The sequence below is a fragment of the Tenrec ecaudatus genome, chromosome 16, assembly GCF_050624435.1.
Source record: "Tenrec ecaudatus isolate mTenEca1 chromosome 16, mTenEca1.hap1, whole genome shotgun sequence".
Lineage (NCBI taxonomy): Eukaryota > Metazoa > Chordata > Mammalia > Afrosoricida > Tenrecidae > Tenrec > Tenrec ecaudatus.
Window position 1 is genome coordinate 25,115,480 of NC_134545.1, and position 244,374 is coordinate 25,359,853.

The following is a 244,374-nucleotide window of genomic DNA, read 5'->3' on the forward strand; positions in this document are numbered from 1 at the left end:
TGAACCTCTGCATCCATCAGCCCATGCCCCCTGCTGTCTCTGTTTCATCACCCCGCTTCTTGCTCCGCTTCCATGAGCCTGCAGAAAACTGACTTGAGCCAGACTGGACTTACCTATTTCTACAACTGTAGAAGCCATTACTTGATAGAAAATCTTTTTCTGCATACAACGCACACAAGTGTCACGAGTTTGGCTTCTCTCGAGAAGCCGACCTAACCCAACACTCCACAGGATGGATTGACACCGTGGCTGCAACACAATGGACTTGAACACAACAGTTGTAAAGATGAGGCAGCGTCCAATATGCACATCCTGACAAAGTCCTCTAGTGTTTTGTTCGTTCTGGATCCTGCATCTGGCTTATCATCTGACCACTGGTTCTTCGTACTTGTTGAATCACCAGCCAATTTGGAGATTGATTAGCCTCAGCAGTCACATGAGTCAGGAGAAGCCTTTAACCTGACATCCAACCCACAGACTTGGGCCAAGACAGCTTCCACGGCCCCATGGCCCACTTCGTTGAGATAAATCTCTCTGTATATGTATAAATAAGCTATGCAGATTTTGAAGCTATCTAAGACATTGGGTACTGGGAGTGGTTCTAAAGAAACAACATTCTAAAGAGGAGTTTTACAATTTAGAAAACTGGTTCTCAGACCTGGCTGGTCTTAAAGGTATTGATGACATGAAGTGGAAATAGAAACAGGTAAAATCTCACTACCAATAAATTAAATATTTGAGTGAGAAGTGGGATTCCTGGCGATTGCATATTGGATGCTTTTCTCCAATTTTGTCAGAATGAGGAGCATGAGGAAGCTATTTGGTTGGTCCTACATTCACTAGATAAAGTGGTGACAGAAACAGATGAACTTGGAACTCAGAGTTGCAATGAAGCGCCACAGAAAAGACCTCCAGGTTGCCACTTGTGCTGCAAAAGAAAGCATAATTTCTTGTAATAACAGACCTGATATTGCCAAATGCAGATTCATTCCTTAAGAATGACTGCATTACAACACCCGTGAATTCCCAACCTTGACTACTGGTCCGAAGTTAAAGGGCGAGCATTGGTTGGGAAGACTCGAGCCGGCAATCAGGAATATAGAAACATTGGGCCCCTCGATCCCATGAAATCACTCCTGCCAACAGCACCACCCCTCCCCGTTGAAGAAATGAATCTCTGTCTGCTAAGCCACACACAACACACACCCCACACACACCCACACTATCCTTTCTGTCTGCAGGTGGTAAAAATACCCACGTGTGCCCGCTGAAAGAGTGCCTTGTGCATTATTTAAGGCATCTATCATCTAAGGCAGATGCCCGATAGGATGTTCCCAGGACCCACCCCCACTGCTCATTTTACACACACACACACAAACACCATTTTTGCAAGAGCCTTGGTTGAGTAGTGGTTACAAGTTGGGCTGCGAACAGCAAGATTGAACGCACCAGCCACTCCACGGGAGGGAGATGGGGCTTCCTGTGTTAGACTGGGGAAGGGAACGCAAGCTCACCTTGGGCGCACGGAAGAATTACGACCAGTTGAGATGCAAACAACACAAAAGGAGTTTATCTGCTAGCTCGAGCTAGGGCCTTTTCCCCTACGCTGCCCTGCTCAGCGGGACGTAGTGTCCAGAAGGGAATCAGCCTCGAGTTCTTTGTTCCCTGGGCTTTTATGGGGCCAGGGGCGGGGGTGGGGGGGGCAGTCCAGTGTCGCTGTTCTTTAATCTTACTGGAGAAAACTTCTGGCATCAGCGTTGTCCAGTGGTGGTTGGCGAGTAGTTCCGTGCGTATTCTCTTGACTGGTCAATTGGGAGATGGTGGTCGCTGCTCCCTACTGGTCAGTCAGGGACAGGTGATGCCTTCTCTGACAGAATTACCTCAGGGTCCAGGAATCTGAAATTAGAACTTAAGCCTGCCCCAGACTTTGGTTTTATATGGCCTGTCATGGTGCTGGTGCCGGCAGTTGTAAACCAGGACCCCACACCTGATCCTAAAGAGTTGCAGCCTGGGAAACCCACACAGGCAGCTCTACCATGTCCTCACAAGGCAGCTATGAGTCTGCCTGGACTCGATGGCAGTGAGTTGAGTTGACTCGTTTTTTTTGCTTCTAGATCTATAACTAGTCGTAAGCCCCAGAGAAACTCAAAAGGTGACGTCCAAAGTAGCCCAGGAAAAGGTATACTATATTCCAAAAGAACTGCTTGATCTTTTCTAATGTGTACAGAAACTTGGGGCTATGTGTTTAAATGACTCTTAAGGCTGTAAGATAAGGGTGTTAGGAACAAAACGGTGGATCAGTCTGAGTTTACTTTTTTAATCATTTCACTGGGGGCTCGCACAGCCCCCATCGCAATCCACACATATATCCACTGTGTCAAGCACCTCCGCACACCCACTGCCCCCATCATCCCTACAACATTCGCCTTCCACCTGGGCCCATGGAATCAGCTCCTCATTTTTCCCCTCCCTCCCCGCTCCCTCCTGCCTCGTGAAACCTTGATAATTTATAAATTATTATTATTTTATCAAATCTTACACTGCCCGACATCTCCCTTCACCCACTTTACTGTTGTCCATCTCCCAGGGAGGAGGTTATATGTAGATCCTTGCAATTGGTTCCCCCTTTTTTCTCCACCTTCGCTCCACCCTACCAGTATCGCCACTCTCACCACTGGTCCTGAGGGGTTCATCTGTCCTGAATTCCCTGTGTTTCCAGTTTCTATCTGCACCACTGTACATCCTCTGGTCTAACCAGGTTTGTACGGTAGAATTGGGATCATGATAGTAGGGGGCAGGAGGAAGCATTTAAGAACTAGAGGAAAGTTGTGTGTTTCGTTGATGCTATGCTGCACCCTGAGTGACTCGTCTCTTCCCGAGTCTGAGTTTATTGAAATGGGACACTCATCACAGATTCTTTATCCAGTGTCTAAGCTCAAGAAGTCAGGAAAGGATCTAATACTCGTAGTTTATCTAGTTGTGTGTTAGTCTGCGTAAACTAGAGAAACAAATCCATGAATACTCGTATGAAGAGAGAACTTTATATCAAAGAGCAATTGTGCATTAAGAAAACATCCCAGCCCAGTCCAGGTCAAGTCCATAAATCCAACATTAGCCCATATCCATTACCAGTCTATAAATTCTTCTTCAGACACACAGCACATGCAATGAAGCTGAATGCAGGAAGAGATATCACAGGTCAGTGGGTGCAAAGTCTTGTGGATCCAGTGGCAGTGGAAGCATCTCAGTACTGACAGAGGTATCCACAGAGCTCCTCCATCTCCAGGTTTCTAGTATAGCTTCATGTAGCATGTCAACAGGAATGTCTCACAGGAAGTGAGTGTGTGTCTCGCCTCCAGCGAGCTATTTATCTCAGCACCTCCAAATGAGGTCATCAAACTGCCACCTGATTGACAGGCTAGCCTCCACGCCTCCACAGGCTGACACCAGATTATGTAACTACCACAAATTGGTTCACTGAAGCATGGATTACACGATGATATATATACATACACACACATGTATGTATGTATATATAGACATACATTAAATCAAATATATATAGACACACATACATGCTTAAGCTTCACTTGTTTGTAACCATGGTGACATCCATATCATTGAATGCCTTCCTCTGTTTGCTGATCCTCTACTCTTTCAACATGATGACTTTCTCCAGGAACTTATCCCTCCAGATAATGTGCCAAACATACTTGAAACAAAGTGTCACCAGCCTCACTTCTAATGAGCATTCTGGGTGCACTCCTTTCAAGACAGATTTATCCATTCTTCTGACAGTCCATGATGTAGTCCATATTCTTTGACAAGTCCATAATTCAAACGCATCAATTCTTCAGTCTTATTCCGTGTCGGGCATTTGCATGTATTTAAGGCAATTCTAAATACCATGGCTGCTTCCCCACCCACCACCACCATGTGTAACCACCCCTTGGTGAGCTGTTGTGAGTCTGTGGTGAGCCACGGACAACGTCTGTTCCACAGCATGGGGGTTGGTAAAGTTGTCAGGAACAAGGCTTACTTCAAGAGATACCATGTGAAATTTAGAAGAGGAGAGGATAAAACCGATTCCTATACTCAGGAACTCATGGTAATTCAGGGTTAAGAAAAAAAGCACAAATTGACTTGCATCTAGCTAATTTTGACTCATAACCCTATGGAACAGAGTGGACCTTCCCCGCTGGGTGTCTGAGGCTGTAGATCTTTACAGAAGCAAACAGCCTCATCTGTTTTCCCCTGGAGCAGTTGGTGGGTTTCAACCACAGGCCATGTGTTTAGTAGCCCAATATGTAACCTACTACTCCACCAAGACTCTTAAAATAAGTACAACTGTGTTTGTCTGGGTACTTTGGAGAAACAAATCCACCAAAACTCATGTATAAGAGAGAGTTTTATATAAAGGGTAAGTACACATCAAGAAAACAACCCAACCCAGTGTTGCCCAAGCCCACAAGTCCAACATTAACCCATATGTCTGACACCAATCCACAAAGTCCTCCTCCATCTCACAAAACACATACTATGATGCCGACTGCAGGAGGAAAGCCAAATCAGTGAACATGTAAGCATCTCAGTGCTGTCAGGGGTCTCCACACGGCTGCTCCAGCACCCAGCGCTGCATTGGGGTAGGTCCATGCAGCTTCTCCTTGGGCATGTCTTGCAGGAAGTGAGCCTTGCCAGCTGAAGCAGGGAACAACACACACCCAAATCTAAGATGTCAGTTCATCACTAACAGAGTTTTGTCACATTTGTAGGCTGCTTATACCCATGTAAACCAAATCCACAGCCATTGAGTCCCCTCTGACTCATAGCATCCCTGTGGATTTCTGAAACTAAATCTTTATAGGAGTCTAAAGCTTTATCTTTCTCCTAAGAAGCGACTGGTGCTTTCAAACTGTTGACCTTGCAGGCAAAGGCCCCACTCATAATCCATGACACCACCAGGGCTCATATGTCAGCACACATTATTCTCACAAGCGCCCAAGGGATGGTATGAAAGTCGGCCTGATAAATTATGCTGTGGCATGTTGTACTGGCCTCTTGCTGGCTCACAAGGTTCTCAGTGGGTTTATCTGGGACCAAATCTATGAAGGCCAAGTACAGGTAACTGGAGACGAATACGATGTGGAAAGCATTGACTGTCCTATTGCCTTCAGCTGCAATATGAGTACAAGCCTCGCCAGGGGTGGGAGCTCTGAAGCTAGCTGTGGTTAAAGGCTCATCTAGTCTTCACAGTAACAAGCAATTCCCTGGTTATAATTTAAAACACAGGAAATTCAATGCAGAAGTACCTCACAGTATTGCCGATTATATGTGTTACCAAATGGAAAAAAAGATGAAGAAGATTGCAAGAAACAGTTGTTTCAAAGCCTACGTAACAACAGCGCTCCAAGTATGATGGAGAAGATCTAGAAGAAAGCTCATGCTGCTATATGAGAAAATCCCACTTATGAGAAGCCAAAAAAATGAGATGTTAAAAAGACAAGGTGGTACAAGGTGGCATTGTCCCAATGTCTCTTTCCCCAAAGCAGGCTACAGTAGCTATAAATAAATAAATAAATAAATAGGTAGATAGATAGATAGATAAATGAAGTTGTAAGCTTCCTCAGATCTTAAGAGCAGGCCACTGAGAGATAACCCAAACCAAAATCTTCCATGCAGATTTTCCAGATAAAGACAATAAACATATTGATCAAGCAACTTAAAAAAAATGCCATGACGTGAGTCAGACACACCTTAGTTCTCAAAATGACATGCCAATATTTTCTTCTTCACACTTTAAAGTGGTTTCTTTTTTTTTACAGCACATTTCCCTGGGGCAATCCTTTGTTTTCTTGACTACAGCTTCCAGGAGTGTTGATTGTTGCTCCAAGGAAAATCCTCGAAAATTTCCATTTTCCTCATTTAGCATGATGTTTCTTATCGCGGCATTTTTTTTTTTTGATGTTATGGTTAAGAGTTGGGTTGCTAACCAGTTGCAGTATTGTTGATGGAAACCCACCAGCCTCTCTGCTGGAGAGAGATAAGGCTTATCTGTTCCTCTAAAGGGTTCCAGTCTCAGAAACCTTAGGAAACAAGTCAACCGGAGGGCAGTGGGTGTAGGAGGGTTGTATAATCCATACTGAGGGATGTGGTAGTCTTAGATGTTCAACAATAAGTGCTTCGAGTCCCTTCACTTTCAATGAGCAGGGTTGTATTAGCTGCAGAGTGCAGTTTGGTAATGAGTGTTTGTTGGGTCAGGCACTGGCCGGGGACATTAGGAACAGCTTGACCTGCCCTTATCAGACCCAGACAGCTAGCTTCAAAGGGCTCCAGGACAATGAACCATCTCCTGGAAATCAGGCAGAATGATCAAGACACCACCCCACCTCAGAATTTCATGGATGGTGGGCGAAAGCTTAAGCCCCTGCAGCTGCACCTCCTGCCCCCTCCTTTCTTGTTTACCCTCCAGACCAGCTTAAAACTTGCTCTTCAGCAGATAGGCACAATTTCACTAGCCCCATTCTCAGTCCTGTGAATCTCACCTGGGAGCATAGAATAAATTTCTCCTTCTCTCTGGCCTGGGGCGAACCTCATATTTGGTGCTGAAACCTGGGAGCAGTGAGATTCCCTCTTAACTGCCCAGTGCAGTTTGGGGGATCCCTCCTCTTCTGCTCACTCCAGGGACCTTCAGCTGCTCTCGGGGAGCCTAGTAGTCTTCCTCCCATCTTGGTGTTGCATTCTCAGATTACATGCTCAGCACACAGATTGAATAAATATGGTGAAAGGATACAACCCAGAAGCACACCTTTCCTGATTTTCAACCATGTTGTATTTACTCATTCTATTTGAATGACTGCCTCTTGGTCTGCGTTCCACACGAGCACAATTTAGTGTTCAGAAATTCCCATTCTTTGCAATGTTATCCATGTTTGATTACGAGCCACACAGTTGAGTCCCTTGGAATGTCAATAAAACACAGGTATCCATCTTCCTGGTATTCTCTTCTTTCAGCCAAGATTCATCTGATATTAGCAATGGCATTCTCTTCAGAATCAGCCTGAATTTCTGACCGTTCCCTGTAAATGCAAATGTTTTAAAATTATATTCAGCATAATTTCACTTTATGTGTGATACGAATGGTATTGTTTGATAATTTCCACACTCTGTTGGATCATCTTTCTTTGATCTAAAATAGATCTCTAGTTGGCTAGCCAGGTAGTCATCTTCCAAATTTCAAGGTATAGATGAGTAAACACTTCCAGCATTGGTAGTTACGTCTCAATTGGTTTTTCATCAATTCCAGGGCCTTGTTTTCTGTCTATGCCTTCAGGGAAGCTTGGACTTATTCCTTCAATACCATCAGTTCATGATCATATGATACCTCTTGAAATGGTTGAACATTAACCAGTTCTTTTTGGCTTACGAACACGGTGTGATCCTTCCACTTTCTTTTGAAGCTTCCTGTGCTGTGGAACATTTTGCCAATAGCATCTCCCAGTATTGCAACTTGAGACTTGAATGTCCTCTTCAGTTCTTTCAACCTGAGAAATGCTGAGCATATTCTTCCCTGTTGGTTTTCCAGCTCCAGGTCTTTGCACATTTAATTACAATATTTCCCTTTGTCTCTTCGAGTGACCCTTGATTTACTTAATTAATTCTTCCATTTGCTTTAGCTACTCTACATTCCAGAGCAAGCTTGAGAGTCTTTTCTAACATCCACTTTCGTCTTTTCTTTCTTTCCTGTCTTTTTAATAATTTCTTTGTTTCTTCATGTAGGATGTGTTTGATGTCATCCAACAAATCATCTGTCTTCAGTCATTAGTGTTTAACAAGTCAGATCCCTCTTAAAATGGTTTCTATGTTCATGACCTTGATTTAATTTTTTTTCAGCTTTAACTTAAACTTGTATCTGAACAATTTAGGTTTGTTTGGAAGTTGGCACCTGGCCTTGTTCTCATGGAAGGTATTGAACTTCTTCACTGAGTCTTTCCACCAATGAATTCTATTTGATTCCTGTGTATTCTATCCCTGAGAATATCTTGGTGTGTGTGTGTGTGTGTGTGTGTGTGTGTGTGTGTGTGTAGGATCTTGCAAAAATTATCATGTAATCTTTGGAGTTGTTTCTATCATTAAATATATAGTTTCCAGTTACAGATCTTTCTTTGGTGTCAGCTTTTGTACTCCAATCACCAGTTATTATCAATGAATGTTGAGCACATGCTTGATCAATCTCAGGTCACAGAAATTGGCTAAAAAATCTTCAATTTCTCCATCTTTGGCATTAATAATTTGTGAGTAAACTTGAATAATGGTTGTATTAACGGATCTTCCTTGTGGGTTTATGGACATCCTAGCACTGACAGTGTTGTACTTCAGGATAGGTCTTAAAATGTAATTCGGGTGATGCATACAGAGCCATTCTCAAGTTATCACTCCTGGTATAGTGGCTCATACGACTCTCCAAATGAAAATGTCCAATGCTAGTCCATTTCAACTTTAAAATGCCTAGGATATTGATCTTTATGTGTCCCATTTCATTTTTGACAACTTCTCATTTTCCTAGATTCATATTTTGTCCCTTCTACATGCTGCTTATTCACAGATGTTTGCAGCTATTCTTATTTTCAGTCATGCCATATCAGCAAATTGTAACCAGACTAAGAGTCGCCCTGGCTGCTGCAGTCTAGAGTCCACATGCATTTATGAACAGGTCTGGAAGGACGGCAGAATTAAATCTTCAAGACTGCCCTGTCTCTTCTCATGCAGTCAGGGTTTTTGTTCTTTGGGCATCAGTATATTTGTCTTGTCACAATATTTCTCAGAGTCTAATAGCTTTCCCATCTGGGAGTACAAGCTGCACTCTTTTGGGGTGTTGGGACACTTGTTATGTCACACCCCCTTTAGGGAATATTGACTTCCATCTGGGAGTACAATCTACATTTACATCCCGGGACATGACTGCCCCTGCCCCCTTCAGATCATATTTATGTCCTGAAAGGAAGCATCTGTCTAAGGCTACCTCTTTAGAGTCTAGGTTTATGTTCTGGTTTTTCTTCTGACTGATTCCCTTAAGTTAAGTGTTAACAATATAATAACACTGTCCTATATCACTTAACCTATATATTTATATACTGTTAGATTCAACAATAACCCAGCACTAAATTACTTAGCCTATATGTTTGGGGAATAGATTCACATAGGAAGCTGGTCAGGGCAGTGTTAGTTAAGGTTTGAAACTTCATGCCTACTTTATTTTCTTAGATAGTGCAGAGTCAAAGCAAAATTCATTAGAAGCATTTCTCTCAAAAAGGCGGTTGTGACGGTGTTACTCCATCCTCATCATGACGTGGGCTCGACTCTGAGCTGCTAACTCTTCCCCACTCCTACGTTCCGTGCCTGCTAAGCAGAGGGGCTCCCCTTTCAGCACGATATCAGCACTGCTCCACTGCTCCTCAGGAGATTGTCCACTGGCCTGTTTTTCAGAAGGACATTTCCAGGTGCTTGTTCTAGAAGCTCTGCTGAAACGTGTCTACCAGGTTGATCCTGCTGCTATTGGAAATACTGGAAACAGTGCTCTGGCACCACAGCGCCATGCAAGGCACCACAGTACGACCAACTGACAGACGAGCGGTAGTGTACACTTTAATATACCAGGGTGTACCCCCCCCCAAAATGGAATTTCCTCCCCAAAGCTACTGTATATATTTATTCAATGTATTATTTTTCTTTAACAAAAGAACCTTATCACCTTTAAAGTGTTCCCCATTACAATTGGTACATCTGCCAAATCTGCGATTCCATTCTTGGAAATATTTTTCTAACTCATCTGGAAGGCTGACAGCATCTCTCGCTTTTTTTCTTCACCTCTTCTACATCTGTCATCAAATCGCTGTCCTTTCACGCCCCTCTTCATTCGTGATTTCCAATTTCACTTAACGATCCCTGGAGAAGAGGCCTACTTTGCATAATTTCCATCTTTTAAAACGGATCGAGACTGGTTTTATCCTGGAAAGTGATCCACGCGTGCTGCAGAATGTCGTCTGCAGCTGGAGGCGGTGTCCTATGACTGTCTGTGAGGTCTCTGTTGCGTACAGCGTCCTCCATGTCCTGTGTTTCCTGTTGCTCTTCTGTCTAGATGTTCTACCCATTATTGAAGGTGACATGTTGAAGTCTCCAACGACTGAGTATTGTAGAATGGCCTATTGCCCCTGTCAGTCCTGCCGGGTTTGCTCATATATGTGGGGCTCTGAGAGGAGCCTTGGTGGCACACTGGTTGAGTGCTCAGCTGCTCACTGAAAGGTGGGTGGCTACTTTTAGTATGAAGTCTTGGTCTCGGTTCTTATCCTGACAGAGTGGTCTCCTGTAATACTTGTCCTTCTGTGATTGGCTAACTTCACAACATACGGTTCTCCAGGCCGGGCCATCCGTGTCATGAGGTGCTGTATGGTTCCATCACCATTGTCGTTTTTAACGATACGTAGTTGTCCATTGCATATATGCGTCAATGTTCCTTTATGTGTTCTACTGATGTGCAAACTGTGCATGCTACTGTGCACAGCGCAGCTACGAACACAATCCATTTACATTTAGATCAATTACCCCTAAAGAACCGATTCCTGCCACTTTGCTGTTCATTTTGGGCCTTCTGCCACCTTTGCCCCTTGTTTTCTCAAATATTGCCATGTTGTGTATTTAATGGATTCTTTTGTGTATGGTGCGTCATTTTGGCCCTCTTCCCCTTTCCGTTTGTGTAGATATTTTTTACACATTATCTTGGTGGCTACCCCGAGGCATTTCCATTACATTTTCTAAATGTTTATTGCTAATACAGGGACAAGACAGCTAGATAGACAGATCTGATTTCTAGCCCTTCGTTCACAATGTGCCAGGCAACACATTGGAATTTTCATAACCTTATTTCGCAAAACAAAGTAGGTGTTGCCATTTCCCATTACTGAAGGGCGTTATGCGGAGGACCGGGATAAGCAGACTTACGCTTCAGAAAGACAACACGGGCTACGGCGTGAAAATCGTCAAGAGTCTTGCCAATCTTTCAAGACCTAGTTCACATCCTTCCTCCTCCACAAATCACTTCTCAGTGGGAAACATGGAGTTTTCCAAAGCACAGAGGACACAGCATTGACTGTGACCCCTGGAGCTGAGGGATTGTGTCCTTCATCCTCACCTGAGCCACTGGGCTAGGGGTATGCCAGGACTTAATAAAGGTCCACAAAAGGATCACTTTAGCTGGACAAAGAAAGGAATATGTGAGCCACTCGATAACGTTTGAGACTTAAGCCTTCTTTCAATGCGGAGTTTATCCGTAAGCCCCGGGACATCCATGATTAAACACCACAGGATGTCTCCCCACCTCCCCCCAAATTGGAAAGGTTCTGACCTGCCTGCACAGACTGATAGTGGATGAGATTGTCTGGGAAATAGGCCCGGTGGCCAGCCTGGTTTATTGTCCCCAGGCTTTAAAAATATCCTCCGGCTCTGACACCTCCGGGCTCTCACTACACATTGCACAATACAGTACCTACACCATGGATCTTGAGAATGGGGATAGTGACCTGCATTTTCTTTTCTCCTGAAAACTTTTGTCCATCGGCTGTGTTATCCTTTCAGTGCATGCAATTTAGTATTGTGGAAATAAGAATGGCCGTTGAATACTTATTCTCCAGTTTGAAGATCGCTTCTATGCATTATTTAAAATAATATAGGTGGAGACATTATGTAAACAAAATCTTTGTTAGTATGGCGCAAGGAGAGATTTGGGAAGTTTCTGTGCCTACTCTAGAGGCTACGTCAAAAAAAAAAAAACACCCCAAGACTGTTCTACAGCTAACCCAAATGCTGAAAACACGAATTCCGCGGAGGATGATTGGAACGAATCCTGGTCTCTGGGGATGGGAAAAGGTCTTCTCCGAGAGAGGTCATGAGAAGAGTTATGCCGGAATTGAACACAGACAAAATGATGATTTGTGGGGAGACACAGGTTGGAGAGGAGGCAACATGATAAAGCAAATATGCCCATTGCCCTTGAATTGCTTTCAGCTCGTAGAGACCCTGCGCAGCCAGGACTAGAAGTCTTCACAGGAGCGGCAGACTCACCGTTCCCCTTTGTAGCAGCTGGTGGCTTTGGCTCGCCCACCTTGCAGTTCATAGTGCAATGCCCACGGCACCCGTAAAAGGTAAACCGTGCGATCTAGAGGGCTGTTTATGATTTAATCCTTGCGATTTTCTCAAAGGTGGGTTCATTTTAACACTAACATGTTGGAAAAAATGATCCTGGAATTATCTAGTGTCGTCTCACACTAGATGCTAAGGACGCACTAGGAAGCAAGGAACTGCATCAAAGTCTTCGTGGTGGACTTGGCTCCAGAAAGGGCAGCCTGGGATTTGGAGTGAGCCCACTGAAGTTACTGCCTCAAGCTACTTCACAGGCAGGCCCTGAACGACCTGCTAGTCGAAAAATTCAATAAAGACAAATCCCAGGAGCAAATCCGATACCACGAAATGGCGCCGGGACCCTACTACACTCGTGGGTCCTCCTCCTATTTGCCTGTTGAAATGGGGTTCTCTCCATTACCCCGGATCAGCTGAGAGGAAAAGATGTCCTGGTCTGTTGAACCTGGAACATGTAAGGGACTGGGAATTAAAGAGGCAAACGTGAGAAAGATACAAGGGGGGGCTGTATGATAAGCAATGGCATCCATGTACCCAATATGTAAAAAGTGTGTGTGTGGGGGGGGGGTGGCTTCTGACCTCCTCCAGCTTCATAAGGTTGGAGGAGGAGCATGAGCATCAGCCCAAGGCCCTTCACATGACCGGGGTGGGAAGCCTATCTGCAGCAGCCCAGCACCAATTCCTAGGAGTTTGAGGCTGGACTTGCCTCCACCTGCCAATTGTCTGTACCACTTAATTCTGACATCAACTATCTGTCCCACAGTACTCTCTACAGCTCAGTTTGGTTCAATAATTCGTTGCAATGGCTATATAGAATTCACAAACCAGACCATGGGGTTCATGAAGAAGTTAAGCAGGTTACAATTCAAGATCAGACATGCTCAGGACACAATTCTTCTAAGTCAGTACAGCCTCCTTCTTTGCCATGCCCACAGCCATGCACACCTCTCTCTGGGCCTTGGCCTCTCAGCCACGTGGCCCTTTTGGCCTCTGCTCTGCTTGAGCAATGTTACAGAGCTTTTTTACTGTGGGATCCTGGTTTACAACTGCTGGCACCAGCACCATGACAGGCCATATAAAACCAGAGTCTGGGGCAGGCTTAAGCTCTAATTTCAGATTCCTGAACACTGAGGTAATTCTGTCAGAGAAGGCATCACCTGTCCCAGACTGACCAGTAGGGAGCAGCGACCACCACCCTCAATTGACCAGTCAAGAGAATACGCACGGAACTATTCGCCAACCACCACTGGACAATGCTGATGCCAGAAGTTTTCTCCAATGAGTTTAAAGAACAGTGACACTGAACTGCCCCCCCCCCCCCATCCCTGGCCCCATAAAAGCCCAGGGAACAAAGAACTCGGGGCTGATTCCCTTCTGGACGCTGGGTCCCACTGCACTGGGCAGTGTAGGGAAAAAAGCCCTAGCTCAAGCTAGTCCAAATATAAAACTCCTTTTGCTGTGTTTGCATCTCAACTGGTCGTAATTCTTCCGTGCGCCCAAGGTGAGTTCGCGTTTCTTTCTGCAATCTAACATTACCAGCACTGCCAATTAATAACATCTCACAAAAATGTCCCCTCCTCTAGCGTAACCCTTAGTCAGAAGACACCCAATTCAGTTCAGTGGGACAGCACAACCCCAACTCACTGCCTGAAGGCACCGCATTGCTAAAGCAAGCCTCCTGCCCCTAGGCATTCAACTTTACTAGCTGCAGGGGCTGGGAAGCCCACTACTTTGTCTCCTGCTCTGTCTGTTCTATCTCTACTGCTGGTCCTCGCTGCCTCCTGGAATTGCAGCCGCCTCCTGGGTGGAGGAGGTTCAACCCGCGTTTATCTCAGGGTACACAGGGTGCACTCCATCCCCGGCTCTTCTCTGATGGCAGTGATCTCTCCTTCCTACTTCTGAGGTGACTCATTTTAGACCCGGGAGGATGGCAACATTGACCAGTTCCCATGTTAGAGCTCCGCATTTCTACAGTCACAATGAAACCCGTTAACCACCATTCACAACGGAATCATAATCCTCTCAGCATCTCTCCTTTCCTTCTCTTAGCCACATCTGTCAGGAAAAAGGCCCTTGGGAGGAGTTAAAAAGACGACGACTTGGAGAGCCGTAGGAAATCATTCACTGCACCGTACATCCTCCACTTGGGCATTTTAGATCTCTTGTAGCAATCTCCTAGTCAGGCCGGACAGTGGGATGGATCAGATAGATTGTGTGGTTGGGGGAGCTCTTAGGGGCTTGGAGACTCTACCAGGGAGTCTATTTTCATAACAATAGGAAGGGGCTTCAGGAAGTTTGTGGGGGGAAATTTCATGATCTTTTAATTCCACTTTTCCAGAAACTTTTGGAAGCATCCTTATACGTACACATAAAAGATCAGCTGTCTTTTACGGTGGAGCTTTCCGAAGGCTGCATGCATTCAATATTTTAACAAATTAAATGCAAATGCAGGGTTGAGAATAAAGCAGCTTTCTTTTGAGTCAAACTTTAAAGAGATTTTCAAGGATGTAAACCAATGCCAAACGCACTACTTTTTTGGTTTGTCTTAGAAAACGTTTGTCTTAAATTAAAAATATTTATGTGAATGTGTCATAAGTTTATTGTCGCTTTAAAATGAATTCAGACATACTAATATTTCAGCTGTGATCCTGGAAGCTACGGAATCTCAATACCCTCGGAGTCACGTGTGGGCGCATCCTTTCACCTCATCGTACTCAGACAGCATCTGCACCAGGGTCAAGGAGCAGTTGTTCAAACAGAACTAGGGGACATTGCCTGGCTTCAAATCAGGTCAGGCGTGTGTCTGCGTTCTATCCTTTCACCGTATCTATTCAACCTGGACGCTGAGCAAATACCGGAGACCCTGGGCAGTATGAGGAAGAACACGACATCGGGATGGCAGGGAGTTTCCTGAACACGGCTAACAACGTCAGCGAGAGCAGGGGACTACAACCCTGCCCAGTGAGAGTGAAGAGAACTCAAAGCTCCTATTGATGAACTCCGAAGATTACATCCTTCAGTAGAGATTAGACCGCAACCCCAAACCCCCAAACTCTCGGCAATCGAGTTGATTTTGACACAACCTTGCTTACCGAGAGCAAGGAGGGCTTAGAGCACTCACTGATAAAGACAACGGCTATAGAATGGATTCCAACTCAATGGCAATTCAAAACACCCTCACAACTCTATCAATAGACAGCGTCACGATAAATGGAGAACAGGTTCAAGTGGTCAGGGATTTCATTTTCCTTGGATCCACAGAGAGTGCTCATGGAAGCAGCAGTTAGGAAAGGAAGTATTGCCCTGGGAAAACCTGCAATGAATGACATTGTTTAAAGTGTTAATGAGCAAGGACGTCACTGTGAGAACTCCAATGGGACCTGACTCGAGCCCTGGCAGTCTGACCCAAGACTGGTGGAGAATGAATGCATCTGAAATAAGGTGTGGACTCAGAATAGCCGAAGTACTGTGGGCTGCCGCAAGAAGAAACAAATCTGTTTGTTTGTTCCTTAGAAACAAGGACCAGAATGCTCCGTAGAATAAGCTGGAGCGACTGTTTCACATACTCTGGGCATGCTCTCAGGAGAGACCAGTGTCGGGAGCAGCCACGTTTAGAAGAGCAGAGGGTCAGCCTGAAGGGATGGATTGGCACCGTGGGCACCAGCATGAGAGCAGCAGTGTGATGGCCAGGACGAGCCAATGGCCTGCTCTGCTTTAGATGGAGATGAGGAGCCTGCTGGCAGAGTGGTTACATTTTGGGTTTGTAATGGGCCCCCGACCACCAATAGCTCCTTGGAAGACACATGAGGCTTTCTCCTCCATAAAGAGTTTACAGGCAGAATATGACAAAATAATAATAATTTATAAATTATATATATTGGGTGTGGGAAACAGAAGGATTTCTCCCAAGCTGTCTCTCCCAAATAGATGCCAAACTTAGCTGCTTGCAAATGACTAGACACTTGGAGGTCATCAGGAGTAGATCGGGGGTCATTCTCCCTAAGGGTTATCAGCCATCCAGAGCAAGCAGTCACCACGGTTGATCCCACAACAAGTAGGACCCACTCCCTCCTGATAAGGATAGTAGTTGACTGTTTCCTTGTAGGAGACCCCAGAGAGGTTAAGCCCACCCAAGGGTGATCAAGGCTAGGCTGCCATAATGAATCTAGGGTCCGCCCATCTTGTCACATGTATACCTCTAGTTTCTCTCCTTCCTATGTGCACACCCCTAATTCATCCCCTTCCTGTCACAATTATGCCTATCGTACATCCCCTTCCTATGATGTGTATGCCTATTGTACTGCCCCTTCCTGTGACGTGTGGTTACCTGTAATCACGCCGCCCTAAGTAGAGATAACTCGTAGTTAGCAATAAAGTGGGGACTCTCCTGCTCTCTCTCTTGGGGCTCTCTGAGGCTCTCCTCAAGAGGACCCCCAAATGGGGCTAAGGTGAGCATGCTACCATGAATTGCATCTGACTCCATTACTTCAATCTCTCGTCTATCTCTCATGCTCTCTATGACTTCACTATACTCTTTACTTATTATCGCTGTACAATTGCGCCTACCGGACCAGTGATGATTCATTGGGGACCCTCCTTTCCCCTGCAAATGGGAATTGGTTAAACAGAGGCAGAAGGGGAATTCCCAGGTAGCATGGGGATAGGAACTACGGGAAACAGCTAGCAGCCCTGGGGCTAGGAAAGTAGGGCGGAGTCTGGGATTATGAATCCAGAAGCCTAGAGAAAGGTCTACTGGAGAGCTAGAACCCAGGTGTCTTCAAGGGAAATATGATTTGCTTCCTATTGCTGCCATGACAAACTGCCACAAATGCTGGTGGCTTACCATAACACCAAGTTACTATCTTGCTGGTTTACACCAGGCTCACAAACTTAACTCCATTTCTATAGGGCTGCTTTCCCTCTGGAGGCTAACCCACACTTTTCCCTCTGGAGAAGAATCCACTTCTTCGCCTTTTCCAGCACTGAGAGGGTGCCTGAATTCCTTGGCTCATGGCCTCCTCCTTCTCCTCCTCCTCCGTCTTCCAAGACAGCACCGATGGGTGGAGTCTTTCTTGCACAGCGCCACTGTGACACTGACTTTCCTGACTGCCACATGGAAGGACATTAGGCCAACCCAGAGCATCCGGGACAGCCACCCATCTCAGAGTTTACTCATCACAGCACATGCACAGGTTCTGGGAATTTGTAAGACATAACCATTTTGGGGGGAGGGCCATTAATTATTCTGCCTACCATAGAATACTACCTGGCTGGTGATCCCTGGGTTCCCTAGTGGCTAGCACTCAGCTGCTAACTAAAAGTTTGGCAGTTTGAATCCTAAGGCTTTTAAGGAGCTGATGATGGTGGCGTCTCTCGGCAGAACCTATCAGGAAGCCAACCACTTGTCTGTCACTTGTGTGTTGCTGTGATGCCGGAAGCTCTGTTACTGGTATTTCAAATGCCAGCCATACAAAGTGAACAGGTTTCAGCAGAGCTTCCAGACTAAGAACAGATACAAAGAGGGCCTCAGTTCCCCACATTGGAGGCAGAAGTCACTGACAACCTTCTGCAGCCTGTCAAATACGGAAAGCCTAGACAGAGGAAGCAGAACATTGTCAGAGATCCTGCTGGAGGATGGGCCCCACAGATCCCAGGGCACCGGAAATGTGACTGAAGCGGAGCTGGTTTCTTGGAGGGGAGGCAACCTTAGTGACCCGAGCCAGGTAAATCCTGTGAGAGCAAAGCCATTGGGATCTTCATTGGCTGATGGGCATGACTCAAGGTCAACAAACAGCTGCAAAAATCTTATGATTGGAACTTGGAATGTGCGAAGCATGAACTTAGGAAAATTAGAAGTGCTCAGAACTTAAATGGAACTCATACAGATTGATATTCTAAGCAGTAGGGAGCTGAAATGGACTGGCATTGGCCATTTTAAATCAGAAAATCACATGACTGAGTATGCCAGGACTAATGCAGTCAAGAGGAATGGCATGGCAGTCATCATGGAAAGGGTCTTGCTAACTGCATCATGAAGGCCAAGGCGGTCCGTGATGGGATTGCATCTTCCCACGCTCAAGGAAATCCAATCAATACAACTATTATTCAAATGTATGCTCCAGCCACAAAAGCAGTGATGAAGAAATTGAAGAATTCTTCCAACGATTTCAGTTGGAAATTGATCAGACATGAAATCAAGATGTGCTCATAGTCTTGCAGGTGGGAGGAAATGCCTTGCATAGTTATTTTGGTGTTTCAGAAGGATGTGTTCCACTGTCATGTCTTCCAGTGAAAGTTTTTCACTTGGCCAAACAAACAAAAGATGTATTCACCATTCTTGGTAAATTGAATTCCACAGCTGGAAACAAAGAGGGAGGGAAAGTAGTTGGAAAATATGGACTTCGTGATAGAAATGAGCTGGCGATGGCGTGATAGGATTTTGCAAAACCAACAACTGGTTCATAGCAAGTACCTCTTTTCAGCAACACAAAAGGCAACTGTCCACATGGACTTACCCAGATGGAATTCACAGAAATCAAGCTGACTGCGTCTGTAGGATGACACAATGGAGAAGCCCTCTATCAGCGGCTAACGCCAGACCAGGGGTGCACTGTGGAACAGACTATCAATCCATTGCTCACCTATAAGTTCAGGATAAAGTTGAAGAAAATTAAAACAAGTCCACAAGAGCCAAACTATGACCTTGAGTCTATCCCACCTGAATTTCTAGAACACCTCAAGAACAGACTGGACACGGGGAACACGAATGACAGAAGACCTGAGGACATCAAGACTGTCATTCATGAACTAAACAAAAGGTCATTAAAAAGACAAGAAAGAAAGAAAAGATCAACGTCCTTGTCAGAAGAGACTCTGAAACGTGCTCTTAATTGTAGCTAGTGCAAATGCTTTGAAAATGATGAGGGCAAAGAATGTACAGATGTGCTTTACACAATTGATTGATGTATGGATTGTGATAAGAGTTGTATGAGTCCCTAATAAAATGTTTTTTAAAATCTTTTTAAAAAACTGTAGCGTAGCTAACACAAATGGAAGAAAGGATGAAATCACGATGCTGAATAGAAAATTTGAAAGGGCAACTTGGGAAGAGAGGTAAAATATTGTACGAACTTGTACAAGGACTTGGAACTCAAAAACAAAGGGAAGAACATGTTCAGCATCTCTGAAACAGAAGGAACCAAGAAAAATTCAAGCCTCCAGTTGCAATATTAAAATATCCTATAGGCGAAATATTGAATGAGGCCGTAAACATCAAGAAAAGATGGAAAAAATTCACAGCCACTGTACCAGAAAGAATGAGTCCACATGACACCATTTCAGGAGAGAACATCTGAGCAAGAACCAATGGAGCTGAAGGAAGAAGTTCAAACTGCACTGAATGTACTAACCAAAAACAAGCCTCCAGGAATTGATGGAATGCCCAGTGAAATGCTTCAGCTCGCTGAGGCAGCATTAGAAGCCCACACTGATCCATGTCAGGAAATTTGGAAGACAGCTACTTGGCTAACTAACTGGAAGAGATCCATATGTGTGCCCATTCCAAAGAAAGGTGACCCAACAGAATACTCAAACTATAGAAGGATATCATTGATATCACACACAATTAAATTTTTACTTAAGATCATCTAAACAAGAGTTTCAGCAGTACATTGCCAGGGAACTGCCAAAGTTCGGGTTGGATTCAGAAGAGGATCTGGAAGCAAGGGATATTGCTGGTGTCAGATGGATCTTGGCTCAAAGCAGAGAATACCAGAAAGATGTGTACTTGTGCTTTATTGACTATGCAAAGGCATTCGACTGTGTGGACCATAATGAACTGTGGATGACCTTGAGAAGACTAGGAATTCCAGAACACTTCATTATGCTCATGTGGAACTTGTACATGAACTTGTGAGAACAGAACCAAGGAATACTTGCATGGTTTAAAATCAGGAAAGGTGTGCGACAGGGTTGTATCCTCTGTCCCTTCTTGTTCAGTCTGTGTGCTGAGCAGATCATCAGAGAAGCTGGATTATATGAAGAAGAATGTGACGTTGGAGGGAGGATTATTAACAACCTGAGATATACAGATGTCGCGGCCTGGCTTGCTGAAAGTGAGGAGGTATCGAAGCACTTGCTGATGAAGATCAAGGGTTGCAGCCTTCGGTATGTGGATTAGTCTGGGTTGACCAGAGAAACAAATCCAGAGACACTCATAAGTGCGTAAGAGAGTTTTAGATCCAAGACTAGTTGTATATTAATAAAACCAACCAGCCCAGTCCAAATCAAGTCCACAAGTTCGATATTAGCCCATGTGTCTGATACCAGTCCACAAATTCTTCTACAGACTCATGCAGCACATGCAATGATGCCGAAAGCAGGAAGATCACAGGCCAGTGGGTGAAAAGTCTTGTGGATCCAGTGGCGGTAAAGGCATCTCAGCGCTGGCAGGGGTCTCCATGTGGCTCCTCCAGCTCCAGGGCTCTGGCTGCCATCAGCATGGCTTCCTGTGGCTTGTCAACAGGAATGTGAAGCAGAGAGAGTGTGTATGCTGCCTCCAGGGAGGAAGATGAAGTTCCCAGAATCCTCATGAGAAAGGCACACCCACAGGGAGGGATCAATCAGGCTGTGGCCTGATTGACAGGCGAGATTCCACCCCTTCAGTCTTTTATGAAGTTGGCATAAAATTGTGTAACACCCACAGTGTGGATTACAACGCAATGTAAGGAAGACTGAAATCCTCACAAGTGGCCCAATAGGTACCACCATGATAAATGGAGAGAAAGTAGACGTTGTCGAGAGTTTTGTCTTGCTTGGATCCACAATCAGTGCTCATGGAAGCAGCAGTTGAGAGATCAAAAGACACGCTGCATTAGGTAAATCTGCTGCAGAAGACCTCTTTAGAATATTGAAGAGCAAGAAGGTTACTTTGAACACTAAGGTGCGGCAGACCCAAGCCATGGTATTCTCGATTGCCTCATATGCCGGTGAAAGTGGAACACTGAAGAAGGAAGTTGGAGAAGAATGGATGCATCTGAATTGTGGTGTTGGAGCATACTGAAAGGCCCAGGGATGGCAAAAGCACAAACCCATCTGTATTGGAAGAAGTTAGATCAGAGTGCTCCTTGGCCGCAAGGGCAACAAGACTTCTTACATACTTTGGACATATTGTCAGGAGAGACCAGTCCCTAGAGAAGGACATCATGTTCGGTAAAGTGGAGGGGTGGTGGAAAAGAGGACGCTGGAGCGACACATGGCTACATCAATGGGCTCAGGCAGAGGAAGGATTGTGAGGAGAGTACAGGACCACGCAGTGTTTCGGTCTGTGGTGCACAGGGTCGCTATGGGTCAGAGCTGACCTGGTGGTCCCTACCAACAACAACATCAGGAAGCCAGCTACCTGAGGAGTGTGTGGTTCTTCAGATCAGTCCTAGCATCGTGGAGCTAAGGATGAATTCAAGGTTAACAGACAATAGCTTAGTAACTGGCAAAGATACTATTAAAAATGGTTTAAGCAAATGATAGCCTGGGGTTAGATTTACATACTACCCAGAATATAAGGCCTAGTGGTTAAGAGTGTAACTGCTAGCCAAATGGTCCATAGTTTGAACCCATCAATTGTTCTGCAGGAGAAAGATGTGGCGGTCTGCTTTTGTAAAGATTTCAGCCTCAGAAAGCCTGTGGGACAGTTCTAGCCCATCCTGTGGGCTGCCATGACCCAGAACTTACAGGACACCAACAGGAACGGGTTGGTAATTCTGATGTATAGTGGCTTTTTCTAAACCAGTAAGCTAAATAACCCAATAAAACGGGAAAAATAAGAATAGAAATTCACAGTGGTGAATAAATTCAAAACAGTGCCATTGAGGCGATGCTGACTCATAGCAACCCTATAGGAGAGAGTAGAATTTCCCCTGTGAGTTTCTGAGACTGTTTACGGGAGTCAAAAGTCTTTCTCCTGTGGAGTGGCTGGTGGATTTGAACTGCAGACCTTGTGGATCACAGCCTACTGCACCACCACCATGCCACTGAGGTTCCTTACAGTGGTGAACTGTCATATGGAAATACCCTTGTGGAGGGAGGGGGAACGGAGAGGGAGGGGAAAAAATGAGGAACTGATGCCAGGGGCTTAGGTGGAGAGCAAATGTCTTGAGAATGATGAGGGCAACGAGTGTACAAATATGCTTTACACAAGCATAATTGATGTATGTATGGATTGTGATAAGACTTGCATGAGCCGCTAATAAAATGATTAAAATGGATAAAAAATACCCTTGTGTTACACAGGGTTCTCTAGAATGCTAATAATTATATATATATATATAAATTATATATATATACTTATACAGATAGGTAGATTTATAGCATAAGAAATAAACAGTTAATTAAATTATAAAGCAATACAAATGGCTCAGTGCAACTCACTCCCGTGAGACAGTTGTGAGACACTGGCAGTCCTTCAAGTCTTGAGGGCCACCGGGTAGTCCTCTGTAGAGCAATTCAGGCTCTCCAGCCACAGGCAGCAAACAGTAAGACGGGTCACCAACAGTCGGCCAGATGACAGGGTCCGATAGTCCCCAGCACTGGAGATATATATATTCCAGTAGTATGGCGAAGCAGGTCTTGAAGGAACCTCAAATTACAGCGACACAGTCCACGGGTTAGGTGTCCCACAGGTAGTGAAGCTTGCAAATTGAGACAAAGAACAAGCAAGGCAGCTGCACGCTAGTCCAATGTTCAAAGAGCAAGAGACCCAAGAACTAGAAAGGCGAGGCTCACCAAGCCATTTATTCCTCCACCCTTCAATTAACCCCACATGTGTTTATCGGCCAGGTTGGCACAATAAACTAACTACCTCAACCCTTAAGCCTCATTAGCGACCAGGGAAATGCCTTAGGCTATCCTGATTCTTCATCGTGGCACAAGTAAGCACACTGAGAATTCATGGATCAGTAGAGAGTGAGAGGAAGGGAATACGGCAGTGTCAGCAAACACGTACTGTAGGAATATAACCCACGGAATAACACCATCGCCGCACATCTGCTGATCAAAGAGCTCTCGGTTCAGAGCAGAGCCCCAGATGAATCCCACAGGTGAGCAGCTGGATGGAGTGGGCCGTGAGCCGGAGCAGGGAGCAGCCACAGCAAGACATGGCCAGAAGAAACCACTGAGTTTCCAGGCAGCAGCGACCAGTCCTGGGCGTAGATCCCTCTTGTACTGGTGTCAAAGAGGTAAAGTCAATTAGTGAAGGGGTTCTAGGGCACTGCTGGGTTAGTCATGGACAGGGGGCTTTGCCCTCAGTTTCACTGATCCCAAACCAGCACCACGTCACTGTGATGATCCCTACAGAATGTGTGGTGCCAGCAGTAACTGGATTGGATTTTCCCCCTAGGTGATAAATATACAAACATCCGAATAAAATATAAATATACAAACATCTGAAAGAAGCCCAAGGGGGGTGAGGGGTGGAGAGGACTGAAAAAAAATGCCCCAAAGATCTTTTATGTGGAAGTCTAACTTTTAGACTCAGGTGGCGTGTCCTTATGTGCTGCATTGTACTACAACATTGTCAGCTTACCGTACTTCCCGCTGCATCCAGAGAAGCTAACCATCCCCTGAAAGAAAATCATGCTCCTCTGTAACGCCCCCCCACCACCCCCCGCCAATCTGGATTTCTGGATCCATTCTGGAACCTGCAGAAACAGTGCTGGACCTAGCATGGGGCTGACCAACAAATCTTTCTCCTGGCAATCCTTGGGGTCCCCAGGACATATTAGGACGCATTGTGCTGGCTGGCTCTCTCCGGAGCTGAAAGAGGAAGAAATACAAGGGACGGGAGACCATTGTCCTCTACAAAGTCAAAGGAAGGCTCTGTATTTTTCCGCAAGGACGTTTCTTTGTATGGTTGGGCAGTTCCAGTGGTGGAGGGGAACGCCACAGCAATTCAGGGCACTACACTTACTCTTAAAAGTGTTTACACCACAAGGGAACATTTAAAAAGACGGTAGACTGTTACATATAGAAATCATTATACATGCGTGGTATGGTGGTTATGTGTTGGGCTGCTAACCTCAGAGTCAGCAGTTGGAAACCACCAGCCGCTCTTTGGGAGAAAGATGAGGCTTTCTCCTCCTGTAAAGAGTTACAATCACAGGGGTCCGTTCTGCCTTGTCCTATGGGGTGGCTGTGAATTGGAATACATTTAATGGCAGTGAGTTTGATAAGTACACCAGTTAGGATGCATATACCTATTTCATTGCTCTACCAGCTGAGAGATGCCCCAGTAGCAGCAGATGAGGACAGAAGAAGCCTGGAGCATTTACGTGGCAAAGAAAGCTGATGGTGCCCGGCTATCAAAAGAGATAGTGTCTGGGGTCTTAAAGGCTTGAAGGTGAACAAGCGGCTCAGAAGCAACAAAGCCCACATGGAAGAAGCACGCCAACCTGTGAGACCATGAGGTGTCAAAGGGATCAGGTATCAGGCATCATCAGAAAAAGAAGAAAAACTTACCATAGTGAATGAAGGGGAAGTGCAGAGTGGAGACCCAAAGCCCATTTGTCAGCCACTGGAGATCCCCTCCAAGAGGGGTCTAGAAGAGGAGATGAGTCAGTCAGGGTGCGACGTAGCACCGATGAAGAATACAGCTTTCTTCCAGTTCCTGAATGCTTCCTCCCTCCACCACCCCCCCCCCCCAACTACCATGATCCGAATTCTACCTTGCAAGTCTGGATAGAGCAGAGGTTGTACACTGGTGCATATAGGAGCTGGAGGCACAGGGAATCCAGGGAAGATGATACCTTCAGGACCTGGGGTGTGAGGGACGATACTGGGAGGGGAGAGGGTGATTGGGTTGGAAAGAGGGAACCGATTACAAGGATCTACATGTGACCTCCTCCCTGGGGGACGGACAACAGAAAAGGGGGTGAAAGGAGACGCCAGATAGGGCAAGATATGACACAATAATAATTTATAAATTATCAAGGGCTCATGAGGGAAGGGGGGAGCAGGGAGGGAGGAGAAAAAAGAGGACTTGATGCAAAGGGCTTAAGTGGAGAGCAAATGCTTTGAGAGTGATTTGGGCAAAGAATGTACAGATGTGCTTTATACAATTGATATATGTATATGTATGGATTGTGATAAGAGTTGTATGAGCCCCTAATAAAATGTTTTAAAAAATAAAATAAATTTTAAAAAGAGTTGTATGCGTCCCTAATAAAATGTGTGTTTTTTTTTTAAAAAGAAAGAAAATAAGAAAAAAAAAGCCATCCACACAACAGTGGAGTATGTCAAAGGAACACAGGAGCCATCTGGAATTGGTTGGAATGGCCTCAACTCAAATTAAGTTGGAATGACTTGAGCAAACAAATTAAGTGCACCAGAGAGCTGAAGCAGTCCGGAGACCCACAAGCAGACTGGAGATCCGGAGCAGAGCTCTCCTCTGCCCTTGGCTGTGGATACCACGCTAAGTCCATTTTCAAGGACATCTCAGTCGATGGCTTCAGAATGGACACACTGCCCGCCCTCGCCACCCCACAACAACAGCAAAAGAATGATGTACAAACTGTGTATAATGTCTCTGTGCCGATCCTCAGAACAACCGATAAAATACCAGTTACCAAAGGGGGGGCTGGTGGGGGGACTGAGTGAATTTACTTGATATGACTCCTACCAAATGGCTGGTGGAAGCGTGTATACCAGGTGTAAAATGTCTTTAGTGAGAAGTTCGGTCAATTTGGGCATCCCACTAGGCTTAAAATGAACTTTTGCAGGTGCAGCAAACTTAAGACACCAACAAACCATTAACAAGAGGCTGGCAAGGGTGTGGCACGCCGGGACCTTCATACGTCGCTGGTAGGAGTGCAAAGCAGTACAGCCACTGTGCAAAGTGGCACTTCCTCAAAAAATGGGGCATAGAAATGCCATATGACCCAGAAATCCTTGGACTGTGCAGACAACCTAAAGACACACGAGCCACGGGACACCCGTGTGCATCGCAACACCATTTGCCATAGGTGAAAACTGCCTGGATGCCCATCGATGGGAGAATGGGTTAAAAAAAATTTTTCAGTACAGACACCAGTGGAATTCTATGTGCTAAAGAATAATTATGCATCCGCAAAATACCTCACAACCTGCTTGAACCTGGAGGATATTGTGCCGGGTGAAATCGCAAAAGGTCGCATGCGAGATGAGCCCACTATTATCTTTTTTTTTTTTAAAAGTCAAGAAAAGGTTTTCATACTGAAAAACAACACAAAACCACAAAAAGAACCCAACTTTGCTAGTTGCCAGGAGTGAAAGAGAAGGGGAAGGAGGGGAAGCCATCGGTTGAAGGGTGGACAGGTGTTAACTGGGATGAAGCAAAAGACAAAATACGATAAGCTGGAAGTTGGTAAGCAATTATGGAGGCAGGGCAAGAGCTTGGGAGCTTGGCAAGAGTTAAAGGCAACAGAGGCAAATAGGCAATCCTGCCGTCGCGGTGATCTATCCACGTGCGGCAGCTCACATAGACACGGGCTGAGCAGGTGTGGGAGGGAAGAGAGAACCAAATATCCGTGCATGTGGTGGCTCCTCCATGAGGCCAAGTTATGAATACTTCAAAGACATAACCAAACCTGCTGGGTCTGGGAGATCAAGGCCACACCCAGGTCTATTGGGATCACTCACAAAGTACACTCACAAAGACAATGCCCTGCTTGAATGAGTAGCAACTGGGATCTCGTTCAAACTCGTGAGCAGCCAACTAAGATGTGGGACCCAGCCAAGAGTCTAGTTCTTAGTCACCCTTCAGGTCTGGAACTGAATTCACCCCTGTGGTCGAATAACCAACCATCTCCAATGCAAAGGACAGCCTTCAGCATCAGAGTTCAGAGATTTAGAAACAAAGGATGTGGTAGGAGCATAATCTGTTGTCAATTTGAGATTGACAAGTGGAGGGTTGGAGTCTAGTCTGTCAATCACATCATAACTTGATGACCTCATTTGGAGGCACTAAGGAGATAAATAGTTCAATGGAGGCAGGACAAACGCTTCATGAGTCTGAGGCAGCAGCCAGAGGTCTGGGGGCTAGAGAAGCCATATGGAGACCCCTGCCAGCGCTGAGATGCTTACGCCACCACTGGACCCACAAGACCTTCCACCCACTGGCCTGTGATCCTCCTGCATTCGGCATCACTGCGTGTGTTTCGTGAGTCTGAAGAGGACTTTAGAGATTGATATCAGACATGCGGGCTAACTTGATCTGGACTGCACTGGGCTGGGATGTTTTCTCAATAGTCAACTGTTCTTGTATATAAAGTACTCTCTTATACACCTATGAGTCTCCCTGGATTTGCTTCTCTAGTCTACCCAGAATAACACAAAGGAAGAATGACGCCAGGACTCCAGGCAACACCAGGAGAAAGCAGAACGCTGGTCCATGGAGGAGGTTGCAAGGGATGAGTTGCAGCAAAGGGCGTATGACGCCACAATTCCTGTGCAAAGTGTCCACAGGATGATCTGCTCTGTAAACCTTCATCCAAGTCACAATACGAATTCAATAAAACAAAAATAGATAGCTGTGAACCGGAGAAGCAGCGGCCGGGTGACATGGTGGAGAAGAGACAGCAGTACCAAGAGCCCCAGGCAGAACCGTGGGCTTCCCGGTCTGTGGCGTGAGAAAGACGGAGTCTTTTCAGACAGGAAACTTGCTTGTGAGTGGGGTGCCCCCCGCCCCGCGCACTTAATGGAGTGTTGTGGGAAACTGGGGAGGGAGGACTGTGGGAATTGGAGGGGGTGGGGACAAGGAGAGGAGCTAAGTTTGCCAATCCATGGAGCTAGAGCCAAGAGCCTTTGAGCTGAGGCTTATGGTAGAGAGGTGTGCCCGCTGGGTGCTTACCAGCCATGCTTACAGAGCTTTCTACCACTGTCTGAGAAAGGTAACGGCCAAGGGACGATGTGTCTGAGAGGCTGAGGGCCCGAGAGGCGCGTGTCTGCAGGTACAACTGAGAAAAGGCACTCCTGACCGAGAGCACTGGGCATTTCTGATCCTGATTATAGCCTGTTCGCTTCCCTAAGAAAACCTATTATCATTGACTATGCCTGAGCGCGCTGTGGCCACTGCTAAACCAGGCAGAGAAGTGGAGAACTTCCAGCAGAAGTGGTCAAGAAGGTTGGAACCTGGAAACAGGGTTGACCTCCGCCTCACAGGAATTGGACTTGAGATGGATTTTCCTTCCCCCTTATGAGGCCAGAGACTGCCTCCACACCAATTTTGCAGTAGAGAACCGATTTTGCTATCAGAACCAGCAGCGTTTATATTATCCCAGGACTATATTAAGGGGCCGTAGAGATGGATGCATGCAAAATAACTATCATCCAATTGTGTAAAAGCCTCACAGCATGCAGGCATGCAGCTAAGCATTATGTCATTTCTCAGACATCCTCACCCAAAGTAGAAAATAAATAACCATGAGTCCATAGCAAGATTAATAGATGATTAAGTGACCAGGGAGAAGTGATAGTAGAACTTCAAGTCCCATGTGCATCTGCTCTGTCCTCTATGACGTGGGGCATAGCCCCCGCCTTCTTGACCTTGGGCTGTGCATAGTAACGCCGTACAGTGTGGGATTGGGGGGGTGGAGGAGAACTTTATAGTGGAGAAACTTGAAAAACAGGACCTTGGGCAGGTGGCCAAGATCAGCACCAACAGAGATACGTCATGTTCGTGGTCTGATCATATCAACAGGAATGTAACTCTGTGGTCTTCCTTCCATAGTGCCTGGCTCCAGTCTAACCACGAGGAAAAGCGGCAGGCAGATCGTAACTGAGTGACGCCATACGTACTTGACCAGTAGCCACAAAGCTGGCAGCTTCATCCAAAGCAAGAAAAGGAGACGCTGACATAGCCAAGAGGACGCTAAGGAGACGTAACAGCTGCATGTAATCGCCTCTCCGTGGACTTGACGTGAGCATGGGTCAAACAACAATGTGAGTGAGGATGGCGGTGGACCGGGCAGTGTTTCATTCTGTCATGTCTGTACACGCTTTGAGTCGGTCTCAATGGCACCTAACAACAAATTGTATTATGAGTACGATATTACTCACATCGTATTGATAATATATTGAAGTGTGTCCAGTCATTATAATGAATATAGCACTCATGTTCGATGCTAAAATAGGGAAAACTGGTTATGGGGTATATGGGCGATCTCTGTATTATCTCTTCAAATTTTCTGTCGATCTAAAACTACTCTAAAATAAGTTTGTTTTTTTTAAAAAATCATATTTAAAGCCACACAAAAATAGGACTCTAAAAAGTATTTCAAATTTAAAATTTATTTAAAAAGAAGAAAACTTACGACACATTAAGCCCTAAGGGACCTTTGTTTCTTTTTTTTAATTTTTTTTTTATTTTAACAATTTATTGGGGCTGATACAATTCTTTTCACAGTTCATACATATACATACATCAATTGTATAAAGCACATCTGTACAGTCTTTGCCCTAATCATTTTTTTCTCTTTTCTTCTTTTACATTTTATTAGGGACTCAAACAACTCTTACCACAATCCATACATATACATACATCAATTGTATAAAGCACATCCATACATTCCCTGCCCCAATCATTCTCAAGGCATTTGCTCTCCACTTAAGGACCTTTGTTTCTTTTATAAAAACCTATGAACTTTTAAATTGCAGTGTGAATACTATCCAACCCAGAAATGTCCATTTTCATAACTTCCAACAAAATATGTACATAAGCATGCAAGAAAATCCATGCCAGAGAACACTGATTGTATCTATTACAGAGAGCAGAGTTCTCACTGCCATGAGTCGGTGCTGACCCATAGCGACCCTATAGGACTAGAACTTCCCCTGTGGGTTTCTGAGACTAACTGTTTACGGGAGTAGAAAGCCCCTCTTTCTCCCACAGAGCAGCTGGTTGTCTTGAACTGCAGACCTTGCGGTTAGCAGGCCAGTGCATAATCACTACACCACCTGGGCTCCCAGGCAGCAGAGAGTAGGGTACATATTGGAAAGCTGTTGAGTGCATTGGAAAGTGGTAGGGCAGAATTCCAAGACGACCTCCATTGACCCTACTGCAGCAGGAACTTGGAAATCCGATATATTCCATTCCCGTGCGCAGCCGATGTTAAAAGGCGCAGACGATGATCCTGTGTGGGCCTGACTCAACCAAATGAGCCCTGTTCTCAAAGAGATCGTGGAGCATGACGGGGATCTGACACAGCGAGAGCCTCTGCGCCTGGCTTTGGAGGAGGCAGCGGAGGTGTGGGGGGTCTCGGAGTTGAGAGTAGGCTCCACCGGACAGCAGCAAGGACATGGCAGTCACAGCTACAAGGAGCTGCACTCTACCAGAACCTTGGGGAGCTTGGAAGAGGCCATCAAGACACAGGTGACACCCACAGGGGACATTCGGTGATGCTAAGTTCGTGGTAATTTGTTACACAGCAGTAGGTAACTACTGGCATATCTAGACGACAGCGTGCTGGACAGTCATTAGAAAAATCACTGGGGCATGTCTTCCACATGCCCAACCAGGCGGAAGCCCACAGTTACGGCGGGTTGAACGAGGAAAGTTGCAAACATTATACAGAGCATGATCCTATTTTCACACGTCGGAAGATGTCGGGAATGGTCAGAAATGACGGCACCAAATGCAAATGGGCAAGTGGGGTTTGGCAGAGGTTTTGCACCCATGTGAAGGCACCTTGTGCAACTGCTCATGAATGTTGCTTGTTTGTTTGGGCATACCGGCAATGAACAGCAATTTTAATCGAAAAGACAACCCAACCTTGTAACAACCTACCACTAGCCTTCAGGGTCAAGTCCAAGCTCTACACAGAGACCTCTCGGGATCCGGGCCCAGTCCGTGGGACCTGGCTCCCAACCCACACCCTAACTCCTGCCACTGTTGCCACTCTGGGGTCTCCTGCCATTCTCCTTGGGGGCCGGGGGGGGGGGCTCTTGCACGTGGTGCTTCTGAAAATCTTCTCTGCTCTTCACCACACTGCATTCTGGTTTCCCTTATCTTTCAATCTCCTTGGCTGGGGGAGTTTCTTCTCTCTGCGGTTCTGTTCTCTCTCTCTCCCCCTCCCCCCTCCTCCTTCCCTCCGTCTGTCTCTCCTCCTTCACGCCCATCTCTAATCAGATAGATCTTCCTCTGGGCACCAGATTCAGAGGAGCCTTCTTGAAATGCAGCCCCAGACATCTCCGGGACAGATGCAAAACCCACGGCCTTTCTAGCTGTGCAGATCTGCCTTCTCCTCCCTGCAGCCCTGCTACTTACCTTTATCAAACGGCCCCTCCCCAGGCCCCCAGGGCACTGGGAGCTTGAGCACATGGCAGCGTTAGCACCCAATCGCCCGCCTCTTCTCCAAGAGCATGTTGTCTTTAGATGCCCCCGAGCTGGTTCTCACTCACACAGACCCTACACACGAGAACAAGACCCCTGTCCTGCGCCATCCTCACACGGGTTGGTGGGGCCCATCACTGCAGACATGGGGTCAGTCCATCTCCTGGAAGGTCTTCCTCTTGTCCGCTGCCCCTCTGCTTTACCAAGGGCTGGTAAAGGCCTTCTCCGGGGACTGGTCTCGCCTGACAACTGCCCAAAGTACAGGAGACAAAATCTCAGCATCCGTGCCTTTATGGGGCTTGCTCTTGCTCTTCTTCCAAGAGAGAGCTTTGTTCTTTTGGCGGTCCGTGGTCCTTCCAATGTTCTTCACCAGCGCCGTAACTCAAAGGCATCGATTCTTCTTCTGTCTTGTCCAACTGTCATGTCACAAGCTTATGAGGTGACTGAAAGTACCATGGCGTGGGCCAGGCGCACCTTAGTCCTCAAAGTGGCCTCCTTGCTCTTCAATGCTTTAAAGAGGTCTTCAGCAGATTTGTGTTGCAGATAAACTCCTTCCAAACACAACTCCGATGCCACCCCTGCTGAAGACTCTGCACAGGCTTTCTCTGGCTCTTGGGACCACGCCTGCACTCTTTTTGTTTTATTGTTTAATCATTTTATTGGGAGCTCTTACAGATATTATAACAATCCATAATTCAACTAGATCAAGCATAATGATACAGTTATTGCCACCATCATTTTCAAAACATTTTCTTTCTTCTTGAACTCTGTGGTATCAGCTCCCCTTTATCCCCTCGCTCCCCTATCCTAACGCCCAGGACCCCTTGTTATTATATTATATATCATTGTTGTTGTTGTTGTTATTTTGCTGTATCTCACACCAGCCAATGTATCAGTTCTCCTATATTTCTGTTATTCGTACCCCTCCAGTGGGGTTACACAGTCATCATTGCTATTGATTCCCCCACCTTCCTATAGCCTCACGGAGTCATTACTCCATTACTAATTCTGAAGGATTTATCTCTCTTGGATTTCATGCATCGAATGACCTTAATTATACAAATGAACATACACAAGTCTCACAAGATTCCTGAGGTGAAACTAAGACCATCATAGCAAGGAGAGGAAATATTAAAGGACTAGAGATTATATCTGTGTTTCATCAGTGCTATACTCCACCCTGGATAGGTCATCCCTTCTGGGTGGCCCTTCTGTGACAGACTGCCTTGCAAGTGGGTTTTGGATCTCCACTGTGTCTACACTCCATCAGAGCCATCTGATTCCTTGTTTCAGAATTTCTGATACCTATCCCCATGATCACACAGGCTGGTGTGCTTCTTCCATGGGGGCTTTGTTGCTTCCCTGCTGGATGGCTGCTTGTTTAGCTCCAAGCTTTTAAAACTTCAGATGCTATATCTTTTAATAGCCAGGCACCACCAGCTTTCTTCACCACATTTGCTTGTGCACACATTTTGTCTTCAGTGAGTATCATATAATGCCACATTATGCAAACAAATCATCCTGGTACTGAGGCAAAATTTAAGGAGAGAGAGAGAGAGAGAGAGAGAGAGAGAGAGAGAGAGATCTTTATATATACACATATCTATATTTACACCTGTATTTATAACTTTTACTTTCTTGTTCTTACCTCTTTTCCTTTCCTCCTTCCCCACTATCATGTGTACCCATCATTCATCTCTCAGCAATTTCTCTCAGATACATGTCAATTGATGAAACATGACCAGGAATGCTATCCCCTCCTCACCATCAATTTTAGATCTCTTGTTATTCCCCTGTCCCTGTCACTATTTGCTCATCACTCCCACCCCCCACCTTCTCCTCTCCCATGCCACTGCCCCTAACCGTGGATCCCATTGGGATCAATCCCTTGGGATTGATTGTCCTGCCTATCTTATATAGATAGACACCAAAAGAGAAAGGAGAGAAAAAAGGGAGTCCAAGAAAATAGTTTCATGTCTAATTATTGTCCTGATCCCCAGTGGGATGAATATTTCTCTGTTAAGTTAGCAAGCAGATCCTGATAAAATCCATTGGTCCATTTCCCTTTCTTTCGGGGATCCATTTCCCAGGACCCGCTTACCCAACAGCACGCATGCCCTTTCAGCCCTCAGCATTCGTGTCCGAGGGGCACGCCTTTTACAGCACCCCATAGCTCTTCCTGCAAGTAAGGCTGAAGCAGTTTAGTGCCGCACCCCCCTCCGCATTGTACCTTTAACTTTCAGTGTGGCTCCCTTGACATCCCCCAGCCAGTTTAGATGGGGTGCCAAGCGCTGACCCCCAATCCAAGATTGTGCTATCGAGATCCCTCAGGGCTTTCATGACTTTGCTCCCATTGCTGCTCTGTTGCACTCCCTCTTGGTTTGTCCCCACGTGGGCTGGTCATGCTGGCCGCTCTCCCCGAACTGTATCCTCAGTGTTGACCTCCGTAGCACTGTCGTCTAGGGAGGGGTGTCATGTCTCGGACGGGGGCCAGACTGCCTCTGTGGATGAGCTGCTCTGAGCAGGAATGTCGCCCTCCTAGACTTGCCACCCAGGAATAAGGTCTACTCTCTCTCTCTCTCCCTTTTCTGTGGAGACATAAACAATATGGGTAGATTAGTGCCCTGTTCCCCATTGCCATCTTTTTTCTTCCCCCACCCCTCTGTGGGCTGTAAAGGCATGTTGGGGTGGGGTGTGTGGAATGTCTTTCCACACAGTTGTTATCTGCATCTTTTAAATAATTTTATTGGGGGCTCGGACAACTCTTATCAATCCATACATCCATCCATTGTGTCAAGCACATTTGTATATTTGTTGCCATCATCATTCTCAAAACATTTGCTTTCTACTTGAGCCCTTGATATCAGTTCCTCATTTCCCCCTCTACCCATTACCCCCTCCCACATGAACCCTTGATAATTTATAAATTATTATTTTGTCATATCTTTCACTGTCCAACGTCTTCCTTCACCCGGTTTTCTGTTGTCTGTCCCCAGGGAGGGGATTATATGTAGATCCTTGTAATCAGTTCCCCCTTTCTACCCCCCCTCCCCTCCACCCTCCAGGAATTGCTACTCTCACCATTGCCCCTGAGGGGTTCATCTGTCCTGGATTCCCTGTTTCCAGTTCTTATCTGTACCAGTGTACATCCTCTGGTCTAGCCGGATTTGGGTTCATGATAGTGGGGGGAGGAAGCATTTAAGAACTAAAGGGAAGTTGTATATTTCATCCTTGCTACAATGCACCCTGACTGGCTTGTCTCCTTCCCATGACCCTTCAGTAAGGGGATGTCCAGTTGCCTACAGATGGGCTTTGGGTCCCCACTCTGCACTCCCCATCATTTTTTTTTTTTGATGCATCATTGGGTTTAGTCTGGCTCTTGTCAGAGTATCTGGTCCTCAGCCCAGGAACTGTGTGATGTATGTCCATTTTCCCCTATGCCCCTTCTGTTGTTTGAACTTACCTGTGACCTCATGTTGTGCTTGTCCTTTTGTGCCTGGCTAACTTCGTTCAGCATAATGTGAGACCCCACTCTTGAAGCTGACCCAGCTTCTCGGGCTCCAGCTCATGCCTCCCCTCCTGCCTCCAAATGGCCCCTTCCCTGGGTCCTGACCTTGCTCTCCTGGCAGCGGCGGGCCCCCATTACATTGTCCTCGGCAAAAGGACCAACTCATTTCTTTCTACAAAGTGAAGCGTGGGAAAGCGCTTCACGCACAGACCACATGAGCCTCGGGTTTTTACGATGAATGGTAGCAGGGAAAACCCACCACCAACAGTGGCTTTACCCTGTTTCCCTGAAAATAAGACAGTGTCTTATATTAATTTTTTCTCTCAAAGATGCGCTAGGTATTATTTTCAGGGGATGTCTTATTTTTCCAAGAAGAAGAATATGGTACACATTGTTTTATTAAAAGAGATCTCACACTTCCTGTCTGCTCCGGCTGGGCTGTGGCCAACACTGAGCTGCTACGGTCCAGAGTCCATACTTCGGGGGGGCCTTAATTTTGGGGGGATGCCTTATATTTCAGCGAGAGGCAAAATTGTAAGGTCTTATTTTCGGCGATGTCTTACTTTCAGGGAAACAGGGTAGTTCCTAGCACTCTGAGACAGTGGTTCGGGAACTGGTAGATGGCATGAGTTTCACTCCCACCACAGATACTGGCATGGATTGTGGCTGCACCATGCAGGTCTGTGTCCCCAAAGAGGGAAAGTGACAAAGGTGTCATGGTGGTGGTGGTGTCTCTTGCATTCTCTTTTCTCCTGCTCTATTATTGGGGTGCTGTCACCCAGGCTTCCTTTAACTCTACTGGCCTCGCACTGCTCTCCAAGCACACAAAGAGTGCCGCTTGGTTTCCTGAGGCTCCAGGGGGCAAAGGGGCAGTTCGAAGTGCTGCTGGAAGACAGCGCTCTGATGATGACTGCCACCTGCCTTCCCAGGGAGCCCTTTCTCAGAGAAGCAGGAGCATACAAATCTGGCCCTCTCACCTACACGCAGGACAGCTTGGGGTTACTCCATCTTCAGATCCTCCCTCAGGACCAGCTGCCAAACCAGAGAGGATCTCACTGCCCCACTTTCCCAAAAGGCTTCAGATTTCAAATGTTGACCAAAGATTATCCATCATCGCCAAGGTGCTGCACTTAATAGGTGTATTAGTTTCTTCGCACTACTGTAACAAATTACCACAGAGTGGTTCGAAACCATATGAGTTTATTATTTTACACTCTTAGAAGTCACAGTAAAAATCCAGATGTCTGGAAAAAAAACATACAGATGTGTATAGGGCTGTATTTATTCAGAGGGCTTCAGTTCTCTTACCTTTTCAACTTCTAGAGACCATCTGTATTCCTTGACTCCGGCCCATTTCTTACCTCATCTCGTCCTCTTGCTTCTGTTATCCTATCTTCTACTAGTCTCCCCTCTTATTTGGACCCCTCTGATGAAACTGGGCCCATGGGTAACCCAGGACCATCTCCCCTCCATTTAGAGAGTGCCCTTACCATGGATTCTAACAGTCACACGTTCCAGGTGAGGAGTACATGGACCTCTTCGAAGGGACCATGGCTCATGCTACCACAAGGAAACATCACTGCCCTTCACTGGCACGACACTATTATTATTAATGGCTCTTGCAGGCATTCCAGAGGAAAACCAGATGGCATTTTCACAGCCCAGAGGGAAACCCTGCCTGAAAGGGAAGTCTGCTCACCAACATCAATGCTTTAGATTTGGGTATAAGAGGACTCAAGGATCAGAAGAGAGTTAAATATGCAGTAGGCATGTTTTCTAAATATGGCCTTGTGTTTTCAGTGAAAGTTAACACAGCTAATTAGGTCCTATTTAACAATTTCTGCACAACTTGTTCATTGACATCGGCTAGATTTTTCACAATGCGTGGACATTCTCATTTCCATTCGGATTGTTTCATTTCCAGTGATGCAACTTCGCTGGCCTCTCACCTTTGCATCTGATTTAGAGGAATTGTTGACCATACAGTTGTTTAAGAAGCACAGCACCCAGTGTCTTAGTTTTATGAGTCAGTCTGAAATTTGGCTAAAAGGTGACTTTAGGAGATAGTTTGCCTTCTTGGTTTAAAGAGTATTTCAGGACAATAATTTCAAGGAAGCCTTTCATTTCAACTGGTTCAGTTAACTCTGGACTTTTGAAGAACTTCAGTTCTGTTCCACACTTTTCTTCCATTCTGTCAGGATTCCTCTCCTGTGGTCCTGATCCAGAATGGTTGGTTGAGGTAGCCGGGCACTATCTAGTTCTTCTGGTCTCAGGGTAAATGAGACCATGGTTCATGTAGACTATTAGACCTGTAGATTAACTTCTAAGTCTTTAGTTTCATTCTTTCTTTTTGGCTCTGGAAGAATATAGATAGTTTTATGTTTTGTATCTTAGGTGGCGCCTCACATGCTTATATGATCAGGCACTAAACAGGAGTGCAGAACATAAACTTTATGAACTATGTTATGTCAATGGCTGAGTTGTCCCATGAGACTATAGTCCCAAGCCTACAAACCCAAAACAACTAATCCTATGAGGTGTTTGTCTATGATGCCTTTGATGCCCCTAACATGCTTTATTCCATACATGTACACACACACCCCTTTGTGTGTATATGTTAAAAGTAAAAATTGCTAGAAAATACCTTGTTAAATAAAAATATCAAAATATGCACCTATTGTTTCACAACTTCTAAAGTGTTTTCACCTTTCTCTTTCCTCGCAAAATTCGGATCTCTTTGATTTACCCCATATCAAAATAGCTGTTTGGGCATCTTTGATAGACTCAAATTGGGTCCCTTAAAAAATTCTTTGTGTTTGTTTGAGGATCAAAAGAAGTGTGAAGGGGAAGCTCAATGGGATAAATTGACGGGAGTAGCGTTTCCCAATGCCAGTCTCCTAGGTTCGCCCTTACTGCTCATGTAGAATGAACGAGCAGGTGTGTTGTCACGATGGGAAACACTCCAAGGCGCAATTCTCCTGACTTTTTTGCACCAGTGTAATTTTCCATTAAAAAAAATTCTTTCTGATAAAGCCCCATAGGCTCAAGACTATCCCTTTGGGATCCAATCAGTCACCATCACCTGCTGAGCTGACCTCCCTGCCTTGAACTTAACTGACCAGCCGATCCTCTCAAAAGTCTTTCCTCTCTGGATCATACTGGTAAGTCCAGGACGGATTCTGTAAGCGGGGCTCCATTGGCTTCAATCTTGCTTAAAAGACTGATGGAAAAATCAGCTTTTCAGCTAACATCTTCCTGAAACATTTCTGCAGCTGAAAGCTTGCTAAGGCCAAATTTGTCCTTAACATTGAAATGCCGAACGACGTGAGAGTCCCGCTTCAGCAGCTGTCTCATTGATGGTAATTCCAGTCTTCTAAAATCCCAACGTTTCTTCATCCATCAGGATGACGCTCTGCCCGCTGCTCATCTTTGAGGGCTTCCCAACCGATCTACACAGTGTTCTTTTATGTGAGGTAGCATTCCTGGGACCCGCTGCAAAGCTTCAGTCACTTGGGAAGGTGAGTTAAAAGGCTGTGTTAGCCCTGACATCAAATCAGGTTACAGGAAAGTATGCCTTTTTTGGATAGCCCTCTACGGAGACTAAGACAAGCGCTACTGAGCGGACTTGTCTGCCCACCCACGGAGCAGATCCTTGTTTAAATAAACCCATGTATGGATGAGCTGCAACCCGACCAGCAGTACTTTCTGAGCCACCCATTTGCACGTGTATACATATGCATGCATCTAGTTATGTACACATATACCGTTGGCGTCAAAATGTTCATGGAAAAATAGAAATAAAAGATGAGATTTTCCCCCCACAAATTGTTTCAAAGCCTTCTCATATAAGCATATACATACTGTCATGGATTGAATGTACCCCCACACAAAAAAACGTGTTGTCGCCAACCTATGTGATCGCGTGGTCCCGAAGTGATCAGTTATCAGGCATCAAAGAACAAAAAAGTCATATAATTGGCTGCACACCTCCATGATACGATCGCCGAAGACAAATGGGTGCATAAGCAAATGTGGAGAAGAAAGCTGATGGTGCCCGACTATCGAAAGAGAGAGTATCTGGGGTCTTAACGGCTTGAAAGTGAACAAGCAGCCATCTAGCTCAGAAGCAATAAAGACCACATGGAAGAAGCACACCACCCGGTGCAATCACGAGGTGCCAAAGGGACCAGGTATAAGGCATCATGCAAAAAAAAAAAAAAAGAAATATATATATATATATATATATATATATATATGTGTGTGTGTGTGTGTGTGTATACCATAGTGAATGAAGGGGGAAGTGCAGAGTGGAGACCCAAGGCCCAAGTGTCGACCACTGGAGATCCCCTCACAGAGGGGTTTAGGAGAGGAGACGGGTCAGTCAGGGTGCGATGTAGTACCGATGAAGAACACAGCTTTCCCCCTGATCCTGGATGCTTCCTCCCCCCAACTACCATGATCCGAATTCTACCTTGCAGGACTGGATAGGGCAGAGGTTGTACACTGGTGCATATGGGAGCTGGAGGCACAGGGAATCCAGGGTGTACAATACCTTCAGGACCAGGTGTGTGAGGGGCAAGGCTGGGAGAGTGGAGGGTGAGTGGGTTGGAAAGGGGGAACTGATTACAAGGATCCACATGTGACCTCCTCCCTGGGAGATGGACGGCAGAGAAGGGGGGGAAAGGAGACTCCGGATAGGGCAAGGTATGACAAAATAACAATCTGTGGATTATCAGGGGCTCATGAGGGAGGGAGGAGCGGGGAGGGAGGGGGAAAAAAAGAAGACCTGATGCAGAGGGCTTAAGTGGAGAGCAAATGCTTTGAGAGTGATTAGGGCAAAGAATGTACGGATGTGCTTTATACAATTGATGTATGTATATGTGTGGATTGTGATAAGAGTTGTATGAGCCCCTAATAAAATGTAAAAAAAAGAAAAAAGAAAATGATTAGGGCAAAGAATGTACAGATGTGCTTTATGCAATTGATGTATGTATATGCATGGATTGTGATAAGAGTTGTATGAGCCCCTAATAAAATGTTTAAAAAAAACATGTTGTACATCCTAAGCTCTCTGCCTATGGTTACGGTCCCATTTGAGACTGGGTTGTCCTTTTATTAAGGCAATAAGGGAGGATTATGGTGAGACTTCTATCATGAGGCAATCTCTTTTGAAATATAAAAGGGATTAAACAAGGTCATAGAGAAAAAACGCTATTAATAGTTCCTTAGGGGTGGGGCAAGGGAGGCTGGAGGAGTAATGGGGGCCAATAAAATGGGTACAAAAATTGACTATCATAATGACTGCACAATGCTTTTTAATAATATTTAAACCAGGGGTCCTCAAACTTTTTATTTATTTTATTTATTTTATTTATTTTTATTTTTTTTAACAATTTATTGGGGCTCATACAATTCTTTTCACAGTTCATACATATACATACATCAATTGTATAAAGCACATCTGTACAGTCTTTGCCCTAATCATTTTTTTCTCTTTTCTTCTTTTACATTTTATTAGGGACTCAAACAACTCTTACCACAATCCATACATATACATACATCAATTGTATAAAGCACATCCATACATTCCCTGCCCCAATCATTCTCAAGGCATTTGCTCTCCACTTAAGCCCCTTGCATCAGGTCCTCTTTTTTCCCCCCCTCCCTCCCCATTCCCCCCTTCCTCATATGCCCTTGGTAATTTATACATCGTTATTTTGTCATATCTTGCCCTATCCGGAGTCTCCCTTCCCCCCTTCTCTGCTGTCCCTCTCCCAGGGAAGAGGTCACATGTGGATCCTTGTAATCAGTTCCCCCTTCCCAACCCACTCACCCTCCACTCTCCCAGCATCGTCCCTCACACCCTTGGTCCTGAAGGCATCATCCACCCTGGATTCCCTGTACCTCCAACCCTCATATGTACCAGTGTACAGCCTCTGTCCTATCCAGCCCTGCAAGGTAGAATTTGGATCATGGTAGTTGGGGGGAGGAAGCATCCAGGATCTGGGGGAAAGCTGTGTTCTTCATCGATACTACCTCACACCCTAATTATCCCATCTCCTCTCCTAAACCCCTCTATGAAGGGATCTCCATTGGCCTACACTTGGGCCTTGGGTCTCCACTCTGCACTTCCCCCTTCATTTAATATGATGTATATATATATATACATATCTACACATACATATATACATATACACATATATACACATACATACACACACTTATATCTTTTTTTTTTGCATGATGCCTTATACCTGGTCCCTTGGGCACCTCGTGATCGCACTGGCCGGTGTGCTTCTTCCATGTGGGCTTATTTGCTTCTGAGCTAGATGGCCGCTTGTTCACCTTCAAGCCTTTAAGACCCCAGACACTATCTCTTTTGATAGCCGGGCACCATCAGCTTTCTTCACCACATTTGCTTATGCACCCATTTGTCTTCAGCGATCCTATCATGGAGATGTGCAGTCAATGATATTTTTGTTCTTTGATGCCTGGTAACTGATCCCTTTGGGACCACTCGATCACACAGGCTGGTGTGTTCTTCCATGTGGACTTTGTTGCTTCTGAGCTAGATGGCTGCTTGTTTATCTTCAAGCCTTTAAGACCCCAGTCACTATCTCTTTTGATAGCCGGGCACCATCAGCTTTCTTCACCACATTTACTTGTTCACCCACTTTGGCTCCAGCCGTTGTGTCGGGAGAGTGAGCATCATAGAGTTCCAATTTAATAAAAGAAGGTATTCATGCATTGAGGGAGTGCCTCAAACTTTTTAAACAGGGGCCAGCTCACTGTCCCTCAGATCCATTGGAGGACCGGACTAGAGTTAGAAGAAAAAAAAAAACTACAAATTCCTATGCACACTGCATATATTTTATTTTTAAGTAAAAAAACAAACGGGGCAAAAACACCTGGTGGACTGGATAAATGTCCTCAGTGGGCCGCATGTGGCCCACGGGCCATAGTTTGAGGACCCTTGATTTAAACTATTGAATGGTATGGTATATTAATTATATACTGATACAACATTTTTAACGGGAAGGGGAGACTTAAACAAGTGATAGAAACAGCAATGGTGGAACAGAAAAGTCACATGAAGATTGCTAAAAGCAGAAACTCTAAGAGAACCAAATGGCCTTCCTCCAGAGTGGACAGAAAGAGGAAGGCTCTCCCTAGAGCCAGCACCCTCTTCTTCCCACCTATCCCCTGGTAGCCACCAATGAAGTTTGGCTTCCATATGTGTACTTATCCTTGTTTGTTTGTTTTTTAATAATATTATTAGGGGCTCGTACAATTCTTATCACAATCCATGCATACATCAATTGTGTAAAGCACATTTGTACATTCATTGCCCTCATCATTCTCAAAACATGTGCTCTCCACTTAAGCCCCTGGCATCAACTCATTTTTCCCCTCCCTCTCTGCTCCCCCTCCCTCATGAACCCTTGATAATTTATAATTTTGTCATATCTTGCCCTGTCTGATGTCTCCCTTCACACCACTTTTCTGTTATTCGTCCCCCAGGGAGGAGGTCACATGTAGATCCTTGTAATCGGTTCCCCCTTTCAACTCACTCTGTCTCCACCCTCCCAGTATCGCCACTCTCACCACTGGTCCTGAAGGGATCACCTGCCCTGGATTCCCTGTGTTTCCAGTTCCTATCTGCACCAGTGCACATCCTCTGGTCTAGCAGGACTTGTAAGGTAGAATTGGGATCATGATAGTGGGGGAGGGGAGCATTTAGGAACTACAGGAAAGTTGTATGTTTCATCATTGCTACATCGCACCAACTGGCTCGTCTCCTACCTGAGACTCTTCTCCTTGTCTTTCTATAAAAGTGATGTAAGTGTCCTTTTTTAATTTACTTCTTTCACTTAGCCTAAGGTCCTCCAGATGTACTCATGTGACCTCCCCAAAACGTACTGTTCTGCTTTAGGCTGCTGCTCTTAGGTGCTGTCTTCGCCACCCTGTGTACAACAGAAGGGCATCCTGCCCGGGCCTCACCATCCTCACACTTGTTCTTATGTTTGAGCCCTTGATTGTGTCAAGGTAACGACACTGGGTCAATCCACCTGAAGGCCTTCCTCCTCCTCTCAGCCCTTCTGCTGTAGCAAGCATGATGTCCTTCTCCAGGGGCTGGTCTCTCCTGGTAACATGTCCCAAAGCACATGAGATGAAGTCTCGCCATCCTCGCCTCTAGGGAGTATTCTGGTCGGCCTTCTTCCAAGACAGACTTGTGTGTCTGGCAGTCCGTGGTACTTTCACAGCCCTCACCAGCACCGTCATTAAAATGCACAGGTGAGTCTTCTGTCTTCCTTATACCGTGTCCAGTTCTCACATGTATGTGAGGTCAGGAGCATCTTAGTTCTCAAAGTAACCTCCTTGCTTTTCAACACGGTAAAGAAGTCTTGTGCAGCAAACTTACCCAATGCAGCGCGTATCTGATCTAGACTGCTGTTTCCATGAGCAATGATTGTGAATCTAAGAAGAAATCCTTGACAACTTCGATTTTCTCTCCATTTACCCTGATGTCACCGACTGGTCTGGCTGGGAGGAGCTTTGTCTCTTTTACATTAAGTTGTAATCCATACGAAAGGCTAAAATCCTTGTTCTTCATCCACAAGGGCATCAGTTCCTCCTCACTCTCAGCAAGACAGTGCCTACTTATCGAAGGTTAATAAGCCTTCCTCCACAATCATGCTGCACATAAGCCAGCCTCACATGCTCAGCACAGACTATGGTGAGAGGATACAACCTCTATGCACACCTTTCCAGATTTTAAACTAGGCAGATTTTAAACCTAGTTCTTTTCCCACAACTGCCCCTTGATCTGTGTGCATGTTGCGTATGAGCATAATGAAGCGTTACGGAATTCTCATTCTTCTCAAGGATATCCAGTTGTTATTTATGGCTGGGGAGCATCCCATTGTATGTTCCATATTTCTTTTGACCATTCATTGATGGGTCCACTGATTTCCAACAAAACTGAGACTGTCAAAAACCAAATTCAGGTGCATGATTTTTACAGTAAATCTGCTCTGCCCTCCCCTCCATCTTGGTAAATTGTACCAAAGACAAAAACAAAACCCAGTCTCTATGCCAACTCATAGCACCCTATAGAGCAGGGTAGACTGGCCCTGTGGGTCTCGAACACTGACTCTTTATGGTAGTAGAAAACCCCATCTCCCTCCCTCAGAGCCTCTGGTGGTTTTGAACTGATGACCTTTCTTTAGCAGCCCCCTACCACCAGTCCACCACCAGGGCTTCTTGCTCACCAACTGATAAAACAGAAATGGAGCGCCATCTCCGAGGGAAGCGTGAGAGGCAGTGAGCTGACCTCTTCAAAGTTGAGCTGTGAAGGAAGGAGAGGCAGAGGCAACACAAACGTGCTCTCTTAGGTTGGATGACCCAAGACAAAGAGGGCGAAGGCCTGATGGATACATTACAAAGCCCCAAACCAGTTACTGTCCATCTTGCCAATGCCGTCTCTGTAGCTGAACTATTTCTGTTAAACTGTGATCTCACTGGGGGCTTCTGACTTATCAGGTACCATGCTTTGACGAACCTGGAACACAGCCCCCCAAGTGCATAAAGCTTTGTTGCTTAATCCTGGGAAAGCAAAATCAAGACATTAGATGGTGTTCAGTCAGTGAGCTCTTTCACCTGCCGTGGACTCTGTCAGCCAAACTTGGGCAAAACCAGGCAGAATGGGATCTGGCAGTTGTGATCCACAGGGTCTTCATTGGCTAGTTTGCTGACGTAAATCACCAGGCCTTTCTTCCTAGTCTGCTGCAGTCTGGAAACTCCACTGAGCCTATTCAGCATCAGAGGCAACATGCAAGCCTCCACTGACAAACAGGTGATGACTGAGCATGGGGTGCACTTGCTGGAAATGGGACTCAGGCCTCCCTATGGGAGGGGAGAATTCTGCCCTGACCCACCCCTCCCGGTTACCACCAGCTAAAACAAAACAAAAACTCAATGCCATCAAGTTGATGGTGACTCATAGCAACCCTATAGGACAGGGTAGAACTGTCCCTGTAGGTTTCCAAGACATTAACTCAAAACAGGAGTATAAAGCCTCGTCTTTCTCCCAAGGAGCGGCTGGTGGTTTCAAACTACTAACCTTATGGTCAGCAACCCAACGTGTAACCACTATGCAACCAAGGCTGCTTTAGTTACCTCCAGGAAGTGGAAGTTTACGTGTAATTGCACATACTTATATAGGAGCCCTGGTGGCATAGTGAGTTGTATTAGACTGCTAACTGCAAGGTAAACAGTTTGAAACCACCAGCTGCTTCTTGGGAGAAAGATGAGGCTTTCCGCTCCTATAGAGATTTAGTCTCAGAAACCCACAGGGGCAGTTCTACTTTGTCCCATATGGTCACTATGAGTCAGAATCCCGAGATCCCCGGCAACGTGGAAGATTGGCTTTGAGGCATCTACTGCTTCCATAATTTCTGGAGCAACTTGATCCTCAATTTGAGACTTTTTGTAGCTGAAGTTTGGCTCACCAGGAACTTGAGCGACTTTGATCTAACGGCACCTCAGCCTGGGGTGCAACCCACTAGACACATGGAATTCCACCCTGTGCTGTGCACGACAGACCTTCCCACACAGCCTCTGTTGCTGTGATGTCACAAGACTTGTCCTGAGAGCTACTGAAGTTTGATTCAGATGGGCACACATCCTCCCGACTGGCTTTTCTTTGGGTCTACTACGAACTATGTTCTCTGGTCAAGCATCAGCCAAAGGGCAGGCAGCCCACTGTTGTGAATGAAGGGGAGTACAGATTGGGGACCCAAGACCCATTTTTAGGCAACTGGACATCCCCTTACAGAAGTGTCAGGGGGGTTGGGAGATGAGCCAGTCAAGGTGCAGGGTAGCAACAATGAAACATACAACTCTCCTCCAGTTCCTAAATGCTTCCCCCACCCTACTATCATGATCCCAATTCTTCCTTACAAATCTGGCTAGACCAGAGGATGTACACTGGCACACTAGGTACTGGAAACGGAATTCAAGATGGATGATCCCTTCAGGACCAGTGTTGAGAGTGGCGATACCAGGAGGGTGGAGTAGAAAGAGGGAAGCAATTACAAGGATCTACATATAACCTGGGGGATGAATAACAGAAAAGTGGGTGAAGGGAGACGTCGGACAGTGTAAGACATGACAAAATAATTAAATTGTAGGGTTCATGAGGGAGGGGGGAAACAGGGAGGGGGGAAAAGGAAGAGCTGATACCAGGGCCTCAAGTAGAAAGCAGATGTTTTGAGAATGATGATGGCAACAAATGTACAAATCTGTTTGACGCGGATGGATTGTGATCAGAGTTGTACGAGGCCCCAATAAAACGATTTTTTTTTTAAAAGTTGTAGACATAGCTTCTTCCATTGTTCCGAAGTGGGTGATCTGGGCTGTCATCCTGAGGACTAGCCTCATGGCATTTGATGACTACTTGAAATAAATAATGGATACATGCGTGCGTGCACACACACACACACACGTGAAGAGACAATGCTAAAAACGAACCTTGGAGCAGCGCATCATCTCCACCAATGTGAGGAAAATTAATTGTCTGTGCCCTAATTGAAGGCGGCTAACGACTCATGGCAGCAATAGCAAACACCATAGACACCTCAGTTTGGTTTACATAGTTCTGACTGAAAAACTAAAGTTGAGCCAAATTTTTGCCAAAACTTGTACCCAGATCAACTACTGACTACAGCAAAGCTTTTGATGGAAACTTAAAAGTGGGACAAAGATCCTAAAGCATTTCTTGGGAGTATTCTCACTAGTTTACCAGTATGTCCCTGAAGATAAAAAAGCACACTCAAAGCAATATACCAAGAGGCGGGTGTGGTCCAGTCCAGTCATGGCTAAAGACTGGTGAAGGGCAGGGGTCGTCGCAAGAGCTTCAGGGGAAGCAGAGACATTTTGCTTGTTGACTTTCTGGAGGGCTAAACCATGAGACCATTAAGCAGACACGTTCCCTTCCAATAAAGTTCCTCCACAGGTCCTTGTCCTGCTCATTCCTCATATTAAGCAAGGGTGATTTTGTGAGTGTTTCCATGGGAAATCATTTAGCATTTACCTTACAGTGCTGATTTGACTCATTCTGGCTTATTCTTTAAAATTGGGAGGGGAAAAAAGACACCTATTTTTCTTCAGAATGTACAAATACTGTGTTAACATGATTAAATTCCCAGGATGCTCAGTTCTTTAGCAATGGACTCTGGTGTATATCATAACTTACACAAGTGCCTTGGACTTGGGAGTCTATGTTGCACACTAAGCTTTATGGTTTGCATCTTTTGATCGCATTTCCCCAGACGTTCTGAGGATGACTCATAGAGGTCAAGTGCTTCACTACAGGAAAGCCAAATGGCTCGGAGCAGGCAGGACGCTCCGTGGACAAGGCAGGTTCCCAGCACAGTGCTGAGACCCCCTAACTCAGTGTGCTCGCCACAGCCGCTCTCTCTCCACCGAGCTGGCTCCCATGGCAGTCCTGGGGGACTCTGTGTACATAGCTGCTACAAACGTCATTGTAAAGTATTAAACACCACCTTTAACACGTACATTGTGTTCACAGCACTCATGACCTTAGGCTGCCTGGAGACTTCGGAGGAAGGTCTCCCTGCTGTGTAAGGACTTCAATGGGGTCACAGGATACGGACATCAAATCCAGCCTCGATCAGTGCCTGGCAGCCCAAGTGATTTTAGTGCCAATTATAACCTGTTTGTTACCTGGTGTGTGTGTGTGTGTGTGTGTGTGTGTGTGTGTGTGTGTGTGATCAGACGGAAGCAGGTCTTGGCTCCCCTTCAATTAATATCACCCACCCCCCCCTCCAAGCTCCGACTTGAGTTTGGTCAATTAACCAGAGATTTCCCCTTGGCAACCTCTGTGTCTACACGGCTGGGAGCTCTCCGTGTCTGAATGCGGGGCTGTTCGGTACAGTGAGGAGCAGCCCTGGTGGTGTGTGGTTCCACACTGGGCCGAGAGCCGTACAGTCCGCAGTTTACAGCTACCAGTTGCTCTGAAGGAGGGGGGGGGGGAGGCTTTCTAATCCATAAAGAGTTGGTCTTGGAAATGCACAGGGCAGTGCTACTGTCTGTCCTACAGGGTCGCTGTGAGTTGGCATCTACTCGATGGCAGTGAGTTTGTTCGGGGTTTGGTTTGTTTCTAATAACAGACCATTTTGTTTGGAAAGGTTTAAGAAAATAAAACCACCACATTACACTGTCAAAACCTTTTTTTTTTTTTTTTTTTGCTTTTGCTTAGGGGGAGGAAGGCTCAAAACTGAAGCATTTTGATAGCGACTACTAAGCTCCCAAGATGTCTGGCTTGACTAACAGAGAATCAGGATAAAGTAGCTAATTACATCAGGATGCTTTCGGTACAGAATCCCTGGACATTATTAACTCTCTGGGCTGCTTCCCAAGAGGTTGGAAGCTTGAGTCTACCCAGAAGCACCTGAATCTACTTCCAAAAACGATCGGTCACTGAAACCACCCAGCGCACTTCTATGCAGACACACATGGGCTTGCATGGAGTCCACGTGGTAGAAACTGGTTTCCTGCTCTGTAAACTCCAAAATACATGAAGAGTAAGGGGGTTGAGAGAGCCAGGTTTCTTCGTCAAATTTGGCAATTGACACTTTAGGTAGTCCTTATAAACCCCTCCCTAATTTAGTTTCCTCCGTGCAAAGGAATTCTGTGTAAAGAAAAAGAAAATCGGATTAACTCAATGTTTGCAGCCTTTAAACGGCAGACCTTTCAGATGGACCTGGGGGGCCCCATCCAATGATCATTCCCCGAACAGTCTGAAAACCACGCAACTGGACGACCCGACTCCCCAGGTGCTCCCTTGAGTGGAAAGGCTGAAGCAGTGGTGCCCGACAAGGGGCACCCCAAATCCCAGGGCTGAAGACCTGTGGGCGAGGATACCCCTTCTCTTTTCCAGGCAGTGCTGTTCCACCGGCTAGTGGTACGGGTTTTTTCTACAGAACGTCTCTACACCAGCTGGAAAGCAGCCCCAGGCCAATGCTAAGTGTCGATGTGAAACCGCCACTGCACCATGCTAGGACCACCTCGGGGCTCAGCTTTACCTGTGGTGAGACACAAGACCCTTAAAAGACCTTTGCAAACCCCGCTGGAGCGTTCCTTCTCCGTCTCGCCTTCCTCTTCCCATCCCCTTGTTGCTTGGCAACAGCTGCAGAGTGGAGAGAGAGGCCTGTTCCAACAGGGAAAACTGTCACTGGACCGGAAGCGCACTGCAGAACAAAGCCGCTAGTGGCTCATGCTCCGGGCGGGGTGCAGATTCTCCTTTAGGTTAGGGATGTGCGTCTCACTCTCTAGGCCTGCCTGCCTTCAAGAACTCTCAACCTTAGGACACCCGTCCTTGAAGATGTGTCTAGACATGAAACAGTGGGACTTCCGCCATGTGTCCCAACCACCAGCTATTCTGCTCGGCAGCCCAGGGCCCATCTTCTAGCTCTGCTGTTCTCTGGCTAGTGAGCCAATTTGCAACCTGTTTTTCAGCCTCAAGGGCAGGGAGCAGTTAAATAAGACTCGGCAACGTCATTTTAAAGGTCAGAGAGCTGTCAGCTAACTAGGTGGGTCCGTCTAACCCATGTGCAAGCAGACAGGCATAGTAGCTATTTCAAAGGCAAACGATAATCTAAGCTATGCCTTTAGACCCCTTTTTGATAATGGCCTCAGTATCTTTGTAACTCTGACCTTTACTGTTTAACATGGAAATTAGCGGTGAATACATTCACTAGCAGTTACTTGAGAAAACATTTTCTGTACACTTTCACTAGAAAATTCCAGGGGATTAAGGTTACCCCCTAGAGTTAGTGTTTTGTTGTTGTTGTTGGTTTTGGGGGAGGACACACTAGGCCAGATCAGGGCCGAGGACGATATCCAGGCAGTTCCAGTCACTGCTGGTGCCCGTGGCTTTAGACCACACTCCTCCCCCTGGCCCTGCCGACAGAGGTGCAGGCCAGTCTCAGCAGCACCCTGGCCTGTGTGTGTTATCATCTTAGCCACAGCTGCGCATGCATGGATGCTACCTCCCCCCACCCCCAGCCTGGACAGACCCTGCTGGAACGGAGTGGAGGGCTAAAGCACGGGGTGGAGACACACGAGGGCTGCACCAAGCACCAGGCCCTCACCCCAGTCTGAACACAGACAAGTCTCCCCTTGGTGACATGAAGGTAGGCTGGTTTTCGATGAGATGCTAGGCAGCCCAAGCAACGTTCACACAGAAATGAGCTCAATGTTTTGATGTCAGTCTATCTACAAAGCCTCCAGCCTTCCCTCTGAACAGGGTCACTCTCTGGAGTCCAGGCAACTCGCAACAGAGCTGACTGGCTGGCGAGCCCTGAAAAAAGGAGCTGATACCAAGGGCTCAAGTAGAAAGCAAATGTTTTGAGAATGATGAGGGCAATGAATGTACAAAGGTGCTTTACACAATTGATGTGTGTATGGATTGTGGTAAGAGTTGTACGAGCCCCCAATAAAAAGATTTCAAAAATAACAAAGAACGAAAGAAAAGCACCATCCTGCTCCTACGGAGTGACAGGTGGTTTCCACGGCTGACCTTGTGGTTAGTAATCATGATGTCAATTCTTCAGATGTTCAATTGCTTTTGTTCCCGTTGGGGAGTTTCAGAGGCAAAAGCCTTCCAGGAAATGTCTCAGTGCGTGGGCCTGGGCTCCTTGCTGAGGTCCAGGGTGGAGGGAGCAGGGAGAGAGGGGATCGAGCAGCCACAAGAAGAAGATCAAGAAGGGTGAGCAAACGCTGCCATGCAGAACACTAAACTTTATTCGCTTTATATAGTTAACAGTTCTAAAGTATTTACTTCCTGCTTTGACAAAAAGAGGAAAATGAAAAATATCGGAGCACTGTCTGAGTCCTCTGTAGGAGAACCAGGTTCTATGTACAGCTACGGAGAGTTACGGCGCCTCCTTTACATACAAAGAAAAATATTAAAAAGTGCTTCCTTGATCAAAAAATGGACTGAGAGCTGCAAGCATTTATTCACACTGTACACCAGACCAAGAAACCCGTATCGTCACCTCTTGGCACCTGTCACTGAAAACTGCACAATCGTCAGCTTCTCCCGGCCTGCGTGGCCAACCCCATAGAGTATGGAGAAGAACTACACCCTGTTGTCCAAGGAGCCTGCTGTGCTGGGAAGTCAGAGACATCGCCAGCGGCTCTTTGACTTTGCCTGGCTAAAAAAGGACCAGGGGGCTTCTGGGCCCCGTTTGAACCACTCCCCCAACACCGGAGCCCCCTTCCTGAGACACAACTCGCCCTTGACCAGGGAGCTGTGCAAACAGGAAGGGGTGGACAGAGCAGGACCACCACGTAGGGCTCCTGACCTCACCGCCAGCCACCATGTTCCCAGTCAGCAGCTTGAGCAGAGCCAAGCCTGGACCTGCTCCTGGAGGAGGGCAGGCACAAACCATGGACACCAAAATCACAGAACACAAATCCCAACTCGCCACCCTCCCACACCCACCGCCACCCCAAATAGTCTTGATTTAAGGCTCTTTGTGGACCACGTCAGAGCTCAGAGGTGACGTCCCGAGAACCCTACGTGCCATGTCACATCTCTAGGGAATCCTGCAGACTCGCCCCATGGCCCCTGCTGCTGGCCAGCAGCCAAGAGTGCCCACGCAGGCCCACGTGAGCAGGGCAGGGGGGGTTCTGAGCCCCTCCCTGCTGCCCCGAGGGAGGGAGGGAGGAAGAGGAAGGCTGATTGTAAGGGCAATGCTCCCGGTTCCGAGGCTTGCACTCTGAAAGGCTGATTCTAGGCCCCAAGGGGCGATCCATGATTTGTTTGGTTTTGGAATGGGGAAATTTTGGAACCCTGAGTTTGGATTTCCCGTGCTGGCAGAGGAGGAGAGACTGTTGGGGGGCCAGGCTCTGGTAAGGGCTTCCAGATATGCCTGGGGGTCCTGTACAGGCCGCAGCCTGGCCCACAGCAACAGGGCACTGCACTGTGGCCACTTTGCATCTTAGGCTTGAAGGTGGAAGCGTTACACAGACTACTCCAAGGAGGTCGAGTCCTGAAAGTGAGGGGAGGCCTAGAAATCTGCATGGGGTTAAGACTCTCCCCGAGGGGAAGCGGGGTGCTTCGAAGGCTACTACTTTTTGCTGTCCCCCTTCCTGCCTCAAGAGGACATACTTTCTTCACCAAAGGGGGTGGGCCTTTGGGGCTCTAGTTACTCTGTGCTCCGTCCTCTAATGGCAACTGGATTTCGTCAATCTGTCGGGGTGGGCACCTGGGGTATGTTAATGGGGGAGCTACTGCCAGCCTCCTACCAGCTCTAGCTCGGTAATGGCATGAGGAATAGTCACATGTCAACACTGGCTTTTTTTCCTCTGTGCTCCTTCAGCCTCAGGTCTCGTTCCTGGCTCCTCCCACTCCAAGGAGCCAGATCAACCAGCAGCGTAGCACTGGGGAGTTACAGGGGGATGGGAGCCTCTTGCCTGCCAGTCAACATTTTAAAAATTAAGTCAATCAGGGAGATTTTTCTTTTTTGAGGGTAGAAGGACAATGGAAAAGGGGTTGAGGAACAGCAAAGGGGAAAAAAAAAAGACAATCTACAATCCAGTGGTACATCCCCACTTTCTGCCGTTCTCCACAGTTGATTCCAAGCCCCAAATCTAAGATGCATGAGCCCTCAGTCTGCCCAGGCTACGTGGGCCTGTCCAGGGAGCAGCAGCTGGGCCTCTGGCCCGGGTCACTGAAGCTTCAGTTTGAAGTGGCAGCAATGGGTTTGTCCAGTTCAAGGTCAATGGTGGAGCTTGTGGGATGGAGGCTGCTGTAGCAAGATTTGCACACTCGACTGGGTTCAAAGAGTTGCTGGCTGGGAACCGGAACCTTCTGGTTACAACAACTGGAGCAGAAGACATTCCCACAATTCCTTGAGGTGAAAAGATGACAAAACAATGTTAATTACAATGAGCAAGTATAAGGTGGGGAAACCAATTTCAGAAGACAGACTTTTTGTGTGTGACTCAGACATGCTGGAAATTCCTCTAAGACGAAATGCTTCCGTTTCCCTAACCCAGGCTGGGCATCCCTGCTCCATGTGGTCACATTCACTTTGGGGCCAAGGATACTCAGGTGGCCCACACCAAATCCAGGTTCCCAGAGACACAAGCGCATGCTGCTCCAGGGACTCCTGAGAACACATGGGCCCAGAGCAGAAGGGGCGCACAGTCCACGGGAAAGTCCTTGCCCCAGAAGCCCCAAGCACTACATCCGCCTGGACAATGGCCTATCTGCAGCTTGTCAAAACCGAGAGGCCTAAGTCAAGTGGCACCACTGCCTCCAGGCCCACCATCAGACTCAGCCAGACGGAGGGTGTGGCACCTTGCCCAAGCACCATTCCCCAAGGGCCAAGGGCAGCAATCTGGAGCGTGGATGGCGACCGCCCGGGACTTCCCTGCTGGCAGCATGCAAAGTCCGGAGACAAGCAGTGGGGGCACCCATTTCTGAGAGTGAAGGGAGGGGAAGTGGGAAGAAGAGATCGCAGAAGCACACACATGCACACACCCTGATTAGGTCGATGTCAATTATGCTTCATTCCCCTGCCCCATGCGTCTCAAAGGAAAATCACAGCTGTGGTGAGAAGACCTCCCTTGAAGGCGACTGCCCCTCACACAGGGAACAAGAGGACGAGGCTCTGCCCGCCTTATGACCCCACTTTAGCTAGTCCTTGAGGCAAATGGATCCCAGCAAACTCAGAACTGAGAGTCCCAGGAGCCTGGCCCAGGCCACCAACCACAAAGTGATGGTCAGTTGGACAGCTCCACTGGGAATGCACACCCACTTCGGGGCAAGCACTCCAGCTGAAAAAGGAGAAGCGGGGACACAGTGATAACCGAGAACCCCATCTTCTAGAGCCCAAGAAAAGTACTTCATTGACAGATTCCAAAGAGCATGAGTCAGAAAGGACAGGTAGTCACACAGAAAAATCACCTACATTTACTTCCAAATGTCCACATTTAGCCTGTTAGGATTCAGCTCCAAAGCCTGGCTAAGTTTCCCTGTCTGATTGCTCTCATGGGACTTTCAGGTCTTCCCTGAATGTCTCCCATGCTCATGTCTGTCTCCAGAAAGACAGACTCTTGAAAAAGCAGTGACATAGTTGAAGCGGGGAGTGACTGTCGTCAACCTGGCACCACAGTGAAGAATAAAAATGGGGGGGGGGGCCTGGAAGCTCAACTGGTTACCCCACAAGGACCTCAAGCCACGGTGGGAGCATATTTATGGTCAGAAGAAGGGTACATGACTCAGCCTGATCCAGGCTGCTGTTCCTCCAGCGCCCGGCCTGCTTGCCTCCCCGGCCCCCGCATCCATTCCAGTGAGGGGGAGGGGCTACAGAAAGGACAGCATTAGTTGGGGGAAGTTATTATCCATATGCAGACATCACAGACAGGTTGCTGCCAATGCTCACCACGTTTGATCAACACGGTCAGCGTCCCTGCAAGGAGGGGAGAAGATGCTCAGAGGAGAGGCTGGTCAATGACGGGGGCGGAAGTGCAGGGTAGGGAGAGAGATGAACCGAGAAGCATCTTTATTAGACAGGGAGGGACATGCTCACTCCAGGTCACCGGTATGGGAGCGAAGACAGGCTTCCATACAGTGCCCTACACGAGAAACGCTGGACCTCTGGCTCAGTCACCCCTCAGCAAAACAGCTCTAGCCCAGGAGGGAGAAAGGAGAAGTTGGGGCATCTTAAGGACTGGAAGGCTATCCTTAGCTTCCCTAGGACCCCCAACCCACCCCGGCAGCACAGGGAAAGCCAGTTAGGGCCAGGAAACAGAGTACAGAGGAGGGTGGTGAAGTTCCCTCCCACAGCAGGAAAACAGAGTGGGCATGCTGAATGGGAAGACATTCCATTCTGGGAATGAGAGACAGTGGTCTGGATGGCAACTGTTGCTCCATCTATTCTCGAAATAAAACAGAAGGCTCAATGTAACAGTGATCAATGAACTGGAACAAAGACGTCAACTGCCATTCTATAAACAGCCACTTCAGAGGCACAAGAGGTCAGTGGAGAGCCTGTACAGGAGTGTCCGACTCAGACATAAGCATACCAGCCAGGCACCTGGCCAGTCTCTCTCCACTCTATGCTCCTGTGGGTCAAACCTCAGCCTCCATGCCCCTGGGCACCCTCCACCCCAAGGGCACCTGCAGTGATGCTTCCTGCTGGCGAGCCAGAAGGCACTGTCACACGCAAAGCAGTGGGCAGCCAGGTGGTCAGGGAGCCAACGGGTCATCTGCAAAACAGACGGGGCCAGGTTAGTGAGAGGAAATGGGCCATCCAGTTGGAGTCAGCAAGCCACACCGGGGGCAACAGCAGTCACAAGGACCACCCTGGCCCCAGTGGCACCAACCCAGCAGGGTGTGCTGTCAGCAGTACAAGAAAGGCGTCCAGATCGTTTCCCTGGAGGGGACTCGACACTCCCCCGAGGTCAAGTGGCAGTGGCAGCAGCAGCACTTGAGTTGCTAGAGAGCTGGCAGGCCTTCACTCACAGAGGCCATGAGGCAAGGAAGACCGTCTTGCCAAGTGTCCCCGGCTCGAGAACTCTAGGCTTGATGGGGGCTCTCGGGAGGAGCTGTGCTGCCTGAGGCTCGAGGCGCACTGTGCTGTGACGTTCTTCCTTGGCCAGGGGCAGGGGCAGGGACGGGGCTGGAGAAGACCCACGACAACAGTTGTATGGAAGGCGCTCAGAGCAGGAACTGAGCCTGTACCTCCGTGTCCTGTTTATCCACCTGCTCCCAGCTGGTTTCAGAGAAAATCTCTGTGCTGCAGCGAGACCCACAGTTCTGATCCAGATTGCTTTCCAAGCCGGGGATTGAAGTCTGTTGGCAAACAAACACAGCTGAACAGAGTGAACCTGGTGGCCTCCCGAGAGAAGGAGAAAAAGGGGGGGAGGGTAAAAAAGGGAGCAGTCCCCTTGAGGGGGCTATGTGTGGGCCTGGATGTTTTTAGGCGGCCGAGTCTTTAGAGGCATGGCCATTGAGAATCTGCATGTGCAGGTGCAGAGACTAGGTGGAGCTCGGCTGGAAGAAGGTCACATGTGTGCCTGAGGCCTGTGGAGTGGAAAGACCTGAGCCCTTAGGGTTCCAGGGAGTAAGGCTGTGGGGGTGGGGTCTCCAGTGTCAGCTGAAACGCATTCCAGTTGTCCGCTTACCATACCCTGCACTTAGTCACACCGAGTGCTTTGGGCACACCGTCCTTTCTCTGCAGGGTTCTTTAGGAATGAGGGAAGCCACTCTGAGTCAGGAGTCACTGGATGGCGCCTGCCTTGACTGCACGCCTCACACTCAAAGTTGAGCGCGCGGAGTCAGAGCTTCCCAGTCAGGAGAGTGCCCCTGCGGGCCGCCCGCTTCATCACTGGCACCCCCGTCACTTCTAGTCACCGAGCCCCAGCAGTGCTAATTCCCCAACCATACTCAAAACCTGCCCTCGCCAGGTCTACACCCACTCCGGTGATGCCATGTTAAAAACAGGCACGCACAAAACCCAAACCTTTACAGTTTCAGCCCACAGCCTGATTCTGTGTGAGAGCAGGGGTGTGTGAGACAAATTTACTAGCTACTAGGGTGGGGCAGGCACTGCAATTTGGTGGGAATATTCAGCATTGTCATACAAAGTCGTTCTGTCCACAAATTGAAGCTCTTCCAGACATGGTGATGATCCTCTCACCAAAGACATGCAGCCCACCACGCAAGTGGGGAGTGGTAACTCACTCCCTGACCCTAATGGCCAGAACCATGATGGCATTCCTGCAGAGTAAGCCAGGCTGAAAGAGGCAGAGCTCCACTGACAGGGCTGAAGCTCGTCTCCAGCCTCAGTCGACACGGCACACCCTGGACTTTTCCAACCCTGTACCCATCACCATGTACGGGCACAAAGGACACCAGTCTCGGCATGCCGTCTCCTTGGCCAGCCAAGAAGGTGCCAGGGGGTACTCACCACTTCATCCCCAAAGTCCCCATTGAAACGTAAGGAGCCAGCCAGGTATTGGCTCTCCAGGCGACTCCTCAGCTCCTGAACCTGCTTCTTCAAGGTCTCCACTTCCTGCTGATGGCCCGACTCAATCTGCCGCAAGCGCTGCTGGATGGTGTCCGTGTAGACAGGCATGCCATCATCATCCAGGTGGCTTCGGGAAGGCTGCTCGGGACTGCTGCTCACAGACAGCCTTCCCCAGTGGCTGTGCTGCCACTTGTGGTGCAAGTTCCGCGAGTGTGTGGGGGTGGAGCTGCAGCTCACAGTGGACAGCTGGCGGCTCAGGGAGTCCTTGCTCCTACCAGACTCGCCATTAGTGCAGCGCCCATTGGGCGTGGGCAGCCCCGGGGGCTGCTCTGAGGCCTTGTTTTCAGGCTCTGGGGCGCCATTGCATATAAGCCCCTCTTTACATTCAGCTAAAGGCAAGGCACCGGGGGAACGTGTGGGGCTGCGAGGGCGGCCAGAGGAAGTCCTGTGCACCTCAGGCCCCACTGGAGGCCTCTCAGCCAGGCTTCTCTCCGGAACCCTGGGCTCCGTGGTGCGGGCAACCATGGCCTTGCCAATGAGTCTGTCACTGTGTACCAGGCAAGGTCTGCGATGGCTGTGGGGCCCAGTTTCTGGATTCACCTTCTCTTCCATCAACGTGTCCACATGTGGTCCTCTGGTCTCACAGGGGACATGGGCGGACGGCAGAGAACTTGGCTGCATGGGGCCGTAGCCCGCCTGTGCATCTACTGGAGGAGCAAGCAGCAGCTCCTCCCGATGCTCTGGAGCGCCTCCTCCCGGAGGGGGCTCCACAGAGATGGCCTGGGTGTCCTCTCTGCCAGGGGGCGCCGGGAGCAGACTGGAGAGCACCCTGGGCCCGCCTGGCTGCTCAGGACGAGCCTGTGAGAATACCGACAGGCTGGTGCCTGCGTGGCTCCCTCGGGGGGTCTCCTCCAGCTCTGGGTCTCTGTCTGCTCCAGAGGCAGAACCCTCGGGCATCCTCCTGCAGCTCTCCTTTTCTGGGAGCGGCTCCTCATTGACTGCTTGAAGCTCCACGGCTGCCCTCTGGGCCGGCTCCTCTAGACCACTCTCCTCTTTCGAGGCCTCTTGCAAAATGTTTTCCATCTGCCCCTCAGCCACCCCAGCTGCGACCAACAGCTCGGCACCCGCCAGCACTTTGGCTGGCTTGCCCGGGTTGTCAGCATCTAGGGGCTCCTGCCCGGGCCCAGCCAGGCTACTCAGTTCCAACGAGCGCCGGTGTTCCTGCCACTTCTCGTTCAGGCTCGGGTCACTACTGCGCCGGCTGGCCAGGGGCATTGTGTTGTCGCAGGCTGTGGTCAGATTGTCAAATGACCTAGTCTTTGGTAGCCTGCGAGAAGGGAGTGTGGGAGGAAAGAGAGTCTGTGAAGTCAGTGCCAGGGCAGGAAGGCGACCTTAGGCTTCAGGGGCACTTGCTTCCTCGTGGGTCCTTTACAGCCACGCCAGGAGCTAGGGCCACTCTGAAAGAGGCGTGGGCTGCCCGAGAGCCCGGCTCCCAGGCCTGGTCTGCTCCCACACCCAGGGCACACAACGACGCTAACACCAAATGTGATTTGAAAACAACACTCCTCCAAGAGACAGCGTACTTCTCCACTAAGGGACAAAGAAAGGAGCATTGATGGCTGGTAACTGATACATTAACTTACTAGCTAGCCCTATAAATTCAGTCCTTTCACAAATGGCAGATTCACGGTGTCTCTCATTGTTCAGCATCTATCTGCCTTTCAGAGCAGAGGGGATGGATCCTGGTGGGGCGGGGGGCAGGTAGGCAGGGCAGTGGGTGACACACACTCCAGGGGGACTCAGAGGAGCCTAGAGGTCTGCTCTATCCCGGAGAAGCCTCTCTACACGTGCAGTCGAGCGAGGCCAGCCCTGGAGGAAGCCAGGCTCTCTCTCAGACACCCTTTGCCTTCCTTGAGGAAATGCCCCGGTTTAAGGGAGATGCTCTGACCACCTTCAGGCAGATCCCAACTCAAGAGCGCCCACCCACCCACAGCGGGCGGCCTACGGTATCAGCGCCAGGCTCACCGGCTCGGGGGTGATTCGTCGGGGCCAGGGCCTGGGGCTGGGTAGGGGGCACAGCTGTCCTCTGCAGGGGCGGACGGGGATGAGGAGGGCAGGTACACTGCACTCCACAGCATCAGGTTACGCACGTGGCACACTGGGTACAGCACCTGGGGGGAGAGGGGGACGCAGGTTAAACACAGCCACAGCAAGTCTAGCAGAAACGTCTGGAAGTGAGAAGCAGGAGCCAGAGCAGGCCCCCAAGCTGGAGGAACAAAAGGGCCAGCACGGCCTCCGAGGAGCAGTAGCATGCAGTCCACCTCCCTGGAAGGGCTGGGAGGAGAGCGTGAGCAGCTGGAGGAGGATGTTTAAATACTCACTTCTCATTCATTACTCTTTAGGTCACCTTTGCCGAATGACTGACTCTCATCAGCTAGATTCGCTACTTTCACTGCATGAGAAAGTGAGTCATTCTGTTGGTCGGCGACTGTCTGCTCCCTTGGTACAAAAACTTGGCTTCAGAAGACACTGCCAAGCCTGTTTCATAAGACCACCGACATTAATCACGTGGACAGGGTAGGATTTTCTCCAGAGTGGTTGCTTGCCCGCAGCAGGCACAGAGAGAGGCAGCTGGCTGGAGTCCTCCCTTTGACTACTCCAGTTGAGTAAAAAGCATGGGAACAGTCCAGCAGAGCAGAATGACCTCCAGTCGGCCTCGGTCTGACGTCTTGGCGTTCTGGCCGAAGGAGCCCCTATTCTGACACATGCGTCAGGGGCTCCTTTTCACTGGGACAGGCTATTCCCTGAGAAACCGTCTGCAGGGACTGCTTGTCCCCCGTGTGGACCAGTCACGCAGACTTGGTTTTCTGCCAGGACAAACACCTGCAGTGAAGAGCACTGGGGGAGGGGGAGAGGGGGGCTGATGGCAGCTTCTGTCAGCTACATTCTGGGAAGAACTTAAGTGGATCTTCCACACATTAGACAGAACAAGCTAGAATTGAGCCAAGCTCGTCGGGCAAGATTCTCATCCAGAGTGGCCGAGATATGCATTCAGCCAAACCACCCTAACCAAAGATTGGTCAGAAGCAGGTCAGAGCTCACAGGAAAGGGGCAGTTCTCAGAATGGCAGGAAAAGCCAGGAAAGCAGCTCCCTCTCCAGCCCACCCCAGCCCCACTCCTGATGACCACAGAGGCAAGGCTGATGGATACATACGGCTTCGGACTGAGAAGAATACAGGAGGTTTTTGAAAGCCTTGTTGCCTGCTCGAAGAAGGGACCACACAGAACACGTCCGGTCCTGTGTGTGCTTCTCCCCTCTCTCCTTGGCGGTGTTGCACAGGAATGTCCCGAAGAGGCAGGAGTAGGTGTGCTGCACCAGTTTCACCTGTGGGAGGGCAAAATGGAACCGGGGTGGCACTCTCCGGGGAATGACCACAGCCACCTGACCTTCCAGCCACACATGGCCACCTCCTCCTCGCAGGGCCCACCCCAACCTCCACCAATCTGGAACCACAAGATCATAGGTCAAATCCCACAACTCTTTATGCAACAGTCCCCCACCCCCACATACACACCCACCACCATCCCTGAAATCCCAACCTCATGACCAACAGAGCACTGGGAGCTGGCTGTGGAGTGGGTCAGAGTGCAACCCAAGTCTGCATCGGCCTGCATCATTCTAAGCATCCTGCACCCCGAAAGCATTGTCTCCACAATCACACTGTCCTAAGGAGCTGATCCTAGCGGGAGCTGAGAACAGTGCAGCAGGCAAAGAATGGAGGCGCGTGGTCTAACTGCATAGTGTCTTCGTTTTTTTTTTATGTTCAAGTGCAATCCAGGCTGTAGGTTTTTGTTCATTAGTAAGTACTGAAAATCCTTTTTGCTTTCTGTAAGCAAAGCCGCATCATATGCATATTACAGGTTGTTAATGAGTCGCCCTCCAATCCTGAGGCTGTGGTTCTTCAGACAGTCACATTCCATGGACTAGGCAAAGGCACATAAGCTATGCAGAACAATGGGCATTACAGATCGCTTCATTGTGCTCGTGCAGGACCTGCACATAGACCAAGAGGCAACTGCTTGAACACGAGAGGAGAGGGCATGGTTGAAAATCAGGAAAGGTGTACAGCAGGCATGCATCCACAGGTAGACCTTAATTAATTAAAGCCATGACACTGGGTGAGATCTTGCGGAGAGTGAGTGTCACAAAAAGCCGCCTGGACTGCACCCTGAGGTGCACCAACATTCATAGCAGATGAAGAGGAAGCGGCATAAGAGATAGAAAGAGAGTCATTGTAAAAAAAAAAAAAAAGAGCCAGCCAGAAGTTAAGAATACCCACCCAAGAGTGGGTGCTAAGTAAGTCAACTAAAAACCATAAACATTTTAAGAAAGAAGGCATTAGGTAGGTTAGCTTGACTAGTGATGAAAAGCAGCAGCAGATTTACAGAAAACGTGTCAGATGCTCTCAAGCGAGAAGGCACTCGGAACATGAGTGAGGACGAGCTACTCGCTCAAAGTAGCATCAACCCGTACGCTGTGCATGGAGGACAGCCAGTGGGAGGCACACCTCGGGACCTACATTTGTGATGTGACATGATTCAAAGTGAGGAAAAACAGCTGCAAACAGCAATTAATAATTGAAACTTGAAATGTATGACGTATGAATCTAGGAAAATCAGAAGTCAGAAAAAAGGAAATGAAATACTTTTTAAATCAATATTTTAGGTGGTAGTGAGCTGAAATAGACTGGTACTGCCCATTTTGAATCAGGAAATCATATGTTTTATTATGCTGGGCATGATAAAAGTCAAGAGGAATGGCTTTGCATTCCAAGTCAAAAAGGACATTTTAAGACCTATTTTTAAGTACAATGTAGTCTGTAATAGTGTTATATCTCTTTACCCAAGGAAGTCCAATCCATACCACTATTACTCAGATTTACATGCCAACTTTTAAAACTACAGTGATGCAGAAACTGAAGAATTCTACCAATCTCTTCAGTCTGATGTCTACCAATCAAGATGACTGGAATGCAAATGTCGGAAACAAAGAGGAAGGAATGGTTCTCGGAAAATATGGTCTTGGTGACAGAAACACAGCTGGAGAGTGCATGATCAAATTTTGTAAGACCAACAACTTGTTCACAGCAAAATGCTTCTAATTTTTTTAAAGCAACACAAAAGACTATACATACAGACTTCTCCAGATAAAATAGACAGAAACCAAATTGACTACATCTGTGAGAAGACAATGGAGAAGCTCAATATCTGCATCTAAAATCAGATCACGGACCAACTGTGGAACAGACCATCAATTGTTCATTGGCAATTTCAGGGTGAAGTTGGGAGAAAATGAAAACAAGTCCACAAAAGTCAAAATATGATTTGGATATGTACCTTCGAGATTCTGAGATCTCAGGAACATCTGATGCAGTAGACACTGCTGGCAAAAGCCCTGAGGAGCTGTGGGAGGACATCGAGAGCGTCGTAACGAAGAAAGCAAAGGGTCATTAAAAAGACAAGGAAGAAAAGTCCAAAGTGGATGTCGGAAGAGAAAAACTTGCTGAGTTGTAGAGTTCCTAAGGTCAATGGAAGAAATGACAGTCAGAGATAACAGAAAATGTCAACGGGCAGCTCGAGAAGACAAAGTATTATAACAAAAAGTACAAACGAGGTAGAAGACTTGAAAGGAAGAACACTCTCAGCATATCTTAAATTGGAAGACCTCAAGAAAACATTTAAGCCTTGACTCGCAGTCTCGAATGACTCTATGAGCAAAATACTGACTGACGCAGGAAGCTTCAAAAGAAGAGGGAAAGAACCCACAGTCACTGCGCCACAAAGAACTGGCTGACATCCAGCCACTTCAGGAGGTAGCCTATGAGCAAGAACCAATGGCACTAAAGGACGAAGTCCAAACTGCACTGAAGGCTTTCGGCGAAAACGAGGCTCCAAGAGTGGCTGCAGTACCAGCTGACATGTTGCACTGAGATGCCGAGGCACATCTATGCCAGGACATCTGGAAGGCAGCTAACCTGGCCAACTGATAGAGATCCATATTCCAGAGAAGGGCGACTCAACAGAATGTGCAAGTTGTAGAATATCACTGATTATCACATGCAAGTCAGAACTTGCCGGAGATCATCGAGCACCGGTGGCAGCAGTGCACTGACAGGCAGCTGTAAGAGGTCCGGGCCACATTCCGAAGAGGACACGGAACAAGGGATAGATACCACTGCTGGTGTCAGATGGATCTTGGCTGAAAGCAAAGAACACCAGAAAGATGTTTTCCTGGGTTTTATTGACTCTGCCAAGTGTGGATTGAAACAAGTCTATGAACAACCTTGAGAAGCATCGGAATTCCGGAACACTTCATTGCGCTCATGAGGAACTTGTCTACGGAACAAGATGCAATTAGTTGTGTGAACAGAACACATGAATACAGTATTATTTAAAATCAAGAAAGGTGCGTGACAGGGTTGAATCCTCTCACCATACTTATTCAATCTGTATGCTGAGCAAAGCAGCAGAAACTGGCTTATAGGAAGAAGAAAGTGGCATCAGGATTCGAGGAAAGCCTAATAACAAGCTGCAAAATGCAGATGGCAAAACCTTGCTGGCAGAATGTGAGCAGGACTTGAAGCGCCTGCTGATAAAGAGCAAGGATTACAGTTTGACGTAGGGAGGAGATCAAAATTCTCACAACTGGACCAACGGGTGACATAATGATAAGCACAGAAAAGGTTGAAGTTAAGGATTTTTGTCGTGCTTGAAGCCAGTCAATGCTCATGGGAGCAGCAATCAAGAACTCGATGACACAGTGCATTGGGAAAGTCTGCTGCACAAGACCTCTTTAAAGTGTTGAAAAGCAAGGATGCGACTCTGGGAACTAGAGCGCATCTGACCCAAGCCACGGTACTGAACAAGGATGACTGAAGACATCTGAACTACGGTGCTGGTGAAGAATAAGCTCCACGGGTTGCCAAACAGGTGTGTCTTGGAAGAAGTACAGCCAGAATGCTCCTTGAAAGGAAAGTTGGTGAAATTTGGTCTCAAGCACTTTGGACATGTTATCAGGAGCGACGCTGGAAAAGGACACCATGCTTGGTAAAGTGGAGGGGCAGTGAAAAAGAAGACCCAACGAGATGGACTGGCACAGCGGCTGCAACAATGGCCTCACACATACCAATTGCGAGAACAGTGCCGAACTGGGGGGTGGTTCCTTCTGTGGTCCATCAGCTCACTGCGAGTTTGAAGGGACTCAGAGGCCCCCAGGACAGTTCAGACCGTCCTTCTGGAGCACTGTGTGCTTTTAAGAACCATCGACAGGAGATCTAATTGTCAACCACAACGAGAAAGACTAGGTAGAAAACTTGGGGAGTAGAGACTTTATGCTAATGGGGGGAAATAATCTGGAACGGAATGTGCAAATGGTGGTACCCTTTAACCGAGGTCTCGAAATACTTATCTAGAATGGTTGTATATTCTACTATGAATATGCTCGGCAACAATAAAGTATTTTTTTAAAGGAGGGGTGGATTAAGCTGTACTAAATGCTACTCAAAGATCAAAGATGATGAAGCATAAGAAACCCTACATTAGCAACCTATGATAGCCACTGGTCACTTAAGGAGCCTAGCTCTGGTGACGTGCTCCACGAGGAACCACAGAGCAGTGAGGAGCTCTGCTACAAAGGGGCAGCCCTGGCGCCGATGAGCTGGCAGAGCAGCACGCACTGCTGTTGCAGGAGGCAAGAACTGACCAAGTGCAAGGCACGGGGGCTGCAGGGCATGGGAAGGGTGGGGGAGGGTGCAGGGCATGAGACCCAAACAGGCAGTTTGGTAGATGGATTGGAGGGAATATGGGAAATCTGTGATTATTTTCTAATTGCTTTCCAGAGTTTCTTCCTTTTAAGAAAGCTTGGTGGCACAATGATGAAGTGCTCAGGTGCATAGCACATTAGCAAAAAGGTCGGCAAGAGAGAAGCGCTGGCCCTGGGCTCTTCTTGTAAAGGTTCCAGCCGAGGCCCCCTGGGGGCCGCTCCACTGGTCATCTGAGGGTTAGCTGACGTGAGTCAACTCAGGGGCCCTGCCGCAGCAGCCCTCCCACACCTGCGCCTACCAGTGCTCGGGCCTAGCGCACATACCTGGATTCATGGAGGAAACAGCTCCCGTTTGCCTGTGGCAAAGAACCTCCCTCTATCAAATGTGTTCCTGGTTTCATGTGAAACTGGCCCACTGCCATCTGTGCTGGTGTGCCCCCCACCACCCAACTTCAGCAGACCCTTACACAGAACCATATGCCCAACTCACAAGGAATGCTTCGTTGAACTCAAAAGAACAAGGAAACTGCCTCTGAAGCTGATGAACACAGTCAAGCCACTGCAGAAACACCGGGCAACGCTCATTCAGATCGTCGGCGTTCTCCCCATGACCACACCGGTCAGCAAACTTGTGGCCAAAATCCAGCCACTCCATCTCCACAAGAACCTGGAAACCCTGTGGGGAAGCACCCAGGAGAGACAATTACGATAAGCTAGCCAAACTGTGGCCGTCCTGAGCCTGGGATCACTGGCAACAATCCCTTCTCAGCCTGCCAGCAAGCCCGTCTGGAGAGCCTTGTCTGGGCCCACAGCCAGTTCTGCTCTAGTTGTGATTCAAGTTCAGGCTGAAGCAAAGTTCCCATTTCCCTGATCTTCATTCTATAATCGCTGCAGGGTTCCTAATTATGCATTTATCTGACCAGTACTCAAGTATTCCTGTTTGTAGATTATTTTACTCACTGCACAAAAGACACTCTCTTCTAAAAAGTAAAATAAATCATGTGTACAAAGACAGTGGCAACATTCATGTCCACCCCAGATTTTAGTCATATCCCCATATATTTTAGGTCCGTCTTTAATCCATTAGGCAGTTATTTCAGTAGGACTCTTTCACCACAGAACACCCCATGGTCACACTAGGCCCATTACCACAGGTATGCCAAGACCTTTTTAACAGAAGGCCCATTCGCCTGGCGAAGACGAAACTTTTGTACACAGACAGAATACTGACAACACATCTGTATGCTCATTGCCCACTCCCTGGCTATTTGAAGATGGACACAGTAAAAGAGAGCAAAGTCATCTCACTTTCTTTAGATCTAATCACTGCCCTCCGAATTAAGCTTCAAACCCTCAGAGAGGTTCTAACCCAGGGCTTGGCCATGTAGCACTAGCTTACTTTCTCACACATGTTCAAGTAGCAAATGCACCCACCTCTATGGTTCGATAATATGGATCTAGCAAGAGCTTGGCCAATGCCACAATCTGGGGAGTCCGGTCCCAGCCGTCTGAGCAGTGCACCAGCACCGGTCGCTGATCACGGTCCACAGCATGCACCACCAGCAGGGCTGATTTCAGAAGCACAGACAGGTGATGGAGCCACTTTGTGCTTTCAAGAGCTGAGAGCCAACTGCAAAAGTAAACACAAGCGAGGATAAGTCCCCCTCTAAGTCTCATGCGGCAAATGCAAGACGATCCAGGTGCTTACACGGATGCCCCAGGACAGACCTGACCCTGCTATGTCACGGGCAGGAAAGCCTGGGGAAGAGGCAGAGCAATTAATAAGACAACAAAACGTTGGTGAGGACAACGTCACAGGGTATTTAATGTTCTCAGCCCATGGCAGGTATGTATACATGATAAGAAAAGTGGCTCCTCGGGGGATTTCCTGCTGCAAGAAACGTAGCCAATTCGGACATGCAAAAGATACTGATACTGCAATCAACTCTGTCCAACAATTCCCAAATTCAAGGAGGTTTTAAAGGAGGGGGGTGTCAAAATAAATAGAGGGGGGACATCTTCAGAAGCACAAGCCTGTCTGTATCCAGAAATAAGCTGGATGGCTACATGCAAAAATGTGGCCAAGACAGCCTCACCTGCTGCTAACACTTGAACACAGCCGTTCCTTCAAGTCTCAACTGCCTGCTCACTCAAACCGATGGCCACATCAGTATTACTGGACTTAATATAGACTGGGGCTCATCGGGAGCTAGAAAAAAGAAAGCTTTCCCCAAAGACCTTCCAAAGCATCAGATCCCCTTGGCATTAATCATAAGCTGATGACACTTTTTTTAAACCATGCACACATTTTGTTTCTTGTGCCCAAGTCATAAATTTCCCTCAACCCTAAACTCAAAAAGTAGCCAATTTCTCCTAAATGCAACCAATTTTGTCATTATGGCCACCCATCGAGCACTGTAGACCCTCAGCCTGTGGAAGGAATAGATCCTGTCAGAGGCTCTACCCAAGGCTAGGCTCAGAGCCCACTAGCCTCGCAGGATGGGGAAGACATGGGCTGAGGAGTCTACCGTAGTGGGTCTTTCTAAACACCCCCCCGGGGGGAGGGACATAATCCATATGCGGCTCTCTCAGGACATATATAGGGCTATGAAATAAAAGTGAAAACGAGTATCAAACTGCTATTCAGGCAATGGTTTCATCGGGAAAATACATTTGTGGTCCTTGCGTCATTTTTAAATTGTTGTGAGGGCAGGATTGGCTCTTCCCGTCTCCTAAGTCTGCCAACCCATTGTAGGCAGACAACAGAATGCCGTGTGAAAGCACTGGTTTCACATGGATGAGTTTGGTCTACCAACCAGACCGCGTGCCCTCCTGGGGCTTAGACTGTCTCCCTCCCAGCTAAACCACCAGCACAGCATCGAGCAGACAGTCAGGACTCATAGGTGTTCATGAGTTGCAAGTCTATTGGGAGCCAAAATCTAGTGGTCAGAGTTTCTATCTTCTACTAGGTACCTCAGAAACATATTTGTGCGGATTGGTCAAATAATTTTCCTCATTCCTCACATCGTCTTTAAAGGAAGTAAAAGATAAGCCTTAGGGGAATGTAACTCTTTTGGCCTACAGAAATGGTAAACAGGCTCTATTGAGCCTGAGCCGGACTGATCTATACTACATACCAGCTGGTACTGCCCATGTACAGCAGACGCTGCACTCCAACTGTGCCAACGGCAGAGCTGCTGGGAGCCTCCATCCACACGCCCATGTGCGTGTCTCACACTGCAGCACAGCTATAGCTCCCCTGCCTTCCACCACCCCCAACAGAGAAGGGGGCTTACTTACGGCTGAATCCATCACAGCCCTAGCTTCCGTTTTAAACTCAAGGGAAGCTCCACACTGCATTATGATTGGCTGCCAAATACAAAGCATTGCCTTCTTCCTTAATAAAATAGCCTGTTTTCTTTTTTAAAACAGCTCTTAAAATTTATTTTTTTAAATAGCTTTTAAAATAGGAAAGGTGCCCTGGGGATCATCTAAATATTGGTTCTATCCCTTTCATTTCCTACCTCAGAAAACAGGCCCACAGTGATAAAGGCACTTGGCTAAAGGTAGGTGTGATCGTGGCAGATGTACTGAGTCCTCAGCCAGTCCTTTCTATGCCCTGTCTTCCAGGAGAGCACGTTCCCAGCTGGGCCCTGGAGAGGAGGTGGCAGATCCAAGTCTAATCTCCAACGACGAGCAGCATGCTCACTTCTTCGGTGAGGCTTTGCCCAGAGGATGAGTGCCTATTACTCTCTGGGCTGGTTGCAACTGGGATGAGTTGACCTGTGCCACCCGTGAGCCAGAGCAGAGGCTCTAGCTGGCACCTGACTTCATAAAGCAAATACAGTAGCAAAACTCGGTGTGGCCAGCTCTACCGACTAGAACCCGGGCAGGCAGCACAGGGTTCCAAGCCAAACGGCAGTGAAGAGAAAGCTCTATCTTCTCTGGCATCACCTCAGGGCTCCTACAAGCGCACAAAGCAGGGTTTTAAATGGCCATTCATCCGCCCTCTATTTCAGAGCAGTCCTCCTAATTTAGCTTGTATTCAAACCACTTCTTTGGGGAAGGGATGTAGTTCCACGTTCTTCACAGCAAAGGCCAGTCATTCGTTCTTAATAAGCTATACCAAAACACGTGATCTCTTTAGTAAATAAGGCAGGGGAGGGGAGGTGAGAAATCAAAAGCAGATGGAAAAGGAAATGACCTTACGGCAAGTTTAAAGAGTACTTAGTTCTTTTCACAAGGAATGAAGAGATGAGTTTCCACAGGGTAGCCTCCCAGCTCAGAGCAGAGAGAAGTCATTGCACGGCATCAGAACCCAGAGGATGGGCAGTCCTAGGGACCAAAAACGAGCTGGGAGAAACAGAGAGGTTGCAAGAAAAACCCAAAGGCACCGCCTCGGCTCGAGGGCTGAGGTTTGCACTGTGGCCACGTTTCAAAACCGTTCTGAGAGCCGGCTTTTCCTCTGCAGCCATGTTGCTTCCACAAGCAGGCCGACGAGAGCTGACGTTTACCAAGAAGTGGAAGGTTTAGCACTCCCAAACTCATGTTTTAAAAGAGTCATGCAAAACGAAAGGCAAGGCCAGATCTTACTTTCCCGGATCTGGCATCTGTGTGCACAGCAACCGCAGGGACTGGAAGCTCCTCCGAATAGAATGAATGTTTGCCATCCCCATAAACACCACTTCACAGTTCGGGTAATACTCTAGAGAGAGACAGTAAAGAGAACACAATTACGGTGAATGTAAAACCGGCACGGTCCGTTTCAAAGACGCAAACTGGCTATAAACAAACACCCCGCAGCTGCTGACTAACGACACTGCAACGTCTGGACGGCTCACTGTTCTTCGAGTCCTCTGTTACAGGAGGAAGCACTGCTCGGGGGAGCTGTCCTTGCAAAATGGGAGAAACCAGGAAGGCTGGAGTTTTGAAGGTGACGGGGTTTGTTTAAAAGATGGGTTTATAAGCTTCTCTCTCTCTCCCGCCCTCCCTCCCTCCCTCCCCCCTCTCTCTTTCTGAATTTACTCCTTGCATCTCATTTAACTCATGGCTCAAGAATCTCTGTTCTTTGGACAAGAACCCGGCAGAAAGATGCCTTCATTTCACCCCTTGATACATGGCTTTCAATTCCCAGCTTAGACTACATCTGGAAAGGGGGCCGGGGAACTTTTCTTGCTCAATCAGCACACGACTGCACCTCAAAGGGTCTCTTATCAGGGAAAGCCAGCCCTCAAATGGCAGGAGTGTTAGAAGTCAGAATAGAGGCACTTTGCTGGGATTCAGTATGTACTGCCTTACTTCCCATGTCAGGTGTTCTAAGCAGAAGCCATGTGCGTTTTCCATAAGACACGCGATGACTATATCCACTGTCAAAGACAGCAGATAGCTCTTAGAAGGCCAAGAATCTGAGCCATTAAAATAAGGGCTCCAACACAGTGCGGGAATGGCACCCGATCTGATCCCACTGCACAGAGGCAAACCACTAAGGGCGTGCAACAGAACAGCGAGGGGGACAGAGTAACGAAGTCCTGAGGGAATACCAGAAATAGACTGTGGGGTCAGGCATGACACCCCATCAGACTTGATGAGAAAACACTCCTAAAGGTCATAAAACAGATCTTGAACTATTTACAGGTTTTTCTCTTTTTTGTCATCGGTTTGTTGTTTTCTTTTGTTGCTTTGTTTTGCACTGCCTTGTTTTTGTGCACACTATTATCTCTGCAGGTCTATCTAGATAAGATAGGCAGGATAAACAATCTGGAAGAGAATACAACGGGCTTAACTGCTCCAGAGTGTACATGGGAGAGGGGGAGGTGGGAGAAAGGAAGTGGTGTTAACAAGCCCAGGGACAAATGAACAACAAGTGATCAAAATTCTGTGGCAAGAAGGGTGTTGGTAGGGAATGATCAAAGGCAATGTAACCGAGAGGAATTACTGAAACCCAAATGAAGGCTGAGCATGATAGTGGGACAAGAGGAAAGTAAAAGGAAATAGAGGAAAGAGCTAGGAGCCAAAGGGCATTTACAGAGGTCTGAATACAGGCATGTACATATGTAAATATATTTATATATGATGATGGGGAAATATATCTATGTGCATATATTTATAAGTTTAGTATTAAGGTAGCAGATGGGCATTGGACCTCCACTCAAGTACTCCCTCAGTGCAAGAACACTTTGTTCTATTAAACTGGCATTCCATGATGCTCACCTTCCCAACCCGATCGCTGAAGACAAAGCAGGTGCATAAGCAAATGTGGTGAAGAAAGCTGATGGTGCCCAGCTATCAAAAGATACAGTGTCTGGGGTCTTAAAAGGCTTGGTGATAAACAAGTGGTCATCTAGCTAAGAAGCAGCAAAGCCCACATGAAAGAAGCACATCAGCCTGTGTGTGATCGTGAGGTGTCAATGGGATGAGGTATCAGGCATCAAAGAACAAAAAATCTTATCATTGTGAATGAGTGGGAGTGCAGAATGGAGATTCAAAGCCCATCTGTAGGCAACTGAACATCCCCTTACAGAAGGGTGCAGTGTAGCAACGATGAAACATACAACTTTCCTCTAGTGTTTAAAAGCTTTCTCCCCTCCCTCCCCCGACTATCCTGATCCCAATTCTATTCTACAAATCTGACTAGACCAGAGGATGTACACTGGTACAGATAAGAACTGGAAACACAGGGAATGCAGGACAGATCAACCTCTCAATGTTAAGAGTGGCGCTACCAGGAGGGTAGAGGAAAGGTTGGGTAGAAAGGAGGAACTGATTAAAAAGATCTACATATAACCCCCTTCCTGGGGAACGGACAACAGAAAAATGGGTGAAGGAAGACGCCAGACAGTGTAAGACATGACAAAATAATAATAATTTATAAATTATCAAAGGTTAATGGGGAAAGGGGTGCTGGAAGAGGAAGAAATGAGGAGCTGATACCAAGGGCTCAAGCAGAAAGCAAATGTTTTGAGAATGATGAGGGCAACGAATGTACAAATGTGCTTGACACAATGGATGGATGGATGGTGATTAGAGTTGTAAGAACCCCCAATAAAATGATTTTTTAAAAATAAAATAAGGGCTCCAAACATGAATGAGAGAGGGTTTTCTAAAACTAAATGGGGCAGAACGACTATTTGGTTTCAGTGCCCGTCCGCCCCCACTACAATTCCCCCCAAAAGGACTGTGAGCGGCTGAGGAGCATGGTTGGCTCTCCTTTCACATGGAGAACTAGGTCTGAGTTGGGGATGGACTGGACCCACAAGGACAGAGCCTCATGGGTGAGCCCCGTAGAACTCACCTGGGCATTCACAGCCTCCACCTTTGGCTCGGTTTGCCACAGCTGCTGCATAGGAGCGTGCATCCAAGATTAAAAGTTTCTGTGGTTGGATGACTAAATTCTCTGCTCCTGAAGCATTTGACAGAGAGGAATCTAGAGATTGGTGGTGGGGTGGGGTGGAGGCAGGACACAAGGAAAAAAGCAAATGAACTCTTTTCTCCACAGAACAGCAGGAAAATAGGAGATAAGGGTGTACATTACAGTACTGCAGTGACACAACCAAACCCTCCATACATAGGACTTCTCTCGTCTCTAGTTTGACTTCTCATAAAAGCTGACGAACATTTCCTGTCCAAAACCAACTTCCAGACCACAGCTGGGCTCCTTGTCGCCCAGTCTCCTTCTGCTCCTCAGTTCCCATCAGGAATCCCTTCCCTTGGGTCTGCAGAAGCTGCAAGGACCCAGTCTAATAAATCTTCCTTTCTAGCCACAGTGGCAAGAAAGACAACAAAGGACCTACAGCCTCTGAAAACACGTTTGGAACAAAGTCTCCTGGTTCTTTGCCAGCCCACAACTCCTCAAACAATCCGGTGGATTGAAGCCTCCCTGTATCCCCTGTGAAAGACTGGTCTAAAGAAAATGAGAAGTCCTGAGATGCACTGCAATTAAAGACCCTCCCAGGGAAAATTCCTTACCAAACTCGACATCCGAAAGGTCTGCCCCTGTGGGAAAGTCTCTGGGGCTGTTCCGAGCTGAGAGTTTGCTGCCACTGGTCCGGGAGTCGGAGGCACAAGCTTTGGCCACAGACTGCACCAGGTGTTCGTCGTCGGCGTTCCGCCAGCCCCACCAGCTGACCTCCGGCTGTCCACAGCGGGCAATGACTGCTCCGTTGCTCTGGTGCCTGTGCAGGGGGCAAGAGACCAACAACTGTACCCGTCCCAGCTGCCGCCACTCCTGCTCCCAGGCCATGTGAGGAAGTCGACTTCAGATACCTAACACCTTAGCTAAGTAAGTGCCTGGTTAGCGTCGGCTTTTCAGTATGTCCGAAGGTGAAAATCTTAACTATCTACAAGGAGACATCATATGACCTACCTGGAACTATTTTAAACTAACTGGTAAAATGGTAAGTTTTCTCTTGGTGTCAATTAAAATTCGTTCACTAAATACTTAAATTAGTTTTTAGAAAATCAAGTTTAAAACATTAACAGTTCAGTTACCCAACAATGAGGCAGCAATTCCTCCCCTTTTACTACAGAACCCAGACTGTTCTGACAAACAGATGCTGAAGCAGAGAAAAGAGCTGTTTCCTCGTGGGCTGCAGAGGTCCATGCAGCAAGCGAGCCCTCACAGCTGCCTTGGGACTGTATTTCTGAACCAGGAGCCATTCTTCCTCTTTAAGTCCTGAAACACTTACCTGGCCCCTACTGCTTCACAGAATCTGATGAGACGCCACAAATCACCTGCTCTTTATCTAGGACGGCGGCTCAGTGGACCCACTCCCCATTCTCAGACTGGAAGAACAGCTTAAGCCTTTCTGCCCCGTGCACCTAGAAATCTTTTTCAAGACAGATCAAAAATCATTTGCCTGGTTTACTTTAAGATACTATTAAACCCCAGGCTTTTCAACCAATTACATAATTGCTATCAATATTCATATACCTGTAAACATTTGAATTAGCAATATGTGATCTTTTTTCTTTTTAAAGAGAGAATGTATGTGTACAGTTGTAGAGGCAGCTTATGAATAAGCAAAGGAAAGCTTCCTGAGATTTGGTTTCTTGGGTTGGAGGGTGTGGGGGATCGGGGTTTCATGGGACGTGCCAGGTAACTAGCCTAGTATTTTTTTGTATGTGGGGTGTTAATGTTTCTGTTCTACCTCATTGGGTAATTCCCGGGGTCTTAAAAGTTTGCAAGTGGCCATTCAAGGTACAACAATTGGACTCCATTTGCCTGGAGCAGCAGAGAAAGCGGAACTAAGAGGAGGAATTGGAAAGTGGGGCTAATTGCCTATGTGAACAACTGCCTCCTTTCACCCTGTGGCTGAAGGAAGGGATGGTGCCCTGGTACCACTACATTTCCATACAGAATCCTGATCAAAAGGGAGAAATACAGAATAGACTTCCAATTTCTTATACAGCTCAGTCTTTGAGGTTGGATACACTTCCAAAACTGTTGTCCCAGGATACATTAAATTGAAAATATACCCCGAAGTCTACTTTAAGCCACCCAACAAGCAGCGTAGTTAGTGAAGAACATTTTGTTTGGCCTGAACATCATGCTCTTTGAAGCAACTATCTCTCCCACGAGAGATCAAACTGACAGCGCACCTCGGGGGACACCCAGAAAGTTAGGGGACAGTGCATTTGTGTGACAGGGGAACAGGAATTCGTAAGAGGAGGGTGCCACTTGATCACACAGCTTGAGGAATATCATCAGTAACACTGAATTGTACATGTAAAAATTGCTGGACTATTATGTGGTTTGCTATATATACTTTCAACAATTTAAAAATACTTTAAAGTTGAGGGAAAAACAAGTTTTTTCTGATCAAACCATTTTAGCACTTTAAAAAGTTATAGTATGATTTGGTAATACAAAGGAATGAAGTTGGGATACATGCTCCAATACGAATGAATCTTGAAAAGGCTACACTAAGGGAAAGAAAACCGACTGCATGGAGTCCATCGAGTTCATTCGGACTCACAGCACACCGTACTGAGGGTTTCCGAGGCTACAAATCTTTTTTTTTTTTTTTTAATCATTTTACTGGGGGCTCATATAGCTCTTATCACAATCCATACATCCATTGTGTCAAGCACATTTCTACATATGTTGCATCATTTTCAAAACATTTTCTACTTGAGCCCTTGAAAACAGTTTGCCCCTCCTTCACAAACCCTTGATAATTTATAAATTATTATTATTTTGTCATCTTACACTGTCCAATGTCTCCCTTTACCCACTTTTCTGATGTCTGTTCCCCAGGGAGGAGGCTATATGTGATTGGTTCCCTTTCTCCCCTCACCTTACCCTTCTGGTATCGCTACTCCTATTATTCGTTCCAAGGAATTTATCTGTCCTGGATTCCTTGTGTTTCCAGCTCTTATCTGTACCCGTGTAGATGCTCTGGTCTACCTGGATTTGTAAGGTAGAATTGGGGAGGGGTCATTTAAGAACTAGAGGAAAGTTGTATGTTTCATCGGTGGCACACTGCACCCTAACTGGCTCATCTGTTCTTTGTGACCCTTCTGCAAGGGGATGTCCAATTGTCTACAGATGGGCTTTGGGTCTCCACTCCTCACTCCCCATCATTCACAATGATATGATTTTTTTGTTCTGGGTCTTTGATGCCCAATACCTGATCCCATTGACATCTCATGATCACACAGGCTGGTGTGCTTCTTCCATGTGGGCTTTACTGCTTCCAAGCTAGATGGTTGCTTGTTTACCTTCAAGTTCCAAGGTTATAAACCGTTATGGGAGCAGACCACTTCCTCTTTCTTCCATGGAATGGCTGGTGGATCTGAACGAAGACTTGCATTAGAAGTCCAATGCTTTGGCAACAGTATATCACAAAGAACCAAGCCAGTTGCAAAAGACCACACCACATATTGGAGGATTCTGTTTACATGAAGTCTCCAGAGAAGCAGCAAATATGGGAGAGAGAGAAATTCGATTAATAGTTACCTAACAGCTGGGGGGAAATGGGAATTGACCGCATCTTCCTTAGATGTTTCCTGCATCATTCAATATCTTGCCCATAAACCCACCAATATTGATTTTTTTCCCTGCAATTCCCCCAGCTTGAAAATTCTAAGCATGATCTTTCCCTGTGGTTTTCTAAGTCCAGATCTTTGCATATTTCACTATAATGATTTACTTTGTTTGACCTCTTGAATTCTCCTTTGGAATCTTCTGTTCCACTCTTAATTCATCATTTTTTCCATTTGCTTTAGCTACTTTATGTTCATGAGCAAGTTTCTGGGTTTCTTCTGACATTCATTTTGGGAATTTCTTGTTTCTTCAATGACCCTTTGTTTTCTTCATTTATGGTGTTCATGATACAATCCCACAACTTGTCTAGTCTTGTCATTAGTGATCAATGCATCAACTTTATTAAGATTGTCTCAAAATTCAGGTGGGATATCCTTGAGGTTATACTATGGCCCTTATGGACTTGTTTGCACTTGTATATGAGTGCAGCTGGTATATTGCCTATAACTCTGAGTTAAATAAAACATTGTTACACACACACACACACACACAGAATAATGTAAGGTATTTGTTTTTAGACCTAAACCTCACAAGCAATAGATTAAGTCTGGAAATAACAAAATTCTACTGGAGCTACTAGCTTGCTTGTAGGTTTAAAATTCTCCTTCGTGGGTAAAGCTAAGTAGTGAGAATGACTTGTGTAACATTACCAACATGCTCAACTACTAAGTGGAGCCCAATTGAGGCCCGGCAATTACTTGGAATTTATTAGGAAACTGTCCGGAGCCATGAGGCCCAGCCATTACTTGGAATTTATTAGGACCTGTCCGGAGCCATGAGGCCCGGCAATTACTTGGAATTTATTAGGACCTGTCCGGAGCCATGAGGCCCGGCAATTACTTGGAATTTATTAGCCTGAGCTCTGGGCATTCTTCTACCCCAGCCTACGTGATAGAGCACTGCAGCTATAGAGTTTAAAGCAAACAAGGTGTGATGCTCTTTAGATAAGCACCTATGTCCTGCTTCCCCTTGATTGGGTAAAAGATTGTCTTCCCCTGCACTTGATTTGCATAAACATGCCACTCGTGTACCTGGTTGAAGACTGGAAGCCAACAGGGCGCACTCCCCCGAACTCCCTGGTTGGTCCATCACCAAAGTAGCCTAATTTATATATGCAACGGATGTCTCCCTTTCCCTGGCCCATATAAGCTGTAACCCTTTGTTCAATAAACAAGATTTGATCAGGCTGCTGTCTTGTCTCCATTCTCCGTGTCTCTTGTCCCCCCAATTCCCACTCTCTCCTCCAGGATCCACGGGACAGGAAATAAAGCCATGTCACTCTTAAAATGCCTACAAGCATGAATCGGTGCAGGGTAACCACTGTGTGAAAGGACCCCAAACCTTGACAGAAGAGTCTCCTCTTTCTGGGCAGTAGTTCCCAGCAGTGCTGGAGAAGAGCCTGGGCCTTGGGTTTTAAAAGCCATTGGCATTCGGTTGTTGTGCCCACTGAGTCATCAATTCTGACTTAAAGGAGCTAGTCAACAGCCTCAGAGGCTTCCTAGGCAGCAATCTTTACAGGAACACATCCCAGGGTTTTTCTCCCAAGGAGGTGCTGCTAGGTTTGAACTTCTGACCTTTCAGTTAGCAGCCAAGCAGTTTAATCACTGCGCATTCCTAAATTTCATCTGGGCAGTTTGCAATGTGCACTGACACTTCCCTCGCCCTCTAAAATACTTCAAACTGCATGTTAATACCCCAAACCAAACGCATTGCCACTGAGTCGATTCCAACCTGGCGTGAGTGGTCCAAGAGAACAGGGTAGACATGCCCCCATAGAGTTCCCCAGGCTGAAAATCTTGACAGAAGCAGACATCATATCTTTCTCTAGCGAGTGGCTGACAGGTCTGTCTGGCTGGTTTTTTGCTGGCGACCTAGCACCTTGAGCACTGTGCTGCGAGGGCTCTCACACTGATGCCAGCTAAAAAAGACTAAAGAAGAGCGTTCGCATCATTTTAACAGACCCAGCTAAGAGTATACAACATAGATGTTCAATGAATGAGTTCCCTATAAAACATGAACACTTCAATTTGATATAGAAATGGGCGACCTATATCTCTAACTCAGCCAGGGAGGCAAGTTCCCCAGCCAGCCGCCATCTCACCATCTTGCTGTTAGATCGACTGGTGAAGGCAGAAATCACACTAGCAAAGGGCTCTCCCACACAGTAGGACAAAGTGTTAATCGGTGGCACTGTGCACTTGCGGCTGCTGCTAGCACCCTAGGAATCAATACTGCCACCTACAGACAATGAAATCCTGTGAACACACGTGGGACTTGGCCTCCTGCTGCGGAGGCTGAATGTCCTCGCTCTGGAAGAGGACCAAGCCCAAACATTCTTCCACACCGCAGATGCAGCTCTCAGATGCAGCAGCACAGCTTTAGCTGAGCTACTGATGCATGTTCTGAGACAGACGCAGACTCCTGTAGGCCTGACGGATTCCCACACCGACTACTCCCAACACTTTTCTGTCTAATTTGTTGAGAGATCGACTCTGAAAAACTCAATGTATTTCTTTTGTTTATATACATGCCAGGGAGACTCATACCTTTCCAATGAGTTGAATTTTTTGAAGGAAAAGGAGGTGCCCATGTTTTATTACAGTCTAACATCTTTCTCTAGCTTCAACTCTTAGGGTTCTCTGCCAAGAATTCCCCAAAAGCCTCTTTGAAAAGGAGACACCTTCCCCTTTATGATCATGATCCAAGTCACCTGCCAGGACCTGCTGATCTAACACAGCTGTGGGACCCCTTCAAGTAGCAGGCTGCTTTCCCCAGTGGAGATGCTGACTCATCAATCCTCCCCCAGCTTTCAGCACCCTTGAATTCCTTTGTCATCCTTCATACTTGAGTGATAGGTAAATTTGGCAACCTACTTTTCTAGGGGTTTCTAAAAACAAAAGTGATGAAAACTGAGACCAAAATCTTAATAGATTTCGATGTGCCTTCGGTGGATTAATGAACCCGTTACTTCAGTGGGAATTCCGGAGAAGAATCCCTTGCCTGCAATCTCAGTATTTCAATGGAATGCCCCCATGGTGCAGAAAACTACTAATTCAGCCCTATGTTTGGCATAAGCTTATAGAGTCCAAAAAGTTGGCAAATTGGAAAAATGAAATGGGAGCCTGAACATTACAAGGAGCCGCCATCTGAAACAGGTCCAGAATAAGGGAACCCCTGCTTAAAATGTTACCGGGCTGTTTTGACAGCAGAGCCACAGCCACTGGATCATGAAAAGAGCCCACAGGAGATATCCACGCCAATGCTTGCAGTATCGCTCCCACTGACTACAAAGTAACATTCTGTGGCACCCCATCGACAGATGGTCGAGCTCCTTGCCACTCATCTCTCTCCCTCTGGTCAGGGCAAGTGTTATAGAAGCCATTCCCTGTGCCGATCCACTTGTGAAGCTTGGATCAGGGAAGAACACCTAGGAAAATGACTGCCAGCCCTTCCAAAAAGAACGGAAAACGCCATCTTTCTCGACATCCGATGCTCCCCCATGTCAAAATTCCAGCAAGCACAGGGCGAACTCTCCCTGGATCAGGAGCCACTTTTCCTTGCTACTCTGCCTCTGTGTGTGTCATCTTCTTAGCTACGTATTGTTCCAGCATTTCAGTAAAGCCAAGGTCTAAACTCAGTGCCTCTGGAAGAAGCGAGCTGATGAATGCTCCCCGACAATGAGCCGTCACCTTGCTCACACTCTCGCGAGGGCACCACTTGTATTGCAAAGGGGCGAGCAGGACAAGTATCAAAGATGGTCTAGAGGGCCCACATGATTAAATGCTCTCTTCCAATCACAGCTGGACAAATTGAAGCAATTTGTTTTCAAAGTCACTGTTACACAGTGCTGGGATAAAAATCCTCATCTTTTATCAAGGGGTCATTGGGGGAGGGGGGAGCTGATACCAAGGGCTCAAATAGAAAGTAAATGTTCAGAAAATAATGATGGCAACATATGTACAAATATGCTTGATCCAATGGATGTATGGCACCCCCAATAAAACGACCTTTTGATAAAAATGTTTTTAAATCCTCATCGTCCTCCAAGGCTCGAGCATATTCTAGCGTTTGAGGTGCTGCTTTTTGCCCTTGGTCCTTTCCATTCTGGCCTTTCTCTGTGAGGTGCCATCAGGTTAGTTCCGGCTCACACTGACCCCAAGTACATGAGAAGAGAACACTGTCCCGTCCTGCCCCACCCTTGCAATTGTTCCTGTTTGAGCCCACTGTTGCAGCGCTGCGTCATCCCTTGGTTGAGGGCCTTCCTCTGTCTCGCTGCCCCCACCCCCCTCCACTTACCCACACATGATGTCCTTCTGCAGGGACTGTTCTCTCCTGACACCGTGTCCACAGTGCATGAGACCAGGTCTCACTGTGACTGCTCCAAGAAGCAGCGGTTGTACTTATTCCAGGGCAGAAGCCTGTGCTTTCTGACAGTCCTGGGTACTTTCTGTATTCTTCACCAACACCAGAGTTCAAATGAATCACTTTTTCTTCACTCTCCCTTATTCAGTGTCCAATTTTCACATGTATATGAAAGGCAATTAAAACTGCCGGGTTTTCAGGCACATCTTAATTCTTAAAGGAACATCTTTGTTTTTCAATACTTTATAAAGAGGTCTTATGCAGCAGATTTACACAATGCAATGTGGTGTTTGATTTCTTCTTGACTGCCGCTTCCATGAGCAATGATTGTGGATCAGAGCAAGACAAAAATCCTTGACAACTTAATCTTTTCTGTTTATCATGATGTTACTTACTGTCCAGTGGTGAGGACTGTGGTCTTCTTTACATTGAGTTATAATCCACACGGAAGGCTTCAAGTCTTGAAGGGTACACATGTTCACCAAGTAAGGTGGTGTCACCTGCATATCGCAGGTTGTTAAAAACCTTCCTCCAATTCTGATGCAGCTTTCTTCTTCATGTAATCCAGCTACTCGACTTCCTCAGCATACAGACTGAACCAGTATGGCGAGAGGAAACAGCCCTGCCACATACTTTCCTGATTTAAAGCCAAGCAGCCATCTTTTTGTTCTGCCCCCACAACTGCCTCCTAACCCATGTACAGGTTCCGCCTGACCACAATGAAGTGTTCTGGAATTCCCATTCTTCTCAAGACTGCAGAGTTTGTCATGATTCACACGGTGGCCTCCACTGTCCTACAAACTTCTATGTATCTTTTTTTATCCAACCTCCCAAACGGCCAGTGTTCTGGATGCAGTGAGTACCGTATGTTACTAGAACAGCAGCGTTTCAAATAAACACAGACTGGCTCTCTGAGCCCTCCCTTCCCTTCCCACCTTGGCAGCAGCAGAGGCATGACCAGGCTCACTTACCTGTAGACAACAGCAGGGATGCGCTTCCATGACCTGAAGCTCGCTACACTTTCTAGTTCCTTATCAGTGATCCAGGCGGGCACTATGAGTTCCTGTGGATAGCTGCCACATAGCCTAACAGGAAAGATAAGAGCGGGGAAGAGGAGAGCGAGGAAGGGATGAGGGCGAGGGGAGGGAGGGAGAGAGAGAGAGAGGGAAAGGTAGAGGGAGGCAGGAAGACGGGGACAAAAACACTAGGTGAGTATACCACAGAGCAAATTACACCGCAATAAGGAACCTTACTTGAGCCCTTGCCATCTTTAGAAGGATGGGTTGGCCTTACATTTTTATTTATGCTTATGAATGGGGCTTCAAAATGATCATAAAAATAAATCCATTATCTTTTCATTTCATTTCTCTACAAACATTGTGAAGCCCATTCATGTGTCAAGGGATACTTTGGGGATCTGGCAATCTTATCAATGAAAAAGGGGCACTGAAGGAAGTCTCTTCATTCGTCACTGTAATTTTGTTGTGATAAATCTATGTAGGCCATTTAAAAAACCATGGGAGTTCCCAGCTCAATTCCAGAAGTGTGACTCTGGGAAACCTCTATGGGACACCCAATGTTTCAGGCGTCCGATCAAAGGAAGCATGTGAAGAAGAGCTGGCAGCCATGATTGCAAGTGTTCAGAATGAGAAACGGACAGGGAGTCCTTAGTGTGGGTACACATAAGTATACATGCTGCACACACGTTACAGCCCCGCCGAGCCGAGTTAGTAACGGGAACAAATTGCTCACCATGATTTCATAAACCATATTTCATAACAGTTTGTACTTGGGGCAGGGGATACCCCCCCTTAATTATGGACGGTAGTGGCTGTGGTACAGCCAAGGCGGGGTAACGAATGAAGTGTTGCAGGAGTTTTACTTAACAGAGCAGTCCTCTCTAAAGGTGACTAACCCAGGCCAACAGTGAAGGCATTAACGCCTTGAACCCACATCCTGAAACACGCAATACCACTTATACAACGGCTCACGTATGTCGGTGTGTTTGGTTGGTTTTTAATAATTTTTCACTGTAGGGTTGTTTGTATGTGTGTCCTGATCTCAATTTCCAAATAATTCATTATTAGGAACTTAAACGCCTTTTACCAATAATCGCTATGACCAAGAGCAGCTGTACAAACTTCTCAACACCGACCCATACACTCCGAAATACAACCCGGGACACGGAGATCAAGGTTCCTGCTCTAACCGCGAGTCTCTTTCCTTTTCTTTTCAGCAAGGGTTAATTTGGATCTCCTTCTTTCCCACAGGCATGGATTTAAATGTCCTGCAGACGTGTTTTGAGGTGGGAGCTAGTAAGACTGCAAGTTGTTTTGTGAATCCATGTGAATTAATGATTTTCAAAATCACTGACTTTTGAATGCCAATATTTTCTAACAAGCTTTAACAACGCTTTCCGACTCTACACGATTTCTTGATCATTAGACTGAAACCGTCTCCAGGGTGAGAAGGAGGGGTCTCCAGGGTGAGAAGGAGGGTTGCACACCAGTCTGTTCTATATCCATCCTTGGCTGGACCAAACCCCAAGAACAACAGAGGTACCACTGGCCCAGAGCTCCCACCTCTTTAGAACACCCAAGTCCTCAGCTTGGGGGCTACAGAGGGTGATGTTCTGTCAATAAAAAATACGTGCACCGCTGGCTAGCCACAGACTGACACATAAAGGAGCAACCATAATCTGAAGCAACTCAAAGGGCAGGAGAATGGTGAATGGCTCTCCAATGCTGCAGGGCTTTCTACGAGAAGAATCTGTTAGTTTACGTCTCCTGGACAGGTTTTTTCCCCTCTTTTATAGAAACCTAGATCACCCAAATCATATAACTGCTTTCCTCCAGCAAAGCACTTATGCTTTAAGAAAACAGGTAATATTTACTATTTAATAAAGATTAAATTAATATTTAATGATAGAACAGTAATAACTGAATTGTCTTAGATCAAGTCCTTTAGATAATAGAGTTAAAACGGATGCCTATTTCACAGGCTCCAGGTTAAATTATAGTCATAAAAACTAGCTTCTAAATGTTTTAGCTTTGCTAAGATCACTCATCTTAAATGTGACGTGGAGATCAGAACACTGGAAACAGCTGACCTCCAGGGAAACTCAGCATTACCTGGTCAGCCATGTGCCAGGGCCAACAGAGGCCAGGGGAGAGCCTGATTCCCAGGATTCTGTTAAATAAGGAATTACTTTCCACTCCAGTGAGCGTCATGGGAAAAGGTTCAAGGTCTCCACGAGACTTGTGAAAGAAGCCCCAGTTCACACGCTCCAGGGCATATGAGCGTTGCGGTTTCCACAGCCCTTGGGGACCCCGGAAACTCACTTGTACTTTTCGTTGATGTTGGAAATCCTCCAGGCGTTGTTCATATCAAACCCCATCCTCTCCACTTCATTTTTAAACCTTGACGTGACGTGCTCCCCTGGGGATCAGAGACAGCGGAGAGCAATGAGCGCGGTTTTAAAATAGGCTGAATAGAAGCCGAGTTACCCTGCTCATTCTTAAAAGGCAAACATTGGCTAGCTAGTAAGATGGCACATGTTTCACTTAAAAACAACCCCCTGGGAGCCGTGCACAAGGATCCACATATAACCTCCTCCCTGGGCAGGGACGGCAGAAAACTGAGTAAAGGGGGACATCGGACAGTGCAAGATAAGACAAAATAATAACAATTTATAAATTATCAAGAGTTCATGAGAGAGGGGGAAGCAGGGAGGAAGGGAGGAACGGGGAAAATGAGGAGCTGATGTCAAGGGCTCAAGTAGCAAGAAAATGTTTTGAGAATGATGATGGCAACAAATGTGTAAATGTGCTTGACACAATGGGTGTATGTATGGATTGTGATGAGTTGTACGAGCCTCCAATAAAATGATTTCATATTAGAAGACAACACTGAGACCAAGAGAGGGGATTATGACCAGGAATGAGTGGTCCCCCAATGCTACTCGCCTACTTCCACCTTCAGACTGATAAGTAAAATAAATTAACAAGTTCAGAACACACAGCATTTGTGATCAACCCACAACCCCAGGTCCCAAACCCTTTGACCAGGTTTCAGGACTCAGTTTTCTGGGTTTCCACAGGGTCAAAAATGATAGCTGTGTTCTATTAATGCTCTCAATAGGAACTCCTCTATTGTCAATGCTTCTTCAGGAAATGGTATGGGTAATTCACAGTAAGTGGGATAAAGAAAAGGCTTCTTGCCAACTCACCTCAGGGTCCAGTCACTAAATAAGGAAACCTTTGGGTTTTCAGAACCTTTCGGATCTGAGATTGCGCGTGACCAGTACCCAGGAATCTCGGGGCTCCCAGCACCAAGCATCTGTAAGAACAGCCACCCAACCAAGTCTAATGTGGCTACATTTGGCTAATGGATTGGGTTCTCTCAGAAATGAACCTAACATAACACTTCCACGCGTCCATCTAAAGTCAATCTCTTGCTTGAAAACCGTCGTAGGGCAAGTTTTGAATTAAGCAGCACCTCCAGGATACGGTGCGATGGGTTGTAAAACTGATGCTAAGAGGCTGGGAGACAACACAATCACAAAGAGCACAAAGCAGAGCCTTGCTCTCCCGGGGAGGAAAGCTTGAGAATAGGGAACAACAATTGTTTGAGTGAAAGATAACTCAGTACAACTACTTCCCTATTAGAATTGGCTTGGTTTGTTTGCTTTTAGCTTAAACTAAGTATTATGTGTTTCCTGAAAAAGAGCTGCAAAAAGATGAGGTTCCGAGATGCACGAACCTATTGAATCTATCCCATTTGGGAAAAGTTTTAGAAGCAACATAGCAAACTTCCAAATAGGAAAAGAGCTATTTGAATTGGGTGCCATCTGTCTACAGATTGCAAGGACTATTGCCCAGAAGACTGCTAGGCAAAGTGACAGCAAGAGAGGACATGGGGTGGAAAGCACAAGTGGAAGACAAGAAGGGGTACTGATAGAAAGTCATTGCCATCGAAGTCAAACGTGAAGTTATCCCTTTCTCAGCACACCCTCCATCTAGGGCTGTACAACCGTGAAGTCAGTGTTTTCATCTCTCTAACCGTTCCTTGAAGAATTCTGTGCTTTTGGATTGACAGCACATCAAAAGTTAGTTCTGGCATCTTCAAGTGACTCTCATTGTTTCTCTAACTGTTGAGTTTAGGAACAAAAGGAAATCTGAAGAGACAAGATCAAGGTTGTAAGGTCGGTAGGATGTGGTTTCCCAATGAAATTCTCATAAAACACCCTTGCTATCCTTGCAATATCCACAGGTCCTTTGTCACCATATTTTTATTTTGTTTTCTTGTCACCAACAGTTTTCCATTTTCTTAACACAGGGCGGGTACATAAGCGGATGTGGTGAGGAGGGATAATGGTGCCTGGCTATCAAAAGATGTGGCATCTGGGGTCCTGGGGGCTTGAGGGTAAACAAGCGGCCATCTAGCTCATAAGCAACAAAGCCCACATAGGAGGAGCACACCAGCGTGTGTGATCACGAGATGTCGAAGGGATCAGGGATCAGGCATCATCAGAACAAAAAATCTTACCATAGTGAATGAGGGGGGGAGTGCGGAGTGGAGACCCAAAGCCCATTTGTTGGCCACTGTAGATCCCCTGGCAGAAGGGTCTCAGGGAGGAGACCAGCCATACAGGGTGCAATGTAGCAAGATGAAAAATACAACATTCCTCTAGTTCCTAAATGCTACCTCTCCCCCACTATCATAATCCCGATTCTATTTCGCAATTCTGGCTAGACCAGAGGATGGACACTGGTACAGTTAGGAACCAGAAACACAGGAAATCCAGGGTGGATGATCCCTTCAGGACCAGTAGTGTGAGTGGCGATACTGGGAGGGTAGAGGGAGGGTGGGTTGGAAAGGTGGAACCGATTGCCAGAGTCTACATGTGACCTCCTCCCTGGAGGATGGACAATAGAAAAGTGGGTGAAGGAGACATCGGACAGAGAAAGATATGACAAATAATAATTTATAAATTATTAAAGGTTCATGGGGGGGGGGGAGCAGGGAGGAAGGGGAAGGAACGAGGACCTGATGCCAGGGGCTTTGGTGGAGAGCAAATGTTTTGAGAATGATGAGGGCAACGAATGCACAAATGTGCTTTGCACAATTGATGTATGTATGGATTTTGATAAGAGTTGTATGAGCCCCTAATAAAACAATTGGGGGGGGGGGCGAGGTAAACAACAACAAAAAGAGACATGACCAAATAATAATTCTAAATTACCAAGGGTTCATAAGGAGGGCGGGGAGGAAGAGAAAAAATGGAGAACTGATACCAAGTGCTCAAGCAGAAAGACAATGTTTTGAGAATGATGATGGCAACAAGTGTACAAATGTACCTGACACAATGGATTGATGGATTGTGATAAAAGCTGTACAAGCCCCTAGTAAAATGGTTAAAAAAATTTCATATTACACTTATATGCTAGGGTGAACACAAAGATGCCTTAGTAAGATCTCAGAGTTTGAAAATGACCACTGGCAATTTATCACATGGAATCACTACCCAAAGGTCTTATAACTACCATCCAGCGTGTGAAATTCTGAGCTTCATAGACATAAATGCTGAATAGTATGCACAGGAAAGCTGCTATTTCAAGCTCCTTCAGAGCAATGGCTTCATAAAACCAATGTACATAGGGCATATAGTTTTACATTCACAATTTGATACCCATGTTAATAAAAAATGTTCAAAAAACAATACCCATCCTTTACATGTGATGCATTTTATATTCTCATTTTAAAATGATTCCATGATTATAAGAGATGTACGAGACCCTAATAAAAGTATTTAAAAATAAATTTAAAATAATGCACATTTCCAGTTCAAACAAATGAATATGCAAATAAGGAGGGACCAAGAATTCTCCATCTTCAAGGCCCTCAGTTCTCTTTATACGGCCCTGTCAAGAGTTAAGAGATAATGCGTTCTCCTAGAACTGTCTCTCTGAATTCAGATTTCTAGGATTCTAAATTAGAGAAAATAAATTTCTGTTTATTAAAGCAAAACAAAAAAAAAAGATTTCATGGCCCACACTAGTGGATCAAACCTGCAGGTTGAAAACCACCACTCTTGGGAAAAAATCTAGCAAATTTCCAAACAGGGAGGAAAGCTCTATTCTTTTCTACAGAGCAATGCCTTTGAGATGCACACTTACTGGAGGTTGGCAAGGGCTTCTGCTCTTTTCTAAACAGACAGCTGCAGAGCAGTGTGAGCCATAGAACTATATGCTGTCTGTCGATAAACAAGATGCGCTTAGTGGACATTTCACACAACAAATGTCAGAGAGGTATGCCTGATATGCGGCTAAATTGTCCAGTAATGTGTCCATTGAGGACTCAAGACTAAGGCTCAAGTACCCAGAGAGGGCAGATGCAACAAAAGGCAGCGAGTAGCACCTACAAGGAGATTAAGCCTGTTCTTTTAGGATTGGAAATAAAGCTAAAAGCAGAAGCCACCAAGTTTGCAATGACTTTGGTAAGCTTCATCGGTGAATTCTAATAGCAATGCAGAGACTTCTTCCAAAACAGAGAAGAGTGGCCACCGTATGGCTGGCTTGACCATGGCAGGTTCAAGAGGTGAAAACAGATTCATGTGAATTCCAAATCATGAGGATATGATTTCCCCATTTCCAGGCCTTCTGGCACAGTCCATTCTTAACTGACTATGCAGAAAAGAAACTATGTCTTTATTAACTACTAATAGACAATTTTCCGCTCCTCAGAGTCTCAACCATCCTTTCATGTGCTGGGCAGATTATACAACAAAGGCATCACTTTGAAACACCTGCAGTATTGTCTCACTGCAGTCTGGTATGCTCATATTTTGTGTGCAAAGGGGGGTAGAAATAGAACAAGCCTGCATGCCTTTAAACCCCATGAAAGCAGGCACTTTATATGGCAAGATAAATAAATAAATAAACCTTCCAGGGGACAAGGCCATCCATAATTAAAATGCAGAGTGAAGTTCTGGCCTGGCATAGTTTAGCAATATTGTAAGTGTTGGCACAAATGACGTAGTACATTATCAAAGGGATAACACATCATCTAGTAAGATAAAAAATTTTCCATCTGTGTTGTAAGAGAACACCAGAAGAAACCAAGTTTTGTTGACTCCACCCTAGCTCCCAGCAATAGGAATGCCTCTTGGCATTAAGAGTTTTAAATAAATCAGTTTCTAATGTAGCATAATGCAGCAGGGGACACTTATTTAATGTTGTTTTCCTGAGATATGGCAGACTTAAAAAAAAACTCAATGAATGTACATTTTAAATGTATGCATTTCACTTTATGTAAATTTACCTTCATTTTTTTCCTGGAAGAGCACCATGGACAAACAAAAAATAGAAATAAGAGCCATGGTATCTTAAAGGTCGGAAAACAGAAAAGTAAGATGTGCTCTTGAAGGAAAGTGCTCTGGCATCCCAACTTGGAATTCTCCGAATTCCAAATTCCTCAGACTAAGGGCGATTAAGTCTCTATCTGGTGCCTTTAGGGAAGCAGAGGAGAGGCGCTCTGGGGTGGGCGCTGGCCTGGAATATAGCTTGTGAGCCATTTTCCGAAGGAAGAAAGACATGAATTTTAAAATTCCTAAATGTTGAAGATGTTTTAAACTTAGTTGATGGAGTTTATTTTCAGAGCTGAAGCTCATGGTTTTCATCATTTTTATTTTTTAACTTCACTTTTTTACAAACTTTTTGATGTTCCCTATTTTATTTATAAAGCTAGATACTGTTTGGGAAAATGAATAAATAAAGGGAATAAAGTGAGAGCCCAGTTCTCACAAGCTTTTAAAGTGAGTGTGGTCTCTTGTGGACGGCTCTGTGGTCAGGCCTGTGGGCACAGCTTGAATTCGGAGTCTCTGTAAGAGCCAGTTCACCTCTGTATACACAGCAACACACAGTGCTCCCAGTAACTGAGGACCGGGTGATGAAGTTGAGCTCTGAGACTGACTGGCAGTGGGACTTGGTAGCAGGCTTTGGCTCTACTTCTGAGACTCCTTTTTGCAGGGTGGGAGAAGAGCTCCTCAAACAGGTAACAGCTTGGTGGGATTGTAAGAATCAAGCATTATCCCCTCACTGACCCATGGCCCTGCGGGGGCCGGCACGGAGACACAGTGTGGGGATTGAGCCCGACCTGATTCCAGATCCCAACACACGGGAGGCGAAGCGCTGGGGGAGTGCAGTGGAACAGCAAGGGAATGGAGCAGCGAGGTCCCCAGGGAATGCTGAAGGTGGACTTTGGGGCCAGGGCGTGGTGCCCAACAGACTGGATTGGAAAACATTCCTAAAGGCCAACAAACGATCCTGGAACTAACTACAAGCTCTTCTTTCTTGTTGTGTTTTGCTTTGTTCTTTGTCAGTGGTTTGTTGTTGTTTTGTTGCATATTGTTGCTTGGCTTTGCTCTGTCTTGTTTTTGTGCATGTTATTATCTCCGCAGAGCTGTCTAAATACGATAGGCTGGATGAACAATCTGGAGGAGAAAACAACGAAAAATGAGGAGCTGATGCCAGGGACTTAGGTGGAGAGCAAATGTTTTGCGAATGATGAGGGCAATGAATGTACAGATAGATGTGCTTTACACAATTGATGGTATGCATGGATTATGAGGAGTTGTATGAGCCCCTAATACAGCGATTTAAAAAAATCAAGCATTACAAAAAAAGAATCAAGCATCTTTGAAATGAAGGTAATACTTTTGTATGTATATATTTAATTAAATAAGATTATCAAACTAAAGCTTCAAACAGTGAACAGAACTGATTAGGGCCCAAAATGACAATAAGCACACCTACATTAGCCTCAATTTAAATTAACCTTGGGAAGATGTGTAAAATCAAAGATTCAGGATGAAAACAGAAGCCTGAAAGAAAGTGTCTCAAGAATATGCATCACTGGAAGCCAGTTCCCACCTTTTCACCGCTTAGAAACGCAAGCCTTTGCTTCCTTCTAAGTCTGACACACGAGAATTCATGTTGAACGAGCAAAGTTCTCAGGCTCTATGTAAAGCAATATAAAATTTACAGACAACGCCATGCAAGAAGTAACATGGACGCAGTCGCAGCCATTTCAGAGGGAGAAAGTGTTCCAAAGACTACAAGGAGGCGGAGAGCCTGGGCTCCAGAATAGGCTCGACGTCTCTATTTCACCTTGGAGAAGTTACCTGACCTCGCTGGGTCTTTGTTTCTTCATTTTGGGGGTGGAAGGGGCAATAGGCAATCTATTATTTGAAAATGCCAAAGGCCATTGTATACTCCACCGTTCTGCAGTCTACCTTTATACTTCTGTACCTTTGTTCATGCACTCACTCTGCCTGAAGACTGATTTCCCTCACTCTCTAACCAGTGAACTCCTATTTAACCTTACTTGAAAAGCTATTTCTAATATCGTCTTCTCATATGTGTATTTGAAACGCCTTCATGACTCCTTGCATTAGACTTTCTATCAGTGTATCAGCTGTCACCAAGGTGACCCCAAGTGATCCAAGGAGAACTGTGCCCTACAGGGCTCTTTGGAAGCCAGTCACCAGGTCTTTCTTCCAAGGCTCCTCTGAGTCAATCCCACTTGAACTTTTCAGTTAGCAGCCAAGCACATTCATCATTTGCCCCCTCCAGGGGCCCCTAGGCTTCACTAACACCCATCAAACCTTATTGGAGTTACTAGTGCACTAGATTATGATGCCAAATCGATTGTTCTTCCCTTCCCCCAAAAGTTAGCGCACACGTTCCGCTGAGCTTAGAAGAGAGATGGTACTTGCAGGTGCTCCGTAAACAAGCATGAATGCCTAGAATCCCATTATGGTAAAGCCATGTCAAACTGCAGCGCAGTCAAATCCCAGCTGCACATTCCAGGAGACCTACCTGGTCTGCACAGGTCTCCATGCTGCTCTTTTTCACTAGCATAGACCTCCATGCACCAAGCGTGGTATGCAAATGAGAAGAGATCTTCTATCTTAGAAGGTGGTCGGATTGCATTGTTTAGTCGCTTAAGCCACTCTTGACACTGCTCAAAGGTTGAGAACTGACACCTTTGTAAAACCAAGCAAGTAAGAAAATTAGAAGAGTTGACAATGAAATCTAAGTGAGGACATCATTTCCAGAGGGCCTACTTAGCTACAGTTCAGAAAGCATCAGAGAGGGGTCACCCATCAGTATCATTTACAGTAAAAGTGAGCTCAACAAATTTGACCCATGAGCACACACTGTCAAAAGACAGACATATGGAAAAATTAGTTCTATACACTAATGGATTCTCTTCTGATAATGATTAATTATGATTATTAAAACAGATTTAAATGGCAACTGTTTTGTTAAATACATTTTATCACAATAAAAAAATTAAAATGGCCATTATTCTGGCATGAGTAGTTTCATTCTACACCTTCTAATACATCCTTCTATCAAACAAAACTAGAATAATCAACAACTGTAGGTCTAAAATAAGATCTATCATTAAAATAAAAATCTTAAAATCTATCATGTTGAAACTTTCAGCTGTGACCACCTGGAAAGCAAAGCAATTTTGGTAGCAATTTAATTTTCAGTACATACAACTAAAAGGTGAAAACAGTATAAAATGTCCCGGGGAGTTTGTTTAAATGCTTTACCTTGATAAATTTTAAGGGTCTTAAAAATAATTAATGACCAGGACTTTTAAAAACTGAGTTGTAGCCTGAATGTATCAAATGGCTACAAAGCAACTTAAATGTTTTCTTCAAATGGCTTAAAGGGTCACAGAGTCATTATGGCTTGTCAATATGCCAACACTATGCTTCCTGGTATTCCAGAATAGGCCAAGAGAATAAAGTAAGCAGAGCTAAACTTATAATGAATTTCTGTCATTATTTTGCAACTACTGAAGTTTAGAGCACATAAAAAAATCATTGGTATAGATTAAATTTAGGAAGAAATTTTCATGAAAACAAAAATCTGAAGAAAAAAATCCGAGGGCATTTGCATGACCTTAGAAGGCTTACTAGTTGCAAGGAAGGAAAATACTACAGAAATTATACCGAAACGGGAAACACCTTGACAATGCTGAGTGAACACTACCATGATGGACAAATGGGCAGACTTTGCCTCCAGAGGGAATGCAGCACACACAACAGCATATGTAGACAGATACAGATTCCAGCTGTGTGGATGCATAGCTCCAGTTAATCATCAACAAACATCCAAATGGGGGAGGAGAGTTGCATTCTTCAAAATTGTCCATGTCATAAAAGACAGAAAAGGTCCCAGATTGAGTTAAGGAGTCATGGCAACAAAATACATTATCTGATCCGGCTGATAGGCGGACGAAATAAAGAACACTACTAGGTAAAACGAAGGGACTGGATAAAATTATCATCAATGTAAATTTTTAAATGATGATGCAATTCGATAAGAAAATGTGCCTATTTTTAGGAGAAACATACGGACACATTTAATATTATGTAACTGATGTATAAATAGTGTACTAGTGTTCTCTGTATTGTTTTTATGTTTGTACCTTTTTGTACATTTGAAACTTTTCCCAAGTAAAAAGCCTTTCAATATAGCAAAGTATCCTAGGATAAAACATGTAAGGCATTAACTAATCAGAAAATATTCTTAGTAAGGCTGACACTCGGAAGCTGTTTTGATAAATAACCCAACCTTGTCTTCCTTCTTTACAAGAAATATTTTCTCCCCTAAACAGCAGCACACACATGCACATACCTGATAACTTTGCAGTCTTTGCAAGTCAAATGAAGTTGAAATATATCTCGGCATTCAACACTTTCTATAAGCTGTAATGGAACCTGCAATTAAAAAAGATAAGCGTCTCCTTAGTACAACAGGTATCGACCCTGCAGTTCTTCAATGTGTCCAACAAGATTGATTAGGAAGCTCTTTAAGAGGCATAACTGCAGGTTTGTCTGGATCAACAGAATTCAAGTGCTTTACTGCGAAATCAATTAGGACCTCCCCTTTCTCTATCCCTAAATCAAAGTCACAGCACAAAGACAGAGAGGAGGTTCCACCTTGGGGAGAAAGGGCACCTTTCTCTAGCCTTGGATGCACACCTCTCAGAGTCCGTCCACCTTTACACTCGGTAGCTGGCTGTGATTTATACCGACACAGAAGCTGAAGGAAGCAACCAGAAAAGCAACCCTGCCTCGCATACAGAAAATAACTGCAAATCAGGGCTCAAGTGGGACCAGGCCTGCTTCTTCCCCAAATGACCGAGTGGCTTAGTGTCAGCAAGAGAACCTCTTGTAAGAGGCGGAGGCCTAAGTGAAGTGCTTGTGGGTTACGGGAAAGGAAAAAACAGAATGGCTACTGCTGGTCAGGTTAGCTGCTCGGTAGACTCGACCCAGAGGCCTCAGGGAGGAGGGTGTGGGCCCCAGCACTGGTCAAAAGACCACTAAATGCCTAGGCTTGGCTTGACCAAAAAGACTAATTGAGGAGCCCTGTTTGCAAAGTAGGGCTTTCTAGATCAAAACCAACCTGTGCCAATCTGGTCAACAGATGTTTTTGGACACATGGTTAGGTACAGCAGTGAAGAGGGACTAGTAGGAGGATGAAAGGCAGGAGATGACGAGGCATGTGAGTGGTATTAACCATTTTCCTGATGGCTCCTCAGTCCCCCCTGGCAAACCCTGGCTTCAAAAACTTCCTCTTCAAGTACCTTTAAAATACCAAACTCTCTGCCATCAAGTCATTTCTGACCCATAACGACCCTGTAGGATGCAGAACTGCCCCCTCCTGGGTTTTCCAAAACTAACTCTTTATGGGAGTAGAAAGCCTCATCTTTCTCCTGAGGATCCCCAGAGGTTTAGAACCACTGACCTTGTAGTGAGCACTCAGCACATAATGCACCGCACCATCAAGGCGCCTCAGCTTTAAAAGACAGCTTGACCAAATAATGGACGTTCCCATTCCTTGGAAAGGGGGTAAAACTACTATTTCTTACAGTGTCAAACCCAGCTGACACTGACACATATACCACAGTGTCTCCGGGAGATGCAAGGAGCATTTCAACGATTTGTGTTTAGCATGAGGAGGAGGTTGAGGAGGAGGCAATCTTCTCCAATACAGACAAAAACAAGAGAACGCTGCCTGCACAAGGTGACCCTCATGGTCACTGAGCCAGTTTCAGGAACAGGCTTCCTACAATCCCGTCCCCACCATGCCAGGCAGCTCTGAACAAGAGCCAGGGAAGACTAAGAAACCTTGCCTGTGTTCTGAAAAAGAAAAGGAGGCTGGGGACCTCTGTTTTTATTTAAGTCTTTACATAACACCGAGGTGCTATGAAAACCTGCAGCCTAGGGTGTATGAAGTTCTTTCAAGACCTGTACATGGGGGAGGGGAGGAAGGGAGAGGAGAGAGAAATACTACAAAGTAAGAATATGGAGAGGAAGGCGACAGATTAGAAGATGACTCCAATTTCTTCCCAGGTTAATTCTCTAAGCTCTCAAATAGACTTATTTTTAAATCCACCCCTTATCATTATCATTCTCCTCCTCCTCACCCCCAAAAGGGGGGAGGGGCTAACTCCCTAACGATCAAGAGATCCAAGTTCTAATCCTACTTTTCAGAAGTTCTGTCAGTAAGAGATCTATTTCTAGCTCTGCTTCTTGGCTTCCTTGGTTGGGCAAGTGCCTCCAGCCTCTCTCTGATACCCTATTCACACCTGCTTCCTGAGCCTCCGATGATTACAAGTTAGAAAGTCCCAAGCACAGTATCAGGGAAGAGGCAAGGTGGGGTGACAATGAGCTTTACAAATCCACACAGGGTTGCCATTCCAGAAGTCACCTGCACACCAGGTCCCTTGAATGGCCTTTCCTAACAACCAGAAAACTTGGAAACCAACTAATGTCATCAGCAACTGCCTGGTGTGAGTGGGTCAATCTGTGCTTCTCTGTTACAAGAACAGCTAGCCTTGCCGTCCCTACGACTGGCCAGAGCCGAGAGCCTGTGCCCATGAAACCCCTTCCAGTGCTGGAATCCATTTGTGTTCAGTGACTTCATGTTACAACAGATAGTGGCCAATGAGGGTTCCAAGGCTGTAATCTTCATGGAAACAAGCTGCCACATTTTCCTTCTGCAGAACAGCTGGTGGGTTTGAACCACAAACCTTTCTAGTGTGTCACCCTCCCAGGGCTCCTTAATAAAATACCTCAAAGCATGCAAAACACTCTTTGAAATGCATTCAATATATACATGTTCTTGTGTTATAATATTACAAATTTAAGGAAAGAATTAAAATGCCAATTCTTTGCATTCAGATCAGATTGCAGGTAACAAGTCACCAAAGCAACTGTGTGTGCTCCAGTCACACCTATGGGTAAGAAGGAGCAGACTGTATTCCCCTCATGCATATTGGGGCATGCAGGCAAATTTAATAAGTAGCGAGAATGGGGGCACGTAAGCAAGAAAACCCTGATTTTGTGTCCAATGAGTATCTCCCTTTTTTCTACCTTCCAACCCATACAGGTGTCTACAATGTTCCGCCCAGAGTAGGGCTCCTTTCCTAAGATGGCATCTCCTTCCTTCACTCAGCCAATCCAAACATTCCACGTTTTTCTACTGTGCCAAGCCCGCTCCATTGCTTTGTTTGCCTTTGCTTGTATATGAAGAGGATCTCTAGCCATGTCTCTTACTAGCATATCCAATAGTCAATCTCAGAAGTAAACACTGGACTTGCAAGAGCAAGTCCAACCCCCTCATTTTCTGGCTTCAGAAGGTTAACCCAACTACAACATCAACTGGGGCAACAGGAGAACCAGGAGCCATGTCTGTCCTCTAGCCCAGACTCCTCCCACCACGTGAGTCTTTCTTATCAAGATTGCTTAGAGGCAATTCTACACATAGAAGCATAGCAAGAAATCTTACCATTTTCAAATCTTCTCTAGCCCACTGACACAAAATCTTATAAGACCTTTTTTTTTGGGGGGGGGGGGCTTTCTCCTCTGACCTTTTTTTTGGGGGGGGGGACATTCTCCTCTACCTCTTACCTGCCAGTGTTTTCCCTATTGTAAAATTCCAAGTCCCATCAAAGTCATGCTCAAACAAAGCATGGCACACACTCAGTGGTATTAAGCAACTCTTCAAAAGGCCAAAAGTTACTTCCGGGGCACCAAGATACCCCAAAGCATCAATCCAGAAAGGCAGCTGAGCAGCAGCTAAAACGTTTAGTAGACATGCAGAGCGAGTAGGGGCCAGGTTTGTCCAGTTGCAGAGGGAAGTGTAGGTCATAGCACCTACTACATTCATCTCCTCAATTCACTGTATGTGCACACGTGTGTTTTAAGTGCCAGAATTTAGAAGTGCAATAATTTCTACCTTTTAGGAACAAATTCCCTTTTTCTACCCTCGATGGGAAGTGATGACGTACACACATTTGCAGTATAGCTGGCAGTAACATAATGGAAGCATAACAAATCATGAGTCTAAATCTAAAAATACATACTAACCTGGGATACATGGAGCAGTAAATCTTTTCATTTAAAACCCAGTCTGAGGAGGGAGACCTTCACAGGCCAAGCCACAACTCTTTTACTGTTTCCCTTTGAAACATGCTATCCTTCACTACTGATTCAGAGGTCTCTGCTGGTATGTGTAAATGCCGACAGAGAGTATTAGAATTAACAATAACCTCCTCAGAGGCACAGAGGATGAAGATTTTGTTCTACCATAACCGGAAAATGTGAACACATGCTAAGAAAACTTATTTCCAGCTGCATAACGCCCAGTTTTTTTCTAAAGGTGTTGACAGACTGGCCTGGAAATAGATGTTTTGATGTCCTCTTGGATACTAATGTTGATTTTTACAAATTATTCCAGTTATGATCATTTTATAAATTCTTCCCAGTTGGAATTAAGTACGTGATTTTCTGAAGGTCACAATTACACCTACATCTGTATAGACTGCAGGGCTTTACCCTCAACCACCTTCATCCAATTGTCCACATTACAGGCCACCACTAGGACTTTGGTAAGAGGGGAGGGACTCATGCAGACAGGACACAATTTGCTACTTTGCAAGGTGAGCAGCCGACACTCAAAACCAATTTGTTCAAAGTACAATTGCAGCAACCACCTTGGATCTTCATGCGACTTACTAGGATTTCAGAAGCAGTAGACTGAGAAGCCATCTATGAAATTATACAACAAAAACTGTTGTAAACTTTCATGAACATTTCCTTGTTAAAAGTTATCCAAGTATCAGAGAAATACACTGAGCATATATGTAAAAATATCTTTTGGGGGCAGCATGGAATGGGAACAATGTACATGCTGGAGATGCAATAGCATACAAATGAACTCTACTGCAGAGACCCTTTACCCTAGGAACTGGAAACTTGAAATTCTGTGAATACGTGTGGTTTAAAGTAATGAAGTATATGCTATCTAACTCCACTCACACACTTTACTCAATGTGCTGTGAAATTAAGAGAACATATTGATATCAGGTAGCTATTTAAAGCTTGATGTTGAGTCATTTTCTAAAATGCTAAATGGGTTGACTTAAGCATACAAAACTATGCAAATTGGGGCATGCCACAATCATATACAATCATATGTGAGCTTCAAAAGTTTCAATGTTGTTTGACTTAGATATAATAACCTTCAAAGAATGCCCCCTGATCCCACATTTATAGAAATACTCATCTGCCGAGGGAAGGAAGGAGGGAGAGGACCTACTATATATAGGAAGAGCCACTGTATCCTGGAGAAACTTGATGTCTCAGGACCTCTTAACACTACCCGTGATGAGACTTCACCTATGTATGCATACATTGGAGTCGACGCCACTCTCCATCCAAAATGGTTCAAGTCCCTGCAATGCCAAGAGACCTTTGCACTCATTTTTCTGTGCAAAGTCATTATATCTCGGGTTTCTTATTTCACCCAAGTGGCAAGCAGGTTCTGTATCTAAGGAGGTATCTAATGATATAGCAAAAACACTTTTCTATGAGGAACTGTGTCAAAGGTAAGAGTTGATGGTAATGATGGTAAGTTTCCACAAACATCTTATCTCAATCATAACGGGGATCAGCAATTCCAGCGACCTTGGTCATGGCGTCATCATTCCAGACAATGATGATGCATGACGTGCAGTCCTGTTCACACAGAAATATCGTTTTCAATGAGCTTTGGGCAGAAATCAAGTCCAGCTACAAAGCTGGCAAGGAAAAAGTAAGCCCCCCAAACCACTCAAGAAGCAGGTTAAGAAAAAGGATAAGAGGAGAAGGCAGAAACAAAACATGGAGAAGCTCAAGGAGCTAGAAATGAAGACTGATAAAAAATGCCCCCAGCCAAAGGTGAAATCAAGAAATCTGACAAAATGTGAGCTATTCTTTGTGACCGATGCAAGGGAGGCTCGATTCCATCGCTGTTGAAACATCGTGTTCCCTGCTGTAACATTCACTGTCATCTATACAACAAACTAACTCGCTGCTACTGAGTCAATGCTGACTCACAGGGACCCGTTGTGGGTTTCCCAGACTGTTTATAAGAGTACAAAGCCCATTCTGCCTCAAGAGGAGCTGCTGGTGGTTTTGAACTGCCAACCATGGGGATTGCAGCCCAACACATACACTACACAAAGGCTCCATAGCTAGATGAAATACCTCATTGGAGCCTGTGGTACATTCTAAGATTTAGTTCTTCCAACCCAGTATTCTAATCTTGGCTGTGATGGTAGTGGGAATCCTACTAGAGTCAGCTCTTGAGTCTCGGTTTATGCCCTGAATTCTGAACCACCTGAAATTATAACAAGGTATTTAAGAGGAAAAAAACAGCAACAAACTTAAACTTTTAAAATGGTGGGATGGGGGGCGGGGGTTCTATTTCCAATTCATACTAACGTCAATTCACTTAGTACTTACTATCATGGCACCACCCTGGAGCCAGAACAATCTTGTAAAATATGTTTCAAGATAAAGAAATGAGGGTGTAATTAAACAAGGTCAGAGAAAGGATTTACAGAGGCTATTACCAATTGAAGTGCGTTTTGAAGGATGAAGAGAAGTTCACTGGGCAAAAAAGGAAAGAAATGAGAAGCCATAGATACGGTTGAATATTCTAAGAAGACTAATCTTATTAGTACTTAAAAGGGGGGGGGGGGTTAATATCACAGAAGCAGATGGAAAAAAGTTGTGTTCAGAAATGTGATCTTCTTAGAAATAGTAAAGAGACACTGATGAGAGGGAGTGGAGAGCAGGGAGGGAGGTGAAAAACTGAGGAGTTAATACCAAGAGCTCAAGTAAAAAGCAAATGTTTTGAGAATAATGAGGGCAACAAATGTACTTGACACATGGGTGATGTATGGATTGTGGTAAGAGTTGTGAGAGACACTGACAAGCTTAAGCTGGTGGGTGACATGATTAGATCCATGTTTCCTTTCCAATCACCTCTACTTTCAAATCTAAAACTAAGTGGATGAAGTACTTGGTCATACACTAAAAATCTGAGAAACAAGTATGGAAGAAATGCAGTCATACAACACTTTATCACCCCACATTCAGCTGACGATATATACTCGCGTACAAGCAGTTTTTTAGCACATTTTAGTACAGTCTTTATGGTAAAATTAGGTTCCTCGATTGATATTCGGGTCGGCTTATACTCGAGTATATACAGTAATTATGATTTCATTGACTCCAGTATTTAAAGTCTGGAAGAACACAAAATAAAATTGGGCAGTTCAACTATTACTGACATTATTTCTATAGTAGCTAGTAGGGAATTACTAGAGTTGTAGGGGTGTGTTTCCACACTTTCTGTGCTCAATACCATCGCCGAAGTCCAACAGGTCCTTTCTGGACCCAGTGTTAAGTGGTATGAAAAACCAGTAGGCCTCTTTCCTTGGCGAATCTAGTGGAATAGCTTCTTGAGTCAGCTGAATAGGACACATGATCACAGTCCAAAGATAGATGTTAAAGGAAATTCAGGCCACAATGCCTCCTGGACATAAATGCTTAATAAGGACCAAGTGCAAAGAAAAGCAGTCACTTGAATCTTTGTACAAATGAAAGAATGTGACTGGAAAATGTGGTAACTTTTGGAATGCTGAGTTAAATGAATGTGAGAAATTTCAAAGAATCCCAAAAGGAACTTACACAATCTACGTGGGGAGTCCTAAACTGTCAAAACAAAACGAAACAAAAACCTCACTGCCATTGAGTCAGCTCCCAGTGACTCTCTAGGTTAGAGCAGAACTACCTCTGTGGATGTCTGAGATCATAAAGCATACTGGGAGCAGAATGATTCTCCTGCAGAGCTGCGGGTGGATTTGAGGTAGCAGACCAAGGCACATGTAACCCATGACGGTATCAGGGTTCCTTGAGCTGCCACCTGGTATCATAACAGAATTCTCTGAAGTGCAGAGAGCTACAGTACTGGCAAGTGAAGCATTTGTGTAGTGGAGGCACACGAGCTGTCCTTTGTGGGTCTTTGAGGTTTCACTGAAGACAAATATGGCAATACACCACAAGAACTGATTCCCTAAGAGTGCCCTCAGAACTGAACAGGGTAAATGCACGCTTGAGAATTGAGCGCCTCCCTCTCCTTCAGTAAGACACAGTCCATTATGCAAATAAACACTGTACTTAACATCTATGCTTACACCCACTACGGAGCCTGTAGAGTAACTTCACCCTGTGATGAGAGACAGCTTTGGGCTCAAAGTGCATCTCGTTTGACATTAAGGCCCAGGAAATGATGTCAATTGAGGCAGTTGGTAATTAGCAAAGACTGAAGAACAAAAGTCTACACGATCTTGGGGACATCATAAAGCTTAATTAGACAGCATTTCCTGGTGCAAATAGTTCGATGTTCCTAAACAATGGACACCTCACATACCAACTGACAGTGGCATACACATCATTTTAAATCACGCAGTAAGTTATTTGCTTAGTGTCCCTTTAAATGTTAAACTGAGAAAAACCAAGGGTATAATGCTTTCATACCCAAGCCTGTATGACTGTCTTCTCTGAAAAACATGAACTTCAAGCTTCCTTACAGGGAGAACTACTGGTGATCACTTACGTTTACAAGAGACTCCTTGAACTTGATGTGAAGTCTGTAATTAGAAAGGGCAATGACGGCATCTTCAGCTCGGCCCACATACTCGGTGCTCTCTCCGTGAAGTTCAAGGAAAGGAACCTTCAAAACAACAGAAACCCTTCACGATCCCGAGACACTAAAGTCTTCAAACACCGGTCAGATGAATGGGTGATGCATCCTGTTACCCAAGCTTTTAAAACACAGCATTTAATTAAGTGGGTAAAAAACCCAGAGAGGACAGGTTGTCACCCACCTAATTAAAATACACAGTATTGTTTTTTCTAAAGGAATGACTCAGAGATTGTCTCTAACAGTGACTTCTCAGGAAATAAGTCTTTCTAAAATGAGAGATGCTTTCTAGTGATGCATTTCTACTGTGTGGATGGCTTAAGAACCACATGTAGATGTTATACAGCGCATCATTACTACAACCCATCGACTCCACTCCATCGTGAGCATGATGTGAAACACTTGGTGTACAGTCAACAACTACCTGCAGATTCTCATCCTCCCGGATCAGCTGCTTCCTGGGAAAGATCTGATTGGCCTGGATACACTCAAGGCTGTGCCGAGTCTCTTCATCCTAAAAAAGCCAAAATCTTTCAATATTTTCCAAGTTCCTATTCCCCTGGATTTGATCATTTGCCATGTTTATTACCATAACCACAGAGGTACACAAAGTGACCAAGGTGAACAGGAAGAAAAGCTTATCGAGCATCTCTAGACGGAGGACAGAAGCCCTAAGTGGGACACACAGTTCACACGCTCAGCTGCTAATCAAAAGAGGGGAGGTTTGAGTCCATGAGAGGCACCTAGGAACTGGAAACTAGGAACAGGAAAGGGCTGGAAACCTCTGGAAAATGAACCATGTGGAACTCCTACCGAGCACAGGTCTACTCTGACACAGCCACCATGGTGCCCGAAGTTAGAGCAGATTCAACAGCAACTGAAGAATCCGAAGACGTATAGATGCAAAAATTGCCAGAGGCACTAATAAGCCGTCAGGGTACCTCTGTGAAGGGAAACTAAATGACGGCACTATTTTCTCATCTCAATCTTAAATTCTTATTTTTGAGACAAATGTACTGAATTCTTCAAGAAATGGAATTAAGTGATGCCTAACATTTGCCTCAAATAACTGGGAGAAGTGGGGCAATAAATTAAACATGATTGTCCTCAAGTCATTCATTTGTGAAACTGGGCGAGTATGTGGGAGTTCATGATACCATTATGTCTACTTTGACATGAAATTATATACAATTTCCATTAAACAGCTTTTTAACATTTTTGATGGAAACCATCTTACAAACTGAATTTAAGGTACAGCTTATGTGAAGCACTATTCCTAGTTTTAATCTGCCTTACATGACAGAAGATTTATGCTGAGTTAAAGCAATTTCAGATGAAGAAATAAATTCAAATTTAAATGGAACTTGAATAAAGTTGTAATTTATCTAAAAATATTTTACATTATAATTTATAAAGTATAGGAAGAGAAATACTTCTACTAGAAAGCCTGACAATAAACTAGGATGAAACCTATTTATATGTAAACTTTTCTAAATTAATCAATCACTTTATTGGGAGCTCTTACAGATATCACAACATTCCATTGTTCAATCACATCAAGCAATAATGTACAATTGCTACCAAAATACATTTCAAACCATTTTCTTTCTTCATGACCTCCTTAATATCAGCTCCCCTTTATCCCCTCCCTCCCCCACTCTGCCCCCATTTTTATAATAAAAACAATTATTATTTTCCTCCTGTAATCACTTTATTATATACATAATATTTTTAAAAAGCAAAACCCACATTACACTCAACTGAAACCACTAAGAATTAAACCATTAGCTTAGTGGACATTTCTGCATATGCCACTTATCACAACTCTAACAGTTCTAGAAACCTTTTAAAAAATCTGTCCTTTCTGTAAATAGCACATGTAGTTTAACCCAACAGCACTCTTAACAATCAAAGGGTAATATTCTACCACTGTGGTTTCTAGAGCAAGGCTCACGGGTTCGCCGATCCTTTAAAGGGGTCTGCAAGGGCAGCGCTATATTCACATTCTAGGTGTGTAAAATTGCTAGTGCTTTAGCACCATCAGGGCAGTGGCACAAATTTCACTTAAAATTACTCTTGATAAATCAGTAAAGAATTAATTTTATTCACTCTCGACCCTTGAAAATAAATTTTTAAAAATACACATAAGCTTGCAAGAGACCATCCAAAGCACAACTGGACAACACAGGAAGCTGGAGCAACATGAGGGGGAGAGTCGGGAATAGGAGGAGGGTATGGAATGTATGGCTAATTGCCTCCTTGAACAACTGTCTCCTTGGCCATGAAGCCAGAAGGGTTCGATGGTGCCCAGCTACTTCTACTTAACTTTTCAATCAAAGATTCTACACAAGAAACCTGGGTAAAAGGAAAATGCAGAACAAAAATTCTTTACTGACATTCCGATGTCCTAGAGGCATAGAGGCTGGCCAAACCCATGAAATTCTTGCCCTTCAAATCTGAAACCAAAAGTCTTAAACAAAACCCCCTGAATTGTTCTTGAAAGCACACAATAGTTCAGCTTACTTAGTAAAGAATACCTGCCTTGAGCAATACGCTCTTTTACGATCCACCTGCATGGCATCAAACTGACCACAAACCTATCAGATAGGACACTAAGGAGCACCGAGTTCAGTATAATGAACAACTCACAAAAGGGTGAGAAAGGTCACCGACTTTGAAACGCTGTCAATGTCCCCCAATTGCGTGTCCAGAAAGTGTAGAATTGGTCTGTATTCTGCTGCGTATATTTTCAACCACCAAAAAATAATTTTTTTAAACATACGAGGGAGGACCCCCCCCAAAAAAAAAACTATTTTATTTTCAAAGATATGTATTTAAATTTTTTTACAAAATAACCTTATCACCCTCAAAGTACTCTCTGTTACACTTAATACACTAGTCAAATCTGTGATTCCCTTCTCGGAAATATTTTTTAAAGTCATCTGTTTGAATGGCTAACAGCACCTCCCATGGGTTTTTTCCTTCACCTCTTCTATGTCATCAAATCTCTGTCCTTTCATGTCCCTCTTCCTTTGAAGAAACAAAAAGAAGTCTGATGGGGCAAGGTCAGGTGAGTAAGGTGTGTGGGGTCAGAGGCACGCTGTGTTTTGCCCAAAACCGGCAAGCTAAGATGGCTGCATGAGCAAGTGCATTGTCCTGGTGGCAAAACTAGTCCCCCGTCTGCCGCAAATCAGGCCCGTTTTGTTTCACACTGTTACATAATCTTTTCAGAACCTCTAAGGAGAAAACTTGATTAACCTGGTAGAACAAACTCCAAACGTACTAGGAGTCAACATTTTCATCTGTTTGGGAAGTAGGCAGATGTCCAGAACAAGCTTTGGCATCGATGGACATTTCACCTTTTTTGAAATGAGAAAACCTTTACCCACAGTGCTGTCCTTGTGAGCTGACTTCAACATCACAAGAGTTTCTGTGGCCTTTTTTCCACCAGGAAACAAAATTTCACAGTTTCATGATGTTCTCTTAAATCAGCCATCACAAAAAGTGAAACTGCTTTTACGAAAATATTCACTGTGACCAGAGAGAACCTTCCCAAGGTGACGCTACTGGGTGCACTAACTCAGAGCGAGTTGCTCCAATGCTTGCCTAGCGGTGGGGAAAAAAGCATACTATGAAAACTCCACTCTGCCCAGTGCAATTCTGGTTTTTGTTGGGGGGTACCCCCTCACATATAAAGCACTACTGTGCATGCTAATGTATTATGGCTGCCTTGCGGTACAGTGCTTATATAACTCTTTCAGTTGCAAGCTAAATTATCTTTTTCATTACACACTTTTTAGTTAGAAAAACTACTCGCAGACAATCTCTAAGAACTCAGGCATTTAGCGCACTTTTTCATCAACCAAGAGTATCTGTGGTTAATGCTAGAATCTTTTATGTAAAATAAGAATTTTGGAAAACCTGTTAACTACCACAATAAACTCACCTTCTCAACATTTAATGCTTTTCTGTAAGATTAATGGTGAGGTCACCAAATGAGATTTAGAAAAAAACTATATTAATAAAACACATCAACATTTGGAAGATCTACCTTGCTCAAATGAATACATTTTCCATACGGAAAACGCCTAATCTCCCAAAATCACTCACAGATAAAATATCCATTTAAAGCACATGCTAGACCAATGGGTTTAATATACAGGAATACAAAAAGTTCACCAATGTGGTTTCATATTCTATATTGCAGCTACTTCTAAAGAACTATCGCTTGCTGTGTTTTGGTGAACTACTCAAGAACGACATCCACAATTATTGGGGGGGGGGGGGCGCGAATCAAAAACACTTTCCTTTTCTAACTACAAACATGTGTGAGCTAGAAATTATTCACTGAATTATGGTGCCAGCAAAGAATACAGAATGCACTATGGACTGCCAAAACAACAAATACATTTGCCTTGAAATGCCTTGAAAGTTCAACCAGAATACTCCTCAGAAGCAGGGAGAGCAGTCCCTTGAGAGGGCATCATGCTTGTAGGTAGCCGGCAAAGAGGAAGGCCCTAAACAAGAGGGAACGACAACTGGCTGCCAACAATGGGCTCAAGCATAACAACTGTGGGAATGACAAAGACAAAGCAATTTTATTCATTATGAATCTGAACCAACTCAACAGCACCTAACAACAGATATTCTTCATATAGCAACCAAATAACACATCATAGCAGAGTGAACACAGAAACAGATACAAGAACCCAGGTATCTTCTATTAAACTTACATTTCCAAAATGTATACACAATGTCAATCTTTTCACCAATTATCCTAGGATGAGGAAAAACATTTTCATTTAAAATGCTATTCCACTAACATAATTGGTTTGTTATTATTACTTTAAATGGACTTCAAACATTTTATAAATTCTTCAGTCCTAATACCTAATATAGTAATTTAGAAAAGCACAACACATATAGCCGAAAGTGGGAAGATCAAAAATTTTATAGTATCAAAAGATGTCCTGAGACCAAAAAGCTTAAGAATTATTGTCTACTATACTCCAATATTAAATACAAATTAAAGTTGTTCCATTGAAAAGTTAGGCTTTCCCTAAAACCAATCTCCTATTGACCATCTATGACAGAAAGAACCGAAAGCCTGAATAACTACCCATCTCTCTCAAACTCAAAACCACACCTGTCACCACTGAGTCAATTCTAACTCACGGAGGCCCTACAGAGCAGGGTAGCCAAGATTGCGAGCTTTACCAACCCAGACTTCCGCTGCTTTCTCCAAGGAGCCCCTAGGATAGTGGTGCTCAACCTTCCAAAGGCCGCGATCCTTTCATAGTTTCTCATGTTGTGGTGACCACCCCCAACCATAAAATTATTTTTGTTGCTACTTCATAACTAATTTTGCTAGTTATGAATCGGGCAACTCCTTTGAAAGGGTTGCTCATACCCAAAGGGGTCATGACCCACAGGTTGAGAACTGCTGCCCTCTTTGGGGTTAGCTGCTGCGCACTTAACCACTGCCCCACCAGGTCTTCTGTTATTAAATAATGACTTTATTTATATTGGAAAATAAGCCATTACATTACACACACACACACACATATTTACTGCTATAAACTTTTATTACATTTGACATATTTCTAATTATGCTTTTCAAATTATCTAGTTATCAGCCAAAATCTATGTCACTTCCGGTAAATGGTGTTCAAACGTAATTTGAAAAGGGGGCATTTAAAATGAACTCGTTTTTTGTTTATGTACTAGCTTTCTTTTCTTTTTAAAGCAAATCTTACTTTCAGTCTTATGCTGTAACTTTTAGAACAATATTTAGTAATTTACATTTAAAGGAAGCCAGTGTGGGAAAAACAGTATGGATAGCTATGAAACAGAAAACAACTTTTAAAAATTCTTAATATATCCCTTTCAACATGCCCTCTTCTCACCATCACACCAACTTGTTTTCTATAGAAACCAAAACTCCCAGGGGAGGGAGCAGTATTCTGCTTATGAGGCACTGAGCTTATGCTAATCCTGGTAAAATATTTTGGAAAATAGCAATGAAAGTGGCATTTGGAAAACACATAAAGGACACTGAATTGCAAAAGCTGCTGTCCAGGCAAATGTTTTGTAATGCATATTTTCACAATTTAAAAAAACCTTTTAGGCCTATTTGAGGGAGGGGGGCAATGCGGCTCTTAGAACAGAGGTAGGCAGTAAAGACAAAAGGTACATTCAGCATCCCTGAATTGTTTCCAAATGCTAGAACAATAGAGAAAGAATATAGGTACTAAAAGCAATGGTTCCATAAATTTGAAACATTATAAAAGCAGAGACCCGACCCCATTACCAATGATTCCATTCCAGCTCTGAGATGCTTGCATAAAATGCTTGGCCGTCATCTCTTCTGGAGCAGATCCGTTTTCTGCCGCTGTGCTAGCTGGGTAGGTTCAAACTGCCAGCCTTAAGTTAGCAGCTGAGCAGAAACCACTCAAAGAATATTGGGACAACTAGTCAACTGAGCATCCAGGCCCTAATGAAGGGCAGGAGCTGAGACTGAGGCCACCTGGAGGCAGTCTTCACACCTTGAACTGAAACTAACCCATGAGGTCACCTGCTGGCCGAGTAACAAATTCGCTCTTTTTAAAAAGTGACCCTCGCCTCTGTGCTGTGCTCCTCTAAAATATTGCCTGTGAGACCAAACGGTCAGCAATTATTTTTTAAAAGATGAGAAGGCAAGCGGACAGAGAAACTAGATTAATTGGAACCAACGGCCAGAAAGTGATGAGAATATACTCTCCAGTGCAAACACTGTCGCTGAACAACTTACATAGAAACTGTTGAATGGAAACCTAAACTCTGTAAATTTTGACCAAAGATACCAGAAAATCTTTTTAAATCTAATGAATATAGAAAAGTTAGTCAAGTAAGCAAAGTAACTGTCATGATGCAAATTTTATCTATCTGCCTCTCTGCTCCATCTCCCCCCACCCCACCCCTCCCTTTCTCTCTCTCTCTCTCTCTCTCTCTCTCTCTCTCTCTCTCTCTCTCTCTCTCTCACACACACGCAATCACACACGGGCACGCGAAGTTTCAAAGAGCTTATGTAAAAATGAAATGAAAAAATGATATTTTCCAACAAACATTTTGGTGTGTATAACCTGCTCTTAACTTAGCAAAATGCTTACATTCTAAAGGCCACATTGTTATGCAAAAATTGAAGACCACAAAAGGAAGGATGACTACATCATTACATATCACCAAATTATATTATTACATATGTACAAACAAACAAAAAACCAAAACCTCAACTGCCATTAAGTCAATTCCAATTCATAGCAACTGATGGGTCAGGCACCAGTCCAGGGAGGAATGGCCTGCCCCTATTGGCCTGCCCCTATCGGACCAAGGTGGATAATTCCAAAGGGCCGTTCAAATCAAGGAGCCATCTGCCTCAGCATCAAACCGGAAAGATCAAAGCACCACCCTACCTTGGAATTTTTATGAATGGAGGCAGCTTATAGCTCCGTTTCTACCCACTCCCTTTATTGCTTTGCCCTCCCCACTGACCAAAAGCTCTCCACCACAGTTAAGTGCAACTTCTCAGATCCCCTCCCTTTCCTTTTTCTTCTCTGGAGTCTGTGAATCCCACCTGGGAAGCGCAAAATAAACTTCCCCTTTTTCTTCTCTCTGGCCTGGTTTTCGTTCTTTGGAGCGACCTTAGTAGCAACCCTGTAGGATAGGATAGGACTGCCCCTGTGGGTTTCTGAGATTGTAACTCTTTATAGGAGTAGACAGCCTCATCTTTCTCCCTCAGAATGGCTGGTAGTTTCAAACTGATAACCTTGCAGTTGGCAGCCCAAGGTGTAACCACTATGCCACCAGGGCTCCTAAGACTCCATCATTACATAACTGCGAAGCCCCTGAGAGAACCATGGCCCAGACAGGTTGCCACGTAGCCCTATGCTTCACAGCCAGCAGTTCTCCCCTAGTTACTACCACATTTATGTAGTACTGCACAAAATAGTCAAACAGATTTTTAACTACTGCAATAAATATGAAGTGTCAACATAACAAGTGCAGAGTGTATGTAGTCAGAAATGATACAACTCATGAATACAAGTAGTGGGTTGTATATGAGAATTTGTTTTAAAAAGGAATTTGTTGTAATACATTTATACAAAGACTTTTTAAAAAAAGAAAAGATGCAGGACCATCTTCCTCCCCTCTCCCCACAAAAGCATCTTCGGAGCACAGCACAGAGGGAGCACCACAGGCTCACACAGCCTTGGATCGAGGGCCACACTGTTGCTATCGATGTGGTACAAAATGCAGGGCAAACTCAGTACACAACAGAGCTGCTTTCCTAAGACCGTCATTAGCACTGGCAGAACTTTGAGTGCATAAAATATTTGTGAAGAATGAAATAAAAAATAAAGTTGTAGAGAAAGAAAATCACAAATTCATCAATATGGATATAGTATATAGCAGAAGGTTGTGCTTCCCACAAACTAAGAAAAAATGGCATAGCTTTAAGAGGGCGGAATTTACCTTTTCTCCTCACCTCCCTTTTTGTATGACATTTCTGCATAACTAGTTTTCTTTTGTTTTTAATTCTGAAAGCATTTTCCACCCATGCCCCTAATGAAGCTTGAAATTAACATGGCCTTTTCAATTCCCTCTTTGTGCAACAGCATGAAACAGGGTTTGGATCCAGGAAGCATCACAAGGTAGAGATGTGGCAATACTACAGAGGATCATTTCTTTTTTAAAGCCCTACAGCACTGTTTACATAGCCTCAGGACTGATCAAAATGGCTGATTGGCTGCTCCACCTTCTCTGCCCTGACATGGCCCAGAAGACATTGAAACCTTCATTATGTGCTCTTTGGGGTCAAGTGAGTAAAACGGTCCCATTTCTGTAGGGTACAAATACTGTCTTAGAGAGAACATGACAGGTTAGGGAGCTGCTTGTATCCAGGGAGGTAAACAATTAACATGCCCAAAAAGAGGAAAAAGAAAAACAAATTCCACTACACCGTATTTCCTAAGGTACTTGGAGTATAAGAACCATGAGTTTTCATCTTGACTATTTTATCTAAGCTGAATGAAAACTAACAAATCTGACCCAGGTGCCATCGAGTCAACTCTGACTCATAGCAACTCAACATGGAAATAGGCAGTCTTGCCTTTCTCCCTCAGTGGGGCTAGTAGGTTTGAACAGATGACTGTGTGGTTAGCAGTCCAATGTCTAATCCACAGTGCCACCAGGGCTCCTTGATTAAAAAAAATTAATAGCCTATGTATATATATTTTATGGCAATACACTAAAGTAGTAGACAGACTTCAGGTCTCTGCTCATATCCTCCCTCAATGCAAGAACACTCTTGTTCTAACAAACTGGCATTCTGTGATGCTCACCCTCCCAGCACAATCACTGAAGACAAAATGGGTACGAAAGCAAATGTGGTGAAGAAGCAGATGGTGCCTTGCTATCAAAAGATATGGCATCTGGGGTTTTAAAGACTTGAAGTTAATTTAAACACGAGGCCATCTAGCTGAGAAGCAACAAGACCACATGGAAGAAGCACACCAGCCTGTGTGATCATGTGGTGTCACTGAGAATGAGTAACAAGCATCAGAAGACCCCAAACAAACTATATTGTTGAGTACAAGGAGGGTCAAAGCAGAGACCCAAAGTCCATCTGTAGACAATGGGACATGCCCTCACAGAGGGGTCCCAGGGAAGGGATGAGTCAATCAGGGTGCAATAAGCACCAATAAAACACATTATACTCCTCTGACTCCTTGAGGCTTCCTCACCCCACCCCACCCCCACCCCCGTGTCATGACCCTAGAACTGCCTTTCACTGCAGGATAGAATGAAGGATGCACAGAGGTACAGATAAGACCTAAGAGCTCATGGCACACGGAATCCCGGAATAAGATTGGGAGGGCAAGGGAAAGGTGGGGAGAGGTAGGGAGGAAGAGGGAACCAATCACAATGATCCGCCCAGGGGGCAAACAACAGAAACAGTGGGGGAAGGGAGACAGTGGTTGGTGTAAGATATGAAAAGAAGAATAATTTATAATTTTTCAAGGGGCCACAAGGGCAGGGGGCCGGGGGGGAATGCTGACACCAAGAGCTCAACAGAAAGTAAATGTCTAGAAAACAATGGTGGCAAAATATGTACAAAGTGCTTGATGCAATTGATGAACGGATTGTTACAAGAACTGTAAGCCCACAAAAAGCGTTTAAAAAGGAAAAGTATCTAATTCATAGAATGACTGTAACAGAAATGAAACCATTTCATACACCAGAACACACAATAATAATCATTACATATACAATGAAAGAAAGAAGGGGTCAAGAAGAAAGCTCGGGACAAAGTAAAATGAATTCCTGGAGGGGGCGGGCAGGTGGCGGGGAGAGATGAACTTATTTAAGAATCCCTGGTGGTACAGCCACAGCAATCCTATAGGACAGGGTAGGCTGTCCCTTGTGTTTCAGAGACTATACCTATTCTCTTTATGGGAGTAGAAAGCTTAGCCTTTCTCCAGCTGAGCAGCCTTTGTTTGGTTTTGAACTGCTGACCTTGCAGTTAGCAACCAGAGCTATGAGTCACCTTGGACTCCATGGCAATGAGTTTGGTTGGCTGTTGTGCTTTGTTTTGTTTGTGGGGGTGGGGGTGGGGTGTAACAGATTCAGCTACTAAAAAAGCTGGAGGTTCAAATCCACCAAAAGTTGCCTCAGAAGAATGGCTTTGCCAATCTACTTCCAAAAATTTAGCTACTGAAAATTTCTATTGAGCACAATTCTCTGATGCACATGGGTCGCAGTGAGTCACAAATGCCTTGAAGGCCATTAGCTGGTTTTAGGGACATAGTCTTCTTTGAATTGTCAGGTTCTGGTCCATCTCTATTTCCACATCATTTCCTTGTACTCACCATGACAGGAGGCCCAGATTTGGAGGAGAGATCCCCGTCCCTTCAAGTGTCTGGCAAGGCTCTTCTTTCCCTTTTTTAAAGCGAGATCTTTAAAAAAAAAAAAAAAGGAGGGGGGCAAAATTAGCTACACTTTTCCTCCAAATTGGCTACATCCTAGTTAAAGAGACTTTATATACATGCTCCTAGAGACCTAATCAGAGTCGTCAAGAACAAGTTGAAAATCAACCCAATTCTCACTAGTTAAACCCAAACTCCATTATGCGTTTGTAAAATCCTCTTGGGCTTACCTTCTGCAAAAACAATGTTCACATTCCTGTTGTTAACAGGAATATGATAAATAATTAAAATCAACCTGCAAATAAACTATTCTATAATATTTCAGGGTGTTCCAGAGAAATACGAACCACAATTTGAATGGATCTATGATATGCACACCCACATTCATCGCAGCACTATTCACAAAAACAAAAGCCCATCAAGGGGAAAATGGATTCACAAATCATGACACATACACAATGGGATACTAACAACATTAAAGAATTACAAAGAATCTGTGGAACACCTTATAACATTGATGAGGGTAGAAGACGTGATGCTGAGTGAAACTGGCCACAAAAGAACAAATATAAGAACACTATTACAAAAGTCAAGAAAAGGTTTCATACTAAAACATTCTTTGATGGTTACCAAAGGTAGAAAGAGAAAGGAGGAAAAATTACAAATTATAGAGTAGACATTTGAGTGAAGAAACAGATAATACGCAGTAAGCGGAAAGCGAGACACAAGACTGCAAGAGTTTAAAGGCAGCAGCAGTAAATATTGCTACATACACAATCCTGCAATAGCAGTAACATCTGAATAGACACATGGGCTGAGTTAGCGTTTGGCAAGAAGAGCGGGATGATATCCTCAAATATACATATGTATATTGGACTACAGATGTCTGCAAATGGGGATTTATCTTTGTTGCAAATATATTCATGAGCATGGTGACAAAGTTATGAAAATGTCTTAGGCATACCCACAAACACCTCAAGGAAATGAGTTGTTGGGTTAGGGGCTCTGGACCGGTCTCAAGGGTTATCAAGATCAAGTAGCATAACACAGTCCACAAAGAAAATATTCTTAAAATTTCATAAGCAACTATCTGCAGTACAACTGCTGGTCTCTCCTTGTCTAAAGAAGGAGAATGAAGAAAACAGAATACTTGGAAACAATTAGTCCAATGGACAAATGCACCACAAGAATAACTGTGATTCTCTATGACTTGAGACCAGAATTGGAGAGTACTCCACCACTACCATCAACTGCTTTAAAATGGCATCACATTAGGAAGTATGTGATAGACTGGGAGAATATTAATCTGATAAAGATTATGGCCTCTGGAAATGCATCTGCCCATGGCAAAATTTTTGTCTAAAGAACACAAGTTTCTTAAGGGAACAATATTACGGTGGAGGTACAATTAATGACAAAATGTATATGACTGTTAAATGAAAAATTGATCTGCTCTGTAAACCTTCTACTGAAAAAATTTTAAAGTGTTTTTAATTAATTTGGGGGAGTGTTGTTTTAATCTGTAAATTCAAAATGAATTCCTTATCAATAGGATTCAAACTGCCTTAATAAACAAAACGTAAAACAAATTGCCTAATGGCCCCAATAGTTTCTACTCTTCTGAAAACTTACGTAAACTATGGTAATACTTTTAACAAGAGCCCTGGCGGTTTAGTGGTTATGCAGTTGAGCTTCAGATCACCAAGGTCAGCAGTTGGAAACTACCAGCTGTTCCAAGGGAGAAAGACAGGGCTTTCTACGCCCATGAAGAGTTACAAATCTGGAAGACCACAAAGATAGTTCTATTCTGTCGTTGGGGTCCCTATGAGTCAACACTGACTCGACGGCAGCAAGTTCAGCTTTCTGATATTATTTTTAACTCATTTTTGAGAATCAACTCAACAATAGTTTTGAAATATTTTTGGTGGGTTTTCAAAGACAACTCAAAGTTCTAGCTGTAACTTCTCCTAATAAGCTGAAAATAGTGCAGGGTAATTTTACTAAATAAATATATCAGTCTATCCAGAACTTGGACTTCCTTTTGCTACATTGCCTACATTCACAATGACTCAGTCTTCAGGAGTAAAGCTAAATTCAGAAACTGAAGTAAGTGCTAGTACAAACATTGTAGAATTCCAGAAAGAAAGTTTAATAGTCACAGATAATCTGATTTGTTCCAGGTGGGAATAAGAAAAAAAAAGTTTAAGAAAATAATAAAAAAAGTGAAAGAGAGAGAAAGGAGAGTGAAAGGGAGTGTACGGGAGAGAAGTCCAAGGGGTGGCATGAAAGGAAGGGCAAAGAGGAGCATGGGAAAGAAGCTGAAGAGGGGGCAGAGAGAAAAGGGAGGGGATAGAGGAAGGAGAGAAAGAACAGAGGAGCTGGGGGGAAGAATGCCCAACTGCAATCTCATACACTATTAAGAATCTTTATTCACAAAAGGCCCGTTTGTTAGAACAAAGTGTTCTTGTGTTAAGGGAGTACTTGAGTGGAGGCCCAATGTCCATCGGCAACCTTAATGCTTAACATATAGATATGAGTACATAGTTCTATTCCCCTCATTATATATATATTTACATATGTACATGCCTGTATTTAGGTCTCTATAAATGTCCATTGCCTCCTGGTTCTTTCCTCTATTTCCTTTTTACTTCCCTCTTGTCCCACCATCACACTCGGCTTTCATTCGAGTTTAGTAATCCCTCACTGCTACATTGCCCTTGATTGAGCCCCACTAGGCATCCTTCCATTGATTTTAGTTCACTTGTTGTTTCCCTTGTCCATGAGTTAGTCCCTTCTCCCCTTCCTTTCTCACTGCCCTTCTCCCGTATCCCGCCCCGCCCCCCACAAATCATTGGCCCCATTCTTTAAATATCCAAATTATTTGTCCTGCCTATCTTATCTAGATGGACATACAGATACATTAATAAGTGCAAAAACCAGGCTGTGATGAAGAAAGGTTATGGTGCCCAGCTATCAAAAGATATAGCATCTGGGGTCTTAAATACTTGAAGATAAACAAGTGGCCATCTATCTCAGAAGCAACAAAGCTAACGTGGAAAAGAAGCACACTAGCCTGTGTGATCATGAGATATTGATGGGATCAAGTATCAGGCATTTAAGACCCAGAATAAAACCATACCCGAGGTGAATTGTGGTGGGGGAGGGCATGCCAAGGAGTAGAGATCCAATGCATATCTGTACACAATTGGACATCCCCTCACAGAGTGGTCACAGGAAAGAGATGAGTCAGTCAGGGTGCATCACAGCACTGATGAAACACATAACTTTCCTCTAGTTCTTTGGTGCTTCCTTCACGCCACTATCATAACCTCAATTCTACCTTACAAATCAGATTAGACCAGAACAAGCACACTGCTACAGATAAGAGTCTGAAACAAAGGGAATCCAGGCTAGATAAACTCCTCAGGGCCAACCAGAAGAGTAAAGATACCGGGAAGAATAGGGGGAGGGGGGAAAGAACCAATCATAAGGATCAATCTAGAACCCCCTCCTAAGGGGACAAATAATGGAAAAGTGGGTGAGGGGCAACAGAGGACGATGTATAAGATGTGGAAAAAATCATCTATAACTTATCAAGGGTTCGTGAAGGAGGGTGGGCGGGGGAGGGAGGAGGAAGAAATGGGGAGCAGATATCAGGAGCTCAAGTGGGAAGAGAATGCTTTGGAAATGATGATGGCAGCATAGGTGCAAACGTGCTTGATACACTGGAGGAATGTATGGATTGCGATAAGTAAGAGTCCCCCAAAAAAGCATTTTTAAAAAGGAATATTAAGTTGTTGGAGTAAAAAAAAAAAAGATTAGTCTCATCCAAAGTCTTTATGTTTTGATTTCTGAGCGTCCATAAAGATGGAGTATTTTAGAAAGTCCAGTTTTCCATATTCAAAATACACCCATAGAGACCCTATAGAACAGAACTACCCCTGTGAACTTCTAAGACCAAATCTTCCCAGCTTCATTTGTCTCCTGAGGAGCTGCTAGTAGTGGTATCAAACTGCTGACCTTTTGGTTAGCAGCCTAAAGCATACCCACTACCCTACAGGGCTCCCCAGTGAAGAAAGAAACCAAACAGCAGCAAGGTCTAGATCCTGTGACATCTTTATAAAACCTACTAACCACACCTGTTACCATTGAGTCAATTGCAACTCACAGAAACTCTACAGGAGAGAATAGACGGACTACAATTATCCAATAGGATTCCAAACTTTTTAAGGAAGCATAATGCTTTATCTTACTCCTGATGAGCGGCTGGTAGTTTTGAACCACCTAACTTCAGGCTACCAGCCATGAGCTTAACCACTGTGTCACCAGGACTCTTTTTGGTGTCTTTACATGAGGTAGGGAGTCTTGGAGTTATGAGCTGAATCATGGCATAAGATGATTCATTTCAAAGATTGCTACGGACGTAGAGTGAGGAACAGATGTTGGGGATAAAAGCAAAGTAGTAGGGGGATCACAAAGAAGGCTACTGCAAAAATTCAGGCAAGAGATATAGTGTGTTTTAGACCAAGGTGGTAGTGATGAACATGATGGGAGGTTGACAGATTCTGAATCTATTTTTATTAAGAGACAGATGCGCTGCCTACTACGCTAAGGAGGCAACTGCTCTATTTTTAACATATAACCCAAAGGATTTGAGCTGAAAAAACAAAGCTGTTTGGCCTAAGTAACTAGAATAAGAAAAAACTGTCCCATTTATTGATATGAGAAGCCCATAATAAAAATGAGTTGCCTAACCCCTGCAGAGTTGGTCAATGTTCAACCATTTGAAAAGGTAACATGCTAAAGAATCAATGATACTGAAGGAAGAAGTCCAAAGCTGCACTGACAGACATTAGCAAAAAAAAGTAGAAAAGAAAAAAAAAAAGAGCTCCAAGAATGGACCAATGGACCAAGCATCAATTGAAAAAATAAATACACTCATATATAACAATTGAGATGTTTCAAGAAATGAGCCCAAGCATTGGAAGCACTCACTAGCCTATGGCAAGAAATCTGGAAAACAGCTCCCTGGCCATCTGACTTCAAGAAAAATGAAAACATTGTACACAAATGTTTATAGCAACCTAATTCCAAATAGTCCAAAGGTGGAAACAACCCAAATGTCCTTCAACTGACGGATGGTTAAACAAAATGTGGTCTATCCAAACAATGGAATGTTATCAGTTGCTAAGATTTCATATCACGGTGATGACTCAATGTATCAAAATAGATTTGTACTCTACAGAGTTTTCAATGGCTGATTCCCACCACCCCACCCCCAGAAATAGGCAGGCCTTTCTGCCAAGTCATCTGAGTAAACTCAAACCTCACACCTTTGGGCAAGGCAGGCAAACACACGAACCTTTTGGATAATGACGATGGTCTCAAACTCCAGGTGTATACTACAAACCACTTGGCTGTACAGCTTAAAGAGATGAGTGCTACAGTGTAATGGGAATTAAGTTGTATCCCTAAATCCAAGTCTTTACTCAGAATACCTATGACTGCGTCTTTATTTGGAAATTGGGTTTTTGCAGTTTCAAGTTAAGTAAGGTAATCAAGTTAGGATGAAGAGATCCTCTGAGAATTTTTAAAATATGAGCCAGAACCAACAAGTTTTGGTTATGTTTTTGTGTTCTGTTGTTTTTTAATCGGATGGTCAATTGAAGAAGATTCTTATTACAAGCAAATTAAACAACTGAACACTGCCAGTGTTTAATCCACTGCAACCCATAGCAACCCTACAGAACAGAGCATGCTGCCCTATGAATTTCTGTGGCTATAAATTCTTACAGAGGCAGAAAGTCTCCTGAGGTTGTTACATAATCTGATGTCCATTTGGGGATTAAGAGTGAAGGGGAAGAAGTTAGCCTGTCAATCAGGTTGCAGCTTGATGACCACATTTGGAGGCATTAAGGAGATAAATAGCTCGCTGGAGGTGGGACACCCGCTCACTCCCTGAGAAACACTGTAGCTGACAAGACACATAGAAGGAACTATGCAAGTTCCCTGATCTCGAGGAGTCACGTGAACGCCACTGGATCCACAAGACTTCCCGCCCACTGGCCTGTGATGTTCATGAATTCAGCGTCACTGCATGTGTTTCATTCGTCTGAAAGGACTTTATAGATTGGTACTGGACATATGGGCTAATATCAGACTTATGGACTGGATTTGGACTGGGCTGGGATGTTTTGCCAATATTCAATTGCTCTTGTTTATAAACCTTTCTTATACACAGGAGTATCCATGAATCTTTTTCTCTAGTCTGCCCAGACTAACACATCTCCTCTTTCTCCTTGTCGTTTCAAACTGCTGACCTTGCAGTTAGCAGCCCAATTTATAACCCGTATGCCACCAAGGCTCCTTCCTAGCATCATCAAGATCAAATTAGTTCTCTTGCTGTATTATCTGCATGGCCAGCCCCAATCCAGCTACACTGACCCCCTCCCCAGAAGAATGCACTATAGAGGACAACACTGAAGATACAGCCAGGGAGAGTGGTGGATCTGCCAGATCACACTGTAACAAACTAAGAAGGAGAAAGAGAGAGAACCACATCCTGGCCTACCAAGACTTGAGGACAACATTCCTGCTTGGAGCAGCCAATGCACAGAGGATGGTAGGGACAGCCCCACCACGAGCCGAGACACAATGTCCCCTCAACGACCCACAGTGCTATGGGGGACAGCATTGGGGAGACAGTGTGGGAATTGTGCCTGTTCTGTGTCTGTCTGTCTGTCTGTCTGTCTCTCTCTCACACACACACACGGAGGGGGAGACACGGCATGCAAAACATGAAGGGAGCGCAACAGAGCAGCAAGAGGAACAAAGCAATGAAGTTCCCGAGGACCCCAAAAATAGACTTCTGACACAAGGATAGGGCTTGGCACTTCATCAGACACAATCAGAAAACACTCAAAAGGGTCAGCAGACATGCCTATTTATAGGGACTTTTGTTTGCTCCTTTTTCTTCTTTTTCTCTTTTTCTCTGTCCATCTATAAAGGGTAGGCAGGATAAACAACCCCAAGGAGAAAACAACAGGACCAAATGTTCAGAGGGGACATGGGAGAGGAGTCAAGGAAAAAGGCGGAGGAAGCCAACAAACCCAGGGACAAGGGAACAAGAGACCTAAAATCAATGAGGAGGACGTAGAATGCCTGGTGAGGTTTGATCAAGTGCAATGTAGTCGAGAGGAATTACAGAGAGTTGAATGACGATCTTACATGACAGTGAGACAGGAGGAAAGTAAAAGGAAATAGAGAAAAGAACTAAGAGACAAAAGATATTTATAGAGGTATTAATATAGGTGTGTTACTCTGGGTTGACTAGAGAAACAAATTTATGGACAGTCATATGTGTACAAGAAAGTGTTTTATATACAAGAGCAACTGAATATTGAGAAAACTTCCCGGGAACTGATTACAAGGATCCACATGTGACCTCCTCCCTGGGAGAGGGACGGCAGAGAAGTGGGGGAAGGGAGACTCCAGATAGGTCAAGATATGACAAAATAACGATGTATAAATTACCAAGGACACGAGGGTGGGGGGAGGGAGGGGGAAAAAAGAGGACCTGATGCAAAGGGCTTAAGTGGAGAGCAAATGCTTTGAGAATGATTGGGGCAGGGAATGTATGGATGTGCTTTATACAATTGATGTATGTATATGTATGGATTGTGATAAGAGCTGTATGAGTCCCTAATAAAATGTAAAAAAAGAAAAGAGGAGGGAAAAAAAAGAAAATGATTAGGGCAAAGAATGTACAGATGTGCTTTATACAATTGATGTATGTATATGTATAGACTGTGATAAGACTTGTATGAGCCCCTAATAAAATGTTTAAAAAAAAACAAACATCCCAGTCCAGTTCAGATCAAGTCCATAAGTCTGATATTAGCCCATATGTCTGATACCAATCTATAAAGTTCTCTTCACACTCACAAAACACATGCAATGATGCCGAATGAAGGAAGAGCACAGGCCAGTGGATGGAAAGTCTTGTGGATCAAGTGACAGTGTAAGTATCTCAGCACTGGCAGGGGTCTCCACATGGTTCCTTCAGCTCCAGGGCTCTAGCATAGCTTCATGTATCTTGTCAACAGGAATGTCTCAAAGGGAGTGAGTGAGTGCCCCGCCTCCAGAGAGCTACTTATCTCCTTAATGCTTCCAAATGAGGTCATCAAGCTGGAACCTGATTGACAAGCTAAACTCCACCTCTTCAGTCTTAAGTCTCAAGTTGACAAGAGATTATGTAACTATCACAAGAGGCATGTATATATGTAAATATATCCATATATAATGATAGGGATATAGGTCTATGCACAGATATTAATATGTTAAGTATTAAAACAGCAGACAGACGTTGGGCCTCTACTCAAGCCCTCTCTCAATGCAAGAACTCTTTGTTCTAATAACCTGGCATTCTGTGATCTTCACCTTCCCTACATGATCACTAAATACAAAATGGGTACATTTGCAAATGTGGTGAAGAAAGCTGATGGTACCCAGCTAGTATAGGTTATACGGTCTGGGATATTAAAGGCTTAAAGTTAAACAAGCAGCCATCTAGCAGAGAAGCAACAAAGCCCACGCGGAAGAAGCACAACAGCCTGTGTGATCACAAGGTGTCAAAAGGATCAAGTATCAGGCATCAGAAGAGCAAAAACAAACAATCATATCAGTGAGAATGAGGGAGATTGGAATGGAGACCCAAAGCCCATCTGTAGACAATTGAACATCCCTCACAGAAGGATCACAAGGAAGAAATGAGTCAGTCAGGGTGAAATACAGCACTGAAGAAACACATAATATTCCTCTAGTTATTTAATGCTTCCTCCCCAGACTATCATGACCCAGCTATTATTGACCCAACAAGCTCTTATTGACCCAACATACCTTACAAATTCAGCTAGACAGGAGCATGTACATTGGTATAGATACAGAGTCCTCAACACATGGAATCCAGGACAGATAAACCTTTCAGGAACAGTAATGGGAGGAGCAATACCATGAGGGAAGGGTAAGGTCAGGGGAAAAGGGAGAGAAAGGGGGAACTGATCACAATGATCAACATATAACCTCCACCCACCCACCCAGGGGAATGAACAACAGAAACATGGGTGATGAGAGACAGTGGATGGAGTAAGATATGAAAATAACAATTAAAAAAAGGAAAATAACAATTTATAATTCATCAAGGGTTCATGAGGGTTGGAGTGGTGGAGGGGAAAAAAGAGGAGCTGGTACCAAGGTCTCAAGTAAAAAGAAATTGCTTGGAAAATAATGATGGCAACATATGCACAAATGTGCTTGATACAATTGATGTATGGATTGTTAGAAGAGCTGTAAGAGCTCCCAATATTTTTTTAAATCAAAAACAACACAGTAATTCAACAACTAAAACAAAACAAACTATTAAACACAAGAAATACTAAGGATTAGAGCAGAAATCAATAAATTAGAAACCAGAAAAATAGAAAAATCAATTAAGCAAAGAAGCCGGTTCTTTTGAAAGGAGTTAACCAAAAGTAACAAACCACTGTCAAATCTAACACAGGAAAAGGAGAAGATTCGAATATCAAAATTAAAAAATTTAATGGGTGATATCACTACAGAATCAAAATTTTTAAAAAAGAGACAATACTATGAATGATTATACTCCAACAAAAAGAGACAAACTTCTAGAAACACACCACCTACCTAAATTAACCAACCGGTATTTAAAGACCTCAACAAGTCCATAACAAAAGAAATCAATCAGGTTAATTAAAATTCCCAAAAACAAAAGTCCAGGACTGGATGACTTCACTGAGAATTCAACCAAGCATTCAAAGAAGACACCGATTCTATACAAATTATTCCATAATATAGAAGCAAACAGCAGACTCCAGACGTAGAACCCTGATACCCAAACCAGGTGGACATGCTAGAATAAAAAATTACAGAATTTATTACCTTATGAACATAGATTCTAAAATTCTCAACAAAATGCTGGCCAACAGAATCCAACATAATTTCAAGGAAAAAGTCATGATTCAGTAGGATTCATACTAGATATGCAAGAATACTTCAATATTAGAAAAAGAATCAATGTAATCCACCATATTAAAGCAAAGGCAAGGTAATATTGATGGTAATTCTTTTAATTTAGAAATTAAAATCCAGAGCAACAACTTTTCTTTTCACTAGCATTGGGTTATAAGTTCCTAAATTAAACAAATGGCAGAAACAAGACACAGTAATAAGATTTCTGTAGAGGCAGATACAAACAGATCCAGAAAAACAGACTGAGATAGGACATGGATTTACATCCACACTAATATCAGATGTAGCCAAGTTTTTAGAACTTGTTCTCTATCTAAAATTCACATTTATACCCATTGCTCTATTAAGTCAGAGATTGTGATTTCTTTGTACACCAACTTGAGAAAACTCAACAAAAAACGTCAACAGTTTCTATTTAAAAGAACTCCAGATAGATGATAAAAATTTATTTTATAAACAAGGTATCAGGGTTGCAACTAATAAAATATCAACTTAAATGCAAAATTTCAGGGTCAGAGCGTTCTGCTATGACATTACAACAGAAAAAAATAACCCTTGCCAGAGAACTAGTGAAAAAATTCAAATATCATATTCAGAGATATTAAAGTGAAGATTAACAAGCTCATCTAGATAAATATGAAAATGATCAAACTGATCCAAAAAACTAATCTATAAATTGCCTTTTCCGTCTCTCAAACAGGGGAGAGAACAGTGGCAGAAAAATAAAAACAAGGGTCACAAGGAAGAGAAATGCCAGTCAGGGTGCAGTATAGCACCGACGAAACATACAACTTTCCTCTGGTTCTTTAATGCTTTTCTCCCTCCCCCCCCCCCCCCCGCCCCACATCATGACCCCAATTCTACCTTACAAATCCGGCTAGACCAAAGCATGTACACGGGTACAGATAAGAGCCCACAATACAGAGAATCCAGGACAGATAAATCCCTCAGGGCCAATAATGAGAGTAGTGATATTGGAGGGGAAAGGGAAGGAGAAGGGAGAAAAGAGGAGCCAATCACAATGATTGACATAAAACCCCCTCCCCAAGCAGAGGAACAACAGAAAAGTGGATGGAGACAGTGGTTGGTATTAAGACATGGGGAAAAAAAGTAATTTATAAATTATCAAGGATTCATGAGGCAGGTGAGGGGGGAATGAGCTGATACCAAGGGCTCAAACAGAAAGAAAATGTTTTTAAAATCATGATGGCAACATATGTACAAATGTGCTTGACACAATGGATGGATGGATGGATGGATGAATGGATGGATGGATGGATGGATGGATGGATGGATGGATGGATGGATGGATGGTGTTAAGAGATGTAAGAGCACCCCCCTCCACCAAAATTCAATAAATAAAAGCAAACTTACCAAACGAAAGTTATGACAAGAACTTTTTATACTGCAAGCTTTCACAAGGCAATCTGCAAAAGATAAACCAGTAGTTTCACAATGACAAATATCCTTTTAAGAATCAAGTTAAGCCAATTACAATTCCAACAAGATTTTTTTGTTAGAACATCAGTACTTAAGATATCAATTTATGAAATTTGTCACAATGTGACCACTGTGTTAAGTGCCACTGAACTGATTTCAATACACAGTGACCCTACACATCACAAAACAAAATCATAAATTTCAAATGTTTGTACCAGTTAGGTCTTGGAATATCTTCAGAAACTGAGTAACTTGACAGAATAATCCTTTCCAACAGCCATCATATGTTCCTATTTAAAAGGCTTTTGCAATCCATCATCACTTTCTTCTTTTCACATCATTTCTGATAGCACAGGGAAACAGTTGCCACTACAGGAATAAGTATTTTCAAAAACTAAGTCACAGCCACTCTGTGTGCTTGACCTTCGTAATACAGGTTATGAGTGGTTATGAGTTAGACTAATTACAAGGTCAGCAGTTCAAAACTGCAAACTGTTCTGAGAAAAAAACGAGGCTTTCTACTCCCTTAGCATCTTGAAAACCCAGAAGGGTAGTTCCATCCTGTCTAAAGGATTGCTATGAGTCAGCATTGGCTCAGAGGCAGTGAGAGTTTGGTGGGGGTCTTGCTACACATAGTTGGATTCTACTATGGGGGTGCAAAACCATCAAGCACCTTGTGGGATTAGTTTTCTTGGATCAAAGGTTAAAGGTCAAGGGTTTGTGAAACTGTTGAATTGTTAAGAGTTTCTGTTTTTATTCTGCCTCCTCGCCCCAGTTTGGTGAGCAGTGTCCTACTGAGGTCTAAAACACTATCCGAAAAACAACACGGGATTCTGGAGCAGCAGAAGACCTAAGAATTGAAGAAAATGCAGACTCTAGTCTAGAAAGCTTGGCTCACTGATCTTGTGGCTGTCTTACTAAGGTCCCTATTTCTGTTTCGATGTTTCACCATATACTGCTTTAATACTTATGTATTTTTGACATAATCATTAACCAAAAATATTTTCTTCAAAATATTTGAAGATAAAATTGTGTATGTACATATATCTTTAAATGTTTAATTGGAGTACTAATTCATTTATTGTGACGCTGCTCAACTTTAAAGTTATCTATTAAAATAGCAATTTGGAAAAAATTACCGTATATACTCGAATATAAGCCGAGGTACCTAATTATGACCTGGGAAACCAGGAAAACTGAATAACTCGAGTATAAGCCTAGGGTAGAAAATGCAGATGCTATTGGTGAGTTTCAATAATCAAAACAAGTGAAAATAAAATCACTAAAATTGAGACATCCATGGGGTAATGGATTTAAATATTTATTTTAAATAAAAAACATAAATAAAAGGCCAAGTCATTTAACATTAGTAAACCAGCACAGTAAGTGGAAAATAGGTTCAACAAAAACAATAAGGTATCAACAATGAGACCTTAAGAGTACTATTCCCTGAGCTCAATCAGCAACCAAGCTAAAATGTAGAGTTAAAATCCTTCAAAACTGGATTCCTCATCATCATCTGTATCCCAATGCAGAGCTTCAGCTTGTGTGAGGTCATCATGGACGCTGTCCTCACTGAGATCGCTGTCATCACCATCACTGCTGTCATGTTCATACAAAGCGCAGTCTTCACTGCCATCCACAGCATTACTAAGACTACATTTCTGGAAGGCACGTCGCACCATGTCTTCTGGAATGTCTTCCCATGCATCTCGAACCCACTTTGCTATTAACTCTACGTCAGGCTTCATGAGATTTCCTCCTTTTGTTAGTGGGGCTTGACCAGATGACATCCATTCATGCCACATCCTTCGCACACGGTCTTTAAAAGGCTTATTCAAAGACACATGTCATAGGACGGCTCTGATTGGTTAGATGTGAGTAAACAAACATTCAAAGCCCTGCAGTGTCAGCGGGACTTTGAATGAACAGCAGAGAAACGGCAATCACCCGCGAGATAAGCGAGATAACGGGTGCTCGGTTCCTTACCTTGGGAGATGTTACACCTCGCTAGGGTACCACTGACCCGTGTATAAGCCGAACCCCAGTTTTTCAGCACAAAACTTGGCTTATACACGAGTATATACTGCAAAATAATCTGCTAGTGTTCTGAGCAATTTCATTTTAGATAAACCAAAATATAATGGAAAAACTGCAGGATTTAGGCCAGATCTTCCAAAATTGCAGGAGATTAGAGGATAAAGAAGCCTAATACAGCACTTTTATGTCTGGGATATATTTTAACTTCAACAGAGTGGCAGCTTGCTCTTAACTGCAGGGTAATTAAAAGTACAAGACTTTAAGAAGTAAATTTAAAGGAACTTCTATCTCACTAACATGAAAACAAAATATTTTCCTTCCATTTGCCCTCATTCTTAAGAAATAGTAAAACGTGAGGATAGACGCAATATAAAGGAATTCAGATGTTCTCTTTTTTATTAAAATATTTTATTGTGGCCTCTTACAGCTCTTAAAACAATCCATATACCGATTGTATCAAGCATATTTGCACATATGTTGCCTCATTATTTTTAATCATTTTATTGGGTGTTCATACAGCTCTTCTCAACTCATACATACATCCATTGTGTCAAGCACATTTGTACATTGGTTGCGAGATGTTCATTTTTTAAGTGGATTCTTCATTGGGTAGCATTTTCAACTTCTAATTGTTTCCTCAGGTAGCGTGGTTACGTGTTGGGCTGCTAATCATAAGACAGCAGTTTGGAGCCACCAGCTAGCCAGCTGCTCTGAAGGAGAAAGGCGGCTAGTTCTACCCTGTCCTGTAGGGTCGCCATGAATCGGAATCCACTTGATGGCAGTAGGAGTGAGAAATGTTTCCTCAATCAGGTCTATTCGCTTTCACACTCTGATGTTAGACCCTTCTCGAAAACTAAGGTTATATGGATTGGCCTATTGGACTAGATGGTGCTGGATGATTCTAACCACCAACATTAACCAAAACCAAGTTTTCATTAAGGACCCCTAATAGTGTACTGGTTACACTTTGGGCTGCAATCCACCTGGTCAGCAGTTTGGAACCACCAGCAGTTCTGCAAGGCTGGGCTCTCCACTCCCACAGACAGTTACAGTCTTGGAAACCCACAGGGGTCGCTATTGAATCAGCACTGACTTGATGTCATCCAGTAAGTTTTCACTAGCTGAGTAACACTACTGCTCAGTGCAGAGTTCTGCTCACCACATAGGATCCTAAGCCTCGGGTTTTCTAAGTCCTATATATAGAAATAGAAGCAAACGGTTCAAAAGTGTGGCAGTATTCATCTAACCTAAAGGTCACGGTAATGAAGGTGTATGTATCCCTTTGACAAATAATTAAGGGATAAATACTATTCTAAGTACAGTAGACAATGACGTGAACAAAACAAGGTTTCTAGCTGCCATCTCAGGTCAATTGTGCTACTCTCTCAGAGGGCTGAGTGCTAACAATGTAACTTTTTTCCTACCTATGACCATACTTAAGTAGTAAATTCATAAATATGAAATTGAATCTGTCGTGACTAGGTGATCTACAAGAGTAAAATTCTAATTAATAAAAAAGGAATGGGGGGAGGAAGAGGGTCAGGAGGCAGCAGTTACTTGCCACCCTCTTTGGAAACACCAGGTCTGGATGTTTTCAGGGTTAAGTAACTTCATGATGAGTGGGGGTTGCATAACTCCACCTGCTGTGGAACACAGATAAGTAGCTAAAATGCTATGTTTCCTTAAAAAAAAACAAAAACCAGCCATCCTCTCCTGGGCAGGGGGCGGGGGGAGGAGGGGGGCACAGTTCTAGTAAACTTAAAAAAAAAACGTTTCCTTCAACTCATAATACATAATCTGATTTCTGTATCAAACAGCCTTTACTGGTGATATACAAGGAAGCATCTAAGAGTTCATAAAAAAATGGGATTTTGTAACATCATCTCTTGAACTAACATTTATAATAATGTTCACTATAACAAGTTTTAAAAGCTGTTTCAACCGATAATAACCAAAAGACTACTCTTGCAAGCCTGTGCCTACAATTAGTAGCACCCTGTACGGATCAAATCCGTGTGGCTCGCATGCGCGCACTCATTCCCTGGGCTCCGATTCTAAAGGTCAGCAGTCTGAAACCGGCCGCTTCTCAGAAGAAAAAGGCGGCTTGCAACAGGGGCAGTTCTACTCTCTCCTATGTGGTCCTTATGAGTTGGTACTGACTCAATGGCAATGGGGGACTTGTATTTTTATGCGGGAGAGGCTGAGGCTGAACATTCCTTTCTGGATGTTGCTGGGAGCTGTAGACAAGTCAGTTCCAACTCTCAGCAATTCTACAACAGAACCAAATACTGCTTGATCTGGCACCTTCTCACAAGGACGACGCTTGAGCCTACCGTTGCAGCCATTTTACCTCTCCTGAGGATATATCCACAGTACTCGTGAAACGTTTCCTCGTCCTTGCTTCTCTAAGGAACAGTTCTCTTCCAGGACAGATTTGCTTGTTCTTTGGGAAATCCACGGTACTGTCAGTGTTCTTCAACACCACGCTTCAAATGCATCAATTCTTCAGCAGAAGTAGGCACAACTATGTTCTCAGAAAAGATTAACTGTGATCAAACTAACCAGCAAACTTGCTTGGTACCTTTTAATATCCCTTTATTTTATAAGCTTTTTCTTTTAAAACTGATTCTTAAACTAACAGGGATACAAGAGATAAGGGAGCATAAATTATTTGTGTCTACCTACCCAAAGAGATTAAAGCCAATGATCATATACAATCTACTAAGAAAAGAGTGAAATTAAATAACTTTAAGGTCAGAATAAATATCAATTATTTCATTTTGATTTGTTCTTTAGATGCTATGTAAAACACATTCATTCCCCACTATTAGCTCAGAGTAGCAAATCATTAATATGAATGTAAGGAGTATCTTTTTCTATTTTAATGTAATTTTGACTGCCTTCCATTAAAGACCAAAAGATAGATATTATTTTATAATGAAATTAAGAACATGAAATATAATTCTACAAGACAGCATATTGAAATACTTTAAGTCTCTGTAAAGAAAAGATGACAGAAAATCCAGTCTTTCAACCACTAGAAATTAACTTAATTAAAAGTAAAAAAAGCCAAGCTGATCATCCTAAGCGGCAGAGGTAATTCAGTATTTATAACTGCTATGGAAAGATCAGGAAGACTGGCTCCAGCCCTGGAAAAAGGGTTCCTGGAAGAGTTCCGAGGGCTGTCAGGAAAATCCGCAGAAGGCAAACACCTACACTCCCATCACTATCCTGTTCCTGCTTCCAATGCTACCTCTGGTGAAGAAGCAGAAGCCTTCTCCCACATGGAATAAAAATGCCGATCAAAGAACAGTTTGGATGTTATCTCTAGAAATTGATTATTTTGTGAAAGCTTGGAGTTTCCTAATTACTTCTACCTCTTATCAATATCGTAAGTGTTAGCTTGCAGGTTTGTTCCTGCTGTCTCCTACTGTCCAAAATAAAATTTTATTTTCTTGGACTCCCCACCACTACCCACCCCCCAAAAAAACCCGACCCATTCCTCTAAATAGGTTTAATAATAGGTAATTTACATTTTAATAAAGGGGATTAAGATGCATAACAAAACCCAAAACGGATTTTTTAAGACAAGTATTAGGCAGATGTTTTGCCAAAACATGTAATAGTATCACTTTGAAATCTGCTCAAACTCCATTATTATACCCCCGCCCCAATTGGCCACCCAAGTAGTTTCTTTTCTAGATAGACAACCTGAATTAAAGGTTAGCTTGCCCTAGAGATTAATGAGCATTTTCATTTATAACTGACCATGGTTTTCCTCATTTTGTCTAGATATTTGATAACATTAATTTTTAAAATAGTGGAAGTTAAAGTGCACTTTTTTAAAAGCTAGTATTTATTCAATAAAAGGTATGCTAAACATAGCTAAATTGTTTCTTGCTTTATCAGTATATTAATATTATATTGGGAATGTTAATGTTCTTCTATTTCCATCTGTAAACAATCAGATTTCAAAGTTTTGGTCTCCTTTACTCCATTTTATAAACAAACATGGTTCAGAAAAACTGTTTAAAATGCACATCTTTTAAACATATAATTTAATAGAGGTGAAAATAAACAGATCACAATGATAGAAGTTAAAATTTCCAATTAAAAATTATCCAGTTCCACTAACCAAAAGTACACTGGAAAAGACAGAAGAAATTCAAATAGCAAAGGTTATGTGAAATGAAAAGAGCTCACTCTAATTGCCTGGTAAAATTTATCTTCTGGCAATTAAATAGAAGACTACTCATATTTTCAAAAGCAAGCCAATGAAACCAAAATAACCTCCAATAACCACATAATTGAGCTCTGTTTAAATGAAGATTTCCTATATCTGCATAAACTAAGCACAGTCCTAATTATAAAATACCCAAAAAAGACTAGCAATAAGTCTTCAGCAGAACATAATCTAAAAATTCCTCCAAGACCATACAGTATAAAAGACCCATCCTTTTAAGATTTAAAAGAGCCTCTGGTGGCATAATAGGTTCCTCACTGGGCTACTAAAGGCGAGGGTCAGCAGTTCAAACCCTTCAGCATCTCCCAAGGAGAAAAGATGTGGCTTTCTGCTCTCAGAGAGAAAAGTGGGTGAAGGGAGATGTCGGACAGTGACATGACATGACATAATAATTTATAAATTATCAAGGGTTCATGAGGGGGGAAGAGGGGAAATGAGATGATGCCAGGGGCTTAGGTGGGGAGCAAATGTTTTGAGAATAATTAGGGCAACGAATGTGCAAATGTGCTTTACACAATTGATGTGTGTATGGATTGTGATAGTTGTATGAACCCCCAATAAAACGATTTAAAAAAAAAAGATTTACGGCTTCATAAACCCACAGGATGCTATTTTATAGGCCAATGTCCTATAGGGGTGCTGTGGAGTGAAAATATACTGGATAGCTGTAATATTTATCTCATGTAAACAGAGGGATGCATGTGCCTGCCATTCAAAATATACAAGGCTAAGAACTTTTCACCTAAAGCTAAACTGTGGAATTCATCAACCGTCTTTGCCTAGTGTATTAGAGCTTAAATTCTGAGCAACCCAGTTTGCAAAAGGCGACGGGTGGCAGTTAAAGCAAACTGTCACAAGAGGGTCAGCACACGGGCTAAGCCTCCACTGGATTCTTTCTATCACGAAGCAAATATGTAGCCAATTGTGCCCTCAGGCAGAGTTGCCTTGGAAAGTGAGGTGTTCCACTCCTATCAAGCCAGCCTGGGGAGGGGCAAGTCTCTCTCAGGAGCTTGCCAGGGCGTTTCTGTGATGGAAGCAGTAAGGGGGAAGGGCCCCACAGTTCTGAGTGGTTGTGCCCTATCAGTCTCACCCTAACTTCCTTGGTCAGAAGCCCCACTAATAAAACAGGTGTCCCAATCATGGTCTCATTCCTGCTTTAACGTGGTCCCACCTGTAACTTACGTATTGATGGGCCACCACGCATACTTTTGTGAGTTTTCTTTGCCTTTCCATGTCCTTTTTTAGAATATCTTCACATCAACAAACCTCTGGTCACCATTTTAACCTCAGGCTGATGTGCCTGTATAGTTGTGCTGTCTTTGTCTCTTCTAAGTCTTAATAAACATTCCCTTAAGTTATAATTGAGATGGGGTCTCTTTTGTACTCTAAAACACTAGGAAAAGTACAAAAGTAATCAATTTAATCAGGGCTATCAAGGAAAAAGTTATTAAGTGAAATTAATTTCTCCCCGTAAGCTTTTAAATGAACTGCATTTAAACCAAATCAGACCAACTGTGGATTCACAGTGAAGACAAAAATCAAACATTCCAGTAGCAAAAAAAAAAAAAAAAAAGCTGTCGGTGGTTTAAAAAAAAACATAAGCTGTCATTTTATGAATCTATTGCTCAAAAATGTCTAAAGGCATTTTTTCTTTTTAAACAGCATAATGGCTTAGTTACTTATATTCATAACAAACATCAAAATGTTGGCAAAATATTCTCTTGAAAATGAAAAACTTCCCTAGTATATTTGCACACCTACTATAAGCTTACTTATATATACTATGGAGTACTGTAAGTGCACTGGTGCAGATAGGAACTGGAGACACGGGAATCCAGGACAGCTGATCCTTCAGGACCAGTGCTGAGAGTGGCCATACCCGGAGGGTGGAAGGAAGGTGAGGGAGAAAGGGGCAACAGATTACAAGGATCTACGTATAATCTCCTCCTTGTGGGACAGCAGAGAAGTGGGTGAAGGGAGACGTAGGATGGTGTAAGATATGACAAAATAATGATTTATAAATTATGAAAGGTTCGTGAGGGAGGGGGGAGTGGGGAGGGAGGGGAAAAAATGGCCCTGATATTAAGGGCTCAAGTAGAAAGCAAATGTTTTGAGAATGAGGAACGAAACAAATGTACAAAAGTGCTTGACACATGGATGGATGTATGGATTGTGATGAGTTGTACGAGACCCCAATAAAATGATTTTTTAAAAACATTAAATTCTATTAAAAACAAAAAAAATCAAATGCACACATACTGAAGGTATCATGTTTCCAAGTAGCATTAACATCACTACCATTAAGAATAGTACCATATGCCTCCAAGAAAAACAGGGCCACTTTTAGGCTTCTTAACATAAAATTGGTTTGTCAAAAAGTTAGCATGCTTCTCCAAACTTCAGCCCTTTGAGTGGCTTATTCTGTACTACTACTGTTTTAAATCAGAACATTTACAGGAGGAGGGCTTCAACAAGTTTGTGGGGGGAAAAAATTTTAATGGATTTTTTCCCCAAACCTTTTGAAGCAACTCTGTGTATTCTAAATGCAGGGAAATATAAGGACCTTGGAGAAGCTTGCCAGTTCTTTTCTGGTGGTTTATGTCCTCAATAGTTTCCTGACAGCTCACCTAAGTCCTGTATACTATAGCATGTAATTCATTTGCCATGGGAGTCATTCCAGTGCCTCTAGGCTGTGCCATGTGTACCTCAGATGGTTTAATTGGATCACATAGCAAAATTAGCATTTATGCTAATAGTGATTAGAAAACAACATTCTGAGATGCCATTGATTGCAAGAACATCCCATGAATTAACCTACCATTAGGAAATAACCAGAAGTCCTGGTGGCATAGTGGCTACACAGTGGGCTATAATCCACAAGGGTGGCAGTGCAAAAGCACCAGGTGCTCTTCAGGAGAAAGGCAGGTCTTTACAGGCCCATAAAGAGTTGTGGAACAGCTCAACCCTGTCCTGTAGGGTTGCTATGAATCAGCACAGACTCGATGGTAGTCAGTTTGTGTTTAATTTCTAGGAAAAACCCTAGCATCTTTGTGAAGATGCCCAGGCCCAGGGCCACGCGGTGTTTCGTGCTGTGGCATCCAGGGTTGCTACAAGTCACAACAGATTAGATGGAACCTCACAAAAATGAAATAAATACCTTTGTCAACTCAACTATAATATGCCTGGGCGGGCAAGGATGGGAAAATGAGCTGATGCCAAGGACTCAAATGGAAAGCAAATGTTTTGAGAATGATGATGGCAACAAATGTACAAATGTGCTTGACACAATGGATGCATGTATGGATTGTGATAGAGTTGTACAAGCCTCCAATAAAAGAATTTAACTTAAAAAAACATGACTAATTATAAGATATATTTGCCTTTGGTTGATAGGTAACATCATCATAAAACATTTAGATGACACAGTTCTGTATGTTAGTACAAAAACCTTGAAATATAGAAATTACTAAATGTTTGTCATTTCTTCAAGTTGCTTTGTTCTCTCATTTTTCTTCACAAAGTCAATCACATGTAGGTCTGATCAAATCCAGTTCTTCATGCACACAGAACTGTAAAATCACTGGCTTTTAGCTACTTCCAGAAGGCTCCCCTGTACCTCCTCCACCTCTGACTGCTACTGAATCTCACAGGATTGGGGAGAACAAACATATCTTCCCTGGGCTGTACATCAGGTAACTCCAACTTAAGTACCCAGCAAAATTCATCATCTGCCTTGCTCCCACCAACTTCCTGTCATTTCACCTTTTTAAAAATTCTCCACAGAGAAATACTCATTCTGGATTTTTTTCAGGCTAGAAAATACAGGGTTTATTGGCTCTATTTATAATACATAAATTTTCTTCTTTCCATTCGTGATACTAGTATCATCATCCCTGCCTAGTAAACTAGGTTCTCAAGCATTTGAATGAAAATTGTTTAGATCTTAATTATGGGGGAAGACGGGGAGTCAGACAATTGAACTGACTTGATTATAACTCTAATCAATTCCTTTTGGTTTGATCGTACTTGATAAAATTTTCCTAGATGGGTTTGAGTGTTGTAAATGGCCTTATACTAATCTATTAATGCGCAATACTGGAATACAGCTTATGCATTAGGAGCATGAGCCCTGCAATCAAGCAGTTTGGGAGGTGAATTCTAGCTCCCGAAGTTTCTTTGCAAGATTCTTTGTTTTCTCATGTGCACTAGAGATACTTGGGGGTACCCGCCCAAAACTGATTTGTTTTTCCCCAACAAACTTTGTATTATTTTCAAAAACAACCTTATCACCTTCGATGTACTCTCCATTACACTTAATACATTTGTCAAATCTCCAAGTCCATTCTTGGAAACATTTTTCAAATCTGTTGGATGGCTTGCTTTTTTCTTCACCTCTTCTACGTTGTCAAATCGCTTCCTCTCATGTCCCTCTTCATTTGAAGAAACAAAAAAAGTTGCATGGAGTGAGGTCAGGGGAGTAAAGTGCTTGGGGCAAGAGAGGCAAGCTGGGGTTTTTGTTTTGTTTTGTTGCCAAAAACTGGCACACGGAAATGGCTGCATGAGCAGGTACATTGTTGTGGTGGCAAAACCAGGCAGACAAATCAGGCCTTCTGTGTCACACAGTTTCAGAATCTCTAATTTGAAAGCTTGATCAACAGTCTGACCTGGTGGAAAGAACTCCAAATGCACTATCACCTTCATTCCAAAAATAAAAAGAGCATCGTCTTGATCTTTGATTTCACTTGATGACCATTTTATGGGTGGTGACGATCGTGTCTTCCACTGGCTTAATGTTTGTTTTCAGGGTCCTAAGAACAGTACCATGTCTTGTCACCACTAATGACCTTGAGAAAGAAGTCTGGGTGCTTCAGAGCTTTCTTTCAAACCATTACTTGTTTCCACTCAATGCTTTTTCCTGGCCAGTCGCAGCAACCCTTCTCACTCCATTAAAACTCACTGAATTGAGTTCTAAGATAGTCCAGAAAACGTCCCCATCTCGTTGGTCTTCAAGCAAGTGCACGAATTTTGTGGACATTTTCGTCTGCTAAGGAAGTTGACAGAAGTCCAGGTTTATCATCAATCGACATTTCACCTTCTTTAAAACAAGAAAACTACTTGTCTGCTCGAGTTTTTCCCATAGTGCTGTCCTTGTAAGCTGTGTTAAACATTGTAACAGTTTCTACACACCATTTTTCCCAAGCAGGAAACAAAATTTCACAGCCACACATTGTTCTCTTAAATCGGTCACCATAAAAAATGAGGTGGCTAGACCAGAGGATGTACACAGGTACAGAGAAGAACTGGAAACACAGGGAATGCGGGACAGATCAACCCCTCAGGAACAATCATGAGAGTAGCCATACCGGAGGGGAAGGGGAAGGAGACAGCAACAGAAAAGTGGGTGAAGGGAGACATCGGTCAGTGTAAGACATGAAACATTAATAATTTATAAGTTTATCAAGGGTTCATGAGGGAGGAAGAAATGGGGGAAATGAGGAGCCAATACCAAGGGCTCAAGTAGAAAGAAAATGTTTTGAAAAAGATGCCTGGAACAAATGTAAAAATGGGCTTGATATAATGGATGCATGAATGGATTGTGATAAGAGCTGCATGAGCCCCCAAAAAAACAATTTTTAAAAAAACAAGGTTCCAGCAAAACTGCTTTTACCAAAAAATTCACTGTGATCAGAGACCTCCCCAGGTGATGCCACTGGCTACACTAACTCAGAGCAAATTTCTCCATGCTCACCTAGCAGGGAAAATGTATACTGCGAAAGCTCAACCCCGTGGAGCTTTTCCCATATGTTGGGCACCCCTTCACATTTTAGATACGAGCTCTCTATCACACGTTTAAGAATGTTTCTCCCACCCGTGACCTTTTTCTGGATTAATGGTATTTTTTAATATTTTTGAAAGTTGAAACCAGAAATGTAGGAAATTATTCAATAAAATCAATCCATACTTTGCCCTTTTCAATGCCAAAAACCTGCTGCCATCAAATTGATGCTGACCTATAGTGACCCCATATGTTACAGAGTAGAACTGCTCTAGTGTTGTCTTCGCTGTAATGTGTACTGAGGCAGATGGCCAGGTCTTTCTTGCACAGTACCACTGGATAGGTTTGAATTAAAAGCTGCTAGGTTTCATAGTACAGCATAACGCATTTGTGCCACTCAAGAACACTGCGTGTCTTTAATATCACAGTGTATTCCATGATAGCTCTGGCTACAGCTACACGATATTATTTTCCTTTGTCACTTTTTCAATTCCTAAAGATTTTTAGGTTGGGAGAAATATGTTAGATGAAGTGTGCTTGTAGAGAAGGAAAGAACTGATGCATCAAGACTCTCCAGGATGTTCTACTTTGAAACGGTATCTCAAACCTAAAGTAACAGGCTCAGCGACTGTTATAACCTCAGGATATTAGTTAGATGCATTTTGCTTTTTTTACTTCAACTGAGGTCACAACCTTGAAAACGCTGAGCAGAGTTCTGCAGTGCATGGAGTTGGAATTGGTTCAATGGCAATTGGTTTGGTTTGCCTTCCACGCCACCTTTCCACGCAGATGCCTATGAAGGCACTAGCCACTATATGCTGGGTTTTGTGTCATTTCTTGTATACTTCTCCTGTGATATAATAGGGGAGAATGTTTAATGCTCGCAAAATTGTTAGGTGCCAATGAGTTGGTTCCGACTCAATGTAAAATATTCACAGTAAATTTTGTGAAATGGTACAGTATGTAATTTGGACATTAGTCAATTAGTATAGTATATGTGGTATGGATTTACATATAATATGAATAGACATACATATATATCAAATATATCATAATCAATAACCTCGATACCCAGTACTCTGATTTTCCAATAGTGCTTAAAGAGTCTGCAAACTGACACCTGCAATTAGCTCTCACTGGGCATGCTGCCATGTCCAGTCTCTGGGAAGATGGTCTGGAGAACCTGGTCAGAACTAGCTGTTAACCAACAATTTTGTCGATACTGACCTGGTGGGATAGGGGAGAGGGGGGATGACTAGGACCTATGAGCTGTGTTGTGCCTGGGCTGGGTGGGTTAGAAGCATGTGGCAGCAGTAGCAGCACAAACTTGATGTGTGCTAGCCTCCTGGCACCCTTCTCCAAACAAGTTTAAAGGGGAGGGTGGGGGTGCTCCACAGACAAAGTCATTGAAGTAAGTGTTTGGACATTGCCCAAAGGATGTTAAGTAGCTTATATAAAGATAAGACTCCTATCAGTCCAAGAATGTACTGGTTTAAGTAAGAACTTAAATTGTCCTTTTCTCTAACATATTAATTTTGCAGTGTTTTGCTCAAGACTTTGTATCTTATTTTTTGGTCTGGGAAGAGTAAGAAAGTGGACTTTTGACTATATTCGTATCCTTTCAGAGTGGAGACAATGGTGGAATTTGCACCTTCCATGCAGGAGAACTGGTTTCATTTCTAGTCAAGTCATGCTTTATGCGGTCACTACCTGCCCATTTCTCAGTGCTTTGGGGGTTGCTGAATACGTTTCAGTCAAGCTTTTAACAAAGATTGATGAGGAAGAAAGGCTTGGTGATCTTCTTTGAAAACCGGGCAACGAAAACCCTGTGGATCACAACCGTGTAGTCTGCAGTGGATGGTGGGGACAGTGCAGAACGTGGCAGGGTTTTCATTCTGTTCATGGGTCTGCCTTGAAGTGAAGGCAGGTTTTGAGGGAAGCTGGCAACAGTGGCAGCAGCAATCTTCCAAGGAGACAAGAAATGGATAGTTAACATGCTGAGACTGGTGGAGACTGGTATTATGTTGTTCCAAACCAATCCCCTCTGTCCTCCAGACAACAAGTCTCTCCTCAGGACAGCTTAGTGGCTAGCACACACAGATATTTTGGCTCACATCTTTAATGCTGATTCACATATTTTTCCATTTCGATGCAAATAAAATCCTCTTTTCCCTATCTAGAATGGTGAAAGCCTTCAAATACCTTGCTTTGCTTCAGAAGTTACATCTTAACAAACTTATCATCCATTCGTGTGCAGTTTTCTTGACTTGTTTTTTAAAAGTACTTTTTTGTTTGGTACTCTAAAAATACTTTAAAGTGATCATTGTCACTAATGCAGATTTTATATGCTTTTGGAAGCCAGAGTAAAAATGGAGACACAACATCTGAGTGAAATTTCATCCAAGAGGAGAAAAGTAGGCCTTAGAATAAATTTGAAGGGGGGGGGGGGGTGAGAAAGAAAGCTGGCTTATTAAGTGAAATCCCAGTTAAAGCCAGATATCACAACAGGCGGCTGGAGAGCAAAGGCAAAGGGCTGATAAGATTTTCCTCAGTAATTTTGATGCTGAGATATGGCGCCTGCTGCTGACCTAAGACGATGAAAAAAATTGAACTTTTTTCACGAGCTTTTGGTTGCCTTTCGAATATAAGTGAAACATATGACAAGTTTTTCCATGTTAAGGTAAAGGTCAAAACCAGGACATTTCAAGTTCCATAGGGATCATTATGGTTTCTACTACCATATATGCTTGAGTATAAGCCAACCTGAGTATCAGCTAAGACACCTAATTTTACCACAGAAACTGCATTTTAAATGTGCTGGAAAAACTCGGCTTATATGCAAGTATATTTGGCAATCAAAAAAGCTCAATATTCAAAATGATATATAGTTATCAAAACCATATATAAATGTAAGAATACCTTTTAATTAGTGAAATCAGAATTAGGGACATAAAAATACATGAAACAAATGTAACCATAATGAATGATTAAAATCATCTATTATTACAGCCATTCAGATCAAGAACAGAAGATTGCAGTCCCACACAGAAAGCACCCTTAACCTGTGCTCTCTATTTTAGATTCTTTCCTCCTCCTTAAAAGTAACCACAGACTCTGTGGCCTGGCCTTTATGCTAATCACTGCCTGGCTTTTATCTATATTAGTATCTGTATGCATCCTGTTATGGGCTGACTTATGTCCCTCACAAAATATGTATTGAAATCCTAGTTGCTGCAGAGGATGAGACCCTGTTTGGGGAAAAGAGGGTTCCTTTTGTTAATGAGACCATATCAGAGTAGAGTGGGTCATAACAAGGCTCACTTTTGAGCAATTAAGGAGCAGAAACACATACAGGATATGAAGAGAGAAGCTATGTGAAGACCTGTATAAAAGTAGAGGAATGACAAGACTTGCTGACAGATTGGAGGAACTAGGAGACAGGCCCACAAAAGAATTGATGTGGCTGAGCTACATATATATAGGATATGTATATATCATATATACATGAGTATACATACATATGAGAAGGGCTTCAGAAAGTTCACTTTCTCTTTTTATATACTCAGACATATTATATATGAATAAATTATGTATTCATATATACTACATGCAGGGCTTCAAAAAGTTCATATATATGCATGTGTGTATACATATTTATGTGCATATATTTAAAATTACAGTATTAAAGAAATCAGACTGGAGGTTAAGCAAGATGGCAACAAGGTAGGCAGCTCACGCTGGGAGCTCCATGGAGATAGGTGAACTGGAGAGCTAGGGGCCAAGTAGGGGTTCCAAAGTTGTCGGTTTATTCCCATAACAGTTAATTCTCCTACACCTGCAGGAATTGGTTCAGCACCAGCTGCTACAGAGTCCCAAGCACCAGCCACCTAAGCAGAGGCTGATGTAGCCACAGCTGGAGATCCCAAAAGGCACAGGCACTCCTGCTGCCGGTTAGCAGATTCCCCCCTCCAAGACCAGCACTTTCTTTCCTTCCTTTTCCCTGCCTTGCCCAGCGTTCCCCGCCCCTCAAAAGACTTAACTGGCTGCCTCTAGCCGGGAGCAAGGGATCCCCATCCAAGCCACATCCCCACTACCTGAGCTGCGTGCTACATGCCTGGGTCTTTCCTTCAGACTGCGGCACGCACAGCTGCAAATGACCCCTACAGAGGCCTGAAGGTTGCTGGAGCGCGACACAGGCTGACCTCAGAGCATGACTACTAAGACGGCCAACTAACTTACCCTCCAAACAACATACTCCTGATAGGCTAGGGTGAGAGGGAAACCCCAGTGGGACAGAGGTGGGACAGTGGGACCCCTCAGGACAGCTGGCTATAGGCAGCCCACAGAAGCATCAATACCAATCTCCAGAAGAGCGAATCCAGGGCTCTGTGACTCCCAAGAAAATGGCAGTTAGCGCCAATAAATCAAAAAGAAAGCAGCAACCTGCCTCAACAGCTTCAACAAGAAAACAAGAGAAACAAAACCCATTGTCAGAGGATAACCTAGACCTAATGGCAGTCATAGAAGAGGCAGACGTTGACCTCCCAAAGAGAAATCTTCAGAATGCTGCTTAGTCATACAGAATATGAGGAAAGCAATACAGGAAAAGGATGAAATGATAGACCATATAAAGCGAAATAGGAGCGCTGAGACGAGATAATAAAAAACAGTAGCAAAGTCTGACTAGAGGCAGAGAATCGCACCAGTGACCTAGAGGACAACCAAGGAGATTTTAACAAATGAGAAAAAAAAGTCAAACAAGATAATCAGAGAAACTAAAGAAAACCTGAGGGCTATGGCTGATGCTAAGAAAAGGAACAACATCAGAATAATTGGATTACCAGAACAAGACACATAGAAGAAATCAATGGCAAAAATAGTGAATGACTTCTTAGAGGAAAACTTCCCCAGCTTAATAAATGAAAACCAGGCAACCATTCAGGAGATCAAAAGAACACCAGCTAAACTGAATCCAAAGAAGTCACAGAAGCATATAATAAATTATCCAACTTTGAGGAAAATGAGAAAATCATAAGAGCAGCTAAAGAAAAAAAAAAGTCACCTATAAAGGCAATCAAATAAGAATACGCCCAGACCTATCAGCAGACACTATGAAGAGGAGAGAGTGAAGTAACATATTCAGAAAATAACACAAACCCAAGAATACTCTATCTAGCCAAATTATCTATCAATATTGAAGGAGAAGAGCCTTTCCAGACAAGGAATACGTTAAAAGGAAAATAGCACTACAAAGGATCCTGGACGACACAATATGGGCAGAACAACACTCACCAAGCACAAATAAAGATACCACCACATTGAACAACTCCACCCAGAGGTCAACAAAGAGAAAACAGCCCCCAAGATAGCATTCGCTCAAGGGTGCAAAGAACACACACACACGCACAACCCACAGATAAAAAGAGAGGTAGGAAAATACCCAACACAAAAGGTACAAGATGACATCAGAGTCCACAGTAGCTGTAATAACACTTAATATCAATGGAGTGAACTCAGGTATTGAAAGGCAGAGGCTAACAGACTGGCTTAGAAAACACAACCCCTGGCTCTCCTGCCTACAGAAGACACATCTCAAGATTATAGAGAAAAGTAGGCTGAGAATCAAAGGCAGAAGAAAAAAATACCAAGCAAATAGCAATTTTTTTAAAAAGGGGGTCGACCACTGGAGATCCCCTCTCAGAGGGGTTTAGGAGAGGAGACAGGTCAGTCAGGGTGCGATGTAGTACCGATGAAGAACATAGCTTTCCCCCAGATCCTGGATGCTTCCTCCCCCCAACTACCATGATCCGAATTCTACCTTGCAGGACTGTATAGGGCAGAGAGTGTACACTGGTGCATATGGGAGCTGGAGGCACAGAGAATCCAGGGTGGACGATACCTTCAGGACCAGGGGTGTGAGGGGCGAGGCTGGGAGAGTGGAGGGTGAGTGGGTTGGAAAGGGGGAACTGATTACAAGGATCCACATGTGACCACCTCCCTGGGAGCTGGACGGCAGAGAAGGGGGGGAAGGGAGACTCCGGATAGGGCAAGATATGACAAAATAACAATCTGTGGATTATCAAGGGCTCATGAGGGAGGGGGGAGGGGGGAGCGGGGAGGAAGGGGGAAAAAAAAGAGGACCTGATGCAGAGGGCTTAAGTGGAGAGCAAATGCTTTGAGAGTGATTAGGACAAAGAATGTACGGATGTGCTTTATACAATTGATGTATGTATATGTGTGTATTGAGATAAGAGTTGTATGAGCCCCTAATAAAATATAAAAGGAAACAATAGACCAATAACTAGTGAGCATAATAAATATATACACACCCTGTGAGACCCACAGAATTCGTCAAATGATCCAAAAGATTAAAAAAGAAATCACAGGCTCAACAGTTATAGTAGGTAACTTTAACACACCGCTCGCTTGAGAAAGATGGATCACGGGGAAAGATTGATCACTTAACAAGGAGGTTACAGATCTAAACATTACATTACGATTTGACCTGATAGATATTTCCAAACCTCTCGACCCAAATGCAAACGAAATCACATTCTTTTCAAGCCCACATGGCGCATACATGTAGCTAGACCACATGCTACGACACAAGTAGAAATCTGTGTAAAGTCAAGCACATTGAGATGATACAGACCTCTCTCTCTGACCATTGTGCCATAAGAATGGAAATCAACAAAAGAACGATGAAGAAAACGACGTTAAGTTGGAGGATGAATAACTTTACATTGCAAAGGGGGTGGGTATTGACCCAGATCAGAGATGAAATTAGGAAATTTCGAGAACCCAACAAGAATGCTAATACAACATAACAAAGGAGGTTTGATAGCAATACATGCACACATGGAAAAGGAAGAGAGACTTATGATGGATTTGCTGGCACAACAAATTTACAGCAATTAGAGCAGAGTCAACAGGACAATCTTACTAATAGCAAAAGGAAACAAATAAAAATCAGGGCTGAGATTCATGCGAGGGAAAACAAGAAAACGATGGAAAAAATAACACTGAAAGTTGGTTCTTTGAAAGGATAAACAGAATCGACAGACCACTGGCAAACCTAACCAAAGGAAGGAAAGAGCAAGGATGTGGAATGAAACAGGGAACATTACTACAGGCCCTAATGAAATCAAAAGGATAATTACACAGCACTATGAAGGACTGTACTCCAATGAATTCAACAACATGGACAACTACTCACTAGACTATCCCAAATGGACATCAAGAATCTAAACAGACTCACAGCAATAGAAGAAACAGACAAGGTTATCACGGAATTACCAACAAGAAAATACCCCGGAGCCAGATGGCTTCACAGGAGAATTCTAAGCATTCAGGGAAGAACTGACACCAATTCGACACAAACTCTTCCAGAACATAGAAAAAGGCGCTTAACTCCCAAAATCTTTCTATGAAGCTAGTATAACTCTAATATCTAACACTTGGGCAAGGATCCCACAAGAATTGAGAACTACAGACCAATATCCCTAACGAACATTGATGCAAAAATCCTTAACAAAATACTGGCTAAGTAAATACCAAAGTACATAAAACAAGCAATTCACCATGACCAAGTAGGATTCATACCAGGGATGCAGGGATGGTTCAACATACAAAAGACCATTAGTATACTTCGCCACATTAACATGGAAAGTTATTAAAACCACATGATAATATCAATAGATGCAGAAAAAAAGCATTCAACAACATCCAACACCCAAGAAGATAGGAATGGAAGGGAAATTCCTCAATATAATACAAGCTATATATGAAAAACCAACAGCCAACGTGGCAGTCAATGGAAAAAAAGATGAAAACAAACCCTCTGAAAAGGGGGACCAGACAAGGATGCTCCTTGTCCCCACTCCTTTTCAACATCATACTGGAGGTCCTAGACAACAGCATAAGGCAAAGAAAAGACATCAAAGGTATTCATCTGGGGAAAGAAGAAGTAAAACTATTTTTATTCCCAGATGATATTATTTTATATATGAAAAATCCCAAAAACGACACAAGGGGTGTACTAGAAGCAGAGTGGCAGGACACAAGATCAACAAAAGTCTATTGGACTGCTATATACATCGGACAAGACCACAGAAGAGGAGATCAAAAAGACAGTAACCGTCACAGTAGCCAGGCACAAATTGAATTATCTAGGGATATGCCTCACTAAAAAAAAAAGATTCCTACGAGCAAAACTACAGAACACTATTACAAGAAACCAAGAGTTATCTCAACAAATGGAAAAACATCCCATGCTCATAGATTGGAAGATTCAAAAACCACTATTACAAAAAACAAAAGTGTTCTCAACAAATGGAAAGATATCCCATGCTCATGGATCAGAAGACTCAATATAGTAAAGATGTCAGTTCTGCCCAAGGCATAATATAAGTTCAGTGCTATCCCGATACAAATATCATCTTTCTCAAAGAATTGGAAAAACTGATAACCAACTTCATATGGAGAAGGAAGAAACCCAGAATTAGCAGAGACCTCAAGAAGTGGAGGTCTCCCACAAAGAAGTAGAGGTCTCCCACAAAGTGGGAGGGCTTGTGGTAGCTGACGTTAGCACCTATTATACAGCCACAGTGGTCAAAAATGTGGTCTTGGTATAATGATAGATACTCAGACCAATGGAAAAGAACTGAAAACCCAGAAATAAAATCATCAGCAAACAGACAACTTATCTTCAGTAAGGGCCAAAATATATCAAACGAGAAGCAGGTGCTCTAAACAAGTGGTACTGGAAAAAAAAAAATGGATATCTACCTTGCAGGAAAGTGAAGCAAGACCCTTACCTTCACTCCACGCACAAGAACAAACTCAAGGTGGATCACAGACCTTGAGGTAAAACCCTAAACTATTAGGGCCATCAATAAGGGCATTGGGACAAATCGGAGAACTTTGGCGCACATAATACATAAGCTATTGGAAATAGGGAAGGACACAAACCCCTTCCCAGAGGGATGAACAATAGAAACGCAAGTGAAGGAGACAACAGCCAGTGTAAGACATGAAAAAAAAATTATAAATTATCAAGGGTTCATGAGGCAGAGTTGGTGGGGGAGAGAAAAATGAACTGATACCAAGGGCTCAAGTAGAAAAAAATGTTTTGAAAATGATGGCAACATATGTACAAATGTGCTCAACACAATGGATGGATGTACTGATTGTAATAAGAGCTGGAAGTGCCCCCAATAAAATGATTTCTTAAAAAACTGTGGTACATACATACAACGGAGGACTATGCATCCCTAAAAAGCAGTGATGAACGCAAGAAGCACATCATCGCATGGGAAGAACTAGAGGATATTATGCTAAGCAACATAAGCCAAGCACAAAAGGACAAGTACAATATGAGTTCACCGAGGTAAGCTTAAAAAATGCAAAAGGGGCATAGGGGAAAGCAACTATATGCATATGGTCCTAGCGTGATCCAGGTACTATATGGCAGGGGTCAAACCCAACCCAGGGATCCATATGACAGCCAACTAAAAAGCAGGGGAAAGGAAAAAAAGACAGAGGTAATGGGTGAACAGGGTACTAATCCAACTACTGGAAGGATATTATTGGTATCTCCATAGGAGAAGGAGAGAGGAGCAAGACTTCAACCCGGTGCACCAAGACATGAATGCAACACACCGGCATGTAGCAGGGAACCAACAGAGAGGTCTGCTGGGCTGGCCCCATCCCAACTACATGGACCCCCTTGCCGAAGAATGCACGTCAGAGGACAGCAATGAAGTTGCAGCTTGCAAAGAGGGTTGCTTTTGATCAGGAGCAAATGAAGAGGGAAGGAGAGAGAGTGGAACACATCCTGGCCCCACCAAATCCTGAGGATAGTATTCTTGCTCACAGCAACCAATGCACTGAGAGGACTATAGGGATGGCCCCACCACAACACAATGTCCCTCACTGACCCATAGTACTATGGGAGACAGCACTGGAGATAAGGTGTAGGAGTTGTGCCCAATCTGACTCCACCACACCTGAGCAGAACACTAAGGGTATGCAGCAGAGCTGCAGGGGCAGCAAAGCAACGAAGTCCGGAAGAAAATAAAAAATAGACTTTGGGGCCAGGGCATGGCACCCCATCAGACTCAACTGGAAAACACTCATCAAGGTCAACAGACAGGATCTGGAAATATCTATAGGCTTCCCTTTTTCTCTCTCTCGGTTTTTGTTACTGTTGTTTTGCTTTGTTTTTTATTTCCTTTTGTTATGTTTCACTTTGTTTTTGTGATTATTATTGTCTCTGCAAGTCTACCTAGATAAGATAGGCAAGATAAACAATTCAGAGGAGAAAACAACTGGACAGTTCCAGGGAGAACACAGAAGAGGGGAGGGGAGGTACAGGAAGGGGCGTGTCAACAAACCCAGGGACAAGGGGAGAACAAGTGATCTAAAATGGATGGCAAGGAGGGTGCAGGATGGCTGGAAGAGGCTTGATCTAGAGCAGCAGTTCTCAACCTGTGGGTTGAGACCCCTTTGGAGAAAACATATAGATGGTCTTAGGAACTGAGACACCACTCCTCTATCTGTCTCCTGGCGGGTCTGCCCACATGCAGATAGGCCCACCTACGAGTACCCAGTGTGATGACATCATCGCGCCAACGACATCATATACACCCTGTACAAATACAGGTGCCTGTGACAGGGTTGGCGCCATAATGTACATATGCAGACCAGTCACACATGTGTAAAGAGCAGCTCTGTAGAAAGCAGCACTATTGGAGGTAAAATGGCACTTCATGAATTATAATTACTGGGTTGATGCTTTTAATCAGTTTTAATTATGTTCAATTTGTAACAATGAAAATACATCCTGCACACCAGATATTTACATTATGATTCATAACAGTAGCAAAATTACAGTTATGAAGTAGCGACAAAAATAATTTTATGGTTGGTGGTCACAAGATGAAAAATTGTTTTAAAGGGTCATGGCATTAGAAAGGTTGAAAACCACTGATCTAGGGCAATGTAGCCAAGAGGAATTACCAAAACCTGAATGAAGGCCAAACATGATAGTGGGACAATAGGAAAGTGAAAGGAAATAGAGGAAAGGCCTAGGAGGCAAAGGACATTTATAGAGGTCTAAATACAAGTATGTATATATGTAAATACATTTATATATAATGAAAGGGGGATAGATCTATGTACATATATTTATTTTGTTAAGTATTAAGGTAGCAGATGGACATTGGGCCTCTACTCAAGTACTCCCTCAATGCAAGAACACTCTGTTCTATTAAACTGGCATTCCATGATGCTCACCTTCCCGACATGCTCGCTGAAGACAAAGCGGGTGCATAAGCAAATGTGGTGAAGAAAGCTGATGGTGCTTGGCTATCAAGATATAGCATCTGGGGTCTTAAAGCTTGAAGATAAACAAGCAGCCATCTAGCTCAGAAACAACAAAGCCCACATGGAAGAAGCAGACCAGCCTGTGTAATCATGAGGTGTCAGTGGGATCAGGTTTCAGGCATCAAAGACCCAAAACCAAACAAAAAATCCTAACAATGTGAATGAGGGGGAAGACTTAAGAGTATAGACTCAAAACCCATCTGTAGTCAATTGGACATCCCCTTTCAGAAGGGTCACAAAGAAGAGACAAGCCAGTCAGGTCACAGTATAGCACTGACAAAACACACAACTTTACCCTCCTCCCTCCCACTATCATATCATGACCCACAATTCTACCTTACAAGTCCGGCTCGATCAGAACACGTACACTGGTACAGATAAGAGCTCACAACACAGGGAATCCAGGATAGATAAACCCCTCAGAACCAATGAGAGTAGCGGTAGTAGAATTAGGGGGGGAGGACCAATCACAATGATCTATACATAAACCCCTCCTCAGGGGACAGACAACAGAAAAGTGGGTAAAGGGAGACAGTAGTCAGTGTAAGACATGAAAAAAATAATAATTTATAAATTATCAAGGGTTCATGAGAAAGGGAGGGGGGGAGAGGAAGGGGGGGAATGAGAAACGATACCAAGGGCTTAATAAAAAGAAAATGTTGTGAAAATGATAGTGGCAAAAGATGTCCAAATGTGCTTAACACAATGGATATATGTATAGATTGTGCTAAGAGCTGGAAGAGCCCCCAATAAAATGATTTTTTTTTCAAAGGTGCTATCCACGGGGCGTGGTGTCAGAGAAGTGCCAGCAGCCTGAGCAGTATACAGTTAGTGCACCCAGCGGTGCCTCCTCCCTGAGACTCTGAAGTCTTCAGCTCAAAGCGAGCTCTCCCAAGATGACCAAGCAGCCAGACTACACCCTGGAGAAAATTGAGAAAAAAGAACCACCTATCGTATCCATGCTTCCCAAATGCCACTCATTCCTGCAAGTTTTCAGGAAGGCCCTGGTCCTGGTCATGCAGGAGCAAGAGCAGGGCAGTAAACAAAATCAGCAGCAAGAAATAGCCCGTGATGACTGCAAAGAAAATGGGAAATCATGGAAGTTTCCTACAAACCTCTTGAAGCCCCCTTGTATATCCATCACACAGCTCTGGCCTGTTTATTATTTCCAGGTTTTAGCCTTACTGACAGCAATTCCAAGAACTGGTTTGCAAAGTTAACATTCCATGATCCATGTAGATTTTCCATCACCCCTACCCTCCCCCCTCCCACTTTCTCTATCCTGACCCTAGTAACTATTAATAAACTTTGATATCTATAAAAAAGAAACAAATCAGACTAAATGTGTGAGTCATATCATTGGTATTTCAGTGTTTGCTTGCTGATGACAGAAACTTAATTAGAACTTAAACTAACAAAAGGGAAGGTGTGGGCTTTATTGGCAAGGCACTGAACAGCTCACATAATTGAAGGAAGAACTGTAAGAGACAGCCTGGGGACCTTTGGGGCTGAAAATGTTGGTTTAGTGCCTCAAGTACTCCAGCCTTGCATTTCACTGGGCACTGATTCTCTCGGGCATCTCCTGGCCTGTGGTTACATCCGTAATCTCTTTTCCTCCTAGTGTCTCAGTAATTTTTTCCCAGGACTCCCCTGGGCCAAAAGAAATATCTGATAGTTCCATTTATGAAGTAGATAGAGCCAAGCAACTTATTTATGTCCTAGCAATTTGAGTATTTGGAACATTAACACACGTAATTGGCAATAAACATTTCTGTGAAATTTTTGTCATTTCTATGTAATATACTAATTTGTGCCTGTTGGATATTGTATACTGTACAAGTTCTCAGATTTTGGAATGAGATCACATTGTTACCTCCATGTATTGTTCGACAGATTCTACATTGTACCTGCTTTCTATCATGGCATGTTAAAAACTAAGTTTCTTCAAGAAATGAGGTCATTGAAAGGAATGCTTTGTGAGCTAACACTGAAACTATGAATTACCTCAGATGGTAGTTTGGGTAATTCATTAGGTGTCAGTTACAGCTGTTTAAACATTCCTTTGCTGTCCTCTGAGTGTACTACAGTAGTCCAAGGAGATGCAGAGCGAGCGAAGGGTTCTTCTAGAAGATTCTGATTTCTCCTCGCCTTTGGATATGTCCATAATAGCTACTGATTCTGCCAATCTGGGTCACTCACCTATTTTCCTATGCTTCAAATGGTATAATATTCCATTGTATTGCAATTAATTGTATATTCACTTGCCTATTTCCAATTGTTTAAAAGTTATAAACAGAATATAAATTAACCTCTTGTGAATATGGTAGCATTCCCCACGCCCCATTTGGTGGTAATAATTATTTGTTACAAGAGGTTTATTTATCCCTTTCCATTATCTTGTATGTCTCTGTGGGGATAGTGACTTCACTTCACAGTTCATGTAAAGTTCATGGAGTATTAGCAGAAGTGACAAATACCACAACCAAGTAGAAGTCTACATATTGCATGGCGGGTGCAACTGCTCTCCTTCCGTGAATCCGAGTAGCTTAAATCCCCAAGGGGAGGAAATGTAGTACATAAGGCCTTTGATGAAAGTTTGGCAAAACAATACTGAAATGAAAAAAAAAAAAAACAATACTGAAATGTTGTGGGTTGTTACCACAGCATAACTCAGCATGTTTTTTATTGAGGAGGTACTGAGTCAGTTCCCACTCGGCAGTAACCCGATGTACAACATAAAACAGAACAATGCCCGGTCTTGTGCCTTCCTCACAAAGTTGCTCCTTTGCAACCAGTCTTATTAACTCATCTTGTTGAGAATCTTCCTCGTTTTCACTGACCTTTCACTTTATCAAACACAATGTCCTTCTTTAGGGACTGGTTCCTCCTTGATGACAAATCTGAAGTCTCATATCCACACTGGCTGAATTCCTTCCAAGATTAGTTAGCTCTTCAGGCAACTCAATAGTCAGTATTTCTTGCTAGCCCTCTAATTCAAAGGCATCAAATTCTTCTGCAGTCTTCTTTACTTCTTCTTCCGCCTTTGGCTGCATAGGAGGTGATTAAAATGCCATAGCCTAAGTCAAGTTTACCTTAGTCCTCAAGGTGTACTTTGCTTATCTTTTGACTATTTCTATTAAAAAAAAAACTAAAGACCTAAAAAAACTGAAGTAATAAACTGTATAGCCTTGGAAAACAATTTGTCCTACAGAGCATGAACTTTTGAAGGGGACAGGTCTGTGGAACAGAGGTACACAATGACTATATTTTACTTTAGGAAAGTATTCATTAGCTTTCATAGCACCATCATCCACAGGGCATGAAAATGTCTTTTTGCTCAATGATGCACGGCAGTTTAGAGTCCTGCGTGATGTTTGCTGTGGCCTGCTATCAGATGGGAAGGAAATAGCAAATGGTTTTCTGAAGGGGTAGGATTGGGCACTTTACTACAAAATGTCCTTAGACCACATGTAGATGTTCAAATGGAGAATGTGTTCATTACTTCACAGATGACTTGTCAGCCCCTCAGAGGACAGAACTGGAGTTCAGAATTTTCTTGACAATTAAGAAGTAGCAAACCACCAATATCTTTAGGAACAAGTATCAAACAATATACTTTAGACAAAACGATAATGTAACACTAATAAAAATCTCTAGTTCTTGGAAGAATGAAACAGAATAAAAGTCTTCTTTCTTTTAATATAGTAGGACATTAATATATAAGAAATGTAAGGGGCTTAAAATCTATGGGAAAATGCTATTATCTTTGTATTCTATTTTTCATGAATGTTTGGAAAAAACCCTTATATACACGGTACACAAACACTCCTTACTTGGAGTTTCTATATTAGTAGTATATTAGTGTCAAATATTAGCAAACTTATTTTATTTTGCATAGAAAGCAGTATAGATGTTTCCAATGTAAATTATGGAGCCAGAATGCCTGGGTTTTTAATTTTGCCTTCATTTAGCTGATATTACCTTGGGAAAATTACTTCTCTGGATATGTGTTTCCAACTGTAAACGGAAACAGTTATGACTGGTACCTTATAGGATTTGCATGGATAAATGAGTAGAATACATGTGATACTTTAAATAGCAATACTAAACAATATGACTGCTGTGAAGCTTAAATGAGCAGAATGCAGATCATACTGCAAAAACAATGCCTGACGCGCAGGCTGAGTGCTCGATGAGAAGTGACTGATAGGGAGTTTGGGTGGTGGGCAGACGGCTACCTTGTCTGACTGCTACAGGAAGAGCTGGAGGTGTGAGTACACCCAGAGGCACCTCAAGAAAAGTCCCGTGATCTACTTCTGAAAAACTCGTCATTGGAAATCCTATGGAGCCCGGTTCTCCTCTGACACACAATGGAGTTGCCATGAGTTGGGGTCAACATGACAGCAACGGGTTTGTAGTAGTGACAATGATGATTGGCAACTAGTCACAGAGTTGGCTCATTAACATGAGGTTAAGTGGTTTTTGTTTCTGATTTCTTTTCTTTTTCTGCTTTTGCTGTCACTCTTGCACATTGTTTGTTGAACTACCATCTTCCGTATCTTTTTATTGAGGCAAGTGTTTTTACACAAACTACCTCATTAATTTGTACAAAAGCTACATTTATGATATTAATACAAGTTCAGGAGGTTTCACTCCTTTTGTACAACTACTGAGGTGAAGATAAGCACTGAGGACACTACCAAGCTCCCGTTTGCTTTAAGGACTTCAACTTGTTAGTGACGGGATAGTTTACAGTGGGGTTTCATCACATGCAATGTAGCTGAGAGGAAGTACAGAATGCTAAATGAAGGTCAAACATGATATTGGGACAGGAGGAAAGTAAAAGGAAATAGAGGAAAGAACTAGAAGGCAAAAGACATTTACAGAGGTATAAACATAGGCATGTACATATATATAAATATATTCATATATAAAGATAGGCATATAGGTACTTATATTTATAGGCTAAGTATTAAGGTAGCAGACAAACATTCAGCCTCTACTCAAGTCCTCCCTCAACACAAGAACACTTTGTTCTAATAACTTGGCATTCTGTGAAGCTCACCTTTCTGACACTATCGCTGAAGACACAATGGGTACATAAGCTAATTTGGTGAAGAAAGCTGATGGTGCCCAGCTATTCCAAGATAAGGCATCTGAGGTCTTAAAGGCTTGAAGTTAAACAAGCAGCCAGCTAGCAGGGAAGCAACAAAGCCCACATGGATGAAGTACACCAAACCATGTGAAGGTGTTGATGGAATTATGTTCAGGCATTATAAGACCCAACACAAACAACCATTTCTATAGGAATGAGGGGGTTCCGAATGGAGACCCAAAGCTTATCTGTAAAAAATTGGACATCCTCTCATAGAAGGGTCACAAGGAAGGGACGAGCCAGCCAGGGAGCAGTAGAGCACCTACGAAACACACAACATTCCTCTAGTTATTTAATGCTTTGTCCTCTGTTGCCCCTCCTTACCATGCCCCACCCTCCCGCCCCCCCACTATCATGACCGCAGTCCTACCCTACAAATCTGGCTAGAGTACTGGCACAGATAGGAGTTCTTGAGACACAGAATCCAGGATAAACCCCTCAGGACCAAAAAGGAGAGTGGCAATACCATGAGGGTAGGGGGAAGGTGAAGGGAGAGAGGGGAGGAAATGGGGAACCAAGCACAATGATCAACGTACAACACACTCCAGGGGGAAGGGGATAAACAGCAGAAATGTGGGTGAAGGAGGACAGCAGATGGCATAAAATATGAAAATAAAAAAATTTTAATTATCAAGGGTTCACAAAGGGGGGGGGAGAGAAAGGAGCCTGATACCAAGGGCTCAAGTAAAAAAAATGTTTTGGAAATGATGATGGCAACATATGTACAAATATGCTTGATACAATTTATGTATGGATTGTTTTAGGAGCTGAAGAGCCCCCAATAAAATGATTTATTAAAAATTTTTTAAAGTAAAGGAGTAAGAAGCACCATATTTTCTTATATTAGCTTTCAATATTTTATTTAAATATATTAACTGACTAAAAACTGAAATGTAAATTTTTTGGAGTATGGTAAAAATTGAAATTTTTTAAATGCATAAATGGCTACTAAATATAAAACTTAGTATCACTAAATTATGTTCTAGTAGAGGCTGTTATTAAGTACTAATATTAAAGCCACTGCCATTTTTTTATGATGCTGACAAAGCAGGAAATCCATTCATGCTAAAGCTCAACAATGATTAAATATCTTCAAGTGAAGCAACTTCTACCTACTCTCTTGTAACACTAAGTAATAGATCTAATCTAAGGAGAGAAAGTCAGGAAGTCAGGTTTTCCACTGAGCTCCCAGCTCACAGGAAGGATCCAAGTCAGGCAGGAAGTCTCAGGCCCTGCATTACTGGCAGTCGGTTTGCGTCGTCATGGACACCAGCACAGGAGAGCAAGTATAAGGAGAAAGGAAAACAAACCAACTACTGGCTAAAACAATGTGGTCCCTGTGATCCGTGTATTAATGAGACTAAAACTAACTAAAAGTTTGCAAGAATACCCAAATAACATGATTTTCTCAAAATTTTATTCTGGGTTTTGGGCAAATACTGTAACAGACAAGGGAACCATTACAAAGTTAAGAAACCTTCTCTGCTCGGTTGGTCAAATTACAATGCTAAACTATGAAAAGAGAGAGGGGCCAAAACAGAGAAGAGTGAAAGGGAACAAAGAGTAACTGGTGAAGGGCATTGGAAAGTCACTCACAGTATTTCTGTAACTTTTATATTAAATTTTGAAATGTTTTCAATATGCAACATATATGACAGGACTAAATTCAGTTGTAATGGACATTTCTTGTATTACTTTATTATTCTATCCTTTATTTGAAAAAAATTAGAGAGAGAAAGCTGTAATCTAGTCAGAAATAAAGAGGAAAGTACATAAAACTAACCTGGAATGAAGTTAGGAGCTATCGAGTTAGAGCATTCGTTTTGCTTATTTCCATGTCTTCCAAGCAATCTTGATTCTAACTTTGTTGAGAAGTTATGCATGCCAATCCAAGCTTTATTAACAAAAAGAAATTTTTAGAAAGAACTTACTGTGAAAGCAGAGAGACTTTCTAAAATAATGTTTTATATTTATTTAACTTCAAAGTTAACAAAAAAGTTACAGAAATCACTTCACAGTGCACCCTTTTCATCAGTGGGATAAAAAGCAAAACAAAATCCCCCCCAAAAAGGTAAAATAAATGGTGATTTAAAGTCAAGTTAATAATTATCTTTTAGAGTACATATTGATTAGAAAGAGAAGAAAGCTGATGGGGCCCAGCTATCAAAAGATATAGCATCTGGGGTCTTAAAGGCTTGAAGTTAAGCAAGTGGCCATCTAGCAGAAAAACAAGTCCACATGACAGAAGCACACCAGCCTATGGGCTCAGGGGGGTGTCTACAGGATCTGCTAACAGGCATCAGAAGATCCAAAACAAACAAAGCATATTGTTCTTAACCAGGGGGAGTTGAAGCAGAGACCCAAAACCCAACTAACTGTAGGCAATGGGACATCACTTCACATAAGGGTCACAAGAAAGAGATGAGTCAACCGGGGCACAGTATAGCACTGATGAAACACACAATTTCCCCTGGTTCCTTGAGGCTTCACGATCAGTCCTGCCTTTCACTGAGGGCTAGACCGGAGCATGTGTACAGGTACATATAAGAATGGGAGCAGCTATCCAGGAAGGTAGAGGGAAGGTGGGGAGAAGAGGGGAGGAAGAGGATACCAACTGCAATGATTGACCCATAACTACCACCACCCCCATGCACCAGGGGGATGAACAACAGAAACCATGGGAGAAGGGAGACAGCAATTGGTGTAAGATATAAAAATAAAAATAATTTATAACTCATCAAGTGGTCACAGGAGGAAAAAACGAGGAGCTGATACTAAGAATTCAATAGAAAGTAAATGTTTAGAAAATAATGATGGCAATATAAGCACAAATATGCTTGACACAATTGGTGACTGGATTGTTCCAAGCACCCCCAATAAATCATCTTTTAATTTAAAAAAAAGGAAGGAAGGAATCTAGGAGAGAAGAGGGAGTACGATGCTGCAAATATTCTCTCTCTTAATCTGGTGTCTTTAGCTGGGTCTGGACATACACAAAAATTATAAAGCTTTAATTTAAGGTTACTAACACTACTGTATTACATCTCAATTTTTTAAAATTAAAATAACAATTTCTCAGTTCAAATCTAAGACCTACAATGTGACTGACTAAAATAGATTATAAAAAACTCCAAACTCACTGCCATCAAGTCAATGTGGCCATGGTGACTCTAAAGGACAAAGGCAGAACTTGGCCAGTGAGTTTCCAAGACTGCGACTCTTGACAGGAGTAGAAGCTCCACCTGTTCTCCCTTGGAGCAGCTGATCTTCGAACTGCCGACCTTACAGACTGCAGCCCGGCACATAACCATTCACCACCAGAGCTCCAAAACTGATTATACTGGTATCAATTTTATAACCAGCGTTCCTCTAATCCTGATTAGCATCAACCTCTGCTTGGGACAGAGTTTTGCCTTCTTTAAGAGAATCACCATTACAGAATTCTGAGTAAAAGCTGCGAAGTAAAATCATCTTAAACACAAAAACAGTAAGGTGGTCCATCACAACTTCCCACAATGAATATATAACCTCTATGCTCTTGTAATATTAACATCCTCACAAAGGGGATAGAAATCAGGTTAGATTAACACGCTCTCCTGTCTTAGTCTTGGGTGTCTTGCTTGAAAAACAATACAGAAGAGCACCCTCCTTTCTGGAAGCTATGAAAAAAGTACAATTACTTTTAAACGTAACTTTAGCAAAAATTAAATCATTATTACTTTGAACGTTTTCCTTTATTTGACAGCAATGTCTGAATGGAAGGGCAATATAAACCAAAATTAACGTATGCAATGGCTGCGTCCCAAGAAACTAGATATGGGCAGCTGAGCTACTGCTATCTTCCTTCCACTGGGCTACATCTTATCTCAGAGATTCAAGTGCTGTTAGCCTACGTGTCACGATTTCCACTGCAGAGCTCACACACACACACACACACACACACACACACACACACTTTCAAATAAAATGAAACAAAGTTGTCAAATCATCGTTCAAAATCAACCTTCCACGCTCGGAAAATGCAAAATTTTACATTGACATCACCGAAGGGTAATCATTGTTAAGTTGACTTTATCAATGAGGCTGAATAAGAGGTCTGGGAATGACCTCTCATGCAATAGAAAGTACAGATCAGATTAATGTCTGGTCAGAGGATGACGTGACTGCAAAAGGGCGCAGACTTTTTATAATGTGCTGGAAATATTTACATCAAGATTAACATGATTTTATGGCTGCAAATACCAAAAGATTCTATTATATGTAAATTACATTAATAAAATGACTTTACAAGAAAGTATACACATGAACATATGCACAACACGCACAATTGAAAACCATAAACTGAAAAATCAAATACTAAGAAGCATATTCACTGCAACTGCTCTAACTGCAAGGCAGGTAAAAAGGGTATTTGCATGGCACCCATTTGATGTGCCTCCTAGAATCGCTTGGCCCTCACATGCTTCGCTTTCCACACATCTCCTGCCTCTCAAACACTATCCCGATCAATAGTTCAGTCAAAATATAGATCTTTTCTTGAAAATGGTAGATACCTCTAAATGACATGTGTTCAAACAAATGAAGCGTAACAAATGTACTTTCCAAAGGTTACAGATTTAAAATATCCTACAAAGATAATGTTGTTATCTGTTCTCAAAGCTTCAATCTTGGAAACCCAAATGAGCAGATCTACTCTGTCCTACAAGGTCCCTTGAGTGGGCTATACTTGTATAATCTGAGGGGTAAAAAAAAATTGGAAACAAATATAGGTCAGAGCTGGAAATACAAATGTTGAACATACAAATGAAATATGCTCAACTTCATAAATTAAAATTACAAATTATAACAAGAAAGAAAGCTATTTTCCATCTAAGACTACCAAAAGGTTAATAGCTAACTTCAAGTCTGGTATTGGCATGATAAATGAGTACTTGGATATAGTTCTGATATTAAAATTGCTTGTTATTTTAAAGAGCATGTTGCCAATATATTAAAATTATTCCTATGCATGCTACATGACCCTACAAATCTACTTTTAAAATCTTTAAATAGTCATACATATGTACTAGAAAAGCATACCCCAAAAAATCTTTACTGCAATAGATTAAAGAAACAAAACAATGTGGTTTGTGCTCACCCAAGGACGCCAAACAAACAAAAAATGGAAAATTAAATATTCATGCATAGGAAAATAACTAAATGAATTATAATAAATCCTGGAACTAGGTTTATATTATGAAATACTATGCAATACTTTAAATACTATGCAATATTTAAATGGACAACTCCAAGGCATATTACTAATAAACAAAGAGAAATGTACAGAACACCAAAGAATGCGACATATTGAGTCTATAAATATGTCTGTATATATACACAGAGGAAATCATAAAAGAATAAAATTGATCATAATAACTACCTCTAGAGGGATGAAAAGACCAAGAAGCTTATCTCTAGTGTTTAAATATAAAATAGAATTCGTATACATTGTTTATATATTGAAAATTTGAGAAGTGTTAGTGCAAACATGAAATGGACTTAATAATTTTCCTCCTTTAAATTAAGTCTCATCCATAAAACATTACTATAATTTCAAACAGGAGTTTGTATGCATTGTACAAGGACCACATTGCATGCTGTTAACTGCAAGGTCCAACAGTTCAAAACCAACAACCACTCTGAGAAAGATTAGGTTTTCTAATCCCATAAAGATAGCAGCCATCCAGATCAGAAGCAACAAAGTCCACATGAAAGAAGCACACCAGCCTGTGCGATCACAAGGTGTCAAAGGCATCAGCTCTCAAGCATCATCAGAACAAAAAATCATACGACTGTAAAGGAGGGGAGTGCAGAGTGGGGACCCAAAGCCCATCTATAGGCAACTGGACATCCCCTTACAGAAGGGTCTCGGGGAGGAGACGAGCCAGTCAGGCTGCAATGTAACAACAATGAAACATACAACTTTCCTCTAGCTCCTCAATGCTTCCTCCCCACTCCCCCACTATTATTTTTTTTTAAAGAAAGAAAAAGATTTATAGTCTCAGAAATCCACAGGGACAGTTCTACTCTGTCCTACAGAGTACCTATGAGTCAGAATCGACTCAATGGTAGAGAGAGAAAGTAAGAGTGTGTGTGAGGGGGGGGGGGTTTTGTCTAAATATTAGGCACAATAAAAGCAAAAGTAAATGTAAGCATAAAGCTGTAACTCATAGTTTAATAGTCCTATCTGAAAGACACTACACACACTTATGTGTATTACTAGGTTTTGTTGAAGCTGTGCTTCCTTCAGTCCATAAGTACGCAAACATCAAGCTACATATTTTGATGGCAATGTCATTTTAAGATAATTTTATTACCTGAGAAAATGTCCCTTTTCCCTTTCATCGTAATTTTTTTGTTTTGTTTTTATATTCAACATATATAAAATAGAACATTTTGGGCCACTTCACCAAATATGTCAGGACAGAATGTCATTTAGCTTAAAAATATTTAATTCTGGCAATAAGAAAGCATTATACTCACACACACATATACGAATGAAAAAGGACTGGACACAAGGTAAGGTAGCATAATTAATGATTCAGTAACTATCAATAAAACTACAGCCATGTGATTATCTTCCAAACCACTAAGAGCTATAATTGTAGACTTAGCCTTGTACTACAATGGCCGTGCAGGCCAGATATAAGATCATTAAACTTATTTGACAATCCTTTCTTTGTAGTCTGAGAGGTACAAAATACTATTTTCTCTTATCTTAAAATCCTGAAGCAGTGGCATTATCTTTTTAATTAGTTGATTTTTACAGTTTCACGAACATACAATTCACATATCATATATTTCACTAGTTCAACCAATCCATAAGAGTTGTGCAGCCCTTGCCACTATCAACTCAAGAATATTTCTTCTTCCTCTGCTAATTAGCTCTCCATTTCTTGCCCTTTTCCTCAGCTATACCCCCCTTTGAAACTACTAATCTATAGGTTTACCTATGCTGAGTTTCAGGTACAGAAAAACACACAAACGACAGAATGAAGCAGGTGTCACATCTAGCCCTCACTGTAACTGCAGTCCTCAGCCCTATCTACCAAGTACACTGTTAAACAAGGCCTTTTCCGTCCCTGGTCCACAGTCAGAGGGGTCCACCTGTGGCTTCATCTCTTGGGGAGCCTGCAAATGGGTTTAGGCTTTCACTGTCATCCATAGCCTCCTGCAAGCTAGGTGGCTCTAAAACCGCTCCCTCCTCGAGGTTTGGCTTTTTATTATTTACAATTCTTGGATCACTTAGCTAGTGTCATTCATTTTTTATGAGCATTCCCTTCAATCATATGACTCAGTGAATCCATTCTTAGATGTACAGCCAAGAGACCTGAAAACAGGCACCCAAAGAAACATGCACAAGAGAGGCTTCAAAACGTTCATGGAAAAAAGTTGAAAGATGAAATTTTTCAGCAAACGTTTTGAGGGTATCTGGTAAAAAAAAACAAAAGTGTGGTCTATACAAACAATGATACAGCACTCTGCCATAAAGAAGTGGAGCCCCGGTAGCATAGTGGTTACACACTGGCCGGCTAACCACAGGGTTAGCAGTTCAAAACCCCCAGTAACTTCTCAGGAGATAGAGTTGTAGTCTACTACACCTAATACCCTAAAGAGCTGTCGTCTCATAACCCACAGGGGCAGTTCTACCCTGTCCTATAGGGTGTCTATGAGTCGGCATTGACTTAAAGGCAACGAGTTTGGTTTTGAGGGTTTGTTTTTTTTTAAATCTTAGTGTGTGCCATGTTATGTTCACTTTTTATATTCACTTTAAATTAAGAGCTGATTGACTTTCCATACAGATACTGATTAAAGCCCTGCTTTAACAAAAGCAAAAGCCTGTTAAGCATTCACATTTTGCCTGTTTGACTGAAAATAACAATTCTTCCTTTATAGACTACACACTTAAATGAGGACAGAGACCTTGCTTAATAATCTTGCTTATTACTACTGCATTCAGAGCCTATAATCCTACCCACTGGCACTGGGCCCATTCTGACTCAAAGCAACCCTATAGTGCAGGATACAACTGTAAAGGTTGTACCTCTTTTAGCATCAGGCTTCAAACTGCCATCGTAATCTTTTGGTTAGCACACAAGTGCTTAATCACTGTGCCAGTAACACGAGGCACCTTAGGACATAAGGTGACATTTGCTATTTATACTGATAAGCCTAAGTCAGTTTCTGCAGAGAAAGTACACAAAGATTTTCAAAGAGTCACGATTAATGAACTAAAAGTGCAGGATTATGAGAGCTCGGGGAGGCTCTTTCAATCAGATGATCAATTCGGAGCTGCCACAGTTAGTACCCCGTTATGTGAGCCTCCACTTCGAGAACTACACAGGTCTAAAGAAGGGTCCAACAGACTAAACCATGTTCCCCAGCACTTCCCCTTCCAGGCTCATCTGATAGCAGATAACACCAGCAACTCCTAATCTTGTCTAGGTTCAATGCATAAGCACTCCATTAGCAACACAGAAATCTGATGATTTCAGAGGGAAAAAAATATTTTATCATTTCAAAGTATGCAAATCCCCTGTATTAGTGATTCCTTGTCAGCTATCCAAATCCCACTTAATTGTTAACAACATATATCATGGACTCAATATGATAGCGTAATTGTGAAATGATTTATTAAGCCATAGGAGCTATAAAAGGCAAAAATCAAAACTAAATATTACATAAGCACAATGTGTTTTATAACCCTATGTTGTTTATGTTGTAGTACTAGTGATACCAGTAAAATGAGAAAAAGTGATTTGCCATATTTTTGTCAGTATTTAATATTAGCATTTAAGTATTAAATAGTTAATCTATTAGCACTACTTCTAATATGTTAGAGCATTATAAAATTAAAATGCTAGAACCTTGTGTAAGTTGAGAGGCTGAAGCAGCTACAGTGTGTACGGCACCCTTAAGTCTACTAAATACTGAGTTTCATATGCATTGAAAAAATCTTTTTAACCCAATGCCATCCTAGAGGACAGGGCAGAACTGCCCCTGTGAGTTCCTGTGACTAACTTTTTACAGGAGTGGAAAGCCCGTCTCTCTCCCCTGGAGCACGTGGTGGTTTTGAGTTTCAGACCATGCAGGGAGCAGCCCAACATATAACCACTCCATCCAGACTCCTGGCTGCAGGTGAACAGCATGGGCAGAACTTACTACGGGAACTCAAGAACCTAAGAAGAAAACAGGCTGATACTGTATGAATATTTGCAAAAGGTCTCACTAGAACGCTAGCCAAATGAATCCAACAGCACATTAAAAGTTTTAAAAAATAATCAAGTGGGATTTATCCCAGGAATGCGGGGGAGGGTCAATACAGGAATGTAATACCAAACCCAAATTAACTTCCAACTCAATTGTGACCCTCAAACAAAAGTCTATAAATCTTTCTAAAAGCAGAAAGCCTCACCTTTCTCCTGCAGAGCTGCTAGGTTTGTGCTCGTGACCTAGCAGTTAGCAGCCAATGTCTAACCCACTCTGCCACCAGGGCTCCTGTGGGAGTTACATCATTTCATGTCAGCTTCCAGTGCAGAGGTGGAGTCTAGCCTGTCAATAGTCACAGCCTGATGGTGCCTCCTTGTGGGCATGACCTCCTCAGAAGGAGGTCCTGGGAACTTCCCCTTTCTCTCCTGTTGATAAGTTACACTAAGACCTGCCAGCCCTGGAGATGCATCCACCACAATTGTATCCACAAGACTGCACCCACTGGCCTGTCATCTTCCTGCGTTTTGCAGCATTGCTTGTGGCTGCATAAGTCTGAAGACAGATTTATGGACTAGTATTGGACTTATAGACTAGTATCAGACTTATGGACTTGAGTTGGACTGGACTGGAATGTTTTCCTGATATACAATTACTTTTTAATATAAAGTTCTTCCTCACACATAATGTGATTATCTCTGGATTTGTTTCTCTAGTCAACCCGGCCTAACACAGCTCCTTACTATGTAATACAACATAGTAGACAAGAGGATAAAAACCAAATGACCATCTCCATCACTATCGAAATATCGTTTGATGTAATCTAACAATCTTTCATGATTAAAAACATGAAACTCCCTAACATGATAAAAGGCATTTATGAAAAACACAGTAAATATCATACTTTCTTTAAAATCATTTTATTGAGGGCTCATACAACTCTTATCACAATCCATACACCCATCCATTGTATGTCAAGCACATTTGTACATTTGTTGCCCTCATCATTCTCAAAACATATGCTTTCTACTTAAGCCCTTGATATCAGCTCATTTTTCCCCTCCCTCCCTACTCTCCCCTCCTTCACGAACCCTTCATAATTTATAAATTATTATTTTGTCATGCCTTACACTGTCTGACATCTCCCTTCACCCACTTTTCTGTTGTCTGTCCCCAGGAAGGAGGTAATACGTATATCCTTACAATCCGTTCCCCCTTTCTAGCCCACCTTCCCTAAACCCTCCCAGTATCGCCATTCTCACCACTGGTCCTGAAGGGATCATCTGTCCTGGATTCCCTGTTTCCAGTTCCTACCTGTACCAATGTACATCCTCTGGTCTAGCCAGATTTGTAAAGTAGAATTAGGATTATGATAGTGGGGGTAAGAGGGGGCGGAAGCATTTAAGAATTAGAGGATGTACTCCCTCAATCCAAGAATACTTTCCTCTATTAAATTGGCATTCTATGATGCTCATCTTCCCAACACAACAGCTGAAGACAAAGCAGGTGAATAAGCAAATGTGGTGAAGAAAGCTGATGGTGCCCGGCTATGAAAAGGAATAGTGTCTGGGGTCTTAAAAGTTTGAAGGTAAACAAGTGGCCATCTAGCTCAGGAGCAACAACGCTCACATGGAAGAAGCACACCACCCTGTGTGATCACCAGGTGTCCAAGGGAACAGGTATCACCAGAACAAAAAATTTTACCATAGCGAATGAGAGTGGAGAGTGCAGAGTGGAGACCCAAAGCCCATTTGTAGGACACTGGAGATCCCCTGGCAGAGGGTTCTTGGACAGGAGACAAGCCAGACAGGGTGCGATGTAGCAATGATGAAAAAATACAACTTTCCTCTAGTTCCTAAATGCTTCCCCCCATCCCACCCCAGCTATCATGATCCAAATTCTCCCTTGCAAGTCTGGCTAGACTAGAGGATGGACACTGGTACAGATAGAAACTAAAAACACAGGGAATCCAGAGCAGATGATCCTTTCAGGACCAGGGGTGTGAGTGGCGATACTGGGAGCATAGAGGGAGGGTGGGTTGTAAAGGGGGAACCGATTATAAGGATCTACATGTGGCCTCCTCCCTGGGGGACGGACAACAGAAAAGTGGGTGAAGGGAGACATCGGACAGGCCAAGATATGACAAAATAATAATTTATAAATTATCAAGGGTTCATGAGGGAGGAGGGAATGGGGAGGAAGGGGGAAAAAAGAGGATCTGATGTCAGGGGCTTAAGTGGAAAGCAAATGTTTTGAGAATGATGAGGGCAATGAATGTACAAATGTGCTTTACACAATTAATGTATGTATGGATTGTGATAAGAGTTGTAAGAGCCCCTAATAAAATGATTTAAAAAAAAAGAATTAGAAGAAAGTTGTATGTTTCATCATTGCTACACTGCACCCTGACTGGCTCGTCTCCTCACCATGATCCTTCTGTAAAGGGATGTCCAGTTACCTACAGATAGGCTTTGGGTCCCCAATCTGCACTCCACTTCATTCACAATGATATGATTTTTGTTCTTTGATTCCTGATACCTGATTCCTTCGACACCTCGTGGTCACACAGGATGGTGTGCTTCTTCCATGTGGGCTTTGTTGCTTCTGAACTAGATGGCCACTTGTTTATCTTAAGACTCCAGATGCTGTATCTTTTGATAGCCAGGTATCATCAACTTTCTTCACCACATTTGCTTGTGTACACATTTGTCTTCAGCTATAGTGTCAGGAAGGTGTGCATCATAGAATGCCAATTTAATAGAACAAAATGGTCTTGCATTGAGGAAGTACTTGAGAAGAGGCCCAATGTCCACGTGCGGCCTTAATACTAAACCTATAAATATATGCACGTAAATCTATTTCTCCATCATATATATATTTATATATGTACATGCCTGTATTTAGACCTCTATAAATGCCCTTTGACTCCTAGTTCTTTCCTCCATTTCCTTAGTAAATATCATACTTAAGGGTAAAAGACTGAAAACATTACCCTAAGATCAGAAAAACAACAAGGCCTGCTTTATCCCTACTCTTCAACATTATATTGAACATTCTAGCCAGAGCAATCAGGAAAGAAATACTAATAAAAGGTAGCTAAATCATAAAGAAAACAAAACACAAGATTCAATGTATTAAAAGAAGCCACAAGAAAGCTACTAGAAGTTCACAGAATTTAGCAAAGCAGCTAGCTATAAGATCAACATAAGAAAATCTGTTCAATGTTTATATAATAGCAATAAAAAAACCTGAAATGAAAACCAAAGAAACAATCCAATTTACATCTAAAAGAATAAAATACCTAGAAATAAGTTTAACTAAGGAAATGAAGCACTTGTAATAAAAAGTATTAAAGATTGATTGAAGTTACTAAATAAAACAGAAAAACATCTCAAGTTCATAGAGTGGGAGCCTCAATAGTGTTATCACATAGTACCCAAAATAATCGATAGAGATTCAACCCAATCATATAAAATAAGAATGCTGTTCATAGATAGTGGAGTGACCACAAAGGATCACTAAAGAGCATTTTACAATGATAGAAATGATGGTAGTTACATAACTTTATACATTTATAAAACTCCAAACTCTCTTTCAAATGGGTACATTTTACTTTACACAAATAATATCTAAATGCTTTACATTTGGCAGGAAAAACAAAGTCCAAGGTGTACATGTACACATGTGTTGTAAATAAAATATTACTTTCCCCCAATTTGTCCCAAATCATGCCATTATTAAAGTGGTGACACGTGCTCTGGAATGTAGACAATTTTACTGTAAACTCAGAATATATACTTTGGAGAATGTCATTACGATCTGTATCATTAAAACCCTTTTGCTAGGGCTTAACCCAGAATGAAGCATTCGAAGAACTTTTAAACTCACAAAGGGCAAGCCAGCTAAAATTGATTAGTCTCAAAGCTGGAAAATGTAGCAGACATCTAGATACTTGGCTTATTACAGTCTTACTCACAGCCAACTTTATTTTGAGACTGCAATTCTTCAAAGTTAATTAAGGTTAGACCTGGAACTATTCAAATGCTTTTTCTTTTCTTTCTTTTTTTTTTTTTTTTCATTCCTACCTATGTAAGCTAGGCAGAATAAACAATCCCGAGGAGAAAACAACGGACTAACAGTTCCGGGGGGACATAGGAGAGGAGGAGGTGGGGGGAAAGGGGGGAGAGCCAACAAACCCAGGGGCAAGGGAACAACAAGAGATCTAAAATCAATGGTGAGGAGGCATAGAATGCCTGGTGGGGTTTGATCAAGTGCAATGTAGCCAAGAGGAAGTACAGAAAGCCAAATGAAGGCTGGGTATGATAGTGGGACAGGAGGAAAGTAAAAGGAAATAGAGGAAAGAACTAGAAGGCAAAAGGCATTTACAGAGGTATAAACATAGGCATGTACATATATATAAATATATTAATATATAAAGATAGGAATATAGGTCTATGTACATATATTTATAGGTTAAGTATTAAGGTAGCAAATGAACATTGGATTTCTAATGTGCTCTGCTCCCTCAATGCAACAACACTTTGTTCTAATAACCTGGCATTCTATGATGGTAACCAGTCTGACACCATTGCTGTCACTGACAAAATGGGTATGTGGCACTTATATAATCTACTGTCAACCTGAGGAAAGGATGGCATCTAGTCTGTCAACCCAGTCGCAGCTTGATGATGTCATTTGAAAGCACAATGGAGAGAAATAGCTCACCGGAGCCAGACATTCTCTCTCTCTCTGCTACACATTCCTGTTGACAAGCCACAGGAGTTACACTGATGGAGCCAGAGCGCTGCAGCTGTTAGAGCCACGTGGAGACCTCTGCCAGCACTGAGATGCTTACACTACCACTGGATCCACAGGACTTTCCACCCACTGGCCTGTGAGTTTCCTGCATTCAGCGTCACTGCATGTGTTTTGTCAGTCTGAAGAGGACTTTATAGATTGGTATTGGACATATGGGCTAATATCAGACTTACGGACTTGCTCTGGACTGAGCTGGGATGTTTTCTTAATATACAATTACTCTTTGATATAAAGTTCTTACACACATATGAATGTCTCTGGCTTTGTTTCCCTAGTCAATCCAGACGAATACAGATGCATAAACTAATATGAAAAGAGCTCATAGTGCCCAACTATTACAAGATATTGTGTATGGGTTCTTAAAGGTTTGAAGTTGAACAAGCAGCCATCTAGCAGCGAAGCTACAAAGCCCACATGAAAGAAGCACACCAACCCGTGTATTCAAGAGGTATCAAAGGGATCACGCATCAGAAGACCCAAAACAACCAACCATTTCTATGCAAACAAGAGAGGTTGGAATGGAGACCCAAAGCCCATTGAGAAAAATAGACATCCCTCACAGAAGAGTCATAAGGAAGGGACAAGCAATCAGAATGCAGTATAGCACCAGCAAAACACACATTTCTCCAGTTTTTTAATGCTTCCTCCACCCTCACTATCATGACCCCAGTTCTATCTTACAAATCTGGCTAGACCGGAGCATTTACACTGGTACAGGTAAGAGCTCTCAACATACAGAATCCAGAACAGATAAATCCCTCAAGACCAATAATGAGTTTAGCAATACCATGAGGGTAGGGGGAAGGTGGAGGGAGAAGGGGTAGAAAGGGGGAACCGGTCGCAATGATCACCATGCAAACCCCCACACCAGGGGGATGAACAACAGAAACGTGGGTGAAATGCACACAGCGGACGGTGTAATATATGAAAATAAAAATAATTTATAAATTACCAAGGGTTCACAAGGTGGAGGAGTGGGGGAGGGAGGGAAGAGCTGCTGATACCAAGGGCTCAAGTAGAAAGAAAATGTTTTGAAAATGATGATGGCAACATATGTACAAATGTGCGTGATACAACTAATGTATGGATTGTTTTAAGAGCCGTAAGAGCCCCCAACAAAATATTTTTTAAAGTTAATTCATATTCACTGTAGCTCCTGCATATATTAACTTCATCAAAGACTTATAAAAAAACAATTCTGGTAGAGTTTTCAATACTCACCTTTCATTCTTACCTCATGCTACATTTGAGTAATTAAGGTCAAATAAAGCAAATTTTTCAAGACAACATAATGCCAACTAGCAAGACAAGATAGCTGTTCTTTTTTTTTAAACATTTTATTAGGGGCTCATCACAATCCATACATACATCAATTGTATACAACACATCTGTACATTCTTTGCCCTCATCATTTTCAAAGCATTTGCTCTCCACTTAAGCCCTTTGCATCAAGTCCTCTTTTTTTCCCACTCCCTCCCCTCCCTCGTGAAGATAAGCTATTCGTAATGCCTTATTAACCACATCCCTCTTAACCCCAGATTAAAGAAAGGTATTTCTTGAGCTATATCAACAATTTAAGAATCCTTTGTGGAGCTGTGGGATAAGCATTTGGCTGCTAACTGCAAGTTGGCAGTTCAAACCCACCAGTCACTCCTCAGGAGAGGGATGAGGCTGTCCATTCCTATAAGGAGTTGTAGTCTCAGAACCATGTATATGGTCTCTATGAATCAGAATCAATTTAATGGCAGTGGATTTTTTGTTATTATCGGTCTATTTCAAAGAAGTTTAGCATCTGATCCGAAATAGGTAATTCGTGGCACTAAAAGCAAGTTAGTTACTTAACATTTACACCTCTTCACTTCCTCTTGATGGTCTTATTTTACACAGTTTTCCTCCTCTCATTCTTCCTGTCTCTCTTGCATGGTTACCACAGCTACTAAGTGAGATACTACGAGGTTATTTATGCCTAATTAGTGAAATTATTATATCTAATTCTTCTTGGTAACTCTTTAAATGAAACTACTTAATAAAGATATGATTCAAGAAGAATACTGATCCATTCTATACCAGCCACAAAAACATGATTAAATGTATGCAAAAGCAACTGGTCGATACTGTGCATAATCTTGCTTCCCAGGATACTAAGGTAGTACACGGACCCAAAGAATGAACCTCAGGCACCAGGGCTCAGTGCCACCGGATCCCTCTCATTATTTCATTCTCCTCCTTACTAGTTTGGACTCATTTGCTCCACTGTAGATAAACCTCCCACCTCCCTGATCGGGGGGAACAACACTGGAAGCAGGCCTAGATTCCTAAGCCCCATAAGTAATTCACAGTTTGGCATAATTTGATTTCCTTTGCAGATGAATGATATAAGTCCCATACCTCACTCGAATTGCAAAAGCATACGAAGATGGGTTCATGACCTAAATGTAAACCCTAGAACTCTAATGATCAGTATCACTGATATATAGATATATATCATACGCACGTAAATTTATCAATGCTATGTATACAGAGAGAGGTAAACTGAGAACTTAATTGCTGGTAAAAAAGCTTTATCAAACATAATGGAAGGCGAAATAGATGACTGGGACCTCCGAAAGGTAAGAGACTAAGGTGCATCGAAAGATTTCACAGAAAAAGTCAAAAGGGGAAAAGACTGGGGGAGGGGGTAAAGAGGGCAGTGATGTCTCACACAAAGGAATAATTTCTGAAATTTATTAAAAACTAGCATCTTAACAATTAACACAACAAAAAATAGGCAGTACACATGAACATAGTTCAAAGATGACAAAGCTAATGTCCAGGCAGCCAAACGATGCCAATCAAAATATAAAGTTCAAAAACAAAATAGCAAATGCTAAAGAAGGCGCAGAGACTACAATCCTCATCCACTGTTGGTGGTACAGTAAAAGTACAAGGATCTACATGTGGCCTCCTCCCTGGGGGACGGACAACAGAGAAGTGGGTGAAGGGAGACGTCGGACAGGACAAGGTATGACAAAACAATCATTTATAAATTATCAAGGGTTCATGAGGGAGGAGGGAGCGGGGAGGGAGGGGAAAAAATGAGGAGCTGATGCCAGGGGCTTAAGTGGAGAGCAAATGTTTTGAGAATGATGAGGGCAATGAATGTACAAATGTGCTTTACACAATTAACGGTATGTGTGGATTGTGATAGGTGTATGAGCCCCTAATAAAACGATTAAAAAGAAGAAGAAAAAGTGCTATGGTAAGTAAATGTAAAGTGCTATGGTACTTCCTCCAACAACTGGAAATAAAAATACGATAAGACCCGGTAATCCCTCTACTTGGTGTAACGCTGAGAAATAAGAAGCAAAACATAAGCAGATACATGCACATCTATGTTCATTGCAGCATCTCTAATGGCAAGCAAGATGCCTAATGGTCAAAGAATTGATAAATCAGCCTTGGTGCATACACACAAACTATACATCTTTTTCAAAACTGATAAAACTGACAAATTAATGGCATGGAGGATTTGGCAGGCAGTGTCAAGTGAAATTAGTCAATAACAAAAAGACAAATATTGTATGATACCAAATGTTTTTTGTTTTGTTTTTAAGTCAGAATAAAGATTTTCATACCACAAAAAGAGAGCGAATCAGACTGATGGTTACCACGGGTAGGAGGGAGAAAGGAGAAGGAAACTGCTAAGATATGTGCAGTGTGCATAGGAATTTGTTCATAGGTTTTTTAAAAAACTATAGTCTGGCCCTCCCAACAGGTCTGAGGGACAGTGAACTGGCCCCGTTTTAAAAGTTTGAGGACCCCTAGGATAGAGCACAGGTTCTCAGGGGAGAAATATTATTCAGCACCCCTGGTAATTAAGAACTTTATACTATAACCCATATCCAGGATAAAGTGTAAGTATTTGCTTTTGTAGCCCCCCCCCCTCAATCCTTCCAGTGTCCATCCCCACCCCCAGGAGAAAGTGGGGAAGGGAAGAACAAGCCCATGGTAAGGTCTGGTACGCTGCTCAAGTTGTTGAAAGCAAAATGTGATATGTAAACTTCTACCTAATTCACAGTAAAACTTCAAGACTGTCTCATTCACTCACTCACTCACTCACTGTCTCACTCACTCACTCACTGTCTCATTCACTCACTCACTCACTGCCCCACTCACGCACTCACTGTCTCATTCACTCACTTACTCACTCACTCACTCACTCACTGCCCCACTCACGCACTCACTGTCTCATTCACTCACTTACTCACTCACTCACTCACTCACTCACTCACTGCCCCACTCACGCACTCACTGTCTCATTCACTCACTTACTCACTCACTCACTCACTCACTCACTCACTGCCCCACTCACGCACTCACTGTCTCATTCACTCACTTACTCACTCACTCACTCACTCACTCACTCACTGTCTCATTCACTCACTAAAAAAAATAATAAAATAAAAAAATAAAACTTTAAAATAACTAACAGCTTGCTTCTGACATCTGTATCAGCACCAATGGGGAACTCAAAAATGGCCCTTTGTGCCAAATGCTAGAAAACAGTGAACGCTTAAACAACACAAGTTTGAACTGCGCAGGTCAACGTACATGTAGATTTCTTCTAATACGCTGTGAGATGATACTCGTCTCCAAGGAACCAGATGGTCTCTCCAGTAAACTGAGTATCACTACTGTATAGACAGCGCTCATGATTCACGGTGCTGAGTGCAGCACCTTGACACCACCCACAAGGGGTGCTGGATGTGCTCCCTCCCAAAAAGCAGAGAAGTCAAGACATAACGTGAGAAAGAAGAATTGTTTGACATAGATGGAGGTCTGCAGCTATAATTGCCTGCTATTTCAAGATAAAGACCAGCCTAAGACCCATGAGAAAAACAGAAAATTCGGCCCAAGCAGGCTCTGCTGTGACATGGCCGGCAAAGCACATGGGCTGAGTGCCCAAGAGAGGAGCCAGCTGCTGCCAAACCTGAGGGCCGTGGGCTGGAATGAACTGGAAGGTCGTGATGCCATCTTCAAGCAATTCATTCCACTTCAAAGACTTCAATAGGGCTTTAGGGTTCATGACCAGGGTGACCCTGCAGGCAGAGAAACTGGACCACCATACTGAATGCTTTAACATGTACAACAAGGTCCACATCACGCTGAGCTCCATGAGTGCACAGGCCTCTCGGAGCGGGATATAAACCTGGCCAGCTCACTGAACAAGTGGCAGTGACCATGACACAGGGCCTGCCCGCCTTTTCATTCCTCAGGGAAGAAGGGGGAGCTGGGGCGTCCTGGGTCCTGCTGAATCACCTTGCCCAGTCCACCTTGCTGTGCAAAGAAGACTAACTTCGCTGCCATCCCCCTCAGCCATCCCTGGTTTCCTTCCTGGGGGACCTGTTAGTACCAATTTGAATAAGTTCTTCCCTTTCTTTCCAACTCCAACAAGTCCTGCTTTTCTTGCTCAGCTCTGCAGGTCTAAATCATTTCCCAAGAAGCTGTGATGGGCTGGGGTTGGGGGGCATGAAGTCTCAGCTAGGAACTAAGGCCCAGGCCAAGAGACAAAACCCCGCGCTTTCCTGCCCCCAATAAAATTATTGTGTCACTCAAAAAAGGAAAAATATCATGAAGTCATCAGTATCCCAGCAAGCATGGAAACCGTATACTTACTGCAAAATATATTTTTATCTCATATTAGAAATGAAGATTTTATGTAGGTGCAGGATATAAAATATACACCACACAAAATATTAATCCGCTGCTTATGTTACTGATATGTCTTCCAATCTACCAAAGGCTGTTTAGTAGATTTGGGGAAAGTCAAAAGTTAAAAATGGATTGTCAACTGCATGGGGGTTTCATCCTCCCTAGCCCCCTCATTTCTCAACTTTATTTTATGCAATGAAAATGAGGGTGACACTTCCGGCGTAGCCATGGCGGCGAACGCTACCACGAACCCGTCGCAGCTGCTGCCTCTAGAGCTTGTGGACAAATGTATAGGATCAAGAATTCACATTGTGATGAAGAGTGACAAGGAAATTGTTGGCACCCTTCTAGGTTTCGACGACTTTGTCAATATGGTATTGGAAGATGTCACTGAATTTGAAATCACACCAGAAGGAAGAAGAATTACTAAACTAGATCAGATTTTGCTAAATGGAAATAACATAACAATGCTGGTTCCTGGAGGAGAAGGACCTGAAGTATGAGTGGATTTTCTTGACTTGTTTGCTTATATTTTGTTTATAAAAGCCACAAGATGGATTTTTTTTAACTTTTTAATCTTGAGATACTATGATGCCAAGTTTCCCGTTAAAGGGAAATACTTTGAAGATGCACTGTAAATGCCCAATTTTTGTGAAAGGTAATCATGATTATCTTGGGAGAACAACAAGTTAACAAGTTTGTTGTTTAATGATGAAAATAAAGGTGTTTTTTGTTAAAAAAAAAAAAAAGAAAGAAAATGAGGGTGACATTGGCAACATATGTACTTATGTTCTTGACACATGGATGTATGTATGGATTATGATAAGAATTGTAAGAGCCCCCAATAAAATGATTTTTTAAAATGAGGGGGACAGGTACAAAACTGGCCTGGCACAGCTGAAAGCTCCCAAAACTGTAGAATAAAGAAACCAAAAGAAATGATCAGCCACTATCTGTAAATTGACTTGGAGACCGTGGGTAGTACAAGGAGTCCTGGTGTTGCTTTTGGGTAAGCACTAAGCTGCTAACAACAAGGTCAGCAAGCAATTCAGGCCCAGCAAGCAGCTCCATGGGAGAAAGATGAGGCTCTGTGCTCTTGGGAAGATTTTACAGCCTCAGAAACTGCAGTGGGAGGTAACAAAAAGGCCAGGAAAATTGCACTTCAGAATGGTTCCCATCACAATGCACCCACAGGTGCATTCATTCTTCTAGGGTGTCTACAGCTATCCTGTGAGAATTTCACTGGGACCCCTTACTCCACCCACAGATAGTCCTGATCTTGCCCCTTTGGATGTTTTTTGTTCCCAGAGCTTCAAGAAACTGTAAAGGGAACACAATGAGTCCCTTGAAGGTGCCCAACCTGCTGCTGAACAGGATGTACATCAAAAGGTATAGAATTCTTCAAAGAAGGGTGAGAGAAAGGGAAACACTGCCTAGTGTATTGAGCTTGGTGGCAGATATGTCACTAACCTTTCTAAATCTGAGGTAAATGCTACCCTTTTGATTTCAAATGGTTGATTTATTTTAAGGCTGAAAACTGAAGTCATGGGAGTGAGTTTCGATTCCAAACCAAAAAGGTGACTAAGGATCATAGATAGATAAAAACCCCAGATACTATCCGATAAGAATGTCTGGTCTCTTACATTTGTTTTGTTACACATTTTTCTCCCTCCACATCCAGGACATTCTACTGCAACCCCTTTCAGAGCAGCTACTGCCAGACACAATCGAGTCTCATGATCATGGGGACTAATATGCACACAGGCCATTGGCCTAATTGTTTCCATGTGCCTGTTTTCAGTCTTCTTTTCACAAAACAAGAAGCCAATAATTACACCTTACATGGCTGCTCACAAGCTTTTAAGACCCCAGTCATGTAGCAACATTTTACCTGCCCTCATATTCACAATTCATTTAAAATAGCACAAATCTGAAACAAGCATAGCAAGAAACTCATTATCAATGATTATAAAATAACAGCAATGGCTAAAATTCATATTGTACTCAACTAGCTAGCTTTTGAGAATTGCTTTCTTGAAAAGAAATTTTTTTGGAAAAAAATCTGAAATCTAGCATTTTAAAGTTTTAAAATACGGTTTCACAGTAAATCATTTCAAAATAATTGTTTTAAATAAAACCCAGCAACCCCTAGTTCTCCATTGACTTATCACTCAGATTCACTGACATATCTTGTTAAAAACTATAATATTTATCCTTCTAGTAATTCTAGTCCCATGTACACTATTTTGTTCTACATCATTGCACTATATTCAGGTGTATGCTCAAGATTCAACTCAAACAACAAACTATTTTCCAGGTACCTGTAAGACAGAAAATAGCCCACTTTCTACTAACTTATCTTTAAACATCTAGGGTAATAAAAACTATTGCTTAACAAGTTCTACAATACAGAACTTTTTACTGTCAAAGTTCTATTAGATTTTTGCCCAGCTATCAAAAGATATAGTGTCTGGGATCTTAAAGGCTTGAAGATAAACAAGCAGCCATCTAGCTCAGAAGCAACAAAGCCCACATGGAAGAAGCACACCAGCCTGTGTGATCACGAGATGTCAAAGGGATCAGGGATCAGGCATCAAAGAACAAAAAATAATAATAATCATTGTGAATGAGGGGGGGTGCAGATTAGGGACCCAAAGCCCATCTGTGCGCAACTGGACATGCCCTTACAGAAGGGTCTCAAGGAGGAAACGAGCCAGTTGGGGTTCAGTGTAGCAACAAAGAAAGATACAACTTTCCCCTGGTTCTTAAATGCTTCCTCCCACTACCATGATCCCAATTCTACCATACAAATCTGGCTAGACCAGAAGATGTGCACTGGTACAGATAGAAACTGGAAACACAGGGAATCCAGAACAGACCAGTGATGAGAGTGGTGATACTGGGAGGGTGGAAGGAAGTGGGGTAGAAACGGGGAACCAATTACAAGAACCTACCTATAACCTCCTCTCTGAGGGGCGGACAACTGAAAAGTGGGTGAAAGGAGATGTCAGACAGTGTAAGACATGACAAAATAATTTATCATCAAGGGTTCATGAGGGAGTGGGGGCAGGGAGGGAGGGGAAAAATGAGGAGCTGATACCAAGGGCTCAAGTAGAAAGCAAATGTTTTGAGAATGATGATGGCAACAAATGTACAAATGTGCTTGACACAATGGATGTATGTATGGATTGTGATTACAAGCCTCCAATAAAATTATTTAAGACTAAAAAAAAAGAACACCCACGTTGGGGGCAATTCCTATTAGTATTGGGTGCCATCTAGACAGTTCTGACTCATAGGGACCCTAGGCACAACAGGACATTTTCTACTTGCTCTTTAGTGTTATGTAAATTTGCCTCCACTTTGAAACTACTGAACTAACTCCTATTCAAATCACCTTTACTTACTACACATGCAGCTTTCAAATTATTGAAAAAGCTTCCAGCATTCCTTACACTATGGAAACCAACCAAACCCATTATCAATTTGATTACAATCCACAATAATCCTACAGGAGAGAGTAGAACTAATCCTTAGGGACTCCTAAACTTAATCTTTTATGGGTGCATTCTGCCTCATCTTTTTCCTGTGGAATGGTTGTTGGGTTTGAACTATCAACCTGACAGTTTTCAGCCCAAAGCTTCACCTACTATGCCACAGGGCTTCTTACACTAACATGGAGTCAATTCCAATTCATGGTGCAACTGCTGGGTTTGAACTGACAGTGCCACCAATGCTTCTTACACTAAAGCAAGGCTACAGAAGAACCCAATTTACCAACAAATTCTTAAAGACACAGGTAAGAACTGATCTTGTCCAGGCCCTACACACTGCCTGAATTGGAATAGTCAGCATACAGAGCATTTACTGAGCGCTAGGCAATGTCCCCAGGACTTCATATTTTTTAGTCATTTAATCCTTTAACACCACCCAACAAGGTAAATAATTTTGTTGTCCTCATTTTGCAAAAGGAGAGACGACTAAGGCACACAGATTTTTCCCCAAAGACTTGCCCAAGTCATAAAGCTAGCTGATGTCAATAATTGCTTAACTGTTTAAGAAATAAAGCAGGAGTGGTACATATAAGGCCAACTGAGAAACAAAGGAGCCCGTGTCAAGGAACCCCATCGCCTGCCTCACAAGATCAGGAAGAGCACAACATGTAAGAAACTCTCTCTCTCTCTCTCAGTCCACTGAAACCATGGAGGGAATCGGTACTCTCACATCATGTAAGTCATCTCCAACAGTAGTGTGTTACATAAACCAAAGTACTTCTAACTTTTTAAGAGTGTTCTAGCGAAAGCCCCACTTTAGATGACAGCACTTTAAACATTAAGTTTTCCTTTTTGAACATTATACTAAAAAGAACATAGAAAATAGCTGAAAGTAGTCCCTGAAATGTGAGGATTTCCTTAACAATTTATGATGGGTTTGACCTTCTGGTTCTTTATGTCTATAGTTAGTCTTCCAAGCTACCAATTTAGGTTCATAAATCCCAGTAACCATGCATGTGAATGAGGAGAACCCTCCAGACCCACACCTAATCCACAGATTTGGAATTTGCCAGTATCTACAACCTGATAAGCCAATTTCTTGACAGTGATTTTTGTACAATGGGCGAATAACTGCAAGGTCAGTGGTTCAAGATGAGGTTGCCTGCTCCCCTACAGATTTAGTCTTGAAAATCTTATAAAGGCTTTGTCTGAGTCAATACCAGCTAGGCGGCAGAGGGTTCGATTCGGTTTGGCTTGTTTGGTTTGGATATGACACTGAGGGGAGGGGAATACCACGGGGAGTGAAACTAGTTGTATCAGATAATAGAATCATACAGCAGTTTGGGACAGTTGGACACTTATGACACCTTTAGCCTCCATCGCATAAGGACCTGCCTTGTGCTGATCCTTCTATGTAAAATTCACTAAGCCTGATCGCTGAAGCATTTTCAGAATCAATCCAGCATTTTCTTACCTGAGGCAACCCTCCCTCCCTGCCCCCACTCCCTCATGAACCCTTGATGATAAATTATTTTGTCATGTCTTACACTGTCTGACATCTCCTTTCACCCACTTTTCAGTTGTCCGCCCCCCAGAGAAAGCATATTCCTCTACTTCCAAATGAAGCCAATAGTTAACTATTTGATAATAATTTTATAAGATTAATCTGCCACCTAGAAGAATGTAGAGTTGCAAAATTGGATTCAGAAATGGAGCTGCGAAGACGAACGTGTGCATAAGCAAGTGTGGTGAAGAAGGCGGATGGTGCCCGGCTACTGAGAGATATAGCGTCTGGGGACTTAAAGGCTTGAAAGCAAACAAGCGGCCATCTAGCCCAGAAGCAACCGAGCCCACACGGAAGCAGCACACCAACATAGGTGACCATGAAGGACAGAGGAGACCAGGTCTCCAACAACAAAGGTGGGGTGGTGGTGAGAATCACATCACCGTGAAAGAGGGGGAGTGCATGATGGGGACCCAATGCCCACCTGTAGACAGCTGGACACCCCTTCCAGAGGGGTAGTGAGGAGGAGATGGGCCACTCAGGGTTCAGTGTAGCAACAATGAAACACAAAACCTTCCTCTAGTTCCTGAACGCTTCCTCCCCTCCCAATCATCATGACCCCAATTCTACCTTGCCTTGCGGACCTGGTTATACCAGAGGATGTACAGTGGTGCACTGGGGATCTGGAGGCACAGGGAATCTAGGACAGACGAACCCCTCAACACCAGCGGTGGGAGTGGCGACACCAGGAGGGAAGGGCATGTAGAAAGGGAGAACCGATCTCGGAGATCTATGTGTAACCTCCTCTCTGGGAGATGGGCAAGGGGGAGGCGGGTGAGGGGAGACGCCGGGGAGTGTAAGATAAGATATAATAATTATTTATAAACTATCAAGGGACCAGGGGTGGGATCTGGGAGGGAGGGGGGCGGGGGAAAAAAAGGGAAACCGAGCTGATTCCAGGAACCCAAGTGGAAGGTGAATTATGAGAGTGACGAGTGCAACGAATGTATAAGGGTGCTTTGCTCAATTGATGTATGTACAGATTGTGATAAGAGCCTTATGAGCCCCAATAAAAAGATTTTAAAAAAAGAAATGGAGCTGCAATGAGTCTAATCCACAAATAAAAATCAGCAACAATAGCAGAGCAATTCTACCTTTGTAACACCCCCCCCACACACACACACAGTTAAGTTTAAAAGTATTGCTAGAAACCTTTACTGAAGTATCAGCATGTGAAGCTATTGTTTAATGATGGTCTCCACTCTAAGCCTCTAAGAAGCAACTTCATAGTTCATGGGGAAGAAACCCACTATCTTTCAATTCCATTTTCTGTGTACTTTTTGAAGGCCCTGCTTCTACACCTCTAAAGGCAGCATTTCGATCTCTAAAAATTCCTCTAAGAATTTTGTGCTCTTCAATTTATACAATAACAAAATGGCAGTGTGGACATCTATCCTCAGGGGACTCAAATTGTGTTCCTTTCAAATGTTTGAGTTTCAGAAATAAAAAGTCTGCAAGGTGCAAAACTCAGGACCATGTAGACAGGACAAGGGTTCCCAATACAACTCTCACAGGACAGTCCTGGCTAGAGCGCACAGGTGTGCCGTCCAGGGAAAAGACCCTCTGCACATCTTTCCTGATCCTTTTCTCTCCAGTACAGACATCAATTTCTTACGATTTCTTCACTAAAATAAAAACAAATGCAACACGACCCCTTGGGACCTAACTGAACTTTGATACTTCCTTTTGTTTTTTGAAGGGACCCTAACAAGACGAGTGTATTACTAAGAGAATGTCTGTAGTCATGTTCTTATCACAAAGACAACATGGTTTGTGTGGAATAAACCCATGTATGCATGAACCCCAGTTGACATAATTTGACTTACCCTCCTATATGTGTTTTTGCTAACTCCTAATAAATATAATGCAAGTGAGCAAGGGGTCTGTTTCTGAAAACTGAACTGATTCTGGTTCCGCTTTGGGTTTTTCAGGCCTGTTGTAGGAAACAGTAGCTACAGTGTCTGACATAAACATGATCCTGTGCTTACTACTGATCTAAGTCTCTTCCCTGAGCTCTAGAAAACCGATACTGCATCAAGCTTCTTGAGTTAACCCCAGACACTAAAGACTATGCTCCTGGCACACAGAGGGAAAGGACACTACAGCACCAACAAAATGTGTCATCATTAGGAATCTTCGACTTGCTCCCCACCCTCAAATTTTACACGCCGGAAAGGGCGCAAGGAGAGTCTTACTTGCATCTTACTAAGTATGTCTTTCCTACATTCATACCATTTTTCCCAAGAGGTTCAAACAAGATCTCATCTTGATTTCTTGGGTGCCTTTCACTGATCTAATCATAGCATGAAGCTTTGAAATATGATCTTGAGCGGAGCCTTCCCTTCAAAGTGACAATGCTCCTCAGTGAGTCAGCTTCTGGGCTGCATCCAATAGGCTCTTGGTTGGTCCTATCATAAAACTTTCTGTACAGTTGAAATGATAGCCAAAACAGTGCATTTAAAAAGACTCTCTAAGTGCTTATCAAGGAAAGGAAATAGATATATGAGGGAGCCTCAAAAACGTCAAGGAAAAATGCTGTTATCTTTTAACCTCATTTAAAACAACCCTTTTGAACTTCGCTCCCTTGTATCGCTAAGCAATTCATTCACGGGTTTTACCCAGAAGACATAAATAAAACAGATGTATATCAATTCTCTCATGTTCAAGAGATTTAAAACGTCCTGTAAAAATCTTGCAGCCTTAGGAGCCCTGGTGCCGTAGTAGCTATGCATGGGGTGACTAACAGCAAGACCAGTAGTTCCCAACTACCAGCTGCGCATCTGGAGAAGGGTGAAGCTTTCTGCTCTGGTAAAAAGTTACAGTGAAAATGAGGACTGGTTTCAAGGGCTCAAGTAAACAAAAATATCTTACAGGTTTTGTGTGTGTGTGTGTGTGTGTGTGTGTGTGTGTGTTTATTTATTTATTTATTTATTTTGTGTCTTTAAGGACATAATCTGGCTAGACCAGAGGTACAGATAGGAACTGGAAACACGGGGAATCCAGGACAGATGATCCCTTCAGGACCAGTGCTGAGAGAGGTGATACGGGAGGGTGGAGTTGAAAGGGGGAACTGACTACAGGGATCTACATATAACCTCCTCCCTAGAGGACGGACAACAGAAAAGTGGGTGAAGGGAGACATCGGACAGTGTAAGATATGACAAAATAATAATTTATAAATTATCAAGGGTCCATGAGGGAGAGGGGAGCGGGAGGGAGGGGAAAAATGAGGAGCTGATGCCAAGAGTTTATGTGTAGAGCAAATGTTTTGAGAATGATGAGGGTAACAAATGTACAAATATGCTTTATACAATTGGCGTACGTATGGATTCTGATAAGAGTTGTATGAGTTCCCCAATAAAATGATTTTTTAAAAGGAAGAAAAAGCTACCCTAGTGGGGAGAAACCGAGTGGATGGCATGGGGGAACACGGCACTAACCCACCCTGGGGAGAGTATTGGTTTTGTCCCCACAGAACTGGAACAGGCATAAGGACCCCACCATGACACACCAAACCAGGAGGGCAACGTAAAGTGCGGAGGAATACACAAGAGACTGGACCATCCGCCAGCCCCAACCAGAATTAGTCCGACCCCCACAATCGAAGAGAGTACCACAGAGAATGAAAATAGGTCGTCTGGTGTGGGAAAGGAACTGACCTACCACACCACACCCAGAAGGAAGCTGAAGCAAAGGAAGGAGGAAGAATGGAGCAGAGCACACCTGAGCCCACCAAACTCAGAGGACGATAGCCCGGCTCGAAGGGCCCATCGTACAGAGAGGACCATACAGCCAGCCCCACGGTGAGATGCGACATCCTGCACCAACCCAAGGCCCTACACGGGACAGCACTTGAGACACGGTGGGGGATGTGCGACTTAGCTGACCCCACCACACTGAGGCAAACACTTGGGGCGTGCAATGGAGCGGTGGGGGAAGCAGAACAAGGAGGTCCTGAGGGAGGATAAAGGATGGACTTTAGGGCCAGGATGTGGCACCCCATCAGACTCGTCCAGAAAACACTCCTAAAGGTCAACAAACAGACCTCAAACTACTAACAAGTTTTTGGGGGGATTTTTTTGCTGTCTTTTTGTTTTGTTTTTTTCTCTTCTTTTAAATTTTGTATGTCAGTGGCTTTTTTGTTTGTCAGCGTCTCGGTGTTGTGGCTGTGGACGCCATGTTCTTATGTGCCACTTTGGTGCTGTCAAAGCCATCTGTATTTTTATGCACATATTACTATATCTGCAGGTCCACCTAGATAAGATAGGCTGGACAAACAATGTGAGAAGAAAATAACAGGACCAACAGTCCTGGAGAGACATGAGAGTGTGGGAGGTAGGAGAAGGGAGGAGGTGTTGGCCAACCCAGGGACAATGGAACAACAAGTGGTTCAAAACCAGTGGAGGAAGGGGATGGGAGGACTGGTAGGGAGTGACCAAGGGCAAGGTAACAGAGGAACTACTGAAACCAGAATGAAGGCTGAACATGGTAGTGGGACGGGAGGAAAGCGTAAGGAAATAAAGGAAAGGAGTAGGAGGCAAAGGGCACATAGAAGCCTAAATACAGACATGTACATATGTAAGTATATTTATGATTATGGGGGAAATAGACCTATGTGCATATATTTATAGGTTCAGTAGTAGGGTAGCAGGTGGACATTGGGCCTCCTCGCGCACACTCCCTCAATACAATAGCACCTTGCTCAGCTAAACGGTCATTCCATGATACCCACCTTCCCGACATGATTTCTAAAGACAAACGTGTGCATAAGCAAACGTGGTGAAGAAGGCTGATGGTGCCCGGCTATCAAAAGATATAGCATCTGGGGTCTTAAAGGCTTGAAGGCAAACAAGTGGCCATCTAGCTCAGAAGCAACAAAGCCCACATGGAAGCAGCACACCAACATGTGTGATCATGAAGAGCCGAGGGGACCAGGTTTCAAGCAACAAAGGTGGGTGAAAAAAATATATCATCGTGAATGAGGGGAGTGCGTGATGGGGATCCAATGCCCATCTGTAGACAACTGGACATCCCTTGCAGAGGGGTAGTGGGGAGGAGATGAGTCACTCAGGGTTCAGTGTAGCAACAATGAAACTCACAGCTCTCCTCTAGTTCTTGAACACTTCCTCACCCCCAACTATCATGATCCCAATTCCACCTTGCAGACCTGGTTAGACCAGAGGATGCACAGCGGTACAGTTGGGATCTGGAAACGCAGGGAATCTAGGACAGATGAACCCCTCAAGGACCAACGGTGAGAGTGGCGATACTGGGAGGGAAGGAAGGAGGTGTAGAAAGGGGGAACCAATCTCGGGGATCTACTTATAACCTCTTCTCTGGGGGATGGGCAACAGGAAAGTGGGTGAAAGGAGATGCCGGGCAGTGTAAGATAAAATAATAATTTATAAATTATTAAGGGTTCATGAGGGAGGGGGAAAGGAGGAGGAGGGAAAAACGGAAAATGACCTGATTCCAGGAACCCAATTGGAAGGCAAATTTTGAGAATGATGAGGGCAACGAATGTATAAGGGTGCTTTATTCAATTGATGTAAGTATGGATAAAAAGTTACTCTAATAATTCTATAAATCAAGTAAAGAAACTGAAGACTATTAAGGCTATGTTTTTTGTAAATTAAGCTTAAGCCACCCCAGAATTCCTGGAAGGCCCGATAAATCTATGAAAGGTAAACTATGTTCTATTGTACATTTTCAAAGAAACTCACAAATAGTCCCTAATTCTTTGTTTGGGGGAATGGCAAATAAAATACTGTTGGGAATGAGTTGGAGTAGATGTTGCTGGAATGAAGTAGCTTCATAAGACTGAGAACGTTTAAATAGAATTTGAATTTTTTAAACTTTTAAAATTTTTGAATAAAATGGATAATAGAACCCTCAAATCTACTGCCCAGAAAATCTTTAAACCCAAAAATATCCCATGAAATCAACTTTAAACAAGCTTATTTAGCAAACATTATAAAAATGTTTGTCTTGACTATCACACTCTTGAAAGAATTATCTGTAGCAGATGAAATGAACACTAACACATGCTAAGAGCTATGGCTGTTAGCTCTGTTAGGTGCTGCCAAGTCCATTCAAGCTCACCGTGTCCTCGTGCCGTTCTCACACTGATTATGTGTCAGCCCACTGCGGCAACACTGTCAAGTCCATCTCATAAGGGCACAGAGTCTAAGCTAATGGTGAAGCAATACAGGTAGACTGTATTAGCAGTACAGGGAGAATGATGATACAACATGAAGCATATAACCAATATAATTAAAATGCACATGCAGAAAGTGTTGCCACATGCATGTTTTATTATACAAACATTTCCACTGGGGGATGAAATTACAGTCCACATTATTCTGTAAGAGAGAGATTTCTATTTCTTCATCAAATTACGTTGGTCGCAGATAAATTTTACAATATATCAAATATTTAATAAAAGACATACTTTTTCATTTGTTTTTTCTTGCTTCATACAATTAAATCTGTTGATGTGATTCCTTTACATAGACTAAAAATATATACATGTTTCTAGATAAACAAAAAGAGAAAAAGAAACAACTGCAAAACTGAGGGATAGGGGTTTCTTTAGAAGACGCCAAAAGAAGATGCCAATGTTTTTTTTAAACTGCCGAGATGGCTAACAAGTACATGAAAAGATACTCAATGCCATTAGCTGCTGTTGCTGTATGCAACCGAGTCCATCTGATTCGGTGATCTCATAGGACAATACAGCTACCACACCAGGTTTTCCAGGCTGCAGTCTTTACAAGACCAGATTATCAGGAGTCTAGTGATTCATCAAAAGTTGAACACATAACTGCCATATGACTCAGTGAGTCCACTGAGAGCAAGAGAGCGAGAGCGAGACTTGAAAACAGGGATTCAAAGAAACACACATGAGGGGCTTCAAAATTTTCATGGAAAAATATTTAAAAGATGAAATTTTCCACAAATGTGTTGAAGACCCCTCACATACACCATTGCAGCACTATTCCGTTGCCAAAGGGTGATAAAAACCAAAAAGTCCATCATCTGATGAATGGATAAAAAATGCAATCTACATAAACAATGAAATAGCACTCTGCCATAAAGAGAAATTGAATCCTGATGCATGCTACAGCAGGGAGGAACCTTGAAATCCTCATGCTAAGTGAATAAACCACTCCCAAAAGAATACTATATGACCTCACTGACATGAAACAGGCAAATACACAGTAGTTATCCAACTATCGTGGATATCCAGGGTGGGAGGAAACAAAATCTCATTTTATTTTGGCTGCTGATACAATGAATGTATATTAGCGAAATAATTTGAAAAACAGCAAGAATTGTTACACAACTTAAAGGAGGTAGTCATTGTTACTGCATTATACATATTGAAATTCTTGCATTGATGCATAGTTTGTTGGATATATTTTTAATCACAATTCTTAAAAATTACTTACCAAGAGAGCAAATGCTCAGTAGGAATCTGGGCTTTTGGTTGTCTATAACTTGTCAGTAAAAGGATCTGATTTTTAAACACGCTAAAGGAGGCTGGCTTCAAACGTTCTATTATCTTTTCATCACATTTTTCTATGAACTTTTTGAAGCTCCATTGTATACACAGATTACCAGGATCCCTATTTTTAAATATGCTTACGTAGGTTTTTAGTGTATTAATTTAAAATATGCACCAAAACCCCATAAAAGCCGATCCAATTTTCAGATAAAGGAAAGCAGCGAGTATACAATACAGATGCACATTTTAAAAATAGTACTTTAGTTTACACAGGCACTAAATGGTAGAACTTTATAACCAACAGTTATCATCCCTAGCTCTTAGGCATTATATACATGATGAAAAGTGCCTGAGAAACCTAATAAATGAAAAATAAAAGAAAGAATAAATGATTTTAAGGTTTACCTATTATTTATAGTAAGATATGTGTTGACTTTCTGTATTATTGTTAGTACTGAAAAGGAAAAATGTCTATCAAGCTTCTCACTGCAATGTGATGTAACAAACAGCACTAAGAACTTACATAATAGAAGGCAACAAGCAGCTGCTATTGAAGGTGTTATTAAAGTCTTTGCACAAAATGTAGATTTTGCAAACATCATTTGTGATAGTAATTACTAAGTTCACCTCCGGCACTAGCCCTACCTGTCAGCCCTGTCCTGAAGCTCCAACTAGCTAGCACATCTGTCCTTCAATGTCCAGCCGCTTCTGTGTTTAAAACACAACACAGACACAATTCCATCTTCCTGCTACAAATCTACTCATTGCTACATTTTTTCCTAAGCTCAAAATCTGTCATCTTTGACCATTCCTATTTCTTGCACTTACTTTTCAACTCTTACCAATGCTCCTTCATAGAAAGAAGCAAGGCTGTTGCCATATCACTATGGTAACAATAGTAGCAACCTACAACTAGAAGGTACTTACTATTGGCTGAGTTGGAATTGACTTGATGACAGCAAGTTTGGTTTTTTTGAACTACTATTCTTAGCATTTGCTGAATTCCCCAATCCTAAGAAATTGGCACTGTTATCCCCATTTTTTTAAAATGAGAACATTAGTCATTTTATTAAGGAGCTTGTCTACAATCTGAGAGGTTGGTGACAGTGCTCCTACCCACCTTGCTAAAAATGCAATACAGAGAAGAGGACCCAACTTGATGGCAGAAGTTCTGGACTCAAACTCTACTTCAAAGCCTAGATCTTCTATCAGTGAAACCAAAGTCAAGTACTGACAGCTATAAAACAGTTTACTCGCCTATAAATTGGGACTAATATCAGTCTGGCCTACCAAATTAAAAAAAGTATTCAACTGCTACACTGAAACACCAAGTCACAGCCACTTACTCTATTCCAACTCCTAGAAACCCTACAGGACAGAATACAACTGCCTCTGTGGGTTTCTGAGGCTGTACATCTTTATTGCAACAGAAAGCCCCATCTTTCTCCCATGGAGCAGCTGATGGGTTTGAACTGCTCACCTTATGGTTAACAATCCAACTGCTCACCATACGCCACGTCACCAAGGCTTCTTACAACTGCTATCACTTGCTCACAAGCTACCACTGAGTTGTTTCCAACTCACAGCAAACCTATAGGATGAGCAGTACTGGCCCCCTTTCAGTTTCCAAAACTAATTCCTTTCTTTTTTTTCATTCAACAAACATTTATTAAGTCTACATTTGCCGAGGAAACTAGGTGATACGCATGCACACACACATTCACATACTCACATATAGGTATGTGTGCATATACAACTTGAAAGGATGAAGAAGCCATGATGGTGTAATAGCTATACATTGGATGCTAAACACAAGGTCAGCAATTCGTAGGGTTGCTCCTCCTGAGAAAGACAAGGCTTTCTGTTTCTTTAAAGGGTTACAGTCTCAGAAACCCACAACAACTCTACTCTGTTCTATAAGGTTGCTGGGAGTCAAAATTGGCTTGTGGGAAACAAGTTTTAGGTGTGGGGTTTTTGTGGGGTTTTTTTTACATTTTATTAGGGGCTCATACAACTCTTATCACAATCCACACATATACATACATCAATTGTATAAAGCACATCTGTACATTCTTTGCCCTAAACATTTTCAAAGCATTTGCTCTCCACTTCAGCCCTTTGCATCAGGTCCTCTTTTTTTCCCCTCACTCCCCGCTTCCCCCTTCCTCATGAGCCCTTGATAATTTATAGATTGTTATTTTGTCATGTCTTGCCCTATCCGGAGTCTCCCTTCCCCCTCTTCTCTGCCGTCCATCTCCCAGGGAGGAGGTCACATATGGATCCTTGTAATCGGTTCCCCCTTTCCAACCCACTCACCCTCCACTCTCCCAGCCAAAACTAATTCTTTATGGGGTAGAAAGTCTCCTCTTTGTATTACTGGTCAAGTAGTTGCTACCTCATGGAAATAATGCTGTATTCCCACGGTATTAATGTTGGCCTATTCTTCAAGTTTATACTTGTACCACCAACAGTTGTTTCAGGAAACAGCAAAAAACCTGTTATGGATTAACTTGTGTCCACCAAAAATTCTGTATTGGAGTCCTCCTAGCCCCTGTAAATGTGAGCATGTCCTTGTTTGTGGGGAAAGGAAGTTTCTTCCAAGGCATTATCAGCTCATTCATATTGGAGTAGGGTGGGTCCTACTCTTAATCCCCTTAGAGGAGAGAAGAAAAGCTACAGAGCCCTGGTGGTGTGCTAACCACAAGGTTAGCAGTTGGAAACCACCAGCAGCTCCACTGGAGAAAGGTGAGACTTTCTACTCCTGTAAGGAGTTCCAGCCTCTGAAAGCCACAGGGGTGGTTCTACCCTGTCCTGACTCAAGGACAGTGAGTTTGAGCTTCTGGCCAGGGAGGCAGCCCATATGAAGATACAACCTTTTAGTGAACAGCAGAGAGCATTAACTTTGCACCACCTGGGACTCCAGAGGAACAAAAGAAAGTCAAGAATCTGTGGTCTAAGAGCTACTAAAAAGAAAATATGAATTTATGTACTAAGGAGTCTTATATAAGCAAATTATCTCCTAAACTCTAGACATCTGTGTGGCTAATTTTTGTTAATTCTGATGATTTATAATTTATTATTATTTGCAAAAGATTAAAATTTTAAATGTGATATTCCCTAAACCCAAAAGCCTCATACCATAATGTGGTTTCCAACTTGTAGCAAGCAACCCTAGATGACAGAACTATGCCTTAGGGTTTCGGAGACCGCAAGTCTTTACAGGAGCAGCCAATCTCCGTTTTCTCCTGGGCAGCAAATGGTAGGTTTCAACCCCAGAGCTTATCCCACACCACATCACCGAAATTCCTTTTCCAGCTGGACAAAATCGGAGTCACAGCCCAGTGGCTGGAACTTTTTTTTTTTTTTTAAATAAATGCCACATAGAACTTGTTCACAGCTGCATGGCAGAACTGCGAGTTCAGATTGAGTCCTGTATTTATAGCTTTCATGAAATCTTTTAAAGGCATCACTCATAATTCTTTATCAGCTCATTAAGAAGAAAAACCACGTGCTTGTGATGAAAGTCTGGTCAGTCTTCAGTCCTAGCAGATCTTACAATGGCAAAGTTTAAATTGGCCTGCCTAGCTCATTCTTCTCATACCACTTCTTCCGGTTGCCTAGCAGCTCAGGAATATGAGCAAGTTAACTCTCTTACCAAAAGCTATGACTTAAAACAGCCAATGAAAAATAGTCTTCAAATTTTACTTTAAAATAGCGATTTTCCTTATTATAAAAGTAACTAGACATTCCTTACAGAAAAACTGGGAAATCAAGCTTATGAAGCAGGAAACTGTCATTATTCCACTATCTAGAAATGTAATCACTACTACTGTTTCATTCATGTCCATTCACAGGCTATGTATAAGCCTGTATTCGTTCTTACTAAGCAGGAGTCCTGGTGAGCCAACTGCAAGGGCAGACTCCACCAGTTACTCTGAGAAAGGATGGGTCCCCCTGCTCCCAGAAAGCTTCAGAAACCCAAAGAAACAATTCTACTATGGCCTGTAGAGTCACTATGAATCAGAAGGGCCTGAATAGCAGCGAGTTACTGAAGAGAATAAGCAGACTGGGGTCATTCAGTTCATGTTTTGACCTAAACAAAACAAAAACTTACGGCCAGCCATAAACTTACAGCCAGCCATCACAACGATTTCAACTCAAAGGGACCCTATCGGATAGAGTAGAACGCCCCTGTGGTTTTAGAAAGTTGTCAATCTGTAAGAGGGCAGCCTCTCACGCCTGTGGAACTACTGATGGGTTCAAACTACAGCCTTACCACTGGCCCAACTCAAAACCCACCACGCACTAAGGATCCTTATGCTTGCATCTAATAGATGTTGCCTTTTTAAACAGAAGCCTACTATATATAAACACACACATACACATATATACACAAACAGATTTGCCAGAAGGGACACACACAGTAAAAGTAATTATACAGATATTTATTTTTTAATCCCCTTGAAAATATCTTTATTCTTTTTTGTTTGTTTTTGTATTTTTTTACATTTTATTAGGGGCTCATACAACTCATCACAATCCACACATATACACACATCAATTGTATAAAGCACATGAAAATATCTTTATTCTTAAGAGGAGGCTAAGACATCATCTAGAAGACTGAAGAGCTAAGATTATTAATGAGCTGAGAGACTGTAGGTTTTCAAGGAAGGCCCTACCAGACCCAGACTGTTCCCACTCCTCCAGGTCTCTTCTCCTTGTCCTTTCCAGAGGTCAGCCGTCCACCATGGAGAAAACGGACTTGATTCAGAAGGCAGCGACAGTCAAGCAGGCCGAGTGCTATGACAACAGGGCCACCTGCATGATGGGCGTAATGAAGCATGGGACCGACCTGTCCAACAAGGAGCACAGTCTGCTCTTAGTGGCCCAGGGATGTCATTGGGCCTGCAGGTCTGCCTCTAGGGACACACTTAAGCATCCAGCAGAAAAACACCTCCGACAAGAAGCTGCAGCTGATTACGGACTGTTGGGAGCAAGTGGAGCATGCAATTCATCTGCACAATGGCCCCAGAATTGTTGTTTAAGTATATAAGAGCTAATGCAACTAATCCACAAAGTAAGGTCTTCTATCTGGAAATGAAAGATTATCTCTAACACCTTGCTGAAGTAGCATGTGGTGATGATCAAAGATGATAGAGAATTCTCAAGGAGCTACCCAAGAAGCATTTGATATAAGCAAGAACGAAACGCAGCCCACATTACCCAATCCACCTGGGGCTCTTTAACAGTTCTGTATTTTACCAAGAGATCCTTAATAACCCAAGGTTTGCCTGTCCACTAGCTAAAATGACTTCTGATGAGGCATTACAGAACCTGGTACTTGAATGAAGACTCATACAAAGACATCACCTTTATTACGAACATCGGACAGTGCAGGAGAAGGATGCGATATGGCAGAAGGGGCAGAGAAGTGCTTAGTGGGTGTCATCCTTCTCCCCTTTGAGAAACCTTTTTACACATCTCCAGTCCTCATCCCACTTGGATTTCCTATAGCAATAAAACCGTTCCTGTATGTGGAAGCAACTGTTGAAGGTCCTTTCACAATGCCACTTTGGGAAAACTCCTTTCCTTGATTTGTGTTTGTCTAGGCCTTCTCGGTGTGCAGGTATTGCTGTAGGGTTGTACTAATAGCTTCATTTCACAGAAACATAAGTGACTTCCAAACACTGATGGAGAGGACAAAAAAATGTATCTGGTATTTATGTCATCTGAACCAGTTCTGCAAATGACTGTAGCTAAGAAAATGTGGGTAACTCGTGTTCTGCAGACTCTCTTCATTTCTACATTCCTTTCCTTGCTCTTTCGGGGCTTTCTTTCAATGAGCAACTTTTCCATGTTCTTTCTTAGTGTATTCTTTTTTAGTGGGGATCTAGAAGTATTAGATTGACTCAAAAAACATTTGCTCAAGTAGAAAGTAAATGGGGGGAAAAAAGAAAAAGTAAAGGTTTTGGAAATGTTGATGACAACAGATGTACAAGTGTGCTGAATACAACTGAATGATGGATTGTTATAAGATCTGTAAGAGTCCCCCCATTAGATGATATATTTTTTTAAAGCATTTGACATTTCTGGCTTGGGTGGGGGGGTGTCACACACTGAAATGCCTCCTGGATAATTAATATATTGTAGAGGTGATATACATGTGTGACAAGAGAGCTTTCTGGTTCACTCTCTCCATTTGCAGCCTTCTCAGTGAAAATTCACTTACACTCCTGCCTTTCTCCTTCCGGTACTCACCCTACTATGCCCAGAGCTCATCAGAGCCCAGAGCTTAAAAGGACCTGCAGTTCCTTTAAATACGATGCTAGCACTAGCACCTGGCCCCGGCTGGCTGACTAAAGGATACGTCAGACACATGGGAAGCCCTGATAAATGCTGCTACCTACGGTAAAAAGAGAGTATCTGGCATTCTGTACAAATCAATCATCTTCTAAATAAATTCTCTTTAATTGGCAATTATCACTCATGGCTCTGAATAACCTCTCTTCTACAACTTCTACAACTTTAATAGTCTTTCTCTTATAATGACCCTTAGGAAATGACCTCAATTATGTTGCTTCTGGTGTGGGGAGAAAAGGAGGGGCTCATTTTTCTAGCATAAAAAAACATTCTTCCTAAGACACAAGGAGAGGGTGAGAAGGGGGTGGGATGCCAAATAAAAAAGAGCTTAATTCAAACTTAAGGGGAAAAAGTTACCTCAAAATCTAAAATGCGCCATGGTAAGTTTCTGCCCAAGAAACCATTTTTAAATGTCATAGGGTCTTCCAAATGGAGTTACAATGACAGGTTGATTGTGGTACTTTGCAAGTAAAAAAATCAAATAGCAATTATTTATCCCTTCACTCAGAGTCTCCACGACCTAAACTCTTAGAAATTAGAGTTATATTATAACCAAACTGCTTTCCACAATACATGAATTTGTTCCTTTGCTTTCTTAATTATGGGGGTAAATCAGAAAGGGCTGCTACTAAGGTTCTAGTTCATACATGCAGTTCATTCAAGGCAAGACATGTTTAAACTCATGACTGCAATCAGTGTGTACAGCAAAAGCCAAGTTCTCTCAGTAACACTCTTGTCAGTCTTGTTAGAATGGGTGCCTTTAAAAAAAAAAGCGATCCATTCACAATAGTGCCTTTGGAGGGATCTGCAAACCAGATAAATTCAGTCAGCTCAAATTTTATGGCAACTATTTGGGACTCCAAAAGGGGTAATCCTAATAGATTTTCTTAAAGGACACAAGATGATCAATCAAGGAGACTTATTAGGAAGACATTAAGAAAATTGAAAACTGGTGAGAACAAGGCCAGGAACACGGCATCAGCTTTTTCTCCATCAACATTGCCCCTGCAAAGTAGCAAGACTGTCCTCCAAGAATTTCACCAGGAAATCTCATCCATCTAATCTATAACTCTGGTCTTGCCCCTACAGACTTTTTTGTTCCCCAAATTCAAAGAACACTGAGTCCCTCAAGGATGACCAACGTGCCGTTTTGACATGGTGTTGAAATTCAAGAACACAGGCTTCTTCGAGGAAAGGTTAGAGATGAAAACCTAGATGAAGAATATAGCAAGAAAACCTGGGCTTCACAGATTGATATTGTTTAATTTTGTTTCTATGGTTTTATAGTAATATTTCCTTACTTATCTTTGTATGCAGTATCAGTTCATGACTAAAATAAGTAGGCTATTTGGGCTGTCTCCTATCCTGTGATTATCCTTTTTTATATTCAGCTACCTCAACAATAACAGAAAATATCAAACTGGTACTTTATGTGCCAGGTTTATATTTGCCTTAACTGCAGGTATGACTCAATAGCATGGGGCAGTTTAAAGACTACCACAATCCAACTAAACTACATTATCTACAGAAAGACAATGCATAAAAAGTAATCCACAAAAGCCCAATATGAAACCTTAATAGAAAGCAGTGGGAGAGAACTAGAGATGTTCCTCTAAATACCTCAAATTTTAATCTATTTTTAATTCTTGTCCCAGTTATTTTTTATAAGGTATACATGTCTATTACTGGTATTTCAAATACTAGTGGAAACACCTATGATGCACAGGTTTCAGTAAAATTTACAGACTAAGATTAAGAAGGCAGGTTTAGTCAATGAAAACCTTAAGAACAAACCACAACAATGTGTAGCTCACTTGCCACGGATGTATCAGGAGACAATCATCACTGGAGACATCAAGTTTGTTGAAGCGGAAGGTCAGCAAGGGTCAAAACTGAGATGGACTGGACTGGACTGGAATGACAGCCATAAAGATGCATTCGAAAAGGCGGGCAACTGAGGCTAACACAGGGGTCACAGGGTCACTGTGAGTCAACTCCTCAGTAGCTATGTATTTAAGTTACTTGTTAAATAAATACTTAGGGATTGCTCCTAATTTTCTAGTGAGGAGGCAAGCAATCAAAAAGTTTGGGGACTTGAACACAAAATTGGTGCATAAGCTAATATGGTAAAGAAAGATTATGATGCCCTGCTATTACAAGATATACCGTCTAGGGTCTTAAAGGTTTGAACTTAAATAAGTGGCCATCTAGCATGGAAGCAACAAGGCCCACATGGAAGAAGCACACCAACTCGAATGATCCTGAAGTGTTGATGGAATCAGGCATCAAAAGACCAAAAATAAACAATCATATCGATGTGAATGAGGCGGGTTGGAGTAGAGAACCAAAGCCCATCTGGAGACAACTGGACGTCCCTCACAGAAGGATCACAAGGAAGGGACAAGCCAGCCAGGGTGTAGTATAGCACCTATGAAACTCACAACATTCCTCTAGTTCTTTAATGCTTCCTCCTCTATCTCTCCCCCACCCCCCACTATCATGACCCCAGTTCTATCCTACAAATCTGGCTAGAGCAGAGCATGTACACTGATACAGGTAAGAGCTCTTGACACACAGAATTCAGGTCAAATAAACCCCTCAGGACCAATAATGAGAATAGTGATACCATGAGGGTAGGAGGAAGGTGGAGGGAGAAGGGGGAGACAGGAGGAACAGATCTCAATGACTGATGTACAACCCACCCTCCAGGGGGTTGAACAACAGAAATATGGATGAAGGAGACGATGTAAAATATGAAAAGAAAAATAATTTATAAATTATCAAGGATTCACAACAGTGGGAGGGAAGGCGGAGAAAAAAGTTGTTGATACCATGGACTCAAGTAGAAAGAAAATGTTTTGGAAATGATGATGGCAATATATGTACAAATGTGCTTGATACAATTGTTGTATGATTATTAAAATGATACTTTTTCTATTTAATCAGTATATTGGGGCTCGTACAACTCATCACAATCCATGCATAATCCAAAAAAAGTTTGGAGACAAAACTGCAAAAACGGTACCATCTTCATAGAAAACAGTGTAAAGTTTCCTCAAAGTAAAAGCAGAAGTACTGGCAGCAAATAGCCCAGCAATTCCACAAATATATTTTAGGTACATGGCCAAAAAATTTGAAACTGAGTCCCAAACAGAGGTGGACACCAATGTTCATTGCAGCCCTCTTCATAATAGACAAACGGTACTAACTAAACGCCCAACAAATGAGCACGTAAACAAAAATGTTGCTACAAATGAGCAATTGACTACTATTCAGTCAGTAGGATAACATCTGATACATGCTACAATATAGATGGAGCTGCGAAACATGCTGAGTGAAGTAAGTCAACCACAAAAGGGTAAATAGTGTATGACTTTGTATTAAAAAAAGGCAAGTGTACAAAGAGCAGTGTAATAGTGATTATCGGTGTCAGGAGGGAGGCAAGACAGGGGAATTAGCAGTGACATGAATTCTGCTGTTACGGAATCACACTTGTGTCCCCACAAAACATACTGTAAATCCTTACACCTGTACCTGTGATCATAATCTGGATTGTGAATGGACCATCTTTGTTTTTTTTTAATAAGAGAGAGGATTAGAATAGGATGTAACTTGAGTCAATCTCTTGAGATATAGAAGATATTAAACAAGCAGAGACTGATTCCAAGCCACATGAAGATTTCCAAGAAATCAGGAAACAAGCTGAAAGAGGAAATTCTCCCAGAGCTGAAGGAGAGAGAAAGCCTGGAGACTAGATCCTGAACTAGGATTTTAGCCTCCTTCACAGCCACTCCTTGGGAGAAGGAGGTAGCTTTTCTACCCTCCTCACAGGTCCAGTCCCGGAAATCTAAAGGGGCAGTTCTACCTTGTCCTGCGCAGTCACTGTGCACTGGGACTGACTGGATGGCAGTGAGAGACAAGAAACAAGTGATTAAATCCATCCAGTTTTTCTCTTTTCTCGAAACACCAGGTAACCAAGATATTTGCATTGGTTATGGGTAGAATTGTACAGCTGATTATTTTAAGTGCTGTCAATAAAGTTACATTATACACTTGTAAAAAGCTGAAATGGCAAACACTGTATAACACACTTAGAACCACCACCAAAAAAAAAAAAAGAATAGCTACAGAGGCTGCTTATGTACAACCCCAAACCTCATGGAATGCAATTTCTGAGTTTGGAAGTCATGGTCTCATAGGGTAATGGAATAGCTCAGTTAATTGGCCTAAGAGCATGTTTAGTGCTTGTGTTCTACTTCCTAGTTTAATAATAGTAACAGGGATCTTAAAAGCAGCCATCCAATCCAAGGGGAATCAGGAATAGGAAGAAGATACGGCCTCTGTGACCAACTGCCTCCATGAATAACACTGCCTTCTGGAGCAGTGGGAGCTACCATTACTGAACACTTTGATCAAAGATTCAATACAAGAATATTGATCAAAAGGAGGGAAATGCAGTAACAGAATTTCAAATTCTCATGAACGCCAAACTTCCTAGAACCATGTAGGCTGCATGAACTTCTAAAACCACCGTCATTGAAACAGTCTTTAAATCTTACACTAAAAATAGCTCCGAAGTTTTAAAACTGAACACTAGTTTACCTACTGAAAGAGGTCTGCCCTGAGGAGTATGCTCTTGTAACCCTTTTAAAACCAGACTCTTTTTTGATTCAACTTTTGTTTTCAGAAGACATTTTAAATGAAAAAACAGGAATATAGTTTTTTTATCCATTTATTAGAAAACATGTCCTCAGGGGTTCTCTTGTGCTATGATTGACAAGACAGGGTCCCCACCAGTTGGCAGCTTCCTACTAAACCCTCCCCGAAACCAAGCCAAACCTATTCACATGGAGTCAATTCCAACTCATAGAAACCCTTTAAGAGTGACGCTGTTCCCTAGGGGTCCTGGGACTGTAAATCTGTTTACAAGCACAGACAGCCTCATCTTTCTGCAACTGCAATAACTCATTGGTAGTAAGTGGGTTTTGCTTATCCCACTAGGCCACCACTAAATATTAGAGGCAGAAAATGCAGGTGGGTACCATGTTCCAGGAGCCACAAAAGAGTTAATATCTATATAGGGCCAAACTGAGGGTAGCAACTCAATAGAACCCTCCCTAGCAGTGAAATTATGCTAATGGAGGAAGAACTCAGAAAGGGGGCTGAGAATGGTTTCAAAACTCATTGTAATCAATGTCCCTAAACGGTACCTGTAGAAACTGGTATGTCTTGCAGTATATATTCTCAACAAAATAATAAGAACAGTTATAAGCGAGGGAGGCTTAAGAGACCCTTGCCATCACTATTTTCAGTTTTACCTGCTCCTGCCACAGAATTAAGCTCCAGAATTAAGCTCTGGTGCTGGAAAAAAGCAAAACTCTCAACAAGTTTGAAGTCAGTTAAATCACTAAGAATACATGGAATTGAACACTGAATACACTGTTAACAAGCCTTTAAAATAAAACCTGTCTAAAAAAATAATAAAATAAAACCTGTCTATATAAATTTAGAACATACAAACTCTTTGACCTGAACAAGCACGCTTTTATGAAAATATCCTAAAGATATAATAGCATAATTGTATGAAAATGATTAGGCTCACAAGAAAAAAATTATTAAGCTCATCATAGCATTAAGGCAAAGTTAACTTAACAGGGAATTGTTGTAAACTACAGTGTACCCACATCACAGAACACTATGTTTCCATTAATTTTTATTTTTTTACTATTTCAGTACAGAAAGTATAAGAAAGACTAAGAGTTAAAAACCAAAACTAACATTAGCTAATTAAGTGTGTCATCTTTACTTTTATTATTCTAGGAGGTCTCAACTATTTTGCTTTTGACTGAACAGATTCTGTGCATTTTATAGTCAGAAATGAACCATTTTGAATGGTCAAATACTGATTAAGCATAGAAGACATGAGTTGGAATTGACTTGATGGCAGTGAGTTTTAAAAATGAGTTTAAATGCCTTTTCCTTTTACAAGTGGACTACTTGTTAACCACAGAGGTATTGTCTTGGTGGTGCTGACTAATGCAGAACATCATATCTGATAATGACCAGACATGTGCCTATTGATATCTTCATCCAGTGTTCAGAATCTATTAGAGAAGGAAACCTTTCTGACTGTACTTTTGAGGTCTAAATTAAATTTTTCAGTAGTTAATGTTTGTGTAATTCAGTTGCAGAGAAATAGAAATTAGCTCTCTGAATTTAGATGGTTGATCTGGCAAAATATAAGGAAATTAAATGGATGAATTTTGAGGTAATTGGAAAGCATTAATATAAACCCAATATAGTTCTTATGTCTTCTATGCTTATAATTTTTCTATAAGGTAAATCAAATATGCATTTTAATTACTCTGATTCCAGAAACCATATGGGATAGACTCTATTAAGATTTTGGTAGTAAAATGGCATAGTAACTAAGGGCTTGTAACTTAATCAGTATTTGACCTAGGGTGGTATAATTAATTCACTCAGCTGCTAGCAGAAAGGTTGGAACTCACAGAGAGGTGCCTTGGAAGAAAGACCTGGCCAGGAACTGTGGAGGGCAGGGGGACAAACAAACAAAACAGCTACTGGAAACTGTACAAAGTATAGTTCTATTCTGACATTCCTCAGGCTCAGGGGTCAAAGCCAACTCAATTGCTGCATCTGGTTTATCTTGCCATGCTAGCTACAAAGCCCAGGGACCGGTCCACTTTATACCACAACCCACTGCACAGAAGCAAAGCAACCCCCAGTAGTGCAATAGTTAAGCGTTCAAGTGCTAACCGAAAAGGCAAGGGTCCAAATCCAGTGGGTCTGAAAGAGAAAAGACCTGACGATGTGGTCTCCAAGATTATACCCTAAGAACCTACAGGACAGTTCTAATCTGTCTCATAGCGTCACTACATTGGAATGGAACAGATAAGCATGTAAAAAATGACCCAAATAAACACTTTTACCAAATATAATAATATATGTATATCATATATATATATGTATTTTTAATACTGGTCATGCCCCAACGTATTTCATTACACTATATCGCTAACTGCCATTTTTAAACCAAGCCCTAATATGTAACACAGTGATATGCTAAACTCCTTCCCATCCCTTCCCACACTGCTCCAAAATAAAAATGAGTGAATAGAAGAGCAAGTCTATTCCAAGTGCACCTTGACACCAAAGTGAGGTATCTCAGCTCCCTCCCAAGTCCCTGCAACACTGGGCTATTCCAACTGGCAGGTGGGACGCAGTGCTAAAAAGGTCTCCTGGGCATTGCCCCGAATGAAGTAGGAAACCTCAGACCATCTCCTGACGGTTTCATGTTGCCTTTCATACACCATCTCATTTAATTCTCTCCAACAGCCTGTGAAAGAAATGGGGAAGTCACTGTTTTTCTTTTTCTTTTTCTTTTTTACTAATGAGGGAATTGAAGTGCAGATGGGTTATGCCCTTTGCCAGAAACTTGGCCAATGAGGAACACAATCTAGGCTTGAACCCAGCGCTTAACGGTCTTTCATGTTCAGCAATTTCCATTTTAAACACCTGGTACAAAAATGAACTTAAACATGAAGTTTCAAGAATCAGAAATGATGGGAAAGGTTATACCAAACATGAGTGAAGTCAGCATGTCCTGACCAACGTACACCAGGACACTAGGTAGTATACAAGAAGTCATTAATGAGATAATCCACCCACTATTGTCGATTTTGATTCATTAGAACTCTACTAATAAGTATGTAATAGAAGCGTATTAGTTTGGGTGAAGGGAAAGGCAACGTACGATAAGGGGCAATCAGTTCAATAAGCTAAAGAAAAGACAAAACAGCAAAAAAAGTTACAGATACCAAAGGTAAACACTATTGCACACACAATTCTGCATTATCAGTATAAAACATTCAGACAGGCAAGATGAACAGGTATGAGAAGAAAAAGGGGCCTACACTCACAACCACCTAAGTTTGGCAAATGATACTTCTGCATACATACTTGACCATGCTGTAAATATAATCATGTGTATAGTAGAGGAAACAGGGCAAAGATATGTAACCTTTTGATCCAAAAGCAAACATCTTGAAGGAATGAGTCACTGGACCTAGAGGCTTAGGACCAAAGTCTCTGGGGAACATGAGGCCATCTACGTCCTACTTGGGTGAGCATGACTAGGGCTCTCAAAGCTCGAAGTTGCCATCTAAGGTGCAATTATTGGTGTCTCCCTGTCAGGAGGTAGTAAGCAGAGACAGTTCAGTGAGCTAATGTAGCACACAAACATCAATCTCCACAACCTTGAGACAAGAAGAACTAGATAGTGCCAAGCTAATACCCATGACCACAGATAGAGGTGTGGGTTCTCAACCTTCCTAATGCCGTGACCCTTTCATACAGTTCCTCATGTTGTGGTGACCCCCAACCGTACAATTATTTTTGTTACTACTTCATAAATGTCATTTTGCTACTGTTATGAATCAGGCGACCCCTGTAAAAGGGTCATTCGAACCCCAAATGGGTCACGACCCACAGGTTGAGAACTGCTGCAATAGAGGGTCCAAGTTAGAAAGAAAGTTTTAGAACAAAATCATCAAAAAGACCAGGCTTCTTGGTTAGATATACTGGTGGAACCCCCAAGGACGATGGCCCTTAGTTTCATTCATTAGACCTAGAGTGAATTCACCCACAATGGCTCAACTTTCAACCAACCAACAGAGGCCTACAGGGTGAAAATAACAAATAAGGTACACAACACTCCTATGACCAATCAACTCCTATGAGACCCACAGGCCAGCATCTGCCCAGGGATCAAGCTCAGAAGGCAGGAGCAGATAGGAAAGAATGATGATGGAAACGGTAAACACAAAAGTGTGAGGTGTGCTGTTTACATGGTGGGGGATGCAATCAGTACCACAAAATAAAGTGTGTGTGAGCTGTTGAATGGAAAGCCAACTTGCTCTGTAAATTGTGGGTAAAATCATAATAAAGGTTTTTTAAAGCACACAAGAAAAAACAGGCAATTTCAAATACCATACAATTTGGGAACAGTTATCACCACCAAAAAAGTGTGGTTATATAGGTAAACATGCATTTAAATATATACAAAGGCATATATTAATACACATGAACAGGTATACATGTAGCCATAGAATACACACATTTTGGTATATATATATATATATATATATATATATATATATATAAAACAAAGCACATCCAAAGCTCCAGCTGCGGTGCTAATTTCAACTTACAGAGATGTAGAGAACAAAGTAAAACTGCCCCCAAAGGGTTTCCAAGACAGTACATCTTCACGGAAGTAAACTGCCACACCTTACTTGTATGTGTCCAAAGCATGAGACCCAAACCACTGAACTTTTCATTAGCAGCTTTAACCACACTGCCACCAGACACCTTACAAAGCTCAGTTACAGCAGCTTCCTAGGCACACCCAAGCTTGCTGGATTGATTTACTGGGTTAGAAGGCTTACTGATGATCATAGGCTCTGTCAGCATGAAGATAATGTTCTACATCCTAGTGTAGCGTGTGGCCACAGGGGTCTTAAAAGCTTGCGAAGACATAAACACTGGTCTCTATCCACGTGGCGCAAAGGAGAATGAAGGGCATGAGTGACACAAAGTAGTTTCTCTAAAGAAGAAGGCGACCAAGCAAGTACTCTCCAGGACGAAGGGCCCCAATGAGCCAGAGCTATGTCCAACCTGAGACTAGAGCTATCTGGTGGCCTGCTCCTCCTACCTCGCATTTTTATCAGGTGCGCAACAGAAGACCCTAGATAAGATGGAAGAACAATGCAGAACAAAATTCAAATTACAAAAAAAAGGTCGGACTCCTAGACGCATAGATTAGAGGAACCCTCAAGTCTAGCACCCTAAGATAACGCTTTTGTGCTTGGAACTGAAGGTATTTCAGGACATTTCAGCCAAATAAGATTGGCATATAAATTAAATGTCACTATTTACAAATTAATAGCCTCCTTTAAGCAATCAGCTACATGAGACCAAATGGACAATTACTCAAAACCAAAGATAGGAAAGCTAGATCTGTGGGAACAGAACAAACTGAATGAAAACAGCAAGAATGCTGACACTGAAAACTAGCCAATGACATGAAATGGTCAAAAAACAGTTCAATGAGAACCTAATTTGCCGTGTCAACTTTCACCTGAAACACAGTATTTTCATTTAAAGCAATGAAAACGTTATCTGTTTTTGGTATCAAAAATTAAAAACCGTGCCCCCAATACAATAGCACCTCGCCCTGCTAAGCAGCCATTGCAGGATACCCATCTTCCCGACATGATCACTGAAGACAGCCGTGTGTGTAAGCAAATGTGGTGAAGAAAGCTGATGGTGCCCGGCTATCAAAAAGATATAGCGTCTGGGGTCTTAAAGGCTTGAAGGCAAATAAGCGGCCATCTAGCTCAGAAGCAACAAAGCCCACAGAGAAGAAGCACACGGCCTAAGCGAACACAAGGTGTTGAACGGACCATGTAGCAGATACAAAGGAACAAAAACAATCATTGTGTGATCACCTTCCTCACATAATGGCTGAAGACGAAAGTGTGCATAAGCAAGTGTGGTGAAGAAGGCGGATGGTGCCCGGCTACTGAGAGATATAGCGTCTGGGGACTTAAAGGCTTGAAAGCAAACAAGCGGCCATCTAGCCCAGAAGCAACCAAGCCCACACGGAAGCAGCACACCAACATAGGTGACCATGAAGGACAGAGGAGACCAGGTCTCCAACATCAAAGGAGAGGTGGTGGTGAGAATCACATCACCGTGAAAGAGGGGGAGTGTATGATGGGGAACCAATGCCCACCTGTAGACAGCTGGACACCCCTTCCAGAGGGGTAGTGAGGAGATGGGCCACTCAGGGTTCAGTGTAGCAACAATGAAACTCAAAACCTTCCTCTAGTTCCTGAACGCTTCCTCCCCTCCCAATCATCATGACCCCAATCCTACGTTGCCTTGCGGACCTGGTTGTACCAGAGGATGTACAGCGGTGCAGTGGGGATCTGGAGGCACAGGGAATCTAGGACAGACGAACCCTTCAACACCAGCGGTGGGAGAGGCGACACCAGGAGGGAAGGGCATGTAGAAAGGGAGAACCGATCTCGGAGATCTATGTGTAACCTCCTCCCTGGGAGATTGTCAAGGGGGAGGCGGGTGAGGGGAGACGCCGGGGAGTGTAAGATAAGATATAATAATTATTTATAAACTATCAAGGGACCAGGGGTGGGATCGGGGAGGGAGGGGGATGGGGGGAAAAAAGGGAAACCGAGCTGATTCCAGGAACCCAAGTGGAAGGTGAATTATGAGAGTGACTAGTGCAACGAATGTATAAGGGTGCTTTGCTCATTTGATGTATGCACAGATTGTGATAAGAGCCTTATGAGCCCCAATAAAAAGATTTAAAAAAAAAGAAAGAAAGAAAATGATTAGGGCAAAAAATGTACGGATGTGCTTTATACAATTGATGTATGTATATGTATATGTATGGATTGTGATAAGAGTTGTATGAGCCCCAAATAAAATGTAAAAAAAAAAATTAAAAACTGTGAATATAATCAATTTTTACAGCACCTAGAATATCGATTTGATCTCATACTGTCTGAAATCAACGTTCCAATTATAAAATTATATGCAAATCCACTGTGTAAAGTTACATAATGAGATAACCCGTTTAAAAAAAAATTAGCCACATTTATTGCACAAACTTCCCCCAAACCATTCTTAGTCTTACAGCTTCACACCAAATTAAGAAGTTCCCTATGTGAAACCCAATTTTATTTCAACACCAAGTGAATTACAACAGCATTAAAAGTGTGCCGTTTCTGCGTAATACTTGCAGCATGCATCTGATTTCCAGAGCACTTCTGAGCAGTGTCAAAATTTATAAGCTCAAAGCAGAACCCAAGATAGAACTTTTTTTTCTTCCATGAAAAAGGTTTGTCTACCTAGGAAATGAGTTTTGTTTTTTTTTTAAATCATTTTATTGGGGCTCTTACAATTCTTATCACAATCCATACATACATCCATTGTCTCCAGCTGGGAAATGAGTTTTATAACATCATTACAAATCAGTAAAGATCATCAGGCTCAAGTTGATGAGACAACTTGAGGTCAACAACTATGGGCCCTTAATTGTATAGATGAGGAAACTGAAGCCTGGAGAAGTTACGTGACATTCCCAACAGCAGTCACATAATTAATGACAGATGAAATCAGAATCTAAGTCTGCCACTGCAGAGCTTCCCACTCCACATTGCTTTGGCATCTAATGAAATCATCTTTAAAATCCACTGCATCTATAAAACTAAGACATTTCATGCAAAAAAAATTTTTTAACTACAGGTGATGACAGTGTGCAACAACAGAGTATAAAAAACAAACCCTTTGAGAGCATCTCCAAAGTTCCCAATCACTGGCCCTTTATCCAATGCAAGACACAAGGTACCTTTTAATAACTCAATCATCTATCCTTAACTGGTTTTTACCCATCTCAAAATTATTCATTTGCCCAACAGACACCTGAGAACCTGGTATATGCTGGTGACTTTGGCAAGTACTATGGACACACAGGAACAAAACAGACATGGCCCCTGTCGCTTGGTAAAATTCTGAACCGACTACTCTATAATTTTTTTGACAGGATATTTACCAAACTCCTTCACAGTACAATAAGGTAACACTTTCTTCACCTCTTCCAATCGTATAACCACCCTCACCACACCCCTCTGAAACACAAATAATCCCTTGGTAACTCAGCATTCCATTTTACCAAAGGAGGTGTTAGAAGCAGATTTAAAAACTGACTTGACCACTCCTCAAGGCCTGGGGCAAACGTCAAGAACTGTTCACAATCTACAGCAAACCTTCCTGGTTCATAACCCTGGTCTCAAAAAGACTGCTAAGCTCCCTACCCTATCTTCTACTTTACTAGAAACTGGTGTCAGATGATTAGGGAACAGCTTAAATTGGGACTTGGGAAAGGCCCTTTGGTGGAAGGCACCCTCTCAGCTGTGGACTCTGTGCTCCAGTTCTTGAATATGCCTCCAAGTCAGCAGCAACTAACTTTATCAGGCATATTCCTACAGTTTTGTAACTTTGGGCAACAAACCTGTTCCCCCACTTACATCCATTATTTTAAGCATTTTAAGAGATGCTCAATTCTCAATTTGAAGTTTCTCAGGCTTCCCCTTCTTTCCTACTTCTCAAATTCTTAAGGATCTATAAACAATTAAAAGCACTCTCAGGGGAGCGGGGAGGGAGAGGGAAAAAAGAGGACTTGATGCAAAGGGCTTAAGTGGACAGCAAATGCTTTGAAAATGATTAGGGCAAAGAATGTACAGATGTGCTATATACAATTGATGTATGTATGGATTGTGATAAGACTTGTATGAGTCCCTAATAAATGTTAAAAAAAAAAAGAAGAAACTATTCTAAAGTTGATTGTGGCGGTGATTGTACAATTTTAATATGACTGCATTATTGAATTGTATTATATGTTAATTTTATCTCCATTAAAATTTTTTTTAAGAAAAAAAAAAGCACTCTCAGGTGATGTAATTAATGGGAATATCTTAGAATTCCAAAGGTGACCTAGCACAGTGCACAAACCTGGCTGACTAGAATCCTTTAGGGAGCTTTGTTAGGACAGATTCCCAAGCCGCACCCTGAATTCACTAGGTCTTGCACTGGACCCGGGAATCAGCATTTTAGTCCACCCACAATATTTCTGATGAATGGTCTCTGGCTGGCAAAATCACTAACCTCAAGAACCTACCACTGAGAAACTCGGGTGCTCACTCCTATGGCTTGTCATTAACTAATTAACTACAAGTGGGGCTGCCTCGCCATCCTGTTCGCCAACTGCATGGGATCATCTGAAAATGAGGGAGGTAATTAGAGCTGAAAGAAGCCTTCATAGGCAGCCAATCTCAAATTCTAGAGCCCTCCAAATATAGTCAGGGGCCCGCGAAGGGGAGACACGTTCTGCATGCCTCCAACACAACTTGGTCTCAGTGCAAACTACACAGATCATATGTCCTGCCCTACTGAAGAAACAGCCTTCAATCGGAAAGGGGATGGGATGGTCCCCCTCATCAGCCCATGGAGAAATCAAAAGCCTATTTAAAAAAAAAAATAATCACCTGGCATTCTTTTCACCCAGGCCTCCGAAGGCACCACTGTGTGCATTACTAGAAACAAAGTTAAATCTCAACTAGAAGAGTATGGATACTTTGTAGTTTCCTTGGTTTGCAGTGTGAGAAAAAAAACATGGATACTGTCAGATAACGAAGTGGATGTCCAGAAACTAGGCCTCAGCCCGGACAAGACATCCAGTGTTGAACACCAACACTTGGCAGTGGCTCATCTGCAGAACTAACCAGATGACGAGACCCCTGAGGAGCTGATTAAAGTGGCTATAAAATTACCCCATAATTTGGAGCTAAGTTTGCTCGTCTTTCCTGGTACAACCAACAACACAGAAGACACTAAAAAGCGAGGCAAAAACAGCAAACACCATTTCTGCTTGGGAAACAGCCCTGTAACCTTTGGCGGAACTGTTTTGTTGGCCCCGGGTTCCCGGAGCTCCCCACTCCTCCCAACCCCCGGCCAAGGGCCTCGAACCATCCCCTTCCCACCCACGTGCAACCAGGTCAGGTCTGGGGTCCGGCTATGCACTCAGCAAGCCACCCCACCTTTCACCCACCTTCCCACCCGGCCTGGGCCCGCTCGCTGCTGGTGGCCCGAGACCCCGCTGACCCCAACCCTCCGCCGCGGCGGGCCGCCCACGACTCGGCGGGCCCGGGCGAGGCGCACACCCACCTTCCGAGGACCCTCGGAAATGTGCGGGGGGCTGGGGGCGCGCCCACACCCTCGGCCCCGCAGGCCAGTCCCGCAGGTCCGCGAAGGCCTCCCGGGCCAGGACCCCGCCCCCCCCGCGGCGAGGGTCCAGCCGCGGCGGCCACTGCGCGCGCACTCGGCGCGCCTCCCTCCGGCCGCGCCGGGACTCCCCCCTCCGAGCGCCGCCGCCGCCGCCGCCGTGGGTGACAGCCGCCCAGCCGGCCGGGCCCGCCCCTCCTCCAGCTCCTCCTAGCACCCCGGGGAGACGGGGTGGGCTTCTCACCGGGCGGCAAGACGCGGCGGGTCCATCCACAGCACGGTCTCCTCGGCCACCCCACGAGGCGCCCCGCCAGGGCCGGCGGGGGGGAGGGGGCCGCGCCTGAGCCGCTGGAGCGTGTCGCCCGGCTGCGCCTCTGCCGCCGCCGCCGCCGTCTTCTCACAACCACAACAACATGGCGGCAGCGGCCACACAGCGCGCGCTCTCGGGGCCGAGCCGGCCAGCCAGCGGGCGGGAGCGCGCGCGCACGCTTAGGCCCTCCGCCGGCGCCGCCAGGGGTGGGGCGGGGGCGGGGCATGGACTCGGAAGCCACGCCCAAGATGTGGGCAGGGCTACGGGCCAGAGGCTTGCCTGCGGCCGGCAACAGGGGGACCAGAAGTCCAGCGGGAGGAACTGCTTGGTGGACTGTGCAGTGATAAGTCCAAAGGACTAAAGATTATCCTTTGGAATGTTAAGGAGCAGCTTTTCCTGGCTCTGTAGTTCTGGGCATGACAACGCCTTGTTCTACTTACCAATAAAATCAAATAATAGTCTCTTTCACCTACAGTTATAATGAGGAGAAAAATAACTCAATATAATGGGTGTTAGGTTGTGCAAGGCCTGACTCAGAATATATAATCAAACTACCTCAATATAGAATCAAACTACCTCAACCCCAGCACCCAATCAGAAGCTCAGCAAAAAGAAAGCTTTGAAATAAAATATATTTTGTAACCCTAATCCATCCACCCTAGCCTGCAGAAGAAATCTACAGATAAGAACGCTAAGGCCTAAGCCCTAGCACATTCACCTTCTCCAAGTTGCATTTTGACAGTACACCCTTGATTTTTCTGGAAAACGATCCACAGTCAGATGAAATCTATGCTTACATTTGTTGCAAAGTTTTTCCTGAAATGTTTCCATAATTGGATGCAATGCTGGATATGCCGCTCACATTATGCCAAATGTAAAAGACAGCTCTGTGGGCCATTGGACTAGAATAGATCCATATTTGTGCCCATTCCAAAACAGGTGATCCCACAGACTGTGGAGATTAAGAGTATCATTAGTATCACATGCAAATAAAATTTGAAGATAATGAAAAGACAGTTGTAGAACTATTTTAAAAGGGAGCTGCCAGAAGTTCAATCCACTTTCAGAAGAGGATGGGGAATGAGGTATTGCTGAGTCAGATATTGGCTGGAAGCCAAGAATACCAGAAAAATGTTTACTTGTGTTCTGTGGACTATTCAAAGGCATTCAACTTGTGTTAATCAAAATAAATTATGGATAACATTGCAAATCATGGGAATTCCAGAACCCCTAATAGTGCTCCTACATATAAATCTGCACATAAACCAAGAGGTAGTCAATAGAACAGAAATACTACATGGGTTGGTATTTGGAGGATTTTGTTTTTTTCGGGGTGGGGGGCAGGTTTACTACATGGTTTTGAATCAGAATTGTACCCTTTCACCATACTTATTCAATCCGTAGTCTGAGCAAATATTCCAAGAAACTGGACCACATGTCAAGAACAGGGCACCAGCATCAAAGGGAAGCTCCCATATGCAGATGATACAACCTTACTTGCTGAAAGTGAGAACTTGAAACACTTGCACCTTAAGCTCAAAGACAGTCCTCAGTGTAGATTGCAATTTAATGAACAGAAAACAAAATTCGTCACAACTGGTCCAATAGACCATATCATGATAAATGGAGACAAGATTGGAGTTTCCAAGAACATCACTTTACTTGGCTCCACAGTCCACACTGCTGACGGAAGCAGCAGTCAAGAAATTTTTTTTGCGTTGGACAAATGTGTCCCACAACTAAAGTGCTATAAAACAAAGATGTCGCTGAGAACTAAAATGTGCCTGACCCATACCAGGGTATTTTCAATGGCCTCATCTCCGTGTGAAAGATGGGTGAAGACTAAGGATCACAGAAGAACTGATATATTTAAATTATGGTAATGGAAAAGGATACTAGAATCACAACAAAGCAAATCTGTCTTTGAGGAAATACAGTCAAAATAAGATAAGACTTTATCTCGAGTCTTTTGGACATATGATCAAGAGAGCTCAGCCCTTGGTGAAGTAGAAGTCAATGAATGAGAGGAAGACTTTGAATGAGATGAACTGACACAGTGCCTGCAACCATGGGCTGAAAGATGGGAATCATTCTGGAGTCCTCAGGACCAAGCCGAATTTCCAGCTGTTGGACATAGGGGCCACTAGGAGTCAAGACCAACCAAAAAGCACCTAAAAATAACATGTTGTTTTCCACAATACTAGTCAACATGGAAATAAATGAATTTAAAAGATTGTTTTTTCCACAGTAATATACCTTCTGGTTTTCACACTTGAGTGCAATAAAGAGACAATAAACATGAAAAACAAATGACTAGATTTTTTTTATTACACTCAAGTGTGAAAGCTACTTGGATTTTGTCTTGTTCATCACTCTATCCGCAGTTTCTTGATTAACTAATATGTAGGACTTACAGTGTGCCAGCAATATAAATACTCATCTTATTGAATCGTCACAATTTTGGTAAATAGTTATTCCCATTTGACAGATAAAGAAACTGAAGTTCACACCAGAACAAAATGCAAACCCAAATCCAAAGGACAGCTATGTTAGAAGTTTCTGAGTACCAAATTCACAGAAAGGCTACAGTTTATAGGACAAACCTATAAGGTTAAGAAAATTATAACTAAAATTATGGGTCCTAGTATGGGGGAGATAGGGGGGCTCTTAGACCCCCAAAGGAGGGGGAACCGCACCCCTATCCCGGGTTTCGGGCACCAAGAATGTAAGGTTTATTGGGGCACAAAACAGAACTAAAGATCCAATTGGCAAAGTTTTAGAAGCAGGCTTTATTGAGAAGCTTGCGGGCAGCTTCAGTAACTCAGGGTATTGAGCTATTGAAGTCACGCCCTACAGGTGCGGAGGCGAAATGTTTAAATGCGGGAGAGAAGGCAGAGGGGTGGGGGTTCCTATTGTTAGCAGGTGCAACTGCCGGGCTGCCTGGGATACCTGGTGTTCTGAGCACGTTCCGTGCTGACCACGGTCATCCTGCCCTTTCTTTGTGGTTATTCCCAAAGGGGTGTTCACCGAGGGAGTAGAAGGGCAGCAAGGGGTGAGTGAAAAGGCAGCAGGGAATGAGTTTGAGAGCTAAGATGGAAGTGTTGGATTCAAAATGGAGTCCCTCATGCCAAGACCAGGCAAAACCCTAAATCCATTTATGAATCAATGTAAGTTCACCCTCCATTGATTTCTTTCTAATTTTACCTGCAGTGGGAATGGCTTTGCCCTCAGGCAAAGTGCATTAGCGAATGGATAACTATCAGTTTCCTGGCCAATCCAGGGACAGACAACCTAGACCTGAAGGACTTACACCTGGTTATGCCCTTAATGAAAAATTGGGGGCTAGGGTCACATGGTCATGAGCCATGCCCTGTCTTGATCAGAGGACCCTGAACCAATTTTACAGGCTCTTCTGTCAAGCTGTTTGACTCATCCATGATACATGTGATCTAATCATGGTCCCATTCCCACTCTGTAGTCCCACCTATAACTGATGTATTATTGCTCTGTCGCCAGTCATACTTTTGTGACACTTTCCTTGGTCCTCCCATGTCCATTTAAGTCACCATTATGATCTCATACTAGTGGTCTGTCTCATCCGGATGTCTTTGTCTTGTCATTGTCCTGTGTAGGATTTGATAAATGTTCTCATTAAAATTAAGATTTTAGTCTCTTGGCCCCTAAAATACAACAAAAATTGAATTATCATCCACTAAACTATAAAAAATCACCCAAAATAAAATCCCAAGTGTAAAATTGACCACTTCCAGAGGAATGGGTGGCTTCCACCTTTCTGACAACTAGTGTTACGTAATTGATTGTATCTTTTCACCTTGGCTTCCAGAAAGCCCAGGGCAACATCTGAAACTCATTAGTGGCCTTTTCTTGCCCCCAAAGGTTTACATATATTTATAGTGGCTTTCTTGCCTCAACATTGTACCTTCATATTTCTCTGTCCTGGCTTCTTCTGTTTCATCACCTTTACAGAAAAGGAGGTAGAAGTGTAGAATATACATAAGTAAATATAGTAAATAAGTACATGATATAATAAGAAGGTTTTCACTATTATTGCCCTATTGACTGTTAAACTAAAGTTCCCACCATCAGCCCTCTGAGAAGAAATTCCCCACCCTATGCCTTCCTTCAGGATAGTCTAAAAGACTGGATTCTTATAAGTGGAGATTCACTGATTGGACCCAAGCTGGCATCTGACTGACTAAATCCCAGGGAGACCTGGGACAAGGAGTTCAGTGGAGCCTATCTGTTCCACTACTATCATACACACAGAACCTTGGAATCTGTATTGTGATTCGCATTTCACTTTGTGAGAAATGCTGTCAATGCTCCTGTCGGTCTCAGTTCCTCTTGGTAACTAGCGGGTGGGTATAGAAACCCCCAACTTGGGCCTTACCTCAATGGATCTGCAGAGGGAAAATTAGGGCTAGGGTAGACCGCCTTAGTTCACATGAGATTACTGATTGCTAACCCTGAGTGTTTATTGACAAACGCTCAAGAAAAGAAACCCATGAGAGAGTGGAGGGTGAGTGGGTTGGAAAGGGGGAACTGATTAAAAGGATCCACATGTGACCTCCTCCCTGGGAGATGGATGGCAGAGAAGGGGGGGAAGAGTGACTCCGGATAGGGCAAGATATGACAAAATAACAATCTGTGGATTATCAAGGGCTCATGAGGAAGGGGAGAGCGGGGAGGGAAGGGAAAAAAACAAGAGGACCTGATGCAGAGAACTTAAGTGGAGAGCAAACACTTTGAGAGTGATTAGGGCAAAGAATGTACAGATGTGCTTTATACAATTGATGTATGTATATGAATGGATTGTGATAAGAGTTGTATGAGCCCCTAATAAAATGTTTTTTTAAAAAAATAAAGATCAAAGGAAAACCAAAAAAGAAAAGAAATCCAGTCGGTACTCACTTTACCCAGAGCAAGGCTGTATGGCGGTAGTTGATTTTGTAAAATTAAGGGCTCAAACCTCAGAAACAGACTGGTGCTCACACAGACTTCTTGCAAGCATTATATATTCCCTAGTTCAAGTCCCTCCCCCGGTCCCTCCTTGGTCGAGGACTACTGATTCCTTTCCCATGCCCATCCTCCCATACCCACCCTCAATTAATTCAACTCACGTGATTCCGTTCCAGGTGCCTACGCTGGAGTGATGATCTTGTCAACTATCAGCTGGTGCTCTGGCTACTTAGTAACTTGACCTTTTAGTGCCCTAAATTGCTGAAGAAGGACTACTTTGGGATTTCTCACAACTTTGACTTCTTTGTAGATAGACTAGTACAGGTTTGTCTTTTAACCTGTGCTGATACTCTTGTTAGCTGCCTTGGCGTTGATGGTGGCGCATGGCAACCCTACCTGCGCAGAGACCTGCGCCGGAGGGTTTTCAAGGTTGCGACTTCTCTGAAGCAAATTGCCAGGCCTGCCTTCTAAGACTCTTCGGGATTGGTTAGTGATCAAGTGCCTGTTTGCACCATCCCGGCAGGACTTAACCTGGACTGAGTCCTTTTGAGTCAGTAGGGACTCCGTGGCAATGAGACAAAATCTAAGAAGAAAGGGGGTGGTGGGGGGAAGAATCAAGAAGTACAAGAATCAAGAATCAAGGTTGGGAAGTACTCCTCAGAATCAAGGTTGGGACACTTCAGCTCATGGACTTTAGACCCGTGATCAGGACAGGGAGCAGAAGCGTAGGGGATAGAGATTTGTTCCGACCAGACAAGAGGGGGGCCTTCCAAAATGAAATCAAGCGCACATTGGAAGGCCAGGGGAAGAGACCTACACAGGAAAGGACCCGAAGGACCATTTGAGGGCATGTGCAGAAACGACCCAGAGCTAGAGCATGCACAGTAAGGACCAGTCAGGTCGCCCATTCTGTACGCGGGACCACTCAAAGCTTGGGCATGCGTAGTAAGGGGCAGCAGCATTGCGTCTCACGCATCCACTAAGAATCCATCAAAACGTGGGTGGAGAGCAAGAGTTTTGAGAAAGATGAGGGCAATGAATGTACAAATGTGCTCTACACAATTGCTATATGTATGGATTGTGATAGGAGTTGTATGAGCCCCTAATAAAATGATTTTTTTTTTTAAAAAAAAGGAAAAACAATCCACCAGAACGCACAACCACGTCTTCCAAGTGGATGTGGGAGGAGACCAGGGAGGAGGGCATAAAAGCAAAGGCAAGAACCCAAGTCTCTTCCTTTAAGGTCCACCCCCCACACACACATCCTTTGTCTCTCCCACGTTTTGGAAATGACCCGTTCTCTATACTGCAGTTCATGCTCCCACCACGCCTGTGAGAACGTACGATCCAAAGCTTCATGTTCACTCAATCCTGCTTCTGCCGCGTGAATTCTTTCTACAGAGGACGACAGAACCAAGGAATACCGTCACACAACCTAACACCTGGAGAATATTGTGCTTGGTAGACGCTCCGTGCAGAAGAGGATCTACGGACACAGGGGTTGCGACCATGGGCACAAGCATAGAAGCCTTCGTGAGTATCGTGCAGGATGAGGCATTGGTTGTACACAAAGTCCAAAAAGTCCATCGAAGACTCACTGGCACCTAAATAAGAAAATCTGGATCCTTCACTAGTATTTAGGAGGGGGAAAGTCATGTGTGTCTATGCAATCACATTAGTCCTATTTTCATTCTCCTAAGCGCTGACGTGGAGTGGATTCAACTTTATAGGACAGTAGGTAAGTGTTTCAATGATTATCTAATATAATCCTCATAGGTATTGTTTTTCTTCTTCCATGTTTTCCATGCAGAGGCACAAAGGTCAAGACTGAAATTGTAAGCCTTACCCCCGTGTTGCAGAAGGACTTAGCTTTACGAGACTTCAGTACGTTATCTTTAAGTAAGAAAGGAAACTATGACATGGCCTTGAAAACACTCCAAGGAGAAGGGCCCAAGAAAACACAATGGAAAGAAAGCTGGTCTAAGAATCCAATGATTTAAATTCGGGTCTTGGTGCGCCCACATCTTTAATCCCTTCTCTGTGCCTTGTTTTCTCCATCTGCCCTGTGAGTTCAGGTATCCTGTCCTGTTCTCCTCTCCTGAGTGTGAATGTCTTTGAGAGACTCAGTTTGAAAGTTTTCTATCCTGTCAAGGAAAAGATGTTGTAGAAAACAATAGATGAGGATCATTTGGTCTTTTGGGGTTTGGGCTGAAGACAAGTCCTAAGCTTTGTGCAGTGAGTCAAGGATGGAAGGCCAGGGGCATCAACCCAGGCCCAGGAAAGGAGTCTTCACATCTCTCTCAGGGCCTGGCAAGTCTGATGTGGTATTTCTCATGTGAGGATGTGCCCCTCTGTCTGGCTTTCCTCTCCTTCTGCTACCCTTTTAGCAACTGCACCCCCTGCTATCTTCAAAGCAGATTATGTTTTTCCTATAAAGTACTCCAAAACAGATGGAAAAGCCAAGTGATGGGCAGAGGTTTCCCAAGATCACACCGGGGCCCCTGAAGTCAGGGGTCGCTCAGCCCCCAAATATGAGCCTTCCCAACACTAGGTCCTACTGCTTCCTGATAAAAGTCATTTCCCCTGTGAATCCTGCCTCTATTGGATTATCCCCAAACTCTTAAATTGTTATGCTCTTACATACTAGACAAAAGGCTAGTTCCCACCCACCCACCCACAGGCACTTTGGAAGACCAGGCCCATTGTAATCCCTCAAAGTGCCACTTGCTCCACCTCCTCCTGTTTTCTGTTTCTAGCCCTCCTTAACCTTCCAACTTTGTCCTTATGTCAGTGTTGCCCTTTGATCTTAAATGGTTGATTATTCTGAGAGGTGCGTTCAGGTCCAGATCTGAAGGGTAATTGCAGGCCACAGGAAGACTATGGAGGTCCTTGCCTGGCTCTTGAACAGTAAAGGCTGCTTTGTTTGTTTTCTTTTTTATGATTTTAGGGTTTAGTCCACATTTTTCTCCGGTTCTATCCAGAACCTGCTCATTGGACAGTGTTTATCCAATGATAAAATTTTAGCACAATTATAATTTTGGAAAATTTGAATGTCCCACCATAAATTTGATGGCCTACTAATGCCTAAAGACTTTTCTGCCAAGAAAGGTAGCAATGTTAACAAAGCGAATTATTTAATATTGTATAACAAAAAGTGCCACTTAGAATACCTGCATAATCCAATGAACCAATATTTTCCAAATCACCAATGTTACTGAACCCGGCTTGAGTAAAAAACAAACAAACAAACAAAACCCATTCAAAATGCAAGAGATTGATGGATTTTTAGTGTAATTGAGTATGAAATTTTTCATTGATCTGATTTCAGATCTCATATTGCAACTAATCTTGAAGAAACACCACTTCCCTCATTTGGATGTATTATCAAGGGGAAAGGTCCACAATTGTTGAAATTGTATGTGGCTGTATTTTCATGTCCTTTTTTTTAAATCATTTTATTGGGGGCTCGTACAACTCTTATCACGATACATACATCAATTGAATCAGGCGTGTTTGTACATATGTTGCCTTCATTCTTTTCTAGACATTTACTTTCTTTTGAGCCCTTGGTTTCAGCCCCACCCTCCCGGCCCCCACTATTTTCATGTTCTTCAAACAAAGCAAATCACCTCAGACTGGATGCAGAGGCAGGTATTAGAATGTAGCATTTTTCTATTAAGCTAGCCTTAGAGGGTTGAAACAATGCAATATTGCTCACTAATTTTTTAATACAGCTATTTTTCTTAAGAATATAGTATTTTTTAAAAGAATATAGTATTTATTCTGATGGCTATGGGTTCATAGTATATTTACCATAATGTTTTTAGATCACTAATTTCATCTCAGTTTCAATTCTCAACCGAGTAAATGTCAATTGACACATAACCTACTTTAAAACAAAAAGAAAACCCTCACTGCCTCTGAGTCAATGCCAACTCGGAGCAACCCTGTAGGACAGGGTAGAACTGCCCCTGTGGGTTTCCCAGACTAACTCTTTATAGGAGCAGAAAGCCTCATCTTCCTCCCATGGATCCCTGGTGGTTTCAAACTGCTGACATTGCCGTCCAACTCATAACCACTCCACCACCAGGACTTTCCACAGCTCTTGACAGCCCTCAGCACAGTTTGAGAAAGTAAAGTACTTGAGCACCACTGGTAGAAATGATCCCTGGAGGTTTCTCAGCCACAAAAAGCATTTAAGTTGGTCCATGGACAGATGGTTTGTGCTTAAACCTCATCTCCCTGCCCTGGAGTCAATGCCGACTCATAGAGATGCTGTAGAACTGCGCCTGTGAGTTTGAGAGTCATTTCTTATTATTTAAATAAGACATGCTGACATGTCGTACTCATGGCAACCTGTGGGAAGCCGCAGCTCTCGCAGCCATTACAAGATGGCGCCGGGCAGTCAGGGCGGTGGCCCAGTTAAGTGGTAAACAACCACTTAGAGCATGCGCACTGCTTAGATGACGTAGTCATAACTCCACCCTGGAGTATGCTAATAAGGGTTCTGGCGAACGCACCAATCAATGCACAGCACGTCCCCATAGAGCGCATATAAGCAGCAGTAGTTTGGGGCTTCGGGGTCTTTTTCCGCATCTGCAAATCGAACCCGCATTAAACGCCTGTGGAAGAATCCTGTTGTGGCGCGTCCTTCTTGCTGGCGAGACTGAGCGCGCAACAGCAACCTATTCCTTCCCTCCCCATACAGTTCTGATATCCAGTCCCATCAGGTGGGCTACACCATCATCAGTGCCATCAACTAACCTCTCTCCCCCTTCGTCTCACCCTCTCACTTCCCATACTCTCAGGGAACCCTCAGTCCTGTCACTGTCTGAGGGGTCATCTGTCTTGACTGCCATGTACCACGTGATCTTAAATGTACAGATGAACATATCCAACTCTAACATGGCCATTTATGGACCATAGTAGTAAGGGGAGGAAATCTCAAAGAACTGGAGGATAGTGATGTGGTTCATTGGCTCCACTGAAGGCTTCCATTCTGTGAGGCCCTTCTAAGAGGTACTGTCCAATTGTCTTCCTGGTGGACTTTGGGCCTCCACTACGTCTACCCCCCTTAATATCAATTTGGATGCATGTTTTTTGAACTTCTGATACCTATTCCCATGGACACCTCATGATCACACAGGCTGGCGTGCTTCTTCCATGTGGACTTTGTTGCTTCCCTGATATTTGGCTTATTTAACTTTACGCTTTTAGGACCCCAGGTGCTACCGCTTTTGATGGCAGGGCACCATCAGCTTTCTTCACCACATTTGCTTATGCACCCACTTTGTCTTCAGCAATGTGTCAGGGAGGTGGGTATCATACAGTGCCACATTATTAGAACAAACCATTCTTGTACAGAGGTAAGATTTAAGTAGAGGCCCAAAGAACATCTGCTTCCTTGTTGCATTTACATATATACATGTATACATTACATATATACATATAAAAACAAAAACACATTCATATATATATTTACATACAATTTGTGTATATGTGGGATTTCTCCCAAGTTGTCTCCCCCAAATATATGCCAAACTTAGCTGCTTGCGAATGACTGTACACTTGGAGGTCATCAGAAGTAGGTCAGGCCGGGGAGTGTAAGATAAGATATAATAATTATTTATAAACTATCAAGGGACCAGGGGTGGGATCGGGGAGGGAGGGGGATGGGGGGGGGAAAAAAGGGAAACCGAGATGATTCCAGTAACCCAAGTGGAAGGTGAATTATGAGAGTGACGAGTGCAACGAATGTATAAGGGTGCTTTGCTCATTTGATGTATGCACAGATTGTGATAAGAGCCTTATGAGCCCCAATAAAAAGATTTAAAAAAAAAGAAAGAAAGAAAATGAATAGGGCAAAGAATGTACGGATGTGCTTTATACAATTGATGTATGTATATGTATATGTATGGATTGTGATAAGAGTTGTATGAGCCCCTAATAAAATGTAAAAAAATAAATAAATTAATTAATTTTTTTAAAAAAAGAAGTAGGTCAGGGTTATTCTCCCTAAGGGCTATCAGCCATCTAGACCAAGCAGACACCACTGTTTGTCCCACAACAAGTAGGGCCACTCCCTTCTGATAAGGATAGTAGTTGTCTGTTTCCTTTTAGGAGACCCCAGGGAGATCAAGCCCAGCCAAGGGTGACCAAGGTTAGGCCAGGCCGCCATCATGAATCTAGGGCCCTCCCTTCTTGTCGCATGTGTACCTCTAGTTTCTCCCATCGCTATCATGTGTACAACCCTAGCTCATCCCCTTCCTGTTAACGCCTATGCCCATTGTACATCCCCTTCCTATAATGTATATGCCTATTGTACTGCCCCTTCCTGTGATGTGTGGTTACCTGCAATCACATCCCCCGAACGAGATATAACCTTTGGTTAGCAATAAACGGGGTTCTCCAGCCTCCTGCCAGGTCCTCGAGCCTCCTGCTGGGTCGATGCCACACTCACCTCGGCCCACACTGTATGTGGACCTGGCCAGTAAGATCATGGCCATCCAGGAGGTGAGCATGCTGCTATGAAATGTGTCCAACTCCATTATTTGACTCTCTCTTCTATCTCTCATGCTCTCTATAACTATATTATAATATATATATATCTCAACCGTACAATTGTGCTTACTGAACCCTTGATTAGTGGAGGGGGGCTGGCACCCCCCTTCCAACCACATATGGTTTTGTTTTTTGTTTTTCCTCTGACCCTACTATTGTTTGCCTGTTGTTCACCTCTCAGATACAATTCAATTGATCAAACACGCTCAGAAAAGCTACACCCTCCTCACAGTCCATTTTAGAACTCTTACTATTTCCCTGTTCTGGTCATTGTTGGCTCCCCATTCACCTCCCCCCACTCTGTGCCCCCCAGGAACTGTCAGTTCAGCCCCTGTCTCTGTAAGACTGCCCAGCCCGCATTTCTGGTATAGATCAACACCAAAAAACAAAATAAAGTCAAAGATTAAATAAACATACAGATAGCCAACAGCTTACCAGGGGTCATGACATAGATACATTTAGATACATAGATACATTTGTATCCAAAGGACGAGTTTCCCATAGGTCCATGATGTCATTCCTGCAGTCGGGGAAGGAGTCCCATCCCTACCCCGCTCCCCCATTTATACCTTAGACTTTCTGAGACTAACTCTTTACAGGAGTGAAAGCCCCATCTGTCTTCCATTTATTTAAATAGTTATGTTTAAATATGTGTTTGAGAAAATATAGCTAACAGGTCAAACTCAAGCTCACATACATCATTGCTTAAGATGAGGCTGAATTTAGCTAAAATAATTTTTAAGTTTTGCCAAAAGATACAACACAACAGCTGCCGATTCAACACTTCACGGGCTCAATGTACCAATATCATGTTGTACCCCTATCGGCATAAACACACACTCCCTGTTTCCTCAACTGTGGTTTTCTCCTACCCCGCCCCTCTCAGCACTGGTAGCCACAAACGTTTTATCTCTGTACACTTACCTAATGAGCCTGGTGGCAAAGTGCTAACTAAAAAGTTTTAAATATATATAAAGAGAAAAAACAATAAAAGGTCAGCAATATGAACCCACCAGCTGCCCTTTAGGAGAAGATCAAGCAGTGCTGTTCTATAGGGTCACTATAAGACAGAAGGGTTGGTTTAAGCATATACTCACCTATGACTGTTATTTTATATAAGAGCTATTAAAAATCATCAAAACCAGATGTCCATGTCCATTGGCATAACAGTCCCCCAAACTATGTATTCTACGTCTAATTTGATGAGTAATGACTATTGTTGGTGCTGCTGCCAACCTAGTTCCAGCTCCTGGTGACCCTAGTCTGTGCTGTCCCAGTCTCGGGACTGTTCTATTGGGCCAATGGCAACAATTAGCCCAAGGGACCAATGGGCCATCATGTGACCTGAAGAATTAGATAGCCACCACTCCTGGCCATTCTGAAAGGGATCACAATAGGAGGTCCGTGGGAAGAGCAAGAGAAAATGTGAAATCAAACTCAAACTCATGAAAAGTACCAGGCTTACAGGTCTGATAGAGACTGGTGGAACTGGAAGACGATGGTACTTTAGTCAGACCTGGAACTTTCAGCCGGTTGAACTGTGGAACCTGGTTGAATAGCCAGACCTAGCGGGTGAACAATAACACCAGGGGGTACACACCCCTCAGATCAATCCGGAGGTCAGCGTTTGCCCAGGGAGCAAACTCAAAAGGTAGGAAGGGAGAGCAAAGGAGGCGGAATGGAAGCTTTAAACACGAGGAGCAAGTGGAGAGACTGCTGTGCCTTCTGCCTATGGAGAATGCGATCCTCACCAAATGAAATGAGTGTCAGGTGTTGAGTGGAAACCAGTTTTCTCTGAAAACTTTCTCTCAAATCACAGTGTAAAGGAAAAAATAAGAACTATTAGTCCCTCCCGGTCTAGAGGAAAGAAGGATGATACATGTAAAAAAGAATGTTATGTTTTATTAAAAAGGAAGTTATTAGTCCTGTGGACTACTAGACCTTGAGAATATTAGTCTCAACCACAGGAGATCAAAAGGAACTAGCTGGTGCCCAGCTCTGAAAAGGATCACATTAGAAAGTCTGAATGGGAGAAAAATGTGGAACTGAAAAATCACAAGAGACCAAGCTTACTGGTTGGATAGAGACCGGTGGAACCCCCAAGACGATGGCCCCCGTGTCACCCTTCATGTCTGCCCCGGGACATAACTCACCCTCCCGTGACAATACTCAACCCTTTAAGATCAAAAGGGCAACAATGACCTACGGACAATTGCAGTGGGTTAGGTTAGTAGGAAGAATGGAAACAGGAAGCAGAGACAGTGAGGGCGGTGATGGGACATTGAGGAGACTACAGCAGGTGATTTGAAACAAGATGTCGATGAACTTCTGAAGGTAAAAACCAGGGACTGCTTTGTAAACCTTCACCTCATTCATAATGAAATATACCGTATATACACGTGTATAAACCGAGTTTTTCAGCACAGAAAGTGTGCTGAAAAACTGGGGTTTGGCTTATACACGGGTCAGTGGCATGAATGGATGTCATCTGGTCAAGCCCGACTAACAAAAGGAGGAAATCTCATGAAGCCTGACATAGAGTTAATAGCAAAGTGGGTTAGAGATGCATGGGAAGACATTCCAGAAGACATGGTGCGACGTGCCTTCCAGAAATGTAGTCTTAGTAATGCTGTGGATGGCAGTGAAGACAGCGCTTTGTATGAAAATGACAGCAGTGATGGAGATGACGGCGATCTCAGTGAGGACAGCGTCTATGATGACCTCACACCAGCTGAAGCTCTCCATTGGGATACGGATGATGATGATGAATCCAGTTTTGAAGGATTTGAACTCTTTACATTTCAGCTTGGTTGATGATTGAGCTCAGAGAATAGTATTTTTTTTAATTCTTTTTTATTCTTTCTTTCTTTTTTTTTTTTTTTTTTACAAACCCTTGTGTCGAGGGCTGACTTTCAATAGATCGCAGCGAGGGAGCTGCTCTGCTACATACGAAACCCCGACCCAGAAGCAGGTCGTCTACGAATGGTTTAGCACCAGGCTCCCCACGAACGTGCGATGCGTGATGGGCGAGGGGGCGGCCGCCTTTCCGGCCGCGCCCCGGAGAATAGTATTCTTAAGGTATCATTGTTGATACCTTATTGTTTTTGTTGAACCTATTTTCCACTTACTGTGCTGGTTTACTAATGTTAAATGACTTGTTGTCCTTTTATTTATGTTTTTATTTAAAATAAATATTTAAATACATTACCCCACTGATATCTCTATTTTTAGTGATTTTATTTTCATTTCTTTTGATTATTAAAACTCACCAATAGCTTCTCCACTTTCCACCCTAGGCTTATACTCGAGTCAATCAGTTTTTCTGGTTTCCCAGGTAATAATTAGGTATACTCGGGTTGGCTTATATTCGAGTATATACGGTATACCGTATATATTAAAAGATACAAAAGTAATCAGAAGATACAGATGAACAGAACAATTCTAAATAAATAAAAGAATTATAATTCCCGGAACTCTCAGAGTTCATCTGCAGCTAGGAAGCCATCTTGACTCCCGAACTAGCCAATGAGGGAAGAAAGCGGGCCCAGTGGGGCTCATAAAGAGAAGGGAGGAGGGCTGACTAAGGAAGATCCAGCTGTGGCTAATTTTTTTCAGCTGTGGCTAATTTTAACATGATTGATTGGACCTTGCTTTTCCCCTTAACTGAGATCAACTGGGATCAGGTTACTTCTAGTCTGGCTGCTCATAATTTTGGCCCTCTAGCCATCTGCAGCCAGGAGGCTTTTTGAGACTTAAATTAGGAAGTGGTAGTGTGAGAATCAGTAACCCTAGTGGCACAATGGTTAAGCACTCAGATGCTACCTGAAAGGTCAGGAGATCAAAACCACCATCAAACCCTGCTCTGCAAGAGAGAGACTTGGCATATATAGGTCTGTAAAGGCATTAAAAAAAAGTCAACACACCAAGGGTTCTTTTTCCAAAGATGAAAAAACCCCATGGGTCAGTTCTATAATGTCCCACAAGCCCGCTATGTGTGGGAATTGACTTAAAGGTAAGGGTTTGGTTTGAAACTATCCGTTTGTAACCAGATGAAAAAAATTTAAATCACTATAGAGCAATTACCAGCCAGCTTTTCATGGTTATGGTTTGGATTTGTGGATTTAAAAAAGCAAACAAAATAACCCTTAAAAGTCAAAGTAAGACATCAGTTATGGCTTTGCTTCCCCAGCAATGCAGACGATAGATACTTGTTCTCTGGGACTGACGTAGTTCAACAAACATGTTTTCCAGGTCCTTTCCTGTGGTAACAAGTATCAGGACAGTGATAAATCGAGTTCCAGAAGAATATTAAATAAACATTAGGACGAAATGACTGTGTCCAAAATTCATGAGAACGGGAACCCCAATGACTGGACTCTGGGAAATAGTGATTGAGCTTTTGAATCAGGCAGATCTGCCACATCTCTTACTGTGTAAGTGACCTTGGTCTGAAAAACGTGGGGATTAAAAGAGTTAACAGGGGCACATGCTGGGCAGTCTAGTGTCAGGGAAGGCGGTGGCCAGCGGTGGGTGGGCGGAGGCGGGCAGGAGGCAGCTGAGCTGCTGACTCACTGCCTGACCTGACCCCACCCTCAGGCCTCGGTTTTCTTATCTAGCAAATGACAGGCTTGGATGTCACCCTGTCCCTTGAGCCTCCCAGTCCTTTCAAGCATTCCCTAAGGATGCAGCCTCTCTCGTTAGCTTTTGGGATCAGGAACTGCAACTGGAAGGGACTCCAGCATTCGACATGTCTCCCTGGGCCTTGCCCCTGTCCCCAGCTCCATCAATGAGGCCCGCATGCGGAGTGGGAGCCCAAGTTCTGCCCTAAGGGCTAGGTGAGAAATGGGAAATGTCCTCTCCACTTTGTGGGGGGAGGGGGACCTCACCACCACCCAAACCTTAACAAATAACACGTTTCCCTGCAATTCTGCTGGCAATTCTGCTGGGCACCCAAATGCCACTTCAGCCTGGGAGACATCAACATTGTTAGGTCAGAATACAGTGTTGATCCTATTGATGGATTGCTTGGTGTTACTAGCTAAATCCACCCGTAAAAGGTCAGCTGTCTCCTCAAAATTCTCCTCTGCAAAGGAAGGCAGAGGACATGAAATTAGCAAGAAGGAGGGGTCTGTAGGGAGACACCCCGCCTCCCTTTCTCCTCCCTCTCCTCTCCACCTCCACCCCCCACCCCATGAAATGCACTCCTCTGCACCCAGCCAGCTCTGCAGCTAAGTTTTCTTGCAGCCTGGGGCAACTCACCAGCCACAAATAGAACCAGAACCCACTGAAAATAGCTCCTCCTCCCTTCTGCCCAGGGCTTCCACAAGCTTGGGAACAGGGGTGGAGGTGTGGGAGTGGGGTGTGTGGGTGGCAAGGCTCTTCCCTCCTAGGGAGGCCCTGAGCAGGGAACTCAGGTAGAGGGCCACCAAGCTCACAGTTGAGGAAGCATATTAGACCATAACTGCTGAGCAGCCAGCCAGTTTGCAGAAGGCTATGGAGGTCAGGGAATCCCAAATTCCATTTGCAGGGTCCCCAAGGGCATTAAGCCATTGAATGCCCTCAGACTATTCACACAGGGATGTGAATTGCTTTTCTCTCACACAGTGCATCAGACATTTAATGAATACAGATATCAAAAACTCAACCTCAGCGCCATCAAGTCGAGTCTGACTCATGGAGACCCTTGTGGGTTTTCTGAGACTGACTCTTTATGGAAGTAGATAGCCCCATAGTTCTCTCATGGAGTGGCTAGTGGTTTCGAACGGCTGACCTTGTAATTAGCAGCCCAACGTAGAACCACTACACCACAAAGCCTCCGAATGCAGACTTAATTAGGTTACATTTTTAATTTTTTATTTATTTTTCTTTCTTTTTTTACATTTTATTAGGGGCTCATACAACTCTTATCACAATTCATACATATACATACATCAATTGTATAAAGCACATCCGCACATTCCCTGCCCCAATCAGTCTCAAAGCATTTGCTCTCCACTTAAGCCCTTTGCATCAGGTCCTCTTTTTTTTTCCCCCTCCCTCCCTGCTCCCCCCTAATTAGGTTACATTTTAACGTCTTATTTATGTTTCCCTTTTGACCTAGTTTTTATTATTTTCTGCTTTCTTTTGGATTGACGTTTTTTCTGTGCTTTACTTTGCTGTCCTTGCTAGGGGGGTTTTGGTATGACTTTCTTTATATGAAATCCAGGATAGATAAATCTATAGAGACAGTAACTAGTATAACAGTTTCTTAGGGTTACGGTTGGGGAGGTCATAAAATAGGAAGTTAACAACAATGAGTACAGAAATGAAGGAACTATTCTAAAATTGATTGTGGCGATGTTTACACAACTCTTTTGAATATATTTGAACCATGGAATTATGTGGTACATGAATTACCTGTCAATAAAAGTATTAAAATGTTAATTCAAGCATACAGAAGGAAATAAATGTTAATAAAACCTTTTTATTTGAGGGCGTCGCTTACAAAAAACAAACCCAAAGACAAAATAAAACAAAACAAGGCTGGCTCTGATTAGACTGTTTGGAGGGCCCGTTGGGAATAAGATGGCCAGGGTGTGACCAGGAAGGTCCTGGTGATTAACCCCCTTGTGCAAATGAGACTCGGACAGGTGAGGGGATCATCCAGGGCCACCCAACGAGAGGACGTATAGCTGGGGCTGGAGCCTGAACCCATCCACCCAGACTGGTGTCCACGTGGTTAATCACACTGACTCTAGGCAAAGCCAAACTAGCTTAAGGTGGACTAGGCTGTGGGGGCTTAAGCTCAGCTGGGGAAACTGAGATGCCTAACTGCACTCAATGTACAAATGAACCAAGCATCCAGTGCCCCCGCCCAGAAGCCAGCGGGGCAAACAGAGCCTGCCTTGTTCCTCTTCTGTGGAGGTCCCATGGGTCTTCAGTTATTTATTTTCAAACTCCTCCTGTTTCCCACTAGAGCAGCGCGCCTGCCCCAGACACCCGTCTTCCAGCCAGGCATCCTGAGATTACCTCTTCTTTCCCCTCTGCTCGGGGTGTTTAATGTTCTAGGGGAAGAGAGCAAACAGCAGGGCATAAATCATGGTGACACAGGCTGGCTCTCTCCTTTGCTCAATGTGAGGCAGCCGGGGCCCAGCAAGGGATGCGCATTAGCAGGGATTTGCTGGCTCATTTAAATCCAAGGTCCAGAGGCACACACTGAGACCTACCCTTGAGAATTAGATACTCTTTCCCTCTACCAGGAGATCTCATTTATTATAAAATAATTCTTTGTCACAGGCCTAACCCCTGCAGCGATGACAATGAAGACCAGAATGGGGTGGAAGCTCTGTGGGCAGGAATTAAGCTATTTGAGGAATGGCCAGGGGTATGACAACGCATGTCACACTCATGGCCGAGGAGGCCCTGGGTTCACCTGGACACAGCCTGATAGAGTCTGCTTAGCTGTCTTGGTTTCCTGAGTGTGGCAGAAACAGGGAACCCAAGAGCAACACCACTTACTCAACCATGCATTTAGTCTGCAGATAGCGTGGAGTACCGAGCCAAGCTCTGCAGATGCAATCATGAGCAAGGTGGGACCCAGTCGCGGCTCTCCTGGGTTTTAACAATCTGGTGGGTGCGACAAGACCAACGGAAGCCCAAATAAAGACCCTGATGGCGGAGCTATAGGATTGTTGGCAGTGATCGTGTAGAAGAATCTCTCCCAGACCTATGGGAACCCAAGAAAGGCGATAGCAGGAGATGACATCAATGCAGAGATTGACAGGAAGGGTTGGAGTTCCCCTTGCTGAAAAGCAAAATGGAACCATTTTCAGTGGGTTCTTGTCTTCTTCGTGCCCGAGGTCTGCAAAGCTTGTGAGTAGCAATGTAAGATGCAGCGACTGGCTTCTCCTTCTCAGCTAGCCCAAAGAAGAATGCAGAAAACCGAAGACTCCAGGAAACGACTAGTCCAGAGGGTCGCCAAGACTGTGACTCTTGGAGGAAACAAACAGCCTCCTCTTGCTCCTGAGGAGCAGCTAGTGGATTTGAACCGCCAACCTTGAGGCTAACAGCCCAATAGAGTAAGCAAAAATGATAGGAAGGGGATGGAAGGGAGAGGAAAGGGAACTTTTGTGTTTAGGGGACATTCGGTTGATGCTACCGATGGGGAACTGTTTTTGAAAAATGATAACCATAAGGGTGACACAGTAAGAAAAGTATAATTGGTATAAATTGTACAGGTGAATGTTGCGGTGCTGGCAAATGTTTGGGTGTGTGCAGGGCAGCAAATGGTTTCATGTGGCTCTTCCAACCAGAGGGGCCCTAACTCCCACCAAATGCCCTTATCCCATGGGTCTGGATAAGAGAAGGTGGAGGGAGATACTGATGGGATCCAGTTAATGTTGAGCTGGCCATCCTGCTGCATATGTAATGAGCTATCTCGGAAGAGGGGTGGGGATGGGGTTTCTCACTACCAGCAGGAACTAGGAATGGAGTGCATCCTCTGTGTCTGGAGATTCTGCAGCAAACCTCCTTGATCCAGAAGACAACTGTGATGTCAGAGGAGCAGTCCCAAAGAAGAATCCGGGCCAGAACATGGGATAGAGTGGCGGACTTGTCAGCGCATAGAGCAGTGGTTCTCAATCTTCCTAATGCCGGGACTCTTTAATATAGTTCCTCATGTTGTGGTGACCCCCAACCATTAAATTCTTTTTTTTAAAAGTCATTTTATTGGGGGCTCTTACAATTCTTATCACAATCCATACATCCATCCATCATGTTAAGCACATTTGTTGCCATCATCATTCTCAAAACATTTTCTACTTGAGCCCTTGATATCAACTCCTCATTTCCCCCCTCCCTCCCCACTCCTGCCCATTAATTTATTTTCGTTGCTACTTCATAACTGTAATCCCAAAAACAATATGTAATTCTATATTGTGAAATATTTATTTCTAATGGCAATTGAAATTTTGTCTCAAAGCATGGTGTAACATGGGTAACAGTCTTCACACCAAGTACTCGTAGGTGGGTGTATCTGCAGGTGGGCAACCCTCCTGGAGAGGGATAGAGGAGCAGTGTCTCGGTTCCTAAGACCATCAAGAACATGTTTCCAATGGTCTTAGGTGACCCCTGTGAAAGGGTCGTTTGACCCCAGAAGGGGTCGCAACCCACAGGTTGAGAACTGCTGTCATAGAGCAAATAAAGCTGAGTACTTTGGGGCTGACTTGTGGAGTAGCATGCCTCTTGATTGGGAAGCTGGTTTGATGATCCACGGAACTGGAGCAAATCCCTTCAGGTTGAGGCTGAAGGCAAAGTGGTATGCCCTTTGGATATTTATGAGCAGCCCTGAAAGGACTCCGGAACATGTCCAGACTGAACATCTGTATCCTGATCATTCCTCACCTGCACTGCAACCTGCTACCGTCCTGCGTAACCTCTTCATCGTGAGTATTGTCTGTGAGTTCTGTGTGACCATGGCAATGAATTACCAAACTCAGTAGCGGAAAAAGTGAGAGCGTTTTGTGTGATAAAGCTTTTGTGCACGTGCTCAACGCAATTAAAAATTTTTTTTTCTTAGAAAAAGGGTGATCCAGAAAAGTGGGAAAAGCACATGCAAAGCTTAAAGCAAAAGCAACAAGAAAGAGCAAATCAAGGTTTGCTTGGGCATCTTTTTTTAAAATTAATTAATCATTTTACTGGGGGCTCTTACAGCTCTAACAACAATCCAGACATCAACTGTATCACACATATTTGTTACATACGTTGCCATCATTATTTTCAACACATTTTCTTTCTGCTTGAACCCTTGGTATTAGCTCCTCTTTTTTCCTCCCTCCCCTCCCCTTCCACCTCATGGACCCTTAATAAATGATAAATTATTATTATTTTCATATCTTACACCGTCCACTGTCTCCCTTCGCCCATGTTTCTGTTGTTCATCCCCCAGGGTGGGGGGTGGGGGTATCTGTCAATCATTGTAGTCCATTCCCCATTTCTCCCCGTTCTGGTTGGGCATCTTTTTGTGAAGCAGGCTCACCAGTTTAAGAGGAGAACTTGCTGAAATCCTATGATTTAATATTGTTTTAATCACAGAGTGCAGGCTGGATTCCATCATGATTAAATTCTTTGAATGTTATAAATTCCTTCTCTAGCACCCTTGGAAACAATCAACCCTGCCCTGACAAGTCTTTGGATGTCGATTAGTCCCTTTATAGAACATATTTCATTTGTTCCACTGGGTCTTACCTTCTTGACTTTTTACAGGTCAAATCTTCCAGAACCTGACCCATTGCATCCTCTTTCATCAGGCATCCAGTGCCTCGGTCTTCCTGGGAAGCTGCAGGATTATATCTCACTGGAAGGAAAATAAAGCCCTGGTGTCTCTAACCTCAGTGCCATCTTGGCAGGGGGGTGGAGGGAGGAAGGTTGCTGGAGAATGTTCCTATGGGAAATGCAGCTGTAAGACCCGGAACCAGGAGATCGGAGAAGTCACCCAAATGAGGCTCACCTGTGATGTACGAGGAAATCTGCCAGATAGTCTGCATTTTGTTATTTACGGCTCCTCCTGTGCCATCTTAGGGAGGAGAAGATCACAGAATTTCTTCTTTCTAGGGAAAAGCTGCTGTTCAGGGAGAGAAAACTATAAGCCACACTTGTAGGGTGACTGGGTGGTCAGGCAAGATTGAAATGGGGATCCCTGAATGTCTGGAGGCTCTGTTAATCAGGATGAAAGATGCCCAACCGGTACTGTAGCATCTCTGAAATTTCTGAGAAAAGGGTTGAAGGAAAGTTGCTTAGTTGGAAGAGGAAGGTTAGGGAACGTATCATAAAGTTATGTATTCAGTGACATCAGGATAGGTCAATCTACAGAGACAGTAACTGGGGGTATGGCTTGGGAGATTGGGGGGGCACATGGGGAGCTAATAATGATGAGTACGAGTTTGAAGAACGTGTTGTAAAACTGATTGTGGTGGTGATTGTACAACTCTTCCTGATGTGATTGAACTTTCTGAATTGTATGATATGCAAAGTGTATGCCAATAAAATCATTAGGGAAAAATTATGTGTCCAAGGCACGTTTGCATAGCAAACACAATTTTTTTACTTAGAACAGATGTTTGCTTTCACTGCTTTGGAGAGACTGCTAGGAAATATGGAGGAAAACTTGCTAGTCACCCCAGCCATCTGCCTTTTGCTGTGACTTCTGTAAGCCAAGCTCTCAACAGCCAAGGATTTATAGATTCCCATCTCATGGGTCCTTGTGCTAATTCTGAGCATCATTTGACCCGATCTCCATTGATCAATGGAGAAGATGAAGTTCCAGGAGGTTAGAGAACTCCTCTACTCAGTGCCAGTCTGGTAGTAAATGATAGAAAAACAATTCAAATGTAGGTCTCTCTGTTCCCAAAGTCGGGGCCTGTTCCAATACACTCTGCTGTATTGGGCCATTTCCCTGAGCCAATATTTAAGTGGCCCGAGTAGTTACAGTTAATCCTTTATTATTCCTCTTATAATTCCTGGAGCATTAGAGTATTTGCTAAATGTTCCACTTGGTAGTCTTCATTTAGTCTCTGTTTGGATTGATTTCTTGTGTTTTGTTCTCCGGAGTTCAATATTTTAGTCGAAATTCTTTTAGGTTCTTGAAATAGATCCACACAACCACGTGTAGTTGATTTTTCAACAAATAGTGCTGGAGCATTTTTTTTCTGTAGACCAAGACAAGGAAAAAACCCCAAACACTTTGTACATGCCTGAATGTACACATTAGCCCCAAATGGATCAAGAACTTAATGGTAAAATGCTAAACTTTAAGACTTTTAAGGAGAAAGAATTATAGCGGAAAAGATTTGAGATTTATGGGGAAGTGAAGAATTTTTAGATTTGCCACCCAAAACACAATCCACTAGAAGGAAGACTGGGCCTCAGTGAAATGAAAACATTTTGCAATGTGAACGTCCCTGTGCTGACGATGAAAAGACAAGCTACCGATGGGGAGAAAACACTCCTTAGGCAAGCCACACACGCAACAAAGGATGTGGATCTGCAACCTCTGAAGAACTCTGAAAACTCAATGACTGAGAAAGCCAAACAACCCTGCTGGTAAATAGCCAGAAGACATACCTGGGCTGAAATTTGGACAAAACTGCACTGAAAAGCATATGTGGATAACAGATAAACACATGAAAAAATAACCACTATCATAGCCATTAGGGCATTCGAATTAAAACAACAATGAGATCTTACAACTTACCTAGCAAAATGACCAAAACAAAAACTAGTAATAACACCAAAATGCTGGTAAGAATGTAAAGACGAAAATCATATTATTGTGAATGAGGGGGGGAGTGCAGAGTGGAGACCCAAAGCCCATTTGTAGGCCACTGGACATCCCTTTACAGTAGGGTCTTGGGGAGGAGACAAGCCAGTCAGGGTGCAACATAGAAACGATGAAAAATACAACTTTCCTCTAGTTCTTAAATGCTTCCTGTCCCCACCCCCCACTATCATGATCCCAATTCTACCTTACAAATATGGCTAGACCAGAGGATGTACACCGGTACAGCTAGGAATTGGAAACACAGGGAATCCAGGACAGATGATCCATTCAGGACAAGTGGTGTGAGTGGCGATACCAGGAGGGTGGAGAGAGGGTGGATTGGAAAGTGGGAATTGATTATACGTATCTACATGTGACCTCCTCCCTGGGGGACGGACACAGAAAAGTGGGTGAAGGGAGATGTCGGACAGGGCAAGATATGACAAAATAACAATTTATAAATTATAACGGGTTCATGAGGGAGGGGGAGCGGGGAAGGAGGGGAAAAATGAGGAGCTGATGCCAGGGGCTTAAGTGAAGAGCAAATGTTTTGAGAATGAGGGCAATGAATGTACAAATGTGCTTTATACAATGGATGTATGTATGGATTGTGGTAAGAGTTGTATAAGCTCCTAATAAAACTATATAAAAAAAGAATGTAAAGACATAGGATCACTCATATATGGTTAATGACAATATAAAATAACACAGTCCATCTGGAGGAAAGGATGGCAGTTTCTTACAAACTAAACTTGTACTTAGTACAAGCCATTAGTTGTACTGTTATGCCAAAGAAATGAAGCCTGATGTTGACAGAGCACCTGTGCACACATGTTCATAGCATCATTAGTCATCATTGCCCCGGACTGTAAACAACCCAGATGACCTTCAGTGATCAAATGTGAACAAATTATAGTATATCTATACCGTGGAAGGCTACGCAGCAATAAAAAGGAATAGAGAAAACCGAAATGTCCATCAACAGATGGGTATGTCATAGTCATAAAGAGAAGTGACGTTTTGCTGGCTGCCACAACTTTGATGAACCTTGAAAACATATGCTGTAAGTCAGTCGCAAGAGAACAAATACACAAACCAAATTCAGAAGGAGACAGAATGAGAGGTATCATTACCAACATCAGATGGTTCTTGCCTCAAAGCAGAGAATACCAGAAGAATGTAACATTGTGAAGGATGGGAAATCCAGGACACTTCATTGTATGTATGTGGGAGCTCTCCATAGACCAGGAGGCAGTCAATCCAATAGAACAAAGAGACGGTCCATGGTTTAACATCGGGAAAGATGGGAGGCAGTGTTGTATCCTTTCATGACACATATTCAATCTGTAGACTGAATAAGTAACCTGGAAGTAGGACTAGAGGAAGAAGAATGGCACTGGTATTGGAGAAGGGCTTGTTAGCCACCTGCAGTACACAGATGACACAACCTAGCTTGCTGGAAGCCAAGAGACCTTGAAGCACTTAACTGACGAAGGCCAACAACTACTGCATTCAGTATGGATTACGATTCAATGCCAAGGAAAGAAAAATTCTCACAACTGGACTAATGGACAACCTTATGATAAAGGATTGAAATTCTCAAGGATTTTCTTTTACTTGGATCTGTAATTAACACCCATGGAAGCAGCGGTCAAGAAATCCAGTGGCTTCTTGCATAGGGCCAATAGGCTGCAAAAAGACCTATTGAAAGGGTTAAAAGGAAAAAAGAAAGGGTTAAAAGAGCAAAGATCTTCCTCTGAGGGTGAGGGTTCTCTTGGTCCAAGCTATAGTATTTTAATTGGCTCATATGCATGTGAGTAAAGAAGACAGGTGAACAGTTTATCCATTTGAAAGATGATGCTGGCAAGACTATTGACTGTCACAAAAATGGACACATCTGTGTTGGAAGAAGTACAGCCAGAAGGGTCCATCCGCTCAAAGACAAGGAGACTGCATTTCACTCACTGTGGTCACGTTTCAGGAGGGACCAGATCCCAGAGAGGTACATTATGCTTAGTAAAGGCACAGAACAGTGAAAAATCAGAAGACTTTTGACAAGATGGATAGGAACAGTGGCTGCAACAATGGGTCCCAACTTGAGAATGATTTCGAGGGTGGCCTGGGAGCAGGCGGTTTCTGTTCTATTACACACGGAGTTGCTCTTTGTCAGAACCACCTTGAGTAGACCTGATGGCATGCAAGACGCATTCTCACCCAGACTCGAGTTGCAAATAGATTTATTCTGCTTCGGTACTGGCTCAAATGGACCAGATAATGAGTACAGAGTCACAGACAAAAGGAAAAAAATGAGTGTTCAATTTGATCACTGCGTTTTGTAGGGTTCATACCCCATTGAAAGTAATTTTAGATTGGGAGAAAAGACATGAGAACCATGTATCCAGTAGCGGTTTGATACGTCATCATACATCTCAGCAACAAAAAGGCAAAAACCCAATTGAAAATGGGCAAAGGACTCAAATAGGCACTTCCCTACGTGGATATACCAACGGTCAATAAACACCTGAAAAAAAATAAAAAGAACAAATACTATATGATCACACTTATATGTGGGGAGAGGCCCTTGTCGAAAGAGTTTGTGGATAAATTCCATTGTCTTTTGATTCTATTTTCCCACAAACCTTTGACTCCCCTCTCCTGTGAACACAGTGACTATATTGAAGCCAGAGGCGGGAGGCGAGGGACAAGTGAGATTTTGTTTGGGAGGCACTGAATTTGCACTAACGATGGAAATGAATAGTAGTAATGGTGGCACATATGATAGATGTCATTGTATATAAATGTAAATAAGGAATATGGAAGTCGTGTTGGCAAATATTTGGGTGTACATACATCTTTTTACCACAATAAAGAAAGAATGAAAAAATCCAATCCAAAAGTTTATGCTGCTTACTTTCATTGATATTAAAAAAAACACACTCCCTACCATCAAGTTGACAAGGGTGTAAAATTCATCGCAACCCTGTAGGACAGGGGAGAACTTCCCCTGTGGGTTTCTAAGACTGTCACTCTTTGTGAGAGTAGCAAGCCCAGTCTTTCTCCTGAGGAGTGGCTGGTGGTTTTGAACTGCTGACTTGAGGATCACAGCCCAATGCTCAACCACTGTGCCATGTGCCACCAAGGCTCCTGATGATATGGGCCCCATTGATATAGTGTTGTTGAAATGACAAACTTATAGAGATAGCGAGGATATGGGTGGGTGTTAAGGGTTAGGGGTGGGAAGAGAGGTAGCTGTTGACTAAGAGAATAGAAGGGTTCCACCAGGAATCCTTGTGATAGGACTGTCCCTTGTCTTGACTGCAGCAATGGTCAACCCGATATACACATGTGTTAAGTTTAGTAGACCTAAACACACACACACACACGTGTGGTGAGCTTCTACATGGATCTATACTATAAAGGTGGAGAAATCTGAATATAGTGGGTAGATTGCATCATGTCAATATTGTGATTATGACATTGTACTGTAGCAATGTAAGATGTTCGCATTGGGAGAAACTGGGCTCTCTATTGTTTCTTACAACTACAGGTAAACCAACAATTATCTCAAAATACAAGGGTTTTTTTCCCTTAATTATTCCTTTTCATTCTTGGCCCAAGATTATTTCTATCAGAAATGAAGATGCTTTACTGTTTAGTTATCTATTAAGACATGTAGGAAAGCACGGTTTATGCTGGGCACTGGGTGAAGTATGGTCCAAAGATGATTTTTTTTAACTGGACATCCCCTTACAGAAGGCTCACAAGGAACAGACGAGCCAGTCAGGGTGCAGTATAGCACCGATGAAACACACAACTTTCCTCTAGTTCTTTAATGCTCCCTCCCAATTCTACCGTGCAAACTAGCTAGGCCAGAGAATGTACACAGGTACAGATAAAATGTGGAGACACAGGGAATCCAGGACAGATAACCCCCTCAGGACCAATAATGAGAGTAGTGATACCAGAGGGTAAGGGGAAGGTGGGGAAGGAAGGGAGAACCGATCACAATGATCTACATATAACCCCCTCCCTCGGGGACGGACAACAGAAAAGTGGGTGGAGGGAGACATCGGTCAGTGTAAGAGATGAAAAAATAATAATAATTTATAAATTATCAAGGTTTCGTGAGGGAGGGAAGGGAATAAAAGAAGGAGCTGATACCAAAGGCTCAAGTAGAAAGACAATATTTTGAGAATGATGATGGCAATAAATGTACAAATATGCTTGACACAGTGGGTGTGATAAAAGTTGTACGAGCCCCTGATAAAATGATTTTTTAAAAAAAAGATTGTTTTTAATAGGTCCTAGCAAAGAAGGAAATTCCAGTGTTCTATCTCCATCTATTAAATAAGGAAACTGAGGCTCAGCAACATAGTCATTTTCCCTAATCCATGGAATGATTAAGAGCCAAGAATTAAACCCAAGTCTCTGAGTTCAAGGGCCACACCTTTAACCTCTATGCTACACCTGCTCTCTGATTAGATGCCATGTGGCATCTGCTTTGGTTGAGGTTGGAGTTGAACCTAGGGCACAAGGCCAGGGCTCACCTCTGAGTCACTACCAGGCATGGGAGTACACCAGAAAGAGCACCAGCACTATATTCCACGAGCTCATTCAATTCCCAAGGCGAAGTTCACGCCCCAATACCATCCCTTGAAGACTCTGTGGCCTTCAAAAAGCCATTTCTGTCTGAGCTTCGCTCCCCCCGTCCTCCAGATCAGAGCTTGTAATTCCAGCATTTTCACTGGATGAAATGAAGTAATGCAGTTTCAAAGGGCCGTGGACACTCCAAAGGGGGCAGTTATTATTAATAACAGGGCACTAGGAAATATATTCTAAATATAGGCCACTCACTCCTAGTTATCTTCGGGGTTGATTGTAAATGAGGACACGGACTGTGCTCTTAGCCTGTACTTTGAGCCTAACCTCCCCTTAGAATGTACTGGGGCAAAAGCTGAGTTTCTAAAAGTCTTTGTTAGCTGTGAGATGGCTAGGAATGTGGTCAGAATGCAAAGAGCAGGAGAAAAACATTGACAGGTAAAAATAAAGAACCCTGTGTCTTCACAGCTTGTTATAAATGGTGCTGAGAACCTACCGAGAAAGGTTTCCAACCTCAGCCCCTGAATTCCCTGCCTGTAACCCCAGGTACCTCCTTGTTTTCAAAATTCTAAGTGTGGGTTCTCTTGTTAGGGGCATGGGAGAATGCGAACTGTGCAAACTACTTTGAGGTACAACATGTTCTTGTTATTTATACTGACCGGGTTCTGCGGCTGCGTTTGGGGCAAAGTTTTTCCACGTAAACTCTACCTTACCCCCCCACCACACCCCCTTTCCCAGTTATGACAACCTTGCAACCTCACAAACAGATTCCTCAGCTTTATTACTAATACCAATAACATGGACTTTTTATAACAGCCTTTCATCTTGACATCTTAGGCAACCTTGCAAACAGTAATTACAGCCCAGCACCCTGGGAAGGGAAGCATCTAGGTATGATTCAACCCATTTTCCAAACAGGTAAACCCAGACGTACAAATTAGAGGCCTGGCCCATAGGTCATGGGGGTGGGGGCAGGGAGGAGTGTGGAATTCCAGATTTTAAGCTTCTGGGCATTTGAACTCAGCAGGGTGAAGGGGGGCAGAGCCCATAGAGTCCACAGTGGGACTCAGGGAGGTGTTCAATGAATTGAGGTGACCCAGACCAGGGTCAAAAAGAGGACTAGGCCAGAGGCAATGACACTCAGGGAAAGAGAGGGAGAAAGAGGAAAGGTAGGGAGAAGAGAAAGGAATAGGGAAGAAAGAGACAAAAGGATCTCAAATCATTTAGGAAAAAGTTTCCTTGACTTAATTCACAAATGTGGCAAAAGGCGGGAAGGAGTGTGGTTGAAAGTAATATGTGTTGCCTCTGATCTTTAAGAAGCAAAGAGGCAGCTGTTCACTCGCTCCCTGCTATCCAGCAGATTCCAAATCACAGTGACTCTATAATGCAGGGTAGACATGCCCCTGTGGGTTTCCGAGACTTGTAACTCTTTACAGGAATAGAATGCCTGGTCTTTCTCCTCTATATTTTTAAATTTTGTACGGCATTTTGAAATAATTATAGACTCTCAAGAAGTGGTGAAAATTTTAAGGGAGGTTCCTTGTGCAAGCAATCCCCAAATTCTGTTCCTAAGACTGCCTTTAAGTCCAATTTGTACGTAAGTTATAATCATTTGGTACGTTTCATATTACCTTTCTATGCATAAAAAAACATTAAAGAAATTTCCAGATATACTAAACATCTTTAGCATGATAGTAAAGTGATGAAAAAGTATAGTCCTGTATTGCTTACTGCACAATATGGTCTGTAAAATAGTGCGTCGTGAGTTGGATGTTGTGGGAACATGCCTAAATCAGGAGCAAGATCATCTATTGATTTTTTTTTTAACCTTGATGTGGTTTAAGAACCTTTCGTCTCGCTGCCAAATCAATACTTTGTTGTGGTATGAGTTGGGGGGAGCCAGCCCCCCACCCCGAATCACGGGTTCACTAAGCATAATTGTACGGTGGAGCTATATTTAAGTTATTGTATTAAAGTCATCGAGAGCATGAGAGATAGAAGAGATCTTGCAATAAAGGAGTCAGACACATGGCTGCATGCTCACCCGGCCCTCCTAGATGGTCCACGTGGAGAGGGGGGAAGAGAAGGAGGGCAAGGAGAAAGGAAAGGGGGGTGGGGGGCGAGGACGGAAGAGGAGAGGCGGAGCCGAGGGAGCAAGAGGGATCTCTCTAGCTAACCCAGGCCTATATACCTTTAGGAGGCGTGCAAGACCCCTGATTACACGTAAAGACATACGTCACAGGAAGGGGTTGCACTATAGGATCTACAGCAATGAGAGGGGGCAATCTAGGGATTTACACGCAATCGGAAGAGGAGGGATTGGGGGTATACCTGTGATAAGATGGGCGGATCCTAGGTTTAGTATGGCCACTTAACTTTGACCTGTTCTCTGGATATCCATAGGAACCATTGTCAGTAGGGTGTGAATTCCACCTACTGGAACCAAATAGGTGACTGCAGGCGTCCATTGTCCTCAACAGCAGAGAGCAGGCCCACTGCAGTCTGGCAACTGATCACCTTCCGGGAAGATGCCTGCGTCTGACCCCCCCCCCCCCTCACTTAGTCTTTGCCCCTGCTGCTACCTTCATTAACAGCGTTTCTGTGTTTGAGAACCATGAGGAACTTCAGGGTAATGTTTGCCGAAGAAAATTCAGCAGCGAGATAACACTGCAATACCCAAAGGCTTGTGACACATGAGGCTGAGTGGCGTTGCCCATTAGTGGACGCACACACTGATACATGGTAAACTTCTAATTTCCAGGGAAGGAAAGTTTGCATTATAAGAACGTTAGAAAACGCAATACCGTACATACACAAGCCCGTAACATAGGTGCTTATGATGGTGATCAAGACATGTATTATGTTACATATGTACTACCATTATAAGCCTAGAGATACAATCACTTTGTATACAAGAAATAATATATATATATATATATATATATATATATATATATATATATATATACATGTGATGTGCATGAAGTAGTTGAATTCCCTATACCCAATAGGTTCTCTGTCAGGGATTTCTGAGCTCTATTATAACCGTATGGGACTGTGGAGCTCTATCATAACCATATGGGGCCTTATATGCTGTGGGATGTTGTCCAAACTAATGTTACAGGACCCTATAGGATAGGGTGGAACTGTTCCATGTGGGTTTCTGAGACTGGACCTCCTTATGGGAATAGAAAGCCACATATTTCTCCAGTGGAGACTGCTGGTTTCTAACCACACCACTCGGGTGCCTTTCTTTAGTTCAGGGAACTTAAAAAAGAAAGACAATTGCACACACACAATGTACAAATATTAGTGTAAGCTTGATATGTTTTTGTGTGTCTACACATCTAGGTAACCACACCTATGTGCTGATATGATCCAGCCTCCAAGTTTCTTTGATGTCTCCTACAAATCAATACTCCACTACCGTGGGGTCAATTCTGACCCACAGCAACCCCCTAGGAGGGTGTAGAACTGATCCAGAGGGTTCGCAAAGCTGGCATCTTTATGGCAGCCGACTGTCAGAGTGTTCTCCCTCAGGTAGCTGGTTGGCTGAAGTCACTGGCTGTGTTAGTCCGGGTAGACTACAGAAACAAATTCATGGACCCTCATATGTGTATAAGAAAGAGCTTTATGTAAAAGAGCAATTGTATATTGAGAACATCCCAGGCCAGTCCAGATCAAGTCCATAAGTCCAATATTAGCCCATGTGTCCAATACTAGTCCATAAATTCCTCGTTAGACTCACTCAGGCATGCAATAATGCTGAGTGCAGGAAGATCACAGGCCATTGAATGGAAAGTCTTGTAGATCCAATGGTGGTGGAAGGATCTCAGTGCTGGTGTTGGGGGGTGCTTCACGGGGCTCCTCCAGCTCCAGGGGTCTGGTTCCATCAGTGTGTCTCCATGTGACTTGTCAACAGGAATGTGTAGCACAGTGTCTGTGTCCGACCTCCAGTAAGCTATTTATCTCCTTTAGCATCTCCAAATGAGGTCATCAAGCAGCAAACTGATTGACAGACTAAAGTCCACCCCTTCACTCTTAATAGTCTCAAGTTGACAGATGATGTAACTGCCACAGACCACCCCTTGTCAATTTGACACTTTAACTTAACTCTTTAGCCATATGTAACTTTCAAAGAAACAATAATAAAATCTTATTGGTACCTAACAGGATAAAACTAAAATGCATCCAATTCAATATGTGCCACCCTCATTTAAACATAACATTCTGGGCTGGATAAGGCAGAGGTTGTACACTGGTACATATGAGGGCTGGAGGTACAGGGAATCCAGGGTGGATGATACCTTCAGGACCAAGGGTGTGAGGGGCGATGCTGGGAGAGTGTAGGGTGAGTGGGTTGGAAAGGGGGAACTGATTACAGGGATCCTCATGTGACCTCCTCCCTGGGAGAGGGACGGCAGAGAGGGGGGGGAAGGGAGACTCCGGATGGAGCAGGATATGACAGAATAACGATGTATAAATTACAAAGGGCACATGAGGGAGGGGGGAGCGGGGAGGGAGGGGAAAAAAAAGAGGACCTGATGCAAAGGGCTTAGGTGGAGAGCGGTGCCTTGAGAATGATTGGGGCGGGGAATGTGTGGATGTGCTTTATACAATTGATGTATGTATATGTATGGATCGTGATAGGAGTTGTATGAGTCCCTAATAAAATGTAAAAAAAGAAAATGATGAGGGCAAAGAATGTACAGATGTGCATTATACAATTGATGTATGTATATGTATGGACTGTGATAAGAGTTGTATGAGCCCCTAATAAAACGTTTAAAAAAATAAAAATAAAAAATAAACATAACATTCTATAAGTGAACAAAACAAAAATATCCTATATGCAATGTGAACACCCACACCATAATTCTATGAACACATTTCTATGCCTACATTCCCCCACTTAGGCACGTTTGTAAGCCAGCCACTTCATGCCTTTGTCCTCCCCATTTTGGGTATTCAACTTCTACACGGCCCACTTACATCAACTCAGAGCTCCGAGGAGAAAATCATATTCTTTGATGTGAAGAATCTTCATTCCAGTTGGAACCTTGTGAGTCTGCATCCAAAAGCAAAGTCTAATCAAGACAGGCTATCCATAAAGTCTGCAGCAATATACACCAGTTCACAGGCTCAAAAATCTTCCCTTCATCAGGTCTGGTTCTGATCCACTCAATGTGAGTTGCCTCACTTAATCTCACCAGGGTGCCATTGGTCACCTCGGGCACTGTCACAAGTTCTTAACAATCCTATCCCCCTTGTGCTAGGTCATGAACTTCAGACCAGTCAACCTGCTCTCATCTTTTCATCCAGTCCCTGGGAGCCTATGGGTGTCAGTGGCCAAACTCAACTTGTCTCTTTATTGCTGCATTTCTCTCACTTCAACTCAACAAGTGAACCCAGGTGGTCACCTAGCAAGTATTTTAGCTTGTCCACAGGTTCCCTTTAACTGCTCAGTTCTAGAGTGGAGAGTTTCTTCAGGGCTCCAGATTTTTTCTAGGTCCTGACAAATTCCACTAATTCAAGATTTAAAAAGCCAAAGAGTTCCTTTTTCTTCAATCTGTCAACAGCCCTATAAGCAAGTCTCTTACCTTCAAATGTCCTGAGCACTCAAGACACTGGGTGGGGCTTATCTTTTCAGAGCCTTCTTTACAGGCGTGTCCTAAACCCATTTAATGATTCAATTTTAATGGCTGAAGACAAGTGGGCTTACAAGCTTTCTATTTTCATACTTCCCAATAATCATTTCTATCAATCATTTTATCAATAACGATAAGCAGAAGAAATCAGTATAAACAAAGTAGAATCAGATCCTAAACTCAATTCTTAAAACTGTCAAGTTCAATCCTTATCTATCTTATCTTAATCCTTATCTAAACTATTCTATTGATACAAAATATGGGATTAGGCCTCTGACAGCATCTAGCCAGAGCCTGGCTTTCTGTCAGCCCTTTGACCTTCTGTCAACCATTTTCACTAAGCAGCTCTGAGAAATTCAAGGGGCGATTTTATCTCCTGAGTTCAAAATATACATGAGCAACATTCATTTTGTCATTTCACAGAGGAATAATCAAAGACAACAACCAAACAAAATAATCACAACTTTACCTCACCACATTTTTTCCAGAAAAGAGTCCAGTAAACTGCATGGCTATATCTGACCTCTGGCTAGCCAAAGAAGAAAAACTAGCATGATGCAGAGGTTGAGCAAGCATCCACTCTCCATCTTTGTGATTTGTTTCTATAGTATCCCACTCCTGGTACTATATGTGTTAGTCAGGATGCACTAGAGAAACAAATTCATAGACACTCATATGTGTGTAAGGCAGAACTTTATATCAAAGAGCAATTGTACATTAAGAAAACATCCCAGCCCAGTCTAGATCAAGTCCATAAGTCCAATATTAACCCATATGTCCAATACTAGTCCATAAATTCCACTTTAGACTCACCCAGCCATGTAATAACACTGAGTGCAGGCAGATCACAGGCCATTGAGTGGAAAGTCTTATAGATCCAGTGGCAGTGGGAGGACCTCAGTGTTGGCGTGGGACTCCACAGGGCTCCTGCAGCTCCAGGGGTCTGGCTCTATCAGTGTGGTTCCATGTGGCTTGTCAACAGGAATGTGTAGCAGAGAGTGTCTGTGTCCTACCTCCAGCGAGCTATTTATCTCCTAGCGCTTTCAAATGAGGTCATCAAGCAGTGACCTGATTGACAGGCTACACTCCACCTCTTCACTCCTAAGTCTCAAACTGACGACAGATTATGTAACTAACCCACTGGCATTTGTTTATCAATTGAGCACTTCACCACTGTACCACCAAGGTTCCTTTACATGTCAATACCTGCTTTCCCCAAACATATTCTTTTTGTTACTATTGATCAATTTGTCCCATTTTAAGCATTATATTGATAGAATCATACAGCATTTTCTATTGTGCCTGGCTTCTTTCACTCACCATTATGTTCATGAGACTCAATCACAATCACATGTACAGAGCTTCATTGCATCTTACTGGTGTGTAGTATTTTGTTATATGAATGGATTACATTTATTTATCCAAAGTAGATCTGAATTAAGATTTGGGTTGTATCTTTTTTTTTTCTTTTTTGAGTAGTTGTGGAGTCTATTTCAGACTTTAAAATAATTTTAAAATATGCATATGAAAAATCTTTTTAAATATATACATATATAACTTTACATGTAGATAAAATCTAATCAAACATTATATAATCTCTTAAAATGAGAATGATTGCATAACAATCATTATATATTTTTTAATCATTTTATTAGGGGCTCATACAACTCTTATCACAATCCATACACACATCAATTATGTAAAGCACATTTGTACACTCATTGTCCACATTATTCTCAAACAATTATTATATCTTATGTGAACTATCCATTCCCTAGGTATGTAGCATGGATTCTGGCAGGAAAGGAGAGTTATGATAAACAAGATTTAAGTGTGCAGGGAAGTGAGGAGTGGGGACCCAAAGCCCATCTGTAGCAACTGGACACCCCTTTACTGAAGGATTTCATGGAGGAGATTAACTAGTCAGGGTGCAGGGTAGCAACAATGAAACATACAACTTTCCTCTAGTTCTTTAATGCTTCCTCCCCCTACCATCATGATCCCAATTCCACCTTGTAAATCTGGCTAGACCAGAGGATGTACACTGGTACAGATAGGAACTGGAAACACAGGGAATCCAGGACAGATGATCCCGTCAGGACCAGTGCTGAGAGTGGTGATATGAGGAGGGTGGAAGGAGGGTGAGGTAGAAAGGGGGAACGGGTTACAGGGATCTACATATAACCTCCTCCCTGGGAGATGGACAACAGAAAAATGGGTGAAGGGAGACGTCGGACAGTGTAAGATATGACAAAATAATAATTTTTAATAAATTATCAAAGGTTCATGAGGGAGGGGAGACAGGGAGGGAGGAGAAAAATGAGGAGCTCAAGTAGAAAGCAAATGTTTTGAGAATGATGTTGGCAACAAATGTACAAATGTGCTTGACACAATTGATGTATGTTTGAATTGTGATAAGAGTTGTACAAGCTCCCTATAAAATGATTTTTAAAAAAGATGTAAGTGTGTTAGGCTGTTTGGTGTTGTGCGTGTATGTATGTGGGGTAAATATGTATACAAAGAAACTCATAGCCATCAGTCTGTTACAATGTATGAGGTTGCCATATATTAACGAATAAAAGTGCTCCATATGATTTGCTTGGCTGTCACCTTTTTAATATATATACTTTTCAGTTTTTAAATTTATTTTTATAGTGTTATTGACACAAAATCCACATATCATACACTTCCATAGTTCGGTCACTTTTTAAAAGAGTTGTGTCTACATCATCACAATCAGTTCTCATCTCCCTTCCCCCCCCCCCCCCCCCCCGCATTCATTCTTGGCTCTCCAATTCCTCCTCCCTCCCCCTCATCCCTGATAAACCATCGCATCAGCTCTTGTCTCTATGCATCACTCCTGTGCTTCACAAACTGGGAAACTTAACAGAAACAACAAAAAACCAGGAACAAAATGAGACAAAGAAACAAATGATAACAATACAAAGATAAAATAAAGAATAAGAAAGAAAAAAAAACACCAGCAGTATTTAAAATGACACAGAAGAAATTTCTGTCATGGAGCAAGTGAGAAATAGTTAAACCTAGACTAAAGTCAGGTTGGGTCAAGGGAGGTCAGCTGACCAGGTTTCATATTATACCATCGTTCCATCCACCCTACTCAAGTTTACAATAATTTGTGTCTGATAGCAAAGCTGGCGAAGACCCTCGACTCATGGTCAGATGGGGTCTGCCAGAAGCTTAGTCCACCTAGGGACTCTTCAGGTGGATTTTGGGCTCCGCCTGTCCCCCATGGCCTTTTACTGAGGGTTCGCCATTTAAGGTCCAATACTTTTCCCTTCATCATACCTGGAGTTTTATGGAAGCAAGTCTTTCCTTTCATGAGCTACTGGATAGGTTCAAACTGACAACCTTTAGCTGAGTGGGTCCAGGGCCAACCATCTGTACCACTCAGGCACTTGTGCCAGGGGACTTCAAAACTTTGTGGAAAGTGGAGTGAAAAGATCGTCGATTTTTTTCCAGGAACTTTTTAAAGTCCTCTCTTATGTAACCAAACCTTAGGCATTTCAATATTTTCAGTACTGCGTCCAACTTTTGGCCGCTATGAATAAGGCTGCTGAAAACATTGTTCTGTGTATCTTCAGATGGAAGTATTAGAATGTTGGTGAAGAATATTCAGTCTCCCGGGCGGGACGACAAAGAGGAGGCGATGCCAAGGGCTCAACAGAAAGTAATTGTCTAGAAAAGAATGATGGCGACATATGTACAGATATGCTTGGTACAATTGATGTATGGATTGTAATAAAAACTGTAAAAGGCCTCAATAAAATGATCCCCAAAAAGAAAAGGGACAAACAGGAAAAATGAAAAAAAGAATATTCACTATCCCATGGACTTCCGGAAGAATAAACAAATCTATCT

General features: G+C 43.3%; 2 protein-coding genes and 2 pseudogenes across 9 annotated transcripts; 3 read left to right on the forward strand and 1 right to left on the reverse strand.

Moving 5' to 3' along the window:
• Positions 1-50,842: 50,842 nt before the first annotated feature.
• MTMR3 (myotubularin related protein 3) lies at positions 50,843-206,556 on the reverse strand. Of its 8 annotated transcripts, none has more exons than XM_075534690.1 (20): positions 206,344-206,556; positions 123,863-123,915; positions 112,385-112,471; positions 101,899-101,991; positions 101,391-101,507; positions 93,072-93,154; positions 91,233-91,399; positions 83,694-83,790; positions 81,324-81,437; positions 72,912-73,117; positions 72,238-72,369; positions 69,540-69,651; positions 66,381-66,576; positions 65,437-65,622; positions 60,339-60,509; positions 59,150-59,295; positions 57,065-58,451; positions 55,837-55,947; positions 55,273-55,361; positions 50,843-52,996 (listed from the first exon to the last, which is right to left on the reverse strand). In XM_075534690.1, exons 3-20 carry the CDS (start codon positions 112,385-112,387, stop codon positions 52,825-52,827), a joined length of 3,582 nt encoding a protein of 1,193 aa, XP_075390805.1. In that variant the 5' UTR covers positions 112,388-112,471; positions 123,863-123,915; positions 206,344-206,556; the 3' UTR covers positions 50,843-52,824. The 8 variants fall into 8 exon arrangements, with proteins under 8 accessions (XP_075390805.1, XP_075390806.1, XP_075390807.1 ...); XM_075534691.1 differs by lacking the exon at positions 206,344-206,556 and adding an exon at positions 206,043-206,142; XM_075534693.1 differs by having other exon boundaries at positions 50,845-52,996; positions 101,902-101,991; positions 206,344-206,555.
• On the forward strand, positions 171,504-171,925 carry LOC142428555 (pterin-4-alpha-carbinolamine dehydratase pseudogene; annotated as a pseudogene).
• On the forward strand, positions 172,500-173,040 carry LOC142429022 (U6 snRNA-associated Sm-like protein LSm5). Its single transcript, XM_075533986.1, has one exon. It carries the CDS (start codon positions 172,510-172,512, stop codon positions 172,783-172,785), a length of 276 nt encoding a protein of 91 aa, XP_075390101.1. The 5' UTR covers positions 172,500-172,509; the 3' UTR covers positions 172,786-173,040.
• LOC142428556 (14-3-3 protein theta pseudogene) lies at positions 189,598-190,444 on the forward strand (annotated as a pseudogene).
• Positions 206,557-244,374: the final 37,818 nt, after the last annotated feature.

Coding starts and splice junctions, on each gene's coding strand:
- LOC142429022 (XM_075533986.1), top strand. CDS start 172,510: ATGGCGGCGAACGCTACCACGAACCCGTCGCAGCTGCTGCCTCTAGAG.
- MTMR3 (XM_075534692.1), bottom strand. Junction 91,400..93,071: donor AAAGACTGCAAAGTTATCAG/GTATGTGCATGT, acceptor GGTTTTACAAAG/GTGTCAGTTCTCAACCTTTG. Junction 55,948..57,064: donor GGGACTTTGGGGATGAAGTG/GTGAGTACCCCC, acceptor GTTTGCCAACAG/ACTTCAATCCCCGGCTTGGA.